This window comes from Lathamus discolor, chromosome 16 (assembly GCF_037157495.1).
Source record: "Lathamus discolor isolate bLatDis1 chromosome 16, bLatDis1.hap1, whole genome shotgun sequence".
Classification (NCBI taxonomy): domain Eukaryota; kingdom Metazoa; phylum Chordata; class Aves; order Psittaciformes; family Psittacidae; genus Lathamus; species Lathamus discolor.
The window spans coordinates 5,221,520-5,503,620 of NC_088899.1; the positions used below are offsets into that span (position 1 = coordinate 5,221,520).

The window sequence follows — 282,101 nt, forward strand, 5'->3', positions numbered from 1 at the left end:
ATGTTTCGTGAATTAAAATCTTTACTACAGTGATGAAGAAGCATTGATGAAGAATGAAACATCTTAAACAGGAAAGATGATGACTTTTGGATTTGTTGGAGGTTCCCTTCTGTTTACATGGTGCTTTGTGTTATCTGAAGGGTGGCAGTATTCCTGTGTTAGGTAGGAGTAGTTGGGAGTTTGGGTGTGATGGCAAAGCAAGATGAGGAATTTGATTTGGGCTTGAACTAGGAGTTATTTGCAGGGAGACACAGCGTGAATGAGAATGATAGAAGAAAACAGCTTTGAGCCCATACATAACTTCGGCTCAAGCTCTGAGCTTCACTCGAAAGTTACCGTGATAAGGTATTGAACCTAAACCTTGGTCTGGCTTCCAGCCCTGGGAGATACTTGAATTTGAACTTAAGTTTGCAGGACTTGCTGCATCCAGCCTGTGGGCCAGCCCAGCCCTGTTCTGAAGCCCAGCCTGTGTTCTTTTCGGCCCTAGATCCAGTGCAGCTCCAAGGCCCATGTCTGCCACTCAGGTTTGCTCTGATTCCAGTGACCTACCCAAGCCTGTGTGACCTGGCTAAAACTCATTTAAGCATGGTGTTAAGCTTTGTAGGATGTTGTTTCTTCAACAAACAGGGTTCCTTAAAGGCAAGGGGATTACTCTGTATGTGACTAGAAGCTGCTGGGCTGTGTTTAGTCCATATATTTTCCAGTTGGTGGGGAAGACCCATATGTGAGGCTCAGACCTTTCTTCTCCCCTGTCTTTCCCCCTTCCCATTTTGATTATGTGAACCATATGATAAGGAAGCGAAGTGTTTCTGTTGTTAATTCAGCCCATTCATTATCAATGGCACTATCTCCCTGATGGCTTCATCTGAATAGGGAGGAGGGGGAGAGCTACTTTTCCCCCTCTCTTCCTCTCTTTTTATGGTGAGGGGGTGTTGGTGAAGGCAGGCTGCAATCATGAGTAATGTGCAGCTTGTTCCCAGGGCCTGCAAGTGGGTTATTAACACAGGCTTCCTTAGACTGAATGCCCCATCACCACAGAAGCATGAAACTCCAATTGCCTTCCAGCTCTATCATGAACATACTTCTAATCTCATTGACCTGGCGTTATACTACACCACATAAATTGCGATTTGGAGATCTAATGTCCACTCATAAATTGGGGTGGCAGCCCTCTGATCACCAGAGTAAAACTGTCTCCTGTGAGGTGGGGTTTGTAGTCATCGGTGCAGGTACAGTCAGCTTTCCTTCATAAAATGGAGGGAAATAGGAAACCCAGCATCAATCCACAGAGGAGAGAAGGCAAAAAATCAGGTGAGGTTTAAGTAACATTAACACTGGGCATAAACTCAGAGTGTGGGAAGTCGGTGAATGAAGGGGTGTTAGTTTCTGCGAACACCATGGAGTGGTAGTCAGGCATCCAGGTTTGGCCATAATTCTGTGTGGTTTCGGAGCAGGCACATGTGTGCCAACTTCATGGAATTTCTTCCTCTTTTCTCATTTTTTTTTCTTCTTTTCCTTAAATGAACAACCCAGAGGAGATGTGTTTCTCCCTCCCTCCTGTTTGTGATGTTGTATCTGGATTTAGCAGTGAATGGTGGATTTGAAATTTCTATGGGTCAGGGGGAGTTTGGGTATGAGGAGACCTTGCTCTGCTGCTACCAGGTGTGGGTATTCCTGCAGAAGGGATTCCCTGTATGGAGAAAGACTACAACCAGTAAATCCTGCTAAGTGCTGACCATTTAAGAGTGGTCATTGTAGAGGAGTCCTGCTAGCAGTATTTCTAATATTTGGAGTCGAGCTCTTCAAGTACAGCACATAATGTTCATGTGGTGTTGGTGTTTTCATTTACATCTGTGTCACCTTTTGAACACTCCTCACATTTGTTAGCCTGTTTTAAACTGCCAGAGAGGAGACTGAGATGAGCTCTTAGGCAGAAGCTCTTCCCTGTGAGGGTGCTGAGGCGCTGGCACAGGGTGCCCAGAGAAGCTGTGGCTGCCCCATCCCTGGCAGTGCTCAAGGCCAGGTTGGACACAGGGGCTTGGAGCAACCTGGGCCAGTGGAAGGGGTCCCTGCCCGTGGCATGGGGTTGGAACTGGATGAGCTTTAAGGTCCCTTCAACCCAAACCATTCTGTGATTCTATTCCATACTCTGCAGTGTGCTGAGCCACTGTTTTCTCTTTATCCCCAGCAGGGCTCTGGCAGACAGCAGCACAGGCTTCCTCAAACACCACTCACTCCAGTGTGCTTTGCATCCTACCTGTTATGACCAGCTCTGCACTTCAGAGGGTAAGTCAGTAACGTGCACCATCATTACACATGGTTCTGCCAACCCATATCAGAGATAAGTTGGCAGTCTGGAAGCAGTTTGCATCCTTTCCTCTGTGTGGCTTCACCTGGGGACACTTTGCTGCTGAAAAGAATCCCTCCTAAAGACAAAGAGCAGCTGAAGTTCTGTATTCTTCAAAACCTGGAGACCTTTTCCCAGCCTTCCTAGGAGAGTCTGTGGTGGAAGTGGCTCATTTAAAGAGCATCATGGGCTTTTCAGTGTCTTTGCAGTGCTAGCAGGTGAGAGCAGCACTAGAACCTGAAGAGTTATTGCATTAATATATGCACCTCATTTGAACTGCACACTGCAGTGCTCTCTGGTTAGCCCCTATGGTGGTTCTCTTGCCCTCAGGCAGGCAAAGCAGGACAGTGAGCTCTGCTTTTGGACAAAGGTGCAACTTGTGGCAGCTGCTTTCCTTCAGGTGCTGCCCTGTGACATGGGAGCTGCCCCTGGCTCTGGCTTTATTCCACTCAGCACTCCAGCCTTGTACCTCTAACAGTTTAGCAGCAGTGGGGGAAATAAAGCACTTTGGTCTCTCTCCCCCAGGGTTTTCTGTCCTTACAGTAATTTTTTGAAGGCCTCTGTTTTCACAGCACTGGGATAGATGGACCCCTAAAATATACAGCCAATTACACAGCAGAATTTATTAGACTTTATTCTGGTGCCTGTTAAGTGGTGGGGGTAGGGAAGAAAGAGCAAACTCTGGAAGGAAACCCATAGCAACTGCAAGTGTGGGGATTAGAAGTCCCCATAAATATACCTGACTTTGCCATCTCTTTTAATTAAATGCAAGTCATGAAACACGGGCAGGGAGTGCAGCAGTGACAGGGTGCAGCAGGAAGGAAGAGTTAGTGGGGGGAACGGGCTCCATGGCCTAGGACTGAGATGCAGAGTGGAGCTGGGAGGGTTAAAGCCACATGGGGTGATTTAGAGCGAGCCCTTCACAGTAAGGCAGAGGGAACTCTACAGTCAGTTATTAATGTTTCCTGTTCTATCTTCTCATCTTCATGGGTTGAATTGTAAATTACCCAGCATGCTGTACTGGGTTTTCTTCTCCCATCCCAGATAGGTGGTAGAGGAGAACATGCTGATGCTAACGAGGAAAGAGGGGGCATAGGAAAAAGCCATCCCCTCTGAGCTTTGCCTCAGGGCTGTGCAGCTATGAATTGTAGAGCTCTCTGGGCCTTATGCTGTGATTCACTCTGCTTCTGAGGCCGCCTTCCCTCCAAATGATGTGCCAGAATTTAGCTTCTGCGAGCTGTGGTGCTTGGTTTCCCTCCAGATACGTGTGGCTCAGAGGGCCTGTGTCTGAGAGACCAGGATGAGGGACCGTGTTAATTCAGTCCTCCTGTAAACAGCTTCCTTACTTTCTCTCCCTCTTACGTATTGAAGCCTTTTTCCTTTCCCAGCTCTGTTTTGCCTTTGGTAATCTCCACAGCATGTACTCCATCAGCACTCCTGTGGGGCTCCTGTGTGTAGGAAATAAAGCCCATAGTTCAGCACTATCCATCTAATATCTTCTGACTGCCTTTAATCATAGCATTTTCCATTTAATTGGGAAGGCAGGCACACTTTGCATATTAATACAGCACAGCCTGCACCTCCTAAGCATTAAAATCATGGATGCTGGGATGGGTTACGAGTAGCCGTGAATCTTCTGGGTGTCCTTTAGCATCACTGTGAGGGGGGGTTCAGCAGGGTTGGGTTTTACCCTCCTGATGGGGTTAAAATAAACAGCAAAAAATTCCCCCCTCCCAAAAGGAATAATTGGTGTGGATTCTCTCCAGTTCAATCATTGCTCTGCAGACAGTGCCTCTGTCTGTTGTGTCCATTGTCTGAGATCCTCACACTGCTGGTCCCATTGTCTGGTCAGGACAGCCAAAGGGAAAAATATCATCTTCCTTTCAGAACCACTGGTTGTGTAGCATATTCCCCTTGTGTGATCCATGAAAGACCCATTCTTTTCTTGGCTTCATATTGCCACCCAGGAGTCTGTCTGTGTGAAACCAATGGTTTTGTCTTAATGTCACTGTGATGTTCATGACTCTCTCTCTTCTTGATCACGTCTGGCCTTGGGACAGACATACTGGGTTTGCTTTGGAAGAGGTCTCAGTAGGTCTTTCGTGTCAGAAAAGCTTTTCAGGAGCACACTCACATTTGCACCTTGCAGTGTGTAACGCAATGGGCAGTTGTCGCTGTGATTTACTATCTATTTACTATTTACTGTTACTTTATTGGATGTTAGATGCTGTCCAGAAAGATGGCAAATGCGCAGTTGTGTTACAAAGAGGAGGTGTTGGCTGTGGACACGATTTTCGTATCCTCTTGAGGTCTCCCATTTTCCAAAGTGTTTAAGGTTCCTCTTCAAAGTCAGGAGAGGAGGAGCTGAGTCTGTACTCACATGTGACTATTTCTGTTACTCAGAAGGATTCTACAGTGTTGCCATGTTTGGGAACAGTTGCTCCTGGGTTTGGGTGATACGGTATTAGCTGGATGTTTTCCATAGCAATGAAAATACAGCTCAAGAAGGACCAAAGAGAGCCAGATCTTGCTTGCTGCAAGTATATTCCTTACTGATGTGCCATTGTTCCTGCAGCGTGTCAGTGCTCCTCATCATTCCTGTTTTTCTGGTCTGGTAAGAGCTATGTCATTGCATCTCTGTCTTGACCTACAGTTCCCTGTAGGCTTCATAATTATGGCCTTCTTAGAAACAGACATCACTTCCCATGCCAGAAATTGTCCTGCTGTGGAGAAGTAGATCTAGGGAACAAGAGGTGACTAGATTAATTTCCATCTGAAATCGCAGTTAAGCTTTTCAATGTAGAGTTGGTGTCAAGCAAGCCTTGACATGGTGACTCTGGCATTTGAATGTTAGAACTGATCTGATAGGAAGAAATGAATGGAGTTTTCTTGAGTTCTAAAGTACGTGGCACTGCTGCAGACAACTGAGTAGAGCTGTAGATAGCTGTAAATACTTAGATGTTGGAAACTATAAATACATAGAGGTTCTCCCCATGTTAATGTGTCTGAGGTGCTTAAAAGCTGGATATCCCACTGGAAACAAGTCAAAGAAGACTCTTCCATGCATTGTTATTTCAACTAGAGACCAAATCCAGTTTGTGTCTGTTGGAGTATGCAAATAAACTAGTCCCTAAGGTAATATTCCTGCATGTGTATCTGGTTTTTCAAAGCATCCAAGAGGACTAGTACTCTGTACATGTGCTTGGGCTCAGGGTGCATGGATGTGCATTGCTTGGACATTCAAATTCTCTGATTAATAGCAAGCAACTTTTGAACCTACAGAGGAGCTATGGTTTACCCATTCCTGCTCTTAACTATGGGCTCTATTTCATGGGAAGGGAGGGACTAATAGCCAGCCCCCATGCTCACTGTTGTTATAGATGATAGTCTAAATAAGGCTTGTGCTGCAAAGTTTCTAAACCATTTCTGAAAGGAGAGGCAGGATCCTGTGTGCTGAAGCTGCGCTGCTGTTTGTGTGAGTTCTGTTCTTGCTGTAGTACCACACCTCGTTGCTTCCCTGTGCTAACTGTGGCTGCATCCCAGTGCCTGTTGGGCTGAAAACCTGGAGTTTTCAGCTGAAGCATGTCAGCATGATTCCCACTACCTCTGGGGGGACAGTTGGCTCTCTGCATCTTACAGCAGCAGGCAGAGTATCCACATTCAGTGCCTTCAACACTGGAAAGCATCTGAAGCACCAGTGTGGAGACAGAAGACTAACAGAGCTGGCCTTCTGTACCAAGCAGGAATATGGAATGCAGGATAAACTCCAATGGCAGTTGGTCTTTCCTTTTAATGGGTTTCATTGCCTTTGTAAAATCTCTTGTTTTAGATATCTTACAGGCCTGGGCTAATGAACACTGACCCAGAGTGACTGAGCTGCTCAGAGTAGTTTGGAGGTTCCTTCTGATGAGTGACATTAGCCACAGAGAAGTTGCATAGCCTTCAGCATGCATTAACATTGAGCACAGACATTGTATAGCAGAAAGATGAAGGCCTGGATGTCACACAGCTCTGGTCTTTCTCTCCCTGACTCTGCCACTTCCTTCTTCTTTGTCCCCAGCAGCCTTATTCAAGTTCTCTCTTCTTTATCAGCCTGTGATACAAGGGCAGTCACTGACCACCTCCATCACATTGAATTTGTGAGGTTTGGTTGTCAAGGACCTGTAGAAAGAGTTAGAAATCCGAGGGAAGTTATAGAAACATGAAGGTTTTTATTTTCAGTGGACAGAAGAGAAAGGAGGATTGGTTTGATTCTTTTCCCTATCTTCTAGTGAGACCATGGATAGCCCCAAAAGAGCCCAAGAGGCTGTTCCTAAGGCTGGAAGGCATTAAAGAGTTGATGGAGCTCTTCTCCACGCTACAGGATTTTTTTTGCAGCAGCTCTTACTGCTCAAGGGATGCCAGCGTGTACATGCCACTACCACACTGCGCTTTTGGAAGCTCAGTGCTGGGAAGGAGGAGGGGGTGTTACAAAGGATAGCAGAGATCTGTGTCATCTCCGAGGCTGTGAAATAGTTCTGTCTGGTTTTCTGAATGGCAACAGGTGGAAAGTGCCTTCTCATCTATTAGACACCCATGAAGGATGGATGGGGGGGAGAAGAAAAGAGAGGCAATGGTTAGAAAGCGACTGCACAGGTTTAATCAGCAGCTTGTTACTGTGAAACACTACAGGGACACCTCCAACGTACAGAGAATAGGAAGTCACTGGATTACTTTAAGTCCTGTTACTTTAATTTGGCAGAATGTCCCTTCCTTCTAGCACCTGCAGGACACCTCTTGCAGCTGTGCCCTTCCACATCATCCATGTGTGTACAGAATCCATACTAACTACATGTGATACAGATCCATACAAACTGTATGTATGTGTGTACATCCATGTGCACACACACGCTCAGAGCCGTATATGGAAGCTGCAGAACTTGGGGCCAGCCTTGGGAGTCCCTGGAGAAGAGGCTGTTATTGCACTTACTTTGTGTCACCCTTGTTTCTAATCAGACACACACACATGCACACACCTCGCACTGCCTCGCTTCAGCTCTGGATCTATTTCCTTTTATTATCCTGGCAGGAGCCGAGCTTCATTAGGAGAGTGGAGGCTCTAACAAGGCTGGGGAATGGCAGCAACAAAAGGATGCAGCAATAGAAAGTTATGTCAAAAAAAGCCTTTACAAGAAAAACGGCTGGCATTAGAAACAGTGCGCATTAAAAATTCAGCATGGTTGGGGGGGCAGGATGGGGAGAGAGAAACAAACAAATACACAGGCTTTAAACTACTAAATCCCTGTATTTGGGGAATGCATCAAACCCTGCATGCTGTTAAAGCTGGGTTTATTTCTATTATTGTTAATAACAATGATAAATGCATTATTTTCTTGGGTCTCGGTGTGGGCTATCAGCATTTTAAGTACACATTTAACCAGGTAAGCAATCCTTCCCTTGTGCTGCTTCTGTTGGTGATATTCAGTGACTAGGAAATCTGCTTCATCGTAACTGAAATGGAACTGGATAATTCAGACATCAAATAATTTGGGATGTATCTTGACCAGTAGCCCCAGTTTAGTCAGCTCTGTGAAGTTATACAAACCCATCCACACTGCTTCCTTTGGCTCATCAGCTGTGCAAGCAACCTGGGCTTTCTAGTCAAGCTCTTGCGCAGAATCAGTTGTCCCAAACACACAAAACCCCACTTTTAGGCTAATCTACAGGTAATAGATTAAACAGTTTTTGCAGGGGTAGATTTAGATTAGATCTTGGGAAGTTCTTCCCTGTGAGGGTGCTGAGGCGCTGGCACAGGGTGCCCAGAGAAGCTGTGGCTGCCCCATCCCTGGCAGTGCTCAAGGCCAGGTTGGACACAGGGGCTTGGAGCAAGCTGCTCCAGTGGACAGGGTCCCTGCCCATGGCAGGGGTTGGAATTGGATGAGCTTTAAGGTCCCTTCCAACCCAGATCATTCTATGATTCTGTTTCATACTCTCCTTCCACTTCTATCATCTGCCTCATTAGAGAGGTGAAGGCGTGTGTGATGAGTGGTGATGCCCTGACAGCAGGACGGCAGCAGGGATAAGTCTGCCATTGTGCTCCCCTGCCTTTGGAATGCAGAAGAGGCCCAAGGTTGTCTAGCCTGACCAGTCTAGGCTTTCTCACTTACACTAAATCCGCATTAAAATTGGCATTCCTTTCGTCCACGTTCTGAGTCTGAATTTGCAGTTGGAGATAAGCATGTAGAGCTGTTTTCCAGGTGGAGAGCCCCTTGTGGTGCTGGCTCTACCTGCTTCTCAGAGTAGTGTTCAGCAGATGCCTGTGGGTTACAGCACTGTGTTTGGATGTCCTGGAGTGGTGGGCCTGGTTTCCCAGCTTCTCCTTTGTGTCGGGTTTCTCCCAGTTTTCACAAGGCTCATTCACGCTGTTGTAATTACAGACTTTCACCAAACCACTTCTACCCACCTTTGGTTTCAAACGCAGTTGAAAAATGACATAGCAACATGCAGAGGTGACCAATGGTTCTGGGGAGTGCCAGAGGCTGGGCAGGGTGTGGGGGCAAAGGGCCTCCCCTTGTCTGAGGGGACACCTTGTTTTGTTACTTGTGTGCAGCCAGATGAAAACTAGGGAGAGAAGAACCCTCCCAAATGTGTAAGTCTTTGGTGGTGGATCCATCAGCACAGCCTCTCCCCAGTGCAGCTTAAAGGTCCCACAAAACTACAAGGTAAAATCAGGAACCTCTTTGACACTTTCAGCTTTAGTGCTTTAGAGGAGGCTCCTACCTACATCTAAACTGCCTGACCTCCCAGCACCTCTCTCCTTGTGTCTACCTGTTCATCCATCCGTGTTTCTACTCATGGGCCTGTCTTTTTGTCTCTCTTACGTATTGGGTTCACATGAAGAACAAAGCATCTTGCTGGACATTGGTTTTCTTGCTACAGCTGTGTGTTCCTTGAGGTCTTTTCCTCTTTTGTGCTTCTCTTCTCCAGTTCTCTTCCCTCAGCAGCATGAAGTTGGGTATTTAGAGCTATCCAGGTGGCAGCATTTTGAGTTCCCTTTATTGTAGCTGCTCAGAAAGGGTGAAGTAACAGAAAATTCCAGCCTTCAGGGAACCAATCATCCCTAAAGAGCCAAGCAGCCCTCCAGCAGGTTAGGATCCATGTAGTGTGGAATGCAGACAGAGTTACCCTATTGTTTGGCAGCATCAGTGGAAGGGGACAGTTGTGTCTTGTGGTTAGCGTAATACCGGCTCCTTGATGTGTTCAGGTGATACAATGCAAGCCAGAGCAGAGGGAAGCTTTCTACCCAGACAGGCACAGGAGCTGCAGGAGCTGGGTGTTCAGGCTCCCACTGTAATGTCAATTCCTGACCCCCTGAGCAGTGTAGTACCTGCACATGTTTTATTCACTGCCCTTCCATGTGCAGCAGGGCAGGGAGAGTAGGAAAAGAAGGTGGTGAAAGGAGGCTGGGGTCAGTGTGCTGACAGCACATACCCACTGAGAACAAAAATGTTCATAAAGCAGTAGCAACCACCTTTCCTATCTGTATTTGTACACTTGAGGGGGGGTGGGTGTGTGTGTGCAGGCTCTCTCTCAAATGCTCTTCTCCTCTTAATATTATTCATCCTTATTACATATCATTATTCTTTATTATGATTTATATGCTATGCCATGGCATTATGATGATTTATACCCCTACCCCCAGAAGAGCTTAGAGAAGGCATCACACTGAGCAAAAAGACAGACATCCCTGTACAGGGGAAAGAACGTGGCTTTTCTCCCTGAAAGCCACTCCAACGTTTCTTCTGAGCTAGAATGAACCCCATTTCTTGGCTTCTATGAAAGGTTTTAGTTGTACCAAGTCTGCAAATCAAGCTTTTATCCAGGCTTATGGTCCTTTGCTGCTGAGTGTGAATGACTGCCAGCAGCGTCAATAGGAGTCTTGTTGCTGGCAGCAAGGAACAATGGCCCTCCTTTCTCCTGCTTATTCTTCTAGATCTTGATTTTCATCTTGCTATTGAAAGAGATTCATTTAATGATTGCCCTTAAAGCCAGCTGGTCCTTGCTCTGGTTGGGAGGAACTTCATAACAACTCCACTCAGTGCTACCCTGAAAAGTAGTCACAACCTAGGGACATTTCCCCAGCTCAGAACATCATCAGAGGCAGCATTACATTTGGGTAGGTGCATGTAAACACCAGTGATCAAGTGAATAACCAGCAATATTTATGTTCACCTGAAGGAACCTTAGCCTGTCACTTGGTTTTGAGCAGACAGATGCCTTGTGTTGTCAGTTGTGTTGCTTTGTTGGAAGACCTGAGGAAGGGAAGTGCCACGTCTCCAGAACCCTGGAAGCTTTCTGTTTGGTAAGAGAATTCCTTAGCTCCCCAAACCAGAAAACTGACGGAAGGAACCTGCTCTGCAGGCTAAAGGCAGAATCTTCAAAGGAATGGAAAGGAGACCGGAGCTGTCTCGGAACGAGATGTTCAGAACTCAGTATCTGGGGAGCTCAAGCACATGCGCTTCCCACTCCCTCAGACCTTTTGTCTCCTCTGAGCAAAACCTGTGTATTTTGAAATGGAGAAACTTCAATTTTTTATGGCCAAGGCCATCATGGTTCATCCTCATTAAAATTTGAAGCCGCGCCAGTCCTTGAACTCCTCTGGAAATGCCAGTCAAGGCCGCAGCAGGTAACAGAGCAAAAAGAGGGGAGATGCAAGACCATAGCAATAAGAAACCAGTGTCCTTTCCTTAAGGAAATATTGCTGATTGCTTTGTGGTGACTGTGATTCTCCTGGCACACTCCCTGTTTGCCTTCTCCGTTGTACTCTAGGCAGGCTCTGCCCCCTGAAGCTACAGCTGCACTCCCCATGGTCCCCTGTTCTGCTCCTCACTCCTGCTGTGCTTCTAGGTCTGTCCCTGCCCACGAGGATTGGAACTGGATGAGCTTTAAGGTCTCTTCCAACACAAACCAGTCTGGAATTCTGTGCTTGTAACATGGCATCAATAATCTTTGCTGGTTATTCAGGCCTGTGTGGAGCCCCTGTGATGGAATGATGCCAGGGAAAGGAGTAATGGAGGAGTTAATCAAACCCTTCAAATCCCAGCAATTCCTCTGTGGTACAGCAAAGGAACTCTGAGCGTAGGTTTCTGCACTGGTTTTGGGGTTTTTGATCTGCCATCCAGTTTGGATGCCAGAAGTTTCTAAAGCTGGCCTGGTGTGACTCTGCTCCTGCCTGAAACATTGGCAAAACTCACTTGGCATCCAGTAACACGAGAAATAGCAGAGTCTTGGAGTGCACCAGCCAACTGCTTGGGACAGGGACCATCACTTGTCCTTTGTACACCGCCTCATGCAGCATATTCCTGGTTCTGAGAGGTAAGAGCGAGGCAAACGGTAAGCGTTGGGGGTTGATCAGGGCTTAGGGCAAGCATACATGTATGCTACATGTCTGTGTGCAGGAGGAAGTGTCAGAATTAGGGAGCAGTGACTATTTAACACAATAAATAGACGTATTTTCTTCTCCTTTTCCTAAGGAGAGCTGGTCAACCACCCAGCTCTTACTTATTAAGTGTCACTGGGGATGGGTCAGCAGCAGGAGAGCACTGCTCTGCTCCCAAATGATGATTGCCATCAGGCTGGAGAAATCAGTCATTCCTGGCAAGCAAAAAAACCCTGTTTGGTGGGTTAATGATGCAGGGCAAATCCTGCCAGTGGCCAGTACGCTGAGCACACCAGACATGACCTCAGGGAATCATAGATTCTGAGGGGGCTGTTGCTGCTGCTCCTCAGTAATGTGATTGCTTCCTTATAATGGCTGCAACTTCTTCTCCTTCCCACCCCCCCTCCCCTTTATCATTATTGACCAAGGAGCATCAGTAAGGCTAGAGAATAAATAGTTCCCTGATGGTTAACAACAGGCTCCCCACCAATTGGAATTCAAGCTGTGCTCCCTGTTACATTCTTTAGAATCAGACTTTATTGCATAGAGTGGAAAATAAAGCATCTATTTATCTATCTATCTGTCTATCTACCTATCTATCTATCTATCTATCTATCTATCTATCTATCTATCTATCTATCTATCCATCCATAGACCCAGCACCTTTCCCTCTCGCTCCCCCTGGGTTTGGGGTGCTGGCTCGGCGCGGCTGGACGGGGTGGGCAGCGGTCCCGCCTGGCTCCTGCGAGCCCCAGTGTTTGCGCAGCCACCCCCCGTCTGGGGCCGGGCTGGGGCTGGCTCCAGGCTCCCGGGGGCGGGAGGTGATGATTTTCCAGTGGGTATTTGTCAGGTCAGAGTCTGCGCCGCCCGCCGGGCTCCGCGCCTCGCTCCCCGGGTTATTTATTACCTCTCTCCCCGGCGGCAGCGCTGCGGCTCCGGGGCTGCTGCCAGCAACCCGCGGCGGCGGAGGGGGCCCCGCCGGGGGGTTCCCGACCAGCGACGGGCCGGCCGGGAGGGCTCCTCGGCCCGGAGGAGCACGGGGTGGGCTGTGGGCTCAGCCCGCTGGTGCTCACGGTACCGGCGCCTCTTCCTCTCGGGGGTGCTCGCCTCCCCCGGGCAGCCGTGTCCGGGGTTTGCTGCTTGGCAAGGGAGAAACAGCAGGGAAAACGTTTTTCTGAGGGTTGGGAGAAGGCTGGTTGTTAAACAGCAGGCTGGAGCCGAGTTAGGGGAAAGGGAATCTAATGTATTTCTACTCGTGGTTTGGTGGAGCTAAAGACAGCGGTACAACAGAGCGTCCCAGGTACAACAGAGCGTCCCAGGTGCAATGAGCATCCCAGGTGCAATGAGTGTCCCAGGTACAATAGAGCATCCCAGGTGCAATGAGCATCCCAGGTACAACAGAGCGTCCCAGGTACAACAGAGCATCCCAGGTGCAATGAGCATCCCAGCCTCTGCAGTTGTCCATCAATTACCTGAAACTCCAGTACCCTGAACAAGCTCATTCCCTTCTTAGGAGCTCAGCTTCTGTCAAGCAAGGGGAAAGATTTGGGTTTGCAGACTTTGCAGTCCATGGTAAGAGCAAGCTCATACAAGCACTGTGGTCCATGGGGCAGAGCTGCTCTGCGAGGTGGCTTGCACAAGGATGTGGCTGTAGCTCACCTCAGCATTCAGTTGTACATGCAGATCAAATGGTAGAGGGGAGGGGAGTTGAGGTTTGCCTGGGATGGCAAGTGAAGAGCTCTGGTGCACACATGTGCTCCTCTGCATGAGCCTAAGCAACCTGAACTGGAGGATGGGGTCAGGGCTGTGTCTTTCTGGCAGTATAGATTCTGATGCAGAACTCTCCAACATGACATCACTGCTCCCTGATTTATATTTTTTACATTTCCTTGGAGTCACTGTATGTAAAGTTGGATTTTTAAGATAAAATCACATGCAATCCTTAGGTTGACCTTACCTGGTGTTCCTGGCTGAGTTCTGTTGCTGGGGTACATTCAATCTCCCAGTGCTTTCCAGATCTTCATTAGCATTTCACCCTTATTTCAGCTTATTTGCTTCTTTGCATGCAGATCTGTCATGTGCGCCATCAGTTTGTTTCCCTTGCCAGCAGAGTGGCAAAACTTCTCCATGGAGTTTGTCTCTAGGATTGTGACTGCTGAAAGTGATGGAACAGGAACACTGCAGCATCAGGGAAGGGCCTCATTTGTGGATTGACTTCTCAGAAGGAAGTGCTCCTGTCCTGTTGGGAATTGCCATGGGATATGGGGAAAAGGATCTCCTGATTGTCGTGGGATTCCAGCATAAGATTCCCCTTCTGTACCAGTCTGCCCCTTGGCTAGAGGGGAATTGCTGACTGCTGTTCTTCTGGAAAAGAGCAGGCACTTAGATCCAATCCAGTGATGCAGCTCAAGGGTCCCCACAAGTGATGGACACACAACCCACATCCCCTTTGCAAGGGCAACTCACAATTCAATCCTGCTGCTAACAGTTTGACTCCTCGCTATTGTTGAGGTGCCCTTGAGGCTTGAAACTTCTGTGCTATGTGCCATGTATTAGCCATGAAAAAGAAGTGGGAACCAGTGAGCAAATGTTTCTCTCTCCCAGTGAATTACACCTCTCTCATCCCGAGTGGAACTTCCTGGAAGCAAGAAATACAAGAAGCAAAGAAAATCTCATTTTGTTATCATTTAGCTGTATTTTTCTCCTGGTGTTTTCTGCTTGCCTGTAGCTGCACCAGGATCCCCAGGGCTGCTGAACCCTGTTTCTTCTTTCCTCACCCCCCATCTGTTGCTCTCGCCCCTACCCCAAAGCAGTGAAAATACGATCCCAAAGGCTTTGCCTCTGGTTTATTGGTACAGAAGAGCCCGCTATGAACTTCCAGGATGTGTCAGGACAAGTGTTGTTACGGGGAGGTTAGTTCTCTGGAGGCAAAGGGGACTGCAGAGGCAGGTGGGGAGGCCAGGGAGAAACACTGACGAGTGAGAGGTGGTTAGCAAAGGCAAAGTGCTAATTATCCCATGCTCCAGCTTGTTCTCATGGGAGTTGGGAAGCTCTCTTTGATCCTCCTGCATTTCGTCTTCTAATTGGATGGGGGTTCCAGATGTTACTGCTGAGCAAATAGGGAGCTGATGGAAAGCCGTATCCTTGGACAATCCCAGAAGTATTTCCAGGGCTTTGCTAAAGAAGTGCTTGGGACATCATTCCCCTTCTTGTCCCTGTTGAGTTATTGCTAAGGTTTATTTGTGTTGCCTCCTGAATGGCCTTTTCTTTATCATATCCATCCTTAAGGTTCCGCCCTTTTCTACTCAAGTTTCCTGGAGAACGGAGATGAATGTTTATTTCCTCCTGCTTCGAAGAGGTTTGAATTGGATTAAGTTTGTGTCTCATTGCTGCAGTTCTCTATGACTATTCCAATAAATGGATTTACTGATTTAGTGGCGTTTAGTGCAGCAGCAAGTCTGAAGCCAGCTCCAAGAACATCAATGGAAAGGGAATTCTGCATTTGTCACTGCAAATACCATGTTGAAAGCCTGATTCTGGCAACTGCGTCTCCTCCTGAACAGAGCACCCAACCAAAGCGAACCAAGTCGAGATGTAAAGAGGTATTTTTTGCACTAAGATGCTCATTAATGGCCCACAGATGAAGGTATTAACAGAAATCAGCTGGGGAGGATTTGTCCTGTCTGTTCCATGAGGAGACAAATCCACTCCCCAAACACCTTGTCTCACAGCAGCTCTGATCACAGACTCTCATTGCACTGCGGGTTTCTTTAGTGTTCCCACAAGAATTCCTCCTGTGGCACCATACTGGCACAATGAGAGAGATCTCTTTGCTTGGAAAACCAGTTACTGAAGTATCAGTGTAGTTAAAGTACTGTTGGTTTAACAGTATGATGTCTATTATTATTCCAAATAATAATGCTTTTCCCCAGTTAAGTAATACAAATAAGATCAGAAAAGTACCTCTCTCAGAGTTATGCAGCAGGAAATGGCTTTATAATCCTAATGGTAAATTTCCCAGTGCTCTTGGAATGCCACAGTGCTCAGGGAATGCCACAAAAGAGGGCGTTAGTGTTACTAAAGGGCTAGCAGTTTGCTAAGGAAATGTTTTCCATAATCAGCTATAATCTGAAATACCAGTGCCTAGATACCATAGTGACACAGATAGATGGGAAGTGCCAGCTACTCCCTCTCACAACCTCTTGTAGATCTCCCTGCAAATTAAAACACCCAGTCACACACTTAGCATGAAGGCTCAGAGCTCCAGATGGAAGCAGAAGCTGTGTTCACCCAGGCACGTATGCTCCTGTTGATCCTACTTGCTTGGGTTTGCACCATGGCCTTCTCAAGGGTGATACTTGTAGGGTCATAGTCATTTTATAGAGAGAATTGAATGTCTTAGTTTGCATTATTGTATTTCAAGAAGCAAACTACAAATCTGATTAGAATAAGGTATAAAACCTTAGGTGTATATGGCCAGTGTATGTGTGCAAACACACAGATTAAGAGGAACCACGTGTTTGTGGTAGTCTGAAGGTTCATCCGGACTGGGCCTTGATTTCCATATTCACTCAGTGAGAACTGATGCAATCTTTGTAGCTATAATGAAAATACCAACTATATTGGAACAATGAGCATCCATGCAGTCAAATGCAGCAAATTCCCTGGTGAGTTATGCTGCGTCTGCTCTCTCAGGTATTAGTGGGGGGGGGGGGGGGGGGGAGAATCTTGCACTCAGTAATTTATGGATCCATAAAGACTTTCTCTTTTGGAGCAAGTAATAATTCTTTGGGAATTAAGGCTAATTAAAAGCAATACCAGCCCTATAAATGCATTTGGTTGCTTTGTCAAGGCAATTTGGTATTTGTTTCCTATGATGTTCCCATGTGCATCCGAATTAGTGTTTTGCTGTAATTGTGATCAGAGACAATACCACAGAGACAGACTCCATAAAAATGGAAGGAAAGCAACAAACAGTTGGATGTAATAGATGTGAGTATCTTCTGGATATTTACAATGGATTAGACTATTTTAGGGTCAGTTTTAACCTATATGCAGTGGTTTACTGCTAATGCCAACACTGTTTCTGGGTGCAAAGCACGTGTGAGGAACGTCTGCATGCTTGAGGTACTTTAAAGGGAAGACAGGAACTTACAAAGATCTTTGTCCTCTACTGTTCATCCTCAATAATCAGCCCCAACTTCCTCCTTGGGCTTTCCTGGGTAGTCAGAAATGACATGTGTGTTCAGGCCAGGTTTTGCCCCTCCAGCTGTTGGCACATCTGTTAGTCTGCTGAGGGGCAGATGTGAGTTACCACGGGACCAAAATCCTGATGTCTGCTCCCATAAACTACTCTTTCAGGAGCACATCTCTCACCAGTTGATATGCACAGAACCCCAGGTTTGATATTTTAGCTCTTCCTGTCTTTCTCAGGGCACAAAATGGACTAAAATTAGCTCTCTTGTTAATCCAGAATCTATTTTCTGCATGCACATGCCTGTGTGTCTGTGTCTAACAAGGGTGCCAGGCTGTCACTACTACTCTGTGTGTAAACTGCTACAGGGCTGTAGCTGTTCCCATCATTTTACCCACAGTTATGGCGAACTCAGCAGATGAAAGGAGTAACTTTTGCAGGCAGCACAATGATGAAAATGCCTTTTTATCCTTTCCTCTTGGTGCAAAACTTTACACTTAGTGGCAGCGTACAGAGCATTTCAAGTGTGTGCTGACAGTGTATCTATTTCCATGGGTGCCTTTTGAGTGTGAGGAGTGGGTGAAAATGGTTTGTGCCATGTCTGGCTGCACATTAGTTTTGGCTGAGGCAAGGAAGATGTGTGACAAGCAAAATCCTTTTCCCCTGCTGTGAACAAGACAGTTATTGGTAAGGATTTGCTGAAGAGTTTAGATGAGCAATTTTAGGCATCAAAATGACTTGTAAACTGCCTGCTCTGACATTTCTGCAGTTGCCACTTGCGGTGTGTTACGGGTCACAGTTATCTGGTTTGCTCAGTGATTGAGTTACTGAACTTGAGGAAGACAGAGCCATAGGAATCTGCAGTGAGAGACAGAAATGATGGAGAGTGTGCTCACCTGAAGAGTTGTGCTTCCCAACACTGCTTTACAGAGATGTCTTCTCTCTGTTTTATGAGTGAAGAACCTGAGTTTGGAGCCCCTAGGTGAATTGCTGCACTCACATAGGGAAGCAGAACAGGCAGGAAGAGAAGTTGGAATGCCTGACTCCACATGGAGAAGAGTTCAAGTCTGGAAGTCTGACAAACAAATAAAACTCAGTGCTAACTACTTGCAGCTTCTCTTGTCCACAAGCACGTAGCAACACAAGGGAAGGAGCAGCAAAGTTGCTTTGCTTCCAAGGACCTCAAAGCACCATGAGAAGATTCCAGTGCCTGTTTACTTACTTATTTTTAGAAATTCCCTTTGGTTTTGTTATTCTCTTCTTTTATCTGAGTTTTTGTTAGATTAAAGCGCTCTCGTTGCAGTGGACTCATGGCAACAAATTGACTTCAATGAGACTCTTCTAGGAATGTAAGATAGGAAAGAAAAGTAAACCCAAACATGTGGGTTCATGTGGTCCTGACCCAGCTTTTATTCATAATGATGGAGGCCGGAGTGAGGAGTGAGTACAAAGTGTGTGATTGTCTCCCTGAGTTCACTGGAGACTCCGCTCGTGCCTGTGACTATAGGTACGTCTTTGGGTATGTTTTGCTCAAACACAGTGTACATGTTGAAGAGACCATGTAATGGTTCTGAAGTTAGGACCATCTTCCTGTACTGGTTGACCTAGGTGGTCCATGAAACCATTGCAGAGGAAACACAGCAGCACAAACTTCAGTGACAGTTGCCTACAGAATCACAGGTCCATGCTGATGGAGCTCCTGTGTGATGTCTTCTTGGAGGACCAGTGTTAATTTAGTAACATTTAGCTATGGCAGATGGACACTTGCTGCAGTCATACTTGAACCTGCACTAGAGATGGCCGTGACTAGGGCTTACCTGACCAGAAAGTTCCACCCTGCTGTAACAGTAACTGTTCAGAAGCATTCCTAGTGGAACTGGCACAACTCTAGTGGGGTGCAGGTACACTAGTGGAGAGGTGATGTGTGCTAATCCCATCATTACTGGGGCATCGACTGCACTACATCGGTTTCTAGAAGGGAGAGCTGGAGCAATCCAAAACCTGTCTTCAGAGATGCCCAGTGATTTAAAGACTTTAGGACACATTAGCTCTGTGTTTGTAAGCTGCAAGTAGTGTGCACTTCAGCACCTCCTAAATTGGTTAAGACAGGTTCTACCTAGTCTTTAATTTGATCTTTCTAGCATGTATTAAAAGCAGTCACACCTTGATTACTTTAGACTCTTCTGACACATTCCTTCCAAAGGATTAGCTAACCTAAGCTGCCTAACCTAAAAAAGTGCTTGGTTTGTGCACATGTGTTTGTATGTGCTTGTGAATTAAGGGAGAGACCCAGGGCTTTTTCTTCTATGGCACTGTTTGATGTTGGGCTGGCACATCTAAAGTGATCTTCCTTTCAGGGGTCACTAATGTTGTATTGGTTTAACCCAGCAATAGATTCCAGCCAGACCCAGATTCTTCCATAGTCAGTTTTCCAGTCTGTCTTTCTGTTACTGTGATTGTAGGCGGGAAGGCAGGCAGGAAGTTGGGGAAGTGGAATAGCAAAGAGTGATATACAAATGTTGGGACACAGCCAAGCTTTAGATTAATACGACGTGACCATCATTTCACCATCCTCTGGTACAGGGAGTTTTTCCTAGCAGTGGAGCAGAGCAGCACGAACAAAGGCTCTAGGGAAAAGAGAGGATCTGGTGGAGGCTTTCTTCTGCATTACACCTCTGGTACCTCAGGTCTTTCACAGCAGGTGAGAATTAGCAATAAATAACCTCTGAGGAGAGAGCAATAGACAAGGGAGAAAGATGCATTTTTAATTGCAGTATGCATGAAGAAGTGTAGTCAATGCAGAGGGAAGCACAGGGAAGCTGTCCAACAACTAGAACTGAAAAGAAGGCAGCTCTTGCCTTAGAAGTAAAGGGTCAGAGAGAATGGTTACTGCAACAGCAGCTTTGATACATAAGGCTTTATTCCACTGGTGGTTTGTGGAAGTGCTTTTTTTACATCATGGAGCATCCCTTGTGTGTAGCTAAACTTGTTGCTTTCCAAAAGCTTTGCAGAGAAGGGCAATCTCTTGCTGTATTATGGGGGACTAGAACACTGAGGTGTGAAGTGAGGAAAAATGTGCTGTTGGTTTTAATGGATTGTGCCCTTTTAACTTCTTGTTGTAGAGATCTCAGGGCTGATTCTGACCTAAGTTACCACAACAGACCTGAACTTCAACCAATAAGGAAGACAGATGAATCCGTGCTTCTATCATCTGATAGGTTTTCCATCCCCTGACAGCACATCACGAAGGAAGGTGGTCACTTGGTGCACAGCCTCTTGGAGCTGTTGAGGGTGATTCTGGCTGTGCAGTGTGTGCAGCAGCATGGAAAGGTCTCTGAGCTATAGGCCAGGTGACTGTTACAGCCCAGCATACCACTATACCAAACCAGAGGGAGAACAGAAAACATATTCCATGCATGGGAACTTACTTAGTATTTAGAAGAACAGAGCAGCTAGTTTGGAATTAGTCCTTCCCTTCCAGATAAAACTTGCTTGCTTTTCCCCAACAGAGATTGAATTCCTCTAGGTTTTGAGTACTTATCTCCTGGTTACATAGCTATACAGGGAAGGTGGTTTGGAAGAGGCATCTTGTGAGAATAGTTTGATGAGAAGAGAGTTTCTTAACCCACCATTGACTGAAATGATGACAGTCAATGGTGGCTTAAGATGAAATTCCAGCATTAGATAGGGACGTGTGCAATTTATATCTCTGCTTTGTTGTGTAATTCTGTGCTACCATGGCACTACTTTCACAAGAGACAGAAAAACCTCTGAATTCCAATGGTGCTCCTTTTCCACTCCACTCCATTGATGCAGAAGGCACTGTTTGTATCAGTGGGATTAAAAAGGGTACAGCCCAGCAGTCCCTGAGAAAGGAGTTTTTCAGAGGCAAATCCCTTTCCAACATCCTCCTTCCCAACCCTCCTCCCCTTAACACCCACCTGAGCACTCCCTGCCTTGCTTTTGCTGCTGGGCTGTCAAAATACCTCTGGTAATGAAGCAGTCTGGCCTGAGGCTACTGTTACCTCCAATGCTGACCCCGCTGAGCAGGACTCAGTGGCTGGCTGTTCACATGCAGCGAGCACACAGCTGGGCCAGACCAGGAATAAAAGACAGGAACAGTGAATCCTGGCTGCTAGACAGCCTTGATGTCCTCTGAGACTGTGGAAGGGACTAAGGAAGGCATGGATCTGGCTGGTTTGGGAGGTGGTGGTGTGGCTCTTTGGTCTCCTTCCCTGTCTTCAGTAGGCTGAGTGATGTCGTAGGGACAGAGTTGTTGCTTTCCATCACTGGTGTGATAGTGTCAGGGTGATTCACTCCCAGTTAAAAGGCTAAGCACCCCTACTTCTTTGGGAGAAACAATGTGATTCAGTGGTTACTACACCAGTTGTTGAAAGACCTGGTTTATTATCTGAGCTCTTCTGGTGTACGGGACACAACTTTGCTGGCATGGTTAGCTTTGGACTGTGAGAAGCTCATGCTACAGACTTGCTATGCCAGGGTCACTAAGACCAGTGCTGTAGATGCATCTGTGCTGACAGAACATTGGATCTGTTCATTTAGCAGAGGATCATCGTGCCAGGTATGCCATCAGTGCTGGAATCCTGCAAAGACAGAAGCTCTGGGTTAGTCTCTAAACTCGGGCTGGTCATTGTACATGTTCCTGGGTGTCTCCTCCCAGCCTGAACCTGTCTTTCCTGTAAAGGGGCAGGGCCTGCATCTGCAATGAGTTTTTAAAACACACAACACAAAGGACCTTTGATCTCAGTTAGAATCGTAGAGGTTTTCTGTCACACATGTAAATAACAAATTACATTTAGAAAGGTTCCCCTGCTTTACCAGAAGAATAATAATGGGGGCATATCCAGCATAAGTAATTTGTTCATGAAAGCAGTGATGGAATAAGGAGGAAAATCCTTATCTGTTAACTTTCAGGCCTGTGCTTGACGCACCATCTCTTCCTGTAAAGTGCTGTACAGCACAGCTAGCTCTTTGCAGTTGCTGACACATTTGACCTGAGAGGAATAAAGGATCCAGATTTTGTTTCAGCTTCAGACTCCTGCTGTCGAAGTCAGACATCCAGATAGAGCTCTTACACAATACAGAGTTCTGTATTGCAGTGGGGAGGGATAGACAGGACTGTCTAGTGCTTGTAAGAGACTGACAGGATCAGCCTGAATCTGTGCCTCTTGAATCCCGCAGGCTTCCCTTCGCTCACTTATATGTGTGCAAGAAACCCTGCCTGGCCCAGGCCATGCACCTCATATTAAGCCACCATCATGAGGTCTTACTCTTCCAGTCCTGGACCTCTGCATAGCTTTAGCGGTAAAAAGCAGCTGGGTTTATATGCAGTGGGAAAGTCCCATAGCAAGTCACCTTTTCCTTTAAAATACAAGGTAAATAACAGTTCTCTAGGTTAGGAAAGGTTTCGTAGAGCTGTTTATTAGGGGAAGATTGAATGGTAATGCAAAGTGCTGTTGATAAATTTGAGTGTGCATCCAAACCACAGAGATCTGAGGAGTCTGGAAGTACCACAGGATTTGTTCCTGGAGGGTGAAGGCTGTTCTTATTCTGCTCTCCTGTGACCCCTCCTGGAGGCAGACTTTGGAGAAGGCTGTGGCCAAGCTCTGTGCTTGGAGGTGAAGTCATCAGAACAGAGGTGGAAGCAGAGCAGTAACTCTTGCGGCTGTATAAAAGCAAGCAAGCTTTGAGAAAAAAATACCCACTCCCCTAAAAAGTGAACACAAATCAGTGCCGTGAAGCCAAGTTACAAAGAAGATGGAGTCAAAAGAGGGCTGAGGTAGTTCTAAGCCTGTAGCAGGTTGCTCAATGCAGTTCTAGGTGTGAAAGTTTGCTGGGACTGTTCTCACTGTACGGCCTTCTGAGCAAGCCTCCATCCAGAATCCTCTGACATGCTCCCACAGAGAAGCCTGTGTCTCCCAGAGCCTCTTCCAAGCATTTTCCTTGGCTCATTAGGTGATAATAGAAAGTGATTTTTCCCCATCATCTTGAGCAATCAGAAGCATTAAGAGCAAGAGCCTAAGCCTGAAAGCCTAAATGAGAGGTTTGATGTGTATGTGTGTCTGCCTCTCTCATTAGAGCAAGAAACAAGGATGGCTCCCAGAGCTTGCATTGCTTGAGAATAAATAGGCAAGAAGGAAGGATCATGGTCAAGTAGTGTCAAGAGAAAACTGTGATTTGGGGCCTAGATTCCATTCCCAGATGTGCAGAACCTCAGAGAGGCAGTTTCCTCTGCCTTTACTGATGTGAAGCAATAGCTCATCCCACAAGCGGTCTGTCCATTAGTGTGCTTTCTGTAGAGAGGGGTACTTGTCACCTGAGAGCTAAGGGGGCAAACCCACCACCTGTAGGATCTCAGCCAAACCTATTCCATGATTCTGTGGCATCTTGGGACAAAGCTAAGAACTTCCTGTTGTTGTGGTGGGAACTTGAAGCCACAGCTCACACAGAACTGTCACTGTTCTGCCACTGTGTAAGACTTGTGGGGCACAGCTCTTGTACTGTCTTTAAGGGGATAAAGGGGATACTTTTATTTCCCTTCCAGGTAGGATCCTTCCTGCAGTTGATCCTGCTGAGCATCCAAAGGTAGGGAACTCCATCTTGTTGATGTGTAACCACCACACAACTTAATTCGGGATCATGTCGTCCTCTCAGGGCACTTTCAGGTGGACTTTGTGCCATGGCTTACAATGGAAAACAAAGTTACACCATTCTCCCAAGTTGTGCTGTATCATTGTATGGGAAGGAAAAGGCTTTGGCCTGCCGCCTTGTGTTTTTTCACATGGGTTGTGCATTGATCAGACAAGGGGAATGGCTTTAACCTGCCCGAGGGGAGACTGAGCTGAGCTCTTAGGCAGAAGCTCTTCCCTGTGAGGGTGCTGAGGCGCTGGCACAGGGTGCCCAGAGCAGCTGTGGCTGCCCCATGCCTGGCAGTGCTCAAGGCCAGGTTGGACACAGGGGCTTGGAGCAAGCTGCTCCAGTGGAAGGGGTCCCTGCCCGGAACTGGGTGAGCTTTAAGTTAAGGCCCCTTTAACACAAACCACTCCCCGATTACTCTCTTCCCTCATGGGACGCTCACCCACCCAGCAGAAAGGCCGCCGGAGCCCCCGAGCCCTCCTCCCCGCTCCGTCGGCTCCCTCCTCGGCGCTGTCCCCGCCGCCCGTCGCTCACCCCCTCGCCCGCCGCTCGTCGCTCGCAAGCGCCTCCGCTCTTTAAATGGGCCAAGTTGGGGAAGCGGCGGCGGCGGCGGCGGGCGGTCGGGTTTGGGCAGTGTCTGAACTACCCGGTGACTTCTGAGCGCCGATCGATAACTGCCTGTGCCGGCGCGGCGGGGCGCTGGGGGCCGGGGGGCAGTGTGCGGCGGTGCCCTTATTGCAGTGCGTGTCGGTGTGTCCGTGCGTGTGCATCGGGATACATCCCTCTGTCCGTCCTGACATACCCGGGTTTAACATGTGCGGGAGTGGGAATTACCCCCGCCCCCCCCAGTGTGCTCGTAGAGCTTCGGTGGGACCGGGAGCGGCTGCACTTTGCAGGTGGAGCAGCGCAGCCCCCGGCAAACTTCCCCGTCCGGCAAACGGGAGAACCGGGACCACCGGGCACCGCCGAGCCGGCTCCGTGTGCTCCCTGCGGCCGGCGGGCGCCGGCGGCGAGGGGCGGGGAGGGGCTGGCGGCGAGGCGGCGGGAGCGCAGCGTTTAATTTTAATTATTGCATATAAATAAATAAACCAGGTGTCAGTTTAAAGGAAGGAAGAAGAAGAAAGGGGGGTGGGGGGGGGGGAGAGGAGGGCGAAAAGGGGGGCTGGGTGGGCGGCGGGGAACCCTCCAGCCTGGTGGAAGGTGGGTCGATGTGGGGGAATCAATAAGCTCTTTTTTTTTTTTTTTTTTTCCTTTTTCTTTTTTTTTTTAAACCAAAATAATGTCTACGGCAGCAGAGACCTCTCCGAGATGTCAGGTATTGGTCCGGAGGGGCTGATCTGCGAGCCACACAGCAGCTCCCGGGTCTACGGTACATTAGCCGCCTCTCCGTGGGAGAGGGATCCCAGACAGCTCCGCTGGGGAGCCAGCCCAGGAGATTTGTTAGCGGGCTGCTCCGGGGGATCCCAGCCACCTCCGGCACCCGGGCGCCAAAGGTGCTTGTGCTGCTGCTGCTGCTGCTGCTGCCGCTGGCGCATTTCATCCCAACTCCAGCCAGAGCGGGGGCAAGTTGAACCGGAGACATTAGAGCCACTGTGCTTCGGAGAGACGGGGGAGCGCGGCAGCACCATGCCTGCGATCAAGAAGGAGCGACTTGACAGGGAGGAGATGGCCCTGGCAGCTTTTAACCAGCCCATGGAAACCTTACCTGACTATCTCGCCCCTCTGGCCGCCGCTGCCATGCCGGTGGTGGCCCCGCACCCGCCGGCTTACGACCAGCTCTTTGCCCCCCGTGCGTACCTGGGCTTCCATGAGACCCACCGCCCCCACCCGCACCACCCGCACCACCCCCACCACCTCCCCGAGGACCTGATGCTGGAGAGGTTTTCCTCCATCCCGGATTTCCAGCCCTTCTTTGACAACGGAGAGCCTTGCATCGAGGTGGAGTGCGGGGAGAACAAGGCGCTGCTCTACATCAATAAGTTGTGCCAGGGGAGCAAAGGACCCTCCATCCGGTACCGGGGAGAGTGGCTCACCCCTAACGAGTTCCAGTTTGTCAGTGGCAGGGAGACAGCCAAGGACTGGAAGCGCAGCATCAGGCACAAAGGTAAAGGCGCTGCTCGGTGTGTGCGGGGCTCCCGGACGCGGCGTCCCCCCCCCCCCCCCGTTCCCTTCTCTCCCTCCAACCCCCGGGCTTCTGAACCGGGAGCCGTGCTCTCACCGCCGCTCACACGGGGAGAGCCGGGACATAAGTTCCCCCTCCGTGCCCCCCCGTCCCCATCACTCCCCCGGGTCCCCTCTCCCGTATCGGCCCGGTACCGGGCTCTCCGCAGTAAGTTTTCCAGGCGACTGGGGAACAGTTCGGGGTTATTTTGGAAGGGGGGGGGGTGGGGATGGGGATGCTCCTGTCCCCCGGAGGGAACTTTGGCCGGTTGGACACGGGGCACAGCGCGCCTGCGGGCGCCGCTCGGCGGGGCGCGGAGCCGCCGGTGCCGGTGGCGGCAGCGGGCAGAGCCTCGGGGAGCGGCCGGGCGAGGACAGGCCCCGGCGGGGCGGCGGGCGGGGCGCGGGGGGGAGGACGAGGGGGGGTGTTCCCCGCAGCTGGGTGGCGGCGGGACCTCCGCGGCGGCTGCTGACGGCTCCGGCCCTGCCTCCATCCATCCCTCCCTCCCTTCCCTCCCTCCTTCCCTCCCCTCCCGCCCGCGGCGCAGCCCGAGCCAGCGCCGCAGTCCCGGCACCCGGAGCTGCCGCTGGTGCTGGCGGCAGGTGGAGAGCGGGGACCCCGGCTGGCCCCGGGGCGGGGGGGGGGGGAGCCGGTGCCGCACGCAATTAGCGGGGCGCGGGGGGTGTCAGCCCGGGGTCCGCGCAGGGAAGGGCAGTAACTTAGTGCCGTTACTCCGCTCTCTGCTGCTCGTTCAGTGCCGGGCTCCCGGGAGATGCCGGTTCCTCCGGGGTGAGTGAGGAGCACCGAGTGACACGCACGGAGCAGCGGGGGGGGAGGCACGGAGCGACGGTTGCGCTGCCCCTCGGCGCTGCGGACGGCGGGGGGGCTGTGGGCGCTGCGGGGGGCAGGCGGCGGTGGGAGGGGTGTTTGCATGGGAGCAGACGCGTGCTGTGCTCCCCCCCTTTCCTAAAGCCGTTTACAAACGCGCTGATCCTCTTTCTTCTTCTCCATCTCTGCATCTAGGGAAAAGTTTGAAGACTCTTATGTCCAAAGGAATCTTACAGGTACATCCTCCAATCTGTGATTGCCCTGGGTGTCGAATTTCGTCTCCAGTGGTAAGATTATTGTTAAACTATGTGCTTTAGTTAAGACATCTCCCCTCTCCTCCGCCTCCTTCCCTTAAAACCCATCCCTTGTGTGATTGTGAAACCGGGATCAATGTGGGCTGGGAGCTGTCAGTCCCTAGTGTGTGCCCTACAAAGAGGAGTTTGCCAACAGAGCAATGTGTGACCTGGAGGATGCAGCACCCGCTACCGTTGTCTGGTGTTCAGGGGCAGCTGCCGACAACTAAAATGATACTTAAAAACCATCCAGCAGCCTCTTCCCCATCACCCCTTCATTTTAGTGGATTGTGCCAAGGTGTGAAGTGGCTGAATAAAGCAAAAGGGAATTATAATAGAGTCAGAACAGCCACAGGTTACCAGCCATTGGTGAATTTCGTTAGGTAAGAGGAACAAGCTTAAACTGAGCACTTGTGACTACTGCAGCATTCATGTCATAGATCAGTTACTGCTTTTACAGATTTGCTCTTCCCAACTTCGGAGTTCCTTGTGGTTTTTGCTGTCTTGCCTTTGCCCTGAGACTTTCAGAATCTCTATAAAGCATCTTCATGAAAAAGATGTTGGTGATACAAATAAAAAGCTACTGAAATTGTAGTAAACTGCAGGCATTAAAATCAGTTCATCAGGTGTAAAAATAGCCATAAATGCAGTGACAGGATGACAGCGCTGTTGGTTTGTGGAACTAAAGCAGCTCTGGGTCTGAAATAACCACCGTGACTTGAAACATTGTGAGTAGCGCTGGGGAACGGCTGCGGCTGGGAAGTTCCATGCTGTTAGCCACTGAAATCAGCCATTTCTTGGGGATCAAATGGGCAATCTCTTCCCACCTGCAGTATCTTTATGATGCTGCATGACAGGATTGTGCATGTAATTCATTCCTGCCTAGTGTCTCTGTGCTGGCATGCTTCTGTGTACAAATACAGTCCTGGCTTCCACGTGTGTGCCTGCATTGACACGGGAAGGGCCTTTGAGCAATAATCAAGTTACATAAATCAATGTGAAGGTGCCACCTGTGTGATGTGAGTCTCCTGTTTGTGTAGCAGTGGTCCATTCCAAAGCAAGTGCTGCCTAGTGAGCTTACGAGGACTTGCTGTGCTGAAGCATCACTGTGGTATTTAAACCCAACAAACCACATAGACCCAATGGACTCATGAGTTGTAAGGCAAGGCACAATGTGGTGTAATGAGCTTTCTCCAGGTTTGGGTTTTGCATGTGGTTTAGTTGCCAGTTGCGTGGATCAGCGGCCGGTGACCAGCTACCTGCAGGCCGCAGTTGCTGGTGGTGTTGGGAAGTTTCTGGCCAGGTGACACGGTCTTTCTGCGTGCTGAGTTGCATTGGGTGGTAGCTGGAATGACACACTGCACTTTCCTCGTGTTTTCAGTAGTCGCACAGGGATGTTGTGCATCTCCAGATGGGAAGGCAGTGTTGTGTGAAGCAAGTGTCTTTAAAAGTGGTTGGGCTGGTTCAGTCTGGAGAAGAGAAGGCTGCTTAAGGGGAGACCTGAGAGCAGCTCCAGTGCCTAAAGGGGCTGCAGGAAACCGGGAGAGAGGGGCTTTGGACAAGGGCCCGTAGGGACAGGCCAAGGGGAATGGCTTGAACCTGCCCGAGGGGAGACTGAGATGAGCTCTTAGGCAGAAGCTCTTCCCTGTGAGGGTGCTGAGGCGCTGGCACAGGGTGCCCAGAGAAGCTGTGGCTGCCCCATGCCTGGCAGTGCTCAAGGCCAGGTTGGACACAGGGGCTTGGAGCAAGCTGCTCCAGTGGAAGGGGTCCATGGCAGGGGTTGGAGCTGGATGAGCTTTATGGTCCCTTCCAACACAAACCAGGCTGGGATTCTATTGATTCTACGAACTGAACAGGACAAGTTCGGATGGAGAAAAAGGGTTTTGGGAAGGGCAAAATAAACCCATCTGGACTTGCCTCCTGCCACATCCCCATCTTAATAAATGAGTTAGAGGAGGGTTGGTATCAGAGTTTGCAGAGCGAGGACAAACACCAGTGAGAGCTTTTATTACATCTCTTGTTTCTGGGTGCTGGCTGCATTTTCTGTGCTGTAGTTAGGACATACACTTGACCAAGGGACGGATCCCCATTTTGAACCCGGAATTCTTTCATGCCTTGTCCCAACTGCTTGGACTACCCATTAAGCAGTTACCCAAGGAAGAGGTTTAAAAACGGAGCACAGTTTATCTCTAGTGTTCGGTGATCACCTCTTCAAGCACCACTGGGATCAAAGGGCTGTTTCCTCTCAAATGTAGAAATATTTCGTCTTTTATAGTGTATTTTATAGGTATATAGAGACCTGCAGTGCCTGGCTCCTGCTCTCCTGTGTTACCACATGGGGGTATGATGCCGGGGAGCTGCTCCTAAATCAGTCCTTGGACAGCGGGAATAGGCCAGGAAAACCGATCCGGGGAGGGAGCCCGAGCGGAACCGTGTGCCCATGTGTGTCCATGTGTGTGTCCCCTCCCGGCTCCCTGCCGCCTGCTCCTGCTCCCCGCAATGAAACCGAGCCCGGCGGGGGGCCCCCCCCCGGGTCCCGGCCCCGTTCCCCCCCACCTCGGCCCCGCCGCCCCCCGCCGCCCCGTCGCAGCTCGTTTGCTGCAGCTGCAGACAGCGGCCGGCGCCGGGCCCAGCTCCGCCACCGACCGCCGGTTTCCTGCAGGCGGAGGGGAGCAGCCGGTCGCGCTGGCGCCTCCTCCCCCGGGCCGGCAGCAGCCATCAATCAGAGGCGGGAGGGATGCGGGGAGGGGGGGGTCCCCGGGAATGGGCGAGCGCCGGAGGCTGCCCCCGGGGCCGCTCTGGGGGCTGGAAGCGTGGCTCAGGGGCCGGCAGGGAAGCGGTGCCTGTGTGTGCTTTGCTGCCTGCTTCCCCTCCCCAGCTCTGCAGAGACCCCGCTGAGCCCTTCAGGAGCGTGGCTGTGCTGCCGGCATCCCTGTCCCCTTGGCTTTGTACCCTCGCCTGTGCTCGAGAGCTCCTCAGCTGTTCTCTCCATCTCCACTTGCAGCCCCACACCACGCTGGGGTTGGAGGTGTCCTCACTGGCACTGGTTATCTTAGCCAGAGGGAAGGAGAAGCCTAAATGGTCTTGAGAACAGCACTAAAATCTTCATTGCTAAAACACAGTCTTAGATTGGCAAAGTCCAGCACCACCTACCCAGTGTAACAGAGGAACAGAATTCCATTCAATGGATATACTAAGGTTGTTTCTCTTACCAGTGTGACGCATACTGTGTTTTTCGTACTAGACATGCTGCCTCTAAAAGTACCTTAGAACCGGGCACTGGCTGCTCCTCATCTTCTTTTCCTATCTTTTCTTGGATGTGGTCTCGGAAAGGTAGCCCATGTTGGAGTGTGAGGGTAGAGAAGGTGAGTTTTCAGAAAGCTGTCATGATATGGCCATGTTCAAACAGAAAACATGACACAGTGACTGGGGCTTTGCCCCATCTCCCTTGTTGCCTGTCACACACAGTGATCCTGCGCAGCTTGGGCACTGGCAGTGGAAATTCATTTCCTTACTGGGGCTGTGTTTTGCTCTTGGTTTTATTTACATGTGCTTCTATTTATCTGATGCTTTTTGCTTCTCGTCGTCATCGTTGTTGTTTTCTTTCGCTGCCCCTGAGGTTAAGGCATTAGTCCAAGGCTTTGTCAAAGCTGGGAAAAGTAACTTCAAAACCTGAATGCCAGCAACCAGCAGGATCTCTGGTATTTAGCCCTAAGAGTGAGCTTTCTCCTGTCTTCCTGTCTCAGAGGGGCAGGGTGGAGGCAGCTCCACATCTACCCTGGAGCACGGGGTTGTGTGACTTGTGCTGTGGGTTCTGCCTGCAGCCACATTGCCTCTACTACCCGGTGATGCCTTCCTGGACATCAGCCTGTTCCATGGCTTTGCCTGGAAAACTGGGCTGGGGGAAGGAAGGGAGCTCTCCGGGCTATGGAGCTGTGGGATCCATCAGAGGCTGGCCCAAAAAGGGGAATCTCACCCTGGACATGTGTCTTTCAAGTGAACTTTCCTATGAGAAGAGCACTCTGCCTGCTGGAAAATGTAGCTGGCTGCCTGTAGAGGCAGGATTAAGCCTGAAATTTTACTTTTAACTGACTAGATTGGATTTAGCTGCTGTAGACTTAAAGAGTGGAGCTGGAGAACCTTGGGGTTTATGTGAAGGGGGTTGTTTTCATAGCTTTGCCTTCGTGTCCCTGGGGGCTGCCTTATGAATGTGGAAAATGCCCCTCTGCAAAGCAGACTTATAAACCTTGTTATCCCCCAAGGTCTTTGGCACAGTCTGTTGATTTTTATTTGTGGTTTCATGCTGATTCGGATTGTTGCTTTTAATCCAGCACAATTTAGGTTGGCTTTTGTTGGAGTGGTTTGAGTTGGTTGGGGTTTTTCTGTTTGTTTGTCAGGGTTTTCTGGTTCTGTTTTGGGTTTTTAATGGATTTCACTCAAGTCATTTTTGGAGCATGTGTGTTGCTTTGCAGGCTTGTAGGTTAAACTTGAATCCTTAACAAAAGTCTATTCAGAATGTGACAGACATCACCTTTATAGAGAAGCTGGAGGTGAGGTATGTTGTGCTCTCAAATGGGGAGAGACTCAGACATCCCATCAGGACTCTGGAGAGAGATGCTGAGCAGGAGCCCACAGCCTCAGCATGCAGGGCTTCTAATCCAAGGGCACATGTATGTCTGCTTCTCTCCCAGGAGCATCCCTAAAATCAACTGCTCTTGGGTCAGCCTGCACTTCACAGGGGAAAACTTGACAGCTTGGAATGGGAATCAGTGTGGCAGTTACTCCTACTGGTCCTCAGACTCGGCTCAGGAACAGGACACACTGCAATAGCATTATGTGCATTGCCAGGGATTGGGAAGATGGGATTGCACCAGTAAAATGAGTAGTTATTATTTTACACAGAGGCAGGACAAACGCGGATCAGTGGCACTGAGAGTGCCAGCACAATACTGAAGGATTTAATTTTGTGGATTATTAAATACCCTCTGGAAAGGAAAATATTAATTGGATTGCGGCCTTGTGAGTGAACGGCAGAGATGTGTAAGCAGCTACGGCTTAGGAAAGTAATGTCATTGTACAGGGGGGTTTAAGGAGTTCCAAGTAGAGGAGGTTTGCTGTGGCGTCAGAGCTGTAGTGGAGATACCTGCTGTTCCAGTGAGCAGTGATGAGGAACTGAATGCAAAAGGTCTTGCGTGATACAAGAGCAGAGGAAGATCCATCTGTGAGTTCAGGTTAGTGTCTGTGAGTAACCAGCCAAGCTGGGCCTCTCTGGAACAGGGTGAAAGAACACTTATGCTGAGGTTGGCATGTGTGAGGGGTTATACCTGGACTGAGCAAATTTCCTCCTGCTGGGATTGCAGGAGGGGTGTCCTCATCCTGCAGCTGTGTGGTGTTGATGCCCTGGAAGAGCCAACACAGGCTGCATCAGGGCAATGGCTTCAACCTGCCCAGAGAAGCTGTGGCTGCCCCATCCCTGGCAGTGCTCAAGGTCAGGGGCTTGGAGCAAGCTGCTCTAGTGGGAGGTATCCCTGCCCATGGCAGGGGGGTGGAACTGCATAAGCTTAATATCCCTTCCAAACCATTCCATGATTCTATGATTCCTGGCACTGTGGCATGGCATTCTCTGACGGGCTCAGCTGTAGGAAGAGTCAGTTTCCAAGCCCTCCTCTCCTGGGTGAGTTTTACACACTAAGTCAGCAGAGGCAGGATGAGCCAGTGCTGCTTGCTGTGGAGTTGCACTGAACTCCATCAGAGCTGGAAAATCATCTGGTCTGAGGAAAGGAAGGGGAAGAAACAGAGTGAAATAAATACATAGAAACTAGGAAAGCAGCATCATCTTGTTAGTGGCGTGCCAAGGGCAGTGTAAAGGTGACATAGGATAAGTAATTTTGCTGTCAAAATTATTTAGAGATGTCATTAAACTGCTTAGGGCTGTCTCTGCTGCTTCAGGGCACAGGCACCTGCTTTTAATTTGCAGTGGTCTATGTCCACACTTGCTGGCCTTATTCAAAGGGATCGGTGCTAATTTGGAGCCTGGTGGCAAATGCCTTTAGTGAACCTGGGATCTAAGTGGCAGAGATGACTATAGGATCAGAATTAACTCCCTCATAAACTGGTTCATTTTGCTTTTCCTGAGGTTTAAAGCCATCACCTGGTTGGAGTTTGCAGAGATGAGGATCCTTTCAGTTTGCTTGTTCTGGTTCACTTACAGGACAGGGGAACAAAGAAGCAGGCCCAGGATGAGATTTAAGGTCCTTTACAACCCACACCATTCTGATTCTGTTTTAACAGAGGGCATGTTAAGCACCTCTGCTTTACTCTCATACTCCTCTTGTGTGAGGGTGAATCTTCTGCATGTACCAGCTCCACTGCTGGAGCAATGCGTTTCCTTCCTTTTATTTTTGGCTCTGTTATTTTAACAAACCAGGGAGAACTGAGAGGAAATGACACATTCCCTTGGGTCATAAATACAATCTGATCGGGGATTTTCTTGTGGCATGTCTGAGGACGGGGAGGGATGGATGGAGGCAATTCCCAAGCATACAAAAAAGGGTTCTTGCTCATATCTTTTGCCTCTAGTCAACGTGGAACTTTCAGCTTTTACCGATTTCACTTTCTTTTGCACATGCTTACACAGTCACAGGGTCTGGGAATACCATCAAGCCTGAATTCGCTCTGTTACTTGTATGAAGATACTCGTGCGCATCAAATCCCTCATTTTAAGATATCAGGGTAGCTTCAGTCCATATACAAAAGTGGCTCTCTTAATCTTTTACATCTTCAGCTAGAAAGAAACTTGCAGCAGCATTTGCCAACAAGCCAGATCACCTTGGTGTAATGTGTATGGATGTCAGTGCAGGCTGTTGTCCTCGTGCCTGCTGCACTGTGTCACATCAGGCTAGGGGCTCACACAACCAGCCTTGCTTTTTTCAGTGGAGCACTTGCCAGGAAAAGGTGTTGTTCATCTGCATGTGTGCTGCTACACATCATGCTAGAGATCATAGAATCACAGGGTGGTTTGGGTTGGAAGGGAGCTTAAAGCTCACCCAGTTCCAACCCCTGCCACGGGCAGGGACCCCTTCCGCTGGACCAGGTTGCTCCAAGCCCCTGTGTCCAGCCTGGCCTTGAGCACTGCCAGGGATGGGGCAGCCACAGCTTCTCTGGGCACCCTGTGCCAGCGCCTCAGCACCCTCACAGGGAAGAGCTTGTGCCTAAGAGCTTAGCTCGGTCTCCCCTGTGGCAGTTTAAAGCTGTGCCTCAGTACAGATTGAGGGCTGCGGGCGAGTTGTGCACTGATGCCCACTCGCATAAAAAAGCCTGAGCCTTGATGTAGCCTTCTGTTTTATCATATTCTAAAATGGAAGAAAACAAACCAAACCCAAGAAACTTCATGGTAAGATTTAATCAGCTCAGAGTAACGGTCTTAAGACGCAAGGCAATGGGCAGTATGTGGGATTTCGTGCTGATAGGAAGGTAGAACTTTTCTGAATGGATTCCAGAGAATGAAGAAGCAGGAAAACTTGAGAGGTTTTGGTGACAGAAGAGACACTTGACAGCCCTTTGGTCTAGAAAACGCATCTTCTGAACTATTTCTCCTGCAACCAAGTGGTGTGTTTGCTTGTGTAGGTTCCCAGTTTTGTGCTGGGAAGTGTGATTGCTTCAGGGAATTCAGAAAGCAGCTCCAGGATTATAAATGGGTTCAGTTAACTTGGGCCTCTCCATCACCACGGCTTCTTAGTGGAAAACTTTCCTCTTGCTTCTGAAGGCAAGCAGATTGCTTTACCAGGCTGGCTTCCTGCCTCTGAGTGTCTTACCCTTAGGAGCTTGTATTTATCACCAAGTCTCTGGGGCCTTGATAATTCAGAGTTATGAGTAGATTCCACTCCAGTGGTAGCTGCTGTTCTGCCTATCTCTACCCATCAAATTGCACAAACTCCCTTGCAACCCCATCCTTTCTTTTTAGCTGGAGATGAATGTGATCCGTGGTACTCGGCCCTGTTGAGGCTGCTTTTGCTGGGTTGCCAGGGCAACGGGAGATGGCCCCTGCAGACAGGAAAGGGCAAGCATTCCTTCTGCTCCAGTCTGGAGCATCCGTGATTGAATGAGATTAGATGGAATTAGATAATCCTGAAATTCACAGTGATTTGATGCCAGACCTTTATTAAATAAGTAAAAGGACCAGCCCTTACAGTAAAACTGAATTCTTTTAGATCAATAACTTTTCCCACCGTTCGCCACAGCTGCAATTCTTGAGATCTCTTTTTCTGTGACATGGGCTGAACCACACAAACATGGGCCTTTTTAGTTTGTTTTCTACTCCCCAGAGGGACTATGATATCAATTCCTCTTTTATTTCCCCCTTGTGATTCACCCACTTAACCATAAAGCACACTGACAAAGGAAGGCTCTACAGCAGTGATGGTTCAATGAGCTGGAGTTTACAGTAGTAGTGTTGCTTAAAAATTGTACAGCATTACTGTTAAGTATTATAGGGTTTAGGGTGAGTTTAAATCAAAGAAAGAAAGGAAATAAGTTGTATATTGTGAATCACAGAATCACAGAATCCCAAGGGTTGGAAGGGACCTAAAAAGATCATCTAGTCCAACCCCCCTGCAAGAGCAGGGTAACCTACAGTACATCACACAGGAACTTGTCCAGGCGGGCCTTGAATATCTCCAGTGTAGGAGACTCCACAACCCCCCTGGGCAACCTGTTCCAGTGCTCTGTCACTCTTACAGTAAAGAAGTTCTTCCTGATGTTAACGTGGAACTTCCTATGCTCCAGTTTACACCCATTGCCCCTTGTCCTATCACTGGATATCACTGAAAAAAGCCTAGCTCCATCATCCTGACACCCACCCTTTACATATTTGTAAACATTGATGAGGTCACCCCTCAGTCTCCTCTTCTCCAAGCTAAAGAGACCCAGCTCCCTCAGCCTCTCCTCATAAGGGAGATGTTCCACTCCCTTAATCATCTTTGTGGCTCTGCGCTGGACTCCTTCCAGCAATTCCCTGTCCTTCTTGAACAGAGGGGCCCAGAACTGGACGCAATATTCCAGATGCGGCCTCACCAAGGTTGAGTAGAGGGGTTGGTAGTTGTGTGTGTTCAGTGCCTAAAACTGTTGGGACCTCATCCATGCCTGCCATGTTCCTGTTTAGCTGCAATAGAATCGATTGATAATATCCTGTCGTGATGTAAAGTAAATGTGGGTTTAAACGAGCATGGCAGTGTGAGTGCAGGGTTGGACTTTGATCACCCTCAGTCTAGATTTACATCGGGTGAACTCTGCTGACTTCTTTTTCATCCTTAGACTACCATGGCTTGCATCAAATGTAGTGTGCATCCGGGGACACCAGCAAAGTGTGTTCTGGTCCTCCAGCAGCTTTGTTTCTTATCAGCCTAAATGGGCTCTCTCAGAGCAGAGGGCTGATGGTTTGATTTATTGGGTGGTGCTGCTGCTCCAGACAGCACTGCTGAGGTTTTTGGAGGCCCAATGGACAGGACATGATCTCAAAGCAGTCAAGAAGCAGAATGAGAAGGGCAGCCTGCATCCTCCTTACAAGGATGCTTTTAATTGTGACTGAAAATGTAATACATTTGGTCTGGGTTTTTTAATGATTCCTTAAAATGTTTTTGGCTTGAAATTCCTGAGCTGGTAATTCAGGGCTGGAAGTCTATGGAGCTGCACTTGCCTGCATCAGCAGTGTGGATCTGGTCTTTTGAAGTCTCACCTTGCTGTGATGGATTTGCCAGAAGTAAGTGCAGTAATTCTATGAGGCTGGGAAGCATTTCTCTCCCCTGGTGTGTGCAGAGGGCAGAAATCATCCTTGCTTTGAGAGGATTTAGTTCCCTTGTTGATGACTTTGCTGTTGTCTTTAAATCCTTATAGAATGTAAAACCCAGTAAGTTTAAAGGGTATTTGAGCCTCTATGCTCTATAAGTTGCTGAGCTTTTCCTTTAGCAGTGTGATCCTGAAATACTTATATCTTGAGAGCAATTTTGTTGTTGTGATGGGACTCCTAAAACCCTGGACTGCTCATCCCACCAGTCTAGGAACAAGAAGGCTCTTAAAACCCTGGACTGCTCACCCCACCAATCTAGGAACAACAAGGCTCTTAAAACCCTGGACTGCTCATCCCACCAATCTAGGAACATGAGGGAAAACGAGTTTTTCCCTTCATATCACAGGGAAATAGAGAGGGAAGGACAGAGCTTGAGAAATGTTTGTGTTTGGGTACTGTATCTTAAGGCTAAGCTCTCTCTTGATCTGTACCATGTGTAATTCCACCCTCACTGACAGAGAGACAGGATGCATTGATGGGAGAGTAGTTTTGCATGGTCCATAAGGATGCACCCTGCCTTTATCCAGGATTCATGTGCGCTGAGAAGATCAGTTGAGTGATGAAGTAACAAATCCCACTAGGGAAGCAAAGCCAGGACTATTCCAAAGTACAGAAAAAGCTGGATTCAGGACTTTACCCTGCAGGAGAAGCAAAGCAAGTTTCTTACCTGTCCTGCTCTTCACTGGCTGTGCCTGCTTTGGGAAACAAGGCCCCAGGTATACCTGCAGTATGTAAAGCAGAGAGGCTGCTGCTGTATCACATCCAGCGTAGCTACTGATAGAGCAGGAACTCCTGTATGAAAGGAAGTGACCCAGTGTTCATACTTGTTGCAGGTGGCAGCTCCAAGTGGGACAATCCTACTCGGTTGCCCAGAGATCTGCTCCACATGTTCATGATGTGAACATGGGCTCACACGTGCCCCCTGTCCAGCTTTGGGGGGATCCACATTGTCAGCCAGGCAAGAATCTGACTTCCTAACTTCAGTAGTGGTATAGTAAAGACCACACAGGAGTTCGGTACGTAATAAAAGGCTAGGTATCAGTTGTTTCAGTGGTTTCCCATGTTTGGAGCCCAGCCTCCACCTGGGGAGGTCTTTTGGCACTGACAAGGAAAACCAATTGGAAACATACACAGTGCAGAATTCTTTGTGGTGAGGATTGCACTCCAGCTTGAAGTTGCTGGGATGTTTTAAGTTGTATTCCAGAGAAGTTGCCCTTAATTTTTTTGGATCTCTTTTCCTGTCGTTTCACTGATTCCTTTCCTAAAGGCTTGTTTTCTCTCTGGATGAAGCTGGCTGACACCAAAGAGCACAATGAACTTGGGGCTCTCTTGTGGATTGGCATTGGGGAGCATATCAGATGGCTGCTAGCCCTGTGCTTCAGTGGCAAAGCACAGGGCACTTGGAGGGAAGGATTTTGCTTTGGCTGGTTGCCATTTATTACCACTGAATATCCCACCCAATGTAAGGCATCAGGTTTAGAGATGTCGGTTGGCAGCATGTTCCTACAGACAGAGAGGCATCCAGAGCCAAAGCCAGAGCTATGCAAACTCATTGTTTCAGCACGGAAACCTGATTTGTAACTTCGGAATCAAACCCATAGCCTGCACTTCAGGATAATCATCCTGAATACACTGGCTCTGCTCCCTTGCGGAGTGGAGTAGTGAATACTCCGGGCTGGCAGCCTGGTGTCTGGGCCTCTCCCTGTTCCTTTCTGAGGATATCCCACATAGCTTTCTCCAGACTTTGTTTTCAAATGCAGCTTCTTACCCTGGGACGTTGAACTTGGCTTACCCAGAAACGTGTTTTCTCCGGGTCCATGTGCCTTATACTCCCTTTCCTATCAGGAATCTGTGCATTGTTTGGTACCCTCGCATGGCCTTGAAATGCAGGCACTCTATCATCTTCCTGCTCTGGTTAGTACTCTGGCATTTATACCCACATTATTGATATGGCAAGGGCATTGCCCATGATAAACCTCTTCACCCAGTTCCCACCCTGACCCTTGGGTGCTTTTCAATCACTTCTTCCTGGGATAATATTCCCTGCCTTTAAAATGCCAACTTTCACCACTGGCCCACCCTGTGTTGGGATTTCATTACTTGTCATTAACTCTCATATTCTCTGTGTTAACCATTGGTGATGGCTCTTGGTGTTCTTCCATGTCATCAGTAAAAATACTAGAGAGAATCAGTTCCATGTTTGTATTCCAAGGTCTTTTAATCACCTTGTAATCCATCTAGTTTGTGCCGTGGTGACTTGTCCTGCTCCAGTTTCTCATTCAGAAAGTTGGGTGCTGTAAGATCAAATAACTTCAGAAATCTGAGCCCATCACCCTGGCACTATTGTCTCAGCAGAAAAAGATATATTAGTTTAACATCTTTTCCATTAACAAGCTTTAATTTGCATAACTTATATCACCCTCCTTTAATTCATTATTACTTGTCTGGTTTCCTCTATTTCATTGTTTCTCCTGGGGGTTATAAAATTACTTGGATTATTCTGCTTATGCTTACACTTTGTGAAATAGGGGCACAGGGCTGTGTTTTCCCATTTACCTTGGATTTCCTCCTTGTTCTGAGCCTCATTAAAAATCTGAGCATCTGAAGAGCTTCTCTGCTCACTGTTTGGAAACTCTCTGAGAGCAAGTTACCTAAATCTGCTGAGTTAAACCTATCTAGCTGTGGAAGTTCCTGTTTGGAAACCTAATTCATTGCTGGAATGAGAAGTATTCCATTTCTGTTCTCCCAGTGCAGAAACCAGATACTTACTGGGCATTCTTCTTATGGTACAGGGTGCCCAGAGGAGCTGTGGCTGCCCCATCCCTGGCAGTGCTCAAGGCCAGGTTGGACACAGGGGCTTGGAGCAAGCTGCTCCAGTGGAAGGGGTCCCTGCCCGTGGCAGGGGCTGGAGCTGGGTGAGCTTTATGGTCCCTTCCAACCCAAACCAGTCTGAGATTCTGTTGATTCCCATCTAGTAATGGACTGGAACCATTGTTACCTCCTGTCCTTCTAAGCCACTGTTTACAAAGCAGTTGGGAGTTCTCCCCTGAATAAAGGGATCATTAAAATCACACGTGCAGTTATTGAAGATTAAAATCTTCCTAAGGGGTGGGGAAGGACAGGCCCTCACCACTACAAAGGCCTTCACCCCAGATTCTGCTGATGAAATGTCCAGCTGTCTTCAAGTCTGTTACTCCTTAGTATTTGCTTTATGTCTCCAGTGGGACTTCTGCCTTTTTGCCTGCTCGTGTTCAGTGCTGGTTTAATCGGGAACCTGGCGTGGATCAGCTGGTGGTGCATTAGGCCTCTGTGAAGATGTTTTCTCTTCGTCGTCTCACTGTGGTATGTGCTGCTTGCCAGCCTGAGTGCTTACAGCTTGCGGGTTCAGGTAATGAATAGATGTGTTGGGCTTCAAAAACCAACCTCTGTGGCTTTCATATGGAAGCCAAGGCTTTTCCCCCCACCTAGATGCTATTCCAGCTTGTGTGGCTGCTTTTGTTTTCTCCTGATCCCTCAGCCAAGTCTCACTGTCTCCTGCCAGGTTATGAAGCAAGGGGGTGTTTGAGTTCTCTAAAGAAGTGATCATGGTGTGTTCTGTCAAAGCTTGCAACTCCTTAAACAATCACATCTACCTTCCTTCCGTGTTTGCTCTAAATGATCTTGGAAAGGTGTCGGGACAGGATTGTATGTGCGACAGCAAAGGTGGGGATGTGCTACATCTGGACCTCACAACTTCACTGCTTGCTGAAGCAACCATCAGGAAATACCCTGTCCTCCACCTACCTCTCCACAGGACTTGTGTTTGTACAGAGAAGCATCCCTGACACTGGCTTGCATGAAGATGCTGTGCTGTTAGCCTTGGCTGGCGTGAAACATCTTGATATCTCACGAGCTGTGAAACTTGACATATGCTAAGGCAGTAACACAGGAAGAGAATCTTTCCTCAAAGCTTCCCTGGAATGTTCTGACAGTATTTAATCTGTCAGGGTCTACTATGCCATTCACATTGATCCCAGTAGGCCAACGAGTTGGAATCAATAATATCCTTGATCAGCAAATAATTCCACCTTGATCAGAGAATCCTGGTAATTAGAGCTAAAAAAGACATGGGACATCACTCAGGCAGCTCCACAGAGTGCATGAAACGTGCTGGCATTTAGGTGGGTGTTTCTTGGGGGCTTTTTTGGCTGCTCTTGCAGGATCATGTCACCTAAACTGTGCTTTTGGAGGAGGGCGGGTTTATTATTATAGCCAGAAAGAGACCAGTATGAGGTGCTGCATCCTTCAGTATGGAACTCCCTGTTTGAAAAATGGAAGAGATGAGGGAGAAGTGGGGCATGAGGGGAGGAAATGACCCCTTGTTATCATCTAGGAGAGCTGGAAATGGAGTTCAGCCCCTTTTAGGGGGCTCCATTCCCTTTTAGTAGATACCCTGTTTACCTTCAGACCTCTCTTGTGTCAGCCCCCCTCTGCTTCCCCTACTAAAGGCATTATTCCTAGGGAGCAGAAGGGATGCTCAGTCTTCATGGCTCACTCAAGCAGTACCTGTCAGCTGAGACTGACCAAAGAGAGAGGCCGTGCTGTGGCAGCACTTTTGGTGTGATTCCAAAGGACCTGAATCAAGATCAAGCCACCAACCTGACTCCTACTTGGGAGTTACCCTATCAGGGGTAAGCAGGTAGGGTTTGGCTGTAGATACTGAGGCAGACAGAAGTGGCTTCCCCTTTTCTTCTTTAATGGATGCCCTCCTGTCTCCTGGAGTTTGGAATTTGCGTAACTGGAACAACTTGTTTGGAATGAAATCACATCCCTGGGATTTAGCAGAGCAGCATTCGGTGCATGGCTCAGAAGGAGAAGGTGGCAGAGGAAGATGCTTTCTACTATACAGCTCTCCCATAGTAATTGAGGGTGGTTTTGTTCTGTGGCATGAACTAGAGCAGCTTAGGACTGGCTGAAGGTTTAAATGGATTCTGAGTGAATGCACTGGAGTGAATGTTGCCCTGGAAGAGTCGGTCATCACCATGCCGAGCACATACGTGTGGTGTGTTACGTACCCGTTACATTAGGTGAGAGTAGGTAGATGTCATCTGCACAAAGCCAGCAACAGTTTCTCATTACAGACCTTAGAAGATGAGGAAATAAAGCTCAGTTTTCAGTTCTTTGTGCCTGTGTGAACCCATCAAACATGAATATGGCTGCTTGCCTACGAGCAGATTAGGGCTTTATTGCTTTTGCCACCTCTGCGATGCTATAAGGCCCGGCTGCACTATATATAGCACAATAAATCTGGTTTATATCAGTGTGAACTTTGAGAGATTTTATTAATATCACGCTCTTGATTTGAATATTTAAATATGCATGGCACATACAGAACTACTATTTAGCTTGTGCTTGTTTTAGTTAATTCTTTTGGATTTATAGAACACCCGTCATTTGCTTGTAAGTGCTGTGCAATTAATTAGAAATACAGTCAGAAATTCCAGCCTGCCTTTCTGGCCCATATAGATTATCCCTCTCCCTGGAATTCGTGGCTTATCCATGTGGGCTAGTCATTCCAGATGGAAGATTGGATGAGAATAAACCTCCAGAGCCTCAGTTGAAACCGTATCATGCCTCTAAGGGAAGCCTTCCTGAGTGCAGACAATTACACTGAAGTTTTCTGGGAAGGAGGAGAAGGGGTGAGGAATCAAGCTTGGAAGCATAAAGACCTGAAGGAAATGGGATGGATTTTCAGCAGCTCCCACAGCCCCAAACCTTTGCTTCCAGAGCTTCCCTCTGTGAGCTGCTGTAGTGGCACTTCTCACAGGGAGCCTAAAGAGACCTTTCCTTCCTCCTGCTGTGTAGTAAAAGCCATAAAGGGGAGGGTGTGGGAGTTAATGCTGTGTTAACTCCCACCGGGATACCCACAGGCTCTGGAAGGGAATGTGCATTAGCATGGCTCTGGCTTTCCCTGGCTTCAGCCTCACTGTCAGCATTGAGAAACAGGCCCTTTGAAGGCAGGGACAGCTTGATGCAGGTTATGTGCTGGCTCTTGGTTTCTCCTGCCCTCTTTGCCATCTCCACTGCCCCTAGACCATGGTCATCAGTAGGATTATAGAAACAACGTGATCGTGGAGTTTGCAGCCCTTTGCTAAGTTTTGCATATGCAAAAGTCCACTTCTTAGGAGTGGAAGCCAAAAAGCACAGTGAGAGCATGTCCCAGCTTGGATAAAGAACTCTTGACCAGACCTCAGTGTATTTGAGGTGATTCTCCTCCCCTTGTCACTGCTGAATTACCTCTCGAGAGGCTGCAGAGAGCTGCTGCAGTGCACTGTGAGCTCCCTTCCTGTTCACTAAAGGTCAAGTGGAACCCCTTTGTGTAGCATGAGGTGACATGGCTGTTCTGAGTAATTAGGTTAAAAACACATCTGTATCTCTTTGTGGTACCCGAAACACTGACTAAAATCGAGAAGGGAATAACAGAGCAGTTGCAAACGTGCTTCAGGAGAACTTGTCTCACACTCTGAAATACCCACTGTTGCAATAAAATTAGCATGAAGGGAAAATGCCAAAGAAAGAGGAGGTGGAGAAGCTGTCAGATACTTTTACAAGTGCTGGTTTTAGTTCAGCAGCAGAGATCTTGGGGTCAGGTTTGTTCTTCTGTTCTGTTTAGCACCTAGCACTAGGAGGAGATAACGGGAGAGAAGCAGCAGCTCTGGAGCTCATGGTACGTGTTCCTGGGTTCAAAAGCATATTCACTGCTTGCCTGTTTGTTCAGGGTACGACAGGCAGCACCAGTGGTGCCAGCACAACACAGCTGCCTGGAAATAAGGTGTTCTTGAGCAGTTGCATCCCTCCTCCAAGGGAGGTGGAGCTCCTTTAATCTCCTTCCCCTTCTCCCTTTTCCAGCTGACCTCCTGGGCTCAATAAATAACACCTCAGGAGGCTGCAGGAATCAGCCAACAGTGAGTAGCCTGCAAAGGGGGCAGAATTCCACCTTTGCAGTCTTTGCTGAAGGATCTACAATCGTTCATTTAAGTTGTATTTTTAAATACTGTCCTTGCCTTCCTTTCACCCTCCCAGCGTTAAATGTGATTCTAGAGGGGACTTTTCTAGGGTTCAGCTGGCACCGAGTGTCTAAACCAACCCAGACGCTGCCTCTTGGAGTGCCTGGTATTGCTCTCCTCTTACCATTCTCTGTTTGGGAATGGCTCACCTGCCTGAATACAGAGCAGAGGGAGATTGAGCTGAGCCTTTAGAAATGGCTGCAGGGATTTGTCCACCTGATCCCTATTTATTTTAATAGGGCAGTTAGTTCTCCAGAGCTGCCTCTCAGACCTAATCCTGTGGCTCCACAACCAAGGGGTGTAAGCTTTTGACCCTCATTGGGTTAAGTCTTATTTTGGCTGTTTATCCATCCATGTATCCATGCGAACCGGGTGTTTGTGCTGGTTTTGCCTCTGCAGAGACTGCATGATGGAGTTCCAGTGATGTTGTGCTGTACTTTGACATTTGTATTCTGCTTTTGTTTTGAGGTGAAGTGAGGGAAATCCAGAGAAACTGTTTAAATCCACCTGAAGGAGTTTGCATTCACCTCCTTACACAGGGGCTTTCCTTGGCAAGACCTGTTGTTGAGCTGTGTTTGCAGTAGGGATCCCAGTACTATCCCAGTACCAACCCAGCACAGTAGGTAGACTGCAACTGCACCCTGTATTCTTGCTTGTTTTCTTTAGTGGTGGACTCGGCAGTGCTGGGGAATGGTTGGACTTGATCTTAAAGGTCTTTTCCAACCTCTTGGATTCTATGACTCTGATTCTTTTCACACAGCTGAAAGCACAGGGACATTGTAGGGTGCAGGGGACATGGTTTTCAGTTGGATTCAGGAATTGCTGGGAAATGGGCACTGAGGGGAAAACAAAGGGGAGCACGAGTGGATGCTTCATGCATCTCTGTAGTAAGTATTAGCAGTGCTAATGTCATCACACCCTGTGTTGTGCTATTGCAGGACATCTTCAGTACCACTGCAGGTATCATATGGAGCTGGCATGTAAAGACATCCAAGGTCTTGGACCTTTCTATGTCCTTCCAGCTCTGTCCTGTGACAGCTCAGAGCACTATTTCTTTGGTCTGTTGTCCTGGATGGTGCATGGACTCCAAGAGTCTCCGGGAAATAACATGGGAAAGCAAGCCTGTTTTCAGGAAGTTTTAAGTTCAGCCTGCAGGGGTCCAGTCCTTCCCTGAAAATAGTTGAGATGCAGCAAATGGGAAGCAATCGAAAATCAGTGGCTAAACTTCCTAGGCTTTTTTGTGTGACAAGCTACTCTGGGGCATGATACGGTCCTTCGCTTTGTCTTGTTCTTCAACCTAGAATGGACACGACCCTATCTGCCTCTGGATACAGGTGCACAGAGAGCGCATAAATCAGGTCTACTTTCAGGATGTAAATGGCTCTGAACTTGGTAGGATAAAACAGGGAGAAGAGAATCCCCTCATTCCTTACCCCTCCCTGGGAAATGGGGAAGGTACTGGCTTTTAGCTGCTCCCTTCCCATGCCTTGAGGACCCAGGGGAACACAGGTGTGCCCATAGAAATGTGTGAAGACATGTGCATGCTAATGGCACCTAAATATAGCAGCTACTCCATGCTCTTGTTAGCCTGTCAAATGACTACTCAGTCTCCTAGGCTGTGTCAAATCCTGGTATTACTCACCTCCGTGACTAATTCCTTATGGAGGGCCCCTGAAGAGGTTTAGAAAACAAGTCCTCTTGCTCTGGGGCACAAAACTTGTCTTTTTTGCTGGCTTTGGTTAATGAGAGGAGAAACTGCTGGCGACAGACTCACCCTGCACTGCAGACACAGAGTCCTCAAGCAGGTTTTCTCCATGGTGCCCTTGGGAGGAGCTGTATGCACCGTGTCTGCAGGAAAGCCCAGAGCTGTTAATTGGAACTGGAGGGTTCTGCAGGAGGAAGATGGGATGGGAGCAAGCCTTGGGTGGGATTTCACTTTCACAGGCATCTCCAGTGCAGATGCTCTCCGGCTAGGACAGAGCTGCTTAGCAGCGCACAAGAGGATCACGCGGCAGCAGAGGAGTCTGTGTCTGCTTGGAACTGCAGGGGGGGAATTAGGATTGGCAGAGTGTAATTGGTAAAGCTTGTGTTTGGCTGGGATTTTGACTTGCACAGGCCCAGAAAATCACCAAGTAAATAAGTCAGGACCTTAAATTTGCTCTCCAGCACCTCTGATGGCCAAGTGTACCCAAGCGCGTTGATTCAAGAAGGAAGAGTGCCACCTATTGAGTCCCACATCTCCCCTCCTTCAGCGGGCTACAACGTTATCCCAGCCAGGTACTTTCCAAGCCCAGGTCAGCATCCTTCATGTGATGGGAAGGAGCCACAGCCTGCGGTGGTAGACTCATACAAGGGAAAGCCAGGAGGATACACTGCAAACTGGGTGGGGTTTATTTCACACAGGTGTGCTGTGTTAAAGCAGTGAATGTCAGCTGCAAAAGTTGCCATCAGGAAGCTTCCAACTATAGACCCTTTTCTGGAGCGAGTTCTGAAGAAAACCTGCAAATAGTTCTGTGCAGGTTATGCTAACATGGCTTTATGTACATTAGGTTGTTTGATTTGGTGGCTTTGGGTGAAAGAAACTAGGCTTGCCTCAGAGGAGGTGTTGGATGTGTGAGCAGGTTGGTTGCTTGAAGTTTTATGTCCATGGTGGAAGCATTGCTGGAAGCCACCTAAGAACCCGCTGCCTCTGTCAGCAGCTTGGCACAGACTTTGTTTCCCACCTCGGAGAAACACTTAAATCCCTAAGAGGAGAGATACCAGTTTCCAGACAAGATGTTTCACCTTTAAAACATACCCCACCCCCCCTTAATTCCAGTTAACTTGCCTTCTAGTTTCCCTCCCAGGAGAGATGGGTTTTTTCCACCTGCTCAGAACACTCTTCCCTTTGGTATTTCGTGCCTTTTTTTCCCTTCCAGCTTCTTGGTTTTTATCCTTTTGATGAATTATTCACCTCTCTTGGGGTTTGTTTGGTTTTTTCTTTCATATTCTCTTTGTGTTTATCCTCACAACATACAACTCCCAACCCTCCCTGCTCCCAGTCAAATACTCGTCAGAAAGGCGCTGTATTTGTTGGTCATTCATTTCCCAGTGTTATATACACACATGTATTGTAAACCATCCGGTTTCATCTTGTGTTGCCCCTGATGTGCTGAGCCAACTGGTTGCATATTTCTGTGAGTAGTTTTGGTTTATCCTTGGTTGTGTTGGTCCCCAGGGTCTAAGTGGGACCTGCGACTCTAGCAACCTGCCCTAGTGGAAGGCGTCCCTGCCCGTCGCAGGGGGTTGGAACTGGATGAGCTTTAAGCTCCCTTCCAACACAAACCATTCTATTGATTCTGTGATCTGCACACTCTGTGGTGGTAGATGCATCCTTGCCTTGACTAGCTTATGTGAAGGGCAACTGTCATCCTCAATTGGGACATACCTCTTTCTGGTGCTGTCAGCCACAGACTGAGGACATATCAGTCCTTAGCAGTGCCAAGAAGGGAGAGATTCCTCGGAGCCTAAGAAGCTAAGCAGGAACTTGGCATGCTTTTAGCCTCATGCTTGATACTCTCAGACTCTCTTCCCTTTCGTTCATTCCGCTGTTGAAGCTGAAGAGCACGTATTAAAACTCTAAGGAGGCATCTCTAGTAGTTGTTCAAAATCAGTTCATTTTTTATTGGATTGGAAGCCAGGCTTCATGGGCTAAACCCACCCCCTGAGGACCGGGATACGGAATTGCAGAGAGTCAGGATTTACTCTGGATAATTGACTTTCTCTCCTGTGTCCACCCTCTCTCTCACATTCACCTAAGGAACCCTCCCTATCATCACTTCTCTGCAGTGCTGATGCTGAGAGGCCTTTGTGCCCAGCAGCCTCAGCCATGGAGATGTATTAAATTAAACATAGACACACTCCACAGCCCTGAGGCTATTAACCCCCCCTGCATGCAAATAATCCACTGTGGTCTAAGTAGAATAACTTATGTTTGGACCCTGGTTCTTGCCCAGTTCATTTCCACACCTGCGGGAGTGACCTTCAAAACTTGCTCCAGGCTCTGTCTCCAAAGTCATTTTCTCATTAGTGGCAATGAAATGTATTGTGGAGCTCTTGCTGTGGCTCTGCATCTCTGGGGAGGCAAGTGCAGAACAACACTGCAATCCCTGCCCACAAATCACACTCCTGCTTGGTTTTCTTCCCCGAGTCCTCCTCCCTTTGCCTCCACAATCATGTAATTAAGGTTAAAGAAGGTCCTTGCAGTGTGTTCCCAAAGGTTGCAATGAGCAGGAGCTGCCATTTGAGATGCTCTGGGGACGTGGATGTGCTGGTGGATGCACTGCAGTGGCTCCCAGGATGTGTTTTGCCCTTTGTCCCACCTCATCTGCCTTTGCTTAGCTGGTCCCAGGACTGAATCTCTCTTAAAACAATACAGTTTATCCCTATAGTAAACATGCTGTAGAATTACTTGGTCTGGTACCAGGATAAAACCCCAAGCCCTCTGTTGTGCATCGAGTCCTTGTCATCCATCAAGCAGGGGTCACAGTAACTGCAGATCATACGCTCTGGTCTCAAAACCTGCAGGAAATCAGTCTTTGTTACATGGAAAATAAAGCAGTCTATGGGGAAAATAACCATAAATGTTCATTATTTGTACAGGAAAATCAATTTGTAGGCCAATTGACCAAATAAAGTAATACAATTTGCTGGGAAATCCCCCAGGTGTGGCAGGCAAATCACAAAGTGGAAATGGAAGCAGCGGTTTCCATGGATGTCTGCGGTGGTTTGAGGGTGGGAGGGATGTGGGGAAGGGAGACAGAGCTTCAGAAAGTGAATTAAAGGACAGAAAAGGGGTGCTTTAGCCAGCTGAAGGGTACTAGTGAAAGGGGGAGAAGGGGAGATGATGACAGACACACAACTGTTCTCAGTTCTCCCTCATTTTGGCATCCACACAGCAAATCTTGGGCAATTCATTGCCACGGAGTGGAATAAAATCAGATCATCACCCCAGAATGATGGTTCTCATTAAGGGTTTTCTCTAAGGAGGTTCTGTGGGTCTCATGCCAGTGTAAATGCTGTTTGCAGCATTAGTGCAGAACTGATTGTTTCCAAACAGGGAACCCAAGAGATGGATTTTCTGTGCCTGGACAGCTCTTTGTCACAGGTACATGTTGACACTGGTCAAGGTAAAGGAGGTAAGGATGAATTTGTCAGTCTCTTCCAGTTACCAGAGCCACATCCTTTGTGCTGTCTGGAGTGGAGGCTATGTCTGTGCACATACAAGGCAATAAGATTGGGAGGGAGAGAGGACATCCTCTTCAGCTGCTCTTTACTTGCAAGGATGTATTTGTGACCATAGCACCCTTCTAGTGCTGAGGTGTTGTAATCCAGTGTGGTGGTTGGAAAGGGTCCACAGAGCTGCTTTTCCACACTGACTGTGAATATATTGCCCCTTTGGCTTTGGAAGTGCAGCGGGCTGCTCCTGGCTCTGCGGTGGCCTCTCTGTTGACTTAGCTCATCAGCTTACATATCTCCATCACACTTTGCACCACTGTGGAACAGACCCGGTGCTCCTCACTGGCCTTCCAGCTGTGTTAAAAGCCCTTAAATAACCAGAGCTTACAAACCAGGTTGTGCTTTCCAAATGAGAAGTACTGCACAGTGGCAGCATCGCTGTAGCAGATGACAGGCTTCTTGGCTCAGCTTCCCCTTGCTTTTGGCTCTCTGTGCCAGGGAAGGGGCTCCAGGGAGGCTGTAGCTTCACTTTGCAGCATGCAGCAGGTGTCAGAGCTTCTAATTTGTAAAGAAGGGTCCTTCCAGAGGCTGGAGTGGTGCTGCAGAACATGTTCTGTATAGGCAAACCCTGCCACTGAGCCCCGGCTGTGCTTCACAGAACCACACGATGGTGTGGGTTGAAGGGACCTTAAAGCTCATCCAGTTTCAACCCCCCTGCCACAGGCAGGGACACCTTCCACTAGAGCAGCTTGCTCCAAGCCCCATCCAGTCGTCAGGATTGTCAGGATTAGGCCTAGAGAGTCTGCTGGAGCACCGTTATTCCCAGAACCTGTTGTCCCCCTGGCTGCAGCTCTTAGCTGTATGCTGAATTGCTTCCTCAACTTGGCCTCTGGTCATTGCCAGCACGTGTAAACCACTTCCAAGAGACTCTGATGAGCACAGTTCCCAAAACCTGGAACAGTCTTTGTGGTGTGAACTGCCTTTATTTGTGCCTCACCATTACTTTCTGTTCCCTTTTGCTCCCTCTGTACTTTGGGCCATCCCTCCCCTGCTGGAATGATTCCAGTGTAACACTGATGCCACTGGAAAGAGCAGATGAATAACAAACCTGTTAGTGGTCAGGTTAAAGGGCTGGCCTGCACCTGAGGGGGAGGCAGGAGAATAGATGCAGCAGACGGCTGCTGGCTCTTCTTTTATTCATTTGTTCCTTACTGAACAGGAGGTGAGGACCTGGACAGCTTCTCCTGGCCCTGACCTCAGGTTTGATGGAGAAGCTGGTAAGTGCAGGGCAGCACAACTGGGCCTGCGCTGGCTTTGCTACCAAAGCACTGGTAGCACATCGGCCTGGAACGTCTAATGAAGGCCCAGGGGAGAGAGGGGATTATCTTGGAAGGCAGCTTGACCCTTTCTTAGGTGTTTACACTCATCGCAGCTGAAAGTAGATGCACACCCTGGCAGTTTCCCTCCAGGGGGATGTGTGGGCTCCCTTGCGGGGTAATTTCCCTAACCAAAGCCATTTGAGCAGGTTTATTATTTGCGAAAGTAAAAGGAAAAGTATTCCAGGCTCTCGGAACCTCCCCCTTTCCTTTTCCCTACCTTTAGCAGCAATAAAAAGCGAGCGAAAACGCTGTCTGGACTTGAGGATTTCCTTCACATATGGAAAAGATTTTGCATTCTTCAGCTCCCAGCATTGGCAGCACGCAAACCTCCCCTCCTGCCTTCCCCCAGCATTCCCGGTCTGTTCCCTGTATTTCCCAGCTCTACGTATACAGAAGGAATGCATGTGCTGCATAAAATCCAGTGGAAATCAGTGTTGAATCACGGGCATGTGGATCCTCTTGCAAACAGCTTTGATCAATATGCAAACTCTTTGGGCATTTGCATCTCTGTGCTTTAAAGGGATGCTGAAGTGGTGTCCATAGGGACTGCACCTGCTCCTCTTCTTGGGTCAACTCCCTGTGGGATCAGCCATTCAGGGTTTGGCTGTCAGTTCATGTGGACTGGAAAAGCTTTGCTTTCATGTGCTTTTTTCCTTTTCCATGGAGCTTTTTGCCTTGCAGCTCTCCTTTCCATTGCTGGGATCTATTAAATGCTCACCAGGGACTCTCTCTGCGAGGAATCTTTCCTTTCCTGGCTGGCTTTGAATGTCGCACCAGGGCGTTCAGCTCTTCTGACCTTGCTGCAGTAGCTCCCAGGGCAGGAAACCTTTCCTAACCCTCCCTTCCTGTCTCTCCCCCAAGTCAGGCCGATGCTCCCCGCCCGTCATCCCATCTGCAAAGCTCTCCCAGGGATCTTATGCAACTGTTGGGCTTTCGGTATTCTTGGCTGGGAGCACACGGCTCCAGGGGAGACTTACGAGGGGATTGGATGAGTGGGGGGAACAGATTGCATTCTGTAGCTCTATTGACCCCACGTAGCCACATAGAGAGGAATTTCACCCTCCTGTTATCTGCAAGGAAGGAACATCACCACCGTTTTCTTCTCCATATTTCTGACTCTCCTATGCTTTTGTGATCAGGCTTCCAGGTTTCTCCACTCAGGTAACCCACCGCTGTGCCCAGGTTGTGGGGATTTATACTTGCAGCTGCATCTCTAGACGTGGGTAATGGGGAGCTTGCAACAGCGCATTGGTCCCCATCTGATTTTTCCTGGGGCAAGGAAGTGTGCTTGTCTGTGATTGGGGAAAACAAAGCCACCCCCCACCCAGCCAGTGCTTTGAGAGGCAGTGAAAGCAATTAATGGTGTCAGAAGACCCAGGGAGGGTGAGGTGGTGAGTGACTGAGGGCTGGGCTGACGCAGGCATGCCTGGGTGGAGAGCTGGGCATGCCTGGGGAATAGAGGGCTATTGACTCCATCTCCAGCTGTGTTTCGTTAGCTGGAATCATAACCCACAATATTAATCTCTAACAATGTATAAAGGGAGCCCTAATACACGAGGCAGCTCTGCAGTGCCCTCAACACTCACCCTTGCAAAGGCTTTGGGAGTTGTAGAAACCTTTTACTTCCTGGTTACGCTCATTAGGGAGAGGAGAAGTGATGTTCTGTCCAAGGGGTGGGGAAATCCTTGTGTTAGGAAAGGGAGGTGCAGGCTCGGAAGAGGTTTCCCCTGAGCTGAGTCAGTGTTTGTCCTGACAGCAAACATCTTTGACTCCTCTCAGGCATGGAGGAGGCGGTGCAGGGTAGGGGAGAGCACCCGTGTGATAACTGCAGCAGGGTTTTGGCTGGATTTCACCCACAGATGTATTGTGGAGAACAGGTCCTCAGTGAGGATCCATCCTTCATTCCCACTGCTCTCAGGGCTGGAATCTGTTCCTTATACCACCTTCTGCCTGTACTCCCTCGGCCAGGGAGCTGGCAGGCAGCCTGGCTTTGCTGGGCTGAGCTATAAGATGTATTTAGTGCTCCATATACTTCATCCGGGGGTGCTGCTCCTGCACTAGCAGCTGGTGGCTCTGGAGCTATAGAAAATGCTCCTTATGACCCACTAGCCAAAAGAGCCCTACCAGTGTAAAGAAGCCAGCTGGCAAAGCCCCACCTTCCCCTTCCCTTCCCTTCATGTGTGTAGAAATGGAGCTATTTAACAGGGGTAGCCAGAGTCCCAAGGTGCCTGATGCTCTGCAGAAGGTGCCTTATTGATTGGTCTGTTCTCCCAAGCATCAGATATTGCAGTGAACATCCACAAGTCAGGAGGCAGTTTGCTTCTGAAAGTACTCGAACCTTCAGATTTAGTCCCTGGCAGCGTTCAAGGCCAGGTTGGACACAGGGGCTTGAAGCAAGCTGCTCCAGTGGAATGGGTCCCTGCCCGTGATAGGGGTTGGAACTGGATGAGCTTTAAGGTCCCAACCCAAACCAGTCTGTGGTTCTGTGAGATCACTCTAATGACACTGTCACACAAATACAAGCTTTTTTAATGTGAGATTATGAGGTTTACATCAAATATCTATAAATCTTAATGTACCTCCCGTTACATAGCGATGCCACTGCAAGACTCTTGAGTGTATTCTTGCACCTAACACTGCTTTAAGTACACTGCATGCCAGGTGATGGCTGATAAACTTGAACCTGACTGCTTGTGTACCTCCACATACTGCTCAGCTCTGTAGGTACTTGCCTGTCCTATGTCTGTACCAAAGCGACAAAGGGCTTCAGCAAGAGCCATAGTCACAGGGATGAGTCCATGCATGGAGAGTGCTTCTCACAGATGAGTGTATTTTCTTTGTTGCTTGGACCAGTGCCTTTTCAAGTCAATGGAAAGACAATTGATTGTAGCGGGCTCTGGCCCAGGCTTCTGGCTACCTTTGTGCTTAATTTAAAAGTAATGTGTATCTCCTGTGAATGCCTCTAAACAGATTAAGCAAGTGCAATTGATTCAAAACTGACTGTAGATGAACATAAAAGGCAAAATTGATTAGCTCGGTCTATTTTAATTTTCTGGGAATGGGGAAAACGTCAGAAAGAAATAAATAAACTGCCCCAAACCTAATGGCACAAGTACAAAATAAACACAACTTAAAAGGAAAGGCATTGCCAGTGCTGGAATGCAGGTGTTTGCAGGGACACTGGAACTGCTGTGGTCAGAAGAAAAGCAGTGCAGGTCATCTGTGAGCAGAGATTGCTGCAGGTGCAGGTGCACGTTCTCTCTTCCATTCATGTTTAAAGGAAGAAGCTCTGTGCGTTGGGTAATATCATAGAATCCCAGCCTGGTTTATGTTGAAGGGACCTTAAAGCTCATCCAGCTCCAACCCCTGCCACGGGCAGGGACCCCTTCCACTGGAGCAGCTTGCTCCAAGCCCCTGTGTCCAACCTGGCCTTGAGCACTGCCAGGGATGGGGCAGCCACAGCTTCTCTGGGCACCCTGTGCCAGCGCCTCAGCACCCTCACAGGGAAGAGCTTCTGCCTAAGAGCTCAGCTCAGTCTCCCCTCAGGCAGGTTCAAGCCATTCCCCTTGGCCTGTCTCTACAGGCCCTTGTCCCAAGCCCCTCTCCAGGTTTCCTGCAGCCCCTTTAGGCACTGGAGCTGCTCTCAGGTCTCCCCTTCAGGAGCTTTCTCTTTTCCAGTCTGAACAAGCCCAGCTCTCAGCCTGTCTTCATATGGATATCTATAGAGATACGTACATACATATTTGTATATTACATATATAGGCTTATATATCTCTGTGTGTCTATATATAGGTGTCTATGTGCGCAGCAGCTGTAGGCATATTCCAGGAAGGAATAAGCATTCTGAGGAGCAGGGGAGGGGGAACCTGCGTTCCTGGTCTGGTGGGCTGTTGCTCTGGGTTCATTGCCTCCCTGTTTGCTGCACTCTCACTCTTGTTAGAGCTGATGAGTCCCTGGGCAGTCACTGAGACCTGGTAACTGCTCCAAGGTACCGTAATGGCCATAAAATGATTTTTAGTGTCTGCTCAGTGCTGTTCTCTTCAGGCTGTGGAGTCACAGCAGGGAGTGAATTGTGATTATTTTGAAGTGGAAATTTGCACACCCCTCGCCTCCCCCTTTAATTGTTATGATAAATTGCAACTTCAGACACACACACATATATATATATAAAGCTCTGGCATGATAAAGCTCACGCTGATTTATGTCCTAGCTTTTCAGCATGACTGAACTCTGGCGCACATACTGCCCTCCTTGCTCTTCCTCCCCCTGCCTCTGCTCCTCCCTGCTGTCCATTAGCTGGAGTCACTAAGGTGGTTTACACAGAGGGTAAGCTTGGTGCACATGCTGGAACAGGAACGGGATCAGGGGTGGAAATACCCCTCAGTATGCAAGAAGTATTTAAGGGTAGGAGATGCGTGTTTTGTGCGAGATGTTCCTTCAGGGAGCAGACAGTGAGAAACCTCTGTGCACAGGGCTCTGTGTGTGTATCTCTGCCACTGTGGAGGGAGCCCACAGGGTTAGAACTCACTACAAAGCCTCTGCAGCTTCATCCAAGTACTTGGGATACTTGGAGGTGTAGGAGCGTTCACCTTGTTGCTGTCCATGGGTTTGTCTTCTTCACATCACGCCAAAGAAGAAAGTGTGTGTTGTTTTCCTTGCATCCATGTGTTTTCCCATTTCTAAGCTAGTCTGGCCCATTGCTCCTCTCTCCCTTGGGTGTCTGCTGTTCACAGACACCTGTGTTCTTGGCTTGGATGTGCATCAGAATGGGAAGCTAATGCGCTTCCTTGGGGTGATGCCTTCCAGATGGATTTAGCCAATTATCACAGCGATCAGGGCTCCCCGTAATGACCACAAATGGAATTTATTGATGGAGGTAAACAAGAAGGTTTTGCTTTGTATTTGGGGAAAGTTCTTCATTCGTTTAATTAAAAGAGCCTGGGCTCTTCCAGCACTTGTGCTTCCTCCATCCTCCCCTGTAGAGCCAGGCTGACTCCAGGACCATTTTGCCAGGTTTATATGGAAAGTTGGAGTCCATGTTTCAGAGAACCTGTTACCAGTTAGTTGTTACTCTGCATTTACTCCACCTATTCCACACACTTATCTTCCTTGCTAAGGTCATGTTTCTTCTCTATGACTTGTCCTATCGAAGGAAGTCCTATTGAAGGAAGTATTCCTGCATACCTGTATGAGGAACATGCAGGAATCTTTTCTTCACTTCCCCTCACTGTTGTTCCCTTCCCAGTTTCAGGATTGTGTTTGTTAAAATGCTGAATTCTGGGGGGCAATGACATGATGGTCTCCTTGTGTCTCTGTGTACATCTTCCTCTTGTGTTACGGCTGTCTTGGTCCATCACAGGTCAAGCTAAACACGCCAAGTGCTGGAAACGTATTCTGTCACAGTGAGAGCTAAAACCCATCAGGCTCTATGTCAGGCTGCACTAGGCTCATACAAATGGTACAAACATAGAGTAATCTGTCACACATTCTCACTACGTGCAGGCCGGGAGGTTGGGGTTGTGTTGTGCTGCGTTCTGCACACAAATACACATGCAGTGGGAAAGCAGCTTTTGCCTCCTGGGGGTTCTCCTGCTGTTTACTTGTGTCATGTCAGAAGGGGAGCACACTGCCAGGACCACCTAGGGAAGGCCTGCACAAGGCAGGACCTGCTCGGTTCACCTGAGCATGCAAATGAACAGTGAGAAGGAGCCTCAGTAATTCAAGATGAATTGATGTGGCCTGTTCACTGGTGTGAGGGGCAACCTTGCTGCTGGCTGGCGGAGGCAGTTTTCCCTTTGCAGTCAAAAGTGGTCTAGATTATCTGGATCACGTCCTCCTGGGCTGCTGGCAAAGGTTTAATGTAATCCAGTCTGCTATGTTAATGGACAATAGGAAATATTCTGGAGAGAGAGACTGCTGCCATCTCCCTTTTCTATTGGCATGGATGAGATGCAACCTAGGAATGAAGAGGTGGGAAGAGGCTGGAAGTGCATGGCTTGATTAGAACTAGAACTACTTAGAAATGTGCTTCTGCTGAAAAGTCATTTGCAAAGTGAACACAGCCTTTGCCCACCCAACATCAGCCTGAAACCTGCGCTGATGCCATTTGAGGCTGCCTGGCCCTCCATTGCCTAACCAAGTTCTTGTTTTCCTCTCTTGTCTTCTCTTCCTGCCCTTGCCCATCGCACCTAATTCCATCCTGTGGCAGAACCGGGGTCGCCTGGCAGAGAAGAGGACGATCCCCTTACCTCCAACCAAGATCCCGAAGAAAGAGCTGACCTCTGTTTTCTCACATAGCGACGACAGCGAAGAGAGCGATAAGAGCAATGGTCAGCACCCTGAAGTAAAGCAGGAGGAGGATCTCCACATCAGTATCATGAAAAGAAGGTAAATTCCTCCCAGGGAGTGCTGCACTGCAAGAGCAAAGGCAGAGAAAACTGGGCAGCGGGTGACCAGCCTTTGTGGGCTGCCAATGGAGTCGCCTCCAGGGCCTGAAATTCAAGTGCAGATGTCACATTATACCTCAGAAGGAGTAGCTGGCTCCTCTTTTCTACTTACTCACTCCTGTTTGGGGTGAGTAGGGTTCTATGGAGCCTTGTGTTTGCACTAAAGGTGTCTGGATTTGCAGATTGTCAGTTGTATTTCATCCTCTGTCCAGCATTCTCTGTCCTTGTGTCTGATGAGGCCAAAGAATTCCACGACCAGGAAGTCATCTGTAGGCTTTTTACATAGCTGTTTGAAAATACACAGAGGTGTCCGGATCCAAAGTCCTGCCTTTTGCTTTCAGTTGTCTCCAAGTTGTGATCTAATATAAACTGGATAATTCAGTGTTGGGGAACAGAGTTTGGGAAGGAGATAGCAGCACGGATTACGTGTTACTGACTACAAGTGTCAAAGGGCATAGCTGGGTCTCTCTGATCCTGAGTGCCTCTGTAGCCTAGAAGTAGAAGTAATGGAGTTGCAGTAGGAAAGAGTCACTTAGATACTGGGTCTCATCTCAGTTCTCATGTATTTTGGTGGTGTCTTTCTCAGTACCATCTACATTCAGCCTGGAGCCATGCAGGTTTAAAAGAAGAAGGGAAGGGGTTGTCTTGGGTTACTGTCACTTGGGCCTCAGTGCCCATAATATTCAGCTGCAGAATTTTGGGTTCTCTCATCCCCCTGATAAAAGATGATGTTTAGAAGACCTGTAACTACAGGAAAATAAACACCTGAAGGCTGTGTGCCTCAGCCTCCCATGCATATCATTGCCACTCATCTTGATTGTCATCTTCCTCTGATGCATAAAATCACTCCGATTCTAAGACAAGCCCTATAAAAACAGAGGAGTGGAAACCGAAGGCATGTAATTGCTTTTCTTATGTTTTATGTGTTTCTTGCTCCTGAGCAGATAAGCTATTCCCCCCCCGCCCTGCCCTTTGCTTTCCAACAGATGCTGGTACATTGAGCAGCTGAGGGCTTGAAAGCAGGGAGACAAAACAGTAACCAGCCCCTCTCATAAAACCCACCTGTAATTAAAGTGTGGGGTTATCACTGCAGCTTTGGGTCCTCATTCTTACCCTGAAACCGTAAAGGTGTTTGGGGAATGCATGTGCGCAGGAGCCACAGAGAGGAGGGAGCCCTCCCCATCAGCTTTGGTGACCTGCCCTTCTTCTCCTGCCCCCTTTAATTATGCTTTTAATGCGGCAGAATGACAGTGCTGGGTTGTCTCATTAGGAGGGAGAACCACACGCTCACTGTATAATTGATATGCTCGGCCCCCCAATACAAAGTGCTCTTATCTTCAATCTTTAATTACTGTAATTGCTTTGCCTTGTTTATTAGGAAATGAAGGGGAAATACTTAATAGTTATTAGGCAGCAGTCCCTCAGCTAACCATGTCTGTGCTTTCCAATCAGTTTCATAGAATAGTTGAGCAGTTTGGCTCAGGGTCTCTTATTTAAGCTTTGTCTTGATTCCTTAGAGGAGGGCATAATTCTTCCCAGATAGTTTAGACTCTCCTTGCATTTGTACAGTTCTGCTCCTTTCCATTTTCCTGGGAGCTCTGGTAGAGTGTGTAGGGGAAGAGCTGGAATAACTGGGGCAGACAGGGGCAGGCAGCTCAATGAGTGCAGTACCAACAGAGATAGAGCACGTAATTCAGTGTCCAGGCAGGGAATATCCACTGCTCCAATCCCTCAGCGTTTCCAAGCATTTTATCCTTTGCAAATGGGTCTCCCAGCCTTCCTGTCCCAGACTGCCCATTTCCACTGGCTCAAGAGCAGTGGATGGAGAGGGATGTGACTCCAGTCCTGCTGAGGAGCACGCTCTGCCTGTTCCCAGCATCATTATAGGGACAGGGGTGGAAGGTGTGATGGGGCTGGCTCCAGGGACAGCAGCAGCATCATAAAGGCCAGACAGCTCACAGACATGACAGCTGGGGCCCATCAGAGGCAATGCCCCATCTGCTTGCTGCTGTTAATTCACCTGTTGTATCCTCCCCCATTGGTGATGGATTGGGCTGAGGTTTTATTGTCTCCCACTGAGAGGAAGAAATAGGTTAAACTGTGATAGCAGAAAACAAGGTCAGGGCCTGAGCAAACCTGTGTTTTCCTCTTGTTCCCCTGGATGGCCCTCGTGCACACCTGCATTCATGTGCCATTATAAACGCTTGCATTGTACAGTGTTGGCTTTTCTTTTGTCTCCTATTCCTAATTTCCTTTATATTGACCATTTCCTTCTGCTGTTGGCACGAGGGAATGCTTTCTGCTACTTTGAGGTCTGGGCATTGGTGAAGAAAAGACTCTAGGGATTAGAATATGAGTCAGAAGCTTAGTTTCTTGGCTGGTCCCTCACCATAGCCTTTGACAGTTATTGTCTCCATGATCTTAGGCAGTTGCCCATGGTAGTGGCCTTCAGAGGAGATCTGAAGCAGAGAAAACCTGCCTCAGGATGTTGTTGCAGCCCTCGAAAGGAGCAGACCTGGAACTGTTACTGAAGTCAGTGCATGCCAGCTCATTACACAGCCAAGCCCTTGCAAAACCGTGTCACTGCTGACACAGGCTGTGAGCACTCAGCTCTGAAGAGGATTGGGACAGTGTTGCAGAGGAAAATCCCTTTTCTTTTGATCACATTTCTGGTTCCTGAAGGTCTGGCTCTTTTACAACATTGCCTACATGCACCATTGCAGCCATGTCACCTGCGTGGTTATTTTGGTCCTAATGATACCGGTATAGCTGAGGTGGTACAAGAACTAGAGCAGGCTTCAATTAGAAACCGGGGCTTCATGAAGCCTTTTTCCTCACAGGCTGTGACCTGAGCTGCCTCTTCCCAGCAAGAGAAACTAAAAGTTACAGGATCACAGAACCAGCAGCATGGGCTCATCCAGTTCCAACCCCTGCCACGGGCAGGGACCCCTTCCGCTGGAGCAACTTGCTCCAAGCCACTGTGTGCAACCTGGCCTTGAGCACTGCCAGGGATGGGGCAGCCACAGCTTCTCTGGGCAGCCTGTGCCAGCTCCTCAGCACCTTCACAGGGAAGAACTTGTGCCTAAGATCTATCCTAAATCTGCCCTGTTTCAGTTTGAACCCATCTCCTTGTCCTGTCACTACAGTCCCTAATGAAGAGCCCCTCTCTGGCCAGAGATGCTTTTTTGTTACTGCTCTGGTTTATCCTAGGCACAAAATAAGCAAAGCAGAGGAAGTTTGAGATGACAAATCCCATTGCTCTGCAATAGTTTGGAGAACATTAACTTCCTTAACCTCACTGGAATATTCCATCCGACACTGATAGATGCATTACCTCAGAAAAGTCCATGAGCTTTTCCACACTGAGGTTCAAACTGCCTTCAAGGGTCTCCATTATGTTACCCCAAGAACCAGTGTAAAGCCAGCATAGCCATAGAGTAAGGTTCAACTTCAACAGGAAGATCCTCATATGCTGTTGGATTTATGCCCAGCATTGTCTTATGGTGTATGAATTGAATTTGGATTTTAAAGACTGGCATTTCTCATTAGTGTCGGAGGGGAAGAGAAGGGGGGAAATGTAATGATAGCAGCTGAGATTTAAACAGGGTAGGTTAGGAGCTGCTCACGCAGAGCTGTAAGTCCCCAGCCAAGTGGGATGGCTTGGCTAACAATAAGAGGCAGTAAATACTTAAGAACCTGTTTAAAATGGTGGAATTTTTTGACCTTCCTCTGAAGGAATCCTTTGGGATATCAGTAAACGTACAGTGAGCTGAGAGCGGGCAGGATAGCAAATGGGGCTGTAGCAATAGGACATGTTGGGGAGGGACTGTTCATTAGGAACTGTAGTGGTAGGACAAGGGGTAACGGGTTCAAACTTAAACAGGGGCAGTTTAGATTGGATCTAAGGAGGAAATTCTTTCCTGTTAGGGTGGTGAGGCACTGGAATGGGTTGCCCAGGGAGGTTGTGAGTGCTCCATCCCTGCAGTGTTCAAGGCCGTGTCGGACAGAGGTGTCAGGTGTGAGGTGTCCCTGCCCATGGCAGGGGGGTTGGAACTGGATGATCTTTAGGTCCTTTCCAACCCCAACTATTCTATGGTTACATGATTCTATGTATGGCAAAAATGCCTTGGAAATTCTTTCGTGGGTTGGGAGCAGAAGGAGGAGCAGGTTCTACAATGGGAGCACACAACAGGCGGGTTCCTTGCCTTGCCATTGCTCTGAAATGAAAGCCGTTTTGAGGAGCAGTGAAAGTTGTCCTGTAACAGGGTGTCTGTGCCATGAGAAGCAGTTTCCTAGAAAAGCTCATTGTGCCCTTAAATCCTTCCTCAGCTTTTTATGTCACTCCTCACACACCCCAAAGCTTCTCTGGGCCTGTCAGCAGCATGTCACACATGACATTAGTGCTACTTCAGACCAGAGGAGAGCATTTGAAATGAAAGATGCTTACTCAAGGAGTGATGGGACACTCTCTCCTTGCCCCTATTCGAACATGAACATGGATAGCATCCAGGCAGGGGCAAGTTGCTCTCCCCTGTCCCCCAGCATCCTTCACCTCACAGACTGGTTTGACAGCAATTCTCCTCTCTCTGCCCATTTTCTAATAGTGAAATTACTGACCTCCACTAAGCCTTAATGGCTCGTGGCTGTCAGCCTTTCACCACCTGCCTTTCTAAGTGGAAAGCTATTTCTTACATCCCATAAGGCTGCTGCTCTTTGACTCCCTAATTGATTGAAGATCAAACCCAAGCACCCCCCCCCCCCCATTATATTTGTCACAAGCACCTGCTTGGAATTCAGGGCTCTGAGGCCCCAGTGCCTTCTCAGCTGATGTGCAATGCACAAAACACTGCCTTTACCTTCCTCCTCTAGCTTGGCCTCTATCTGAACTGCTTCCAAACACTGGGAGCACTGCCCTGTGTGACATCCCTGCTCCCGTGGAGCTGTTCCATGGCAGGATATACCACACAACGATGCTTTTTACCTGCTGCCAAAGCCAGAGCATGGCTGGGGGCTCGGCTGAGCTGACAAGCTCTTCCAAGCAGGAGAGAAACGAGACACATGACAGAGCAGGGCTGCGGGCTCCAGCCGTGAACCAGGCTCTTAGATTAGATCCGACAGCCCTTCTTCTAATTGCTATGACTCAAGGGGAGGGAGGCAGGGCCCCTCTTGTGGCTGGAGACATATTCTGCTGCTTTATGACACTTCTTACACAGCTTCCACTGGTTATTTGCTGTTAATCCCTTCTTCCTTCCTCTGCAACCCTTTATTTTTTGTTCTCCTTTCTCTTTCCTCCCTCCTTTCCCCTTTTTCTCTCTCACTTAATAACAGTCACTGTATTCAATAAATATATTAAAGAACCCTCTGGGAAGCAAAGGCTGGACTTGGTCCAGAGTGCCAGGAAGCATGTCATTGCCCTAATGAGGACATACACTTGATGGGGGAGAGAGGGAGGGAAGATGGCTACTTACTTCCCAGGGATGCTGCAGGATAAAACCAGCAAGAAATCTGTTCTTGCCCAGGAAGGAGATAGGAGAGCAGAAAGCAAGGTGAACTGTGAGAATGAAAGCAAATGCAATCTTGACCCACACATGCTCTCTGTGTCTCCTTGTATCTGACCCTTGCAACATCAATTCCATGGTGGAGAATAACCCACATGCCCCATGTCTAGGTCTCAATCTTGGTGCAGTCTTAAGGCCATTCTTCCAGTCATCACATATGAGGTTTCCTGCAGGGGCCAACCCTTGTTTATTGCCTGCACAAGCTTCTTAATATTGGCAGCCTGAAAACAGCATGGAATGGATACAGGGAGACTGTGGAAGCTGAGACAGCATGGGAAGAGCAACCTGCTGTAGTGGAAGGTGTCCCTGCCCATGGCAAGGGGTTGGAACTGGATGAGCTTTAAGGTCCCATCCAACCCAACCCAACCCAATCTAGGACTCTATGATCCTGTAGTCTCTACTGAACACTTTCTAACTGCTCCCACTGTGTCTGAGACCTTGGGTTGCTGAGGAGGTGGGAGAGGCAGTAGCAGCAGTAACACCTTTGCCTGGTGATGGCTTTTATTTCTCCCCTTCCTTTTCTGTTACTAATTAACAGGGGACTGGCTCCTGCTCCCCATGCTTTATACAACCCAAGGACAGGCTTGTGTAGCTGATAGTTTGCAAATGATTCGTAATTTGATTTCAATGGGATGAATGACCCCTTACAGCAAGATGTACATTAGCCTCAGGAATCTAATTGGTGATAACAGGCGTAGAGAATGCTTGGTTCTGCTCCTCATCCCGCCCTCCTCCCACCCCAAAAGAAAAGATAACGAGAATTTAATTTCATTCTCACCTATCCATTTGTCTAAATATGGGTGTTTAATTACCCATCTCGGCAGATAGATGTTTCTGCCTCCGTGTGGATCTGAGCTATTCCCTTGGTATGAGGTGTGTCCCCCCCCTTACCACTCCCTGATGCAGTGTTCTTGTACTTTGAGGTTTAGCTGTGCTAGGTCTCATGTATGAGATGTGCCTTTGCCTGACTCTAGGATCACGCTCTGCAGCCTGCCCGTGTCGGTACCTGCAGCAGATAGTGAGAAGTTACATCTTGTGGGAGGCTGAGTTTAACATAGAGATGAAACCCTGAGTGGAGAGCCCGCAGCCCAGGCAAGCTCCTGCTCTGCTCTTAGTTCCCTTTGCTGCCTGAGCACATCATTGCAGCCCTGCTCTGAGAGTCCAGGATGAAAAACACTCCTTTACCTGCCAGGTAGTGTTACAGTAGGTGCATTCTACTGCATGTTGTAAGCCCAAGGGACAGGCATGTAGTTAGCTGAGCTTTGGTGGTAGAGCAGAACAGGGTTACTTACACCTTGCTTGTTAGGCTCTGAACACTGCTTGGAGGAAATGCATGTTGCCTCCTGAGGCCCATGGGGCAAGTTACCCTAAACACAGGTTTGCTGAATTGAAAGCATGATCAGGAAAGGGATCATGGAGTTCTAATGAATCAGAAACATGGCTTTTAACATATCTATAACTCAGCATAAACAGGAGAAGCACAAGGTTCCTTTTCAGCAGTTTCATTTCCAGCTGGTCCCGCAGTGTTCATTGCTGGGCAGTGTTTGGAGCTCTCCCAAGGTTCTCATTTGCACAGTGCAAGGTGTTGAGCTGGAATTAAAGGGGGTTTATAAAGGTTTTGTGGATGAGGAAACCTTGTCTTGGAGGGAGCAGCGTGGAATCAGGCTGACGACCCAGTTCCGCTCTCGTGTGAGCAGGCCAGACCCTTCTGTGCCTATCAGCCCCATCAGGGCTTTGAATTGGCTTTGAACTTTGGATTCAGAGCAGCTTACCTGGAAAGCCCAAATGTGTCCCAGAGCTTGGCCACACTTCAGTTCATGGAAGCACTACTCAGTGCCCCAGGTTGGTCTGTTTTAAATGTCCAGAGTTTCACTTCGAAGAACGACTGTTACTGCTGCAAGCTCAGTAGCTGGGAAGTGCCTATTCCATTTCTATTTGCAGATAAAGTGCTGGGAAGGTGGAAAGCTGGGATAGGTCTTTTAAACTGTTGTAGATGAGAAAGAAAAATAGGAAAATCTAGGAACAATAGGAATTACCGAGTACGGCTCTTGAGCATAGCTTCGTTGGTGGAAGGTAACATCTGCCATAATCTAACCATCCCCTAAAAGAACTATTTAGAGCAACCAGGCTGCCTGCCTGAGAGCACACCAGGAATGCTATCACATTAGTAAAACCTGCAGCACCATCCTGTCTTGGATGTGAAATTGTTTCCGTGCTAAGGGTTGTTTTCAGTTGATTTCTGAGCTAGGCTGAAGCAGAGGCACCCATTCAGGAAAGCACTTAAACAGACACTCAAACCCGAGTTAAGTCCCATTGACTTCCCTGGTCATGCTTAAGTGCTTTCTGGCCCAATTCAGAGCACATTCAAATAGAGAGAAAGGCTCTCTTTCACTTCAGCAGGCTTTAGATTAGGTTGCTTCTGCAGTCAGGTGGTCTTCAGCTACACACTCGCTTCTTCTAGTTGAGGACAGGGGCAGGAATGTTGTCGGGATACACAAAATGCACAAAAATACATTTGGCTTCTGCTACTTGTCATATTTTCAGCCACTTTTGTTTAATGCATTTGGGAGCCTACATCTGCAGGAGCTGATTTATACACACAGCTAAGAACCAGCATGTTCACTGCCCGATGCTGAGAGATGTGGGAGTGGGTTTGTGCAAGCAGCCGGGCTCAGATGGATGGGGTTCTCATCCATCATGTTGACATGGAGAAACAGTGGTGGCCACAGAGCACTGGGCTGGTGGTGGGGGGGTCAGAGCTCGAGTGGAGACACCGGACCACAGAAGGTCAAGCATCTGTCTTAGCCCTCTGGGTCGGTGTGGATGCTGTCGAGTAGCAAGAGAGAAAAAGCAGAACAACAGCAAAACCCCAAGTCCCTTGGCTGCTGTGTGTTAATTCAGGACATTGTTCATCCAGAAGCTGCTGTTCCTGCTTGTCAGCAGCAGAGTGACAGAATCCATGGAATTAATTTCCGAGGTGGGAAATGGCTAATAATTTATTTACAGCTGGGGCGGGTGCGGAGGAGGGAACGCAGCGCAGCCACGTTTGGGTTTCCTTCAGGAAATGTCACTGCTTAGCTCTTGCTGCTTCCTCAGAACGTGCCCTATTAGTGGAGACAGCATCCTGCAGTCCCCACACCTATTAGAGAGGCTGCATGCAGCAAGGAGGAGTTCTCTCACCGCTGTACAGCTCACCTGCAGGGCTCATTTACAGCAGTGGGTCCTGCTGCGGGCATGCAGGACTCACATGTGTGCAGTGCGGCTCCTCGCAGCACCCCATGGCTCAGGACGGGGCTGTAGCTGTGGTTGAGAACTAGGCAGAGGGACCATGGGTGGGTTGTTATGAGGGAGCGGATCTGTTAAGTGGCAAGAGATGCAGTGCATGTGCCATTGACCTCTCTGTTTGTTTGTTAACAGGATACACACCCACTGGGATTTAAACATCTCCTTCCGAGAGACCTCTTGCAGGTACCATTTTGGGGCACCCTCTTTGTATGGTAGGCTAAGAGTTTATGATCTGTTACTGCCATATGGATGCTGTTAGATGTAAATGAACGTTTCTGTCAGTGCTGTGGGGTTTTTTTGCTTCCTCCTTTGTTCCTTTTTCTCCCCTTACAAATCCTTTATTTTGTTTTCATTTGGGGGAATATTGTGGGGGGAAGCAGCCTCTTATGTTGGGAGAGAGAATTGATTAGACTAAAGAAAGCCCATTATTGATTTATGTGTTTGTTTTAGTTCCTTTTTGGAAGCATGCAAGGTTGGGGTGGCCCAGACATATTTCCCAGCATGAGACATGAGAATCTGCATCTCACGTGTGCAGAAGTGATTCTTTGTGCAGAAGGCTCATTGAAGGCCATAGTAACTGATGCTCCTGAGTTGCTCAGGAGGTGTGTTTAGCCAGCTTAACTCAGTGCTACCTGTAAAGGTGGCACAAATGGCAAGAATCACTGAGTGAAAGATGCTTTAGATAATATGATTCCCCTGTGACACCCTGGTCCTGCAAAACTTTAAGCATGTACTCATTCAGCTGCAGCGTATGAAGTGTTACAGCCAATAGGACTGTGCATTTGACACTGTGAAGTGCAAATGGGTTGAAATACAGCTGCAGAAGTGCAGTGCAAGAGGATTTACGAGTGGGTAGAAGTTGACATTCAAATGACAAGTGTTTTACAAAGCATAAATGCAAGAAATGAGGTAAAAGTCTGCATTGTGAGAGGAGAAGGATTGCCAAACCAGTGGTGGATTGGTTTTGAAGTCTGGTTTCCTGCACTCACAGATCCCTTAAGAAAGTGGAACTTCATCAGTGGAAGATACCCAGTTATAGGCATGAATATTCCTTTGTGACCTCTGGTCAGTTGATAACCTGAGCATGGTGTGTTTTCATTGATAGTAGTCATAAACTTCTCTAATCCTTTAAAAAGTAGCTGCAGAATTTGCACTAGAAGAAGAAAACTGGCATTTTGAACCTTGGTTTAAGCTGAATCAGAGCAAAATAGCTGAGTCTGGTATTAATTAATTTGTGCAGCAGAGAAGGAGGTAGATGGGGTGTAGAAGAGTCCAGAATCTGGTTCTGAATGTGCTGCATACACACTGATACTGTAGGAAGCAGGATCTGGTCCACTGGATCTGCCTGCAAGTAGCAGTCCATTAAGAGCATCTTTGTTTTGCTAGAAGTAGTTTATGATGCTGTGTGTGAACTTCCTGCTCTTCAAAACAGTAGGAAAATACTACTACTGCTACTGGTACTACTACTGCTACTGGTACTACTACTGCTACTACTGCCACTGCATGCTAGACACTACACAGACTTTTAAGTAATGATTCATACTCTGGAGAGAGCAGATTGTCTGAGCAAGGGAGTGCAAATAAATTTATCTGATGACTTCTTTGACAAGAGTTAATGTGTGTAAGACTCAGTGCAGCAAATGTAATGTTGACTTAAGAGAACATTGTTTAAGAGCTTTAGGGAGACGTACCCATCTGTACTGTGGGAGATGTGGGCATCGTGATGTGGCCAGGTTGAACGAAGCCTTGGGTGCCATGGTTTAGTGTGAGGTGTCCTTGCCCATGGCAGGGGGTTGGAACTGGATGATCTTAAGGCCCTTTCCAACCCAAACCATTCTATGATCTCTGTTGTACACACTTTTGCATGTACACCCACTCACTCCCTACTCCAGCCTGAGGACAAATTGGACTGCTGTGTTGCCAGCATTGGTGTGTGAAGGTTGTAGCCTGAACAGTGCCTGTGGAAGGACAAGTCCGTCTCTGTTTCACTGAGTACTGGCATATGAATTATGTCCTGGCACCCCCATGAGGCTCAGAGGAGGCCGTGGGGAGTGAAGGGTGGGAAAGCTGCACTGATTCACACTCCATTAGGGAATGAATGAGGGCAGAGGTACTCACTGGTATGTATGTAAGCACAGACTTCGGCCCTGAAGCATAAACCCCCATAACTCCTAAAATTGACAATGTTAAGGATACAAAAACCACCCGGATCAGAGAGCATCTGGAAGCTGGTCTAGAAAGCACATCTCATGCAGCACTCATATAAAAAACCCACTGAGGGAGGGCGTTTATATGGCAGCCGTTAGACTAAAATCCCTGGTTTGTTGCTGTAAGCTTTTGGGGCTAAAATACAAAGGGATGGATTCCTTCCAGCAGAACCTTGCATGATAGATTTCAGCCCAGAGCACTGTTTTACAACTGGGTTATAAACTCCTAAAAGACGGAGCTTTGTAATGGAAGCGCTGACACAAGCCTCAATTAATAGCCACCTGAAGCAGGATCCTGCACAAAGGGTGCAAACACCTTTGGAAATGAGAATCCCTGTCTTAAAAAAGGATTTAAATCTGATCTTCCAGTGCATAGAATAAAGCAACGGTCTGGTTTTTACATCAACAAGTGCACTTCTTGAGACTCCTCAGTTTAAGTGTTTGTTCCCTTCAGTTTAGCTCTCTCCAGGCAGAAACATTGGTAGCTCCTCCTGGGAATAGAAGTTTTGCAGATTAAACAGTCCCAGCTATCTAAAGTCATTCATCTAGTTCAGAAGAAAACAACATGCAATGTGCTGCATGGCAGAGAAAGTCAAATGTGTTGGCACAGAAAAGGGTTGTATGTATTTAAGTGACCTACATTGCCACATGGTTCTGTATACATAGAATATATCATGGGGTGGCAAAGAGGTTTAGCTGACCCTTGTTCTCAGGGCCCTGTGTAGTTGCACATGGGAGTTAACACAGGTCATCCCAAAGCCATGCAAGGACATCACTACGGTGTGGATACACACAGACACTGTGCTGCTTTAAGCAAGCAGGGCTGAGAGTTGCCATCTTCATTTCCCTGCCCCTTTGGCATAAGTTTGTCTTTGATCTTCCTTCCCAAGTTGTCAGGAAATACCTGGATTCATTGGATTCCACCTTAGGGTTGCTGTCTGCAGTGTCCTGGATAAAACGACGTTTAATTGGGTACAAGTCATTCTATATGCAAAGAACCAAAAGCTCCAGGTAGGAGAATTGTCCTCAAAGGAGAGATTAGGATCTCTTCTTGTCTTGCCAGGTGCTTTGCTCCCTTCCCTTTTAAGCTTGGAGGTTAATGCAGGCTTGAGGCTTTGTTTATAGCTAGTCTTCCTTGAAAATTCCCTTTCTAAGGTAGAATTTCCTTATCTGGACATGTCATTCCTGGAATAATAGCTGAAATGTGTTTAAGTTGCTCAGTAAGTGATGCACTTCTTCTATTCTGCAATACCAACCCCAAGGTTAAAGCCTGGTCTCTGCCTGCTCTGTGCTCCCCTCGATTCCAGTGTCTGTCACAGTCGCTCAGCACCACGGGCAGGATTTAGCTTCCTGAGGCTGAGGCATCTCATGAAAATAAATTGTGGACTAAAAAGGAGTTCCAGGCAGGAAAAGGATTTTCCTTCTATTTGTTGCCACTTGATGTCCTGAGGGAATTGCAGGGAGGTGAGTGAGAAATAGATAAGAGGCCATGCATGTTAATGCCATGGAGGGATGCAGCTCCGGGTGGAATAAGCATTTTGCCCAGCTGAGAATTTCAAGGCACTGACAGTGCAATTAAACCATCCCTGTTTCCAAGGGAGTGGAGAGTTTTTCACTGGTGCCCTTGTTAAAGATGACCTGAGTGGCAGGAAAGGAGATGCTGCGTAATTTGGTTCAAGCTGCATACAAAGACAAGGAGCAGAGAATTGAGCCCCATGCTTTAGCTTTGGGCTGCATGGTAAGCAAACCCTGACAGCGTATCCAAGGCGGCATAAGTCCTGTGCTGGTGCAGGCATAAACCAGTGGCAAAGGAGCATGCAGGAGTGTCTCTTCACTGCCATATGAACAAAAAGCCACTTGAGGGGCACTCCAAGCTTACTGGGGATGGTTTTAGCCAGGTCTCTCCCACATGAAGGCTGCCTAAGGAGATGGAGGGAAAACAAAAGCACTGTTTGCCCAGAGCAAGCAAAGTGCATTTAACACGCACAGTTTAAACAAAGATTACAGTCGTGTGTAACCAGCCTTTCTGGATGGGCATGAACCACATTAGAATGTGTTTTAGACAGACTTTTGGCCAAGAGCCTGTGTATCCGTGTGTATGTGTGTGTTTAAGTTGGACTATAACATACTTAGGGCCTTTCCACCTTGATTTAATCCTGGCATCAACTCTTACTTGGCCAGAACTGGGTTTAAACAGTGCTTAAATTGGGTTGTTGTATGTACATGTTATGTTCTAGGAACTTGTATTTAAGGAGGAATTAAACAGGTTGGTCAAGAAGGAAGAGGACATGAAACGAATCAGGCCAAGTGGAAGAAGTAGATGAAAAATACATGAAAAATGCGGCAGCAGAAGCAAACTGAAGGGGAATTCACTGACTTAGCTCGTGCCTTTGAACAGATACACATGGTGAGGAAAGGAAAGCAGGAGAGGAGAATTGAAAAGTAGGCAGCTCAGATCATGTCAAGGCCAGTCCTGACTCAGCAGGAAGTATTACTGGGTAATACAGGTAACGTTACCAAGTGCCAGAGCATTCTGCTGCTCCGCCCTTTAAGGATTGATAGAGGATGGCTTCTGGGCTGTCTACTTATTTATTTAATTCTTTATTTTCCATCGTAAGCTTTTGCCTTTTAATCCGGAAGAACTGAAGTAGGCACTGAAAGGCCACAAGAAGTCTTTAGCAGCTGGAAGCTGGATGTGACCCCTTAACACCTTTAGCATCCGCTGCTGAAAGAGCTGGTGGTTGTCAGATGAGCGCCTGCAAGTTCCAGCAGGAAAACCAGACAGTGGCAGAGGGACAAGAGAGCCCTCAAATGGGGACCTGCCTTCACCCTGCCATGTCAGTCCCTGGTTTCTGCCTCCACACCAACAGGCAGCAGGGCTGGAGCAGTAGCCCCGGTTGCAAAAGCTGATTGTGAGCTGAACTAAAGAGAATGAGGTGATTTTTGCCCTTCAGATTTGAGTCAGGGCAGAGAATACTGATAGAATAGCAACTGTATGGAGAGCTGCAGAGCTGCTTCCATAACTCATGGTGACTTTGGAGGACAGCTCTTGACTGTATGCTAGGGAAAGCTTAAAGAGATCCCAGTGAAACGCTGCAGAATGTATTAACCATGACTTCTGCACTGGTATACAGAGGACACTTATTTAACATGGGGATGAATTCAGCCCTTCCACATTGTTCCTGCTGTGGCTTTGGGACCTGAGCTGCTTAAGGAAATGTTTTAACTCTCATCTTGGGGGAATATACAAAGAGCTCTCACCTTTATAGTTGTTACAGCTTAAACCAGGACGTGCTTCCTGAAGGCAAAGCCAAAAAATACAAGGAAGCTCTTGGCTACTGCCACTGCTGTTGGCAGTCATGGCATGGCTATGTGGAGACAATATGTTGGAAGGAAAAGACTTTCCAGATGGGTGATCTCAGTTTGTTCATCAAACAGAGACATACCTGTTTGCTTTTAGACAATAGTTGCCCAACAAGGAGATGGATGTGTTCTTTTGTTGGAACTGGAAGAAGAGAAGTAATGTAAATCCACACCAGATCCACACAGTTGATAGACATCAACAAGAACATTCTGTGTCAGAATGAAGAGCATTTGGGAAGGTTCAGCCAAGGAGCTAAGCCTCTAGCTCTGTAGGAAAAAATAGGAGCAACCTTTGCTTTGTTTGTGTTAGATCACCCCCAAAGCATCCAGGTGAAGTGAAGAGATAAAATGGGAGGAGCTGCTGTCTATGGGCGTGATGTTCCATTAGCTGCTTTTAGGGGTCTTGAAATGGCAAGAGGACAGACCTCTGGCTCTATACTGTGGGGTATATGGTTTCCTTTTATTTGTGGATCTAACCCCCAAAAGACTGGTGCTGGTAGGAAATAGAAGGTTGTTCTCAACACTATCTTCCATTCTGGAAGGGAAGAAGTGGAGTGTGTTCCTGGGCTCCACAGAGGCTGCAGGCAGGACTTTGCCTAAGGCCCATGGAGTGGGTGAATTAGGCCAGTAATTCACTGGGTGGAATTAGTGGGATTTTCAAGGAGTCATGTACGGGAGTAGCTTTTGCTTCTCTCTTTCCTGTGGGGATAAGCCTTATCTCTGGCCTTGTTTGTGCAGATCCTGGGATGGATGTACTTTTAGGGAAGGATGGATGAACAGGGAAGAGAAAACGAGTACCTGTTCATTTCCTGGAAAGTAATCTTTAATCTGAAATAATTCTTTCCTCCTTATTTCATTAGCAGTATTTTCTGCTCTTCCATTCATTCCCAGGAGGCTTCATTTGGCTGTAGGCATACAGTTGTACTTCACGTAAGGGAGGTGAGAAATGCTGTTAGATAGCTGCAAGAAATGAGGGAATGTTTAATCCAGAGTAAAGCTCTTCATGTTACCCCAGTGTGTTGTCACCTCGAGCGTATCTGTCCTGGGAATGGGGGTTTGATGGACCATTTGCAGGGCAGCTGAAAGGATTCTGGATAAACTCTGCTTGCGAAAGCATCTTAAGGCCTTGGTGTACTGTTGAGATGGACAGGTCCAGCTTTGGGGAAGCATTCTTGATGTATTTCAGCTGCATGCAGTGATTGACAAGAGAATCATATCCTGCTTTTAGATTGGGTGTTGGATCAGAACTTCAAGGGCACGTTCTGGAATAGGTTTTCTGACCTCCCTCTTCACACCCTACTGTGTAATTAAAGGGATTCAAATCTAAGTCTGTCCTGCCCTTAATACATTGGATATGTGAGTGATTCCTGTAGCTCATCAGTTCCCACTATTCATTGTCTAAACTTATACCCTGTCACCCATTGAAAATTGCTCATCTGAGGATGTTAATATTTCATCAGTTCAAAGCAGGCAGCTTAATGAATTGAGAAAATGAGGAGAATTTGGGATATTTAAAGAGACCTCACATCCATTAGGCACAGCAGCTCATGTCAGTGACACGTTCTTTTACTGGCTGAGCAAACGTTTCTATCACTGAGGAACACTGGAATGCAGGATCTGGACAAGTCCAAAACTTCAGGGAACCTCTGCATAGCAGCAGGACAAGCCCACTGATTTGGGTGCAAATCAGACATGCCACAAACCCTGTCAGGGATAAAATGAGGGCCTCCAGGCTGCTGGTGCTGCTGGTAGAGGAATTACTTGCCCATCCCTGCACTTGCATGCACGCAGCAGGAGGGACTTAGGGGATGAGGCTCAGTGTGACTTGGGTTCTGACAGATAACAATTTCAGAAGTAGTTTTTAAGGGAGGAGAATGGAGATCCAGCATGGGAGACATAGGAACGTGGGTAGATCTGGGATGCTTAGGTTGGTATTCATGACAAAGTGGTCTATGTAGTGAGGAGGCAGGGGAAGAGCAGAACGAGACAGGTTTAGGTAGTCATGAAATGCACTTGACTCACAGCAAGTGATTCCTTCAGCTCCACTTCTGCTTGCCATGGTTGCCTTCATGATTCTCTTAGTGAAACTGCTCCTTTCTCCTGCTGCACAGTGACCTTTTTGGCTCCAAGATCCCAACTGTGCTGGAAATGCAGGATTCAGAATGCATTAATTTTCCAAGCTCCAAAACCCCATCTGCATTACTGCAGACAGGAGGGGAAATCTGAGGCTAAAATGGGCATGGGCATCCCCCTTCCAAATGCTTTTGTAGCACTTTAGTGGATGGGCTCTTGTCGAAGTGACTATCAGAACAAGGTGTCAGTGACGATAGAAGGGGTTTGTGCTACATCTCAGTGCTTTATGTGTTCTCCATCTCCAGTCCATCATCAGTGTGGTGTAGTTCCACTTTATTGTTATTTATGGGCATGCAGAGAGCCAAATGACAAAGCAGGATTACAATAAAAACATCTTTCTACTTATTTCCACCTAATTTTGGAGTTGCCAGCTCTACTGATCATCTTTATGAACTGTCATGAGCATTAATGAAAGTTTATGAGCATTTTGCTTGGTACATTGCAGGATGACTGGCTTTTTTCCCCCCAAGACAAGTCTGCAGGGAGAATTAGAGCTGTATTGCTCATGGTTGGCATTGGGATTTTCAGGCCTCTCGGCTCCCTTCAGTTGGTAAAGTTTTACCCTCCCTCTTTCCTCTTTTCCCTTTGCTTTTCCCCTTTCTTTTCCTTTTTGCCTCTGTGTGATGGTGACACCTCATCAGAAGGTGGAGATAACCAAGAGACAAAAGTGGAGTGCTGGTCAAGGTCTATCAAGACTGATCTCTGAGAAGGACAGAGAGTGACCAAGAGGGTTTTGTGTTGAATCCATTGGTCTAGGGTTTTGCAGCAAAGTTAGAGATGGACCTAGGAAGTAAGGAGCCAGAAAGTGCATCAGAGGTAGCTCATCTCCCACCACTCTGCCCCATTGGAGTTCATGGGTGCCCAGGTCAGAGGAGCTGGGACCAGAGAGGTCCTGCGGGGTCAGAAGTGGGGTGGGGAGAGGCAGTAAAGGCGTGGAGAGGTCTAGAGGAGGGAGGCAGCCCCTCTGCTCCTCAGAGCTGCACATACACAGGCTCGCTTGCATCCAGCTTCTTTGCCTGGGGCTTATCCGCCTGTCTGTGATGGAAAAGTGACACAGCCTGTCAGCGGGTCATGCTGCCTATTGCTTAGCAGTGAAGCAAACCCTGCTGCTCCCCCTTGCACCCCCCAACCCCATCCACTTCTTTATTAGTCACCTGATCAGAGCCTTCAAATCCTTGACCCAAATCCTCCTGTGCCCAGCTTTAGGTCTTATCCTGCTCTGGCTGTTCGGTCCACCATCAACCTGAGAGGAGAGGTATTGGCTGCGCGCTGTGATTAGGGAGATGCTGTGGATGTTTTGAGCTGTGTGCAAGGTGATAAGCAGGGGTGAGGAGGAGGGGAAGAGCCCTTGATCGCTCTGAGCTGTGAGCTTTCCCTGATCCACATCCCTACTCTGTTTGTGCTGACTCAGTGACCCTGGGTTTACTGCCTGGGAGTGTGGAGGCAGCGCCCTTGTCTGTCTGCTCAAGGACCTCTGGCACTCAAAGGCCATGCCAGGGCAAACCAAGACGTGCTGAGGAGAAAGTTATTCTGCAGTTCCGTATCCCAAGATGATTCTGTTGGAGTGATCCTGATGATCCTGATGTGGTGCTATGCATACAGCAGGGACTTGGAGCGGTCATCTTGTGAAATGTGCTTTTTTCCTCTGGATAGGGAAGTTTCCATCCTCATAAAGAAGAAGCTGAGGGGATTCATCAGCTCTTGGAACAGGTTATTTTACTCCCAGAGCACAGATTCGGTGTGGTCAGGGTTCTGAGACGGAGGGTGGGCAGAGACAAGGTCACACATCTCTTTCACTCCGAGCTGCCACTATTAACTGGGAGTGCGATGGCGTGATGCTCTGACAGCTCCTGTGCAGGAGGTCAGGTGAGGTAGATATAACAGTCCCTTCTGGGGCTTAAAAATCAATGGATCTGTGATTAAATGGCCCACAGAGGCTGGACATTGCAGGTTAAGGGAAAAGGAGTGATATTGGTGGCATTTGATGTGGGAGCTGCAGTGAGGTATTTCTCTTGCGGCAGCACAATGGCCAGCAGTCTCCAGGTCATGTCCATCTTTCCAGGCCCTTTTAATGAGCCCCAGCTTTAGCAGCTCATAACAGGGAGACAGAAGGTGGATTTTTATCAAGGGCTGGCCTGGAATCAGGAAGTTTCTTTGGAAATGGGTTATTAGTTTTGGTTTGGGTTTAAAAGAATGCTAAGAAACAGCCTTTGAGTGGTTATTTTACACCAGTCCTGACATGCCACACGTGTGCTGTGATGTAAGGTTGTTTCTCAGAGCTGTAATGATGCATCAGTATTTATAGGCCAATCTGGGTTGTCCTTTTAATGGCTTCCATAAAAAGCTCATTATTCCCTTCCCACAGTCACTGATTTACATGCTTGTCCTGTCCCTGGGCATAGGCTCCAGTTTGGATAGCCCTGAGCAACACACGCTGCCTGCTGGTTGCTAAACCATGAGATCATTCAGGTTAGAAAAGACCTTTAAGATCATTGAGCCCAACTGTTAACCCAGCACTGCCAAGGCCACCGCTAACCCATGTTTAATTGAACTCCCTTCCCTACCACTCTTTGGGCTCAGCCATCCAGCTGTGACACTGGGCTGATCCTGACACCAGCAACGTGGGGAGGAGAGGGAAGAGGAGGTCAACAGAAATCACTTGTGTTTCTGCAGGCTCTGGAATGTAGTCACCTGTTGGAGCTGCAGAGGCTCTGTCATTCCCTAGGACTTGGCCTGGCTGGAAGGGGTGCATATGGCATATAGAAGGAAGTCACTGCCGAGAGAACAGAGCCTGTGAATCCGGAGCCAAGGAGACCATTGGAATGTACGCTTGAGCCGGACTTGTGTCTGGCCAGGGAGGAAGGAAAAGAAACCCCATGGATATGCTTGGGGTGATAGAAGAGGGTCTGTATGGAGGTACATGGGCACACATCGGTGCTGATCTCCACTTCCCTGGCTCAATCAATGTCCTTGCATCTTTCCCCCTGCAAGCCTTGACATCTCTCCTCTTGCATATTGGATTTGTTTTGCTTTATTGTAGGGAGGGGCAGAGGGTCAGGACAGGTTTATGGCAAGTGTATTGATCAGTAAAATTTAATATAACCCCTGCACTTACTGTGTGCGCGTTGAGGGGATGGAGGGCTGGTGAAACACATTTGAAAGGAGGTATTTTTCAGTTTTATTTCTTCCTATGCTATTTCCTGAGTCTCTTTTCTCTTCCAAACCTGGCACCACTCTTCTGTTTCGCATCCCTTCAAAGACACACTGTGGACTGGTTTTCCTAGTTGGATTTGGTTGAAGCATTAGGAAAAGACTTCCCCAGTCTGTCAGTGGTAGATTACACCATTTCCTCAGGTAACTGTCTTGCAGTTCTGGATTTGTACAGTTTTGTGTCTACTGAGACTCTGCTCCCTCTTTCCTATCTCAGATACATCTGGATTGCTGAAGTACCAGGTTGCCTCTCGGCATCCAATACTTCCCACTTGCCCGGTTCCCCTCTGCATCCCCATGTGTATGGAGAACAGCAGCGCAGGGTGGTTTAACTGATACACCAGTGAAGTCTGGGCAGAAAATGGGAACAGAAAAGTAAGAGCTTGAGTTTCAAACTTGTGCTCAGTATCCTGGAGCAGCCTCTTCTGGGTGCTGCTGAGTGGTGCTGCTCTGCAGGTGAAACACCTCCTCTGCAGTGACCTGCACTTTTTAGTGCTGATGGTGAGCACTGAAAGGTTACAGGATGTGATCTTGCAGCTCAGAGCAGAGGCAGAGCCAAAACCCTGTCTGCCAGCAGGATGCACAATCTAAAAGGCACACACGGGCTCATTCTGGCTCACCCTGTGAGGAGGATGGGGCATGGCATCTGCAGTGAAGTTACTGTGCCTCTCTTCTCATTTTGTGGAGTGCTGCAGCAAGCAGGGAGGCAGCCACTATCGAAAACCATTTAAATTTGGACCCAATTTTCTCCTTCCCATCTCCCTCCTCCTCTTCGCAATTACTCTTTGCAGTCACTTTGAGCAGCGCGTTGGAATCGCCAGAGCCTGCGGGCGCCTGGCTGCCTCCTCGGGATGCAGAGACCCTGACACTGATTTATATTTTGGTTAATTGTCTCCATCCATTAGCCTCCTCGTCCTTCTCCTTGTTAAAGATGCAGTTGCTGCTAATGTCTGTAAATGAAACACATTTAAAAGGCATTGCTCCCGGTGTGAATCCAGCTTGGGTTAACAGCCAGGGGATCTCAAGGGTGGTCTGTCCTGCAGACCCTGCAGAGGCAGCCCAGGCATTTCTCTCTCTGCTTATCCTCAAGGAGCCAAGAGAGTGAGGCGTCCTGTCCCATTTGTCTCGTCCCCTCTGTGAGTGACAGCATGCTGAAGGTACTGGCAGCAGAGCCAGGCTGGGAAGGTGGCTTTCAGATGTAAAGGACAAGTTTGCTGGGAGCATTTGAGGCTGAGGTGACTGGAGTAAAGGTCTAACTCCTGGTCAGCAGGAGGACCAGGGAACAAGACAGGACCAGAAGGGGTCTTGGAGCAGTAGCTGCTGGCTTCAGACACTGAGTTGGAGGCTGATGGTACAGATGTGGCTCAGAAAGAGATGGTTGTTCCAGAAGTCAGTCACACAAGATTGCTGCGTGTCTGCTTACCACGGCCTCCCTGGAAGGGCTTGCTCCCAATTTATGTATTCATCCCAAGGGATGGCCACACTTAGCAAATCTGACGGTTCAGTGGCAGTCCTTATGATAGACTTCTCCTTCCCTGGGCTGGGGCTCATTCGCTGCACTCAGTGACGTTGCTTGTGCAGTGTGTGCCAGGAATGACAGCACTGCTGGTTTAGCTGCTGTCCTGCAGGTGAGGCAATAGATTTCTGTGGCATCTCGGCCCAAACCTTCTGTCTAGGTGATGTTTCCACCAGTTGATGAGGCTGTCTCTGCTCTTGAGTGCCTCCTGTGTAAGCAACACAGCTATCAAATGACCACTGGTGGACCATTATACTGCCATTACAGTGTCTCATCAGGACAACCAGCATGGGGGGAAACAGAGGGCCAGTTAGTTCCATTAAGCATAGACAGTACAGCAATCAAAGCATCCATAGAGAACATTAGCAACCTCTTTTTTGCAGCCATTAGTTATTTGTACATCTCATTGCTGCTTTGCAGGACAAGCTTCTTATATCAGAGCATTGGGATGTGATTGGGAATGTTAGACTATCAAGCCTGATCTGTGTCTGAGCAGCACAGTTACCCGTGATGTCAAGACTATACTTTCACAGTCCTGCCCCAGTGTTCATTGGGTTTTGGTGTGAGGTTTTTGGACCATAAAGGCTTTTGCTGTTGTTTTCCAGACCTGGCATGGAACCTGTAGGATATTCCTCCTGTGCTGGACTCCCTTGTGGTTCTGTTGCCAGTGTAGCAGGTTAAGCAGTGCTTTCAGCAAAGCCCTCCAAGGTTAGGTGCTGTTCTGTCAGAGAGCAGCTTTCATTTCACATTACAGCCAGGTAGAGGAGCCATTTGGACATGGCCTTTAAAGCCTTGTGGTTGCTGCTTGCTGCATGCATGGCCCGAGTTGTGCACTAGTGAGCTGTCAGTTGCCTGTGGCTTAGGCAGACCCCTTATCACAGCTTTCCCACATTCCTGGGAAATGGATCTGTTGCTTGTGTGCCCTCTCTTCATTAGGATTTGAAAGTTGCCCAAGCCATAATACTATCCAGCCACTTCTCCAACTGTTGCTTTTGGCAGCAAGGCAGAGCCTAGTGGTGGAACGGGAATCCAGTTGGGTGGAAAGCAGCTTACAGAAGCCCTGGGATATTATTGTCAGTGGATAAAAATGGGCAAGGAAGAGGCAGGATAGATACACGGCATGTGTGATGGGATGGGTACTTCTCCAGTGCTATAAGGAGCACAGTAATAAGCACTGACACATCACCATGGTCAGCTTTGCTCCCTGTGAAGGTGTCTGTCTTGTGAAGGTTCATGGTAAGGTCTGTGCCACGGGCTGCTGCTCTCTAAGCTGTGGAGTTGGCCTGGAGGGAAGTGCACATTGCTGTTGGGTGGCTCCTGGTTTTCTCTTATTCTTAGTAGGAGGGATGGCTTTGTGCAGATGGGATCTCATCATCAGCAAACATCACGCGCTTCTTTGCCACGCAAGAGCCTCAATTTTACTCCTCTTCACAGGAGTAAATACAGTGTCACAAAACAGGAGAGTGGATTCAAACAGAGAATGGGCAGCAGCGCATCAGCTGTAAGTGGAGTTTACTGAGTGTGTTCGGATATAGGACAGGGAGAATTGCAGTGTTCCAGACTGAGGTTGAATGTGTATTGGATTTAAAGTTCAGGCAGTGCAGCAAGTTCTTCCCTAGAGCCTTGCCCACCACAGGAGCAGAACTATCCGACAAAGGTCTTGTGATGAGCTTCCATCATCCTGAGCCAGCGGTGAGAAGAAAGCTCTTGGGAGACTATCCATAACACCGAGTCACTTCCCAGTGTGAAGGCAAAGCTGGATGTGGCCAACCAGCCACATGCCCCTGGGCTCCCTGGCTGTAAGTCCTTCATTTCACTGCAAGAGCAGGCCTTGCCTCAGCACACTTTGGGACCATACCTGTGTTACTGAGGGTCCCCAAACCAGGAATTACCAAACTCCATGCAAAAGGCCCATTGCCGTGGCAACCCGAAGCCCTGCAGAAGGCTGTTTGTCTCCTCCTTGACCTTTCAGGAGATGTGTATCTTGCTCAAGCCCCCTTCTCTAATCCGGTTTTTAAGATATAATATTCTGCTACTGGAAGGGATCAGACCTTTAATCTGATTGTGTGTGCATGTGTCAGTGCGTGGATGGGCAGCACCTGCATTAGCAGGCACCCAGCCGCGGCTCAGGGACAAGACAAAGGAAAAGCGGAGCGGGACTGCCCAGCCAGGGCTGGGAGTGAGCTCCAGGGTGGAATTACTGCCTTCAGCACACAGATGGAATCCTCTACACGGGAAGGACACAGGGCTCCTTCCCACTGGGGTCATGGAAGAGCTGATGGGGACTTTGGAGGGGATGCTGTCACAGCCACTTCAGTTTCCCTTCCAGTGAGCATAGGGACCTAGGACCACCAGGATGATTAGGGGCCTGGAGCATCTCTTCTGAGGAGGGATTGCGGGAGCTGGGCCTGGTTATTCCAGAGAAGGGAAGGCTGAGAGGGGATCTCATCAATGCACATCAATAGCTCAAAGGCAGGTACAGGGAGGATGGTGCCAGATTCTTTTCCATTTGTGCCCAGCGACAGTGAGGAGCAATGGCCATGAACTAGAGCACAAGTTTCACCTCAACATGAAGAACTTCTTTCCCTTGAGGGTGGCAAAGCCCTGGCACAGGCTGCCCTGGGGGGTTTGTGGAGTCTGTCTCTGGAGACATCCCAAACCTGGCATGAGCACGTTCCTGTGCAGCCTGCTCTGGGTGGCCCTGCCTTGGCAGGGGGTTGGATTGGATGATATCCAGAAGCCCATTCCAACACTAATGATTCTGTGATTACTACATGTATGCTGGTAACCCCAAATGGTGTGTTCAGGATCTTGTCCTGAGGTCCTGCGAGCTGGATATTCCTTTTCCTGTTGTACTCCCTTTGAGGGAAGGGTCTTCAATCCTGCATTGGCTCTGCCTGCTGCAGCCCTGAGCCCATGAATTGCTTGCCTGTTCTGCATATGACAGGAGTACTGTGAGCAAGTTAGGTGATGTGTAAACCAAGAGAAACAAATAGCCTTTTCCCCAAGAGACTTGCTGTCATTTGAGAGCACTGTCCTGTGTTACAGAATCACAGAATCATCATGGAGTGGTTTGGGTTGGAAGGGACCTTAAAGCTCATCCAGTTCCAACCCCTTGCATGGGCAGGGACACCTCTGGTTATCATAGAATCATAGGATGAGCTAGGTTGGAAAAGACTTTTAAGATCATCAAGTCCAACCATTAAAGCAAGTTGAATGCACAGAATAACCTGTGCTGAGGGAGGGGGTCTTGTTTCCATGCTGTGGCACTCATTTGGGTTGTGTGTTGCAATGCTTGGCTCTGTGCATCAAGACCCAATATTTGTAGGGTGGCTGTGGTGGGTGCTGTGCTGGGCCTCTTCTGCACAAGGTCTGGAAGCAACAGTTTAGAGTGAAAAACAAGGAATGGGATGAAGGAATTGGAGACCAGTTAAAGGGAATTGGAACATGGATGGAGAAGCTAAAACATGGGCATCTGGCAGCAAAAGGACCTCCCTGCCCAGCTGTGGGCACTAATGGAGCACAAGTGTTCCTTGTTGCACATAATTGCAGGGGTTAGCTGGGTCGCTGGGCTGTGCTGCAGAGGGAAGCACGTTGTGCAGTGCAGTTTGCTTTTGGAACCAGGTATGTGGTGGGTTGAATTCAAATGGCTGGGTTTTGTGAAGAAATAGGCTGTTTCCTGGGGTTTTTATGGCCCTTGGATGAGGCAGGGCTGAGGTGGGTGTTTGCTTGTTTCGGGTTGTAGGGCTGGGATTGGGATTTGGCTGAGGTGGTGTATGGCTCTCCCCTGGTCTGTGTAGTGCTGTGTGTGTTGTACTCCTCCGGGGCCAGGCAGCAGGAGACAACGTGACTGCAGGGCTGGGAGTGCAGTTGCAATGTAAGATAGTGAGTGTGCCAAAGCAGGTAATTCCTGAGAACTGCTGGTAGTTGAGCAGAGCCCTTTTTCCTGGCTAAAGCACTGAGTAATCGGTGGAGTGCCTGAATGACCAAGTCTCAACTGAAACCCAAACTTGACTGCCTTTATTAAATGGCACTGGGATGAAAGCAGTTTGTTGGACTAAATAAGTAACGCCCCATCCCTGGCAGTGTTTAAGGCCAAGTTGGATGGGGCTTGGAGCAACCTGCTCTAGTGGAAGGTGTCCCTGCCCATGGCAGGGGTTGGAATTGGGTGAGCTTTAAGGTCCCTTCCAACCCAAACCATTCTATGATTCTATGACTTTGCTTTATGGAGGTTCAGGAGGGTCTCTGGTACCAATTCTCCTTGTTTCCTACATTCCACAAGGAATGGGGAGGGGGCAGAGTTGTCACCTGCCGCACCAAAACTGGTGTTCTATTCTGTTCATCCAACATGGCGGTGGAAAGTCCTTTGTGGTCAACGCAGAGCCTTACACAAGTGTGTCCCTCATTAGGGTCCATGCAATGCTGATTGCATGAGCTGATGAGGGAGGCGGATTGCAGCTGCGTGCAGCTGTATCTGCTGGGGCCATCTTGGCCTACAGAGTGTTAAAACATGCTTAAAGTCTTCACCTCTGCAGAAAGATCTCTCAGCTTTTCATAAGGAGCTCTGGTTACCGTTCAGTCTCTCTTTCCCATACTAACACTGAGCCCCAGCTATAAGCTACCTGCTGTTGTGCCACTTGTAGAACAAGCCCAGAACAAAAAGGCAGCCTCTGCTTCCAACCTCGTGTGCACTAAGAGAAAAGGAGCAGCTCCTGGGGCCAGTCTGATGTGTTAAAAGCTGTCTCGGCCTGTTTGCCTTATCTCTGGTCTTTTCTCCCCTTTCCTCTCAATGTCACCTTGGTGTTCAGTTTGCTTTCTGCAAAGGTATTCCAGCAAAGTCATGTTTTTCCTGCCTAATAGTGTGGGTAGGTTGAGTTGAATTTGGAGCCTATAGGGTATACCTGTCAGCCTTATGCTATCTGGTTGTGTGTGGAGTTATGACTTGCTATCACACCTCTGCATACCATGATGATTCTGATTTTAAAGCTGTGGAAAGTCTCCTAAAAACACAAGATCGTTGGGAAAGAGACACTACTTCTGGGATGTGGTAATGTTTTCTTCCACACTGATCTCCTGGGTTTAGTTTTCAGTGGTTAGATCACAGTGTTTGGACAATCAAGTCATGTTAAGGAGTTGCTATGGTCTCTTCCAATGGTCCTTTCCAGAAGAAGAGGATAAAACAGTTCCTTCTGATCCCTCTCTTGCCATGTTGATGTATCAGAGGTGCTTTGGGCTCGGATTGGGATGCAAGATGCTTTGCAAATGCAAAGAGGCAATTATCCCATTTTTCTCTTCCTACTCCCTGCCTCTCTCCCTCTGCACTTCTGGCTCCTCTCCTCCGCCCTTTCCCCAGCGTTGTGCTGATGGCAGCGTTTATCTGCATTTGTCCTCTGTCCCTGACATCCAGTTATTGATTGGCATGATTAAAAAGAACTGATAATCACTTCACATTAATCCCATAAATGACTTAAGACACCCAAATATTTGCATAATGCATCTTAAAGGTGGCAGCTAAAAGAGGATAAGACCCAAAACTGCTTGGCACAGGAGAAATGGGCTTCCCACTCACCTGTGGGCTTGCTTAAGTAATTAGCCTTCTGCTTGCATAAGGAGGAATCTGAACTGGTTTAGCGGAGGAAGATGCAATGGGTGCTCAAAGGCTTTGGGAGCCCAGCATCCTATCAGCTGGCTGAGCCTGGGGATGGGGGGAGCAGTGGGGAACAGAGAGTCTGTTTTTGTCTGCTGCATCTTGTGAAAATCTGGAGCCAGACGCCCGCTGAAAGTACCTCTGTCTAAAGACTTTCTGTCATAAACTTATCTGATTAGCAGGGAGCTAGACGACAGATTAGCCCCTGCTTCTGCACTAGGGCTGGGCTCGCTGGAGCATCTGAGCAGATCTGCTCCTGTTGCTAGTGCTGATAGCCCTGCTGGGGAGGAGGTAAGGGGGGGATAAGGGGGGATATTTAAAGGAAGATCATAGGTAGGTGATTCTGCAGATAATGCACCCTCCGTGTTGTCCTGCTGGGCCCAGGTGAGGACCCTCTCCTCTGCACCAGGGAGTTGGTGTCATGTGCTGCGTGTCGCAGCAGCACAGAGTGGGTGCTCTTGGCATGTGAGTAGAGGTTGGGAGCGAGCTGTGGCTGTGGGAGGGAGGGCACTATTGCTGATCTGTGTGATTTTGTTCTCAGTGGCTCTGGTTCTCCTGGCTGTCAGCTTCCATTGAGGAAGAGGGGAGGGATTAAAATAGCCACGTTCAGCTTGGAGCCAGCACCTTGTGCTAAAAGGTTGAGTGATGTAACATACAAACAAAAGAGAGCCGTTCCAGCATTTCCATTGAGTGTCATGTGTATGTTTTAGCTTGTTCTTCAGTGTTTGTGCATCATTTAGTCAACAATATTGTACAAGTGGATAGCAGCTTCTAAGCAAAAGCATTTGATAGCTGAACTGCAGTACTTGCTACAGGGAATGTCTTTTTGCTTTCTCCTTCTCCATAAAAAGGGATAAAAGACAAAACTAGTCAACTTAGCAGCAACTGGATGCAAGGACAGCATGATGCTGAACTGCTCTAATGCATTCTCTTTTCCCGGATGGAAGGGAGTGTTATTCCAGGCTCTGTTGATGAGTTGGAAATTAGCTTTGTAAATAACTGTGTCCCCTCAGCTCTGAGCAATGCTGATGCCCAGCTTCGTGGTGGGTTTTTCTCTTTAAAGAAGAGCTAGTCTTCAAGCAACTAAAGTAGCCTTGGGCTCCAGCAGTGATGGAGTGGAAAAAACTGACTTTGTTTTTAAGACTAAAAAGGGTGGCAACTGATAGAAAACTATCAGTTCTTTCAGTTCAAGTTTCTTATTAATTCTGGAATAGATGTGCCAATTCCTACACTTTGAGTTTTTCCATCTGAGATGTAAGTTCTGGCCCACGCAAGTTATATCTGGCAAAAGTGAAATCAGGAGCTCTGGCAGCTGCAGAGCCCTTGATGGGAAATGAGAGTGCTGTTTGGGAAGTGCTTTGCACTTAAGTCTCCGCTCCCCAAAATGAGAGGAGGTTACTTAGGAACCTGATGGGTAGGAGGGGGAGAACCTTGAGTGAAATACAGCTCTGCCAGAGGCAAACAAAAGGCTCTTGCGTGCGCGCACACATATGCTCATACACACAGAAATCAATTATGTGGTGGCAAATAGGATTGCCTTAACTTGGTGCTTTTCTGCTCTGTTGCAGCCGCGATAACGACCTTTCCACTATCATCTCCAACCTGCATCAGAGCCGTCAGCTCGTTATGCCAGAGACCCAGAGCCGCTGTGAATTCAAGAGAAACAGCATCGATGTTGGCTTAGGAGCAGCAGGTAAGCAGCTGGAGCAGGTCCTGCTGGCTCGGGTTTGTTGCCTTCCCTCCTCTCTTTCTCTCTTTCCTTTCTTCATTATTGCAGCAGTTGTTTTGTCTGTGCCTGTTTGTATTACACTTCGGAGTGAGCTGTACGAAGGCTTCTTAATATTCTGGCTGAAGATGAACACTGAAAGGATTTCATGGCAATATTAAAGTCCTTTTGAGATCTCAGCCCTGTGTTGTTCTCAGATCCAGGGCTCTGTGTTCAACTCCTGGCAAAGGAGCTTGCACCAGCGAAGAAGTGAAATGTCCCCAGGGTTGGTGTCAAGTGAAGCAGAAAGGCCTTGCAGAGAGCATGGCTTGATTTGTAATTTCATTAATCAGAGGTTCCCCGTGCTGCCTCGGTGCCTGCCAGCTCCTTTGTGAGCAGGAGTGTTTGGTTTTATTGCTCTACCTGGCTTTGCGGGGAGGCTCATCTGGTTTCAGCTTAATGTGGTGAAACCAGAAATGCTCCTCTTGGGTCCTGCACTGTGCCTCTGTGGATGTCAGTGCAGGAGCTATGGGCGAGGATGCTTTGGTGATAGGTGTGAATCAGGCAACAAGTGAGGCAGTGGTAATAGAGAATTATTTATGATTATAAATAAAAGTTGGGGAAAAACTGGGAATTATGCTATTGAGTGATACCTGTCCTTCCAAATCATTATTGGGTCTCTCTGTGTACGTTAATGTAGGCCTTTCCTGGAAATCTTTTCTATATGTAGCTTCATGTATGTTTGTGGGTATCATATTTTGTTGTAAGTAATTCTGCTGACTGTGTAACTAAACCCTGGATCTGAAGGGAACACGACATCTAACAGGCTTTGGGAATGACTTTGGAGCATATTCAGTAACCTGGCAGGTACCTGGTTTGCCTTTTGTGGGAGGCCTGACCCCTTTGCAGAGAGGTTCCTCCTGCCTGCTGGATTTTGTTCTGAGGTAACTGCTTTAGCGGTCAAGTGTTCAGTCCCATATTCGTGTTGTGCTGAACTGGGGGGTTTGGGGTATGTCTGTAAAGCAACCACAGGCTTTGCTTTCACAGCTGAATCTCCATGTTCTCTTCATTAACCAACCTCCACAGCCCCTTCTCCTACACAGCTCTGAGAGCCCAACTGGCCAGAGGTAGGTTCTTCTGTATGATCGTGCTGGAGTCTGTCTCAGCTGACCCTCTTTGTTAAAATGGTTCTTAATGTTGTTTGCTTACAGAGAAACTGCTGGGCTTGACCAGTGTTGCTGAAGTTCTCTGAGATCCATTCCAGCAGTGTGAAGGGTACTTTTCATTCACACCAGTGTTCAGCAGTAGAAAAGAGCAGATGCGGAAGTCTTCATTCTTCTTTCTTAATATTCTTATTTGAGATTCTCTGGTTAGCTTCTTCACCATAGGAAATGTGAGAAATAGAAAACAGATTGGTGTGTCTAACAGCAGTTGGCCAGCAAAAGAGGAGGTATGGGGATGATGAGGGTATTGGGTATCTAAAGGGAGAGGGGGCATTGTCGCATCTCCACAGGGGCACTTTAACCCTGATTTCTCCCCCCTGTCTGGAGCTGGCTCACTTTACATGTCTGTTGACTAAGGGAAGGCTCATTGGCCAAAGTCTATGCAGAACCTGCCAACTCTAACTTTAGAGGTGTGCTGAGCTGGTACCTGTGTCACCGCCTCTCGGACATGCAAGTCAAGGGAGCAGAAGCAGAATGTGCTGGGATTTGTAGCTGATGCTGATTACTGGGTTTATGTCTTGGTTCTCTTTCTTTCTACTAGCAGGGGTAGAAAGAGAGGATGGTAGAACTAATTTGAAGAGCTAGTATTTAAGGGTTATTCTGAGATGTAGAGATTCAGCCTGCAAGAGGTTTGGGAGTGAGGTAGGGAAGCAAGACACCTCGATAAGAATAGCTGACAGCTTAACTCCTGTTTGAAGTATCCCCTGATACCAGACCTTTAAAGGAAATACAGAAAACCAACAGCAAAAATCTACCAAAATAAGGCAGAGCTCTGCCTCAGCTGATGCTTCTCGGTGACACCTGGACCTGGCAGCCCTGAGCCGAGGCTTCTGCAGTGACAGCAGAAGGTGGTGGCCGAGAGGCGTGTGCTGATAAAATCTAATTGCCCTATTGATCGGCTTCAGAGCCACCGTGGGCCCTGGTGATGATTGAGATATTCTTATGTTTGATGCATGTTAGCAGCATCTCACTGCTCGGGGCACACTGGGGACCTGGAGGTATTACAGAGATCTCTTAATCATGGAGCAAGCTCGTGTGTGTTGCGTCTGCTCAGTGGCACTACAGATTTATTACAATTAGCACTGAGGCGCACAGGTTTCCTTAGGTCCCGGGGGGGTGGGATTTGGGAAGAGCTGCCCTGTTTGTGACTCTGAATTCTGAACTGACTAAAGAAACCCATCTCCTTGGTTTAGGATGTTACCCATCTGCACCGTCTCACGCTGTTGTTTCTTCTCTGGGTTCACTGTTGATAGTATCATGTCCTCAGAATATAGTACATTTCTGCTTTTTCTGCCTCTCTGTGACTGGGAGTGGAGGTGCTTGTGCTTGCAAAGTAAAGAGCACTGGTTTCTGTAGTCCCTGGGTCACCAACTGGTTGTGCAAATCTCAAGTGTGTAAGAATTCGTTGTTTCCAGCACAGACTGAAAGAGCATTAAGTTCTTGTGTTAGAGGATGTTGTTTGAAGGAAGGGCACTCACCTCTCTGACATCTCTGTTGCTCTCCATTGATCAAAGTGCTATCTAGCTCCTCATTTGAGGTCTAGGTCATGTCTAAACTGGGCTTATACCCAGCTGCTGGATTTAATCTCCTCCTACTGCTCTAGCCAGTGTTTGGACTATATGTATTCATTAAACCCAGGGTGGGCTAATCCAGCTGCTGAGAAGTAAGGCTGGCTTTTGCCCAGAGATAGTCCCTTTGTAGGGAAGAGAGGGGAGCTGCTTCACCTAAGTGCTGGCCATGTGGAGGACTACAGAACATACAGTGTGGTTTGGGTTGGAAGGGACCTTAAGGATCATCTAGTTCCAGCCCCCTGCCATGGGCATGGAATATGTAGACCCTACCTGGAAGAATAAGCTTTGGTGATGCTCAGAGCTCCCAGGCCAGTTTATGTAGGAAAGGTGAGTGGTGTCCCTTCTCTTGACTCTGCAGACTTGGTTTTCTGCTGCATCCTTCTCTTGAGGTGTTCTGCAGTGGAAAATGCTGGCAAATGCTTTCCTTGGTGCTAATTAAATTGCAGTCACAATGGGGATATACTATGCCAAATGGAGGAGGAGAAGGAAAAGTGTGTTTAATGGGGTCTGTAGTTCCTTAGGAGCATAGAGAGGCAGCCTGCAGTGGTGAGATTCAGTAAGCAGCTTAATAACATCTGCAAAGGTAAAGCGAGTACGCTTCAGTGCCTCTGGGGGAGCACACACTGGGAGGTGGTGAGCCTAATGAGGATGTAAAAGCCCTTTCCCAATGGATCAGCTAAAGGAGAAGCAGCAGACAGGGTCCAGCGTGGGCACTACCAGAGGGGCTTGCCTTGAGAGCGGATGATGGCACAAGGCGCTTTTAATCTGAACTGAGAGACACACACACAAGGATGAGCAGAGCCAGGGCTGCCTGACAAAGGCACAGGAGCAAAGCTGCTGGTTTGCACATCAAACAGGGATTTAGAACCCCTCTAAGCAGCTCACAGTGTGTCTGTAAACAAGGCCAATCTCCTCTATCCAGTTTGGCTGCATGGGATGGGGGAGGACGGAGGAGGCTTTGCAGGGCTCATGGAGCAAATAGGGTGTCTCCTCCCTGGTGTGCGTGTGCTTCGCACGCTGCTGTAGGATCTGAACAAGCATTTTGCAATAGAGTCCTGGTCCCAAGGCTCTAAACCATTTCTCTCCTGCAAAAATCCTGTTAATTTCTCCTCTTTCTCTCCTCAAATACCCTCTGTTCTGCAGTGCCACATTTCATGACTTTCCAGTTGCAGTAGGACTATTTGCATGGATAGAAGTGGAGGAATCAGGCTCACTGATGCTAGAGGAAGGTGGGTAGATCTTCCCTCTCTTCCTTCTGTCCCTGGTGATTAGAGGGAGTTGGTTTGATGTCTGCATATTGTCTGAGAGAGGGTGCTTACTGGAGACATGGCAGAACATCATGTCTCGCTCCAAACAGCAAGCAGTGTGCTATGGTTCTGTATTTAATGGGTGTGGATTAAAGACCACTTCCCCAGTGATTAGAGGCTTCTTTGCTGGGGTGTGGGAAGCAGCACAAGGCCAGCTTTCTACTGTTGCAGAGCTCTCAGAGAGCCTGGGCTTTTCCTAGGGCTTGCTGCTCGGTTTGATGGAGATGACAAACCCTGAGAGCCTCCTCGGTGACCGGAACAGTTGCATGTTAACCTGATTCCTATGGAAATCCCATCTGATGGGGAGAACAGGACATCTGTGTCCCTTGGAGGCCATGCATTACGTGTTGCTCTTGGGGTGGTAAAAAGCAGTGTTCATCTACGTGTCCCAAAAACATCATGGAAGAGCGCTCTCTCCTTTCTCCATGTGAGGTTATTTGTTCTGTATTAACACTCCCGTCTCATCTTCCCACTTGATGCTCTGTTGTCTAAACAAAGGAGACATTTCAGGAGTGAACTGTAAACAGATCCGCATAAATTGGATCTGTTTGGAATTTGCATTGACAAGGCAGCACTTGTACCTCTCGCACGTGGATCCGTAGCTGATCAAAGCAGTTGTCTTTCTTTGGGCCTATCCCTGAAGTGTGTGCCAACCACAGAGGGCTTCCCAGTGGCTTCGTGGAGACCTGGAGCTTTCATCTGCTGTGGAGGAGTTAATATTGGGGGTGAAAAAGACCTGGGATCAAGGATGTTATAGCTAATGGTTAGAGACAGAACCACGGCGAACGGCTGTTTGCTGAGCATGTGGTAATGAGCTGGGATGCAGGCACGTTCTCATTTAACTAAGCCAAAGAGCAACAAAAAATTAAGCAGAAGCCTTTATTGAACTGCTGCCTTAAATCGAGCAGAAAATCACCTCCGAAGGGGCATCCAGGAGTTGGAAACCCAGGCACCTTGGTTTAGGTGTTTAACCATGAAGGACGCTTGTTCACCCGGCCAACATGAGGGTCTGGGTTCTGTCAATGCCATGCATGCTCTTGTCTTGGATCTGGAGGACTGTCCTTTCTTCATGCTCTGTTTTAGGTTCATTTTTAGTTCTTCTGATGCCTTGTGGGAGTGGGAGGTAACCAGCATCCTGTTGTAATACAAATGGAGATCTTGGGAGATGAAGGAAAAATGTGAAAGCCCAACATGGAAGCCTTTCCTTTTACTGTGCCCTGCAACTGCTCTTGCAGCATAGGTTAGTGCATGGAATCTTGCTGGTGTGAGTGTTAAGGTTTTATCCTTGGCTTTATCACTGCAGGAGGAGAAGGAGCCAAGGCAGTTTAGTGCCCTGTTGTTGGAGTTCAGTAAGCCTTGCTCTTGGCAGGGATTTGAAGCCTGCTTCTGGCAGGAGGGTGCTTGTAGCACCTTTGGGAAGGTCAGGGATGTGTTTCAAGGAGCGTCTCCCTCCCTTTTGGGACCAGGCTCACTGTGACAGCTGAGGTAGCTCGATCTCCTCTGTGCCTTGCAGGGCAGGCTGACCATGAGCCCATTGCTCACTGGCAGTTGAATCAGCCACCAAGCTTATGGCCAGTATGTGTTGTGGCTTTGAAACCGCTGTAAGCACTGACTGTTTCCTCCTTCCCTTGCAGCTCCAGGAAGAGCAAGATTATCCTGCTTCCAAAAATAACCTCTTCCCCACCCCCTGCTCCCACCTCCTTTCCCAGGTGCCTCGCAGCAGCCAGTAAAGAGCTGAAAACAAATCACTGGTGCGGTGACATCTCACTGATGTTATATATAGAAACCCGGTGCAGATCGTAACGTGGCACCTGACTTGTCCACTCCTGCTTGCTGCTGTGGGTGGAAGCGCAGGGAGAGGAGGCACAGAGTGAGTCACTGCCCCTGACCCTGCCACAGGGCAAGCTGATGCTTCAGAGCCAGGGTTTTGACCCTGTTCCTGCTCCAGTGCATGTGTGTGTCTCAGTGTCATCAGGTTTGGATGCTCTGGGTTTAGTTCTGCAAAGCTTAACCTTCTGCTCTTGCTGCACAGCGAGGTAACACTGTCCCCACAGCATCTCCCTATAGCTGTGCGCTTGGGAAGCCTGTGTTGTGATTAGATGCCCAGGTAGCAGGCGTTTTCCAAAGAGATATTGGGAGATTTGTAGAAGGAGCAGCCAGAGGAGGTGTTAGAGGGAATACCAGGATGCTGGCACAAGCCACTCACAGAAGATTGAGCACCTAGAAGCCCACACGGAATTGAGGGTGCTGTCCCTGGTACGTTGTTCTCTGCTCCTTGTATTTAAGCCAACAGCAGTGTGCCTGTGGCTCACAGCTTTGTGAGGTGGAAGTGATGGAGATGTCCCATTGAAGAGAAGGGGGTGCAGGGCTGTGTGTGGGGAGAGCTGTGTTAGAGGAGACACGTGAAAACATTGACCCAACCTTTTGGATCAATAGACTTGAGAGAGGTCCCCCCAGAAAACCAGACCTGACCCCATGAGCACTGTGCCCTTAGAGCCTCAGGGCAGGGGAACCTCCAGGGCAGTGTGTGACCATGACTGCCTATTGAAGCCCTGCTCGCTCAGGCCCTGGTCACAGCACTGCTCCAGTGTGTACCCTGGGGCAGACCGGGCTCATTTGGCTAAAAGGGAAAGCAGATGATAACCGTTACTACAATTACTGTAAAAGGCCATGTATTGGCCTGGGGCTTTTCCCCTCCTGCTGTCTCTGCATACACAGGTTAGCCCAGGTTTCCCCTTTCCCTCTGCTAAGCATGTCTGATGACTTGCTCTGGTTCTTAGCCCATTCAGTGCCAGTCGAGGAGATGGGTGGCCTGTGTATCACCGGGGAACAGGCTCATAAATTAAGCTGGGATCTGTCCTGTGATGCCCTCTCCCCAGATGCCAGCCTATGGTTCAGAACTGGTCAGGGCAGTCAGCAGTGCCGCCTGCTTTACATCAGGTGTGAGCAGCCTTGGGAGGGTTTGTCCTAGGATGGAGGGCTGGGGGTTGGGGGGACTTCATTAATGATTTGCTGTGAGCAAGAAGAGGGTCACCTCCCTGTTTCATTAATTTTTCAGCTCTGCACAACCTTTTTGTTCTCAATTCCTCCTCTTCCCTCTGCTCTTCTCCCTTTTCCCATTCTTTTCCTTGCATCTCTTTGGTCCTCAGACCCTTTTCTCTCCCTTCTTTTTAGCATTCTTAATCCCCATCTCACATATGCACCCTTCTTGCTTTCCATTCCTCTTCCTGCCTTTATTTCCCTTGTCCTCCCTGTTCTCCCTTCCCCACCCTCCCTCCATCTCCGAGCTCCTCGGGAAGAAGACAATTTGAAGGCTTTCCACTCTGCTCTCAGCTGAGAGGCTCCTTCCCTCAAGCCAATCAATGGCAGCCTTTCAGCCCCAGTGGGGCTTGGCAAACATTAGATCAATAAGTTATTAGCACCATTCTGTCAGCTGTAATGTGGAGATTGATCGGGGCCGGGGCTCCTGCATGCTGCCTGGCACTTCCCCAGCCTGATAAAGATGACAGATTAAGGGAATAAGAAAAAGGAATTAAGGAGTCTGGCTGTCAAAGCTGTCACGGGCTGGAGGAGCGCTGGTGTTTTTCAGGGGCTGAAGGAGTGTAATCGGCCACTGAAATGGTGCTGAGGGTACGGCACCACCAGCACCTCTGCTGGAAAGCACTGTCTTCAGCATTCACTTCTCCAAAGAGATGGCAGGAGCTCTGTAGGAGCAGCCAGAGGAGGTGGAGCTGCTGTGCTGGTGGTGGAGGGAATACCGGGATGCTGGCACAAGCCACACGTGGAAGATGCAGCACCTAGAAGCCCAAAAGGAAACGTGGGTGCTGTCCCACATTGCTGTACCCACCTTTTGGCATGGTGGGTTGTTGCGTGGCATTGCCAGGACTGAAGGAGGTGTCTGTGTCAGGGGAATGATGCCAGTTCTCATAGCTTTATATCACAACTATATAAATTGAGGCCAAATGACCTTTGCCTCAGAGGTTTGTGGTCCTTTTAAAGTCTGATCCTTACTGGAACCATGCTTAAGTCTTGTGATTTAACAAGCTTCAGCCTTCTCCTGTCTTGCCCACTAGAACATGCTGCTTTCTAGAGCCATAGAGTGAGTCTCCAAAAGGCCTGGACTTCCAGCCCACCCTCCCAGCCTCAGTCTTTAAATGTCTCCTGGAAGCGAGTGGGGATTCACAAGTCTGCAATTGCTAAAAATCCTCTCTGCAGCATATCAAATGAATTCAGAGCTCTCTCATCTGCACTGTATCCTCTCCATGAGTGGTTTTTCATACTATGAATATTTACCACCTTTCTGTGGCTTGGTGCATGCTGTAAAAATGGATCTGGTGAGATGAGGGGATGTTGATGCACCATCTCTAATAAACCTCCTCGTGATAAACAGGAGGATGGCTCCAGCGTGGTCTCCATCTCCCTCTGTTTCACTCCTTGGGTGAGATATTGGACAGTCCTTGTAGGTGCTTAGCTCCAGCTGGGCAACTGGAGTGAGCACAAGGAGGTGGGAAGTAGCAGGATACTGTTTGCATGGTAGGAGGAAAGGCAGATGGTCTGGTGGGGAGAGCTGAGACAGGGGATGCAGGCAGCTTCTCATGCCTAAGGAAGGATGGTTGATGTGTTGTACATTGGGAATCCTACTCAACTACTCTCTGGTTGCAGGCTTTCACAGCTTTCATATGCCATTAACTCATGTTTAGGAGGGGGTTAGTGAATTTGAAGTGTGATGCTTTGGGAACATTAGCAGATACCTTGGTCTAGGCTAGGTTCAGACCCACGGCAGGAGGGCCCAGCTTGCTCTGCTGTTTGTACTGTTCGTACTCTTAGGACTGGTACAGCAGCTAGCAAAAGGATGCTTCCTGCCCTGGAGAACTTGCAATCTAAATCTAAGTGACAACCAACAAACAGATACAGATGTGACACAAAGGAGCGACGAGATAACCCAGTACAATAGCTAAGGTTGGAAGCCTGCTGCCTGCCATGTCCCTAAAGCCATTAAGCTGACCTGCTGGGAGGAGGATGCTACCTTTCTTTTGCAGCTCATTCAACATCCCCTTTGCAGTGATCCAGCCATATTCTCCCCCTTCCTTGCTAGAACTAACCCTGCCCCATGAGCTGCCATGCCCTTGTATTGTTCTAGCATCCCAAGTCCCCCAAGCCCATTTGCTTCCCTTCCCCCAGCTTCCCCAATGATTATTTTTGTTTCCCATTCCCGTTGCCCTCAGTTAAATTATGGCCCGTTATTCCCATGACCTTGTGCTTCACTCTCCCTTTGTTCCATTGATTCCTGCTGGCAAGGGATGAGGCCGATGTGCAGCCAGATTCCACGCTGCCTCCTGCGTGGCCCCTTTGTGAGAGCGGCTCTGGGCCTGCTGAGACTCCGCAAGCTGGTGCAGCCTCTCACAAAGACACAAGCCCATCATGGGGATGGAAGCCTCCAGGGTCCCCACAAACCTGTCACACTCGGCACAGGACCAGACGGAGCAGCAGGGCTGGAGCACCAGGCTTGTCTGAGCAGAGCAGCTCCTCTGGTGGTGGCCTGTGTGTGCCAAGGGAAAGGGAAGAGATGAATAAACAGGGATGCTGCCAAGACATTTCAGAGTGGTCGGTGGGAATTGTCATCTCCAGGGTTTTAAGTCTGATGGGGGGAGTTAAGAGCAAGAGAGGATGTTTTCCTCCCCTTTATATAATGTGGAAGAGGATGGAAAAAGGACTTTCTTCTCATGAGATGTTGGCTGTCTGAGCCTGGGTGATCTCCCGTGTAAGTTGGCTCAGTTCTGTGTTTACTCGGAGACTTCTGGGTCCAAGAAGCTTTCATAGCAAAGCCAATGATATGGATAAGGAGCGTGAGATAGGTCTTGATCTCCTCCTATTGTGCTGTAGCATAACACAGTGCAGAAAGTCTTGGCGCAGTCTTTCAGCTGTAATTGGGATCCTCTCTATCGTCCACCCATTTAACAACATTCCGTGACCACCTCATGTTTGTTCATCTCCCTTCTGCAGGTGGAACTCAGTCACGAGGACATGGGCTCAGTTCTCACCCTGCCATCGATGCAGTGTGTATCCTTGGTGCATCTCCGCTGCACATTCCCTTGTGAAGAGCGGAGATGGAGTCCCTTTGTCTTTGGGGGAACCTAGGGATAACTTCTAATCTTCACAGCTGATTTAGGCTTCCAAGTGCTCTCTTCCAAGCTGATAATGAAGATGGGAGGTTGAGGATTAGCAGCAGTGCAGGAGTACACAGCACTGTTACCTCCAGGTGATGCTTCCACCCATGGCCTCTTATCTGTGTGTCTCAGGCCCAAAGAGGGCTGTGATCAGATCAACCCACATTGCCCTGGCTTCTGCAGAAGCTCATGTTATGGTGCCATACCTGCATCCTTTCTCTTTATGGTTGCAAAGCCATTGGGTGATGCTTGTATATGGGGCCAAAAGTGCTGTCCTCCTCCAGCTGAGCTTTCCTGGTCTGTCTCTCTTCATGTTTCCCATTGAAGTGCAGCAGGTGAGTGCTGGACTTCTCTCCCTATGAAAAAGGGGAAGAAATCCACTTGGATTTCTTGATCTGTAGGGAAATTGACTTTATTTCCAAAAAGCTCTCTGGATCACTTCCTGTACTAGACTGGGCTGGCAGGAGCCTTGATGTAATGCAGGATCTGGGGACCTGCATAGGAGACAAGGGATGGTTGTGTGGCACTGGTGGCAGTGATCTGTATGCTTGGGGCTTCCTCTAGCACTCCTTACTTGCATTATTGCCTGGCTTAGCTTCATAATGTTACAGTTCTACTGATAATGTGTTTCATTTTCAGCTTTATTTGGCTTCCTTTCAACTGAAATGCTTTGTGGAAGGCAGGAGAAAAGAGGCAAAAAGCAGGGATTTGGGGAACAGAACAGGAGAAAAAATCAAGCCACCCCCCCAGCCATCCCTCCCGTTCTCTAAGGTGGAGTGTTGCCTTTTGGTGGTGCATGGGCTGAGCAAACAGCTATCTGCTGGCTTTGTGGTCGATGAGTGGCAGTGTACTCTAAATGCACAACCTGTCTCTGTGAGGGTGGTAAGGCATCCAGAAGCTCTGCTGCCAGCTCATTTGCAAAACATATTTGGTTTTGCTGCTGCTGCAAAGTCAGGGGGAGATGGACTGTGGATGCTCCCAACCCAGTGCCTTCAACCGCTGTCCTGGTTCTTTGTGGGAGGGCAAAGAATGGTTAGATGAATGGTATGTGGGTGTAAGGGGATGAATTTAGAATACAGGGTGCTGTAAAGGGCATCTGTTTACTGTGTGATGTGCCAAAGCTGTGCGTATGGTTTATGTTGTAAAGAGGAAAGGATTGGTGCTGTAATACGAATACGTTGTCGTTTAGGTTGTGATCTGTGAGTTTAGTAAGTAACTAATGAAAATATAACCTGCCTCTTCTCTGCTTTGCACCTAAAGGGGGGGGTCTGACTCCTTGCACTGCTGGGCTGGCATTCAGGAGGTTGTTACTCAGTCTCGTGCTCTCTGCTGCTGCAGTAAATTTGGGGTGGATTGTTAGATCTTCGTGCCTCCATCCCGGCTACTGGTGATAATTACTCCCTTTCTCTTGCTTATTGTGTATCTTGGTGATTTAGTGCCCACACTGCTGGGGACAGAGGCAGCCTCTGGCACATTGCAGGGCTTTGCCTTAAATAAAGGGAATTAAAAAGAGGAAAATGCTCACTCTGTGATAACTGCCATGAAAACTGCTTGGTGGGGGGGGACCCAAATACAGACTCGGTGTGTGGGATCTGGTGCTTTGGTGCAATGTGGGCCTGAGATGCTGGGAGGAAAACACTGCAGGTCATCCTAGAGATGAATGCACTAACATGGGATCTCCCCGAAGTTCACATCTCAACTGCAAGACATCCAGAGCTCTCCCCATGGCACAGTGTGGATGCAGGCTGTTCATGGGGCTGCAAGTGGCTGTTCTGGAGATGGGTGGGTACAGCTCTGATGGAGATGGTGCTGCTTCAGAGTTACTGTGTGATCTCAGTCTTCCCCTGCCCAAGTGCAGCCGGTTGGGAGCGAGGTGGGACTTGCAGCCTGTCCTGCTGACGTGCCTGGGAATAGCAGGGCATGGTGCTAGTCGGAGCGAGTCTGCTGGCAGATGGGCACACGGGGGTGGGAGTGGAATAGCGAGAGAGAAGGAGTGATAGGAGGGTAATGAGGTGCCTTGGCAGAGTTGTGAAACCAAGGAATCTGCGCTGCTCGTATTCTGACTGCTGTCACATGGAGCTGGTGCTGCTGTCACAGCTCCTCCATGGAGCCTCTCCTGCCTGAAGGATATCAGAACAAGCCCTGTTGGGTTTTGCTGCCTCCTGGCCAGGCTGGGAGGGGCGAGCAGAGCAATGGGGCTTGTGTTGTTTCAAAGCCACAAATCCCGGATGAGAACCCTCCTGAGGAGGATATGTGTGATCCTGGCCTCCAGTGCTGAGGGTTTGCAGCACCAGCCTGGCATTTCCAGGAAAATCAGCATGAAGGATGAAGCGTTCCAAGGGGAGGGAGCTTGTAACTCTGTCTGTGCTGTGTGGCCAGGTACTTCCTAGCATTGATGCTGGCTTAGCAAGCTCATAGGGACTGTGGCTTTGGAGAGGTATTTAAAGGGTAAACTGAGGCAGGAGCTGACTCAATACCTGGGATATGAAGTGCTGAGAAAACTGAAGTGCTGTCACTGCCTGACTCCATCCTTTCCCATCTTCTTTCCTGGTGCCACTGTTCTGTTGTATTTGGTTATGGATGGTTTCAAGCTTCCGCAGTTGTCTCTGAGCATCAGTTCTGTTAACAGGGTCATGGCAAGATACAGTCGGAGGCATCTTGTGCTCTTTAGAACCTCGAAATGCCACTTGGAACTTTGCAGGCTTCCAGCATTACTCTTTGGATGGAGGCAGTGCCTGGCAGGCTCTGCCCTCGGCACTGTGGCAGCCACAGAGCTGTGCTCTGGAGCACCTTGCTCAGTCCAGTGCCAAGGCAGCAACCTGGGCTTGCTTGGCTCAATCCAGAGTAACTGGAGTGATTCTAAGGATGAGGGACAGCTGCTTGGCTTCAGATGTCCCCTGGCGCAGCAGTAATCCTGTTGTTCTTATGAACAGGACCGAGGGGGTTTGTAACCTTTCTTACCCACCACACTCGGGGCGAGCGGCAGGAGCTTTGCCTGCGTGTTGGCTCGCAGGCACATCCACGTGTGCTCGCTCAAATATGGTGCTTGTTTGTGAGATGGGGTTTTTTTCCCCCTTCTTAAGATGCTGCATCTTTAACGAGCCCTTGATAGATGAGAATTTGATGCTTGCAGTGACAAACAGGCTCTTCCTTCCTGCCCATATGCAACATCATGCTTTCAGTTTCCCCAGCCTTATGGGAGGATATTGATTTTAAATCTGTTCGGGGACGCTGTAATTGTATATTAGATATTTTGTGTTGGGTTTGTAAGGCTGCAGTAATGCAAAAGGCTTGAGTGTTTCCGTACAATCTAGAGGGGGAAGATTGCTAAGGACCTTGAGGTTTTGAAGGAGGAGGAGGAGGAAAGGGGGGGGAGAGATTGAGAGAGAGCGAGCGAGAGAGAGACAGATACATACTGTGGTAGGAAGATTCAGAGATCTGTTGTGCTTTTTTTCCCTGTGTTGTTTTTTTCCTCCCCTTCCTCTCCCCCAGTTGCTTTGCATCAGGGCATGAAAGGAGTGGAAGCACCAGGGGGACAAAAGGCACCAGAGCAAATGATGAAACTCAGTAAGGAAATCAACTGGATTCGGAATTTATAGCTTTCGAGCGTTGCATTGATCAGGGTGTGAATAGTCATTATGTGCTTTTGGGCTGCGTGATTAGGAAAGCAGATCAAGGCTCTCAAGATGATGATTTTTCTTACTTTCTGTTCCCCCCCCCCACCCCCGCTTATAATATCTGTGTGCGTGTGTCTGTGTGTGTGTGAGAGAGGAGCAAAATACCAAAGTCTCTCTGCTTGCTTCTGCAAAGAGGAAAAGTACAACCTTATCTGATGCTCAGGTTTCTCATCTCTCTCCTAGATGAAATTTTAGGCAAGAGAAGAGTATGTTCTCCCAACAGCAGCAGTGAGTGTCCTTTAGAAAGCAAGAAAGCCAGAAGTGAGTCCCCAAAGGGTAAGTGCTGCTTTTCCATCCCCCATCCCCTTCCCCTTTCTTCTCCTTTCTTAAGAGTGGAACTTAATTGAAATTAAGGAGGGAGGGGAGGGAGGCTTGCAAAGAGGCTGTGGGGTGGGAGCTGTGAGTGTCTGGCACCGAGGGTGCATGAAGGAGGCTACCAGTGCTCTGTGCTTTCTTTATCTCATCGGAGGGAGGCTTGCAGTGCGAGAAAGGGGTTGCCTCTTCATTAGAATAATTGCTTTATGATTAAAAACAAGCACGCTGCAGCCTTTGAGGTGGATTTTTCGGGGTATTTCTACTTTTCAGGCAGAGTAGCTTGGTTACGTGTTTAATAGAAAAGAGACACACAGGCTTATCGTGCTGGCATCTGTTCCTTTAAAGGGGAAAAAAAAGAAGCCTAGCCGGGAGAATAGGGCTGCCTTTCGTATGCATTTATGGCACTGTTCCTATAGAGATGGAATCTGCAGAAGGTTTCTCTTTTTTACAGCTTCTTTTATTATTATTATTATTGAATCTCTTGATTTGTCTGAAGGTTCTTTGCTAGAAACATGGGGGTTTAAACTTTCTTTACGCCTGGCAAAGTGCGGTGGGTAATGGAGCCTGCAGCTAATGAGTTTGGCTCAAGGTTGTGTAAATGAGGTTTTGCAGGCCCTTCAAGGCTTTGTTGTTAAGTTCAACCTAATTAGCTGTCAGGAATACCCAGCTCCGTCACTCTGCCTGTCCTGTGCTCTTAGGCTGCTAAAACCCCCTGAAAAACAAAGCAGAGTAGAGGCTTGATCCTGTTTTGATGGGTTTGGAGTCCAGCAGCTGAGGCTCTTCAAGGTGGATATTCCCAGATCCAGGGAATCAGTTTGTCCTGAAGCCTTCTTAAGCTACTTACATTATGCAGTACATGTGTTGCATATTGTATATGTGAGTATTGTATATATAAGTATTGCATAATGTATATTGTTCCTTCTTGACTCCGTGTCCCCAGATTGTGATCCGAAAGGCAGCATCTCTGAAAGGATGCTGAATTCTAGTGTCACTTAATATAACATTGCTAATACTGCCTAAGAACGTACTAAATCTCTTCTTTCATGTAACCCTCTCCTGCCTGATAACTCTGTAATGCAAGTAGAAATGTGTTAGCTTTTTACTGGGCTTTTCTGAAAGGTGCAGAGGATCCCTATAGACTGCTACTCTTTACCTGTTTTCCTTGATTTCTTTATCTGCCCTATTCTTGTTATCCCTGTTTCTAGTAGATGTGCAGGTAACTTTCCAGCAGGATGCTTCTATAGATCCTGAAATGCTTTTGTTCCACAGGGGCATGAGGCTCCTGTAACCCACTTGAAACACCTGCTGTCATCTTTGCTGTTTCTGCTGAGTCTGTATCCTTGGTAATACTAAGACATGCATGCTTAGGAAGGGAATCCAGGGAACAGCAACCTGTGTGGTCTGGCTGAGAATGGGCTAAACTAGAGTCAAGCCATCTGGAACCAAACTATTGCATTTGGATTCCCCCTCATAAAGTGGCTGAACTTGCACGAATTGATGGGTTTGCCATGGGAGCAGCAGGGTCACGGGACCTCATTCCATTTCTCGTATGGCCTTCCCACCATTTTTTGCTCACTTGAGTGGGTTGAGCAGCCCTTGGCTTTGCACTGTGCACTCCTCCTTTAGCTCTGAATGACTCAGGGATTCCCCCAACTCATTAACAGAGGGGTTCCTTGGAAGCCCTGAATAAAGAAACTTCTCTTTTCTACACCCACTTGTTTCTCTGAAAGCCTTCCCTGCCCTTTAAAAGGGTTTGAGACAGTGGAAGTTCTGAGCTGGGCCTTTCTCTGCTCTCCCATGTCACCTGTTTATTATATTAGGTCATTGGGGAACCCCTGTTCTCTCCACTGTGGCAGGCATTTGAAGCCTAGGCTGTGCTGATGCTGGAATAGCATAAAGAATAGGGGCAGAGACTTTTGTGCTTTGGGGGCCTTTATCTGCCCAGTCCCTGCTATGAAAATGGGCTCAAAGGGAGGGGCTATAGCCACTGATTCTGTGTCTTAAGCCCCAGACTGTGAGAGCACCTTGCAGCTGAGAGCTCCCAGACTTCTATCCCACCAGCAGTCAGGCAGTGTTCCTTGGCATGGGTACCATGGAGGGCTGGGGGGAAATGGTCCCTCTTTTCCCAGCTCTACAGTAAGGAGCTGGCTGGAAATGGAAGGATCAGAGTTTGTGACAAGCTGTTTTCAAACAGGATGGACCCTAGTGGCTAATTAATCTGGAATTTGGGCACTGCTGCTCTGGAGCAGTGCTGTAAAGTGTGAGATTGTGCTAGAGCCCCAGGCTTGGCTGAGACCCAGATGCTGTGAGTGCAGTTTGTGATTTAAGAATGGGAAGGGAAACAAGGAGCAGGCTCCTCTGGTCCGAGCCAGGTCTGCAGCATCTCCCTGGGATGCACCCTTCCTTCTTCCCCAGCCTGGTGCTGTGCCTGGTGTGGGTGCTGCTCCTCCACCATCACTCTGCTGGGGTGATGCACATCTGGAGATGGGGACTGCCCTCTCCCCGTTGCAGCTGCATTGTCTCCAAACCAGCCCTTTGAAGAGGAGAAGTGACCCCGCACCTCGTGCTGCTGTGGCTGCGCCTGGCCGGGCAGGGAGAAGGGAGGCAGCCAAGTAAATCACTCCTCCTCTCCGACTGAGTGCAAAAACACCTGTAGGGCTGGAAACCCTTCCAGCAGGGAAGCACTAACCTTCCCTTCCCCCTCCCCAAAGCTCACAGTGTGCGCACCAGAGATCAAAAGAGAGCCCTATCTCAGTGGAAACAGGGCTGCGCCAGCGCTGCTGTCAAACAGAGCAGAACGTTCTCGTGTCTAATATGGAAATGTGAGCATATCAGAGGCTTGGCTGAGGGCTGTGCTGGCAGGTCACAGAGGAAGCTTTCTCCCTGGGAGACAATTCCCCAAGTAGAACCCTAGCTCCTGCGGCAACAGCGTGTCTGGAGATGTGCATCTCTGATACCTGGAGACATGAAATAGAACTGAACGACTGCAGAAAGGGAAAACCCAGGAAGAGGGGTTTGGATCCTGTTTGAGCTGCTGGAAAATAAATGGGGTAGAAGGCTCCTCGTTTGGGAAGATTGGAAACTAAACTGGACTAAGTGCTGGGAAACACATGTAGGGAACAATATTGGGCTCACCCCCTGGGGTGGGCTGAAGAACTCATATGCTGCTCCTTCTGCCATTCTCCTTTCTTTGCCGTTGTAGATCATTTGAAACAAAACAAAATCTCAGTGCATGTCTGGTTAATGGAGTAAACCAGAACTGGAGCTGAATGACAGTTCAGATCCAGCCTCTGCCAGTGCGTTCCTCCCCTTTGGAGATGGGGAGATCCGTATGTTGATGGGTTTGGCAGCTGTCAGTTTAGGCCAGATGAAGAAATCATGTTTGGCCCCATTCTTGCTGCCAGCATCTCTACTGCTGGATGTGGTGGGAGTGGGCACAGGCCTTCTCTGCCCTGGCAAGTGACAGTGAGGATCTTACTAAGACCTGGCTTTGGACATGGAGTGAGATCCTTTTGCAGGAGGCTCCTTAAGCTTTTACTGTGGTTTAGCAAAGACGGCCTTCGCCTGTCATGAGCTTGTTGTAGGAAAGGAGGAGATGAACAGGCTGCGTGCTCCCATCTTGTCTGGGATTTATAGAGTCATAGACTGGTTTGGGTTGGAGGGACATTAGAGCTCATCCAGTTCCAACGCCCTGCCGTGGGCACCTTCCACTGGCCCAGGTTGCTCCAAGCCCCTGTGTCCAACCTGGCCTTGAGCACTGCCAGGGATGGGGCAGCCACAGCTTCTCTGGGCACCCTGTGCCAGCGCCTCAGCACCCTCACAGGGAAGAGCTTCTTTTCCTAGTGTCTCATCTAAATCTAATCTAATGGGGAGGCCGAGCCTTGTAAAAGCTTGATGGAAAGGTTGTGTAGCAATGACAGTTCCTTCAAGTAGAGCAGAAAACCTCCGAGAGCCTGAATTCCCTTTGGCTGCACCCGTTGGGACCCTGTGGTGCTGGTGGAGGGAGAAGTGAGCTCCCCTTGGTTTGAATGGACACTGAGCACTCTGGAGCACTGAGAGCCCCAGCAGATGCCTGCCCCAGCCCTGCCTTCCCCATGCTTGCTCCAGGGTCCATTTCACACCTGGCGGCTGGAAGAGATTTGTCGGGATCAGTCTCCCGCATTACCCCTGGTAATGACAAAAGCAGACAGCAAAGCTGCAGCAAAGCTGGAATTACCCCTGCCTGAGTCATGTGAAATCTTCCGAGTTTTAAGTGGTGGAAATCCAGCCTTTCCCTGGACTCCCTCCTCTTAGCCTCCCCTTGCCACCCTCATTCCCCCTCCCCTCCTTGCACCTGAAATCTGCTCTGCGGCTGATCCGATAGAGTTGATGGTAATTAAGTGTTATTAAATCCCCTCCCTCCTCCCTTTTTTCTCTAATGACACAGCTGGGGGGGGGGAATCGGTGTTTTTCTAAATCAGGTCTGTGGCCTGTGGCTCTGCTCCTTAGGCCTTTGGTAAGAGCATCACAAGGGGATTGATGCTTGGTGCGCTTCGGTATTCCCAGGGGAAGCAGCAAGAGAGTAGAGGAGGAGGATGTGGGAGTCTCATTTGGTGGGAAATGGACCTGGAAGGGAATTCTGCCCCTGCTCCTTCCACTGGTGGCTTGCAGGTTTGGGTACCAGAGCTGGGGCGAAGAAGGAAGCAGGCACATTGCTTCATGCAGCTCCATCCTTCAGCTCTGGTTCCTAGGTGTGATGTGCAGGGTGGCACTTGGCTCCTGGCTTGAAGGAAGGCCATGAACCTGTGATTCACACGGGAAGCCTGCGGTCCCTGAGATACAGATCCATGACACGGGTCAGTGGTTGCAGATACAGCCACAAATTGCTGTGAGGATCTGTGCTGAGCTGGATGGCTGGGCTGAAGGGGAGGGGACTGAAGTCGGTGCCCTGGCAGCTGGTGGTGCAACCCTTTTGACTGCAACTTCATTATTATTTTTATAACTACTATTATTACTGATAATATCCCTTCCTATCTAGGTATATATATCATCAATGTAGGTAGTTATAATAATACTATACCTTCCAAGGCTGAAGTGAACCAGTTCCTGAGCAGCCATGGCAGGGCATGTTCTGTTCTGTCCCTTGGGCTGTATTTGATGGCCACAGGCTATCCTTTCTAGCTTAGAGGCCTTCCTGTCACCTGGGAGAGATCCACAGCTCTCTTCCCAGCAAGATGTCCAGTGCCTGCGCTTTTGCCACAGCATAAAGTAAATGGCTTGTGCTCAGAGCCACCACCTTGACTTCGGAGGCAATCTAGCAGCAGAGTCACCTGCCAGGATCCCTGAGGGACAATGTGCAATGAGGTGGATGAAGGAGCACAAATCTGGGGCACACGGTAGGGTGGTCTTGTCATTCACTGAACACGGTGGTGGTCTGGTGACTGCAGCATGGGGGGAGCCCTTCCCTCCCCTTCTGCCTGTGGAGATTGTTCCTGGGAGTTCCTCTCTCAGTAATGAAAAGGCTTTGCCTGTGGGGAAGATCCAAGATAAAACAGTGTTAGAGCAGCCACCGCCAAGGCAGAGAAGGGTAATTACTCTGAGTTCTGCTTACAGTAAACAGAAAGCCTTCTGTGGTTTTATCTCCCTGATTGTTAGAGTGGGATCCCTGCTGCCCAGGCAGCAGGCAGGGCCTTCCTCAAAGCCTCTCCCTGTGCAGTCATTCCAGGCAGATGGAGAGGTATTCGTGTTGGGTGTGATTTTAATGGCCTCAGGGTGCTTAGCCATAAGCCAAAGTGTTCTTGTGACTTCCCTCCAAGAGCCAGGCAGCTGGACTGTCATCACTGTTGGGTGATGCTCGCAGCATCATCTGCACTGGGTGCTTGAACACCTCTCCCATAGTGTGTCCTTGCGGCTGTTCAGAGAGGTGGGGGAAAGAGGTGTGTGTCTGATCAGGAATTAACTGAAAAGAAGAGCTCTCATCCCCCAAGATGAAAGGGTGAGAACTCTGAACTCTTTCATCCTGCCTGTCCTCTGCCACCTTGGGGGTAAGGAGCTGGCTGGGAATTTCCTGTTGTCATAATGCAGTGCTTGTTGCTTTAGGGAAAGGGAGAAAAAGAAGTTGTACTTCAGTGTTCCGTGGACTTTCCTGTGCCCATTTGGAGGTTTAGCAGCTTGTAGGTGTGTCTGGACCCCATACAGTGGTACCTCTCGGAGCACGAGTACAGCTTTTGGCAGCTTGGTACCTCAAGTTCAGTGGGTGTGATAGAGTTGTGAGAAATCGTGCTCTGTCTTTGCACTGCCCCTGTATTTATGTGATTTCCCACTGTATTTCTCTTTGGGAAAGAAAAAAAAAGACCAAATCTTTCTGCTCTTCAGAAAACTCCCACACGCCTCTGCTTGAGGACTCGGTGACTCAGATGACCCCGGAGGAGCACTACAGGCGCATGATGTCGGCGCTGAACGAGCACGGCACCTTTGAGGAGCAGCAGCAGCAGCGTCTCTACCAGCTGGCCAACAGCATGGCAGTGCCCAGCCATGGAGGTACAGGCTCTTGGAGATGGGAGAAGAAGGGGCTCACTTTGCTTTTTGCCTTGTAAGGTGTCTCTAACCCGTGTGTGCATGTAAGGACGGTTTATGGGATGAGGTGTTGTGTGTGTGCCATGCAGTGAATGCAGGTGGTGTGAAACAGTATGCTGCAGACCCTTTCTCCCACCATCTCTTGGGGCATCTACCCTCCACTATCTGTGAATACTAATGCTTTATGTAGCCATTTTGGGGGGGTGGGCTACATGTTTGCTTCCTTGAATCAATGAACTGCAGCATCACTACTGTGTATTTTGCAGTGGCAGAGAGGGGAGTCCTTGTCTTCCTCTGTTTCAAGAGTTCATGTCAATCTGAATATTCACATTCCCATGGTGTCTTATTTAGGTCATAGTGTGGAACAAGGGGAATGAGTGTTGGCCTAACGCTGGGAGGGGTGTGAGATGCAGGTAATGCCAGATATTCCTGCTGTTTGGGATCTGAAACAGCAAGGTGATGTTGCAGGGTTTGGTTAAACCTTGATAAGTGATGGGTTTAGAAAGTTTCTGCAGTAGTTGCTACTCACAGACATCACATAAATTGGTGTTAAAGACCTATCATCTTAGTGAGAATTAGATGTCTATGATGTTACAGACAATTAAAATATGTAGATGAAGCTAAATTGCAGGGAAGACAGCTTAGCAGGCAAATGAAGTCCATGGGCCAGGTTCATCCACAGTATCATCCATTGAAAGCAATTACATCTACATCACTAAGGACTGATCAGGTTCTTCACTAGCCAGAACCAGATTTGCTGTGGAAAAGTGAGGGGAAGGTTGCTGGAAGGGTGAGAACTTCTTCCATACGCAGTGGATGCTTACTCTGGGAGGGCTCCATCAGAGCATTGCCATGACGACCCTGTAGGTTGCAGCTTCCAGCGCTCAGACCTTTCTGGGATGATGTGGTTCTCTGAGGATGAGCTGGACATGAGGATAGCTGAGAGACCCCCTGGGCCTTCTTTATTTAAAGGCTGTTGCATGCATTGCAGAGTGTGCCTCTGTATGTGCCTGTCTGCTGTTCCTAGGCTGTAGCAGCACAGGAGTATTTCTGCACTGGTGTCTGTGTTGAAGGGAACATGCTGCCAGTCTGCTCTTTAAAAGGAGCTCTTTAAAAGGCTGATGCTTGTGCCGTTACATAGGGGAAAATCAAAACCCTAGCCCTGAAGCAGCCTCCTCATTAATAGATAACTGTTGCCCGATGCTGCTGCCGTGTCCTGGGGCTGGAGCGGTGTCCTGGGGGAATAAGGGCTCCGCAGTACCAGGATCTGATGGATCCCGCGTGGATTGCGGGGTTGCTGGTAGGTTTTGCCTCTGCTGCGGAGGAAGCTGGATAAATCCAGGCCGGCTGCAGCCTCCTGCGCTGTGCCTAAAGGGGGCACCAGGCAGTTACATCTGCAGAAGCCGCCTGGCAGAGCACAGGAGCCACCAGCATCTCCTCCCTCCGCAGGCCAAAGGCTCCTCAGCCCCCTTCTCCTTCCCTGGGGTGAGCAAAGCTGGCTCGGCTTGGTCTGCAGGAATGACAGGTGCCTGCCTGCGTGATCCAGGGAAGGAGCACAAGCAACGTCGGTGAAGCATCCAGTGAGAGCTGGAGGAGAATCTCTGGTCTAGAGTGTAAATCCCCAGGGCTCCTTGTTAGGTTAATGAAGAGGCTGTCTTCTTTTCCACTCTGTTTGATTTGATTGGCTTCTCTGGGGGCAAGAAGGCGATTCCTTTCACTGAGGAGTAAGGATTTGCTTATCAGCAAAGGCATGGCATAAACCTGTGCTGAGGAACAGTGTAGTGAACGTGGCACATGCTTATTTGTGTGCTGTTCAGCTGTCCCAGGCATTCACAGAGCTGCAAGCACGATACATAGGTATGTACAGGGAAAAGGCACGTGAGTTTCCACACATCCATGCAAAGAACACAAGCAGAGTATGAGAGGACAGTGTATAAAATGCATCATGCACAACAGAGTGACACATGCAGACATGCAAATGCTGAATTTAGACCATATTGAATACAACAGGGCATGTACTCGGCACAGAACACGTTGTGTGTACTGGTATTGTGACAGAGCACTTAACCTGGGCTCTGGCTGGCTCCTGGACACAGGGAACATGCATATCCAGGCAGCAGAAGAGCTGCTGTCACCCCCTTCTCCCCCCATGGAATGAGCAAAGTAGCTCATTACATTAAAAGCCTGAGGTATTCTTATGATTATGATTAAACTGTCTCATCACTGAGGGGTCACACAGAGGTTTTGGGGTGGGCAGGGGGTTGAAAAGGAGCCTGCACGGACCAGAGCCTGGTGTGTAACATTGGATAGCACAAAACCTGGTGTGTTTTTGGGTTGTCTCCGCACCACAGGGCTCTGGTCGGGCTATAAATTATTAGTGGCGGTACAAAGCGCAGTTTATCTGCGGGCTCACATGGAGGCACCAATAACATTAATAATTGAACAACTCTTAATAATTTAGAAATCTTCTTTTTTTAATTGCTTTTCAACCCTTCCCCCCCCCACACACACCCTCCCCCCGCTTTCCTCCGCCCCCATTCTCCCAGTGGCATTCATCCCACATTCTGAATTCAGGCTGTCTCCGTGCCTGGAACCTCCATCCGCCAGCGTCCCACTGTCAATCAATCTGATTTCCCAACTGTCAGAGTGCAGGATTGTAAATAACAGACCCTGGAGGGGGGGTCTGGGCAAGGCGAGGGGGTGCAGGGGGGGGGTGTTGCGGTCATTCAGGATCAATGAAGCTTCTGGAAGTGGCTGCATGCCAGAATTGTAAATTACAGGCACCGTGGCAATCGGGAGTGACCTGGGGGTTTCAGATAAGGAATTTATAAGCAGTGAAGGTGCACGCTCCCTGGCTCACGGAGCTCTCCAGCTTCTCATGCCAGCTGATGGGGTTTGCTGCTGCGCCGTGTACATCATTTTGATGCTTGTTCTCTTCAGTTTGGGCATGTGGGATGGGGATCGGGTGGGCATGAATGTGGCTGGATGTGTTCAGGTACCAGCAGTGGTGTCAGCATTGCCACCCCAATTTGCTGTCCCATTATGGGGTTTCTGCCTTGACCAGCCCCAAAGTATGTGGGGATTGGTGAAGGTCAAGCTAAGCTTGGGACTAATGGGAATATGGACTGCTGGATTTCCAGAATGAAAGGAAAACAGTATGGTGGTATAAAGGAGGGCAAGGAGACAGAAAGTGCAGCATTCCCAGGGCCATGCCACACTCTTTAACCTGCATTATGAATTGGTTTTGGGGAGAGGACTAATAATGCCACTGGATGTGGAGTGCTCTGGGATCTCAGTATGTGTTCATTAGGATAAACCCTCCTCTCAGCTGTGTTTTGATTTTCTTTTGCTGTGGCACACGGGGAGTGTATGAACAAGGTTCGTCTAAGTGTGCATCTGTGTGCGTGCTTCCTGTGTACCATGTGAACGGCAGCAGGGGGTTTAGTGTGGGATAGAGACAGCTTGGTAGAACCCACAGGTTGTAGGTACAGGAACTAAGGGGTTCCTGATGCTTAACTATGAGAGGGAAAGCCTCAGCCAGTGCAACTGGTGTGTGTGCCCATGCCACTGGACCTCTCATGGGTCTGTCCACCAATGGGCAGATGTACCCCTATGACTGCAGAGCTGTGCTGGGCAGGTACAGACCGGCCGTGCCCCCATGTGCTTGGAGCAACACCGTGTGCTCTGAACCGTTGCGATTCTCCTGGGGTGGATGTGCCCGGCCGTGGAGAGGCGCCCAGAGGAACGGTGTCCCCCCATTCCCGACGTTTGGCCGCAACAGGAGGTGCCGGGATGTGGTCTGGGGACACGCGGGACGCTGCTTCCCCCTCCCCGGGGGTCCCGGGCTCAAAGCCGGTGGCTAAACCCACATAGGGGCTGCTCGGTAGCGGATAACGCTGCGGCTTGGCTCGGGGACCGGGATGTGCCGCCCCGGGAGCGGAGGGCAGGCTCGGGGAAGCCTCCCTCTCCGTTTTGTCTTCCCCCATCCATCCCTCCCTCCCTCTTTCCCTCCCTCCTTCCCTTCCTCCCTCCCTCCAGCAGGAGGAAGGCAATTAAACAGCAATCCACCCCCTCTCGTAGTTGCACAATTTCCTCCGCTGCCGAACTCCCTCGGAGGTGGATCCCGCTCCGAGCCCGCTCCGCACAGTCAGTGCCCGGGGCAGGGACCCGCGGGGCCGCCGCTTGGCAGGCGGAGCACCGGAGCTCCCGCTGTTGCCCGAGGGGCTGCGGGGAGGGACGGGCCGGGAGCAGCCCCGGAGCAGCCCCATCGCCCGCGGGGAGCCCGGAGCAGCCTCCGGAGCTGGGGGGTGGGGGGTATGGGGGAGTTGCCTCGGTGCGGGGTCCCGGGGCCAGCGGCTCAATCCCTTCCCTCTCCCCAGATCTCCTCCGTGCGCGGCAAGAGGTGGCGGCGGCGGCGGCAGCGCGGAACCCCGGCGCGATGGAAGCGCACATCCCCTCGGCCAGCAACTCTTCCAGCCAGCGGAGGAAGCAGGGCCTGCCCCAGCACAGGGACACACACTTCCCCGAGAGGTACCGCGGGGCAGGGGGGGGAACGGGCTGGGCAGGGCAGGCCACCCATCACCGCCGCCTTGGGGCGGGGTTTGCTCCTGTCGCGGTGGTATTGCACAGGGGGTGGTCTATAGGAGAGTATGGATGGGGGGTACCAGCAGGGTGCGTTTGATTTGCCCAGGTAAGGTGTTACTATCTCCCTTAGGGGTTAGGTAGATGCCAGAGTGTGGTTCCAATCCCCTGCCATGGGCAGGGGCACCTTCCACTAGAGCAGCTTGCTCCAAGCCCATCCAACCTGGCCTTGAGCACTGCCAGGGATGGGGCAGCAGCAGCTTTCTTGGGCAGCTTGTGCCAATGCTCTAGGATGGAGTAGAAAATGAAGTAGTTTTCTCTTTTGAGGAAGAAAGATGCAGAGTTTGCCTTTACCACTGATGGAAGCACTGGAAAGCTGATCCCCACTCTGAAATTACATCTCGTTTATCTTGCTCTGTGCCGTGAGCCATCCCCTCCTCAACCAACACTTTAACGGGGAATTAAATTAAAGCTATGTGTGTTTCTGACCAGGGCAACAGAGGTGGGAGAGGGCCTGACAGCCACGGGGGTTGCAAAGGCTTCGGGTATCATAGGACAAGCATGAGAAGCTTCAGTATCCAGACTCTTTTGGCTTTCATCTTGGGATGGGTGCAGGCAGCAGGCTGTGGATATATGTATGTTGAGTTCAAAATCACCCCCCACATTTATAGCTTTGGAGATGCTCTCTGTTTTCCCTTTTTTCTGCCCAGTGGTCAGGAGCTGGGCAGACCTGGGAATACTTTCTCCTAGCTGGTGTACTTTGGCTAACCCACCCAATAAAATCCAGCCCGATCCATATGGATTGTAGGCAGAGCTGTGAGGAATGCAGAGATAGAGGAGTCTGAGTGCAGGCACTCATCAGGGAGAGCGTCTCCAGCTCTGTGTGGGCTGGAGCAGCGCCAGGCCAGCCGGAGGCCTGGCTAACACCGCGCGTACGGAAGGGTGGAGGATGCTTATGGGGAGGTGCTGCACGTATAGGAGGGCAAGCTGAAAATGAGTTAGGTGTGCATCAAATCCAGAGGTACTTGCTACAGCCAGACAGCTATTGTAGGTAATGGAGCTGGTCTAGGCCAGGGGATGTTAAATTGTTTGGGAAGAGGGTGTTACCCCCCTGGTTTGAGAGGACAGTTGGAGTTAGGGCTGCTGTTCCTCCTCAGTTATGGGAGGGAGAAAGAAGCTGCTCACTAGGTCAGGGGACAGAGACCGTAGTTAATGATTGGAAAGACATTAATTTCCATCTTAGAATCACAGAGTGGGTTTTGTTGAAGGAACCTTAAAGCTCATCCAATTCCAACCCCCTGCCATGGGCAGGGACACCTTCCACTAGAGAAGGTTGCTCCAGGCCAGTCCAGCCTGGCCTTGAACACTGTCAGGGATGGGGCAGCCACAGCTTCTCTGGACACCCTGCTCTCATGGTCTTTAAAGGTCCCTTTACAACCCAAACCATTCTGTGGTTTTATAAGCATCACCATGGTGGGCCTGGCTGGGAGCATCCCATGATTCCATCTTTTGCCAGACATAGCAGACCAGACTGCCTGTTTTTCTGCAGTCATCTGTTCCCACAGGGAGGGTCTGATAGGGCCCTGGGTGGCTAACCTGCTTGGCCAGGCTCTCAGGTGTGATAATCCTCACTTAACAGAGCTGGGGAGTCCTGCTGGGAAATGGGAAGCGACAGCTATGCCCCATAGTCATGACTTGGTCAATCTGTTTGATGTTAGTTCTCATGATTGTTATTTCTCCAGGCTGCAGCCACCTAAGTGTCACCGAGGGTCACTCTGCTCCCACTCAGACGTGGCCAGGTTGGAGCTGTCCTGTGCAAACTGTTGCTTGCTGTTTTGCCATAGCAGCACAGGCATTTTTAGGTCATACCAGGAGAAGCCATGGCCATGTATTGCGGTAAAGCACTGTATGTGTTAACTTCTCCCTTCCTTTCTCAGTGTTGCTGTTAGCCTTGGGTTTTGTACTTGGCTGCTGTGGTCTTTGTCGAGAGGGTAAATCAAACCTTTATTACGAAGGCAGAGAAATTTTAAAGGGCTCAGGTAGGCACTGACAGAGGAGAAGGCACTGGAGGAGGCTGGCTCACGTACATAGGCAAACTGCAAGTAGATTTACAGCATCCCCTTTCCCAGGAGCAGAAGCAATAACACATGATGCAGGGGGATGTGAACTGTTTGGCATGGTGTTAAAATTCCATTTCAGCTTCCTATCAGGAGATCTGTGGGGATCAGGTCAGCTCTCCAGCGCAGCAGCTTTGTGGGCAAGAATAATTAGGCTCTCTAGACTTCAGCCTTTATGTCTGGCAAATCAAGGGGGGAAAACCCGTCCTGGTGATCCAGTTCTATTTATCAGGGCAGTGCTGCTGGTTTTAGAAAGACAGGAATGCAGAGACCTTTGCCTGTTAGTGGGCATTGTATATCCAGGTTTCCAGGCGTGAAGAAGTGCATGATGGATCTAAGCTAGGGAATACTTGGGAAGATGGGTATGGTCAGACATTTGTCAGCTAGTTAATATCTGTCTTTGCTGGACGTAAACAGGCTGGTGGGTTTAGTGATGTTAAGCACAAGGCAGGAGGGTGCTGGCTTTGAAGAGGATGATACCCATATGTGCACAGACACTCTGAATATGGATTTTCTTGGACTAGCTTCCATGGTCCTTTTAGTGGAGTAGTGGTCCCTTCACTGCTTCAGCTTCCTTTTCTGTGGAAAAGAGTAAAACTGATGAGTCTTGCCAAGCTGCAGGCTTGAGAATCCATTTGGTTTCATGGCTTTGCTTTCCTAGAGCCTTCTCTAGATTGATCCAGGCTTGGATTATAGAGAGCCAGGACCCGGTGGTTGGTTTGAAAAGATTGTTGAGTTCAGTGTTATAAAAAGACTTGGAAGAGGAAAGGGTACGACTTAAAGGTGTCACTGTAACTACTCCAACCTGGAGTACTTCCCATCTCCAGACTGCCGTGTCTCCTGCAAAAATGGCAGGTGGCTGTGCCCTGCAGAGTTGCTTGGATCCTACTCCTTGGATCCTACTTGTTGGATCCTGTCTCCAGAATTGGTTGGCAATGTACTTGGTTTTGCTGGGGTCGTTTAGCCTGGCATGTTCTTCCCCAAGGCGCTCAGCTCCTGGTAGATAGATGCTGCAGAACTCGCTCCTGGTAGTACTCTTGAAGTGAGCAGACTGCTTCTCACAGTGCAGGTTAGTGTGTGTGAAGCCCAGGGAACATTTCCTTCAACTTCCTTCAAGGAAAAACTTTTATACCCTACAGATGGAAGTTATTGCATGGGTGCTCAGACTAGGCTGGATGAGCAATGAGATTGGTGTGGGGAAGCTTTTAGGCTAAATGTGATGCATCAGTTATGAGTTACTAGGAGCTCATTCATGTGTGTATGGTGTGGGGTCTGTGTGGGAGAACCTGCCCCCCTCTCACAGGTGGAGGAGAAGGCACATTATAGTTGGAGAAAGGGCAAGTGTTGAGGCAGGTACCTTGGCAATAGCATTCCACAGTCTCTGGTGCTGTCTGTAAGAAGCATTAGAAGCACAATTCATCTTCCACGACCATAGACAGTTATGGGGTGAAGGCAGGAGGAATGTGAAGGAGCAAGAAATGCTGCCTGCCTGAGATGCCATCAGCATCCTGATCTGCCGGGTCCTCGGAAGCCAAGCCCTTTGGCTACTGTGGGAGCCACAGAGCCTCAAAGATGCACCCATCACCCTTCCCTTGCAGAAAGCTGACACTGTGCGTCACCCAGGGGCCTTTCTCTGTGCAAAGATGTGCCTGGAATGGCAGCAAAGGATTTCTGGGCTGTGTGCTTCCCACCTGCAGTTGCTGCTGTTTTTCTTTCACCACCTAATTCTCCCTGCATCATGGATGCTTTCCTTTACACCCCTGGCTCCTTGGGCATGTTCTGCTGTCCTCTCTGAACACATTCTCTTTCCTCCTCTTCCCCACCCCAGCCTCACATCCAGCCTCCTCTTGCTCACCCCAGCATTCACCTCTGCTGTGAATGCTGTATCCCCCCTGTTGCACCGGGAGGATGCCTCCCAGGTCGCAGCTGCCTGAACATTATGCAGAACCAAGGCCAAAGAGCTTGACCTGATTTAACTGCTGTGGTTTTAGCACCCGTTTGGATTCGGAGGAGCGATTTCTCCTGGCAGCATAAACCAACCCCTTTCTGTGTCCAGGCCTCATTGCTGCCCTAGAGAGCAGTGTCAGTGCGTGTCTCTTGCCTGGAAATCCCAGACACCATTTTTAGCAAGCCCTTCCTGGCCTAGACAGCGTCTGTGGATGGCAGACAGCAAGGAGCTGTGTGCTTCTTGCCTATTACCTCAGGTTTGAAGTGTCTCTTCCTATCAAATGCAAAGCAGAAGCAAGCAGAGCTTTCATGCATTCTTTTCTTTCTCCCCCCTCTTCCATCCGTTCTGAATTTATTTCCATGCCTTGCCGGTTTCAGTCTGCATTTCCTGACCCTCTCCCATCTCCAGTCACAGCTCCGAGCCTTCCTTTTGAGCTTGGAAGGAGTCGGGGCTGGGGGGAGCACTGCTCTCTGCTTGGGAGGATATGAGGGGGTTAAAGTGAAAGGCTTGGTTTTAACAGTATAATGTGTAACCCCATAATGACTTTAAATATTGATTATTTGAAGGCCATTAGTGCTTATTGTTAAAGAAAAGTCGATACTTTTTAAGCCTTGTGAACCATTTGTCTCCTGTTAAAGGACATATCAAATTTAGCAGCATGCAGTGCAAATCCCCTAATACCCTGCTCACAAGCCTCCAGCTGGTATATTGGGGGAGGGAAAGAAAAGGGGAGATGTGGGGAGGAATATACAGGAACACAGAATTGCTCTCTGCAAGGTAAGGACAAGGCTTACCAGATGTAATTGCCAAGGGCTAAATTCACATTCTCCAGGTATGGGCCCATAATTCAGCTCTTACTCTGAGAGGCAGAAGAACAGGAGGAAAGAAACTAATGGGGAGGTTCAAGGCTGATCCATACCTGAGAAAGGATGCCAGGGTTTGTGTTTTGGTGCATGTCTGTCTAAAAGCACAGTAGCTTTTGTCAAGGTCTCTAGGGCTTTTTGCTCCAGGGTTGCCAGTTCATTTCCAAGCTTGCTTGAAAGCAATAGGCTCTATCTGCACCAGGCAGCTTGGGAGGGCTTCCCAGCTCTGTGCCAGGACACGGCCTGGTCGCATTCCCTCCCTCCTGTGTCAGGTTTCCATGCCAAGGATGGGGCAGATGGGCTGGAAAGGAGCAGTGGAAGGCTCCAACAGGTTCTGCTCCTGGATGGCAGGAGGCTGGGTTTGTGGGATGTCTGTCCTTGACGAGGACCACCTCCTTTGGGTCTGCAGTGTGAGCTGGGGAGAGTCAGCCTAACAGAGAGAGGAGTCCCTTGTCCCCCGGCTATTTATGAGCATACCTGCTTTCTTCCTAAGTTGCCTGATGCTGAGCATTAGGGGATGCAGGGGAGGTGCAGTGAATGGCTCCCTCGTGTCTGGCTGTGTGCAGCCTCCCTTCCCTCACTTCAGATTCCATGGATATAGCAGGTGCAGGACCTTTGGCTGGTCCTGTTCATCTGCTCACCCAGCAGCTTTGCCCTTTGCACGTGTTTGGTTGCTGAGAGAAGGACTGCAGGGTCTCCGTGTGCTGTGTCAGGCAGAATGATGACAGCACATGCAAATGTGTATCCCTGAGTTCCCTAAACCTTTGGACTCATCCCCAGCATGTGCTGTGTGTGTAACACAGGCAGTGACTGACCTCTCACGTTCCAAGTCGCTCCTAATGTGTTTCTTACAGCCCCTCTTACCACGACCTCCATCCCTGCCCTGGTGAACTGCTGTGCTCAGCCACGAGCTTGGCGACACAATCAGATCCCACAGCCGCTGCTTCATCCTGCCACCCCAATTCCCAACCCAAAGTATGAATTGATCCCCTCCCTGAAAAACAGAGGGAATGAACTACAGGGCCTTGACCAGATGTGAATTCCTTAGGGAGCAATGTTAAGCCCTGTAGTGCCACATTAAAGCATTAAAATAGCCTCTGATTAACATTGGGCTGCCACTAAAGAGAGAACCTTTGATTTTGCAGTGTCCAGTCCAGATCCCCATCAAACAGTATGCTCCCTGGGCATAGACTGGCCCTTCCTGGCTAAAACCAAGCCACTGTCTTTGTGTTTAGCATTTCCTCTTGAGCTCTGTGTGCCTGCGGGCTTGTTCTCTCACACAGGATCCCCTTTTCCTGCATATAGAACAGGCAGGGAGGGCACGGGCACCACGTGCCTGGCCACGGAATGGTTAAAACCGACTTGATTTCCTAAATTGCTTCTTATAGAGGGAGCAGCACGTCTGCCAGGCTCGTCTGCCCATGATTACAGCTAATTACAATCGAACGGACACCTCCTAGCCCCCGTCATGCCGCTTTAATTGTCCGTTATTCATCTACAGGCTGTCCTGGGTGGCAAAAGCACTTGGCAGCCCAGCGACCGAGGCCTCGGCTAATTGTGAGGCCTCGGGGATTAGGGCAGGTGATTACACACTTCATGGTGTAATTACATGAGCATCGCTTGGCTGCTGCCCCGGCTCGGAGCCGAAGGTCAGGCGCTGCGTTACCTGAGATTAATTGGAGCTGCCACTGAAGTGCGAGGGGCTGGCGGAGCCCTGATACGATTAGCATTAACATTTCAACAGCGAGCGATCGATCCGTGGCTCTCCTCCAGACACGCCGGGCTCTGCAATTAGTTTAGAGGAGAGCTAGGGGAGGAAGGAGGGAAGGGGAGATGGAGCCAGGCAAGGGAATGGGAGCAGAGACAGGCGGGAAGCGGGGAGGGAGACGGGAGTATTTCAGAGGGGAATCGCAGGCTGTGCGGTGAGTGGGTCAGCGTGTGGCATAGAATGAGGATAAAGCTGTGCTGGGAGTAGCTAGGGAAACAACAGGAATCCTTTCCTTGCCCGTCTCATTCCCAAAGAGTCATTGTCTGGCTTTTCCTGAGCTGTGGTGGCAATGTGGGGATGGGTGTCTGGGATTCTCACACTCGCATGCCGTTCCCCCATGGAAAGGGGGAGCGTGGTTGTGTGTACGGTCTGTTTGTGCCAGTCGCATGCACCTTCTTGCTCCCTTTTTTTGCCCTCCAGTCTCTCCTGAAGCAGATTTTATAGGGAGATACTGTAAAATGAAAATAAACGGCACAGCACTTGGCTGTGCCTCTGGATGCCCTGCTGAAGGTAATAACGTTGTAAGTGGCCATCAAAAGGAATTAAGAGACGTGCAGCCGGAAAGCAGATTTGCTTGCAGGCTCCCAGGGCAGATCTGACTAATGGAAGAGACCTTGGCTCTTACTCCCTTCCTGCCTTCCCCGCTCCTGCCCACACAAGCAAGCGCTACCTGCCTTGCTTCCAGGCATTGTCCTCTTCCCACCTCTCAAACCTGCCTCTTCCACCTTACATCTGCTCTACCCATTCTGGCCAGCATCACCCACCCCTTCTCCAGCAGTATCCTTTCTACTGACCCCATGTCTCTTCTTGCTCACATCCCAATCCCCATCTCTCGTCTGTGTCCTTTTCTGCCTCACATCTTTTCTCTCACCTTGCCTTTGCTACCCCTGGGCAGCCAAACCCCCCTTGCACAGCCCAGCTCAAAGGCAAACATGTCAAGGTGGGAAGTATGGAGGACTTATGGAGTCCTGGCTGCTTTCTTCTCCTGGTTCTGCTTCTTTCTTTTCTTTTCTCCCTTATACAGGTGTTGCTTATGAGTGAGGAGGCATCTTTCTGTCTCACAACAGCCTTTGCTACAGAATGCATGTTGTCTGCAGAAAGGGCATTCTTCCTGCGTCAGGGCCCTCTGGGTGCTATGGATGGAGCCTTTGGGTGTCTGACATTCATTTCTCTTCTGATTTCTTCTGCAGGGAGATATCCCACCCACCGCCTCTGCTCTCACCACAGAACGCACCCCACATTGCCCTGGGGCCCCACTTGAGACCTCCTTTCCTTGGGGTGCCTTCAGCTCTGTGCCAGACACCAGGTGAGTGCAGAAGAAACACGCTCAGCCAGGCAGAGGGAATAGTGAGGGTGCAGGCTGTGACTGTCCTTCAGCCAAGCAGCCCAGACACGTTTCTGTGTCTCCCTATTGCTGTTGTGCTGAATTCACCCTTATTTTGCTGCCATAGGAGCAGGTTGCCTTGGCTGCTCTCTCTTTCAATGCCCATCATCCTCTCTTGTCTAGTGTTTCAGCAGCAGGCTGCTCTGCCTTGGGAGTGGGGGAATAGATGGGCTTCAGAACAGAAAGGCAGCTCTCAGTTAGCTCTCTGGGGAGCTGGCCCTGAGTTGGCAGAGTCAATGCTGACATTAATAACCCCATGGTATCGTTCTCCCTGTCCCCAGGTTACGGGTTCCTACAGCCAGCACAAGCAGAGATGTTTGCACGGCAACAAGAGATGCTGCGGAAGCAAAACCTGGCAAGGTGAGGGTTGTATGGGACCAGCCTGGGCTTGGGCTGGGTTTGTCCTTCCTTTTCCTGGCAGCAGGCAGAGGAATGTGGGGTGTTGTGTTGGGTGAGCTGTGCACAGGCAACAGAGCGGTGTCCAGGTGAAGCAAAGCGTGGATGTGGAGGTGGCACTTTGAATCCTGCAAGCTCCGGTGGGTTAGCGAGTTATTCCCAGAGCCCTCCATGACGTTCCCTCTCTGCCTCTCCCAATTTAGGTTGGAGATGTCAGCCGAGATCATCCGCCAGAAGGAGCTGGAGAACCTCCACAGGCAAAGGCTACTGGCTGGAGACCCACTGAGCCTGCACCCCGGCCTGCCCCCCGACCACCCGGCCCTGCGCAACGTGCACGACATTCCCGAGGGGCACCCGCTGCGGGAAGAGCTGTCCCGGCGGAACGCCATGCTGGTGCTGCGGCACAACAACACCCCCCTGCTGTCCCTCAACCCCAGCGTCCCCAGCAGCGCCACGCCGCCCAAGGAGCAGCCCCGGCGCGGCAGCCGCAAAGCCGCGCATCACCGCGCCGAGCCGCAGGGCGTGAGCGAGGCCAAGGAGCTGGCGGAGCCCCGGGCACGCGATGGGGCTCCGGACTGTAACGAGGAGGAGATGAAGGACTCGGAGAGCGACGCGGATGTGAGCGATGAGAAGCCCGAGAGCCTGAAGGCCGAGAGCAGCAGCTCGGCCGCGGAGCTTAAGGAGTGCAAAGAGACGGGCAAAGCATGTGAAGGGGCCAAGGAGCTGGGCGAAGGCGCTCCCGGTCAAACTGCTCCCTGCAGCTCCTCCAGCGCGGAGTCCCCCAGCCATCTGCTTGGGCCAGGCATCAACAAAACCGAGGTGAAATACCTCCCTCCAGCCTCCATCCCACCGCCTCAGCCGCTGCCCTTCGGATTCCCGTACACCATGAGCCCGTACTTCCATGCAGGTGAGTGCTCGTCTTGCAGCCACGTGTTCTGCAGAGTGCTACGAGTGCGACTCTTCCCCCTTCCTGTTGGGCAGTGTGGTTGGAGCTCTCTTTTCTCTGCTGGGAACCAAACACCTTCTTTTAATTCATGAAAAGGATTCCATTTGCAGTGAAGCAAATCAAGGGTCGTAAAGAGGAGGGCAGGAACAAAGTGAGTCCAAAGCACATGAGAAGGGAGATCCCAGTATGATGGACTAAGAGATCTTGCAGTTGCTTGGGCCGCCTTTGGAAGCCATGTTTTGGGACAGATATCAGTAAATTATGGGGCCTTCAAGGAGAGGCAACAAACAGCCTACAAAATAAAGGGATGGAAGTAATGTATCTGGAAGGGTGGCCTAAAAGGCTGTGAGGACATTTGGGCTTATGTGATTTCCAAGGAGTAGCCAGGTTGGAGAGAAACACCCAGCTCTAGAGCAGGATAAGGGGACTGAAGGAGAGTTTGCCAGGATGGGATGGCTGGGTCTGGGGGTGAGGATGAAGATGAGGATGTTCCACAGGAAAGCTGCAGGTGGCACTGGGGATGTGCAGGGCTGGGCAGTGACCTACTGGTTCCCACATGTTTGGTTCTCCCTCTGTGCATTGCCAGGGTTTGAGGTGAGGGAAAGGAAGGATTAAGGCTGCAGTGTTTTCCTCCCTGTTAAGTGTCATATCTGGGACATTCCCAGGGGAGCAGAGACAGCACCTTTGGGATGGGGTGTCAGAGAGTTCCCTGGCAGTGATTTAAACATCTTGGCTGCCCCATGCCCTTGGAGGTGACAGAGTTACCCCTGCTGTGCCCCTTTTCCAGGGCAGAGACAGGAGGGCTCTTTCCCCTGCCTGTGGTGTATTTCTCAGGCACTGGTATAGCTGGATCAGTGCCTGTTGGATGGGACAGGCAGGCAGGGAAGTCATGGCTGGCCTCTGGTCCCCACAGAGAGCAGCCCCTTGGGCTGCGGAGATGGGCAGCCAAGAAGGGAAGGGTGAGTACGTGTGGTACAAAGCAGGGTTTCAGACCCTGCTGGCTGGTCTGCCCCTGGTGTAGCCAGGAGCCAGAATCTGCCTCAGTTAATTACTTGGCTGAGCAATTAGCAGGAGGTCGGACCTGCTAATAAGGGGGGCACAGCATGTGGGTCGCTGGGGCTGCCTGTTCCCTATACAAAGGGCTGCCGCTGTGGGGAAGGCGGCTGCCCGTCGCTCATTAGAGCTGCCTTCCAACGAGGAAGGAGGAAGCGATTTTCCTCTGACAGGCAGGTGGCCAACGTGATAAATATTCCTGCTGCCTTGGGCTGCCGAGGCTTCCTCGCAGGAGCCCTTTTCTCCTGGCATTCCGAAGGGAAAGGCACAGCTCCGTGGTGCTCAGCGCTTGCGTCAGGCTCTGCAGGGAGGCCAGGCTGGTGCATGGGGTTCCTCCTCCCCCAGCAATGCAGGAGTTACTGTAATGGGCCATTTATTATTATCACTTCCAATTTATACCAGGATTGTGTCTGGAGGCCTCGGCAAAGATCAGGGCTGTGTTTCACTGCCCACTTTCCAGGCACTTGTGATTTGTGGAGCCTGTTCCAGGGCTGTAGGCCTTTTCCAAAGGGCTCTGTTGCTTTCAGCCAGCTTCACGTGTTAATATTCATGGGGCATCAGTGAATTTAGGCACTGTGCAACTTCCATAGCACAAGCTCTCGTCTGGAACAGCCTTGGGAGGATAGGGCACTTGTGGGATGCAGCACAGCAGGTTGAGAGGGGAGCTCGGCAGCTGGAATATTGAGGGCTGTATTGATCCAAGTGCTGCAGGGATGGTGGGGGTGCACTGGGGTAACGTGTGTCAGTGAAGATGTGTTACTTTGGGAACACAAACCACCTGAAGACAGACCTGCACCCCCAGGGCCATTTCCATAGTCCTTTTTACATAGAATCCCAGACTGGTTTGGGCTGGATGGGACCTTAAAGCTCCTCCAGCTCCAACCCCTGCCACGGGCAGGGACCCCTTTCACTGGAGCAGCTTGCTCCAAGCCCCTGTGTCCAACCTGGCCTTGAGCACTGCCAGGGATGGGGCAGCCACAGCTTCTCTGGGCACCCTGTGCCAGCGCCTCAGCACCCTCACAGGGAAGAGCTTCTGCCTAAGAGCTCATCTCAGTCTCCCCTCGGGCAGGTTAAAGCCATTCCCCTTGGCCTGTCCCTACAGGCCCTTGTCCAAAGCTCCAGGTTTCCTGGAGCCCCTTCAGGCATTAGAAGACTGTTCTAAGGTCTCCCTGGAGCCTTCTCTTCTTGAGGCTGAACAAGGACTTTTTTTGCAGCAGGACTGCTCTTTTGGCCTGGATGATCATGATGTGCTGCACACTGCAGGCTGCCATCATGAAGTAACCACCTTAGCAAGGCAGGTAAGGTGGGAGGCCAAAAGGAACAGCCAGAGGCAGGAAAGGAGGGAAGGGGCTGGTTGAAAATGACCTCTGAGTTCCAGGCAGTGGCCTCCCAGCAAGGGGAGGCTCCTCGTTGGAGGCAGAGCTGTTTGCTGGCCCTACTGGGATGGATATCGATGAGGCAGGCAGAGGTGGGTCGATTCCCTGAGCTGCCTTGCAGGGATGTGGCTGCTGCTCGATGACCTCATCTCGAGGAGGTTTCAGCAGCCTTGTTCCTGTCCTCCTCCCACCGCCCTCCTCCAGCCCCGTCCTTTGCAAAAGGTGAAGGATGGAGTGTGCAGGAGGCTAAAATCCTCCCATCGATCCATAGTCTGGAGAGCAATTAACACAAGCCTTCCAGCACCGCTCCATGACCCGCGTGTGAGGGAAGGGGAGGGGGGCTATGCACAGGGAGAGGGGCTACAGAGTGGTAGCAAAGCTGATTAAACCCAGTGCTTTGTGCACTGCTTTCCCAGTTGGCACCCGAATGTCTCCCTTGAAGGCAGGAGTAAAAGATCCTACGTCTCCATGCAGCTTGGATTCACAACAGGTTTCCCTTCCTGGGATGGGCAGGATTGCTTTTCCCTGACCTGCTCAGCCTTTAGCTGGTCTTCGAAGCAGCTGGATATCAGGAGGAGGAAGGGAAGTTATAAATGGGTTGCAGTATGGGTGGTGAGGACTTTTACATAGGCACCTGGCTCCAAGACCCTGGCATGGGACGATGGATGCTTTTCAGTCCCTACACGCTGGGCCCCATCTGGTGAAATGGCTCCATAATCCATTACCAGGCCCTCGGACCATCATTTATCACAGAGGCAGACACAGGAGGCCTGGCAGGGAATGGATGCTGCCCTTTCTGCATCCTCGGAGTCCAGCAGGAGCCAGTGACATGTCATTATTATAATAGAAGGTGCATCCCTTCCAGCTGCTTGGCACCTATTTGTTATCATTGTCCGGGCTGCCAGAGCAGAGGTGAACGGTGCAGCCATGCTCGGAGGTGGAGCAGGCGATGCTGTGTCTTCCTGAGGAGGAAGGACAGGAGCCCTTCTGCTCCAGGGGCTTCAGAGTTGGAGAGGACCTGAAGCTTCACAGCCTGGGCTTGAGGGGTGCTCAGTACACAGGGTGATGACTGAGTCTTTGGAGCTTTGCGATGTGGGGCTTTTCTGCAGGGAATAGGGGTGTTTCACCACTAACTTCAACGGGAATAGGTTCCCACCCTCTTGCTTTCAATTCAGTGCCACAGAAGTCACTCATAGGCCAGAACCCAAAGTACTGGCATTTACCTTCCCCCTCCCATGATAATTTCCAGCAGTCAGTCCCCGTTTCCCTGGTACAGATGGGAAGGGGAAAGAAACCCCCTGGGATAAATGCTGGTTTGTATTCCTCTGTGTGGGGGTATGTGGGAGATACTCCTGGTTTCCATGCAGAGGCGCTGCCTTGTCCTCAGCCCTGGCCACAGCAGGCTCCCTGTGTGCATCTCTGTGTGCATCATGATCTCTCCCTCCCCTTCTGGGCACACAAAGAGACAAAGGAGAGGAAACCACAGAGGAGAAAGGCTCATGTAGGAGAAGCAGTTGTTAGCCCAGCTCTGGGGCAGTGTCAGGAGCCCCAGGAATGATCCTGGATGTGGTGCCGCTCATGGGTTGCCGGCACGCAGGAGAAGGGAGCATAGGGAAGCTTTATGCCTTTCCCTGCATCCCTGCCAGTTGTGAAGGAGGCATCTGGGCTGAATCCCTGCCCGTGCTGTTGACCAGGCTGAGCTTAAACCCTGAGGATGGCCCTGGCTGGAGAGCTCATTCCCAAGCACCGCGTTGCTGCAATTCAATCCTTGGCTTGCTTTTGGAATAAGGAAGTACCTCATTTGGAAGCAGTTGGCTGTTACAGACAGATCCCCTCAGAGACACCCACTCTGGCTGCAGATGGAGGGGTCTCGCTAGAGCATTGACTGTGCCTGGAATAATTGAGTTCAGTTGTACTTCCTCTGTTTCCCAAGCTGCAGCCACCCTTCCCGAAAGGAGGAGAAGGAAAAACCCTCTCCTGAAAGGGCGAATAAAGGGAAAAAAGCCCTGAGCCGTTGGAGTGCTCTGTGGGGTTTAGCACAAGCAGCTGGGAGTTTGTCTCCTGGAAAATGGGATGGGAATGAGAATGAGGGCTCGTGTCCATCTGTCTGTCTGGGAGCTGGGGGTGCCTCTTTGGCAGTGACAGGCACCGAGCTCTCAGTCGTTCCCTGTGGCTGTTATCACACACACAAGTATTGGAAGCCTTTTCAGGCTGGAAGGACAAGGGAGCAAAGGGAATGAGGAGCTGCCTGGCCTGCAGTGGGACGCAGGGTGCTGGCGCTGGAGCTGGCACTGCTCTGTTTGCACTGGGAACGCCCATCGGCGGCAGTTCTGGCTGAAGCAGACGTTGCCGTCTCCTTCCCCAAGAGGAGGGAGGGATGTGGTGGTGCTGCTACAGGAACAGTGCGGAGGTTGGGAAAGGAAGCGGGAAGCTGGGAGCGGAAACGTCATGGAAATGATTACACGGTGCCTGACCGCGGCTGGTGGGTTAGAAGCATCTTATTGGCATGATAACTTCCTGTGTAATTCCTGTCCTTTTCCTGTTCGCTGGGAATGTGCTCGTGGCTTTGGCAACAAGTGGAGACTTGGCACGTGGCGTTGCTCTTCCTGTGCCTCTTCCCTGGTCATTCCCCAGGGAATTGGCCCCTTGTTCTCTGGGCCTGTGCTCCCCACCAGGATTTCATTGCATCCCACTTTATCTTGTCGTTACTTACGGGAGCCTGTATCTGATACCCAGCCTGCTCTGAACAGGAGCCAAGGAGTGGAGTCACATCCATGGTGCTGGGCAGACATGAAGCCTACAGGACCGATAGTTTTGGCGTGGTAGACCCCTGGGGGAAGGACTTTTCTGCTCATCTCTTGCCTTGTACCCCTCATAAACTCTTTTCTATCCACTGTAACCGTGGATGTTCACATCCCTGTGCATGCCCTCTTGGTCTGAATGGTGTCGTGCAGCAGTGAGTTCCGCAGGTTGGCAGCACCTTTTATTCCTCCCCCATGAAGCGGTGTCTCCTGGAACTCAGTTTCTTCACTCCTTGTTGCTGCCTTTCCCTGTTACACGTTGCAGTAGGTAGGAGTTGACTGCCTGGGGTTTCTTATTCCCTGTGCCTCTCCCGTAGCTCCTGGCCCCAGCCCATCCCGTGCTGTCAGGCACTGCGGATGCAGGGCTGGGGGAGGCTCTTCCCCCATCAGTGGTGACAGGGCTGGGACCTGAACCGCTGTTGCATTGCAGAGCATTGACTCATAGGCTTGAACGGAGCTGGGCTGTCTCAGAGTGCCCAAGGGGCTGGCGGGGGTCATCCCATCACCCCTCACCCAGCTCCAGCACGCTCCAAGGCAGCCCATCCCATGGATGCTTCAGACTGGGGTGGACTGGAAATGAACCCATGGATGGAGCGAGCTCTTCTGTGGTGGTTGAGGCTCCGGCGAGGCAGTGGCCACCAGGGAGAGGTGCCGGGGCCATTCCCATTCGGAGCACGTCGCCAGGAGAAGGGATGGGGGGAAGCAGCCCATGGGGCAGGCAGAGCTTTTGGCTTTGCAGTGCATGTGGAGAAACCCTCCTTGAGCGTTGTTTCTTTCCTCTCCCTTCCCCCTATCCCTTCCGCACAGCTGAAGAACATTAAACACATGAAATACATTAGCCAGGGCTTTGCTTTCCTTTCCCTTACCCCCCCCTTTCCAAGCTGGGGACCTCCAGGAGGAAGAAGCCTATGAATTGACCCTGCCCAGTGCTTTAATTGACAGGTCATTAAAGATGAATGTGTGGCTGGAGAAACATATTCACATTGTTGTCCGGGTGGGATTTGAATGATTTATGTTTCTTTCTCCTCCCCTCCTTCCTACCCCCCCCCCCCCGGCTCCAAACCATCCAGGCACCATGGGAGGTCTGTTTCTGGATGGGGAGGAAAGCCCCGCGCTGGAAGACATCAGCAAATGGACGGTGGAGGATGTGTGCAGCTTCGTGTCCAACTTGTCCGGCTGCACCGAGTACACTCAGGTAAAGCTCTCCACAGCCCTTGTTCTGTCCCTGCTGTCTGTGCCTGGTGTGCTTGCACTGTCCCACCTAGGAGATGCTCTCAGAGCCACTTCCCTACTGCACTGGGAAATAGCTGCTTGCTGGTAGTGAAGATCCTGAGGTGAGTGATGGGCCTTGCAGATGGAGAGCAATAAAGGGCGTGCAGTGGGAGGGGATGGAGTAGGGGCAAGGGTTGGTCACTGCTGAATGCCTGCCCCAGCCATTCTGCTGGCAGAGCTCAGCATCCTGCTTCCATGCTTTGTATAAGGGCCTGTAGTGACAGGGCAGGAGGGAATGGGTTTAACCTGACAGAGGGGAGATGGAGACCTGAGGAAGTTCTTTGTTAAAACCCCGTGCTTCAAGGGAGCAAAGAGCTGTGCATGCAGGTGAGAGGCAGCACTTAGGAAAGCAAATGCTTGGTGCAGGGATGGGGTACATGTAAAGGTCCCCAAGGGGTACAGCAGAGGTTTGGGTTGTGTTTGAGAGTGGATCAGGATGACTGTGTGTGTGTAAGGGCAGTTTCTGATTGTGGGGGGAGGAAGTGGGGGGACACTGGTTACAAAGGAAGGTGGATGGGTGGGTGTTGATGGGAGTGAGAAGCAGCAGGTCTGGGTGTGTGGAAGGGGGGGTTCAGGAGCTGGTTTAGTGGGGATGATAAAGGGGATGGGTGGTGGGTGTTAGAGCTCACGCAAAAGGCTCTAAAACCAAAACACACCCATATAAAACACAGGTCTCTGTTATCCCCCCATCAGCGTGCTCCTGCACCAGGGGCATTGCGCTTTGTCTGCATTCCTGTGCTGGGGAATGAAGAGCAAGAGTTGCCTGGAAGCTTCTCTCCCTACCAGAGCCACTTTGCAGGAAGCTCATCCATTTCCACCTCCGTTGCCAGCTCCTGGTGGAGTGGTGGGGAAGAAATCGATACCTCGCGGAGGCAGAGGTTCAGCAGCCTCAGTGCATTGCAGACACCGTGTTTGACGATGGGAGCTGCTGTAACCAGGCTCCTGTAGTGCCCGAGCCGCGTTACACGGGGGGAGCATGGCCGCAGGGATGATGTGTTTGTGTGCACCATGGTTATGTGCTTAGCAGGTTTTTACTATGTGCGAATGCCAGTGTTGAGGGGTGACCCAGCTCCGAGCTGCCTGCGTTCTCCCCTCCAAAACCACAGTGCTGGGGAGGTCTGGCACTGCTCCGCAGGCTGTTCCTGCCAGGAAAGCCGGCAGGAGGCTGGTGCTGTGCTGTGCAGCGAGACAAACAAGGGCTTGTGCCTCATTTCAGCCCTCAGCAGCGCTCAGCTTTGTCCCCGCAGTGGATCAGGACCCATGGGACACCCAAGGGGATGCTGTCCTCAAGTTACAGGGCTTCTCATGGAAGGTTTCAGTGTGTGCAAAGGGAGGCTTTTGGCTCCCAGCCCACGCTGGCTGCACAGGGAGGGGAGTGAACTGGTAGTGTTGGTGGGGCAGAGCAGAGCCACGTGCTGCAGTCCTGAGCAGCTTTGTGCTGGAGCCCAGCAATAAAAGCCCCTTGCAGCAGCTCAGCTGCCTCGGCTCTAACAGCCAGTGCCACCCTCCAGAGGGATGGCCACGGGCTATGGGCTGGGCTGACAAAGGAGCCATGAGAGTGGCCTGAACCCCTCTCCTTTGCTCTGGTGTTCAGTGATAGTAACACCATGCATAAGGCATTGCCCCACACAGCTCATCTGGGGAGCATCCAGGAACAAGCACTGTGGAAGTGGGTTTCATAGGGAAAACCAGGCCTCTGCCTGACGCCTCCCCACTGAGGGACCTGCAGCCTCAGTTACGCAGGGATTGCAGTTCACTCACTGAGTATCCAGCCCGTACATGCAGAGTAAAGACCCTGGTGAGGCCGGTGTGAGCGCAGCCCTGCTCTGTGCATGAGGAATGGAGCAAGATCCAGATCCTCACCTTTATTACACAGTCCCTATGAGGTGGAAAACTCTTGCATGACCCTGGCACTGGAAACTGGAAAAGAAAGGGCTCAAGTGTGTTGAGATGGTGCAGGTTTGCATGGCTGGAATGTGGGCACAGGAGAATGCTATTCATGGGATTACTCCAGCCCTGCTGTCATTGCTACGAGTCCAGGTTTGCACATCACCAGCTTCTGCTTCACTCAGTGAAGAGCCTGCCAGTGTGTTGGCTTCATGTTTAGAGGTACCACGTACACTACAGTACCACTACAGTGGCACTGAGATGGTTATTAGTCCATGTCACTGTTGGGGAAGAGAAAGGTGCCCAGACCTGGGGCTGCTCCTGCCCCATCACACCATAAAGTATGGCTTTATCTAAATACCACCTTTTCCACAGCACCTTCCTGTGCAAGGGCAAGACAGGCGCATCAGGCACATCAGTGGCATTCCTAAGCCTGGATTTGTGTTCTGGTTGCTTCCAGGTATTCCGAGAGCAAGCTATTGATGGGGAGACCCTGCCCCTCCTGACGGAAGAGCACTTACTGAACAACATGGGGCTCAAACTGGGACCTGCACTGAAGATCAGGTCACAGGTAGGAATGGTCTCTATAGCAGCAAGCGGCACATGTTAATGTTGTCCCTAACCAGGAAGGGGCTGTCAGGACCTCGTGTATTGAATGTAATTCATTAAGCAGTAATTGTTCATTTATTTACTTGTAATTCTGGATTCAGCATTCCAGAATGTTCCATCTCCTCAGCTGTCACCTAATGGTACTCAAGAGGCCAGGGGCAGAAGGAAGTAGCTCAGGACAAGTGGTGGGAGGGAGGAAGAGGGTGAAGTGGGAAACTCCTACATGGACCAGCTCCTGTTGGAAAGGAAACGTTAGGATATTCCCACAAACAGGGCCAGGAAAGGAGGAAACCTGCACCCAGGTGAGGCAGGGGAGATGCTTTTGCATCAGGTGAACACGGAACCAGCATCTCAAAGTACCTAACAGCTGGGTAAAGCCATCTGAGGAGCCAGCTCTTCTAGACTGGACCCAGCTCCCTCTGCTGCTCCTTTTCTGTGTAACTGCGTGGCTCGTGCTGGTTCCTTCTGTCAAGGCTTGAAGCACAAAGGCATTCAGCATCCCTCAGCATCATTTGTTGTTACTTCTCCTCCCCAGTGCGTAATGGACCTCTCCCTTCCCTGCTGGGCCAGTCATAGGCTCTGTTTTGGTTACCGGTCTTGCTGATGGGCCGTGCCCCCCTCCCCATGCACCCCCAACTTGGGGTCCATGTCCAACACATGGACACATGGGATATGGAAACCACATCAGTTGTGTTAGGGCTTCACTTCAGGGGGCTCCGTTTCCTCCTCAGCACACTCCTTTGCTGTTGTGCCCTTGATGTTTCTTCTTAAAGCACCCTTTTCCCTGTCAGTGACTTGGGTCCCAAGTCTCTGCATCCATGAAACTGCTTTGCCATGGACTCTGGGTGACTCCCGTTTCAGCTGCCTCCAATCCAGAAGAACACCGCCGCCGCCGCCGGCTTTATTTCCCCATTTAATGCTCACAGAACAGCCCCTGCCACACATCAGGAACAGGCTGTTCCAGAGCCTTCCCTTGGGAATTGCGGTGGCCGTGGCTGTGACAGCCTCGTGCGTGGGCACCTCCCTGGGTTGCACACCCAGCTCTGGCAGAGCCTCCCTAAGCCACAGGCTTACACATTCATTACATTATGGTAAAACAAGAAGAGCAACTTTACTGCTTTCCCTCCAGCCCTCACTGTTTATGAGGGGGCTAATAAAAAGGTTCTGTGGGCAATTGTTCCCTATGGGTCAATTCAGGAGGAAATAAAACTCTTCTGTTTCTTCCAAAACAGAGGAGGCCAAATAGCTCAGAGCTGTTCTTCGATGGGATTCGGAGGGGGGAAACATGAGATATGGGCTGAAGGGAGAAAAACCTTGCTTCCATTTAATCAGTAGTGTTTAAAGGTCTATAATAAGGCATGGCTGGGGGGGTCTGTGTGTAAGTGGGGAGCAAAGCCCCGCTGTTGCTAAGTGAATAATGCGGCAGTTGTCTGGTGTGAGCACAAGCCTGCGTTTCTGCTCCAGCTGAAATGGGAACCAGCTGGTGTAGGTGCTGGAACCTTGTGGGGCCTTTGGCCCTCGCTGGGAGGCGAGAACGGCTGCGGGAGTTCCCTTTGGTGCTGCAGGAGAAGGGAGAGGCTGCAGCTTCCAGCTTCCAGGCAGGAGCAGCAGCTACCCTGGAGCCAGATTTTCCCCCTCTCCTGTTATCCCAGCTCCCCTCTAAGAGCAAGTCCTGCTCTGCAGACATGGGCATCGTGTTTGGTCACCGTTCTGTGATCCTGTGGTACCCAGCTCTTCATCTTTCAGCCTTCCAGTATCTGAACGGGGCTGCAAGGATGCTGGAGAGGGACTCTCCATCAGGGATGGGAGCGACAGGACAAGGGGTGATGGGTTCAGACTGAAACAGCGCAAGTTCAGGTTAGATATAAGGAACTGGATGATCTTAAGGACCCTTCCAACCCAAACCAGTCTGGAGCACAGAACCTGGGTTTGCGGCCTGAAAAATGCAGCTTTTATACGTTTCTAAGGACCATTTGTGCCCCTTCTCATCCCTTTGTACCCCCCTGCATTTATTTCCTCCTCCTTCTCCCCGCAGGTGGCCAAGAGGGTGGGCAGGGTCCTGTACATGGCGGGCTTCCCCATGGCCTTCCCACTGCAACCGCCCGGCCTGCGGCCCCCGGAGCGGGACCTGCCCCCAGCCGCGGAGCTGCGGCCGTCGTCCACGGGCAGCGTGGCCTCCCCGTTCAGCGGCCTCCCCTCCGCCAGCCGCGTGTCCCCGAAGCAGGAGAACGGGGCCCCCGGCGTCCTGGCCGCGCTCAGCGACACCACGAAGCCCCCATCCTAACTGCAGGGGCGGCTCCTGGTGGCCTGGACTGAGGTCATTGAGCGAAGTGAAGGTAAAGAGCACGGTGAGGCCAGGAGAGCCTCCCTCAGCTGTGTGAGACACAGGGGTGAGGAAGGGAGGGGGGTCATTACATTGGATGCATTTGCTTTTTGGTTGGGGTGGAGAAAACCCAACAGAGACTAAAAAGAGAAGGAACGAAACAATCCAAAGATGTCCCGAGACAACGCAAGTGAAGGGAGAGTGATTCTAGAGGCTGCAGCAGCGCTCCCGTTCCCTTTCACCCCCCTTCTCGCTCCCCAGAGCCGTGGGACAGGGAATGAACACTTTGCCTTCAAAGAACCACGGCTTTCAGGAACTTCTGGGGTGGCTCCAAACAGGGAAGGGAAGAGGCGACTGCTGCTCCCAATGGTACTCAGCATCCCTGAGCAGGAAACCCCATCACCAGAACTGAAAGCACCCACCTTCCCAGCTGGCTCCTCCTCCCTGGAAACTGGACTCAGTTCCTCATTCAGGTGTCTATGCATCTCTAGCAACTTTGAACCAATACCAAAGACAGCCAAAAACAAAGACAAAGAAGAACTAAAAGGCAAGTTCGGGTCCATGTTTACTTCGGAGTGGATGGTACGGCACAGCCCGGGGGCTGCCCCCCCTCCTGGCACACGGAGAACAGGCTCTGCCCATGCTCCAGCCCTGCAGAGCCGCTTGGTTTTGCCCATTCGATGCTTTGTAAAGAGAAGACCCAGCGATGTGCTCTGGTGGGCTGCAGGGGCACCCCGGCCTCCCTCACGTGTACAACAGCCTCATTTCTGCATTGGGGTGGGGGTTTCTTTTGTTCTGGGGTTGTTTTGGTTCTCGTTTCAAGCCTTGTTACAGAGGTGGATGCAGCTGCACATTCTGGCCTGCTGTGGACCATGAGACAGGTACCTGTGCATTCCCAGAGCAGGGGAGGGATGCTGGCGGGGGGGGGGTCAGGTTAAAACCAATGGGTTAGAAGGAGTTTTTACTACTGTGAATGCGATGGTAACTCCTGGGGGTGCCCTCCTGTGACTTGTACAGTTGTGAACAACAATCACATGTGGTACTTTGCTCCCCCTGCCCTTTTCTGTTTCAAGGTTGCACGTGCTGCCGTCCTTTTGTTACCAAACTTTGCTTGGTGGTACATTAGCTTCTTTCTATTGTAAAACCCAACCAGCCATTGCCCATCACATCACCATACAAACGCTGCCCAGCAATCAGTTTAAATAAAAAAGGAGAAACACTTAATTTCCAACCGGTACCCGAGCAACTTGGATGTGGTTCTTTACCCGAGAATCTCCTCTCTTTCACTGCGTGTTACCCTGCTGCTGGTGTTAACTCGCTGTGGGTTGGGGCTGCTGCATTTCTGGCCTAAAAGCCAGCCTGAGGCTTGGTTCTTCAGCTTGCCACTAAGAGGGAGGAGGAACAACAACTCCTTTCTCTTTGGGACTAGAAGGTAAGTTACAAACCATTTTCTTATCATTAGGGCCTCATCTTTGCAGTCAGCTCCCCTGTGACAGAGCCTTTACCAGCCATAGGGAACCTCAGGCTTGAGCACTCCAGAGCTGCTAATGAAGCAGCAGATGCTTTGTTCCTCTCAAAGTGGGCTATAAATGATAATAACAATGACAATAATGATGAGGAGCGTAATAAAAACACAGCTTACCCATTTCTGAGGTTACTTCCTCCCATTTAAAGGACCGAGGGCATCTGGGTGCGTGGCTGCTGATCCCTGTAACTGCACTTGGGAAAAGCAGCCCTCTCCAGCCCTATTCCTGCTGCTAAGCTCCAAAACACACCACGTGAAGCAAGCAGCCCACCCCACTGCAGCAGTGTTAGCTGTGCAGTAATGATGTCTGGAAGCAGGAGAGGAGCAGCACTCAGTGTACAACAGCTGTGAGCGAACAGTGGTCTCTACAGAGAAGCTGTTTCGGTTGCCCTTACCCACCCTGAGCTACACAATGGCCTCCCACAAGCACCACTCCAACAGGAAGACACAGCAGGAGCTGCATCTAGAAGCTTCCCGGGTGATGCAGTGATTTGATGCCCAAGGCACCTGCAGTCAATCACTGCTGATGGCAGGACCAGGACAAACGTGTTCAGCAGCAGCTGGAACTGGCTCCAGAAGGCTGTTTTAGGTCACCAACAGTAGGTCTGGTACAAAGCAGAGGCTCAGGTTTGGTCCTTGGTTGTGCTAAGCAAGTCCAACACCCATCAGAAAATGAAAGCATGGTTCCTATGGTGTTAGTTCTGCCTCTTCCTCCCCCTTCCTGCCTGCACAACCTCCCATCTCTGCACTCCCCTCTATCTTAAGACCCTCAGACAAAAGAACTTGTACTTCCCTTGGCTCCCGCTCCAGGAGCTGAAACTGAGCCCTGTGCTACTGAAAGCAGCAGCTTTTAATGAGGGCTGTTTATTACCGGTGCTGAGCAGTTTCACTGGCCTGGATGCGAGCACGATTCCACTGTTACCGAACCAGAACGGGTGGGAAACAGCTTTAAAGTCCGAGCAGCGCCTCTGCTGCGTCACTGCCGAGTCCTTGGCGGCACCCAGGGCTGCTCTCCCAGCTCTTACCATGGCTCCAGGACCCGGCTGTGGGTGCCGCAGGATGGGTGCTGTGGTACCAGCAGCTCGGAGGGGGCTCAGTCATCATCAGAGAAGGCCAAGTCCTCCACAACGTCCTCGTCTCCCTGCGCCAGCAGCTCGAGGTCGGCTCGGGACATCCCACCCGTGCGGCTCCTCGGCTGGGATCCCTGCGGAACGCGGGCGCCTTCCCGGCCTTCCTCTGCTGGGGAAGGAGAGGGAGGACTCAGTCCTGCTGCACTGGGAACAAGGCAGCTCGCTGCTAATTAATCCCAGCCCCTCATTAACGTACTGGTGCTGCTGCAGCTCTCAGAGAGCAGGAGGAGAGCTCTGCAGGGAGCGATGCGAGACCCGAATAACTGCTACGCCTGAGGCAGAGACACAACGTAAGATCCAAGGGGAACTTGAGTGCTTCCAAACCTTCATCCCTCATGGCTCAGGTCAGCCTTCCTCGCTAGAGATGCCAGGCTGGGAATGAAGGGCTGCAGGAAAGGAGCCTCCCAATGTAAAACTAACCCCATGCTCCCTCCTTTCTGAAATGATGCTTTAACAGCGGGGCGCACAAGTGAGAACTGGTTTCTGGGAACAGTCCCCATTCCCAGTGCCCTTCCCTCTCATTCCACTGGGAGCACGTGCAGAGCTGTCCCCTCAGGCACTGGCCTGCTGGAGGCGGGGAAGCTGTCATGGACACCAGCTCCTCACTGCCTGACCAGGCTGCATGTGTGAGTGAACAGCACAACAGAAACCCTCAGCACACACAGCTTGAGACTTGGGAAGGGCGGATCTGCCCCATCCCAGCCCGGTGCATGGCTGGAAAAGTGCCATAGGCCGGGAGCACCTGGGCTGGAACATCACTGCAGCTACACCGGGTATCCAGGAGCAAGGAGACCCAGGAACTGGCTCTAAAGCTGCATTAGGGCTGGAGGAAGGGAGGCTCAGAGTTCCTGCTCCCCCCAAGCACCATTCCTTGGTGCTTTTCCTCCTGAATACTCCAAAAAGGCAGCGAGGGAAAACTTTCCCCCTTGCTCCTTCACAGCACTGTCAGAACATGCATCAAACACCCATCTATTCTGGGTGCCGAGGCTTGGGCGTGCGTGCCAAGCCACAGCCATCTGCCATGCTAAATCAGGCACGCTGTGCTCTCGCTTGGCCTCTTTCCCCCTTCCTGCTCCCCAAACTAGTACGGAAAGGCAGCACAGAGCAGCTTTTGTGGCTGTTCCTGCACCCCGTGGCATGTGAGGAGCAGACCCTGCTGCTCCGACACAAAGGGCGAAGGAAGTGGCACACAATGAGCACCCTTGGCAGGCCCAGTTTCTGTCTGCAGCTTAGCGCAGGGACTTGGCAGACAGGGGCGAGCCTGAGCTGCTCTGCTGGGTGCTGAGCAGGCTTTCGGCTGCCTGTGGTGCTGTGCAAGGGCTGGAAGGGGAGGATGCTCTCTCAGCTGCACCAAAGCCTGGTTTAGCATCCACACGGCGCTGGTGACGCAGCCGGTGGCTTCCTCGGTACCTATTTAGCTGGTTCTGGCCTGCAAGAAGCGTGGAGCTGGAAACCTCCTACCTTGATGCCCACTGCTCTGACGGGCAGAAGTGATCAGGATCAGTCAGAGGAAAACATTTACTTAAGCTGAAAAGAGCGGAGACCGAGATGGGGTCTGAGGACCCCCGGGTGCAGCAGGACTTGGGCAAGGTCTCCCACCAGTCCCATGCTGGGAGGAGCGGCTGAGAAGCAGCAACCAAAGGGTCACCCATAGCCCAGGCCCTGCTCGGGTGAGGAGTGCAGAGCACCCTCCACCCCTGTGGCTGCATAACCCGCAGAGAGCCTTGGAGCAAGGCCCTGTGCCCTGCTGGGGTGGGGGGGCTGAACTTCTTTGAGCCTCTCTGCAGGAGAGGAGACCAAAGGCACTGGTGGGTTGGTGGAGCCAGGCCTGCAAAGACCTTAACCCTGCTGCTGTCAGCATCAGCTCAGCTCTGCCTGTCCAGGCTGTGTGTGTCTGTGTGTAAGAGTCCCTCCTGACACCCTGCAGCTCAGAACACAAGAGATGGTTCCTTTGTAGAGGAGCCCCCAAGTGCAGAAGAGCCCCTTCCCCATTGCCCAACTGCTCTACTCACCATCCGAGCCACTGTCATCTTCCAGTTCCTCCTCGTCCTCCTCGATTTCATACCTTCCTTCTTCATCATCATCATCCTCACCATACTCCTCGCTGCTCGCTTCTGAACTGTCATCTGAGGCCTGCTTGGCTTTGCCTTTACCTGCAAGTGATGCGAATGGCGAGATGAGGAGCAGCACACGAGCACACACACAGGCAGCAGACATCGAGTACGTGTGCTCTACCATCCCCACACTCATCCTCAGGAGTACAGTCAGACTAAAGGGGAAACAGACCCTATCTATTCAGTAGCATTGCACTAAGGCCCAGAGAAGGATGTGTTCCATGTGCTAGAAGCCAGAACCCAGTCGGAGACATCACCTCAGAAGCACCTGGCAGGGTTTTACTGCTAAAGCCCAGGAGTTGCTGCTGTTAGGGAAGCACCACTGGTGCAGCACTCAAGCCCGCCCTGCCCAGAGAGATGTGAAAGCTGGGAGAGCAGGGCAGAAGAGCACAAGGAGAAGAAATGGGCTCCTGAATAGACATGGGAAAGAAGGAGGAGAAAGTCACAAAGCTGAGACCACAGAGGCCTGGTTCCACTGAGAAACGGTGCTGCATATCCCCACCTTCACAGTTACATGGAACTGAACACAGGGGTCTGGTCCAGGGCATCGCTGTCAACCTCTCTTAGCTTTATTCCCTCTGCTAGTGAGACCAAAAAGGCCTAGGAACAGATATTGCTGCAAATTCCCTCTGGAGATGGACAGCCAGGGCCAAGGGAGCCTTGGGAGGAATCCCCTGCCCCTGCGCCCCTGGAACCAGACTGCTTTTACCCCTGTCGAGCTCACTGCAGTGGAGAAGGGCAGAATACAAACAGAGGGAAGCAGAAGAACCAACTGCTCCTTGCCTTCTCCCTGCGCTAGGCCCAGCTCAGTGCTGCAGGCTGCCTCCCTTGCTTCCAAAGCTGCTGAGGAAGCTGTTTCTTCACCCCTCCTGCTTGCCAGTTGTCCGTACATCTGTCTCACACTGTGACTCTTGGGCCCCACCATGGCATCTGTTTTTTGCCCCAGCCTCCCTCCTCAGCAGCTGACCTATGTTACTCACTGAACTGGATACAGAGCCATCAATACGGTGGCTGCAGCATTCCCAGCTCCCCATCCTCACCCATCCATCAGCTCTGGCAGGATGCAGCCTCCCTGCCACTGCGCCTGCCGAGGGACCAGAAGCTCCATGTCATGGAGGGAGGAAACGTGCATCCATGCGGAGATGGATTGCAGAGCACATCACTGCACCACATCACCTTGATGGGCACGCGGGCAGCTCAGGCAACACCAAGGGGCACCTTCTCATCCATCAAACAGCACCAACAGGTTCAGCTACAGCTCATCTGAGAGTAACCAGAGGAGGCCAGATGTGGGCAGGGATTGGGTTTGGGGCCCTTTGTGCATCTCCCCTTTCCCTCCTCACTCTGCCCCTGTATCCTCAAGCTGCCAGCACACAGCAGGGATTTCACCACTATAAGAAGGGCCATGCTTATTCTGCTTAGGAAATGACAGTGTCTGACCTCTCCTTCCACAGCCCTGGCATTAAATTGCTGTAATATAATTACATGAGGGATAAATGAAGCAAGCTGCTCAAGTTCATTAGAGGCACAGCAACACCTAATGTGGACACAGCACTCATTACAGCCGGGCACAGAGAGATGCTGCAGCCACGCTCCCTCCTCGCCTTTAAGTGCCTCATGATGAGGCAGCCCAGCACCTCATTCTGAGCCATCAATAACCTCCAGGAGCCTTTCCTCGCAGGGATCTGTCGGCTGGTAAATGAGAGGAATGCACGAGCTTCCCCATCCCCATTAGTGACACAGCGATGGATCAAACCCACGCTCTGTCCTCCCCATCTCCCGGCTCGTTGTGCCCTCGCCCGAGATGTGCAGACTTGACCCTGCCCTGGGAGAATCCACAGCCACAGTGTTATGCCCTCACTGATTCTCCCCATAGGAACCCATCCGAATCCGTTCCCATCCCATCCCACAGTGTCTCCTATTCTTTGGGAAATCTGCTCTATCCCCTATTCAGCTCCAGGGCAGTGCCAGCGGCCCCTCTTTGCCTGCTCCAGGGATGCTGTTCCCAGAGGATGCTGCTGCTCTGGGAAGAAGAGAGGGGCTGGTGGTCCCATGTGGGAGCAGCACCCTGGAACCAAGGGGTACGTAAGCTGCAAACACCACCGTACCAGTGACCATTCCCTGCTGCAGTGCTGGGGTGGGATGCATTACATCTCCTTTCCCTGCTAAAGCATGGATGAGGATGGTAGACGCAGGGGTGGACAAGGGGGGAAATGCTCAGAACAGAAGGGAAGGTAATGCCCAAGTGCACCAGTGCTGCTGGAAAACAGCAGGATCATCATCTACTTGCTGATGATCCCAGGAATGAATGATGGCAAACCGTGAGAATAGGGAGCCTCCCTGCTTGGGATTGGAAAGACCTCGTCAGAAGCCTGCTCTGCTGTGAGAAAAGGTCTTTGAGGTACAGGTTAGTCAATGAGCAAGATGTTTTGGCTGGCAATGGTTAACCCAAGGACTGCAGCTGCCCTCCAGACCTCTCTTCCATAGGCATCAGGGACAGTGTGAACCCAAAGCAACACTGCACTGATACAATACTTCACATAACTAAGAAGAAAAGGTGAGGGGGGCTTTGAACAGCAGCTGAGTAACAGCAAAGGGAGGATTTCCCTGCTTGCAGCAGGCAGTTCCCCACTCTTGGGAATCTGGTCTGGATGTGGCAGGCCAAAACAACTACATCCTAACACAGGCAACTCCGCCGAGCCCAATGCTGTGGCTGGGGAGAGACGGGAGCCATTCTCACTGTGCCTCCGCACCCGGCATCCCACCAGAGAGCCGGGATGATGCTGCACCAGCAGCAGGGTCTGAAATCCAGGCTTTTATGTAGTAACCATCAGCGGGAAGAGAATTTTCCAGACCACGGAACCATCCTCACGGATTTAACCCATGCGGCTGCCCAAGAGGATGAGTTACAGCAACAACCAATGCAAGTACCTAGCAAGGACTTCCCTAGCAGGGAATTCCTTCTTTTCCAGTGGTGCCTCCTGCTCTCCTTCTTTCCAGGATCCTGGAGCTGGCTCTTTCCAGTGAGAACTCTGAACAGCTTTGGGTGCTGCTGCTACTGAGGAGAGCGTGGACACCTCTGGGTATGGCTGACCTTCTGTTCTTTCCCACATCAACCTTGGCATTCCCAAACCATGCCCCTGCTTCCATTCCTAGAGCAGAGAGGGCATAGCCCACCAGCTCCACCTCTTCCTGCCCACGTCTGGAAGTAGTAGTGTGTCAGAAGGGCTGCCCAAATCCCCATGACACATCAGTGTCACAGATACTTTCATAGCACCGACCCGTCTTGGAACAGGTCTCTCCCTGTCAAGGAGGTCAGCATCACTGGGCAGTCTCAGCTATATTCCTTGGTTTACAGCTATATTCCTTTCAGCAGCAAACTGAAGCATTGGCTTCTCTGACTTCCATCTGCAGCCAGCCCTGACAGTTACTGAATGCAGAGCAGGGCTGAGAACATCTCACACCCCACACAGAGCAAGAACAAGAGCTCATTGTATGCATCTCCCAAGACACCGGCTCTTTTCCCAGTCTCCCTGTTCCCTATCCCTTTCCCACTGTGGAGTCACACCACAGCCTGGAGGGGGCTTCACCCTATGCTATGGTGCAGAGCCAGTGCTGTCTCCACCAAGTGCCTCAGGACGCATGAGCACAGTTGCTCCTTGAGATGGAAGCTGCCTTCAGGGCCTGCTCTCTCCCTCCAGAAAGCACCCTGCTGGGAGCAAAGGCTGTGGAGAGGCAGCTGACCCAGGAATGTTGGATACCAAGGGCAGCAGGGAGTAGGTACCACAGCTCTGGGACGCACACATGGATCAGGGATGCCCTTCGGCATCACATGGAACTCAGTCCTCACTTGCACTCTCTTCACAATATATGTCAGGCCCTTAAAGCTGCCAAAGAACCTCATGGACAGGTAGCACAAGCACATGTAGGGGGTGTATATTCATCACAGACATGCCCCATTAGGATCCCAATGGGTATTTGGAAGCCCATCAGTCCAAGAAACCTCTCAAGTGTACATAAAGTCAGTTCCTGAGAGGCACAGGAAGAGATCCTGGTTTTCCCTGGATCACAGCATCCTGCCTCCTCAGCTGCAGTTATCACTGCCCTTATAGAAGCCAGTGATTCTTCTAAGGCACTGACTCATACAGCAGGCAGGACAACCCCAGATCTGAAGGATCTATCTCAGCTACTCATTTTGATGCCACACTGATCTCTCAGTCATGTGCTCACTTCTGCTCTCCCCCTGTTCTTTGCTGGGTCACCCACCTCCAACCTCGAGCTATCAAACAAGAGCTTTCCAACCTTCTCCTCCTCCTGTGAGGGAGACACGGGTTCTGTGTTAAGCCTCGAGGTTTATCCTCAAGCCTTACAATGGGCACACAGACTTTATCCATAGGTTAAATCTCCAGAGAGGAAAACTCGGTGTTCCTCCAAGTCACGCTATTGTATGTACCTGTGGTGGCCCAAACACCCCACATCACAAACAGAACACCCAAGTTTGGCCTCAAATCACATCAACTTCTCAGGCAGGTTCCACAATTTACTGTGGCCCTCTCGTGGTCACAGCCAGAGAGTGACATCACTCCATTCTCCCTATAGACCCCTTCTTGGCTTGTCAAGAACACTTGCAACATCAGTCACTATCGCACACATAAATCAGAAGTGCATGGGAAGAGAGAATAACCATTCTTCCATCAAAGAGCCTTGTTCTGGTAGCCAGGCTCTTTGATAGCTCTTGTTTGCACTGATGTAGACAGCAAAGTCTGCTAGAACAGTCTTATTCCTCTTTCCTAGGTGAGGAAACAAAACATGGATTTCTCCACTCACTTTTATGTTCTCCAAGGTGAAACTCCAGCCCAGAACCTGGACAAGAAGGAGAACTCACTCTTTGGGAATTAGGATATGAACCTACGGCTGCTAATTTGAAGCCTTTGAAAGCAGGGTCTGTGTTCAGCCACACATCCCCCAGTTCTTGGGCTGTGATGCTGAAGTCAGTGTCTGTGATAAGGAGAAACTACGGGTCACATATAGAAAAGGTTACTGTAGGAAATAAGGCTTTAAAAAGAGCTGGATTGATAAAGTAGAGCTAAAGAAGGGTAAAAACCTCCCAACCACCTCCTGTCACTTTAAAATGCCTCCAAAAGGCATCATCATCCTGTGCTCTCTCCTTACCAGAGCATCTTTTGAACCAAGCACGGCCAGCATGCACCCCATTAGGGCAAGACCATATTGACTCACACCATAGAGAATTCTGCACAAGGAGAACGCATGCCCAGCCCCAGCCCCATACCTTTTATAGGGAATCCAGCATTCTCCTCATCAGAGTCACTGTCCAGCTCAAAGAGGTCCTTGAATTCCTTCTTATCTTCCTCCTTGCTTTCATTTTGCTTCTTACGTTTGATTTCTGGGAAGTTCAAGTCTTCAAGCTGGAAAAACCCAAAACCACCAGTAAGAACAACCTTAATTTGTACTTTTAAGCCTAAATCACTGAGCTTAGACACAGGAACTTGGCCAAGAACAGTTGGGTCTGCCTGCTGCCAACAAGGAGAGCCACAGCTTTGTGAGTCTGTTACAAAAGTGACTGATACATGCAAAGCACCACTGCTCTATTGATCTTTACCTAATAAACTACTTTTGCTAATGGGCCATCTACTGCTGCACGGGTAAAAATGATATAGATGTATCTATAGCAATGGATCCAGCTGTCCTAGATCTCTGGACTCAAAGCCACGCAGCCATGCGAGCTTGGGCAGCCAAGCACAATGAAGCCAGATTGTGCTGGTCACCTCCAACCCCACAAGCTCTGACAGCTAAGCAGTTACATGCCAAGGTGCTGAAGACATCTACACCATGGCTACCCCTTATGGAGATCAATGGGCCAAGAGCCTTGCTGCTGCAGCAAGGCCAATATCAATGCCATTAAGTACTTGCAATTGACACCACCTCAGTGCTCTTTACACCTCTCCGGAGGGGGATTAGGAGGAGGATTTACTTGCAAGGGCTCAGGCCAGCAGGGCAAAGATAATCAGAATGCAAATTGAATCCCAAGTGCTCCGTGAGCATCAGCTGCCCTGCCCGTGCCTGGCTGCACACCTCCTGGGAAGCACTCAGGCATTAGCACACATTAGCTTGCTTGGAAACACTCACCCTGTGAGTAATAACTCATTTGTTCTCTTCCCACCCATCAGACCACCCCTCAACACGCTCCACATGCACTCCAACCCTCCCGTGAGCTTCCCCCCCCCGGCAGGAATAGCCCACAAAGCGGTCTCTCAGCAGAGAGGAAGAAAGACAGAAGAGGGATAGAGGGAAGAGACAACGGGAGCCAGGAGATGCTCATTGCTCCTGCAGCCAATTGCAGCGATTTCTCCCAGCCCGTTTCACAGTGATGGTCCCCAGCTGGGCAATATTGATTGTGGGAGCTGAGCACTTACAAGCAATAACCTGCAGCACCAGGATGGAAAGTCAGAGGCTGGCCAGGGAAGGGGAAAAGGGAGCGAATCCCCAACCAATATTTGCTCTTTTCCACTCTGAGATGCCTTTCCATCCCCTGCCCCCCCCCCCCCCCCAGAGACCTGTGTGCTGGGGAGGTGCACGAAGAGAGCAGCTTGTTCCAAACAAGTCTGTGCATGCCAGAGGAGAGACCTGGGAAGCTAAATGCAGCAAGAGCAATCCAGAGTCACTGCCAAACGGCTGCCTTCAGCTGACCTAAGCTGTACCCATCCACTTCCCTAAGGTGGTTTATATAGCTCCAGCAAGCTCCATCATGGAGCGAGGGACCTTCTAGGGTGAAAACGTTTTCCTTAGCCCCTACCAGTTCTAATGGACCGGACAGGTTCGTGCTGCTCTCCTCTCATTTGCTCTGCCAGGTAACTTGAAGTATCCCAGTCACAGGCAGCACCTTTGGGCCCTCTTCTGTGCCCAGAGCCACGCTACCTGCAGAGCCCTGGCAGCTATCACTCTACAGCAGTTAAAGAGGCCAGCTCTGCCTAAGCAGGAAACAGTTGAGCTTAAAAGCATCACAAACAGAAGCAGAAACCCAGTTCTGATAACAAACAACTGCTGCACCAACTGCCCACGTCCCTCTTGGCTGGGCCTGTTCTCCAGGACCCCGGTCATTCCCAGCGGCAGTAAATGATACACACAAATCATGCAAGGTCTCAACCTCCCTCCTCACGCATCCTGAGCAGGGAGCAGAGGCTGTTCGTTGGGACTCCCCTGTATTTTCATACTGCCTATGAAAAGTCCCCATTTCCAAAGCAGCTCACAGTTCGGGATGCCATCAGGACTGCTGGAACTCAACCTGAGCACATTAAAAAGGACCTGGTGTTGAATCGTGCTGAGTTGTGCCACCTCCAACTTCCTGAGACTCCACAGAAGTGCCTTCGAGATGGGCACCTCAAAATAAAGGCACCAGAAAACCCTTCTAGCAATAGGGATCATAAAGCACAGGAATGAGACTCGTACTGAGCCCAGCTCACAGATACAGCTGCTGCTCATCCCCCTGTAGCACTAATCAGGTAATTTGGGGGCCAGCCTTTTAATCCCCAGCTGAAGGGTTACCATCTACTCAGTCTCATGAAGCTGAGTAGCCTATATCCCATTAAAAACCATTGGGAAAAGCAAATGGAATGGGCAGGCAGGGTCAGTGCTGTTACAGAAGCCAAGCTGCAGCTCCCAGCAGCTCAGAGCCAGGCCTATTTTTGCTGTTATTACTTTTTCTTCCCCCCGAATGGCTGCTAATGGGACATGGATTTTCCCAGCCCTAATGGGCCTCATGGTGTTCACTCTCCTGCTGGGGCTCACAATGCTGCATCATTAAGCTAGCAGTCCCCACCGAGAGAGACAACAGCCCCATTCACCAAGCAGAGATGCCAGGCAGCCACAGGCCTTGCACAGCCTGTCTCTCTGCAGTTGATCTGCTCAACCCCCTTTCTCCATGAGAAACCAAGGCCCTGTCACTGCCCTTCAGGCTTTTGGTTTCAGACGTCACCCTCTAGAGCTTTGCTATATGAAAGCAAAGACCCTTAAGGGGAGATCAGCACCTCAGCTGGTCCCGGACACCCCAAGGAGCTGCAGTTCCCCATCACTTCTTGCTGTTTCTTAGTCATGTGTGTTGCCCCCCCAGTTTCCCTTCTGCAAAGGCCACATTCTGCTGGCTTTGCACAGAAAACCAGAGTGCTTTTTGTTCCCTCTATGGCTGCTGCAGGGAAGTTCAGCCTTATCTCCGCTGGTACACAATCCTCAGCGTTTCCAGGCTGTCCCAGGTGTTCTCCTTCTCCCAGAGCCAATCATCCTCATGGCCCATTGATTATTTTAACTGTTCCCCACCATACACTGGAGGCACCAATTACATCTATTTCCTGCTCCCTGGCCAAGAGCTTGGCTCAGCCACTTGCATTGCATTAGCATCCAGACAGCCTTCCTTTAGACTCCTAAAGTAGGCAAGCTCCCACCCCCAGCATCCCGGAGCACAGTGCCATGAGGAGCCTTCCCCTGGGCAGGAGATGTGGGAAACAGCCCATGTCCAGACAGCAACTCCCACCTCACAGCCTCACAGTGGGGAGATAAGAAAACACAGAACTCATGTCTGATATTCCCTTGGCATCTTCCCCTCCCTGCTTTCCTGCAGTTAGGATCTAGCACAGCAATAGCATTCTGCAGAGCTGGAAAAAGAGCTAAAGCCCTCCACAAGTTTAACCCAGTCTGTTTTACTAGCAAGAAAGCAAGACATGATGCAAACTGCCCAAAGCAATGTGAGAAGGCCCATGACTGCACACACAGAACAGGAACTCTGGGTACCACAGTCTAAACTTCACATGCTTGTTCCCAAAGTACCATCCACTGGGGCTATTGCCCCTATTGCTCAGACAATATCAAATCTGCCACCCAACCTACCCCTGCCAGTGCACACTGTTGTTCTATCACTACTGTCTTCAGCTTCCTAGCCTTGAATTACAAAGGCTGCTGTACCAATGGCTCTTGAACTGCATTAGCTTAAACACAGAGGGAAATTTACCCTAGTGCTACTTCTTTCTGTCCCACCTATCCTCTGTTAACCGGGGCGAATGAACAGGCTGCATGCAGGGGACACTCCTAGAGATCCCAGCAAGACAAATCCACTGGGAGCTGAAGGCACCAGCTAGGCTGCTGTCCAGCCACACTCATGCTGTGTCTAACAACGCCCAGCCTATGCACTCAGGCAGCTCAAGCCCATTTCAGCTCTCACCAGTGGAGCTGAGTTTGATGAGCCACAATCCAGCTGCCAGGAATGGCTCTTTTGTCTTCCCATAGCACAGATGATGTTCAGTAAGTTGGGTATTCCATCCTTACCCTTTCTTTGCCACTGATTTCCAGTTGTATCTCCTTCTCTCTCAGCTTCTTCCACTGAGTATAATACTTGGTCAGAGGTGTCCCCTCCTCTTTGACTTGCTTCTCCCATTGTTCCTGGGGAAAGAAGGAGGCAAATATAAGGAAGGTTTTCAAAGCAGTTTTCCAATATATTTGGTGGCAAATGCAGGGATTCAAGAGCAGACGACAAGATCCTTTCCCAAACCACATATTCCCAGTTTCAGGATAGGAAACTGGCAACCATGACTAAGAATGGCAATAAGGACCAAGTGTGAATCACCTATGGAACTCTCCTTAGGAAAAGCAATGCCTGGGCACTGCAGGGGAATCCAAGAAAGCCAGAAGATGAAATGGGCAGCCAATGGATACCAAGGGCACCAAAGGAAGTTCTCATAAAGGAACATCTATATGGTGGTGCATGAAGTGTTTTAGCTTATGGAAGATCACCAAACTTTCTCAGCGTGGTGGCCTGGAATGTGGGAGCCCAGATTCCTATTTCTCCCTTCTAGAAGAGGCCAGATTCTCAGAATTGCTGTGAACTGACAACAGGGCCTCTCAGAATCAGCTCAGTGACTTCTGGTGTCCACTACTGCTATCTTGGCCTTGAATATCCACTTCTCCTCTAGCTCTGGTGAGAAGACACTGACACAGAAGTCAAATCAAACCTCCTGTAATGCAAAAGGAATGACTTCAACTGAATCCTGAAGGCAGGAATCAAAGGGACAGACCAGAGGATCTACCAGAACAAACTGCATCTCCCTGCTCCTTCAATGAGGCATTTGATCACCTGAGGAACCTCACACAAGCGTTTACAAGACCTAAGTACCAGGGATGTCTGAGTGCCTGTTCTACAGCCAAGTGCTTCTTCTAGAAACAAACATTCCCCTGCAGGGTCTTGGACTCATCCCAACCTTGAGAGCGTGAGGAAGTGCTGAGCCTGTTTCTGCTGTCCAAGCAGGCAGAATAAGCAGGTGAGCACTGTGAAGGTGGGAAGCAAATGAGATGGTTAAGAATTGCTTTATGCTTCAATCATTTGGCACATTGGTGCAGGAAGGGAGGGATTATGTCATATTAAAAAGCATTCTTCTTAAGCTGCTAACATCCCTTTAACTTAAAACCGACGGAGAACTCTACCTGTTCACTGGATTACCACAGTGCCCGGAGGCTTTGATCACCCCACAGTAAAAACGGAAGCACAGACATGACACACAAGTAGGAATCAAAACAGGCAAAGGAGCAACAGGAACAAGAGTTAGCACAGATACACTCAAAGATCTACACAGGTACAAAAGGTGCACCCTGGATCCAGAGCTAAGAACAAACCCAGAGCTGTGGGTACACAGTGCTTCTGTTTGAGGGTGGGAATGAAAGGCCAGACCATCTTGAGGGCAGAAAACACAGCAGCAGAACTCAAATCAACTGTTTCTGGGGAGATGAGCCCCAAAATTAGGGAGCTGTGGTGTGCTGGCTGCAGCCCGTGAACCAAGGCATGAGAAGAAGCAGTGTATGAATAAGACAGAGCTTTGGATAGCAGCACAGAGCTCCCAGCTCACACCAACAAGCAAGGACTTAGTATAGACCGTGCAGTGAAATACATCATCCTATGCCAGCTCCTGCTTTGGCCCATCACTGGGAGGGAAGCAGACATAATGTGTGGTCTCTGTAGCTGGCACCAGGAGCTGAACTTTGGCAATTGAACAGTGACCAGCTTGTGTCACCTGCACACTAATAGCACAGAACCTACTTACGCATCCCACAGCAGGCGCTATCAATACTGCATGGAGCCAAACAGGCCCTTGCTGGTAATCACAGGTCCCAGATTGTCCCATGGGACTGCTTGTATCCCAGCTCCAGGTCTGCAGGGCTGGAGCCTGTGTCTCCTCCCAGGCAGGCTGCCTGTGAGCAGAGCTGATGTACTGCTGACTCCAGCAGCACTGGCAAGCCCAGACGCCAGCCAGCAGACAGCAGAGCTTTCCTGTCAATCTGACCCACCACTATGTGGCAAAAGGAGCAATTCCCAAGGAGGACAAAGTCACCCCATTTATACATCAGGCTCCTATCAGGCTGCCAGCTGCAATCAGGCAATTTGTTAAAGCTGCTTGGGGTGGACAGCTTCTGAGAAAGGCTCTTCTTGCAGAGGGCAAAAGTCTATTTGTTCTGTCTGATACAGCTCTTTTGGTTTTAAAAGGAGCTGAAACCCACAGATAAAAAAGACCATTAAAACACTCCCATCTTTCTAGTTAGAACACCTCATGAGAGAATGGATGCCATCCCACCCATTTTAACCATCTCTAAGTCTCCTATTACTGCTTCTGCATCACTGTGCTATCAGGCAACACCCAGCACGGCTCAAGCCCACATCACATGTACCAAAGATCATCACCCGCCCTCCAGAAAACCCTCCCATCTGCTATGTGAGATGGGGATGAACTCAGAAGATCTGGAAAACCCATGGAAACAAGGCAGTACTTTCCATCACCTCATTCCCTACACTTCACATCTCATTAAGCGCCACAGCCCGCTGGCCTGCACTGCTCTTCAATGAAGGTTCCCCAGCTCAGGGCAAAGCTGTGACACAGCCCAGCACACACTGCAGCTCCTTCTCCTTCCCCGCATTTTTTCCCTGCCAATCCAGGGCCCACACCAGTGCAGACAACTCTAAAATCACAGCTGCACAACATGCATCTGGATTCCACTTCAGCCGCAGGCTCTGCTTTCTTTGGCTCCCCTCACATTAACTATTACAGTGACCTATCAGTACTCTCACAAAGCACTGACCCTCAAATATTAACCTGCTGCTTACAGGGAAAAGAGAAGTTCTCAGTCTTAACATTACATGGAAGAAGTCAGGCTGAACACATTTGGTGCGCTTATCCCTCCTTACCATGGTTCCTGGGATGCACAGAGGGATCCTTCCATGTTAAGTTAACATTGCACCATCATGCTCCCCTCCACTGCACTAAATTCAGTCCTCAGGCTATGTCTTTAAAATTATATATATATTAATTATATCTATTATATATATATAGACCCTTAGGTAAAATCCGCCTATCTAAAGCATGCCCAATACTCTCATTCCCCCCACAAAAGCCACATTTCAGCACGCTGCATGGAAGAATTAGCTCCAAATTTGGAGCTCCATTACAATGGAGCAGGCATAAACGCATGCATGTGAAAACCAGAAAGCATTTGCTTTCAATTGCTCTTGCTGGCAAGAGGGACATGCAAATACCTCCCCTTCCTTCACCCCCCTCTTTCTCTTCCCTTTCCTGGCAGTGTTTGCTGATGGGAAGTGCCAATGCCCCACATATCTTGGAGACAGGCTGGCAAACTCAACCCAGACTTCGAGGGACACTCCAAACCATTCTGGGAAGCCCAAGCTCTGTGGGAGTTATGGCCCTTCTTAAGAATCTGCATCATCTGCTTGCAAAGGTGTAGGGGGAAAACACAGGGACACAAAAGAGAAGCCACCATGGCTTTTCCACCCCATGGAAATACTGAGAGGGCTGTCTGCTCCCAGGAGCACTGATATCCCATTAAGTGAAGGAAGAGAAAGGCTCCCTCCTCCCACAGCACACCATAGATACAAAATACAGACTGCGCAGGCAATCCTCCCTGAGCAGCACTTCACATTGCTACTCTATTCCCTTAAAGGGCAGAACATCCATCTCCAACCAGGCTTAGCGAACTGGTGCCTGCTTCCCTTAACCATTCTCCTGCCTGTTACCACCCTTCCAGAGCCAAAACTGCCTGATCCCTGCTGCTGAGCCACCCAGACATCCCTGGGAAAGCAAGTGCATCAGTGTCAACTCGAGACCTCCAGGCAGCAAGATGTTAAAAGAACCACTTCGTTTGACACAAGGGACTGCAGCCAGAGCTGCTGGGAAGAGCAGACAGTGGCTGAGTTGTTGGAAATCCACTTTTATTCAGCCAACGACTTCCCCAGCTCATCTGCTCCATGGAGAGTCCCAGAGGGTGCAATCTCTGCCTCTGCAGAGCGGGTGGGTGGTCACAGCATTGCCTGTAACAAATACAAAGCCACAAGAGCCTCACCACTTCACTCCAGACGGGAAGTGTGATTCCTTCAGCAAAACAGGCCAACCCAGAATGGCATTTACAGAACCAAGTTAGACACTTCGACACTTCCAACCCAGGTCCATCAACCCCTTAATGCCAGAATAGTGCTGCTGGGTCCTGGCATTGATATGCCAGGATTTTAAAGGCTGATTTTCCTGCAATCCCTGCATTTTACTGCCTGAGAACAAACTAGTCTGTGCTGCAACTGCTGCTCCATGCTCAGCTCCATTCCAATAAGTCGAGCTTTCCAATGATGCAGAACTGAAGACTTCTCAATGATACCATGTGGACAGAGACTACTCTGATCCATCGATCACCTTGCAGACAGAGACATTTTCACATCAATCCTGCCAGGAAAGGAAAGCCAAACCCACTACTTCCTCTCAGTAGTTCACCTACTATCAGGCTTGCAAAGGCTGCTGTGCTGGATAAAAAGAAAAGCTGAAATGTCCAACACAAAGGACACACAAGGCTTCATTAAAAGGCTTCCTTCCCTTTGGCTTCATTTACATAGGGCCTGGATTTCGAATACCTCAGAGTTTAGGTCAGGTCAAGAGGTCCCCAAAGAATCCCAGAATGGTTTGGGTTGGAATGGACCTTAAAGCTCATCCAGTTCCACCCCCCTGCCGTGAGCAGGGACCCCTTCCACTGGAGCAGCTTGCTCCAAGCCCCTGTGTCCAACCTGGCCTTGAGCACTGCCAGGGATGGGGCAGCCAAAAAGGATGGAGCAAGGCAAAAGGGAAAAGCTCCAACAAGAACACTGAAAGGAATGTGCTGATAACATGCTACATCGTCCCCAGGAGGACCTGGCTCAGAGCAGGCAAACTCCTGGAGCAGGGAAAACAAGGAGAAAGGCAGCATTTCTCAGCCTATTAAGCCAGATGGCCAACTATTAGCTAACACACCCTCTAATACACTGTCTTCTAGCTGTGCTACAGTTCATTTCCTAAGACAAGAGGGGGGCCTCCATCATCACCAGAGGCAACTCCTCTTTATCTCCTCACTAAGGCAGAATCCCAATGTTTAACTCAACTACTCCACAGGCATTAAGAACCACCCAGATCCAAAGCAACTTTTTTAGGTGTCAGATATGCTCAGCATTTGCTCTGCAGGCAGGATGCTTAGGCTGCAGAGAGAAGAATACACCAGGATCTCTCTTGAGAAGCAACTGCAGTGCAAGATGCTTGATGACTGTTCTTACGGCTCATAACTTCCCTGATTCTATAGCTCTGTCTCCACAAGGGCCCAGGAAAATGGGGAAAGGCTTGCCTCAGGATCCTGAACTGCCAGATATCAGTCTGCCAATGGCTGGGTTTTACACTGCTGGAGTCTGGTCTCTACAGACTAGGAGTAAACACCACACTTAGAGAGGCAGCAGAATCCCCCCCATCACTTCAGGCACAAACTGGCACAGGAATGTATGATGAAAACCAAGAAGCTTCTCATCAAAGATGACCCAGCAAAGCAAGGCGCTTCCATGCATGTCTGTTGTGTTATAAATAACAGAAGGCACATAATAGAAGGCATATAATAGAAGGGCACGGTTTATGGACTCTTTTCCATGAGGCTCTTGCCAGCTACAGCATCAGAGCCCTGCTGTGTCCAGTTGTTTGTGAACATCTGCCCCACCTCACACCCTCCCGTTTCCATGATCCCATTGTCCCCCCTCCCTCTGCCACTGGCCCAACCCCAGCAGCAGCAGCCTGTCTTTCCAGGAAGCCCAGATGGAAGGAGCAGGCTCACCACAGCCTCCTTGCTGGCCACGCCAAAGGCAGCTTTCTGACGCCTGCTGGAGATGTAGGCAGAGTTTTCCTGCAGTTTCTCCAGGAGCTGTCGGATAGGCTTGCAGTAGTTGGCAATCTTGCATTCCTTCAGGAAGGATTTTAGCTGGGAGGAAGACAAAGAGAGCAAGAATGAAAGCAATGTAATCATTTCCATAAAGAGATCCCACCCCCAGTGACAGCATGGGGCACCTCTTCCCTTCGCTTCATACCATACCCCAGTGTATCACCCTTGGGGTCCTGCTACCCCGGGCTGGGAGGATGCAGTGACAGGCCAGATGTTTGTAGAGAATCCAGCTCAAACCCAGCTCTTTGCACCCTGTAACACTGCTTCTTTCTGGAAAAGAGTTATCAGTGGAATCCAAGCAGCCAGCAGGAAATAAAGCCTGAGCTCTCTTTGGCCTCTGCTCCTAGATGGCATCACAGCTGCAGTATCACTGTCTCCTGCTCAGCCAAATAGGATGAGGGACTGTGAACCAGATGCAGAGACAAGAAATAACAGTGGATACGTGGATGATAGATGACCAAAAGCACAAGAAACTGGAACCTTCATCTCAGCTGGGACCTGCAGATGTTGTTATCATGATAAAGGGTTTCTAGGAAAAGGACGGTCAGTGTTGGAATGGGAACACCAAATACAAGAGGCTGTGGATGAGACTGATGCTGGGACTGGAGGCAGAATTTGAGAAGAGACTTCAAACTGGGGTGGAAGTGCCTGTGGACTGGGTGTAAGAGTCTCTGTCACAGCACAGAGGGAAACGTGGTGCTTCTCCTTCAGGACAGAAGGATGACATGGGGTGAAGCTGCTTTACGTTTGACTGTCCCAACCCAGCTCCAACTGGCACCTCTGACTGTTTAAGGGTGCAAATCCACACCCCCATCACACAACAATGTCCAAAATAAGCCTCTCTGTGACAACTTGTGCAGCAGGTGCCTACAGGATGCTCTCTTTTAGACCTTACATGCAACCCTCAGGCCAAGAGCCACTGTGCCAGGAAAACACAAACCTTGTTACAGCCAGAAAGGGCAAGGACCATCCTACTCACAGAGAATGTGGCCCTGCTCTCTCTCTGCATCCAAGGCACTTCACTACTGTCAGACAAAGAGACTTTATTGCACGTTTTTGTGTTGGTTTCTGTTTTATCTCAGTTGTTCTCAAGCAAACCTCTTTTCTCTCTGCTAAAGATTTCCCCTCCCAATACAAACCAGCCTCCAACACCACTGCACTGTTCTGCCACCTCCAAACTAAAAGCTGAGGAAGCAGTGGAAGCTCTCGCTGACAGAAAGAGAGATGGGGATGTCCACATTGACTCATGGCTTGAATTCCAGTTTACTACAGTGTCTGCTAACAGTTTTCACCAACTCCAAGACAAGCCTCTGGAGTGCTGCCCAAACTCTGCAGGCCAAGCTCTTTGTTAGAGCCATATATATATATATATATACACACACACACAAATATACAATGCACAGACACTTGATTTAGAGAAAGAGAAATAAGGCGAAAGATAATGGTTAACCACAATGGAACATTCCTCTCAGCTGGGACCTGCAGATGCTATCATGATAGAGATGAAGGGTTTCTAGCCAGCAGACATAGGCCTGCCTTCTCTACTTTGGCTTCAAATGTTCTGCCACAAAACACAGAGCTGGAGGAAGGAAGATGATGTCTCCTTCCCATCAAGCCTATAAGCTTGCTTAATCTCACATGTGAGTAGGTATTAAATGTTGATCAAGAGGTGACAGTCACACCTAGCCCCTCTCTGTCAGGACACTGCTCTCCTGCTGCAGCTCTGCTGTCTGCTACACACATGAAGAATGTCCCCCATCACCTAACAGCATGGACTTCTCTTGTCCCTTTATCCCCAGCATACACCCAACCTGCCATGGCACATCCAACTTGGGAAAATGGGAGTTAAAATGAACACTTCCCCCTTTCCACAAGGCATCCAGCCCATCAAACAAGTACAGAGAAACCTTCGGCAAAACCATTCTGCTGGTCTAGACTGTCCTAGTCTCACCCCCCTCTTTCTAAACCATTCTTTTATAGGTGCTGCATATTTATCTCCACTGAGAGACGCATTTGTCATTCAATTTATCTCACTTGATCCCCCCAGCTGCAGCCCCAGATCCATTCCATCCGCTGCCACATACATTATCATTTCTCTTCCACTGCAGAAGTGTCACCAGAAATCCTGCAGAATCTCTGCCTCTATCTGTGCAGGCTGTGTTGGGTGGTTGCTTTCACAGCCCTGTGCCTCATTTCTTCTTCTCCCCCCCCACTCCTCCTCTCTCCTACCCCTGCAATCCCTCACAGTCCCACCACTGTCTGCCACAGACAGTAATGAAACACAATGAGACCTCACTGCTGTGTTGAGGCAGGGAACACAACCAAGAAGGTAAAAGGTAGAGGAGAGAAAGGGACTCTGTGTGTGTCTTTTTGCACTCTGCCAAACACAACAGTCATATCTCTGCAGAATAAAAGCAATCAGAACACGTGTGTGTGTGCATATATATCATTAACATCTCACACTGGTTCCCAGCTAAGCAGCTCTGTGATCAGTGGGACTGATGCTGTCCAACTGCCTGCCTTAAACACCAGTGGTTTACACCCTAAGAGACCACAGCAAAACCCGGGCTCCTCTTCCTGTAAGCGACGCAGGGAACCAGAAATGATCTGAAGGGGTTGGGCATGTGTTGCAGGGAACCCAGATCAAGCCCAATCCCTCACCCACAAAAAGCAGAGGGAATATTCAGCTTGGGGATAGAGCGCAAGCAGCAGGAGTGGCTGCTGGCCAGGCAAACCAGCACCTCCTGCCCTTCTGTAGCTGCAGGTTGTGCCTCGGCCATGCCATCTCCTGCCTTCACCCAGCAGAACTTCCCCCCCTTATCCTGCCCAATTTTCCCTTTAACGTCCCTATGTGATGCCTGCCAAGGCTCTAGAGGAGGGAAGGGAAGAGGCAGTCTCTTCCAAGCATCCAGACACAGAGGCTCTGCACTCCTTACCAGCCTGTGGAGACAGTACCACCATAGGGTCGTGCCAGCAGCTGGGCAGAACAGGATCCTTTGAACTGTCTCCTGCTCTGCCTCTCCTTTCCTTTAACGTGCTGGGGTGCTTCCTTGCCTTCCAGGCAAGGCGGATTGTGACAGCTCAGTTTGAGGGCAGTTCAGCCTGGCTGCTCCCAAAGCCGCTGACCAGAAGACAAGGAACTCAACCCCTCGCCAGCTGGAACACAGCCCCTACGACACGGCACTGAGAGAAGCGTGAGCTCATCGGAGAGGAAGAATCAGGACAGATGGATTTGTACAGTTAACTGGAAGCTTTCCAGGAGAAAAGCCTTCCCCACACACACACGCTTTCCCGAAGACTCGGAGATTTTGGGAAGCCAACCTCAGCACCCCAGCCCAGCAGACGCCACGAGGCTGTGGTTAGTGGCAGCCAACTAGAAATGTGATAGCATTAATTCTCTGCAGAAACAGAGGCTGGTCCCAGGGTGTGTTTGGAAGCCACAGGGTGCTGGGTGCCAGAGGGCCGTCAGCCGTTTCTCATCCCAGCTAGAACATCGGCTCCGACAGCTCCGATGCTCTCAGCAGCTGCTGGCTGAGAGGAAAGGGCCTTGTTCACTGCCAATAAGGGAGAGGCACGCAAAGAGCAAGCACAGGAGCTGCTCCCTTAGCACAGAGAGTGCCTGTCAGCTCACATTAGCCAAAGCACCCTGCTGCCAGCTCGGCATGGGCCATGCCAAGCTGCAGGGACCCAGCCAAGAGTCATGCGCCTGACAGATGCCTATTACACAGAGCAGAAATGAGACCCAAGTGGGTCCCCACTGAGACACTGCACCCACATCAACCAGAGGCATCACAACAGCAAGATGTGCAGGCACTGGGTCTCTTGGCAGGCACCAAAGCAGCGGTTCATGTCCCCATAGAGGATGTAACAGTGTGATATGTGCTGCTCATGAGTTAAAAATAGGGCTGAGAGGCAAGGAGGGAACAAGTTCCAACACGTTTGCACTAAGCAATCTTCCTGTTCAAAGCAGAGAGGTCACTGCTCATTCAAAACTGAAGCCACCCAGCTAGCAAGGTATTAGGGAAGGATTATGCACAATGCACCCAGCTGCACAGCACTCTTCAGCAGTTTGATTGCAGACAATGAAGTATGTAAACAGGACGTGGTTAGGAAGAACATCCTGCACTGTGGAATGGCAGGGGAGAGGGGAAGGAGACTACTTTGCAGGCACCACTGTTAGGTGGGAGACAAGAACTGTACTGGTTTGTAGGGAGGGACTTAGGGAGAAAGTGCCCCAGTCGACGGAAGCACTGTGTAAGGAGGGAAGATTGCCATCTTGTGGAGAGCATGAGGGAGGTTGTGAGGCAAGGAAAAGCATGGGATCACAGCACAGATACTGCTCTGAGACAACACAATTCTAACAGCCAAGAACTCATCTGCGCTCAGTAGTCAAAACCACATCTCTGCAGCAGTTACACAGCCCTCTGTTCCACTCTGGCTTCCAAAAGAGCAACCAACTCCACTGTCACCTACCTTCAGCCTCCTAATTAGATGGGATGCCGCTAGAGATTTGCTCCTTCCTAACAATTCCCCAAAACACAAAGAAAACTGTAACTAAGAAAAGGCAAATGGCTCTTCCCTCACCTTACGAGGACCATCCCGAGTTCCCCGTTAGCTTAAACAACTTTATCCTGCTTTGTGCACACTTACAGCATGAACAAGAAGAGTCTTAAACCTTACCTGAATGATAGTAGGGAGAACCAACTCTGGGAATCCAATGCTGTAGGCTTGGCAATGAAGATACTCAAGCATCAGGTCATAGAGCTGGTCGATGAGTCCATCCTGAGCAGGGAAAGGAGAAATAGAGATATCAGATAGGAACTAAACCTGGGGAAATGAGTCTCCAGCTTAAGGACAGGAACACAAAGACAGGGCAACCCTGTTGCTTAGAGAAGCTGTGCTGGGGTTCCACTTACTCGATAGGCCTTCTCCTGCAGGTTGGCATTGGAAAGCTTCAAGATCACTGCGAAGTTTATAGGCTTAGCACTAATACGTCCTGGCTTCTTGTTGAAATCCACTTGTTGGAAAACCTACACCGGAAAAGAATGAGTGTAAAGATGATCCCAGCACGAACCAAATACCAAATGACTCAACTAAGATCACGCAGAGCTGAGAAGACAATCCACAAATCCTGATTCCTGCTTGCCTGTTCTGATCACTGTCCCCCAGCTTGCTTAAATACCTTTGCAAGGGACAGGCAGGGAGCAAACACCAACCACACCTGAAGCTTTAGAGACCTGGGTGTGAAAGATGCCCCAGAAATGTGAGTCAAAGGAAACCAACACAAGCAACAGCACAAGAAACTCAAGCTTTGTTCCTCAGACTCGTGCTTCTCATGGGCAGAAAGATCATACTACAAAGCCTGAGTGCATTTTGGAGCTGTCCCTTAGGGAACAAGCAATACTAAATGTTGCTTACACCAAATCCGTTACCCTTTTATTGTCACTGAAACAACCGTCCAAGGAAGCAGAAACCAGTAAGTCCTATTCATGCCCATAGCAGGGGGTTGGCACTGGATGATCTTAAGGTCCTTCACAACCTAAACCATTCTATTACTCTATGAACACCCCTCACCAGGCAAGGTTTTTATTCTAACCCATTTCTCATGGCTGTCCTTTGTACCAATTCTAACTAAATTAGTGCAGATTATTCCCCATGGCCATCTGATTGCTGGCTCATGGAACATGCTGGCTCCTTCCCAGAGTTTGAGAGGAGTCCATGCACCCTGTGCATCATCCAAGTGATGAGCACACACAAGCTCTGGGGTTCAGATGGATGCTTAGGCAAAAGGCAGACCTGAACCTTTGGCTTTTGTGTTCTTCCAGAGCTTAATGATAACGGCTGGGGAGAGGAATATGAAGGTATGAAGCTGACATAGTAGAAAGAAGAAAACAGAGAGGAAGGTCACATGTGTGTGTGGCTCTCAAGCTTGGCTTTAATTCAGAAGAGCCATTATTGCCTTAAAACTTAACAAATTGGAATGGAGACTAAGAACTAGGAAAGCCCTTTCCTTACTCGTTTTTGGGAGGAGTTTCCCAGCTTCACTGGGGAAAGAGTAACATGAATGAATGAGAATCTCCATTCATTGCCCTGTAAGGCCACATCTGGCACACAAAGAAGTGATCTTCAGCTGAAATCAGCTCAAGCCACAATGTGCCTTGGTCCTTCTGCCCTGAGTAGGCAACAGGGTACTGTTACTGCAATAACCCTTGCTTGTTGTGCTGTTCTTCCTCTGAAGCTGTGACACAGGAAGGAGCAAAAGATAGGAAAGATGCTCTTTCCTATGCTGACAGAGGCAGACCTCAGGAGAAAGATGGTAAGAGCAGTAAAGCCACCTTGATGTGAGGCAGCTTCCCAGAGACACCCATCAGGGAACAACAAGTAGCAATCAGGGGAGATGTTCACTTATAATGATATGATAACCATTGAGGAAGCTATTGAGGAGCACATCCTGCTCACCCATACTCTGGAGCACCTCAAAAGCAGCACAAAGCTTCTCTCTCCCTGTCCCCAAAGCTTATGAATTGCACTCCTAAGCAGGAAATAATTTCCCTTGCCTCTCTGCAGCAGCAAGACATTCATCATCAGCCCCCAAGCAGCCCAGCAAGGTGGGGATGCAGCACGCTGATTGCTAGAGGCTGAGGTGAGGAGGCAAGGGAGGGTGTTCAGGTCACCCCAGTGCCCCCAGGGCAGCAAAGCATGGAGACGACTATTGATTTCAGTACATTTTATTTGTCAATCCAGATTATTTGGAAGGAGGTGGGGGGGGCAAACCTGGTGGCTTGTGAAAACAAAGAGCACCAGGCCTGGGAATCGATGCTATAAACCTTGTTATGCACGGTTATTTCTTTGGCCAAAACAGCAGTATTGATCCCGAAGGTCAGACACATTAAAGCAAAAGGCATCAGGCCCTTGGGGATGCCTCTAGGCAAGGGGGGAAACACAACCAGGGGGTCTGAAACTCTCCCAGGCCCCAGTCAGGATGTGTGGGATAGGGGGAAAATGTGGTTCCCCCATCTCCAGACTATGCAGGAGAGGATGACTGATGGCTAGGAATGCTGGAGCAGGGCGGAAAGGTGGTAATGAGGGACTAGAGGGCCACAAAATAGCAAAAGGCAAGAATTTGGCTAAGTGATAACCACAGAGGAAAGGACAGAGCAACAGAGGCAGGAAGGGGAAGGCGTCTTGGCAAGCTCAAGCTCACAGATGACTTCCATGTGGCTAGTGAGAAGGGTGCTCAGATACAGTTTATACTGGCAGAGTGCAAACCAGAGACCCAACTCTGCACCCACAGCACTCACACTGTTCCACCCCATCCAACCCTCATCTCTTTCCCTCAGGCTCTAGCAAAACCCTCCTGGCATCTCCTTTGATCAACCCAAAGCTGGCTGCTCTGGGCCAGCTCACAGCAGGAGCCAGGGCTCTGCTGGGCCTGCCTGCAGCTCCCCCTGAGGCCTGGCATCAGCCTCCTACTCTTGAGTATCTCCAAGGGAAGACACTGATTTATGCAGCCTGTTCTAGCTTCATCCTATAAAACTGTTGGTGGGGTGTTTTTGGGGGGTGGGGTTTGGGGTTGCTTTCCCCCTCCCAGTGCTTATGTGGGACCTCCTGTATCTCAGTTTCCGCTTATTGCCTCTCAGCACTAACTGCCATTAAGAGAAATCTGGCTTCAAATCTCTTTATTCACAGAATGAATGAGGTTGAAAGAGAGCTCTGGAAGTCATCTTGTGCCTTGCTCCATGTCCAGATTGTGTCTGAGCATCCCCAAGGATGGAGATTCCACAACCTCCTTGGACAACCAGTGCCAGTGCTCAGGGACCTTTATCCCCAGTCTTCATCTTCTTGAGGCTGAACAGTCCCAACTCTTGCAGCCTTTACCTCACGTGAAAGGATGCTCCATTCCCCTCATCTCTGTGACTCTTTATTAGACTCACTCCCACATGTCCATGTTTCTCACACCTTGAACTGGACAAAACACTCCAGCTGTGAGCTCACTAATGCTCAGCAGAGGGGAAAGACCACAATCGAACTGCTGGCAAAGTTCTAACACAGCCTCCTCTCAGCTTCGTATCATGTGCAAGGCTACTGATGGTGCCACTCTGTCCCACCATTTGAACCATCAGTGAATACGATAACCACTATCAGCCCCAGTATCCATTTCCAGGGTACATCACTAGCCTCTAGCTAGATTTCATGCCCCTGATTACAGCATAAGCCTTGGAAGATCAGCTGCCTGTCAATACACCTTAGAGCTTGCTTATCTAGCCTGCAATTCATCAGCTTGTCTGTGAGGAAGCTATGGGAGATGGTATCCAAAGCCTTGATAAAGAGGAGATAAACAACATCCACTGCTCTCCCCTCATCCACTGAGCCCATCATCTCTTCACTGAAGTCTATTAGCTTGGTCAGGCATGATTTCACTCAACCCCTGGTACCTGTAGGGCTGTAATCCAGAATTTAAGAGCTTCAAAGTAACAGTGGAGGGACAACAATGAGGGAAAGGAAAGATCCATCTTCAGCTGGAGCAGTGGCTGAGCTTGCTCTGCCTCAGCTTCCAGTTCTGCCTCCCTTTTAAAGGGAGCAAAGAGCCCAAGTCTTGTAGAAAACTCATTTCAGATCTGTGCTAAATGTAGGACAAGCTCCAGCATTATCAGTTCTCCAAGTACAACCTTCACACCAGCTCCTCTGACACAACCCACTGGATGCAGCACTCCAAGCCCCTGAGGACTTTGGAGCAAGCTGCATGACCCAAGCCATTCAAGTGTCAAAGTGAAACCACTGCTGCCTCCCTAAGCACATCAGGGTTAACCTGCTCTCCCCATCCCTCTCCAGGGAAGCCAGCTTTAAATTGGCATGTGAGGTGTGCCTGGGGGGAGATTTCCACCTTCTAGCAGATGAGCCACCGATGTTCCTGCTGCAGCAACTACTGCCTGTCACACAGGAACTGAAGCGATGGGAAAAAGCAGAGCCTGGGATCACACAGGCTCTTCAAGGGTAGTAACAGTGCAAGAATAAAGCCTGCTTCACACCCTCTCCCAAGCCACCTCCTACCTAAGATGCTTTTGCTCCATCCTGGAAAGTGGAGTCAGAGGGGAGACAGCCCTGGATGCCTGCACTGGAGAGCATCAGCCCTTGTCAAGATGTCAGGCAGGCAGCTCTTATTGCTATTGGCAGGGGCTTGGGGAATTCCTGTGCCTATGGGAATTGTACAGACATTCAATTTGCTGTCTCTGGAAAGCACAGCAGCGACAGGGCTGACACAAGAGGTAGCAAGGCTTGGGTTTGCTTGATGGGGAGGGGGAAGGGAAACACAGTTCCAGTCACTTCTTGCACATAGACTCTGCACTCTAAGGCCATGTAAAGCTCTCTTTAAAAAGGGCACAAAATAGAGGGTCACAAACTCAACAGCTATTCTTTTACTGCACTTGGATTCACCTGCAACAGTGACAGAGCAGCCTTCCCTCCTTCCTATCAAACAGAGCATACATTATACTGGGAAGGTTTCATTCTGCTCCCCAGACTCCTGTCACATCCCTCAAGTTTACTTCTGCTTAGAACCAAAACACTGATCAGATCCTTGAATCTCATAATGGTTTGGACAATGGGCTTTAAATGGATTTTGTTTCATGACATGGTGTGGCATGGGACAAATGCCCACTGACTAAGTCACTGTTAAATTTGTAAGCTGGTAGAAACAGGCTCATAGTTAAAGCTCTGTGGCTGGGCATCAGGATACAGATTCTCCTTCCAGCATCACCAACAGCCACCCTGGGACTTTGGAAAGGTCACTTCACCTCTGTGTGCTAAAGCTTCCTACCACCTCACCCACACAGCTGGAATACATCTGCCTGGAGACAGCTTATGGAGACACACTAAGGGTTGTAAAGGGGCTCAGATACCATTGCAACAGAAAGAAAAGAATTGGGAAGAGATGAAAGTACAAAAGGAATAGCCCTGAATGCTCCTGGTAACTCCACAGAATGTTAGAGGGATCACTTGCAGGAGATGGGCAGAAAGAAGGGAAAAGCTGACAGTGGCAGGGAGGTTCGAGTTTAACATCATCCCATTCCTCTTAGATTATAGAAACTGAAGCAAAATAACTGATGAAGCAATGTGAAAGAGTATGCAAGCAACACACATGCACACGTTTACCCTGCCCCCATCTCTCCCTTGTCACCAGCACCTGGACAAGCTAAACTGAGCAGTGCCTCACACAGCAGGACCGGATGTGGTTGGGATGTGGAAGCCGGGCGGAAGCTCAGTGTGCAGTGTGGTAACGTCTGGCTGGGGCCTGACACACAGATTAGAGCAGAGGTGTTGGGGCCAGAAGGCAAAGAGCAGGGGGAAGGCCCCGAGGGGAAAAAGGTTTTATCTCTCAGAGCACGGAAGAACAAAAAGCATCCTCGCCCCAAGCTCCACTGCCCCAGAGGGGAGATGCTGCTATCATTAAATCTGGTTGGCAGGTTGTCAAACATGCATGAAAGAGAGGAAGGAAGCAAGCAAATGGCAAAGCCACACAGGGCAGGGCCACGGAGCAGCAGAGGAGGCAGGAGAGCAGGAGATTTATAAACACCACTGCCTTCCATAGGCTCAGAGGATGTGGTTTGCAAAGGACGTTTACAACAACACGAAACCACAAAAGCCTTTTGCTTCAACGGAACTCGATTAGGAATGAGCTTGGCTGACTCAGGTCATTTATTATAGAAGTCTCCCTCCTCCTCTTCAGTGTCCACCTCATGCCAACCTACTGGGGCTTCTGCATCCCTCACCCTGCCTTGTTCATGCTTCTTCAGTGCAATTTGGCTGCACCACTTCTGCACCACCTTCTCACGGCAGCAAAGTTGCAAAGACCCTTGTGGATTCCTTTCTTTTCCCTTTGTCTGCAGGTAGAAACCCTTCTTGCTAAGATACGAACACACCAGCAGCACCAAGTAAGTAACTGGGGATTTACTGCAATCACTTGAGCCTCTGAACCTCTTTGGCAAAACCCACGGCCTATTCTGGCTGCATTAAACCACCTTAGAATGCGTTTTTGGACCCACCTGATCTTAGATACTCTCTGCTGACAGGCCAGTAAAGGCTTAATTCTATTTGCTAACCAAACAATACCTCCTTGTCTGATGCTGTTTGAAAGGGAAGTGAGCAACTTGGGCAACCTTGGGAGCTGTTGGTAAGTACAGTGAACGAATGTGTTGATCAGGTAGCAGGTATCAGCTGTTATTAGGTCTGCAGGAAGCAACTAACCTCCAGGATAAATGGCAACACTGGGATGAAGGTCCTGGTGTTCTCGGACAACAGTGTAAGTGCACGGATGCAGTGCATGCGCAGGGGGTAGAACCGAGACGTTGGTACTAGCCTAGAGGGAAAGAGATAGACATTAGGGCAAGTTTATACCTGCAACCTTCAATGACACTTGAGAGCTTTTCCTACTCTCCAAGAGACAGACAGCTTTAGTATTGCACAGCAATCTGAGCTGCTGAAGCTATCCCACAGTTAGAAACAGGATTCACACATTCAAGCTATAACACTAACACACATTCCTGCAACCACAGCACCAAGTTTCCAGCTTCTGCTGGGAGAAAGTGCTACAAGAGCTTTGCAGATGAAGTTTGTCACTGATGCTGCTCAACACTTGCAGCTCTCATGTTCCCAGCACAGGTTGGTAGGCAATAAAAGTGGTAGGAACCAGCAGTAAAATGGCAATCTAAAGCAGCAAGTTTAACTAAGAAAAGGGCTCCCCCAGCATACCAGCGAGACTACAAGGAGGAATATGCTTCCCATTTCAGGCTCTGTACCCTCTGTATACCCTGTGTTCATGCTGTGACTTGAACATACCCCTTAGTGTGGAATGTTGCTGAGGCAGGAGCTGGGCTAGCAAGACCCACATATCATAAAGGGGAGAATAGGAATGAGGGTGACCTCTCACAGCCGCATCTCTTCAACTCTCCAATCCAGAGTTATTCCCATCTCCTTCAGAGCAGCAAGATGTACATTTGAACAGCCAGTAATGAGCATGGAGGGGAAAAGGCCGGACTTCCTTTTACCCCCACTTCAAATGCTTATGCACTCAGGTATTGAGAGAAGTAGAGCCAAGTCCACTTGTAAGGTTGGGCCCGAGAAGGGTCAGCTCCCCCAGCACCACATCAGCCAGAGGACACAGACCTTATTCCTGTATCCCTCTGGAAACCTCTCACTCTGAATGACCCGTACCTGAAAACATGGATGGCTTCAGCATTAACCAGGACTATTTCAAACAACTCAAACCCCACACTTCCAAGAGGCTCAAGTCTGACCAATGAATCCCTCCCCAAAGAGCCTGCAGAGCCAGCCAGGAGGGCAAAGAGAAGATGCTTGAGCAGGCATCATAAATCACCTACATCTCCCCAACTCCAAATAGTGAAATAATTATCATTGGATCCATTACAGGAATAAATCTGCTCTGCACCCCTGCTCTGACACCAGTGGAGATGACGAAAGCCATTCCCAGGAATTAATTGATCGAGGAATAAACCTGTTAAGAGTATGGATTTACTGTAAACCAAGGCCATTAATTTTAGTGCACGCAGGGATGCAACAATCTGCCCCGCTTCCCAATAGCTGGATGCACAGAGAATACAAAACACAGCTGGGTCCCAGCTCTGCTGGGGAAGGTCCAACTGCCCACTCACTCCACAGTGCATGCTCAGACTGACTCACATCTCATCTCAGTAGAGAGTTCTAATGCCTTACCATCACTGCCTCTTGGAATGCCTGCTGTATGCCTCCCAGGACATGGGCCGTGGAGCAGAAAAGAGCCTAAAGGCTTCTCCAAGCTTCTATTTACTTGCTACAGCTCCTCCTGTTATACTTCTGGGTGACCATAGCCCTCTTCTGGCTAGAGAGGACAGAAGAAGCTTCTTTCAACATCAGCCTCCCCCCAGCCAGGAGAGGTCACCAAGGGAAGCTGCTCAGGGACACCAAGGTTGTGTTTGCTTCTCCATAGAGGCTGTGCCTTGCCCTGTATGTGCTGAGAGGCTGGAAACCAACCCTTAACAAGCACCAAAAATCCTCATTTAACTATAAGCCAGGGAGGAACTTCATTTCTACAGCTCAGGCTGGAAGCAAGGTAGAAATCCACATAGACATGGTCAGAAAACCACTTTATAAGATGAGGGAAAAAGGGATATCAGAACAGGAGCTTCTATGACAACTCCGCTGCAAAGAAACCCCAACTACCAACTCAAATGCAAGCACATAGATCTAAAGGAGGGATTTATGGAGTATGGAGACAGAAAAGCCCAAAGCGAAGCAAGGAAGGTGAAATATCCATGCTCTGTGATCTGTGCAATAGCTACACCACCACCCCCCACCTTGGGTCAAACTAACTGCAACCCTTCAGCTGTTTGAAAACAGCATCACCCATTACTCCATGGCAATTCCATGAGCAAACTCTGCAATGAGGCCCTTCCCAGCATCCCAAAAGTCAGAAGTCATTAATTCAAGCAATTCTTTGTCCAGTTGTCCAACTTCCCTGGAGCACATCTTGAGCACAAGTAACTTACCAGACACATATGGGGTCTATTTCAGAAGTATATATTACTGAAAGTAGTTTAAATGCATTTTAGATGCTTGGAAGCAAGAAGGAGCAGGAAAATGAGGGAGCTAGTTCTGATTTTAGCAGGCAGCCTTCTACTAGTTAACTTCTTAAATCACTTCTCAAGTTCTGCCCTGGTTCCTGCCTAGAGCAAAAAGCCTGTGATGGGTGGTGGTTTCACCACATTCCACTTCCATAAGAGGCCAGGAGCTGATCAGTCCCACGGACAGACAGACAGACACCCTGCTCAGCCCTTGTGCTGGAGCCAGGCGCCACCTCCCGGTACAACAGCCTCTGGGGAAGGGGAGTCTCCCAACACTATCACCCTTGGGATGTACCCCAGAGCACTACACATCAGGAGCAGATGTGAAAGAAGCTATTCCAGATGTTACACAGCATCCTCAAAGCTCAGCAGCCCAGAGACACAAAGGGAGGGGTCACTGAAGCCATCTCCACTAGGAAAGCTGCTGGCAGCAGCCAGATACAAAGCAGCCTTCAAGCAGATGAACCCCCCTAAATGGGCCTTCCAGAAACACACAAAGTGGCCCATGAAGAGGAAATACCTTGACCCGCAGGCTAAATTATTGTATCCTCTCACCTCAAATAGGAACAACCCAAGTTCTTCCACCCCACTCAGTTGCTACAGACCCATCCACATCAGGGGATGGGGCACAGAGATAGACTTGTTAGTCCCAGTTTGGACAGCACTGAGAAGAGTTGCCTATGTCCAGGATGGAGCCACCCTTTTTATACCCTGGACATTGGCTTGGCTCAGTAAGGAAGCCAGAGTGGGATCTATTTCTATTTTCCCAATCCTAGAACCCATCTGTTGGGTTCCCAGATCTTTCAAGCCTTGTCAGGCAGTAACTTCAGCCCTGCCCATCACAGATGCTAAACTATTCTGCTTGCTGAGATTCACCCAGTTCTACTCCCCTGGCCCCACATAGCTGATTTATCTGCCTGGCCAGGTAGAAAACTGCCTAGGTTTTTCTGCAAGACAACTAAAGCTCTACAAGAGCAGTGTGAAGCAGCCTGGGCACATGGGGGATGAGAAAAGGGATATAAGCATGCTCTAAAGATCATTTAAATCTGCTTATCCTCATCACCACTTGGGAGGTTTTCAAGGCTGGGGGTAGTGTTTTAAAGCTGAGAATCTGGTTAACGGAGCTAACAGGATTTCAGAGATCACCAGAGATGCAGAAATTCCCTCAATGCCATTTCAAAGCATATGAATTTCTATATAAACTGATAGGAAAACAGACAAATTCTCAGCAGAGACATTAAAAACAACAAACTTGTCCTTGTTCTTAAAATTCGAACAAATAGAAGACGCCTTTTTTTGTGCCTAACTGTATTTACAGAGCTAGAGATGAGGACGTGATTCTGTTCTTTGCCACTGTTAGGTTCTGAGGCAAGTCAGGACATTCTCTTTGTCACTGCGTACAACTGCAAGGATAATCTTTCCAGGCTGTGTAACTTCTATTATAGAGAGAATTTAGCATGGGAAAGAGTAACCTACACCACAACTTTCTCACCATCTAAACATATATATGCTCACAACACATCTTCAGCTGCAACACTTCAGAAGCAGCTCTCAATTCCTTACAATGCAAGGTTAAATCCAAATCATGCAACAGTAACACCCCTTGGTAACTGCTCTGCTACCCCAAGAGCAAGAGAAAGAACTGTAGCTGAAAGACAGAACTCCTACTTACTTTATGCAGCCAATGATGACCTGTGTCAAAGGATAGATCAATGGCTCCATGACCTCACTGGGGTAGATTGTGCTGAGAACCCGGCACCAGAAGTACAGGCAGTGGATATACTGCCAGTTATACACAGACTGGAAGTTCTCCTGTAGGAAAGGCAAGAACACAGGCACAAACTTGAAGATGTGGCATTGGAGAGGAGCTCACTGGTTTCTCTGCAGTCTCATTCTATCCAGCATTCTCCAAGAGGACACTGTTGAGAGAGGAATACCTAACATTTTAGCTGTCTCTGATGCTAGTGGTTGAGCCACCATCCACCAGCAAGTTTGGATGCTGCACTGGCAGCATTATGATTTGGTTCTAGTTAGTGCCCTGAAGGAAGTAATGAGCAACACACACTCTGCTTTTCTTTACAAGCACGGCCCATTTGAGAAGGGTGATTTAATAACCCAGCTCACAGCAGCTGGTGGGATGTGGCCAAGCATTAGGAAAACTTTAACTATTCCATTTACCCACAGTCCCCGGTCTCCCACAGGTAGGAAGGCTGGAAGCTCAAACACACCCTTGTAAATTGTCTTCTGGCCTCTACAGACCAGAGAGGGGAGAAAAAGGGTGTGTAACGCCAGAGTACAGGTTCAAGCCAGCAAGAAATTCATCTGAATTCATCTGAATTTCCCCCCTCTGCACTCAAATTCCTTAGGTTATGTAGCAGCTGCAGCTGGACATGGTAGAGCACTCCCAGCTCTCACCAGGTCACTGAGAAGCTCTGTTCTCAGCTTCTGCATAGAACAGAGGTACAATCTGCTCTGGTAATCACTCCCCACAGCCACCTACTGCTCAGTTTGAATTGGCTTATTGCTGGGATTTGTGCAGTTGTCATCTCAAGTTCCTACAACCCACCCCAGCTGTGAAATCCACTGGATTTAGTTCTTGTCTGGGCCAGAATTCAGGGTGTAAGAAGCCAATGCAATCCAATTAGGGCATATGCAGCCCAGACTTCATTTATGTCTGCTCATTTATCCCCATGTCTGAATAGCCAGGAGATTTAAGTGGTCGCCAATCCTGCCATGTTTGGGAGCAGCTGAACAATTAATCCATAGGGGTCTGTTTTGCTAAACATGCATAAAGCCAGGATTAGCAATCCCACTCAGATTTCCAAGGTCAGACTAGAGGTGGCTGAAATCAGGGCTGCTCCTAAAAGGTCTGAGCTGCTTTGTTCAATTAAGTCCTTTAAATAGCATGGACTTCACTGCAAAGATGCGCACACCAGGGTTGGCTCCTAATCTTCTTTACCTTGAGGTTTTGTGACACAGGCTGTAAACAGCAGCTTCAGAGTGCAAAAAAGAGTGCCCATGGCAGAAGATGGGAAGTGCACCACAAACTCTTATAAACTAGGGAGGGCAAAGTGACTCCCACCCTGCAGGTACCTTTTCTCTCCATCCTTGCTGAAATAACACAGACTACAGGGTGATCTCTGAAGCTCCCAGTCCCTAGAAGAGGGATACATTCATTCCACACTGATGTGTACCCACCTTCTTCTTTATGGTCATTGCGCTGCGCAGGTGAATGGCGAGCTGACGGATATAGATGAAGGCATGCTGGTAAGACGTGTGTGTGTCCAGGGCATACATCTCTGTCAGCGTGCGCTGCATGAAGTTGATCATGGGCAGGACATTCGGAGAGGTGAATCTGGAATTCTTCACAAAGGCTATGTACATTTGCTGTGCAGAAAAGAGGATAAGATTACAACCATATAAAACAGAACAAAACCATTCTTTCACTAGCATTCCCCACCCAGGTATGTCCAAACCGGGGGTGAACTGTTCCTTTTACAAGTCATTTCAAGGGAATATGGGAAAATAATAATCCAGCCTGCTGTTTCTTCAGGGAAAATGAGAAAGAGACTGTTTAGCAGAGCTTGGAGCTGTCCATACCATTGTTTCTCTGCAAGGAGAACTGTAAAATGGCTTTGAGCCATACATTGTGAGGTTGGTCACAGTCCTCTTTCTGTAACAGTGGTATCTAAGCAAACTACACTTGGCAACCTCAGCTATTAGCTGAAAGATCAGAGCAGCTCAGTAGCACCAAGTAGTGTGTGAGCACTTGAGGAAAGCCCTCAAGTCTGAAGATGAGTACTTATCCAGTAGATAGATGAGTACCAGCAGCCTTCCCTGCTATGACTCTGACCACCTCCAGCAGGAAGGACAGTAATAGGAAGCAGGATATCGCTCTGTTCTTCCCTGTTTGATTTTCTGGAGGTAGCCAGCATCATCCCCAGCACCTGCCCTACCCAACAGGCTGCTCTGAGGTCATTGCATGTAATATGAGAAAGAAAAGCTACAGAGTACAGGAAGTACCAGCCTTACCTTGAGCAAGGGACTCAGGTACAGCTCCTTCTTGTAGCGGCAGATCTTGTTCAGCACAAGGAAGGCCAGGACTCTCACTGTTTCCTCCCCTGTGCTCCACAAACTAATTGCTTGCTAGAACAGAACATAAAAAGACGCAGGTAAGTGAAGGGATAAAGAGCCCTTCCTGGTTACAGAGAGGCCTGAGCTTCCCTCCTTCACACCATAGAAGCAAGTGAGGAGGAAGATGACACAAAGATGGCAGGCTGTGTTGTCACAGCATCAGCCACAGCACTGGCAGCCATTCTGTCCTCACACTCTAGCTGTGAGACCGCACAAAAGGCAAGGCTGACATTTCCAGAAGCAATAAAGGAAACTGTCCAAAACTAGCATGTCAAAAACAAATGCGCTCTTACTCAGGGACCTAAATACACAGTTGAGCTGCTGAGCACAGGCACCACCAGCCTGTGCATGTGATGATCTCCTGGGCTTTCCTAATCTTCCTCACCATCCCCAAGACAGCAATACCACACTGCATCACACACTTGGCCAATACACCTTCCAGCCCAACTAAAAGAGTGATTTTGAGGTCTTACGCTGCATTCTGCAGAATACAACTACAGTTACCATGAGCCCCAAATTCCAGCTCCTCAAAGAATGCTATTCAAAATGTATTTGTCTCTGGATAGGGGACACCAGGGTTTGAGTCCTGAATTTATCAATGCTCTTCCCCTCTAGGCAAATAGGTTGTAATTCCCAAAATGTATCTCCTCGTGATAGTTCTGACTTAATTCCAGTTCCCTAGGCCTTCACTGTATTAATTCAAGCAACAGAATAGGGTTTGGAGCCAGACACAGGACCTGCGTAAGGCAGCACTTCTGATGAGCCATATCCTTAGTCACTGGTACAGGCATGACGATGAGCACCCAGTGCAGCATAAAAACACCCACACCAGCTGCAGAAGGGTAAGTTAGTTTATGTAGAGGTCTGGGCCAACAGACAGCCCACCACTGACATGAACACTCATTAATCAGAGTTTTACACATCTCTGCATTGCATAAAGCAATTTTATATTGGTCTCTCTTAACTTCTCGAGAAGCAAGTGAATAGATTTGCTTCTTCCCAGGCCTGCCTGCGCTTACCTGTTCAGAGCATAGATTGACTTGGATGTGTCAGGCCCTGTCAGGAAGTATCTGTGACAGCAGGACCACAATGATGGCTGGTGCCTCAAAACCTAGTAATCTGTAGTAATGAATCACAGAATCCCAAGGGTTGGAAGGGACCTCAAAAGATCATCTAGTCCAACCCCCCTGCAAGAGCAGGGTAACCTACAGTACATCACACAGGAACTTGTCCAGGCGGGCCTTGAATATCTCCAGTGTAGGAGACTCCACAACCCCCCTGGGCAACCTGTTCCAGTGCTCTGTCACTCTTACAGTAAAGAAGTTCTTCCTGATGTTAACGTGGAACTTCCTATGTTCCAGTTTACACCCATTGCCCCTTGTCCTATCACTGGATATCACTGAAAAAAGCCTAGCTCCATCATCCTGACACCTACCCTTCACATATTTGTAAACATTGATGAGGTCACCCCTCAGTCTCCTCTTTTGCAAGCTAAAGAGACCCAGCTCCCTCAGCCTTTCCTCATAAGGGAGATGTTCCACTCCCTTAATCATCTTTGTGGCTCTGCGCTGGACTCCTTCAAGCAATTCCCTGTCCTTCTTGAACAGAGGGGCCCAGAACTGGACGCAATATTCCAGATGCGGCCTCACCAAGGCTGAGTAGAGGGGGAGGAGAACCTCTCTTGACCTACTAACCACTCCCTTTCTAATGCACCCTAAGATGCCATTTGCCTTCTTGGCCACAAGAGCACATTGCTGGCTCATGGTCATCCTCCTATCCACCAGGACCCCCAGGTCCCTTTCCCCTTCACTACTTTCCAGCAGGTCAACCCCCAACCTGTACTGGTACATGGGGTTGTTCTTCCCCAGATGCAAGACTCTACACTTGCCCTTGTTAAATTTCATCAAGTTTCTCCCCGCCCAACTCTCCAGCCTGTCCAGGTCTCGCTGAATGAACTCTATAGGAAATCAGAAAGATTCCAACCACAGGGCTGAAAAAGCCTAAACTCCCTACTGTAGCAGTGAGCAGACTGCTACACCTCCAGATATGAGGCACACCAGCCTCCCATCACTGTATAGCAGTTATCTTTATCATCAAAGGGTTCCCAGCCTCATTTAAATGCTGTGTTGAAGCTTTCCATTTAAATGCCACCCGTTGCCCTCTTCCACACCCCCTTTGTTTTTCTTAAGTGCTCAGCAGTTGTGACTAAGTTGCTGCAAATACATTCCACCCCCAGCTCTTGAGAGGGAAATAGTATCACAGACATACACACACTCAGCACACAGGCAGCAATTACTCCATCTGCACTGAGGAAGCAGACAGCTTCCCCTGAACACCTCCGTGTCACTTGGCATAGGGATTAGTAGTAGCTACACGCAGAGCTACATGCCCACCCACCTCAGTGTGACAGCACTTCATGACACCTAGAAAAGGTGACACAAAAGAAGCAGGAATCCTTTCCAGAACAAAAAGAAAAGCAAGGGAAGAGAAGTACAAACAACTGAGGTGTCATGGAATACAACCCAAATACCACAAGAGGCTCATCAGAAGGGGTTAAGGAAGTAACTTGGATTCAAATGACACGGAGGACATCACCTTACCTTGAGAAGTGCACGGCACTGCTTTGGAAAGGACAAAAAGTAAGGCACTATAGAACTGACATGCTGAAGGACTGCTGCACCAACTGAGGCTTCTGTTAAACAAGACAGGAGCTACGGAGGGAGAAGAAAACATGATTCCATTTAATGCATAGTCCCTATTACCTCTTCTTTTACCATTAAGCTGTTTCCAAGTACTTCTGTTAATAAATGCCTGGAATACCAGCCTTCCATAGGAAGAAGCTCAAGCAAACTCACAAAAGCTGTATCAGGAAAGAAACAGACATGTGGTGGGTTAAATCACACCCCTGAAAGTACATCACCCTGGCAAATGTGAGCTCAGGCTACTGGACTTGGATTGTTAATGGCACCTGAGCTCATCACATAAAACCTCACCTGTGTACACTGCAAAAGCAGTTTAAGACATCTTATAGATGGCAGGACACCAGTGCTGTCTCACTACAGTCAAAGCATGACGAAGACACCCTCAGTCTACACAAGGTTTGGAAAAAGGCCATCTGAACTTGAGAACTTAATGGATTTCACCAGGATTTCTTTCATGGGAAGCTGGAATACTCTTGGGTATCAAGAGGTTAACTCTAGCTCAAGGAAAAGGTTAGACAAGCTATTAAGAAATATATTGTTTCAGTTGACTTGGAGCCAAACCCAGAAATGTTTGCAATTTTAACGTGAAGATGAAATGACTCAAAGTCACTTCAATCTGAGACAGATTATGCCTGAGGCAGTGCCCCTTCTTGCCTTCCAGTTACTGGAAGCAGAGGCATTTCTTCTACTTTAAACTTTCCTCCTCATTCTCCTTCTTGCACTGCAAGGATTCTGGACTGAGCACGTCTCTTTGCAAAGTCCCTCACATACTAAAAGGAAAGAAGATATTGTGCTAGAAGAACATTGTAGTGAAGCCTGGGACAAAGGGGATTTGGAAGCAAGCACAGGACCAGGGATACTTCATCAGGACTGCATTGCCAGTTTTTCTTCTGCTGCTGCAATCTCCTGCTGCTGGCAAGAGGCACCACAAAATGCTCTTTCTGCTAAGTCATTCTGCCAGCTTACAGCTAAGACATCAGCATGTTCTTCTTCTTATATGCCCTTCCTTCAGCTTCTGAACAATGAGTATTTCAGCTGTTATTGTGTTTTTGGTATTCCCAATTTGAGGATTATGATGAAGCAATCGAAAAATTAACTGGGGGTTGAAATTTCCTTCAGAACTAATCCATCCATTGTCTCTGAACCACATGAGCAACTGGAGATGGATGAGTATCCTAGTGGGATGGAACACAATCATACTTGGAAATGTCATATGTGAGATTATTAACGTTACATCCTTCACATTTATTGCAAGTGGCAAGATCATAATGCCAAAAATTGAACTGAAGATGCACAATACAGGAGCACAACACTGCAACCTACTTTAAAACCCACTACATAGTAAGTTTTCAGGCAAACTGAGACAGGAAAGTACCAGAATATTAACCCAGGCTGCCTATTTTGACCCAACCACTCTATGAACTTCCACATCTTTAGACCAAATACTTCCAAAACAAGCCAGTGAACTGTATAGACACAACCTCAGATGTCCAAGGCTTTTAGACTCACTGAGATTGCTTTTGCCCACAGCAGTCTCAGCCAGTCTTCTTTATTCTCCACTACACAAGGCACAGAAACCAATACCCAAGGTTCCCAGTATTGTGATAACCAGAAAGTTACCCTCAAATTAGAGTAACTGTCTTCCCAAAGAGAAAAACGACTCTAACACTGCTGTTTATTGCTAAACGCCCATCTGCCTCATTCCAAAACATCCTGAACGGAAGCCCAGTAATGCACAGACTGACCCCAGTAACACCACCATGCTAAAGTTTCTTACTTGTATGCTACAGCCAAGGTACACTTTTACATCCAGTCGCAGCTTGCTCCAAAGTGGGCTGGTGGAAGGGAGGATCAGTCTGGAAGGCAGCAAGAGTTGGGTTTAGGTTTAAAAGAATCCCAAAGAAATTAGATGTCAGCATCAGAAAGGGAGTTCAGTTCTCTATATTGCCAGTGAACAAGAACAACTGCTTGCAAAGCAAGAAGTTAAAGGAGTAACAACTGTTATGGGTGAGCAGTAGTACTTCTAACCTGTGAAAATTGCCTAAAGCAGGAGAAAACTCATTTCAGAGCTTCCCAGCATCTCTGGAAATGTGATACAAGGAGCTGTGACACCAGAAAGCCTGGTGCAAACCTGAATCACACTGATGCTATCTTCTAGTCAGGCATTCTGCAGCCACTGCCTGAGAACAGAACAAGCTGGCTTGTAGCAAGCAAACCTATTTTGGGATCAAACTAGTGAGACATTTGCTGTAACTCATGAAGTAGCGCTCCAAGGCCACCCCGAGATGCAGAGAGTCTGTACTAGTCATGCTTGGGGAAGAAACCAGACTGGTATTTACACAAAGAACTGGAATTTACTTCTCAGACTAGGCACCACTGTCAACAAGGAATCTAAAGTTTAGCTCAACGTTCCCTCCAGGGGATGAGGAAGGACTTAATACAGCTGCTAAAGCCTTGGATTAACAAGTCACATACTTGTGATACTCCGCCTACGTACAGGCAGCTTTTCCAGCTACAGTGCAGTTCTCAAAAGCCCCAAAGCAGCTTTATCCCACCTGCAGCGCTCAAATCTCAGACTTACTTGTGCTTATTCTTTGGGGGTTTTGGAAAAAGCAGCTTCTGCAGGTAATGGAAGAGGTCCCGGATACAGAAGGACACAAGGGCATTGAACACTGGTTAAAAGAAGACAGTAAAGCATTTGTAAATGATTTTCCATATATTCCCAGTCTGAAAAGAGCTCCTAAAGGAACTGAAGCTTGTGTAATTCCCACAGCAGAACCACTCCATTTCCTCAAGCTTCCACAGAGGAGCAGTTTGTCTTACCCTAGACTTTATCTAAACAGCAGTATTACAACTGGACAGCTTCCTGGCACAGGAGCCATCTTTCTGCCCTCTGACTGAACAGCACCAAGCACAAAAGCAGCCTGATCCATCACCAGGAGTCTGTAATACCAATCTCCCCCAAAACATAATGAAAATTAAAGGCATTTCTTAATAAATAGTCACAGAAATGGACAACATGTGAATTCTATGTAATGTCTTGTATTAAAGAAAGATTTTCACAAAAGCAATGAAAGAGATATAAAAAGCCCTATGCTGGGCAAGAAATTAAGGCGAGCAGGTGGATATAAGTAGTCCCACCCCAGAGTGCCAGTTCCAGATGGCACACAGTAACAAGCTGATAAACACAGTGAGAAAGTACCTGCTAATTTAGCGGTAAAAGTAAGTGGGGCTGCAGCATATGCAGCTCCAAGACACTAATAAAGATGTTTCCTCCCAGCCAGGCTGTTGTGAGTCTAAACCAGGACTGTCTGCAAAACCTGGAGCTTATGTAAAAGGGGGCTAAGACTGGAGGATGCATCTCTGTTGTTCTACAAGTATGATAATCCTAAAGAGGAGATCTAGACATGCAGTACTTAGCTACTTAGACCCAGCTAAGGGAATGTGAACCTGATAATGCAGCTGAACTCTGAACTGCTCTGTGATTATAGAACACGATTTGGTGAGACTCAAAATAGTCTTGGATTAGTTCTAAGAGGGAACAGCGAGAAGCTGCAGCAAAAGTTGTCCAAAACCCCCATGTACTACAAGCATATAAATAGCACCTAGCTTCACCTTCACGCTAAGCAGCCTAGTGAATGAAAAGTGATGCTTTCCTCAGCAGCCTGCAAGCCCAGCTGCTCCAGGCATGCACATCAAGAGGTACACTTACACTCTGGGACACCAGAGGAGATACCACTGCACAGACACCACCAGGAAGATAAGCTACTTATTTGAAATGAAGCCTAGAAAGGGTAAGTTAGCTCCTGCCAGTACTTATCCCCACTCTCTTCCAACAGCTAAACCTTCCCTATGAAATGACTTCCCTCTTTCACAGTAGTAGTATGGCGACAAACTCACCTGCAGCGTCAGTGACTTGAAACTTGCTGGGATCAGCCCCACCATCATCTCCTTTGGTGGTTGCTACAGCCGCTTTAAAGGCTTGAGTGACTGCATGGAACAGTTTTGGTGTTAGGTTTCTCTGGGGAAAGAAGGAAAGGATTGCTGAGGAGAAAAGGTAAGCAGTGTTCTGAAACACCTCACTGGGATGGAGTACTGGGAATTCATTGTAAGTTGGACTGCAAAAATGGCTGCACCTAACAGGGTGTAAAGGCAGAGTTAATGAGTGCTAATGGCCTCCACATGTGCTCAAACAGGCTTTAGGGTTTTAATTGGTTGGGGTTTGAGAAGCAATTAATCAGCTGCAAGCAACTATCCAATCTGACCTTTGCCTCCCCCTTAGGCAGAAGCACCAAGCCATTTCATCACTAAAAATGTGACTAAAAAGAGTTCCTAGGGCTGCCAAAGGCACAATGCTTCTAAGGGGATATGAAATCCGCAGTTAACCATCCTGACCCCTTCTGAGGCACACAAGTCTCCCTCAGAGTGCACATACTCTAACCTTGCAACCCAAGGTACACCGCAAACAGAAGTCATGCTGAGGTAATTAGAGCTCTAGGAATAAGATCTACATAAGGACATACATTTTCTCTATAGGTTTTTGTGAAAGATGAACAAATAGATTTTGGTCTTTTAGAGGCAGCAACAAGTGTGGAAGAGTGCTTAAAGGAGAACTCCCTGCTCACCTCTGCAGCTCTTTTCCATTCTTCAACCATTTTCAAGCTCACAGGGATAAAAGAAGATCTTTTCCGTTTGACTTTTGCCTGTTGTTCGTCATCTTCATCTTCTTCATCACTTGCTACCTAGAGACATTAGCAGCAAAACAGAGAAGGCTCACACACGTTTCTGGCAGCACCTCTTGTACTGAATAGCTCCTGAAGAGGAAGGCAGCAGTGGGGTTTATTGATGCTGTTATCAGCACTTTTTGTAAGGCAGTAATGAAATTAGAGCTCTGCTACATAAACACAGTAACATAAAAATGGAGTAGAAATCATTTCACTTAAGGCAAAACAAACCCTCATCGGGAAAGGCGACACAAAGCAAAAGCCAGACAGAAAACACACTAAGGCTCTGCTTTGACAACCATCAAACTCCTCCTGCACAGCTGATTTCTGATTACAAGCCTGCACACCTGCAGATGATCACTGGGGAAGCTCCACCCCAGCCCTCTGTGCCCTTATAAGCCTAAATAGACTTCAGCCTTGCACTGAGCTTCAACTATTTAACAAGTAATTGAAACACTTGGTTTCAGCACTCCAAACAGGGCCTAGTACCTCCAGTTTATCAGGTGGTACATGCACCCTCTCCTCCTCCTCCTCATCCGAGCTGTCCGAGGCATCAAAATTCAGCAAGGTGTGATCGTTTTCCTCCAAGAACTTATAAAATTCAGGATCTCTGTGCTTCAGCCTGGAGAGCTGGTCTTTGTGTTCAGATGCTTTTCCCTTCTTCCTGGTGGAGAACAATTGACAGGCATTTATTCACTGCACACACTTCTGCTGCAAGAGGAACAAGCAACTCCCAGGCACTAAAGCACACCTGGGGCTGGTCTGAGTGCTGATTAGGGCTGTGCCACAGCTCTATATCCCTGGCTCTAGAGGACTTGTGAAAGGTTATTTTAATGCAGCACTAAACTATTGATATCAAGTATACTGAGATAGGGATCACAGGGCATGAAAACAAAACATCAATTCTCAATTTCCCTGAATTACTCTCATAGACTTTATAAAGAATACTAAAAAGTACTGCCAGAGAAACCTGACAATGAAAGCTTCATAAAATCCAATCCAGCATTACAGAATTGCTTTGGCTTCTAATGGTGCTCATCAGTGCTTAAGAACTACTTCATTTTGTATCTTGCAGACACCCAAAGCCCTTTGGTTAGAGCAAATACACACAGACTTGGGAAAACTAAAGTCAGCTTTGCCCAAGCCCAATATACCCTGTGAAAGATTATACGCACATATAAGCATTTCTTCACTGCAGTTACTGAGCTGACCCAGGTACAACAGAAAACCTGACTACCTTGTACCCCACAACCCCACCATGGTCACTGCCCTTTTAAACCCCCCCTTGCCCCAGAACCAGCGCATCCTAGGGCGGACAGCACGAGCCCCCTGCTTACAAATGAGGCAACACCGAGAAGCGCACCCAGCCGAGCAGCCGATGAACGCGCTGGGCCGCACCGCGCCTCCTCCCGCAGCAGCGGGCCCTCACCTCGGAGCCGGCCGGGCCTCCCCCGCCGGCCTCGCCTTCCCATTCAGCCGCCGCTCCGCCGCAGCCCCCCTGCCGGGCCTGGCTTCCTCCTCCTCCTCCTCCCAAGCACCGTCAGGCTCCGACTCGGAACCGGCAGCGAGGAACTCGTCCAGGCTCAGCTCCGCCAGGCTCCTGAGGAGAGAAGGGGGGTCTGAACGGGCCTGCCTGCTCAGAGCGGCCCGAGCACGGGGGTGAGGAACCGCTGACGGGCCTCACCGGTGCCGGAGCACCCTAAGCAGCTCCCGCCGGTACCGCGGCACCTATGGAGCTCCCCACATCCCCGCGGCCGGCCTGGCGCAGCTCGCCCACCGCCCCTCACCTCTTGCCGGCCGCCGCCATGCCGCCCGCCTGGCCCCAACGCGGCCGCCGCTTCCGCTCCCAGCACGCCCCGCAGCGGGGCCGGGAGAACGATCTGGCCACGCCCCCTTCTCACTCTAGCCACGCCCCCCATCGGACTGCCTTAGCGGGGCCGGTGCTGCGGGACCCCTGCTCCCGGGGAGCCGCGGGTTCGATTCCCCCCTCGCACCGCTCCGCTGGTGGGGGTTATTCCGGGTGAAGGAGGAAGCCGCGGGGCCGCCTTGTCCCGAGGAGGAGCCGCGTTCCTGCCCGCCCCTTGTCTGCCCGCCCCGTCTCCCCGCCGCGGGGCCGGCGGCAGAGGTGCGGGAATAGCGGTGCCCCGCAATAGCATCCCGCGGGCTGGGCCGTCACCGAGCCGGAGCTGTGAGTACCACCGGGCATGGCGAGGGAGAGGAGGAGGAGGGAGCGGCAGGGCCGGACCCGGCGGGAGCACTTGGATCCATGGGGATAGCGGGGGGCCGGCAGGAGAAGGAGGCGGGTGTCCCCGAAGGAGGGATGCTCAGGGCGCAACTTTGCCTACCGGGTACCGGAGCAGCCACCGATGCTGTTTCCGAGCTGCTGGCGCTCTGTATCCCGGCATCAATACGTGGCCAAGCCCGGCAGCGCATCTGTGCCAAGCGTGTTCTCCTTCCCTGTCCTCTGCCAAGTCGTGGAGCGATCCCTTCCGTATGGGAATAAGCCGCAGCGACACGCTGGGGCCCAGGGAAAAGCCGTTCTGGCCGGTGTGGCTTTGCCTGCGCTCGGTGGCAACGCACGGGTTGTTTGGTACCGTTGGCTGTGGAGGGGTGAAGGGCAGAGGGAGAAACGTTGCCTCAGGTTATGTGGTAACCTGGGGGGACAAGCAGGAGGGAGGATACCTGGCCTCTGCAGTGACTTAGGACAGAAGGCTCTCCTTGAGCTAGAGCATCCCTGTTCATGGAAGTGGTCTTGTAAGCAGGCAGCTGGTTGGGTTCTGCCTCCCTTTCCAAGGAATGCGGCCCTGGGACCTCGGCTTCTCCACAGGAAGGAAGGAACGCAGTGGTCCCTGTGTGCCAGGACACAGCCACCGACCCATCAGGCTTCTGTGCCAAGCCAGGAAACTGCAGGAGCAGCAGCTTTGCTTTGATGGGGTCTCTTTGTAAAGGAAGCCTGATCCTCTTCGACTTCAAGGGCTGCTGTCCCATCAGCACTGTCTTGGGGTGCTTCCCATTGCTGGAGACCACAGGGAGGGAGGTTTGTTCTGGAGTGATTCAGCAACATGTGGATATTGAGGTGCTTGTGCCCCTGACAGCAGTAGACTGATGCAGGTCACTTGTTGCCCCTGATACAAGGCCACCTAAAATGAGCTTCAGAGGGCTCCTGCCCCTTTCCAGCATGAATGGGACATGAGGCACATTTAAGGATAGGAGGAGGGACGGGGCCTCAGCAACAGCTTTGGGATGTCTTTGGGCTAGTGTTTGGCACCAGGAGGTGCCGGTTTCGTTTGCAGCTCAGTAACACTTCAATGTAGTTTTGCAATGTCCTACGATGTCTTTTGGTTGCGATCACTACAGCCAAGCAACATCTGTGGAATCTCTCCCATCTGCATCCCAAGTTTCTCTCCTGACCCGTGCACATCTGATAGAAATACTATTCAGTGTGATAGTGAGTAAGATTTGTTGGGATTTTGGATGTCAAGATGAGTTTCCTTCCTGAGAACTGATTCGTGAATCACAGCAAACAGCACCTAAATCAGAGCAGACCAGAAGCTGGCAGACATAACAGTCACTTGTCTCTTGGCCTGGCAGTCCAGAATCCACATGGAGTTGTTCCTCAGCACCTTGGGTAGCAAGGATGATCCCTAATGCTTTCTGTCAGCTGCATTTCAGGCTCAGCAGCTTAAAGAAGTCTCAGTGCTGGCTTCTGTATTGTCTCAGGTGCCGGAGCCTTGGTTCCAAACCCTTAGGCAAGCTGGATTTGGTGGGCTTGGTCTTCTTGAGGGTCTTCATCCTTTCCACCTGACCTGCTAGAGCTGACTGCAAACCACATTGCCTTCTGTTAAGGATGTGAGTCAGGATCAAGGATTCAAGCTCCTTCAGCTGCAATTCCCAGTGTACCAACAAACTTAAGGCCGTTAATATCACATGCTCCTCATAGCTCAGTCTTCATGTATGCACCCTGTGCTGCTGCCTGTGATGTGAGGGCATTCTCTGCTTACATGGTCTGGTACCTTCATGCTGCCAACCCACACCATGGCTGAGGCTGGCAGGAGGCTTTGTCCGTAAGTGGTGTTGTCTCTGTGAAAGGGATGCAGGTGATGGCACCACTGGTGACCTGGTTTGGAGACTCAGTGCACCGCAGGGCAGCAGTAAAAGATCTGCTCACTGCAGCCAAAAGACCCAAGTGCCTTTTCCTTCTTTCCTAGTGTCCCGTCATGGAGTCAGCTTCCCCTTTAGAAGCCAAGTCCTGAGCCTCCTCGCTCTCATCTGACGTCAGGGCATTGCTGACTGACAACAACCCTTCTGAACTGGCCCATTGCCACCTACTGCCAGTGTCACCTTGCACAGCGGACAGGTAAAGGGCACAATCCCTCTCTGAATAGCTGCTGGCCAAGGATGCTGCAGACAGGAACTCCTGGGCAAGTGTAGGAACCAGGAATACTGAGATACTCTTCTATGGGCTGCCTCCAGTGACCTGAGCGCTCTCAGCTTGTCTGGTTACCTGTTTGAGTAAGGGGAGTTGGGGACAGATGCCTGAAGGGAGGTCAGGGGTACCACAGGGATGGGTAGTGCAGCTGAAGCTGTTAACTGTCACCCTGCTGCCTGGAGAGACATGCATGATGCTTACATGTAGAGGTTTGGCACTGCTTGTGCTATAAAATAGCACTGGATGTGACAGTAGCTCCTCCCCGTGTCTGTGGGGGACACTGGGAAGGGGGAATTAGGACATGACCCACATTTCCTTGGCAAAGGGCTCCTTTCAGTTATATCTCAGTGTGCTTTGTGCTGGCCTGTGGGAGCTGCTGCCTAATCCCAGTGCTGCAACACCTCAAGGCGTGAATTGGTTTCCATTCCTTGTTCCTCCCTAGCCTGGGAATTCAGCAGTCATAAACCTATTCGGGTCCCGACCCTTACAACCAATTACTTAGTGCCCCAATTGTTAGCAGAGGTGCTTCTAAATCCCTCAAGCATCCCTGCTTGGAGCTGCTGCAATCCCTTGCCTGCAATGTATTGAAGGCAAAAGCCTTTGAAGATGTCTGCAGGAAGAGCTGCAAAGTGTGCATGAGAGAGGAAGACTGTACCCAGCAGGCTGGATGCCCGTTGTCTCTTCCAGGTATGGGAATATCCCAAGGCAGGCATTGATGCTCTGCTTTATGCTCCCTCCTTTCCCATCTAAAGCCTTTCTGAGGCTGAGCTGGGGTGACTGAGAGCAACTTGGAGCCGAGTTCCCAAACACAGCTCCCCGGGAGTGATGGGGAGAGAGGCTTTAATTAGAACAGCCCTCCAGCCTTGTGCGTGCACCAGAGCCCATGGATGACAACCCACTGAGCTGCTGAAAGCCTCTGACGAGGTCAATGTGCTCAATGCCCTTCTTGCCTGAAGCCAGCACTTTGTGCTGTGGAGCTGGCAAGTGTGTGCAGCTTTATCCCGTCCTCCCCACCCCCTTGCCGAGGCTCCACATCCTCTCTGGCAGCTTGTCACTTCTCTGCAGATGTCTAGACAGGAGGATTCAGTGCGTGTCAGTTATGCCTCATGCATTAAAAGAAGCCAACCCGAACCCAACCGAGCAGTCCTGCAGACTCAGCACCACTGCGGTGCCATCGGAGCCCATTCCATGGACTGCAGCAGCATGTGTTGCCCTCCCATCCGTAGCAGGGGGGCTTAGGGAGTAGAAGGCAGACGTGGTCAGGGCAGTGCTGGCAGCAGAAGGTGGTGCAGAGAAGTGTTTGGAGCTGAAATACGTGCTGCTAATGTCTCCTTGCAGCTCATCCCATTGCGTTCTTGCGCTCCTGTGTTCCTCCTTGTCCATCAGGAGCTGGCACAAGGTGTCCGAGTCCTCAATCTGGCTGTCGGAAACTGCCAGCTTCCCAGTTCTGCCACCTGACCAGGAATGACAGCTCCTCCTGCCACATTTCCATCACTGTTTGCTGTCCTGACCTCCATGTAGGTGCAGCTGTAAATCAGCCATCACAGGAGTGATGGTTGGACCTGCAGCTCAGAGCATCTGGTTCTCTTGCTGGTCCTGAGCTATTAGTTCCCTCTGCTTCCTCACAGTCATTGGCTCTTTTAGGCTGAACACACAATTAACCTTCTATTAACAAGAATGTGAGCTGCTGGAATTCCCTGGATGCAGGGAAAGTGTTACAGGGCCTGAGAAGGAACTGAACCTAAAGTGTTATATTGAGGGGATAGTTTTCTGTCTGTATCAGTGACGCTAATGGGACATGTCCTGGTGGGGACAGCAGCCTTGATTTACTGCTTGCTTTGCATCTGAGCCCTGGGCCTGGATGATTTCCAGTCCTGTTTCATTCTTACTGTGGGAAAGGAGCAGGAAAGATAGGAATGCAATGTATTTTGTAACAGGCAGTGCCAGCCCTTTGAAAGAAGCAAGAATTTGGGCTATCCTAGTTGAAGGTATAACGGCAGGTAGTGTCTATGTGCTGTAGCCTGTGAAAACAGCCCTGGTGTCCTAGACATGCTTACTGCAAGAGGATTACTGATGCAAAAATACTGCCAGTCATCTGGCAGCTTAAAGCTGCTCTTTAGGCATGGACAGGGCTCAACAAAAGGGGTGGCTCAGCTGAATTAACTCCACAAGGGAATAGAGGTGGGAATCTGCAGGCCTGCGTGTGCTCAGCTGCATCTCTGGATGCTGGGACTGTATTAGTGCTCTTTACAGCAGCACAACAGCAGCTATTAGTGCCAGCTCAGCTGTTTGTGTCCCTTTACTGTTGCAGGGAGGAAAGAGCCTGCAGGAACACAGGAGAACATTCCCAGCCCTGCTCCCAGGAGGACAGAAGCTGCTTGTGCTTCTTTCCTCCCCAGGCTGGTGCTGCCCTGAGCTTTAATGTGCATTTTGTATTGCATTCTTTGGGGGGATGCGGAATTGCAAGAGGCTGTTTGGTGGCTTGTGACCCCTTTCAGAGGGGTTAAATATAGGAATATAGGAATTCTGATTTCTGTGGAAGGGGTGATGGAGATGCACTTGGAAGCAGTGATTTCTGCCTGTGACTCCACTGTCAAGCTCCATCTTCCCCAAGGGTTCATGCTGTGCCTCTGGCCCAGGATGAGTTGTGCTGTGCTGTTGTGGAGTGCAGTGCTTTGGCTTCACTGCTTAGAATGGAGCAGCCCCTTCCTGCCTAAGGACAGAGCCAGAGGTCTGCAGGGGGAAAAACAGGACTTGTGTTTGGAAGATGCACCCCAACACCAAGGAAGGAGGGAAATGACTCCCTGATAGGGAAACCGGCAATGTGGTGCCACCTTACTGACCTAGTCCGTGCTGCCTTCTGCTCTGTTAGTGCCATGACACTGGTGAGTGCCAGAGAGGACTTCATGTCTTATCCTGAAGGTCTAACAGCAGCACTTCCATGGGAGATGCAGTGCTGTGTACAAACCACAGCTTTGCAGCTGAAAAGAGGTACTGGGATATCAACGTAAGGATAGGGCACACGTGGAAGTGATGGATTTAAGCATGATTTCATATCAGGCCTTAGGGCACCTCGTGCTTTAAGTGCCGTGGGTTAGTGGTGGCCTTGGCAGTGCTGGGGAATGGTTGAACTCAATGATCTTGAAGGCCTTTTCCAACCCGGCTGATTCCATGCTTTAGAGCAGAGGATATCCCTTCTCCACAGCACAGACCTGTCCCTAACACCAGACCAGCTGCACAGGATGTGTCTTTGCACTCTCTCCTGCCAGACACAAAACCTCCATGCAGGCTGTCAACAAAAAGCCATTCTGCAGAGCCTTCCTGGGGAAAGGGCAGGTTCAGCTTCTCCCTGGAGGATCCTCTGTTCCCTGTTTATGCTTCTCAGCAAAAGCTGGTGTTTTGTGCAACAAGAACAGAGCTCCCTTTGGGCAGGGATCGTTTGCATTCATTACCCGAGCTGTTATGCACAGCCACGCTCTGTCGCATCGCAGCCAAACAAACGCCTTCCTCTTGTTGTCATAACCTAAGAGTTATTACAAGTCAGGCCCCGCATCCTTTACAGCTGATGCTCAACACGTGCTGCCTGCTCCACAAAAGTGGGCTTGTATTGACTGCAGCTCTGGACACTGCTTCACTGTCTCTTGTGGTCCAGGCACTGTTCCCATGAATTGTGTCTTAGTGATGCTCATAGACCTTCACTTCCTGGGAATGAAGTTTTAGAAGGAAAGAAGGAATATTGAGTGCTGGCAGTGAGAGTTCAGGCACAGGGAGCAGCACCAGCAGCAGTGGGGTGTCCCTTCCCCCCCCCCCCTTATTATATTCTGATCCATTAAAGCCAAAGAGCTCTGATGGGATTGCAGAGCAGAGGAAAGTGGGGTGAAGGGGCTGCACACACTGCAAGCTCCATGCCAGCATTCCCTGTGCTTCAGGAGGGTGACATTTTCCCATCAGGAAGGGATTGCTGAGGCTGTTGTGTGGCTGTAGCAATAAACCGTCAAGCAGGGCTGGTTCAGGCTGCACATAGGTCAGGCTGTGCACTGTCCCCTGGTGCAGGGGTGCTCAAGAGCCCCATGGCATCTCCTTATGGCCTTGCTTGGTCACATCAAAGACCAAGCGACACTGTGGTGGTGTAGCTCAGGGTGCTGTGCATCAATGTGGGTGATGGAGAGCTCTTCAGAACACTATGAGGTGCACAGCAGTGGCTGTGGGTGGAGAGGGAGTGAGCAATAGCTGGTCCCCTACCTCGTGGCTGTGGGAATCATTGCAAGGGAAGATAATGTCACCCTTGTCACTCTGCATTTGTACTTGCCCAGAGTTGTGCAATGACTCAGTAGCAGGGCTGGGAAGAGAGCCCAGCATTCCCGACCCTCTTTGAAAATGAGTTTGATCACTGTGATGCCAATGCATCAGCTGCAGCAACCTTCAGTCTGCTGTGCCCTCTGTGTGTCTCCGCTGACCAAGTCGTGTGTCACCCCAGCCAGGCCAGGGCAGCAAACCCTTCCTCACAAGTCTCCAGGAGCACAAGGAGAAGTTGTCCCGTCTTTTTCCTGTTCTTCTACCGCATTCTGCATCCTGGTCCTCCCACTGCTATGGAGCTGAGAGCTCCTATGCCTCACTATCAGGAGGGGAGATGCGAGTGCTCTGTTAGGGCTGGGGCATGACTTACATAGGGATGAGCAGAAGCATCCTCAGCAGTGTATTTAAGAGATAAACCAGCTCAAGCAGATCAAGAAAACCCTCAGCTTGCAGCCAGGGAGGGGAATAAGGGCAAGAAAGCACCATCTGCTCTCTGCCACTAACCCAGGTCTGGGAAAGGATTAGCTAGAGATGCTAACAGTGATACACCACCTTCGTGTGGGTACCTCTCTTCCAGCAGCGTGAATTAACACACTGAGGGTGTGCTGCAGCTTTCTGAGGGGTGTAGGAGAAGACCACATAACTCATGGGCTATGCTTCCCTATGAAAGGCACACTGGCATCTCACTCATTACTGGAAAGCATCAACAGGTGCTGTCTTTATTGTGTGCCCCTGAGTGTTCCCTCTGCCAGGGGCATGAGGATTCACGCCGGATGATGCAGATAGCAGAAGGCATTGCAGGCTTCTCTCCTGATCAGGAAAGATGTTTATTCATCTCCTTTCCTCCCCCAGCCTCTCGTACGTGACACAATCGCTATTCAGACCTGAGCAGGAGGCTGCACAGCGTGGTGGGGCTCTATTTTTAGGCCCAGGATGGCTGGGGATGCGGAGGTGCTGTGAGGGATTCTCTCGCGGCAGGGATGCGCAGGCAGGCACCACGCAGCACGCGGCTCCTTGTTGTTCCTCCCTCCCCCTTCTTCCTCCTGCTGCTCAGTCATCCCCTTTCCCTCTCCCACCTTTCCTTCAGTGCTGACACAGCCAAACGCCTCTCAGAACAGCACAGACAGTGTGGAAAGAGAAATCGTGCCCTTTGGGGCAGGTTTTGTTCTGTATGAGCTCATTGGGTTTATGTTCCTGCTCCCTGTCCCAGGTTGAGCAGGACTGTCCCACTCCGTGCCCAGAGGTGCATGTGATAGTTCTGCATTGGGTCCCATCAGCATCTCTGGTCTTTGCTGGCTGCCCCAAACCAAAACTACCCCAAGTTCCAAGTTACCTCTTGAATGACAGGCAGGGATGCTTCCAGGGAGATGTAGGGTGCTTTGCCTGTAGTGCAGACGAGGAGCAGGACTGTTTGGTGCAGCCTTGAGGCTGGGGTTGGACATGGCTGGGTAGAGGACAATGGAGAGGAGTGGGGATGAAGATGTTAAAGTGTGTGTTTGCCGATCCCTAACTGGCCACCTGGGAATGCCCAACAAGAGGTGTTTGCTGGGCTATAGTGGTCACAACCAAAAGACATTGTAGCACATTGTAAAAGTACATTGAAGTGTTAGTGAGCTGCAAACCAAACCACCACCTCCTGGTGCCAAACCCTAGCACACAGACATCCCAAACCTATTGTGGAGGCACCATCCCTCCTCCTATCCTTAAATGTGGCTCATGCCCTCAGACCATCCATGCTGGGAAGGGGCAGTGGTTTCCTGGGACTCATTTCAGTTATCTTAGGGGCAGCAAGTGACCTGCATCAGCCTAGTGCACCTGAAGAGTCAGTTGGAAGATGGAAGGGGACAGGCACCACTTAGACCTGTGGTCCATAACATCTCTCTTGCCTTTTAGGTTACGGGATTCCCTTTTGTTCAGGCTAAGCAGGGTTGTCAACTTTGCTGTCTCTAGTGGTCTGTTTAAGCTGTGTTTGATCAATGTAGGATTGGCATGCCTTGGTGAGACTTCTAAGATCAATGCTTCTGCTGCTGTTGGACGGAAGTGCACCTTGATAGGGAGACATGGAGCTGGTGCAGCTTCAAGGCAAAGCAGTGTGAGTGTATCTGCTGTAGAGCAGTGCCCTTCTGAAGGCAGGTAAGGAGGACGGCAATCCAAAGATGGGCAGACACAGCTGGGAAGCAATGAAGAGTGTCGGCATCACTTTGTGTCACTTGAGTTCCTCCAGGCACTGTCTCCTCCACATCCCTGGTTCATGAGCAGGGTGATGTCTGGCAGGGATTAGTTAGATAGGAGCTGTTCCTGTGCAAAGCCTTTGAGCAGTGATGACCATGCTTTGGGACAACGGGAATTGTGTGGCGCTATTCCTGCCTGGGTAATGCTTTGGTTTCCCTCCCTTGTCAGTGCTGGACAGAAGGGAAAGCCACCTGCAGCCATGGAAGGGGGTGTGCAGCTCCTCAACCGCGATGGGCACAGCATCTCGCACAACTCCAAGCGGCACTACCACGACGCCTTCGTGTGCATGAACCGCATGCGGCAGCGCGGGCTGCTCTGCGACATCGTGCTCCACGTGGGCACCAAGGAGATCAAGGCCCACAAGGTGGTGCTGGCGTCGTGCAGCCCCTACTTCCACGCCATGTTCACAAGCAAGTAGCGTCCTCCTCTTCTCTTCCCCATGGCCAGGGCCTTCCGGCTCTTCCAACCCTCTCCTCTCTGCAAACCACCTCCCCTTTCTGACCTGCTCCCTATTCTCACTGCTTTACCTTGTGGAAATATGGTGCCTCTACATCATCCCTGTGAGAAGTGCAGTAATGTTCAGGTTGGATATAAGGAAGAAGTTATTCACTGTAAGGGTGGTGAGACACTGGAACAGGCTGCCTGAAGAAGCAGCAAATGCTCCATCCCTGGCAGTGTTCAAGGCCAGGCTGGACAGAGCCTTGGGGGATGTGGTCTAGGGTGAGGCATCCCTGCCTGTGGCAGGGGGTTGGAGCTGGATGATCTTAAGGTCTTTTCCAACCCAAACCATCCTGTGATTCTATGAATATCCCTTATTTGACTCCCTTCCATGAAGCCCTTTGCCCATAACACCCTGCATGGGCATCTTGATGCCCATCATTCAGACATGGATCCCTAGAGTGTACTGCTAAGAGGTGGGCAGGAGACCTTCTAGAGCTGTGACGCTGGGCTGTAGAAGTGGATATGACTCGTTCCACACATGGTCAAGCCTCCCTTTGTGGAAACAACCCTGCTGTGGGCCTCTGTTCATGCCCAGTGTCTGTGTTGCCCCAGATGAGATGAGCGAGAGCCGCCAGACGCATGTGACGCTGCACGACATTGACCCGCAGGCCCTGGAGCAGCTGGTGCAATACGCTTACACGGCTGAGATTGTGGTGGGCGAGGGGAACGTGCAGGTAGGAGCTTCCCCACACACCTCCCTCCTCCACAGAGCTGTCCTGTACAACACTTACCCCCGGGGATGCTTGTTCTGCACAACTCGTTCTGTGATGGTACCCGCATTAGCAGCGGTCAGGGCGTTCATCCGCTTCCCTTGCCCACAGATATGGCTCCTCGAAGCACTGTGCAATGGGCAGGAGTGAGCATCTCCCATTCTCCTGGCCCTATTTGGTGTCCTCAGCTGCCTTTTAGCTTAGTCCTGTTGGAAACAAAGAATGCTTTGTCCTTATTGTGCTTGTGTGCCTGAAGAGGCTCAGTAAATCTGCTCTGACCCTGACTTGCAGTGAGATGAGGGTGAGAATTCCTTGCTCTGGAACCTCTCTTTTCCCCCCATTCTTTCCCACTGCCAGACACTTCTTCCTGCTGCCAGCCTGCTTCAGCTCAATGGTGTGCGGGATGCTTGCTGCAAGTTCCTGCTCAGCCAGCTCGACCCATCCAACTGCCTGGGCATCCGGGGCTTTGCTGACACTCACTCCTGCAGTGACCTCCTCAAGTCTGCACACAAGTATGTCCTCCAGCACTTCGTGGAGGTGTCCAAGACAGAGGAGTTCATGTTGCTGCCTCTTAAACAGGTGAGGTCCCCATGGGAGTGTGAAGGTATAGGAATCATGCTCAATCCACATAGTCCATGTGCCAAAAGCCAAAGGAACCTGCGCTGAGGGACAGGGTTTGGTAGGGAATGAACCCATGTTCTGTGCTTCGGTCCAATGGAGAAGACAATAAATGGGAAGAGTGCTTAATGCCGTGTGAAATAAGGATGGGAGGGTAATTGCTGCCACTGCTGCTTGCCACGTGAGCTCTGAGCACACTGCCCTCCCTCAGAGGGCACAGTCCAAGGGATAAGTCCTTGCTGCCCTGCTCACATAGCTGTGATGTTTAATTCAGAGCTCAGCTAATGTTTCCTGCTGCTCTGCAAGCGGTGCCAGGACAGCTCCTGGCTCATCACTGGCTGCAGGGTGCTGTGCCTTGGCCAGGAGGCATTCCCACTCCTTGCTCTGCATCACCCGACCTCCGTGATCCCTCAGCAGGATACAGGCATTCCCCTTTGTTCTCAGGGCAGTGGGATGTGTGGCAGCGAGGGGAGGGTCGTATCCTGCCCCAGCTTCGTAGTCCTTGGCCGGAGAAGCGAGTGTGCTGGGAACAGCCAGGGCACCTGGCTCTATCCCATGGAATACTGAAGGGACACGTGCAAGCGGAGTCATCTGCCTGATCTCACTGATGCTGATTGGAAGTGTCAGGCACTGCAGCAGCTTCAGACACAGAAAGGGGGGGATGAGCCAAGGAGGATGATCCAGGGCAGAGCTGTCTCCACACCAGTGAGGAGGGGCACAGCTCCTGGTTTGGGGGACCTGGTTACTATTTGGATCCTATGAGAGAGAGTAGATGTGCACCCTCAACTGCCAGCATCTGCAGGAGGCAGGAGCTCTGCCTCTCCTTGCTACCTGTGTGTGCATGGGTCCTTTCCTCCCAGATCACACCAGCTAACACTTGCCCTTTCCACCCTGCAGGTGCTGGACCTCATATCTAGTGACAGCCTCAATGTGCCATCGGAGGAGGAGGTGTACCGGGCTGTGCTCAGCTGGGTCAAACACGATGTGGACAGCAGAAGACAGCATGTCCCCAGGGTGAGAGTGCTGGGGAAGGTGGCCTGATTCCACTGACCAGCTCTGAGTGGATACATGGCTGGAAGAAGCCATAGGGTGGACAGAGGGCAGGGATAACAGGTTCCTGCTAAACCACTTCCGGTCCAGCCATAGATGAAGTGATGCTGAGACAGTTCAGTCTCCCAAAGGGGATGCCCTGTGTGATCCCTGGCTTGGACATATGGAGCTCTGTGGAGGATGTGAGCAGCAGGAATACTCAGCCTGTTCCCCGCTTTGCTGGTTATGTGTGCTTAGACATCCCTCCTGAGGGCAATGCAGCAACATGGGGTATGCTGGGCTATGGGGAGCAGTGTCTGGGCTCTGTTACTTGTAGCGTGAATGCTAGAAGAGGATGTGGGTACTGGGAGAAGGGAGGGTTGGGATCTACTGGGGCTGTGGGATGTGTCCTGGCCAGGTTGAGGACTCCTGGCTCTGCAGAGACGTTAAGACTGAATTGCTCCATGTGCTGTGGTGCCCTTCATCACAAGTGAGCAGGATGGCACCTCCAGGTCAGTCAGCCTTGCCAGGGTCCCTGTGGTTTGTATGGGAGACGTAGGAGCAGCACTGAAGGAACCCTTCCCACCTTGCCAGCGGGGTGTGATTCCTCCCTTCCCAGCTTATGAAGTGCGTGCGGCTGCCCCTGCTGAGCCGGGACTTCCTCATGAGCAACGTGGACACGGAGCTGCTGGTGCGGCACCACTCGGAGTGCAAGGACCTGCTCATTGAAGCCCTCAAGTACCACCTCATGCCGGAGCAGAGAGGGGTCCTGAGCAACAGCAGGACGAGGCCGCGGCGCTGCGAGGGGGCCAGCACCGTGCTCTTTGCTGTGGGTAAGACCCTCTCATGTTCATCCAAACCCCTTCCTGTGGTGTCTGCACTGCTATTTGCGCTGTTTGCCATCCCATGTGCAGGTGGAGGGAGCCTGTTCGCCATCCATGGGGATTGTGAGGCTTATGACACGCGGACGGACCGGTGGCACATGGTGGCCTCTATGTCAACGCGCAGGGCCAGGGTTGGAGTTGCTGCCATTGGGAACAAGCTGTATGCTGTCGGCGGGTAAGGAGGGGCTGGGAGCAGGGCTGGCCTCTGGATAGAATCATAGAATCCCAGACTGGTTTGGGTTGGAAGGGGCCTTAAAGCTCATCCAGTTCCAAACCCTGCTATGGGGCAGGGACCCCTTCCACTGGAGCAGCTTGCTCCAAGCCCCTGTGTCCAACCTGGCCTTGAGCACTGCCAGGGATGGGGCAGCCACAGCTTCTCTGGGCACCCTGTGCCAGCGCCTCAGCACCCTCACAGGGAAGAGCTTCCTTATCTCCAACCTGAACTTCCCCTGTTTAAGCTTAAACCCATCACCCCTTGTCCTGTCGCTACAGTCCCTGATGAAGAGCCCCTCTCCAGCATCCTTGTAGCTCCCTTCAGACACTGGAAGCTGCTCTGAGGTCTCCACACAGCTTCTCTTCTCCAGGCTGAACAGCATTCCCATATCTCTGGGTTATTCACTGCAAGAGCTTTGTGCTTTCAGCACATCCTTTGATGCACTTCTCCTTAAGGAAGCTGGGGAAGGGGCAGAGAGCACGACTAGTGACAAGGACTCACACCAAGCAGTGCTGTCTAGGCTCTCGGTTGGCTCTATAGCTGTAGGACCAGCCCACAGCGTCATCTGCTTCCCCCCTCTTACATGTTCTCCTTATTTCCTCCCTGCAGCTACGATGGCACCTCTGATTTAGCCACAGTGGAGTCCTATGATCCCGTCACCAATTCCTGGCAACCCGAGGTGTCCATGGGCACCAGGAGGAGCTGCCTGGGTGTAGCAGCACTTCATGGGCTTCTCTATGCTGCTGGGGGGTACGATGGGGCCTCGTGCCTGAACAGGTAGGGGATTGCCTTGCTACAGGCTCCTCCACTGCTCTTGCATGCACTGTCCTTGGCACTGGGTGCGTGGGGAACCCACAAGGTTGGCTCCTGAGAGATGGACTGGCCCCCAGAGTAGATGTATTGTAACCCAACTGTGTGTTCCAGTGCCTTTGGCCCAGGCAAAGTTTCTTCAGGGGGGAAAACCCCACCTTGTAGCCCTCTGCCATAAGAGAACACAGCCTTTGTCAGTTCTTCCCTTCATTTTCCCCCTCTATTCCCAAGCTTTCCTTTGGGAGCTGCCCCTGAGGGCTTGTGTCAAAGAGCTTTGAGCTGGGCTTTGCCAGTGTCACACCTTTGTGTTCCTGTGTCCCTGCCTGCTGCAGCGCAGAGCGGTACGACCCTCTGACAGGCACCTGGACATCCATCGCTGCCATGAGCACCAGGAGACGCTACGTCCGGGTGGCAACGCTAGGTGGGTGATGGCATTCCAGCTTCCGGGCATGCTGTCTCTGGGGGTTCCCTTCCATGTTCTTCTGTTCTAGTTCCTGCCCCTTCTTCCTATCTTCTGATCCAGTGCCCAGCCATTCCTCTGCCATATCCCCAATCCTCAGTGTTCCTAGTAACTGGGTTTCATCACATCCTGGAGGCAACTCCTGAAGGGACCTACAACTTGTTCCTCAGCTCCTTTGTGCCCCTTCTACTTTGGAGCAAGAGGGCTGGCTGTGGACGGTCACCTATCCATAGAAAGGAAGAGAAACCCTTACTACCACTCCATTATGAAAGCAGAACAGTCCTTTTACTGATGATCCAAGCACTACCAGGGGTGTCACAACATCAGTTGCAATGCTGTGATATCTCCAGACTCCACTGAATGAGTTCTGTCCTTAAGGAGGATGCAGTGTGAGAACTGCCCACCTCTTTGTCTAGTATAGCTATGGGGTTAATGCAAGTACCACATTCCACCCTAGCAGGACTGCACCTCCCTGGGGATGCCAGGGTACCACGCTGCTCCCCACCACCCCAACAACTCCTCTGTGGTGTCCCAGTGTCCCTGTTGTGCTTCTCCTCTGCCCTGTTCTCTGTTTTCAGCTCTCAGTGCTGACTCAGAGGTTCCCTCCCCTCCATCACCCACTCGTGCTCTCTGCCTGCCACAGACATTAGTCCTGATCCCCTGCTCCAGCTAAAAATAGCCCATTGCTCCCTTAGGGAGCACTTGCAGCTGCCATAATGAGGAAGGTCAATAAGCAGCATGTGAGGGAAGCTTTGGGAAGCTTGTGGTGTGGCAGAGGAACTGCCTGATGGGTATTTCACAGTGCTCCAAGCTGCAAGGGGATGGGGAGCTCTGCTGAGAGGAGCCTGGTATGGTGGCTTAGCTGGTACCTACATGGGCACCATGGGCACCAGGGCTGTGGGAGGCTGACTGCTACGCATGTGTGACTCTCTTTGCAGAAGGCAACCTCTATGCTGTTGGGGGATATGACAGCTCATCCCACTTAGCCACAGCAGAAAAGTACGAGCCCCAGGTAAGTACAAGAGGGAACATGCCTGATAACCCTTTATCTTCTCCCCTATGAGTGCCTGAAAGGGCCCTGCAGAAAGCTGAGGGCTACACAAGTTGCTAAAGAACTTAGCAGCCTGTGAGGGATCAGGTATGTGCGGTCTCTAAGCTGTAGCTTAAGATGTTGGACTTGATCTTAAAGGTCTTTTCCAACCTAGCTGATTGTGTGATTCTATGTGACCACTTCTTAGCACAGTATTGCAGCTGCAGTGAAGCAGAAGGTGTGCCCACATGAGCCTGTGCAGCACAGACCTGCCACCATGTACGACTATGAACTAGAGTGGGTATCACATCCCTCCCCAGCTCTTCTGCATGGGCAGAGTATCCAGGGTGCAACCCAGAGCTCATCCATCCGAGCTCTATTCCCAAGTTTTCAACCACCAGAACACTCTCTATCCCCATTACCTGTAGGCCGGCTCTTGTAGAACAGTTCTTGGACATGCCCTGAGTTGTTTCGAGCTTCCAGCTGAGGTCCTTGCACATCCACCGTGGTTAGCAGGGATTGTGGCAGGCTGGGGACCTGTGTTGGGCCTGGGCTCTCCCAGCTGTGTTAGGGCAGGCTGGATCACTGCAGAAAGATCAGAGAGGGGTTTCGTGAGCTGTAAAGCCACAGGTGTGACTTGTGCACATGTGAGATGGATGCAGCTCAGCCTTGGGCTGGGTTCAGCTGTGGCCTGAACAGGATGCTATGATTCTGTGACCTGCCTGGTGGCCCAGCACGGAGATGTCTGTGCTCATGCCCCTGGGATGGCAGGACTCCTGCCTGCTCTCCTGTGCCTTCCCAAAGCCGGTCAGCAGAGGTCTCTCCTGGGGCAGCTCTTTATGGGAGAGTTGGAAGTAAAAGGGATCCCCTCAGATGTCTTTCTGGGGAGCACCGTTATGTCAGGAGTGTGTGGTTAGAGCAGGACTGATACCATAGGGATACATGGAAAACGACTTGTCCATCTCACAAACCTCCCCTCTTCCCAGATCAACACTTGGACACCCATTGCCAACATGCTGAGCCGCAGGAGCAGCGCTGGGGTGGCCGTGCTGGAGGGGATGCTCTATGTGGCTGGTGGCAACGATGGGACCAGCTGCCTTAACTCTGTGGAGCGCTACAACCCCAAAACCAACACGTGGGAGAGTGTGGCACCCATGAACATCCGCAGGTAAGGAGCCTTGCTTGGCACTTCAAACCATGAAGTGGAGATGATGCCCAAGGCTTAATTAGTGCTGTCATTGGTGATTAGTGCTGCACAAGGGCAGCCCGCAGTCCCTGCTGCACTGTGAAAGACCAAGGTGTGTGTGCCAGGAGGGCAGAGCAGGGACCTTCTGCAGAGGCCAGTCTGGCCATAAAGAACCAGGTGATATATAGCTGGGCAATGCCATGTAGGAGGTGTTGCTGGGCTGCAGGAGGGTTTAAGGCTTGGAATTCCACGGATTTTAGGCTCCTAAGGCTTGTTATTTGTAGAAGCACAGAATGGTTTTGGTTGGAAAGGACCTTAACATCATCCACTTCCAACCCCTTGCCATAGGCAAGGACATCTAACACTAGAGCAGGTTGCTCCAAACTGGCCCTGAAATTCGGAGGTGGCACTTCTCCAGTGGGAGTGAAGGGGAAGATCTGAGGCCCTATATCGTGCTTTGCTGCTGATGGCCTGTTTGAGCCCCGGTAGTTCATTTTCACTGGGCATTTGAGGCTGTGCACTCGCCTCGTGGGGTTGCAGAGCTCTGACCATCTGAGATGCTAATCTCCTCGACACCCCATATACACCACATTCAAGCCTGTTGGTCTCTGCATGGTCATTCCAGGAGCACCCATGACCTGGTAGCCATGGATGGGTGGCTGTACGCTGTAGGTGGCAATGATGGGAGCTCCAGCCTCAACTCCATCGAGAAGTACAACCCCCGTACCAACAAGTGGGTAGCAGCCTCGTGCATGTTCACACGCCGGAGCAGCGTAGGGGTGGCTGTACTGGAACTCCTCAACTTCCCACCCCCTTCCTCGCCCACCCTGTCGGTGTCTTCGACGAGCCTTTGACAAAGAATCAGGACCTACCTTACCTCAAGGGGACAGGGGTGCGTGGTGGAGCTCTAGGCTCACCCCACGGGGCAGCCGGTCGCTGTAAGGAGGAGAGCGAAGGGACCGGTCTCCAGCCCCAGCATTCCTTGAACCCTGGAGCCATCCCTGTTCTCAGTGCACACATCGGATCAGCACGACCACAGCAGTTAGAAATGTGCTTCCTGGACGAGCACCCTCCTTGCAGAGGGCAAGAAGAGAGGATGCTCTCTGCTCCGTTCAGACTCATCTCACCGCTCACCCAAAGGGGGTATATTTTCTTTGGGGAGGGGGAACTTAAAACCATTGCTGCTTCTTGGATTCCCGTGATCCAGCCGGTGCCACATGGATGAGCACAGCCAGCCTTGGAGGTTTCCAGGAGTCCTGTGAGGTGGCAGAGGTGGGCAGCACCCAAGGACATGGCTGAGTGTGCAACTGCTCTTCTGAATGTCACTGTAGCCTAACTCTTTAACCAAGCCTATCGTGCACTGTTATGAGACTCTGAGGCCACTGTATGGTTCTCAATGGTGTCTAATTGATGCCTTAAAATACACAAAACGGAAGAAGCCCAGCTTAAGGGACAGAGCCTGGAGGAGGTGAGGTTTGGAGACAGGACGGGATGCAGCATCCTGAACCCTCCAGTGTTTCCATGCTCAGCTGGTCCCACCTCATTCACCAAGATCCCAACCGACCATTGCTCTGCAGCCAGGAGGATGAGTTGAGGGACCCTGTTGCCATCCGTGCTGCTGCTGTCCCAGGTTCCAGTGACTGTGTGGCTGCCTGCTCTGTGCACATGGTCCTGGTTCAGCTTGGGAATGGGTCGGCCTGTTTGCTGTTCCCCTCTCTGCAAAGCAGGTGCTGGGTTTAGGGGAAGGTATCGGTTCTCTTCTAAATGAGGAGGATTTCCTGGCATTACTTTTTGGGGTGTTAATATTTTGCCTTTTTTATTATTTGAATTGCTAATATTTTAATTTTTAATGACTTCACATCCCTGCAATTCCCCGTCCCATCTGCTTTTAGGGATGCGATTACTTTCCTCACTTGTGGATGAGATGATGACTGTGTCCTGGAAGACATTCTCTATAGATGTATGGGTTTGTATGTGCATGTGTGAGATACTGTGACAACAGCATGAAAGGGACCATTTGCAATTAGCAACTCACTGGCAATTAAGCAACTCCTTTAATTAGCTAAAGGTTGAGTAAATCAGTACTGTAAGTCAGTAAGACCCACGCAGTAAGACCCACCTATGCCATGAAATCTCTTGGGTGGTGTTTTCAATGCGTACACTCTAGGGTGTGTGTGTGAGCCTTGAGCTCAGATGTGTTATCAGGTGTTCTCCACGTTAGAGAGGAATGACTCAACCACTGGTACCTCAACAGTGTTCAAATGTAGCATTGGAAATATGGTCTAACTGTTCAGAACTAATTCCTTTATCCTTCTTTTATTCCCTGCTCCTTCTCATCTCTCATTTACAGTTTGTATTTCACTTGGGGTGGTGTTTGTTGGCCTGAACATTCAAGGGGCTTTCAAGAGATCTCTTTTCTTTGGGGTGAAAGGAGAGTTTGAGATGAGACAGGGACTCCCCAACTTCAGACCATGCTTCTGGTGTTCTGCTTTCTCCTTGGCCAGGTGCCTGCATGTTTTACAAGCCCACTTACAGTGCCTCACATTGGACCCCTGAAATTACCAGCAGCTTCTGGGAATCTGGGCTGCTTCTCCCCCAGCCTCTCCCCAAGGACACTGTAGTGCAGATGTCCAGGCTCTGCTCATGCAGGTTGTCCCTTGGTCAACGTGGTCACTTGAATCTGCTCTGTTGGAAGTAATGGGGAAATGGGTGAAGTCTGCACTGCTGCATGCGTGAGGTCTCAATCACAGAATCACAGAATAGTTAGGGTTGGAAAGGACCTCAAGATCATCCAGTTCCAGCCCCCTGCCATGGGCAGGGACACCTCGCACTAAACCATGGCACCCAAGACTCCGTCCAGCCTGGCCTTGAACACCTTTCCATCCCACTCCGATAAGCAACATCAGGATTCTAGTCTTCTGCTGGACCAGCACATGCAAGATGCACCTGGCTTAAGGTCCTGTTTGAACAGGATCACCCTAAAAGCCCCACGGCTGTGTCAGAAGTGAAGGATGCCGAGGTCCTGCTGAGACCTCTGTGTGATGAATGGTGTAAGGACAGCAGGGCCCAGGCAGCCTGCTGAAGGGCTGATTTCAACTAAGTTGTTGTTCTAGTGATGGTTCACATCTGGCCAGCTGTGGCTGTTCACATGAACGGGGCCTGCTGCCTTAGGGGGGCAGCAGGCAGGCAAAACTGGAGGGGAAGCGAGCAATGGAGGAGGCTGAGGAGAAGTTCTATGCCATGAGCCCTTGGCCTCAGTTGTAATCTTTAGCAATTTACACCACCACTGGTGGGCAACGCTGCCCTGCCTCGAGCATCAGGGAAACAGGCAGTGTGGCTCCTGTCACCCCATCACTTGGGTCCTGAGCAATATCACCACTGAGCCTGTTCTGCAGGAACCTGGAGGGGGAGGGAGCTTTTTGTGTCTGTGATGTTCTAACTATGCAGGTGCTCACTGCTTTCCTGTGAAAGAGGAAGAAGGAAGGAAAGGGCAAAAGAGTTCCCCAGCAGCTTGCGGGGGTCCGGAGCACCCTGACCCACACTGTGTGGACACGAGGTGTCAGCATCTACCCTGGGTGATCCCAGGGTGGACTTGCTTCTGGTGCTGCACATCCCTTGCTGAGGAGGAGGCCTCGGAGGGGATGTGTGTCTGTGTCTGTCTGTCTGTAATACCCTATCTGAGGGGAGGAGAACTGTCAATTGTGCGTGGCTTCTCTGCCAGTTTTAGTTAGTGGTGTCTCACCCAACATGTTACTTGTGCAATTCCCTATGTGAGCTTTTCCCAATGGAGGAGCATCCCCCAGTGGGTGGCTCCGGGGCTGTGTGTGTTGATGTGGTTCACCCAGGGACCCCGGTGTCAGTCTGCAAGGCCAGGCAGGAGCCCTTGTTCCAGTGTGCAGGGAGAGGGTTCCTTGGCCTTGCTGATGGGCAGACCCGGTTTACTCCATGTCAATCCGTTGTCACTTTGATTTCTCTGTAAGTTATCTGATTTATTTATGTGGAACTCTGTTTCTCTGAAGTTTTTGCACTACATGGGGTCGAGGAGGGGATATAAGCAATAGAAGCCAATGTGTACAATAAAGACATTTTCTTGAATACCGCATCCTGCCTCTTGCATCCTTCCCTTTCACTTCCCTGTGGGGCAGGGAGATGCTCTCTGTGTTGCCATGTGCAGAGGAGGGGAAGGAGCCCCAGGCAGAGGATGGACGTGGCAGACTGTGAGCATCTGAGCAGCCACTGATGGGAGAGATCTCATTTGCTTGGGTACAGTCACTCCAGGCTTCGAGGTATGAAGGGCAGGGACAGGCACCCATCTGGAGGCCAGGTTGGTCTGGCATTAGTATGCTACAGGTGAGCAGCTCATAGCTCAAGTCCTGGTCTGGCACTCATCTGGTGGTTGCTGTCCTGAGGACAAGGTGCTTTGTATTCCCAGCAAGGATGCTGTGTTGGGACAAAGGTGCTTATAGTGTTGGAGACCACTGGCAAAAGCCCAGCCTAATGCATAGGGGCTTTAGGGGCACACTGATTTATACTCCTTAGGATTCCCGCTCTCCAGTGCTGTTGCCAGCTTTCCTCCACACTAGAACTGAAAACCAGAGGGAAAACATCCTCCTTTACCTCCAGCTGCCACATGCCTCTTGCCTGGGGGCCAGCATAGCTGGTTGGCCTGGTTGAGCAGCAGATCAGATCCACCTTCCCTTGCTGCTGCCCGAGAAGGGGGGAAATACTATCCCCATTCGCTGTGGTGGGAGTGCAGGGGGTGAAAAGAGCAATGAGAAGCTGCATGGCAACACCCCATGGGGCCCCAAAGGGACCTTTCCCACGCGTGTGTGCTGCAATCCCTGCAGTTAAGCCGCGATGCTGCACGGTCGGCACGCCAGGCTTGGCCATAGCCACCCGTGTCCTCTTTCTTGCTGCTCTCTAGGCTCTTGCTTCTGTTTCAGGCTGCTATAAATAACTATCCTGCTGTAAAAGTCTGTCTAAAGGCTGGAGCCACCCAGTTGAGGCCCTCCTGGCAGCAGAGCAATGAGGGGCCGGGAGAGCTGTTTACCCAGCACACAGAGAACAGGACTTGCCCTCCACCACTGGTCACATCGGTCCTACCAGCCATGGTCATGTCACTGGTGTCCCAGTGATAAAAGGATGCATATTTGCATGCATATTGCATATTTGCCTCTCTCCCACTGCAATAACAGCAGGAAAGAGGCAGTTGTATCACTAGTTTGAGCTGTAAGGTTGTCCGTAGGACAAACACGTTAGGAACAGCACATTTCTGGTCACAGTGCTGACCGTGTTAGCCATGGGTCTTAACAGGACTCATGTTTTTCCTGAAGCAAACACAGTTGTTGCTGTTCACTGTGAGGTTTGGGCTGTGCCAGGAGGTGCTGGGCTGTGGGTTTGCGGCTGGATTGGTGTCTCACAGCTGTGCAGGGAGGACAGAGCTTGCTGAAGCCCCCTGCCATCAAAATCATGGCGAGGGGCCTTCCAGAGGGGTGTCTGACTCTGGGTTATAAAGGTTAATGGACTATATACAACAGAAAGGGAATGCTATGGCGTGTCCATCAGCAGCAGCTCTCTCTGGGCAAGTGTTGCCTGACTGTACAGTTATCTCCTGGGGGATATGTGGGCTTTGTTAGAGCAAGGTGACTTCCGCTCCAAGTCAAGGGGGATGCTAATAGAGTCTAACACACCCGTTTTGTCCAAGACCTCACATAGCAAATCCATGAGTCAAATGCTTCATCCCTTGTTGAAGAAGCATCCCACTCCTCTGGGAGTTGTTCAGGTAAGAAAGAACCTTTCCTGTTAAAAAAGCAGGAAACTCGGGCTCCGGGTTCGGCTCGGCTCCTAGCTTCACTTTCTGTGCATCTCTTCCTGTTGTCTCTTGGTTGTCACAGGTCTGCTCCCCATGCAGATTCCACACCCACATCCCTGTAAGCCTCTCTGCTCCCAAAGCGAGATGGAGCTGCTGGGCTGTCACTAGAGACAAACCCTGCTTCCTGGAGCAGGATGGGAATGCTCTTCCCAAGGAACATTCCCTCTTAGAGCTGCTATTGACTCTCCCTGACTGGCCGGTCTGTAAGAGATCTATGGATCTTACAGTCTTCGTGTCTCGAAGTCTCCCTAGCTCCATAGATGTGTCACATACGTGCTTTGGAGTCATCTCAGATCAGTGCTGTTTCTATTAAGTAAACCTGATGGTTTTCAACTGCAATTCAATTACTTGGACAAGATCTAATTTCCATAGCCCCAAGCTGATTTGTATTAACTGATTCTCCTCCTTTAATTCTTAAAGTGAATCAAGCTCCCTAACAGCTCTTACATCATTTTCCTAGGGATCAGTGGCACTGACAAACCCATAACTGCCAGCATTCTTTATCCATTGAAATGTCAGCATCCCCCTTAACTTAAGCGATCTCTTCCTGGATTCCATGGTTCTGCAAGACTTTGGTATAAGATCTTTGTTCTTCGGGTCTTGTAAACCACTTTGACATGAGTTCTCTGAACCTTCTGATCTAAGTTTTCTGTTCACTTTCCAGCAGCCACCCGCAGTCCCACGGAATGAAAAGGAGTTTGTGGTTTCCTATGACTCTGCTGCCTGCGTTTATTCCAAGCTATAAACCAGGAATAGTTGTTCTGCATCTGCCTTTTGGATTGCCATTAACTACTCGCTCATATTATTTCTATTTCCACAGAGTAAGGGACTCATCATGGTCAGGAATCTTTGAGAGCATTTCCTCTATAGATATCCCTTTACTTATGTTGTCATACACATCCCTTTTTGCTTCCTTTACCATTTTCCCATAATTCCTAGATTTCAATACATACTACCTGTTTATTTGTTGTATTTTTATATTTTTATATATTTTATATATATTTTGTATTTTTATATTTTTATATATTTTATATATATATATATTTTATATTTTTATACTGTTTGATTCACCTTTTTCAACTAACACAACCACCTCAGAGGAAGCTTAAACACCAATCAATCACTGCTATTATCTTTCTGCATCCTTTTCGCTTCTGGTTGAACTGATCAGTGATTGATTTCCTTTTGAAATAACATTCCAGATGCATTTATTAGGGACTCCAGCTTTGTCCTGTTTGCCAGTGAGCAATGTTAGTGCGTGGTGGTCACTTTCAGCACTGCTGAGTTTTTAATTCGTGGAATGGTTTGGGTTGAAGGGACCTTAAAGCTCCTCCAGCTCCAACCCCTGCCACGGGCAGGGACCCCTTCCACTGGAGCAGCTTGCTCCAAGCCCCTGTGTCCAACCTGGCCTTGAGCACTGCCAGGGATGCGGCAGCCACAGCTTCTCTGGGCACCCTGTGCCAGCGCCTCAGCACCCTCCTAGGGAAGAGCTTCTGCCTAAGAGCTCATCTCAGTCTCCCCTCGGGCAGGTTAAAGCCATTCCTTTTGTCCTGTCCCTACTTGCTCTTATAGAAGCCCCTCTCCAGGTTTCCTGCAGCCCCTTTAAGCACTGGCAGGGCAGAGAACTCTGAGCTTAATTCCTCTTTACAGGAAAACTGCGCTCTGAAGCCGGATTCACCCCCCTTGAGGACACCGGTTTGTCCCGGCGAAATCCCAGAGCCCCATTCCAAATCCGGACTGAGGCTGCCGGGGCCATGCAGCGGGGCTCCCCGGCAGCGCTCCCGCAGGGATGCCGTCCTGCCCGTGCTTCCCGGGGCCTGGATTGCTCCTCCCAGCGTGGAGCGGGGCGGGAGAGAGGGGCAGGAGCAGGGGCAGGGGCAGGAACCTCAGCCCAAAGCCTCGCATAGCTCACACCCACCCGAGTCACGGCGGGCGGAAGGGGAGCGCCTGCGTGACACAGACACACGGACACACGGACACACGGATCCCGCTGCTCCGGGGCGCTCCCGGTCGCTGCCGGCATGGGGAACATAACTTGTGTTCCTCAAGCACCCGGCAGGCTCCGAGGCTCTTTCAGAAGGAAGCCCTCGCTGAAGAAGGAGTAAGTACACTTTGCTTTCACCCTGCGCTGCTTTCCAAGCGGTGCTGCCTTTCCCTGCTGGCTTTTTTCCCCTGGGATGCAGCGTGCAGGATGGGGCTGAGCCCCGCTTGGGGAAGGCAGGAGTTGTGTGCTCAGCAGAAATGGGGTTTGCATGGATTCATGGGGCAGTGCCAGGCGCAATCAGCGCCCCACAAGTGGCTGGAATTCCAGGGCTATGCCAGCAGTGTATCCGAGCACATTGCGCCTGGGAGAAGTGTGATTTAGTGGATTTCAGCTGGAAAACTAAAGCTCCCCTCCATGGAGCAGGCAGGGCAAGGTGCAGAGTGAACACTCCTTGTTTTACCCGCGATGTTTTCACTCATGACACCGGAGTCGTGGTGCTCTGTTGTGAAAGAATGACATTCCAACCTCCTCTGAGTTCAGGGAGAAAGCCCCGAATCCCAGCACTCTGCCCCCTGAGCAGCATTTGGAGCCCTGAGTGAAGGCACAACTGGAAATGTCCCTGGAATCCTTTGGGATCTTTGGTGCTGGGCTGGCCAGGGCAGCGTTCAGGTACCCACTGATGGACCTCAGCCTAGCGGGGAGTGTGGAACAAGCCAGGTTGGATGGGCCTTGGTGCAACCTGCTCTAGTGAGAGGTGTCCCTGCCCATGGCAGGGGTTGGAACTGGATGAGCTTTAAGGTCCCTTCAACCCAAGGTAGTCTGTTATTCCATGACTGTACGATTCCAGCCTTTCCCATGCTCCCATCCCTGCCGGTACTTAAGCATACACAAAGCAGAGTGCTCCACATCCTAAAGGCTCCAATCTGGAAAGAAGCTCTGCTGGGAACCAGGGTGATGCCTCACAGACTTGCTGGCCCTGACTATGCTACACGCTGGGCTTTGAGACAAAACCCATAAACTCTGCTCAGCCGGGGGGGGGTCTAATCAAAAAGAGACACTGAAACTGTCCCCTTGGCCTCCCGCGCTGCCATAAACCAGGAGCAAAGCTGTGGGATAAAAGAGGGGGGATGTCCTGGGGAATGTGGACCCTGGAGGGCTGACATCGGGTGGCTGCAGGGGAGCAGCCGAGCCCCAGAGTGCCTCCTGTCCCTGATGACTCCCACTTCCCACACTCTCCATGGAGATAAGCCTGGTTTCTGCTGAGCCAAACACTGCAATGTGGTGGAGATGGAGCAACCCCTGGGAAGTCCCAACAAAGCACTGGTGACTGCTCTGCAAGGAGGAGCTGGGAGCGCAAGGAAAGAGAGGAAACCCACCAAGATAGAAATCAAGGCTCTTTGTGACTGTATAGTGGTGTATGTGTACATATTCATCTCCACTCCAGGGGCTTTGGAATAGCTGTCAGGATTGGGTGTGCTCTTCATTTTGCAATGGAACATCTGGCCCCTGCACTGATTTGCAGACACCAATGAGCCCATCCGATCCGTTGGTGATGCAAAGGCAAAGACACGCCAACAAGCGCAGCACAAACCCCATGCCAGTTCTCCAAGGCTGTTTATCAGCCCTTTACTGTACTGGGAAGATGAGAAAGCCCGTGACAAATTGCTTGCTTAGTTTTATGGCTTCCTGATTTCTAGGGCAGAATTCAGTGTGCATCAGCCTAGATGTGTGTTTGCATGTGTGTGTTTTGGGTTTCTTTTCTCCCTTCTGTAGACAAAATGGCAAGAAGAAACTGCCCAGCTTTTTTGGGATAGAAGGAGGGCAGGAGAGAGATACGACCACCGACAAAATCCTGCAGTATATTCCAGGAAAGGCAAGTACAAACACATCCAACCCCCATCCCCACTGCTCCCAGAGATTATTCCCACCCAAGGACAGTGCTGCGCATCAGAACGAGGATGGGTCTGGATCTGGAGGTAGCAGCAGGTCTGTCTCAGGGAGGGATAAGCACTGTGCCCCAACATCCTCATGGAGGTGTTGTGGTGACCCTACCATCATCCAAAACATATGATAGGGTGGGAGGATGCTGCTGAAAGCCAAGCAGGCAGCATGGTGGGAATATCCCCCACACATCCCCTTTGCTCTTGCTTCTTTTGTTACTGGGTAGCCTGTGAAAGAAGGGGAAAATCAGAGCGAGCATTTAAAGGTGGGATGATTCATTCCCACGCTGGAATGAGACGGAGCAGCAGTGTATTAGCAATAAGCCTTGGGAAGGTAAGCAGGAAGGGCAGGTCTGTCCCAGGCACGTACCAGCCTTGTGGCCATATGGCCCATTTCCCAGCACTGCTCAGGGAAAGCAGAGGTGAAATGATGAACCCCAGGATGTTTTCTCAGCGCCTTTGGGTAAAACAGGGGTGTGGCCTGAGCTTTGGGGCCCATTGGCTGTACTGTGCGTGCATCTCCCCCACTGCATGGCAGTAGGATATGTGGATATAGGGGAAGGGGAAACTGAGGCACAGACAGCTAGTGGAGCTGATTTCAGAGCAGGCCAGCAGCAGGACATCATCTCTTGGGTTTCAAGCTGCAGGTTAGGTGGATCTCACTGGTGATGAGGTGCTGGACCCCCTTCTGAGCAGTTCTCATGTACTTTGGGTTGCTACAGAGGTTCCAGCATCTGCTCCCTACAAGCAGGGACTCTTCAGTCCCTTTCCATGCAGCTTCTCCCATGTTGGCCCTTTCCAAGCCTTTTGCTTTTCCTCATGGGGGCCCGAGAAGGGAGCAGGGCTGGGATCCTCCTGGCTTATGAGCTGGCCATGGGACGGTGTCATCCTCTCTCATGGGACTTGTGTCTGTGCTGAGGTGGGAAGCACAGGGGAACTGGGAATGTTTCATGCTGCTGCCTGTTATTTGTTAATGAGAGTAATGGGAACATGGCGTGGGCATGGTTCCCTGCAGGACTCGGCTGGCATCCCAAAGGATGGCACCAGGTCCTAGATGGATCCTGGATCCTTCTGCCAGAGAAGCTGTCACGTTAGCGGATCCTGGGGCTGACAGAACAAAGGTCACTGCAAGATTACTCATTTGGGAGCATAGGAGAGTGTGGGATCTCTCCAGGGAAGCAAGGAGGGAGGAGCGATTGGTTGGATGTTACCCTCGCCTGGGGCAAATGGGGTTCAAACTCAGCCGCAAGCTTCTTGTGTGGTCTGGAGAAAGCCTTGGCTTTGCCCTCTTCCCATTCCTGCCTTTTCAGGAGAAACACCTCCGAGAGCAGGAAGGGCTGGGATAAGAGGGGGTGGGATAGAAAGGAACCATCAGCATGGGACTCCTCCGATGCAGTCTCAGAGGAGATGGGATCACCAAACCCCAGGCCATGGCAGGCAGCTTGGGGCTGGGGCAAGTGACCTCCATGAAGATCACATTCCCTCTGGACCCTGCTGTGAAACCAGCACCTTTTGCTCCCACCAGCCTCATGCCATGTTTCCCACACTTCCCAGTTCCAGCTTCTATGAAGGCCAAGCAGAAGCAAAGGGGGAGGATGTGCCAGGGAAACCTTGCTTCTCATTTGCTGCTTTTATCATTAAACAGCAGCTTTGGGAGCCCCAGGGCACGTCGAGAGGCTGAGCTCTTCCTGCTGCCAGGGCTGTGATTCAGCTGGGAGTCACTGGGGTCTGCAGGGGCTGAGGCAGGTTAATTATTAACTTGCTCTACCTGTAGGATGAGGCATTGGAGACAGGGGGAGAACATGTCAGGGCACTTGCACTGCCAGAGACCTGCTGCTTCACCGAACCCAGAGAGAAACCAGGTTGCCAGTGCTCTGCACTGCCTCAAACCCAGCTGAGCTGACAGAACCAGCACTGATAGGGATGGGAATGGGGGAAGAGAGAGCTTGCCACCAGCTCAGCCCAGCCAGGGGAGTAAGCAGCAGGCTGGGAGGGTTTCAGAGGAATGATAAATGCCAGTTCCCTTTCATTTTGGCTGCACTCTGAGGCATCCCGATGGTTCCAGGGGATGCATGGGCCAGGGAGATAAGTGATGCGCATGGAGGAGGCTGTGATAGCTCTGGTCCCTGACTCCCCCAGGACATCATGGGGTTTCCAGTGCTGCTCTCTGGGGGCTGGCCAGATCTGTCTCAGTACCTCAAAGAGCAAAGGGATGCACTTGTGGGTTTGAGCCCAGAGACATCTAAGACACAGCGGGAGCTGTTTCCTCCAGAGGCAAGGAATCCATATCCTGGGAAATTGCTATTGGACCTAAGCAGATGATGAGGAGTTTGTGGGAAGCACCATTCACCTTACAAAGGTTAACCTTACAGTGCTGGACAGCCTATTTCTGGGAATAGAGGGCAAAGAAACCATAGGCATTGCAGAGGGATGTGGCTGCCCCATCCCTGGCAGTGTTCAAGGCCAGCTTGGACAGGGCTTGGAGCAAGCTGCTCCAGTGGAAGGTGTCCCTGCCCATGGCAGGGGGTTGGAACTGCATGAGCTTTGAGGTCCCTTCCAACCCAAACCAGTCTGGGATTGTATGGACAAAACAGATGAACTTCTTGCGTGTGCATATTCATTTGGGATTTAACAGTGGCACTCCAGGGAAGGACAAGAAATTGGTGGAAAAACACCCAGGAAAGACCCTGGAAAAAAATATAAAAGACATGAACAGCCCCATTTCTTCCTGCAAAACCACAATGTCTGATCATGAGTGATAAGACTGGAGCTTGAAAGACTGGTGTGACATGGGGCAAAGGGGTCCTACAGCCGAAAGGGCAGCAGAGTTCAGCAATGTGATCCCATTTTGTCCATGGTCTTGGAGATGCCCCCATGTTTATCCACTATCAACTCAGCCTTGCTGCAAACCCTCGCAAGCCGGAGTTTCCTGATTCTTGTTTGGGAGCAGGAGGTATTCCATTTCATTTATTCCTTGCCCCATGAACCGTGGCAGTGGAAGCTTTCCCTTTCCCTCCTGACCCCGGCAGGATCCTTGTGGAAGCCAGCAGGTTGGCTGAGCTCTTTCCCTAAGCTACTGCTGAATTCCCAGCTCCATGGTTGCTTTTACTTCTTGGGGCCTTCCTTTTTACAGGGGAATTTAGCTGCCACATTCCGGGCAGCCGCTCTGCCCAGGCAGCTGGTGCTGCTGCTGTCACCGTGTCCATAATTCCATTGCTTTATCCTCTCCCTTATCCCAGCAGTGTTTTGTTATTGCTGTCAGGTGATCCATTGCTCTTTGTTCTGACAGCAGCTCGGAGCACACATGTAATCTTTTCCTACGTGTAATTGCCTCTCGGTGAGAGCATGAATTGGCAGCCAGCAGGTTCCCACCTCCAGGGGTGCTCCGCATGGGAATTGCATGGAGCCGGTGAGAAAAAGCTGAGCCGAGAAGGGGTTAATGTGTGTCTTTAAATGAGTTTCCTCCAGTCAGTGGAAGGAGCCCCAAGCTTTGCAGGTGAAAGGGACAGCATTAGGTTACCAGCTCCCCTCTGGCCCTGCTCTGGGTATGAGGGGGGTTAACTCATGCCGGAGGGTTGAGTCACGGAGGCCCCAGCAGACAGCTCTGCTCGGCTCTGCTGCTCTCCATTTATCATGGAGCTTACGCAGCTGTCTCCTTGGCACAGCGCACCGGGAATGGGCAGCCGAGCAGGTTGGGGAGCGCTGGAAGTGCTGGTGAACAGGGTGACGGCTGACACTGGATCCGTGCGGAGCCCGCAGCCCTCTCCATGCTCATTCCTGGAAATGCTGTTTGGATATAGGGAGCTGCATGCCGCTGCTATGCCCTGTATCCCAGCTGCAGCATGGCCATGGAAGTATCCCCAGGGGTCCCATCAAGGCAGCCCCACAGTCTGGGGGTCGGGACCTAACCTTTCCCTCCTGCCTTCCTCCTTTGCTTGGGAATGAATACCCAGAGCCTGATGTACCTAACAAAGCTGACATTTAAGACGCCAGTGGGGTGTAGACCTGGGGGGAATATGGCCTTGTTGGGATACAGCCATTGCCTTATCCCAAGGATGTCAGCCAAGCCCCCGGAACAAAACCGTTCTTCCCAAAGAAACTTCGGGGAGAGCTTTTCATCCCTGGATCCATGCAGTATCCACACAGTGCAACAGCAGCCCTGGGCTGTGAGCAGCAAAGTGCCATAGGGATGTGGGTTTGTGCTGTGACACAAAAGGAAGAATTTCCATACAACCAGAATGCAGGAATTGAGGGAATGCCCCAGCCCTAAGTGCTGTCTTCCTCTCACATCAGCCCTTGTTCTCATGCAGGCTTCCCTTGCCTTTTCGCACTGACAATAAGCAGCTTCTCAACTCAGAGCCTTGCATCTTCTCATAGGGCTGTGGGACTCTGCCTCAAAAGGGTCTGGGTGTCTGGAACAACAGATTCTACCTGGAGAAACCAAGGGATCTGAGCAGATGGGAATGCTGCGGAATCCAGGTGGAAGCAGAGCAAAAGAAACCTTTCCACTAACCCCAGGGGAAGGCAAGCTGTGCTTGCTTAGCCTTGAGCAGTTCTTGTTGCAGAGAATTTGATCAGGATGGCAGGAGATCATGCAGGGATATCCTAAATGTAGGATGTGCTCTGCACCCCCTCTTCCCAACCCAGAAAGCCCCCTTTAAGTCACTATCTCCCCTTGCACAGGGAGAATGAAGTAACCAAACCCCAGCTCCATGCTGGCATGGAGACCCAACAACAAACAGCCGGACCCGGGCACATGCCCAGGGAGCCTTTCTGAGGAACCCGTCTGGGAAGATGTTCTGGGAATGTCTCTTCCAGACATCATCCCGCTGGCTCTGACACGGTTTTTATCCGGAATTCTTGGTGTAGAGTATTCAGAACCAGGAAAACCAGAAGGAGAACTTGGACCAGAGGTTCCCCAGCCTGTTCAAGAAGGGACGGAGGAAAACGGTTGTCAGGAATCTGGGCAAGATGATCTATTACTCCAAGGTCAAGTTTAAGTTCCAGCACTGCCAGGTAAGCTGCAGCGCCTGTTTGTGGGCGTTTCTTTTCCCAGGAGTGGCGGGTGACACTGGCTCCTATCCCAGTGGAGTCATGCTTCCACGCTCAGATCTGCCAGCAGTGATGTGATGGTGGCCCTTGGATAAGCAACCTATGGCTTTTCCATGCACCGACCAGCATGAGGTGCAGAGGGAAGCTGGGATGAGGAAGGTGACCTGAGATAAACCCCAAAATATGTGTTTTCTGCAGGAGGTGAACGACTGCTTCTTGGAGCTGTTCCAGTCCTACCTGTACTTCCAGTCTATGGGCTCCAATGGACTCACATACCAGGTAGGGCATCCCTCAGGGGAAGAGAGCATGCCTTCCTAAGGGCTGTACCCAGGCAACCTCAGTTCACCTGGGTCCTTGGCCTTGTCTGTGGGCAGAGATGAAGGATAGAGGTAGCATAGGGGCTTGTGAAGGGCTGGCAGGCAGGACCAGAAATGAGAGCTGTTTAGGCTACCTGGAGATACCAAGCACAGAGAGCTGTGCCTGGGCAAGGGTCAGAGCTCTTATTGCTCAGAATAGGACAGGCTGAGAGAGCTGGGCTGGGTCAGCCTGGACAAGAGAAGGCTCCTGAAGGGGAGACCTTAGAGCAGCTCCAGTGCCTAAAGGGGCTGCAGGAAACCTGGAGAGGGGCTTGGGACAAGGGCCTGTAGGGACGGGACAAGGGCCTGTAGGGACAGTCCAAGGGGAATGGCTTGAACCTGCCCAAGGGGAGACTGAGATGAGCTTTTAGGCAGAAGCTGTTCCCTGTGAGGGTGCTGAGGCGCTGGCACAGGGTGCCCAGAGAAGCTGTGGCTGCCCCATCCCTGGCAGTGCTCAAGGCCAGGTTGGACACAGGGGCTTGGAGCAAGCTGCTCCAGTGGAAGGGGTCCCTGCCTGTGGCAGGGTTTGGAACTGGATGAGCTTTAAAGTCCCTTCAACCCAAACCACTCTGTGATTCTGTGTATTACAATAGGCTGTTTTGCACGTGCAGGCAAAAAATCATGCCTGAACAACCAGGAAGCCCTCAATGTTCTCTCCCTGCACATGAGTAACTAAAACTGAGCATGGCTGTTTTGTCGATGATGGTCAAATTTGTTCCCTTTAGAAGTGATTTCTTGTTTTCGAGGTGACTTGAGGTTAATGCAATATGCCAGCACAATCTCTTGAGTCATCCAGCCTTCAAGAGGAAAGATGCATGTCACAGTGCAAACAGTCTTACAAGATCTCCCATCTACTTTATAAACAACTCCTTACTTTATTAATTGTAGAGGAATTAAAGAGGAATTAATGTGCCAATACTGGCCTCTAGACATTACAGCAGTCAGTATTAGTGCTTGCTAAGAAAGCCTGAGACAGTGAACACAAACTTGTCATCCTGTGCTTTGTTATTGTGGGACTCTGAAGGCTGGAGTATAGAAACTGGGCAGCCCAATTTTGCTTTATGGTCATTCCCATCATTCCCATGGTATGTTGATGAGGTTTCCCTTAAAACTGAAGGATCTGGAATGTAAAGGAAGCGTTCTGCCCCTCAAAATAACGGTGTGTTCTCCTTATGCAGGGACTGCTGCCTTTGAAAGAGCTGAGTGTGTGTGAAATGGAGACTGGGAAGAGCACTGGGCAGGAGGACCACGCTTTCCGCATTGCAGGTCGGTGCCTCTTGGTTTGGGTTGAGCAGAGAACAGAGGCTGTATGAATCACGACTGTCTCTGCACTTTGTCCTGCTCTGACCTTGTCCCAGAGAAGAACATGTTGTGGAAGGAGGCTGCAGGGAGCTGAAGCTCTTCCAGCATTCCCAGCTTTCCCATCAAGGCTTCCCTGGTTCTAAACTCCTGGCCAGTGATGCCCAGAGCTGCAGGCAGGGAAGGGAGTGGATAGGGAGCACAGAGGAAGGATGCTCCTGTGCTCCAGCTGGTTGGTGCTCAGGGCATATGGTGACAGTTCCCTTTGTGAACCACATTCGGATGAAGGAATGGAATAAAACTCCTTCTCCCACTTCTTGTGATCATATAAACCTGGAGGTGAGGAAGTGACTGGTGGGCAACGGTGCTGAGAGGTGAGTTACCTCTGCTGTTAACACCAGGACCCAACGTCACTTCCCTCTTCCCCAGCACTCCTGTATCCACAAGCTTTTTAAACCTGCTTTATAAGGTTTTCCTGGGATAACAACCTGCCTGCAGCTTGGCTTGAGGCTTCTTTTGGCTTAGTCACTGCTGAATTACAGCAGTTGCAAGCCCCCAAGAGTAGTAGTTAAAGCATGAAGTGCACAGAAGGAAGTGATGATACAGAGCCAAGAAAGCTCATGTGTGTCCTAGGCCCTGTCTGTGTGCTCTGGTGTCCTCTGGTAGAGAGAAGCTTATACAAGGACCACTCAAATGAAAAGATTGCACCCATTATAAAGAGGAGCTGGGACAAACAACCCATTGATTTTAAGGGCTGGTTGCACTGTTCTAGGCAGAGCTCTCCTACAGCCCTTTTTGGGAGGGTGTAATGTGAAGGAAAGCTTCTCCCATGCATAACCAGTCAGGGGTGTCTGCCCTGGGGTGGGTGGACTTGTTCTGCTTGTATTAAAACATGCAGGAGTGTGGCTGGGTGGAAAATTGCCTCAAGCTTTGTTAGGTTTATGTTCTGCTGAGGGAAAGAGCAAATCGAAGCCCTTCTGACCGAGTGCTGTCTATAGAAGCAAGCAGTGACACAAAGAAACCAGGGAATCATAGGGGCTTAGAAGGGAACTGAAAGCCCAACCAGTTCCAATCCCCTGCCACGGGCAGGGACACCTTCCACTAGATCAGGTTGCTCAAGATCAGTGAGATCCGTGGAGCTTCAGGGGGTGGAATCAATGAATGGAGGGGAGAAGAGCCTTGTCTGTGGCCCCACACAGGCTGAGAGTGGAAATCTTGTGTCTCATGACCCTGAGACACAAAAGACGTGCATCCATTCCCTTGTGCAATCCCATGGCGTCAGCAGTTGCCCATAAACTGCGCTTCCCAGGCTTGTTCAGTACATCAGAGATGCCGGCAGGATCACTGGATGTATGGAGGTGGAGCATAAGAACCAAGCCTGGCAGCACTCGGAGCCATCACGGGTGCATCAGGATGGAAAAGTGGATGATGGCTGGCTATCACCTTGGCTTTGTGGTCCTTCTTTCTCTGATGCGGATGCAGTTCTTGAGCACCTTGAGTTACCTCTCCCTCCTCTACAGATGGGGCAGCTTTTTAGTGACACCAGGCAGAGATCCGGCTGGGAATAGCCTGCTGCTGCTGCTCTGGGAAAGGGTTTTCTCACTTCCAATGTTCCTCTTGAAGCATTTGCAAGGAAAGCGGAAGGACAGGGCAGAAGAAAAGAGCACGCGGAGAAGCACAGGTTGCTCAGCATGGCTGTGTCACAGCCCTGTCACAAACGTGCCCTTGGGGCTGAGGGAAATGGCAGGAACTGAATGAGAATGAGCAGCAGCCTCTCTTCACCGCCTCCCCAGCAGCTCCTTGCCCCAGCGTGAGGCACGTCTGAGGCTTCAGGCTTAGGCAGAAGTTCCTTTTCTCACTTCTCTTCCTTCGGGGCCCTGTTTAGATGTGGCAATGTGAACAGCCCTCAGGATACGTCTGAAAGGCTGGCCTTAGAGGGGGTGGCAGAGCAAGCAGTGTCATGTTAAGGGTCATGCCCTACCAGCAAAATTCCTGCTGTTTCCATAGGGACCTGGATGCCCAGAGAACTATTCAGAATATTGAGATAAAGCTAACAACACTTTTATACCATCATAGCAACTCTATGAAGTAGGGAATCCCCTTATCCCCATTGGGAAACCAAGGCAAGAGGAGACAAGATGCCACGATGGCACACAGGCACTTGGATGCTCAGTAATGCTGGACACCTAATGACTGTAGTGGATCTGAATGGAGAGGTTACGGAAAGTCACTCAGGGAGTCTGTGCCTCAGTTTCCCCACCCCTGCTCTGTCTGTGTTAGTGCATTTCCTGTCAGACAGTGGTGTTTCAAAGTCATCATTAACAGTTGTTCATTCATCATGCAGGAATTGTGGGATGAAAGGCTCCCCAGAAGGGCAAAGTACTACTTTTACCCAGGACACTTGCTTATCTGAATGCTTCCAAGTCCCTCAAAGCCAGATCTTACCGAGCATGCACCAAGTAGGCTTTAACATGAGATCACTGGTAAATCATTAATCACAACATACATCCCGCAGCCTGCCAGAAATGATCCTTCACGTCACCAGGTTGTGTCTGTAGTGAAGAGCAGAGGGTGTGTGAGACTTCTCTGCTGGTGCTAGTGAGTGAATGATAGCTGGAAACATTCACATCAACAAGATTTAGGGGCTGTTCCTCCCTTCAGGAGCATGTCTGAGAGCAGCTTTAGCTTGCCTAGTACAGATTGTATTGGGTGAAGCACTAAATAAAGAGTGTCAGGAAGCTACCAGTGTTCTACATATTGAGTGCCAAAGTGAAAGTAAGAAGTAGCATGAAACTTTGCATTGAGTTAGGCTGTCTGCAGCAGCACAGTGTGATAGTCTCTGCCTGCAGAGATGCTTCTCTCAAGCTGCTATGGACTTTTAAAGCTGAGATCTGTCTCTTGATGTCAATATTGACTTTTGGACTGCCTTTGATTCTTGTTCCTGGCCTGGATTTGGACTGAAAGGTGACTCGTGGTCAGAGTGAGATGTGGCTGGTGGAAGGAAAGTGCTGGAGTCATCCCTGCTGGGATGCTAGTGGCAGGAAGGGCTGATGTTGACAGAGCAATGCACTGACAGGCAGCCCATGTGTGATGTGCTGAGTGTAACAGCTCTGGCTAGCTCTTTACTTGTTGATGCTGCAACTGGTGCCCTTATCTGCTCTGCTCATCCTGTGTCTCACATACCTAGGTCCTCTGCTGAATCCCCTTATCGTGTTCTGCCCCACTGAGTCAGAGCTGAAGCAGTGGCTTTATCACTTGGAAAAGCAGATCCAGCTAAATGGAGGAAGCCTTGGTTTGCCCTTCCTCTCTCAGGTTGGTGTCTTTTGATGGTGAGGTGTGCTGTGGGCTCAGCTGGACAGAGCTGGGCCACCTGGGGGGATGCTGTATTGCTCCTGCTACATTCAGTGGGAGGGATAATGTCTGCAGCCTCTGGAATGTTCTGCCTGGGGAGGAAATGTGGCCTTAGGGTCCTAGGGCTGTGCCATCAGCATCAGAGTGAGGCAGGATTTCAGTCTGCATAGCAACCTTAAGGATGCTCTCTACTGCTAAGACCTAACAACAGCTTCTAATTTAGGAGCTTGGCTTTTGTGCAGCCTCCTCTGAGGTTTAGGGTGAAAAAAGGAAGGTTTTGCAATAGGGCCAGGCAGGCTGTGTGTGTGGGAAGGGAGAGCTGTGACCCTGAGGTGCCACCACCACAGCCTCTGAAGGTGCAGAGGTCTGGGGCTGGTTCAGAGAAGTTCTCACCCAGTTGGCTGCTTGTGCAATGATCCCGAGTTTACAAAACAGGAGGAGGAAACTGGGACCAGGGCCTGGAAAACCGGGCTCCAGAGACTTGTCTTCTCTTCCAGTCTCTGTGGGGTGTTTCTCTTCCCACCCTGTCTGCATCTCCCCACTTGTGAAACAGAGGTATTCCCCTTTGAAAAGCAAGGTACAGATGATGCTAGGTACCAAGTATTCAGTTCCAGTTGGAAAACTGACTCCTGCACAGATTTATTTACTGTTTCCTGCTTCTGCCACACTTGAAACATGTTCCGAGATGTGCTGTGTGCTGCCTAAACTCTTAGGGGAGGACATGTCTACCCTGCTTCTCAATTTTGCTCCTGTCCTTAGAATGACTGGAAGCAGAGCTCCATAGGGAAGGAGGAGCTGCGCTGGTCCGTGCAGAACATGCCTGTCCAAGACTGGAGAGGGACCCAACGGGAATCCTTAGGCGATGTCCTTTGTGTTTCCAAAGTGAAGCTTCAGCATCTGCCTTTCCAGGTAGGACACATCCCTGGGGAGCATCCTTCTGTCAGCATGGCTTAAAATGGAGTGACAAGTGCGGGCTTCTGCTTACCCGCTGCCACTAATCCAATGTGTCCCTGAAGGGTCATTTTACCTATATCCTGGTGCATGGAGAAAGGTTTTTATGGCTCCTGCGTCCCAGAAGTGGTGCCTGGGGACAGCATGTGCATAAAAGCATTAGCAGGACAGGGCTGGCAGCTGGAGCTGGCAGGGATCTCCGTGGAGCCCCTGTTTCCAAAGCCCTGGCCTCAGGCTGCTGTCAGACAGACAAAGAGAAGGGCTCTCCAGATCTGAGCCCTGCCTGGCTGTTCACAGCGAAACCCTCTTCCTCTTTACTTCCCAAGGAGCAGCACGACCGGCTGCTGGTGCTTTACCCGTCCACATTGGTGATAGTATCTGAAGAACAAAACAGCCTCTGTTTTAAGGTAAGCTCAGCACCTCCCTGCTCTCACTCACCCATCCACAGCAGCTATTTCAGCACCTCTTTGGCTTGTTGCTCCTTCTCCACCTGGTTTCCCCTGTGCTCTGTGTTGGCTAGGGCTTTCCCTCCACGCTGCTCCCTTGCCAGCAGGCAGAGGGATGTTGCAAGCTATCTTCCCATGAGAAACACCTTGTCCTCCTACAAAAGCCCGGGGGGAAAGGAGCTGGCTGCCAAGGAATCTCGAGTCTCTGGGAGGAGGGAGGCTGGCATGTTTCTGTGTGGTTATGCTGGCACAGAATCTGGCTTGCCTGCTTAAAACACGAGTTGGAACAGCCCCAGAGAGTATCCCAGTGGGGGGCTTGCTTCCCAGGCTCTGTGGGACCACTTGGAAGCAGGTAGCATTCAGGCAGCACATCTGATGCTCATGGGGAAGGGTAAAGGCATTAGTTGGCTGGTGGGCAGAGAAGGGAGGCTGCTGCTGGCACTGTGGAACAAGAGCACTAGTGGAAGGGCCAGCAAGGATGTGGTGGTCTCAGCACCCCAGGGATGTGAGATGAGGTTCTCTAGTGCACTGCTGTGTCTTTGCTTGTGGGAGCAATGCTGGGAGCCTCAGCACAGACCATGTGGGCCATGGGAGTTGCATTCACATTGCCTTCAGCCTGAATGGCCCTGAAATGTCATTGCCAACGTCCATCTGAGTCATCACTGCAGTGGCTATTAAACAGCCCTGTGCTTTCTGGCCCTGTTTGCCAGAAGAAGCACTGAACTGTCTGTGAACCTGCGTGTGCAGCATCCTTCCTAGCCACTGAGAGAAGAGTCAGTGACAAGGAAACCCTGCAGAGACTGAGGGCTTGGGAAATGCAATGTGAACTCCCTGGGGTCCTTCTTCACATGATTTCACCATGTCTACACTAGGCCCCGAGCCATGCAGGCTGCTTTTAACACAAGGGAAGACTGCATAGAGCATCCCCCTGACCAGAGGAGATGCTGTGCCTGCAGCAGGAAGGGCACACACACCAGTGAGAGCTCTCCTCCATCCCTATGCAACACTGGAGGGTGTTTTCCAGCAGCTGGTGGCTTATGTGACACACCTCAGAGCTTGTTTTTGGGAACACGTTTGTAGCTCCTGGGAATGGAACATACGTAAGGGGGCCTTGGGCTGGGCTCACAGATTAACTCATCTCTTTTGAAAGCTTAAACCAGATTTGTCTGCCCTGGCCATGCAGTGTTCCCTTCCCACGGTGCTGAGCGTGGGTCCCTGGGCGGCTCAGTGCTGGGGTAATGGCAGGGCTCTGCACAGGGGCTGATTCACCAGCCTGTGACACTGCACCGGGAACCTGATTTTCCACAGGCAAGTCAGGGCACAGGAGCCTTCCTTCTCCCAGGGCTTCTGCAAATGAACTTCCCTTCCCTGCCAGCAGACGCTGAGCCCTACAATTTGTGTGCGAAGGAATAGCCCGGCCCTTTTGTTCTCCAGTTTCAGACAACCCGCAGGAGCTGCTGCTGCCAAGTGCTGTGTGTGGGACAGGGAAGGGGAAGGCAGGGGCTGAGCATGCCAAGGATGGGGCTCACCCACAGCAGCTCTGGCTCACTGCTGGTGGGAAAAGGCCCTGGGCAAGGTATAAATCAGCAAGGGGGGAGCTGCTGGGGAGGGGAAAGTTCATGCCATGCCCAGGGAAGGCTGGAGGGGCTCTCTGCAGTGTGTAATTTGAGGGATGCTGCTGTGCTTCCATAGGTGAAACTATAGTCCCTATGGATGAAGGGCTGTTGCCTTAGGGAGGCTGGAGCACTGGGTTCCTGGGGGAAGCCCTATGCAGTCATCCTTAGTGGCAGGAAGACACCAATGTGCTAGACCTGAGGAGCAGCAGGAGCAGGCACCGCAGGACCCCCCCCCAACATGCAGCCTTGCAGCATCTGTACCACCTGAAGTGTTGAGGCCAGGTTGGATGGGGCTTGGATCAACCTGCTCTAGTGGAAGGTGTCCCTGCCCGTGGCAGGGAGTTGGAACTGGATGAGCTTTAAGCTCCCTTCCAGCACAAACCATTCCATGATTTCTTACAGCAAAAGGGGAGAACAAGTCACAGGGCATTGCCTGGGCTTTCCCTCCCAAGGTCAGCCTTTCTGCACTGCTCAGCCCATAAATCACTTTGGTGCAGGAGAAGTACCACAGCCGGCTGCTTGTGCCCGCAGGCTGCTGCAGAGGCAGCTGGCCAGCACAAACCACAGCGCCTGGTTGAGCTCCACGTTTCCCTCGTGGCAAAGCTGTCATGTCGTCAGCCACGTTCCCCAGCGCCTGTGCAGCTTTGCAGTGAGGGCATGAGGAGGAGTTTCTGCTAGACACCTTGTTTCGCAGCCTGTAAACTTAAGGCAAAGGAATCCTGAATGATTGCACCTCTTGAGAGGACCTTGAGCTGGATGCCAGTTCTGGTTTCATTTCCATAAGGAAAGTTCAGCTTGGGGAGCCCCAAAGGAAGAGGATACCCTTGGTTCTTCTGCCAAGGTTTAATTCCCATAGGGAACTGAACTTCGGCAATGGCACTTAAGGGACTCCTGGCAGCAGGCAGCAGAGCAGCAGAGGTCTGGAACAGGCAGTCCTATTCCTACCAGTCCCATGGGGATCACTGGAGAACTGGGCCTGGCACAGTATCAGATAGGGGGATGACCATGGGACATTGGGTGATGGCAGAGAGGACAGTGGTGGATGTGGATATTGGGGTGCTATTGCACTTAGGGGGAATAGCACATGGTATCTTCTCACTCCAGTTTTGCCAGTGACAGACTGATTTAGCTCCTCTGCCCTGGATGCAAGTGCAGAGCCCACTGGGATCACAGGAGTGGCATTCACAACTGTGCCCTAGTCTAGCACAAGAGCTCACGTTTCACCCAACTGGCATTTATAGGGTGCAACCCTGTCTTTGTAAGGCTTTGCAGGGTGTGGATTATGGGCATTCCTGTTTGCAAGGCTGGAAGTCCCAATCCAGCACCTCTAAACCCTCGTTCAGGACCATGTTTGCAAAGTGAGGTCTGTCATTAAACTATGGGAAGCTGTGGAAAACAGGACTAGAAGGGAAGGAGTGTTTTTCCAGGCTCAAGAGGGACTTTGTAAGGACAGGGCTTACAGAAGTGCCTCGTGCAGCCACTTCAGAGGCTTCATTCATGGAGTTAGTCTGGGGACAGAGTTCTCCAACATGCCTGTGCTCCACACCTATGAGAGTATGGAGGTGCCAGCCAGGTGCCAGGAATGGCTCCAGCCCTGAAGTAGGCGTGTTGTCCTTCCTGCTCCACTGTCTGCTGTATGGCATGGGCTCAGCTCTGCACTTCTAAGCCTCTTCTCTCTCCAACAGGGTGAGCTGCCACTCAATGCCATCCAAGTGCTTTTTGAAGAGAATGAGAAAGCCTCCTTTTTAATAGAAGGTGCGTGATGGTCCAGGTTGGTTTTGCTAAGGAGCTGTGGCCGTGTCCCTGGGTTAGCATCCAAGCTCTGTGAACTGAACTGCTTGGAAATCTGGGAACATCTGTGCCCTGGCTTTGCTGGCAGGAAGAGCCAGCAGTACCCGCACCCCCTCATTTAGATCTGGGCTGTGATTGCCCCTGTCCTACATTCAGTCACATGCGAAAGGTCAACACTGAAGACAGAGCATTCCCATTGCCCCTGCACCCGGTCTCCAGATCCCAGGAGAACGTGGGGAGGGATGGAGCGAGAGGATTCTCAAGCCCAGTAACAGCAGTGAGCAATGTTTCCACAGGCCGACTGATCAACTCGATCCGGGTGACCTGTCGCAGCTATGAGGATTACCAGGAGTGGCTCTACTGCCTCAAAACGGCCCAGTTCCGAAACGCTGACTCTTCCCTCTCTGGGTCAGAGAGCTTCCCGGGATCAAAGCTGCCGCATCCCGGCCAGGTAACATGCTGTGGGGTTGTGAGCTAATCAATACCTGTCTCCCAGCACTCCCGTCTGACCTGTCTCTTGCTACCTATCTCTGGTGACACAGCAGTCCTCTGCTTGAAGGTTGTTGGGAAGCTGTTGATCCCTGCAAATTATTTGGAAGCTCTATTACATTATATAGGCATATATTGTATTATATTCCTTCAAAAGCATGGCAACTGAGTGCCTGTAGAAGGCACGTCTCTTGGGAAAAGGCTGTTTCTGAGTCTGTGGCTAGTGTTCCCCATATTGCTGAAGTCCTCCCTTCCCTTGGAGGTTCTTCCTGGCTCTCTGTCCTGCATCCCCTGAGTGGTCAGGAGGTTTCGTCCTACTGCCTTCAGCCTGGCTGTAGGTTGTCACAGTGCTGTGTGGTGGGACATGGGACTAGGGAGGGACATGCCTGTGTCCATAGGGTTGTTCCTACATGCTCTTCTCCCCCATCTAGTTTGCTGGCAGTGGGAGAGGGTCCCTCACTTCTGATGGCCGTACCAACTCCTGGGCGTCAGGAGGGAGAGTGGCCACCTTAACACACCTCTCCCAGAACAGCGGCTCTCTCCCTGATGGACAGTCCTTCGTGCTGATGCCTGAGAGCAGGGTGCTTGAAGACCCCCTCTCCCCTGGCTATTCCCAGCCTCTCCATGTAAGTGAACCCCCCAAAAGCCTGAGATGCATGTGAGAACAGGCACTGCCTGTGAGCAGTCTATCCATGAGCTGGGTGGTCAGTGTTTGCTATGCAGCGTGTCAAATCCATGCCTGGAGCCTGTATTTGTCCTGGCTCAGCTTTGTTATTGCTGATAAGGGAAAAGCCTGCTGAGGAATCCCACCTCAAAACTCTGCTCTGCATTAGGGTTGTTGGTACAGATTGCAAAAGGGCAAATGGGGCTGTTCAGAGGTCAGGAAATCCTAAAGTAAAAGCCTGTGGGTGGAGGTGGTGGTGTCAGAACCTTTGCTCTAATCCTGTGCAGCATACATACGCTCAAGGGTATGCGCATGCATGGGGAGGAACACGTGGGGCATGGGCTGCAGGACCATGCATGAGCGCAGCATGGTGCCCTAGCAGGGGAGTGCCTTGCACTGGTTGCAGGCAGGTCTGTGTGCCCAGGGCTGGCCTGAGAAGAGCCATCTCCAGGGTCTATCTTCTTGTTTCAGTGCCTGGCACAGGACCTGCGGAGGGGAGGCAGTGCCAGGAAGTCCAAGGGCAAATGTGGACCTTGTGGCCAGCAGCTGCCTAGCCAGGACACCGAGAGGAACATCTGCAGCCTCATTCCTGAGAACCCCAACGGCGAGCTCCTGTCCTCGGTGTACAATGAGCCATACTCTGCACACAGCTTGCAGCATCACCCCGCAGCTCCCCTGCCACATCTGGATCTCAGTAATGTAAGGGGGTTGCAACAGAGAATCGTGGAATGGTTTGGGTTGGAAGGGATCTTAAAGCTCATCCAGTTCCAATCCCCTACCATAGAGACACCTTCTACTAGACCAGGTTGCTCCAAGCCCCAGGTTAGACATGGTGGGGATGGGAAGGATTAAGCAGCAGAGAAGCTAGTGGACGGGTCACACTTTCCTTACAGTGCTATTTGCAGGGAGAACTGGCCTGGAAGGTGTGAAACCCAGTTCCATTTGAGAATGCCCCATGGGCAGTGAGGTTAAACATGACAAATAGAGCAACACCTTGGAGCCCTGAGATGCTGGGCACTAACTCCTGAACCAACACAAGCTTTCCAGTGTGTCTATCATTGGTTTAGTGTGTGATGCCAAGTGAGTGTGCATCTGCCTTACACCCAGGGAAGTCCCCTTGTCAGCACAGATGGCCACAGCTGGGAGCCAGCCCTGTCATCCCTCATGACTGAGCAGCATTTGGGACTTTAGCTGCAGGGAGATTCCCCACTCTGATCCCTCCTGGGGATGAATTCCAAGTAGGGAACCGCATGTCATGTTTCTGTTTCAATTCTGCCTTTTAGCTGAACAGATGGAGCTTGGTGGGAAGTCAGCCCTCAACAGCTTCCAGCTCTTTGGAGAAGCCAGCCATGCCCCGCTCCCCCTTGTATGCAGACCCCTATACCCCCAGCTCTTCTGTTGCTCGCAGTGTGGAAGGATCCAGCTTCCTGGAAGAGGTAAAAAGGCACCCAGTGTGTCTGCTGCTGGTTGTGGGCTTGACTCAGCACACAAGCTTTTGGCTCCAGAAATCACGCCGCAGGCCATTTCTTTTCCTGCTGTCTGCCTGAGCCTGAGCGGGATGTGGAAGCTGCATTTTGGGGTGGGGCAGGTTCTCTGTTTTGTCAAGCCAGGACAGAGTCAGAAGGGAACAGGTTTCCCCTGTCTTATCACTGGGTGCTCATGACAATCCCAGGAAGAACCAGAAACCACAAAACAGAGGCTGAGATGTGATCAGCCAGTCTGCAGAAACTAGAAATGAGTCAGACACAGAGACCCCTTTATCCACCCCAAAAAATCCCAGCTGGGATAAGTGTCTGTTAAAGGCTATGTTTCTAGTTTTACTCACCTCTCTGGAATATGCTGAGTCTCTGTCCTTTGTCCCTTGAGCTGCCAGTAGTCTTCATCCTCCTGCCTTCACATCTGGCCAACTTCCACCACCTCTGTGGGTCACTGCGAGGGACCTGCAGCCATTCTTCCTTTCCCATTAAGGCTTTCAGGATTGGGATGTAGTAGAATTTGTAAGGTAGGCAGAAAACCTGGGTTTGCCAAGTGTGGTCAGAGCAGGGCTGGCTTACAGGTGGGAAGCAGCAGGTCAGTGTTGCCCAACTGTCCATAGCAAGCACCAAATGCGGAGTGTTTTGGTTCAGTTCCTGCAGTGTTATGGACAGACGGGCTCAGCACAGGTGAATGCCTGCAGAGACCATCTCTCTCTGCAGAAGAGGAACTGCCAGCCCCTGCCCAGTCACTGCAGAGAGGTGCCTGTGGCTCCATACAGCTCCTCATGCCATCTCCAGCTGCGGCCTCCTGATGCTTCTTATCTTGCAGATGTGAGTTTGTAAATGCAGTCTGAGGCTGCAGGGGGAATACATGGGGATGCAGGGGTTCCTGCCTTTCTCCAGGCTGGAGTAGTGGTCAGTCACTGCATCTTGGGGATCAGGGATGCATCTTGGAGAACAGGGATGGGGAACCAACGGAGCTCTGATTCCCTGGTGTGGAGTATCAGCACTGCAGTGCTAAGTCATCCTCATCAATACATCTCTTTCTTTTCAGATCTCTTCTCTGCAAGAGGAACATCTGGGCCCTTCATTGCAGCTCCCAGGTGAGACTCTTGGGAGGCCCACTGGGCGCTGCAGCCCTCTCTCCCTCGCTGGTGTCTGTCTCCATAAGGATCATTCCAAGCAGGGCTGAGAGGGAGCACAGGGACTCACACATGCCCACCCTTCCTCCTGCTTCCCTGTAGCGGGACTGTGTCACCCTGCCTCTTGCCTGTGTCTGTCTGACGGAGTCTGTAGGTCTCCCCAGAGCAGAGGAGGGACGCACAGACACTTCCACCACTGCCTGATCACTTGCTTCTGCTCTCTGATTTTGCTGACCCTCGTGTACTCTGCTGGCAAAGGAGCAGGCAGCCCCCGGGCTGCTCATGAGCTCTCTGAGTGCTTTGCTCTGTTTTATTGCAGATGGCGATGTTGGCACTTACGACCTGCCAGAGACCAGCTTCCCGCACAGTGACTCCTCAGCCTACCATGACTACGCCGAGCTCCAGAGCTTCCAGAGCGACTTCAGCTATGACAACCTGTGGGAAGCCGAGGAGAAGGAGCCGGACACCCCTCACACCTCCCCAGCTCCCAGCCAGCAGTTTTACCAGGCCTGAAGGAAAGCCTCCACAACAGGCACAGAAAAGCCCCCAGGCTTTTTTCTCACTGGGTTTTCCTCCAGGGTGAGGAACTTGGGGTGTACAAAGCAAAGGGAAGGGCCCTGCTCTGTAAAGGCTGCTTCCCATGTCCTGGCAGCTCAAACTTCTCCTCTGAATCTGAGGATGGGGCAAAGCACAAAAGCATCATCCTCTGCAGACCCGGAGAGCAGTGTGTGTGCTAAGGAGCATGCGCTGCGGCTGGCCCAGCTTAGGGAGCCCTGGCTAGGAAACAGCTTTGTCCCCTTCATAATGAAGAACAAAAAGCTGGTCAGGCTCCCTTAAATAAAAGGGACTAGATGTTCAGATGGAGCAGTCACTCAAAGGCCAAAGCAAAGGGCTGGTTGGTGACTGGGTTTGATCATCTTGCTTATTACCAGAGCCCTCTGGCTGGTCACTTTGAGGATCCTGATCCCTGAGAATAGCTGTTAAACCGACCCTTCCTCCACTGAGCTCTGAAGTCTGCAAACATGCATGAGACGTGCCCCATCGTGGTATATAAGGTTGGTAGCAATAGTTGTGCTCATAGGATTGTCTTCCTGCAAGGTCAGGGTTAACTGACGAGAGATGGAGAAGAGAAACCCAGGTCTGGGCAGAATGGGACTTCCTTTCCACTTCATGCAGTACGTTCTCTCCTGCCGGTGCTGGCTCCAGGCCGTGGTGGTGACCTGCAATATTATGAGGTGGAATCAAGAGCTGTGCTGCCAAGTGGCTTATGTTTACCAAGGTCTTCCCTGGAAAGGATGCTCTAGGTTCCTCTTATGGGACTGCATCCTTTCCTCCCACCCCTCTGCACACCCCTGGGCTTGCACTAAATGCTGCCTGTGAGTATCTAGGGAGAAAGGGACGGAGGAAAACCTACTACAGCCATAACACTGAGCAATGCCACTGTGGGCTCTAACCTCTTTCTTCCCCCCTCCAGAGCAGCGGCAAGACCAGGACACAAACAACAGGGGACAGAGTCTCAGTGCTATCGTTTTGCAGCCTCTTAGGCCAGATCCTTTAACACATAAAAGGTCAGCAGCAAATCCCAGTGTTTTTACCTGAGGCTCCACGCTCTTAACCTTTGTTCCCTAAACAGGCTGCAAAACCAGATTACCCAAAACCTCTAGTTTTGTTCTTTCACTGGTGCAAACAAAGCAACCCAGGGGCAATTTGTACTTGAATGTCGATGTATTACACTGCACTTCTCTTCAGAAGGTGCCCAACAAAGTTTACATGCGAGGTTCGAGTGGATTCTGTGTATTTAACGTGTCAATGCGGCTGAGTTGAAGATGTATTTGATTGTCCAGCTGTGGATGACGTTCAGTACTGCAGGATGGGCGGCTCTCTGTGCATTCATTTGGGTCTTCAACCTGTTACTGTCTTGTTTCCCGTTCGCTTTCCTATTGGGGAGGTTTGTATCCAATAACCCCCAAAGGATCTATTTATTCAGGACACAAGGGCACTAGGGACCAGCAAAAGCACATGGTGTGCAGGGAGGCAGCAGTGCCCACGAGCTCCTATGGACACGCTGGCCACCATGACGGTTTTAATTGGGTTTCAGCAGTGATACCAGGAGGGGAAAGCCCTCCCCAACCGACGCCATGGTTCCCTGGTGGCTCTCTGCAGGACCGGACGATTGCAATACACGTTCTCCTGGACCACTTTGCCTCTCTCCTTCTTTGCCACCCCCTGCTTCAATGGAGGGGGAGTTTTGCCCCTTCCAAAGCCCCTCATCCCCTGAGCCCTTTGGGGCCGAGGAGGGGGCCTGTGTGGAACCCAGCTCGGGGCCCTGCCCGGAGCAAAGGGGCCCGGCTGGTTTAGCCCTACCGCCAATGGGACTTGGCTTCAGGGCAGGCTGCTCCAGCGCCGAGCCCCCTGTGGGGCAGGGATTGTTCCTCAGCTCCATCTAAACCCACCCTGGTGCAGCTTGAGGCCGGTTCCTCCCATCGGGGAGCGATGAGGCCCCCCCCTGCGCCTTCTCCTCTCCATCCCGGCTCCCTCATTGCCCGCAGCTCCATTGCCCTCCGTGCGCTGGCCCCTGGGGCCTGCCCGTGAGGGGAGCCCAACGGGCGCCATCGCTGCCCACCCGAGCCTCCACCACCGCCCTCCCCGCCCCGAGCCCCGCCTGCGAGGAGGCCTCACCCCACGGCTGCCATGGGGGGTGCTCGGTGCCCACGGCAGCGCTGGGGCGTCAGAGGAGGAGGGGGGCAGCCATGAGGGCGAGGGGCAGCGGCTCCCTCATGGCGTCTCCCGCCTCAGAGAGCGGAGGGAAGCTCCCCGATGGGAGGATGGAGCCAGGGGGGGCCGGGCTCTGCTCCCAAGGGATGGGACAAGAGGAACCGGCCTCAAGCTGCACCAGGGCGGGTTTAGATGGAGCTGAGGAGCAATCCCTGCCCCAGAGGGTGCTCAGCATTGGAACAGGGCTGCAGGCACCGTCCATGGAAGCGTTCACACATCGTGGAGACGAGGCCTCAGTGCCATGGGGCAGGGGTGGCCTTGGCAGTGCTGGAATGGTTGGGTTTGGTCATCTTAAAGCTCTTTTCCACCCCCATTGACTCCGTGGGTCCCTGACCTCACATCAGGCTCCTTCTGGCCAAGCCGGTTGGGAAGGGGGAGCTTGGCCACGGCAGGGACTTGCTTGGTAAGGAAGCACCACCCTGAGCCCTGCGGGCCGTGGGAGGCACCTCTGCCCCTGCGTCTGCTCTGGGCACAGCACCAGGGCCCCCGGGTGCCTCTGCAGGGCGGCTCCGAGCTGTGCGGAGCTGGATGCGGCCCTCGGTGCGCTCAGGGGTCTCTGGGGTGCAGGAGCAGCAGGGCAGGCAGAGGGCTTGCTCTCCACACACACTGCTCTGTGCATGACAGCGACCCATAGCGCCCATAGCGACCCATAGCAAACCATAATGACCCATAGCGCCCATAGTGACCCATAGCAAACCATAATGACCCATAGCGCCCATAGCGACCCATAGCAAACCATAATGACCCATAGCGCCCATAGCGACCCATAGCAAACCATAATGACCCATAGCGCCCATAGCGACCCATAGCAAACCATAATGACCCATAGCGCCCATAGCGACCCATAGCAAACCATAATGACCCATAGCGACCCATAGCACCCATAGCGACCCATAGCAAACCATAATGACCCATAGCGCCCCATAGCGCCCATAGTGACCCATAGCGACCCATAGCACCCATAGCGACCCATAGCAAACCATAGCAACCCATAGCAAACCATAGCGACCCATAGCAAACCATAGCAACCCAGAGTGACCCAGAGCGACCCATAGCGACCCATAGCGACCCATAGCAACCCATAGCGATCCATAGCACCCATAGTGACCCATAGCGCTCATAGTGACCCATAGCAAGCCATTGTGAGCCATAGTGACCCATAACAAACCATAGCGACCCATAGTGACCTATAGCAAACCATAGTGACCCATAGCAACCCATAGCAAGCCATAGCGACCCAGAGCACCCGTAGTGACCCATAGCACCCATAGCGACCCATAACAAACCATAGCGACCCATAACGACCCATAGTGACCCATAGAGACCCATAATGACCCATAGCGACCCATAGCAACCCACAGCAACCCACACAAAACTATAGCAACCCATAGAAAACCATAGAGACCCATAGCGACCCATAGTAACCCATAGCAACCCATAGCAACCCACAGCAACCCACACAAAACTATAGCAACCCATAGAAAACCATAGAGACCCATAGCAACCCATAGCAACCCATAACAACTTGCAGCAGGAAAGCTCTAATGCTTGGAAACACAAGAGTGTTCGTGCTGCACCCAGAGCTGTAACTGGATAACCAGGGCAAGAAGTAAACGTGTTGGCCACACATCTCAAAGGAGACATTATAGCAGCCTTCCAGTACCTAAAGGAACCTATGAGGAATCTGGAGAGGGACTTATGGCAAGGGCACGTAGTGACAGGACAAGGGGGAATGGCTTTAAATCCCACTCCCCCTTGCTGCAAGCACCGAGGGTGCTGTGCTAAGGGCACGCTCACATTCCAGCCCGAAACGCTATGTTCCATGCAGGGCAGCAGCTGGAAGCAGCTACACTGAGCCCCACGAGCACGACACAGGCACACAGACACAGGGATGGAGTCCAGGACCCGAAACAGGAGCCACACGGACCATGGCAGCTGCACACAAAGGGGTGCTGGAAGGGTGGGAAGGGAGCAGCCCACGTGTGGACAGGGCAGCATTGAAACAGGGACGAGTTTAGCCCAGATGTAGCTGGGGAGGAGGGAAGTTGCCACTGTGGGAGCAGGAGTAAAACTGCTTTAGAAGCTGTGCTGTGTCCCTGTGGTGCTCTGAACCCAGGGTGCTGTGCCCGTGAGTGTAGCCGCTGCCGGTCAATGGGATCACGCACTGTGGATTGGGAGGGCGGCTTAGCATGGGACACGTCACAGAATCACACAATCCCAGACTGGTTTGGGTTGGAAGGGTCCTTAAAGCTCCTCCAGCTCCAAGCCCCGCCATGGTTCCACTGGAGCAGGTTGCTCCGAGCCCCTGTGTCCAACCTGGCCTTGAACACTGCCAGGGATGGGGCATTTCCCACTGCTTTGGGCAACCTGTTCCCTCCTCATAGTGACGAGTTTTCTCCTAATACCCAATCTCCATCTCCCCTCTGGCAGGTTCAAGCCATTCCCCTTCTCCTGTCCCTACAGGCCCTTATCCACAGCCCCTCTCCAGCTTCCCTGTTGGCCGCTTTAGGTGTTGGAAGATTGTAATAAGGTCTCCCTCAAGCCTTCTCCAGGCTAAAGAAGCACTTCCCATAGAAATACTTCTTCCGTCCCTACTTTAGAAGGCTTGCTAGGCTGGTGTAACTAAAGCAGAGCAATTTATGCGTGTGCACAAGCCCCAAACCATTCCCAAACCAGCCCCCATAAGCATCAGAGTGGTCAAGATAAGATCAGACCCACTTCCAGGCTCTGATGATGAACAGAGAATCACAGGATCATAGAATAGTTAGGGTTGGAAAGGGCCTCAAGATCATCCAGTTCCAACCCCCCTGCCATGGGCAGGGACACCTCACACTGAACCATCCCACCCAAGGCTCTGTCCAACCTGGCCTTGAACACTGCCAGGGATGGAGCACTCACAACCTCCCTGGGCAACCCATTCCAGTGCCTCAGCACCCTTGCAGTAAAGAACTTCCTCCTTAGATCCAGTCTAAACTTCCCCTACTGAAGTTTGAACCCGTTGCCCATTGTCCCCTTGACATCTGCCTTATGACCATGAAAACTCTCAGTTTTGTGCTTTTCCTCCACCAGGATTTAAACCAGAGGGTTCACTTCCACAGACCCCGGCTGTCCCGGTGCAGGTTGCATTGAGATGGAAACCGTTGTCCCTGTAAACGCACCCAATACCTCTCATCTCCCCCAACAGGTATTCATCCTTCGCAGCCCGGCTGTGGCACAAGTACAGCCTGACCCAGGTCAGCCCCAGAGTGCTCTGGAGCAGGCAGCGTGCCTGTGCACATCCCGCTGCTCAGCTCGGTCACAGGATAGTGCCTCTTTATTCACAGAGGCAGATGGAAGGCATGAGCCGATACCAGCCGCCAGCAATTCACTCGCTGACAAAGGATCTCTCCACCCCTTCACTGCCTCCAAGTGCTCAAATCAGGTGTCCCCCCCCCCCACTGAAACCATAGGTGGAAAAGCAGAGCAGTGATCGAAACCCCACGGGCTGCTGTATTTCTGCTTTCTGAATTCCAAGCCACAATCCCAAAGGATAACCTTTTCCTCAAAGGATAAACAGCTGAGAGATGTATTTAAAGACAGAAAGCGAAGCCTATGATCTGCTCCTTCGGCTTCAGGAGGTTGGAGGGGAGACCATGTGTAGCTGCCCACCAGGGCAGCTCTTGCTCATTGCTGCGCTGGATCTTTTCGTTGGATTTACAAAGACACTTGAGTTTTGGGAATTCCTTGGTGAGCATTTGGGATGAACGTACCTCTTCCTGTGGGCTCGCTGTAAGAGAAGGACCTGCTGCACAAACCTGCTTCCTGCTCCCGCTTGGAAACCCCAGCAGAGCCTGGAGCGCATTGAGGATGGGCAGGATTTGCTGTAGTCTGTGATGAGCAACTCCCTCACTGCCCTGTGGGTGGGGGAATCCACCAAAACATGTCCTGCTCTCACAGCCCAACCGGTGCTCCTGTCAGTCCCACAGGAGAGGGACGTCGCTGCTCCTCTCCTCCGCCCTGTGCCGGCACTTCTGGCTCTGGCACAGCACCATGAGCCCTCTAAAATCCCTCTGAAGTGTGCGGAGGAGATGGCTGTGACTCAGAAATAGCCACGGGATGCTTTGCTCTGGTTTTATTACAAGCAGAAGGAGCCGCCCTGGCAAAACCGATTCCCGTCCCAGCGCAGGGCTCCAGGAGCCGGGTGGCACATAGCACATGCCGGGATGAAATACGGAGGCACATCTCGAGGGTGCACCTGCCTGACTTTTTCATCTGCTTGGCAAGGCAAGGGGTCAGATGTGGGAGCTACGTGCAAGGCGAAGGAGCGGGGCGCGATGGCACAGGGCCCACCCCCAGCACTGACACTCTCTTTGGTGACGGGAGAACAGCAAGGATGCACGGAAAAGGTCGTTTCTATTGTGGTGGCTGCTGCTATTGCAAAAGATGGGGAGCTCCTGGCTCCTCCCTTCAGGGTGAGATACAAGATGACCTCCCCATAGAGGGAGAGCAGAGAGCTTAAAAGGTCAGAGAATAAACCGAGCATTGAAATTGCAAGCAAGCCCAAGCAGGTTTCCTTGGAGGACACCAGAGACACTGCTGCTTGGCTGGGCACAGCAGACACTCCCAGAGCTCCAAGTCCTGACACCAACCAGATCCTTCAACATTTCCTTTTGCTTCTGCGGTGAGCTGAAAACATCCATCTTCTGAAATATTGATCTCACCTGCTTCTTCCAGGGGAGATCAAAAGGAGCGCGAAATGCGCCTCTAACCTGATGGATCCTCTGCTGCCTTCAGTAAGTGCTAGCAAGGGGAGGTGCCAAATCACATTTACATCTCTTAAGCCCGAGCTGTAAAGGATGAGACACCAATGATCACAGAAAGGCAAAGGGCACTGGCTGGTGGAGGTGACAAGCATCTCACATGGCCTACAGCATGATATGAGTACAGAACTCTCCTGGGAAGAAACTTAGCACGGGGTTTTGACCCTTGATTTCCCAGGTAAAGGTGCTCAGGGACAACCTGACCCTTTTCCCACCCCAAATGCAGTGTTTTGACTATGTATGGCTCACCTATGGGATGTTGGGAGTGCACAGCATTACCTGCCATTCCTGCTCCTTGCAGCATCTAGGTTTGATTCCTTTCGGGATCATATCAGATATGCACCCAAACCAGCTTTCCTGCAGCCTCCCATCGGTGCCACTCCTGTGCAGCTCAGGAAGGCCGATGGTAGTCTCTGACTGTAGCCTGGCTGTCTGCAAGGAGCAGAACAAGCTGGTAACGTGCATAAACCATGCAAGCAATGGTGGCAGGAAAGGACACTGCTTCAGCAGTGATTTAACACCTATACATTCACTGTGAGGTTCTGCAGCCCAGCCTCAACTCACTGAGCTTCCTCATTCTTCACAAAGGAAGAAGACCAGGAGCTGAGCTGAACTGGCACTTTGGTTTGCGGGGAGCGGCTGAGAACAAAGCCTCTTCCCAAGGGAAGATGAGATCCCAAAGCAAGGGCATGGCTTGGAAAAGATCAGGCTGACATGGGTACACACGGACACCCCACATCCCAGAACAGAGCCCTGCCCCAGCCCCTAGAGGGGTTAATGTCATCAGAATGTATTCAGCATTATGGTTCCTGGCCAGAACGCCTCCCAGTTCCAGTGAGGTCTTCAAGCCAGCTTTACAGTCACTGAGGCACTGAGACAGACCAGAATGACTTTTCCAACCATTGAATTCACTGTTAAATTCAGTCACTTTCGGCACAGTCATTTCTTAGCTGCCAGCATTGTGCCTGGGTGTACTGTTCATGTCTGGGAGGGAAATCAACTGTCCCTGCACCTGCAAAGTGAAGGGAAAACCTCATTTCCCCCTGATCTGTGTGACAAGAAAACACAAAATCTGAAAGATTCAATCCAAGCCAGCAGTCAGCAGGGACCATTTGGGATTTAGGTCTGTCCCTTACCCTGGGAACTTCACTCTGCGTGAGGAATTAGACAGGAATAGCCCCTTGAGAGGAGCTGGCAGTCCCGGAGCCCCCTTCCCTGCCTGCTGCCCTCCTCTGACCTTTCTCTGCTTTGGGACAGTCTCCCAGGAAAACCCAGCCTAATGAAATTGCCAGATTCCTCCAGCTGTTTCCCCGTTTCCCACCCGCCATGCCAAGGCTGCCACTGAGAACGCGGGGAGTGCTTAATGGATTATGGCTGGATAAACAGGAAAACTGAGCATATGTGAACGCTTCAGCCTCCCCTCCGCCTGCTCCTGCTCAGAGTGAGGTTTGCTGCGCCTGAGGCTGCAGGGCCACGCGTTCTGGGATGCTGCTCATGCAGAGCTTAGCTGCATCCTGGGGGACTGGGGAGGGCAGAGGCGATGAGCATCACTGGACCAAACCCAGGAGCTGCTGCTGTGCATTGACTTGTGCTCACTGATGTGTCCAGGGAGCCCCCGAGGAGCTGGCAAGAGCTGGTCTCTGCTTAAGTCCTGAGTGCTTTTGAGACAGGAGAGAGCAAAGGGTTCTCTGGAGCAGGCTGTTAGTGACAGGCAACTGCCAGGATGTGTCTTAGAGGGGCAGGCATGGGGCCTGAGCCAGAGAAGAGGAATAGCAGCCCATCTCCCTGCATGCCCTGTCCTCAACATGCACAACTCCTACATTTTAGCATCAACATCACATAACGGATTGATTTCTTGTTCTTTAAAACTTGGCACTCGTTCAGCAGGTTCACACACAAACAGTACAGACGCAGGAATGCACGCAAGAGTATTAAATGAGATAGATCTTTATTAGAAGCTTCCAGCACGTTTTATCTGTTCTCTTCCTCCACCAAACTCCTCTTACTGGCTATACAGCTACTATAGTCCATATACATCTATATATGGTCATATACATCTATATACTATAGTCCATATACATATATAGTCCATATACGTCTCTCTCTTGCTATTTACTGCTACATACCTCTCTGTACAATTGTACAGTGTGCTCTCTTATCAGCAATAATACATCATCTTCAAAACAGCCCTACACACATTAAAATTGCATGGCACTCTGCATTGCAAGGAAAGAGCTAAACCTCTCCTCTCTGGCTTCATAAGACAAACGTTGCCACAGTGCTCCTACAAAGCTCATAGGCAGATCCACACAGGTATTCTGGGCAGACTTCCCCCCTGGTATCTTTGTGGATCTGGTGCCTAAGTGCTTAACAAATCTCACATTCATGCTGTTATCAGACTTGGGAGTGAAGAAAAACCATCATGAATAATGCCCTTGAGTGTTCAGGAAGGCACTAGAGACAGGGAAGAAACTGAGCCACTTCCTCTTCCTTTTTCACCCCATCTTCCATCCTGGGTCCATTCCAGCCCTCTTCAGTCCCACAGGGTTACACACTCAGCCACGGCACATCCTCCCTTGCCATCTCCTCCCAGCCACCTGTATGTCTCTAGGATGGAAGGCAGTGGGGGCACCAAGTCATGTATCTAGACCCTTCATGTGGTGATTGTCGGAGCCAAACATGTGCACATACCTTCTCGTCCTCTCCAACATGCTCCTGTCCTTAAGAGGGCTCTTTCCAGAGGCTTCCCTGAGCTCAGCCCCTTTCCCTGCTGCCCCTGCAGCCCCTTTCCACCCTGTGCAGCTCCTATAGAGCCCTTCCCCGCCACCTCTTCCCCTGGCTCTGGCTGTGGGATTCCTGCCTGTTCCCTGCCTACAGCAGTGAGATGTGTCCTTGCAGTGGGTGCTCCTCACCCACAGGGCTGAATACCACATCCATGGCTCTGGCTCAGCAGGGCCACATGCAACAGAAACCCTATCTCAGCCTGCTGAACTGTTAGACTGAGCATGACTTCTTTGAGTGCAGTCCAAGAGGATGAGTCCTCCTGCCCTGAGCCAACCCGGTCATGGGGGACCTGGTCCTTGCCAAGTGAGCAGCCTCTCCATCCCCCTTTACCCACACACAGCCAGCACATGCTTAGCAAAGCACCATGTTTGGATAGGGACAGCTCTTCCCCAAAGCTCTCTCCTCTCCTCCTTCATAGATAACCCAGCTCCTTCATAAGAACAAAGCACTTTCCTGGTTTCTTTTGCTCTCTCCTCCATCCACACCACCTCAGTGCCTGCCTTTGCCACCAGGTGACTTCAGCAGGGAGGATGGACAAGCAGCACCCTGGAACAGACGCTGTGACTACTCCTAGGAGACAGCACAAGTATGCAAGAAGTGTGCAAAGAAAGACCAGAGCCAGCCCACGCTGGGCTCCTCTTCTGTCCAATACAGGTACAAACCGCCTACCGTGTTGTAAATGACTGTCACCGGAAGGATCCTGCTTCCTGTGACATCCTGTCCCCTTTAGGGATGGGTCCAGAGAAGTCTTGATGCTGGGATCCAGGCTTTTCACACTTGCCCAGGAACAAAGTCCCCAGCTTCTGCCTCCTAAAGTCCTCGCCTGTCCTCGGGAAGCATCGCTGGCGTGCGCTGAGGCTAGGTCTGGGGACGTCCTTCTCTGACCTGCCTTCGGAAGTAGCGGATGGCAGAAAGGGTTCCAAAAGTTGCCAGGAACACTGGAAAAGAGCCCAACACATTTCTAGAGTGAGGATGGGTGCTTCTCCCAAACCTGAAGAGCTTTTCCAGCCTTCAAGATCACAAGCAATGTGGCTCACTCTGGTCTATAGGACCTAGAGTTCCCTTCCTGCCTTTGCTTTTCCTCCCAGTCACATTGTACTTGTTCCCAATGCATTCAGCCCTGAATAGCCTGGGCAACCACACCTGATCCTATTGGTTGGGCACATGGATCACACCACCATGTCACAAGAAATAGCTGTTTTTAAGAGAAACACAACATAGACTCCATGTGTGTGCTAGAGATGGGTGGTGGTTAGATGCACAGGTTCATGTGGACATCTAATGGGCCTAACCTCAGGTAAGTAGGAAATGTCACCAGGGATTCAGGATAGTCCCCTCGTTTTCTACTTCTGTTTGGACTTCCTGGTTTAAATTTAGACTAGTTCAATTTTTGGGACATAGAACAGGCAAATTCAGCTCGTTGGAACTCAAAATGTCACAAGAGAAGTATAAGCCAGGATGTCACCTCCTTGCCAGGGTGCTTACTGCACACTGGGTTATGCAATCCCAAGGGCGCGAGGCCCATATCCCGGTTTTCGCACCCTCTCTGAGGCCACATCTACGATCTAATACTAAGAAGGCAAGGAGGAGCAGGCCAAAAGCTCCTTGTGATGACTGCACTGAGCAACCTTAGCTAATAAGCTATTCTCAGCTCAGGGTGTCAGCTTCCTGTGTGACCTTAGTGGGGAACATTCCTGCCCTGGACAAGGAGCAGGAAGCCCTGGTCCTACCCTAACACCCCATGGCAGGGGCTTTGGACCCAGCCCCAGGGCAGGGTTGCTGTGTTTGCTGTCCCACTCCCTACTCATCCAGTGACCCTCACCCCTTGGGCCACAGCTCAGCTAATTTGTGTTGCCAAAGCTTCCTCTGTCCCCACCAGTTATTCAAATGCTGTGGTTGGAGAAGAGAGGAACCAACAGAGCTCCTGCAGGACTCAGTGCACCAGGATAACACTTCAGCTAAGCTGTATTTAGGGAAAAGATTATACATTTACAGCACTTTAGACCAACGTGCATTTGTTAGAGAGGAGATGAAGGAGTCTAAGCCTGCATACTCAGGGTCCTGATTGAGCTTCTAGGAAGCATGGATCCTAAAGAAGCCTCTCTTGCCCTGATACACTGGCACTGGTCTCTGTCAGAGGCTTCATGGAGCAGGGCTAAAGCTAGGAACACAGACTTGTCCTAGAGCTAAGTTCAAGTCAGCAGTCACTTTGTGTGGGGAAAGGACAACGGGAATAAGTAAGATAAGAGAGGGGAGACTGAGATGAGCTCTTAGGCACAAGTTCTTCTGTGAGGGTGCTGAGGCGCTGGCACAGGGTGCCCAGGGAAGTGGTTCTATGAATCAGGACTGCTATTTCCATAGGCATTAGAAGGTATTAGAAACTAACAGGATGCTTTGGAAAAGTAGGGAAATGACTGCATTTTCCCACAGGCAGTGTTAGGTGTATTAGTATCCCTGCTTTTCTCATTGCCATGTCTTCCATGAGGTCCTTCCCACCCCTCTCCCTCCAGGATGGACACCATACGTACTGGTCTTCCAGGCATCCGGAGCCTGCAGGTCGGATGTCTTCACTGCCCAGGAGGCAAAGGCGCAGAAGACGAGGCACATGTCTTTGTGGGTCAGCGCCAGTGGAACCTGGGGGATCCCTGTGGGAAGAAGAGCAGGAGGTTTGGGGTTTCACACCACTTCCTCTGCCACAGCAGGCTCTGGTCCCTCTGTGGCAGTGGGTCCCTTGTGCAGCCCCAGAAATACATCTTTGTCACATTTTCCCTCTCAGAAGATGCTCTTTCACCATTGATCAAGTCAAACATGTCTATTTAGGACTCAGGTACATTCACTAAGGAGAGGGGCACATTTTCCACCCCTCTCAGGTTTACACTTTAAGAACCCAAGAGAAATACTTGTTAATGCTGCCCGTGGGCCTGAGAGGCACAACCAGCGGATATGATGCCTCCAGGACCTCAGACTGCATCACCATCTCCCTGTGTATCTTCCCAACCTGGAAGTGGGGCTGGATTTAGGAGAACGCATTTCCTGGGGTGGATGACAATGCAGTGGGATCCCTCTGGGTGAGGTCCCCATCCATGTCCCAACACACACACAGCTCTAGGACAACACAGATGCCACCAAGAAGCAGCAGTGCTCAGCATCTCTCTGCAGCAGGAGACAGCCCTCAGTGCTCTGCATGTCTTTCTCTGCTGGAGTTCCAGTCTACTTGGAGACATAGGGGTTCTTTTGCTCCTGTGTTTATTTGATCAGGTTTTTAATTAAAACTGGCTTATTAATTAGCTACACCATGGCAAAGGCATTTGCCTCTGTGCAAACAGGCTGGAAGCTCTATTTTGAGGCACCCTTTGGGATGACTCATTCATTGTTTGGTTTTAATATTACCTATGAGGCACTGTGCCTCTAAGCATCATATAAGCTTTAAGATAAATATGCTGTGGTAGTGGGTCAGACTTGTTCTCACTTTATCCCTGTTTCTCTTACCTGCAACCCATAACAGTCAATGTGCAGGTGACCTCTGAGGTCTCAGGAGGGTGTTTTTCAAGCTAGCATGTGTTTTATAGTGCCCTTCACCTTCTTAGCTGGAAGCCTTGGACATGTTCCACTCTGTGCACACCATTTCCCCCACCAATATTAGCTCCACTGGCAGCCTTAACAGGAGAGCAGCTCAGCAGCCATTGCCTTATCTCAGGGGCATGAGTTCTTCGGTACAGAAGGATTTTGCTGCTCTGCCTCCCATTCTCTCATCAGAGGCACAGCTATGTGGTTCTGCGGGCAGTTGGATGGGTGGGGGATTCCCATCTCTACCTGACCTTGCAATAAGCTCGACCGCATTTAATGCAGCTAAATGCCTCAGTAAGTTTTCCTTGGCCAGAGTGTAAAAATATAGATCAGATCCACAGCAAGTTATATCTATTCAGGGGAAGAAGTGAATTACCTAGGACAGGGACTTCAGGCCACGCTGAGTTTCAGGCTGTTGCATGCATGCTGTCATACCCCAGGACTGGAGTTTATGGAGAACAAAGTAAGGTATGCATAGAATATACCCAGATTCCCTGTCCATGCCTCCTGCAGTACTGGAAGCCAGCCAGCAGCACTCGCTTGGCATAGGGACAGTGTAAGCATCACGAGAGACAATGTGACACAGCATGTCCAGTGGGACCTGGTAACCTACATGGTTTCCAATACCTGAAGGGGCCTACAGGAAACCTGGACAGGGACTTTTTATAATGGCATGCAGTGATAGGCCAAGGGGGATGCCTTTAACCTGACAGAGGGGAAAATTGAGATGAGATGTTGTAAGGCTCTTCCCTGTGAGGGTGCTGAGGCACTGGCACAGGGTGCCCAGAGGAGCTGTGGCTGCCCCATCCCTGGCAGTGCTCAAGGCCAGGTTGGACACATGGGCTTGGAGCAACCTGCTCCAGTAGAAGGTGTCCCTGGTTGGAACTGGATGAGCTTTAAGGTCCTTCCAACCCAAACCATTCCATGATGACTCCATGATGGTGGTAGCTTTAGGCATGCTTTCCCTGCTAAAACCCAGTGCTGCTATGTGCCAGGGTTAACATACCAGGGGTGTGATTTGACCAGTTACACCAGCCCACCTATATGGTCCCATCTGTATGGTGGCCTCAATGCCACTGTGGTTGAAGTGGAGATGGCTGCAGCAGGGCAGGGCTGGGAGCTGGGGAAGGGACCACACAGGGCAGAGGCACATCCCTATGGGGCTGTCGGGCAGGGATAACAGTGCTTTACCTCTCAGTGCAAGGGCCATGTCCAAGTCAGACTGTGCCTCGCTTCTTCCCAGCGGACCCAGCGGAACAAGGGGGAGATTCTCTCCGGATCCTCTCCGCACAAGAGCCTGGGGTGCTGGGACTTGGCGTCCGATGAGATGCCTTTGCAGGAGGGTCTTCAAAGCCCCCACAGCTTTCTTCACCTCCGAGGTGGGAGCGATTGAGAAAATCCCTCTCCAGCCCGCCCTGTTCCCAGGCCCATCCACAAAGAAGTGTTCGTACACCTCAGGGACTGAGATAACCACGGAGTCTTTGACTGGATCCAAGTCGGGATCCTCACTTTGCAGCTCAGTGTGGTCCAAGCTGCTGAACTTCTTTCGCCTCCTGTCTTTACTCTTGACTTTTTTCCTCTTTCCTTCTGGCTCATTGAAAAAATACTCATAGAGTTCAGGCAAGGAGATTTCCCTTTCCAGTGTTTTTCCCCCCTCCACTGAGTTCCATGTTCCTTCTTCTTCCTCTTGGGAGTCACAGAACAAATAGTCATACATCTCAGGCCAAGTCACGTCCAGGGTGTTTGTCCCTGCAAAGGTCCCAGGTTCGAAGCAAGGCAGGCCCAGCTCCCTTGGGACCTCAGCTGCAGGCTCCACATGAGCTCTGTCTGCAGCATCCCCTCTGAAAGCCACCACACTGTGGGTATGGAGAGGCTTCTCCTGGCATGCCCCTCCTGAAGGAGCTGTGGCTCTGCTGGCATCTCCGGCACCATTGGGGATCACAGTGTCACGTACCCCCAGGCCACCAGCCTGCCCTGCCTTTGGTTGTTTGGTGGCCTTCACCTTTGCCAGGGGCTGTGCCACCGGCTCCTTCACCTTCTGCTTTGGGGGAGTGCTCACGGCTGGACCACCCTCATCCACGGCAGGGCTGGACACCGGCTGCTTGCTCTCCGCTGCCTCCTCACTGCCCAACCTCACAGGAGCCAGTCTGGCTGCTGGCTCCTTCACCCTCTGCTTCGGGGATAAGCTCGCAGCCACATCACCCTCATCCACACCAGGGCTGGGCACTGGCTGCTTGTTCTCTGCTGTTTCCTCACTGCCCAGCCTCACAGGAGCTGGTTTAGGGGCTGGTTCCTTCCCCTTCTGCTTCAAGGTGGTGCTCACAGCTGCATCACCCTCCTGCACACCAGGGCTGGCCACTGGCGGCTTGTTCTCTGCTTCTTCCTCGCTCCCCAGCCTCACAGGAGCCAGCTTGGCTGCCTTCTCCTTCACTTTCTGCTTTGGGGATAAGCTTGCAGCCACATCACCCTCATCCACACCAGGGCTGGGCACCGGCTTTTTGCTCTCCACTGCCTCCTCACTGCCCATCCTCACCGGGGCCGGCTTGGCTGCCTTTTCCTTCCCTTTACTCTTCCTTGAGGACAATGGCGAGCTTAAAGGTGCCTTTATGGGCACCGCAGTCCCCTGTCCTGCAGCCCCCACCGGCTCCTTGTCCCCCGGGGCTGCCTCGGTGGCACTGGTTCCCCGCTGCCGCCTGCTCTTCCTCGTCTGCGCTGGCACCTTGGGCCTCACAACCTCCGGGGAGCCAGCGGGGGAGCAGCGCTCGGAGCCGGCTCTGTCCCCGCTCGCCTCCTCCCGTGCTGGGGACACGGGTGCTTTGGGAGCTGTCTCCAGCGCTGGACTCAGGGGGGGTTCACGCGGGGGTCCCGGTGGTCCTGGTTCCAAGCGGGAAGCGCTGCTGAGACCTTTCCTTGCGGATCTCCCTGGGGAAGCAGGCACTGCGGGCGAGCTGCCCTGACCCGGAGCCCCTCCTGCATCCCCTCCGTGTTCACTCCTTCCAGCCGGGTTGCTGGGACGCTCCATAGCCGGGCTACCGCTGCTTGCTCCTTTCTCCGCCTGCGGTGCTGCTGCTTCGCACGCCGTGTCCTGCGCTGTGCCACCAGCCGGGCTGGTGCCTGCGGGCGGGCAGGGGGGCTGCCTGCCCTGCACACTGGGCATTGGAGCGGATGAAGGGCAGCCGGGCTCGCCGCTCGCACACAGGATCCTGCCAACAGAGCCCAGGTCCGCTTCGCCCTCGCTACCCGAGAGGAGCTCCGGCACGGAGAGGTGCCCGTCGGCCGGCCAGCCCGGAGAGGCGTCTCCGGTCACCCCACGTGGGGCAGAGCTGCCCGTGCCAGGCCCTGGCCTGCTGCCCACCCTGGCTGCGATCGGGCTGTCTGTGCTGCCAGGCACGCCGTCCCCTTGCTCAATGTCACTGAGACTCTGCTCCTCCGCTGTGGCCAGCGAGGCAGGGGCGAGGTCGCACTCCTCCGCCGCCGATAAGAACTCAGCCCAGTCCCTGTCGTTCAGCTGGATGCTGTACTCGAAGTCATCCATGCCTGCAGCAGGAAAGCAAGGGACGGGGACAGAGAGATCAGGGCATGAGGAAGGGACACCGCCATCAGCAGATGTAAGCCCCTAACCCTTTGTCCCCAGGTTCCTGCCTTGCATTCCCTCATCCTCACTCATTTCCAGCTGAAATCAATGGGAGGCAAGAACAGAATCATCAGGGCAAGCATCGCTGTGCTGGACCACAGCCCAGCCAGCACTGAGAGAGACCACTACTACCCCCCTCAGGTCTGCCTCTGCTCCCCAGCACAGCAGCACTGAGAGCTTGGGATTCTCTCCAGAGCAGCTCTGCATTTCCATTGCCCCTTTCCTTCTCCTTTTGCCTACAACCCGGTTTAAAAAGTGGAGGATTTACACTCTAGAGCATTCCTGTTGCCACAGCATCATGCATGAGGGTGGCATGAAACACAGCCCAAACAAAGACACTGCAACAAGCCGTGCCCGTGGCACTGGGGAGGGAGATGCAACAGAGCCCAAAACCAGCATAGGGCATCCAGCAGCAGGAGAAGAAGCAGAGAGATCACAAGGCTGCATCCTACCTGTACCACAACCTGAGCCGGTGATGGAGCCATTCAAAGAGCCACGCAGGAAAATCCTCCCAGCACAACATGATGCTGTACCCTTGACGGGGGCAGAGAGCTCGGCTCCAGCACAGATCCATTCAAGGGCTAAAATTAGACACCCCCCCCTCCCTCCCCAGCGTGTCACTTGAGATCCGAATGTGATGGGTTCAGACAGGGCAGGCCCATATATAGAAGCTGGTGGGGAAGATGTGGTGGTGCCAGCCAATGCCTTCCTGTCCCACAGCCTCTGGGGTCTCCAGGACCACTCCTGATGCCCACTGATGTGGTTGCCCCATGGCATGGCCAGCAGAGAAGTGGTCCATATACAGAGCTCACAGCCTTTGACCCAAGGCAGAAAGTGACGTATGGATGGTAACGACTGCTCTTTTTCCAGCATACCTCAGTCTGTAGGTTGCCCATTCCTAGGGTGACAGATACATCCCTCAGGGGCATCGCTCACCTATTGACAGCATCCCTTCTTGCCAGCTGACTGCAGCTTCACATCAAAAGATCACAGCCACTGTCACAGTCTTGTGACAAGCCCTGCGTGGCACGTGGCAGCCGTCCCATGCAGGTGGCAGAGGGAGCCTTGGGTTGGCTCCTCAGTGTGAGCCTGGCACGAGGGAGTTACAGGGGAAGCGACTGGTCCCTGGTGGCTTGGTGGGTCAGCAACCAGAGCCAGAAATAGCCCTCCGCCTCCCCCTGCATGTCCCAGAGGACAGAAATAGATGACCTGAAGCAGCTGCCTGCAGCACAGAGTGTGTGAACCCAAACCCAGCTCCAGGTCATGCTGCCCCAAGGCTATGGACACACATTTAGCCACCAAGCTGCCCTAGACCCCAAACTGGAGCTGGCCAGTTGTGCAGATGCTGTGGGAACCGAGAGGGACCCACAATCTCTGCATCGCCCTCAGCTATTCCACATCGCATGCTCCGCGTAGCCCATGGCTCCTGTCCCACAGGCTGGAGGCATCTGGGCCTCTTGCCCTGCCAGCACCACCATCCTGTGGGAAGGAAGCTCCCCGTCGTGGCTGCCTTCACACACTGCACTGCCAAGGAGCGAGGCAGGAGCGTGCAGCCCACCAGCAGCCCCATGCCACGGGGTAAATATTGACCAGGACACGCTTCCTTTCCTTATGCTCCGGGCTGACGCACGCAGGGAGCTTGTGGAGCCGAGAGAATACGGAAGGGAAGAGGTCTGCTGTCTTCCCATCCTATCTCCTTTGCGATCTGGCTACACCCTTCTCCCTCTCCCCCTCACACGCGCTTGCAGACGCAGAAGGGAAACCAACCGGCTTCCTTTTCTTGGCTGCAGTCGACTTCCTTCCCTTTGAGTCCAGCAGGCAGGGTTAGTCAGAGAAACCTTTCAACTCTGCCTTGCAAACCGCAGCAGAGAACATGAAAGAGGCAGAGGCAGTGAGACGGAACTGGGAGCCAGCAGCGGGCTGGCGGCCCGCGTTATCAGTGTCCCCTTGGAGCAGCCGCACACCAAACCCCAACAGGAACTGCACACACCCCACCACGCGTTCCACCCTGGCCTCAGACACACAAACAAGTCTGGGCGCAGGAGACATCCAAGGATTTATTTAGCAGGCCAGGGTAAAGCCCACACAGAGTCCTTGGGGAAATCACGCATCTGCGAGCGCTTCCCTGCCTTCCTCTATGGGAGGGCCATAAGCATGGACTTCAAGGGCAAAGGCACGCTGCCCGGGGCCAGAAGGGACACTGTGCCATCTGCCAAGGACATCCAGCAGTTCCAGCCAGGAGCAGGCCATCTCTGATTACCTTCTGGCACGTGGTGACCCTGTGCCTCTCCTGGGTACCTGGCTCCAGGTCTCCAGCGGAGCTGATGCCAGATGCTGGGATGCTGCTCCAGCACCTCTGGACCAACGTGACCAGAGGATGCTGCCTGCCAAGCCACAGGCAGGCGGGCAGAGGCCACCCCAGCACCTCCAGTATTGATGCTGTGGTATTAAGGACATTATATAAATAACTAATGTCAGTGTGTAATTAGAGAAGGGCCTGAAATAAAGCAGCAGATGAGGCCCCTCTCTGCCTGACGACATAGGACACAGCGTGGGAGAAAGTGTCAGGATCAAGGGCATGGAAAGGGGAGCTAGGCAAGGAAACTGGGAACACAGTGGAAGGGCACTTCCTTTGGCATAAAGACTCCTTCTGTGGCCTCAGGCTCAATAGTCATTACTCCCAGTGTAAAGGGACTTCAACAGACTAGCGGGGGGGAAAGGAGCTATTAGAGCTATATAGAATAATACTCTTAGATAAGCAATTTCCTATCCAGGAAACTCCATTTGGGAAAATTCTACCTTCACAGAGCTTTTACAAACAGCACTAAAACATCATGATTATGGGGGGGTTTGGCTGAATTCACTGCTGAGACAACACAGACAATGCAAAGAAATGTGGGTCTGATTACAAAGACATCCTCCCTGCCTTGCTCTAGACCCATCACATGCTGTGTGTTAGTGGAGGAAGAGTGGGATGTGTTTGCAGGGAAAGTAATGGGAAAAAACCACCAACATAATGGGAAGAGGAATACATCCACAGCTTCAGGAGCAAAAACTGCATTAGCTCTTACCCCACTGCCTGGGACACACAGCTCTGTTTGTGGCTATTTCCTTGTGCCTTCTTCTGCTTTCGTTTCATCAGCATCACCCTTCAGCCATGGTCACTGGTACATCAAGGCCTTGTCTGCCTGTCTCTGTCACAGCCCCAGCCTTTCCACCGTGTGATCTCTCTGATTCATTTCTCCCCTTCCATAAATTCCTGTGAGGTACAAACTGCCCTACAGATACAGCCCTTCATGTCCACGAATAGGGAATGCTGAGCTGCTCGGATACCTCTTTGGCTTTCCACCCCTAACACCCACGAGACCTCCCTTGTGATGTGTGGAGAGCTCAGCTGTACCTTGGAAGTGAGCTACTCCATACTGAGGAAGGGGTTAAGCTGCATTGAAACTCCGAGTGCACTGAAGCTGTAACTCCCAGTCTGGTTTTGCTGGTTTGGGGGCAGGTGAGTGGCTTGGAATGATCACCCCCAAACCATAAGAGCCCTGCACTGGCATTCCCTAACCCCTTCGACTGTTTTGTTGTGTTTGGGTTGTTTCTTTAGCCTGAAACTCACTCCCCAGGCTCTCTTAGCATTCAAGCCCATGCCTCCCAAGCAGCCAGCAGTGGGCTCACTCAAAGGTCAGCCTTAGCTGACTTGAAACTCAGCCCGCACTTGCCTGAAACCCTGCCAAGCTCTTCCAAAAAGCTCGTATCCTGGCTGGAGTTTCGGGTTGCTAATCCAAGTCTCACTGTGTTTCAGGTTTCTCTGCAAGCTTTGGCTTTGCTCTACACAAGAATAGCCTCAGGACGCATCTATTCTGCTGGCTGGACCCTTCCTGCTGGGGCAGGGGTGGCAGCAAGCAGGCACATCCAGTGCCAAGGAAGAGGAGGCAAACAGGGCACAGGACAGAGATATCCATAACCTTGGGCTCATCATCCCTGAGGAGCAGGTTCTGCAGCTCCCCTCTTTGCTTCTCTATGGGTGCTGCTACACGTGGCTGTGGGGAACCATCCCCTGCCTAAAGAACCCAGCAGGACCAGGCTGTAGCATCATGAGCATCAGGATGGACCAGGCCAGACCTACATTGCCATGGTGCTTTGCTGTGCAAAACTAACTTGTTTCCAGCTGGAATACCAAACAAGAGCGTGGCCTGTTGTGGATGCAGTGTTTCTGGCTTGGGACCAGCATCCATCCATAAGGCCAGGTGATCGCTGTCATGTCACAGCCACCTCCTTGTCATGTTGCTCACTGGTGTGAGACAAATCAAGCTCTCTTTGAGTCATACCCACATAGATAGAGCTGTTTTCTCTCACAAGGCCTGAAGAAAAGGTTTCTGGGCTGAAGGAATCCGAGTTGCACCACTGAAATCCAACCGGATTTTGCCTGAGAAACTAATTTTTCCTGCCATTTCCACTAGATGTCACTTACAGCCAGAAAGTTAGCAGTTTCCTTAGGATTTTAACTTCCTCCTGCCACACAGGTCTATGTTCATCCTAAAAAGGGGTCTTAGATAGCCAGGACAGTAGGGCTGTGATGGTGTTAGAGCAATCAGGATTGCAGGCTGTAAGGGAGGGGTGAAGGGGAAGCTAAACATCTCCTGAGCATCCCATCCAGCTGGTGTGGTGCCTCCAGGGGAAGAGAAAAAGCCACGTTCCATAAGGCTGGAAGAGCAGGGTCTTTGCTAACACTGCCTTGTGCGTGTTGGGAGTGCCTGCAGCTACTGCGTGCTGCAGTGATGGATGTTCAGTGATCCACACAGGTAGGTCACCAGCTGCACGTGTGGGGGAACAAATCTCCAAGCCAGAAGGCAGCTCCATCTCCGCCGTCACCAATCCATCCGAAACACTTGGAGGAAGCTCCGCTCTGCCTCTGCACATCCTTGCACGCACGAGGTGCTGCTGCGATGCCAGGCAGCAATGCCAGTAGTCTCCTGATGCTGGGTCACAGCATGGCCCAGGGCCAGGGTCTCTCCAAGCCCTTTGGACAGCAACAAGAAGAGCATTGGCATCTCCATCCCAGTGCCAAAGCAGCTGCGAGGCTGGCACCATACCCAAGAGCTGGCTTTGACCTTTCCTTCAGGGCTCAGCTTCACACGTACAACAGCCCAGGGCATTGCTGAGCCACCCTTACACCTACCCCACCAGCAGCAGGACCTGCCTCCTTCCCCATGGATCGCCTTCCTTCATAGCCCTGCTGGAATGCCAAGCTTGGGGCAGCTCCTGTGAGACATGTCACTGCATCAGCTGCTTTCAGCTTGCACTAAAGGTTTAACTGGCTTATTTTAGCATAGAATCACAGCCTGGTTTGTGTTGGAAGGGACCTTAAAGCTCATCCAGCTCCAACCCCTTGCCATGGGCAAGGACACCTTCCACTAGAGCAGCTTGCTCCAACATGACCTTGAACACTGGCAGGGACGGGGATGGCGCTTGGGCCCTTCACTTTACCTGTCTTTAGCAGTAAAGGGGTATTTGGGGTTAACCCAGCTGGGGATGAGGATATCCGCAGGCCCATGTGGTAAAGGCATAAAGGAAAACTCACAGGAGCATAAGTTGTGTCTTGGGCCCCTCTTTGGGGTTCATTTCCTCCTGTACCCACCTTTGTGACAGCTTTGGGCTGGAGCAATGGAAGGGAAGGCAGCGCTACCAGCACACTGGTGCTGACCCTCGGGAGCAAGAGCAAGCTCCGAGATAAGACATGGAAAGGGAAAAGGACCTGAGACTTTCCCACAGAGCATCAGCTTGGGGAAGCAATCCCCTCCCCATTCTGGCTGTGGGCCTGGAAAGGGCAACGGTAGCCGGACATGCAGCCACTGCTCCGCTGCCTGTCCGAAGGGCTGATTCATTACGTTGTGGGTTGAAAGGGCCCCCCCCTCCCAGCCCAGCCCCACAGATAAACCGTTCCACATCTGCAGCCCTCTGTCAGCCCTCAAGGCCCCGAGTTCCTCACCCCTGGGCTGCCCATCCCCTTCCAAACAGCTCCTGTTCCCAGCGGAGCGGGGCATCGCGGTGGTGTTATTCCAACTCCCGCTCCACTGATCTCAGCCCACCCACTGTCAGCAGCTTCAAAGAGCAAAGGAGAGGTCAGGTTGCAACCACAACAGGCACCGGTAGCTCCTTGCACAGGGCTGCTCTGCTCACCCTTTATCCAGAGGGCAGGAGAGCCCGGGAGCAAAGGCTCCAGCTCCAAGGGAGGCTGCCTTGTACTCCGGTCTGGCTTGAATTAAATCAGCATTGGAGAGCTGATGGCATTAACCCTCTGAAGGCCGAGGCTGTGGAATGGGAATCCCAGCATACTTGCACTCATGGAAAGTGCTTTCCCGCTGCAGCAAGGGGTAGTGAATCCTATTCCAGCTGTTGAACCAGATGTGCCAACAGCCAGCATCCGCAGAGCATCGCGCTGTGCAGGCTGGTCCCCAAAGCCTGAGGAATCCAAATGCCACAGTGAAACAAGGTAAAGCTCTGCCAGCTGAAGGCTCCCAAGGACCTGGCTGCCTGGTTCACCTGCATGTGAAACACTGCCTTCAGTCACCTGGGGATTAAAAGCCTCAGCCCTCTGAATAGCTCTTTCCAGGGAGTTAATTTGTTTCTACATTTGGAATGCCAAAGCCCCACAGAGAATGGAGAATAACAACCAGTGGTCCTTATCCCCTCAGGCTGAAGGTTACTGCAGAGGTTTGGGAAACAAAACTAAGATTAGAGCTGGGCCAGTACCGCAACATCCATTTGTGATGGTCCATTCGCGTGCCTAGGGCAGCGTGTGTGTTTGGAGGGCTCCCAGCAGCAAGCATAGAGCAGGAAGCATAAAACCTGAGCTGGGACTAAGGAAGGAGCCTCATCTACATCCCGCTAACACCCTGAGCTCCCTTCTGCCTGCTGGGGAGCCCAGCACCAGGGGAAAGCTGTGTGGGACGTGGAGAGAGCAGTCAAACATGATGTGATGGGAGATGCAGACGCGCAGGGCTGGGATGCCATGGTGTGCCAGATTCGGTGGGAAGGTCATAAATCAGAGCCTGGCTGGCTCCAGGACCCCCCCACTGCTCTTGTCCATTAGATTGAGACGTCTCAACTGGCCTTCACCACTCCTGACCTCAGCTATAGGATGCCTTTGTAGTCCTGGGATCAGGGAACAGAAACATCCGGGCATGGCTCCTCGGCCCTATCTGCAAAGAATAAACAGTGATTAGAGGCAGAGAGTTATTTGGGGACCAGTTCCCTGTGCTGTGCACATGCAAGCCAGCTTATCCACACACAGTACCCTCATAGGGAGAGCACAAGTCTTCCTGCAGCTCTCCCCTTCACTTGCTGCTTGTTCAAACACAAGCCAGGCCAGTGCTGACATGTTCTTGCTCCCCTTAACTACTTCCTTACAGCAGGCTTTTGCTCCTGCTCATCTCCAGTGTCCGCCCCATGTTCAGAGCTCCCTGTTTTCCACCCCAAGCCCACCACCCCAAGCCCCCCACTCAGTACCCGGTTTGTTGGCCGTGGATCAATCCGCCTCCAGCCAAACCCAAACAATCCCACATCCCTCTATCAAACCATTGTCTTCTCAGGAAATGGCATTGTTCCAGCCTTTGGAATAAAGCTCCAGCAAAACCCTTCCACAGCAGTGATTTCTTCCCATCTTCCTGTCTCCTCACAGCACATCTGGGAATCCTGTTTTAAATACACATTTCCCCCCCTGCCTTCTTCTTACTGAAAGCAAGAGATCTCTTCCCCCTGTTCCTTGAGTGCTGGGTGGCCATGTAGCTTGCATTTCTATTTGCATACCAGTTATTTGGGTCCTGACTGGGGACTGGGTGTTACTGAGCTGTTGGGCTCCTTTGCATGCTGCAAGAATTCTTGTGCTGCTTTGGAAAGAACCTTAAGGCAGCAAATCCTGGCCTGGGGTGATAAGGAAGGCTGTATTTTGCAGCTCCAGTCAGGCTTTTCTATAGGCAAGGGCACAGAGAAGGCAGATCCAGCCCCCATACATGCACTGGGAAGCAGATGTGAAGGTCTGGGGTGTATTTCAGGTTACCCCAGCATTTTTGCATCACCTTGCTTAAGCCTCACTCTCCGCTTGTGTTTCAGTGTAAAACAGGGATGTGGTTGCTCCTTTGCCTGCTCAGCACATCAGCACTGGCATCCTTTCCCCATCCGCACTGTGCCAAGCACAACAAAGTGCCCCTCTGGACCAGAGCCCCCAGTCCTTGTTGGAATAACAGCGCTAATGACAGCCCAGATGCACAGCACTACTGGAAACCTCTGTGCTACCTGGGGCTGCCAGGGACTAATCTCTGGCCATTGATTCAGCAGCTGAGGCCAAGCTGCAGAGACAATAACAACTGCAAAGATAGGAGCAGGCACAGGAGCTATGGCTGGAGTGAGATGAAAGGCTTGGGAGGAGCATGGTCTGTCCCTTCTGTGTTGCAGCAATGAGTAGGACTCCACTTTGATAGCCAGAACAGCTAGAAATACAGCATTTCTACGTTGCACCTAAGGTAGTCCTGAGCTACCCATTACTATATATGCAGCAGGACCCATTACTATATGTGCAGCAGGACCCATTACTTTATGTGCAGCTCTGGGGTCTTGAGCATCTTCCCAGCAGAGATACACAAAGATCCTTTACAAGGGAGAGTGCGGGTACCACAGCCCCATCACCCCCATCCCCATCCTTCAGTGGGTCCAGAGCCCCCATGGGCATCAGGCAGGGAACCTTGGCTGAGCGAAACAGCTCTGCATGGGGCAGTGCAGAGGTAATTGCCCAGGCAGCATCACGGAGCTGGGCAAGGGGCTGGTGACAGCAGAGACTGAACCAAGGCAGCAGCTGAGTGTTCCTGCACCTTTTTATTCCTCCCCTGGGGAACAGAGGCTTAGAAAACCCCGGCATGGCACCAGGGCTCCCTTCTTCTGGCATCTTAACAAGAAGCAGCTGCTTGAGGCAGAGTGAGGAATGGCACAAGGAAAAGGCCCCCCCTGCATTAATGAAAGGTCACGGGGCCATTCCAGAGGCTTCCCAATTACCTCGGGAAGAGTGTCGCTAATGTGAGATAATGATGTCATACAGCCACTAATGAGGCAGGTTATCCAAACCCCCGTGGCCCCCCTTCCCACGAGGATGTGCTATCACCAGTCAGAGGGAAAAGGGACACTCTTCCCCCTCTGGCTCCCCTCCACTTCTTCCTTTACGATTCTCCTCACGGATGCCCTGCTGGATAATGGAGCTGGGGGAAGGCAGGAGCAGAGACCAGGGCCCTCTTTGAGGTTTTTGTGCTGAGGAACCTCGCAGCAAGGCCCCTTCTCCTCTTGCCCCTTGAATTGCTCCTCAGAAGCGATGTCAACAGGATATTGTTCAGCACTGACCCTGCTCCCTTAGTGCTCAGGCCAAATCCAGCCCCATTAGTGCTCCTTAATTGAATGGAATTTGGAGATGGAAATCTGCCTGCTGGTACGGAAGGCTCCGGCCCCTCCACTCTTTGAGCCAGGATGTCCAACAAGCAGGGTGGGTCGGGCTGGGGTAGGGATGAAGGCTGATAGCCATCCTATATGTGTCTGGTGGCACCGGCTCCAATGTGCCCCATGGGCTGTGCCAGGGCAGTGGACACATCCCAGTGGGATGGTTGCCTTTGGGAGCTGCCATACCCTCACATCCCCTCAGACCTGAGCTTTAGGGGGTTGTGCTCCAAAGAGCTTCCACATCTGCTCCGACTATGACTGAAGCAGCCACACAGGGGCCTTGGTCAATATTGGCTTTGGGGACAGATGGAAAACGCGTTGGAATGATCAATTCTGTCCATCCTCCGCTGTGCTGCTTGTCTCAATGCAGTGGAGGAGGGTGAACACCTCTTTGTCTATGGCTCTGGCACCAGGCAGGAGGTGAGATGTGAAACACTGCATCCCCACTGCTGAGGAGCACTGACCCAGTGCCTGAGGGTATTCTCCAGGGCTCTGCAATGGTGATGCTTAGGAAAAATCACGCTTAAGAGACAGAGAGCACAATTCAGCACCCACCCGACTGCTTCCTCTTGAACATCAATGGAGCCAGCACTGATTAGAGGTTATCAGCAGCTTCTCCTTGGCCTCTGCCTGTTGTTTCCTGCTGTTTGCTCAGGTAGTTTCTGCAGCAGCACCAATCTGATCCCTGCGTGAGGCACTGTCCCAGGCCTCCTCTTTCTTTTGGTCCTGCTTTTTGCCTTTCCAGATAATGTCTTTCAATGCAAAGTACTCAATTCTGGCAGGAAAGCACAGGAGATAGCACAGAAGAAGGATCAGGAGTTAGCAAATACAGATGTTTTGCCCTCGCCTTAAGCCTAAAAGACCTGCAGAGCTGTGGCAAACCATTTAGAAGGGCCAGAACAGGAGGCAGAGAGATGGAAGAAGTGATTCCTGCTATCCTAGGGGTCAGGGAGGTGGGAAGTCTCCACTGCTGCTATGTGGTACCCAAGACGTCAGCATCCCAGACCCACATCTGTGCAAAGGGGGGGGGTTGCCTATGGAAAAACTGGATCCCCATCCCCATCCCCTGTCCTTAGCTCAGACTAAGCCCTTCCCCTTGAGCACACACACACAACACAAGCAAAACCTCTGCGAACGAGAGCTGCCAGCTGCAGTTTCTCAGGCGATGGGAACAGACAGCACATGACTGGAAGCGAGGGAGCGCTTGCAGGGGGAGGCAGAGGTGGAAGCTCCGAGTTCTCCCAGCAAGACAGGGCTGAGAAGTGCCGGGTTATTAATTATCTGCAGCTTCCATCCCTCCCACGTTCAGCGAGGGGAACAGAGTTGTCAGGGCGAGATGAAAAGGGGCGGGAGGGAGGAGAGAGGGATGAAAAGACTAAAGGCACAAAAAGGAGGAGCGGAGGCTGTGGCTGGGATCACGCTTTGCTACAGGAGAGGATGCGAGGAGCAGGAGAGCGCAGCGCCTGCTGATAAGGAGCTTTCTTGCCCATAGGGATCCCATGAATTCCCCTATGGTGCTGCAGAAGCCAAGGGGTGGGGTGTTTTCCATTTGCCAGTAGGATGACATCTGCTCCAGGAATTCTGCTCCCATGGCTCCCCCAGGCTGGGTGGGATTTTTCCATGCGCTTCCAGGCTAAATCAACACTGTTTTCAAGCGCAGCCCTAAAGTGCAGTAAAGGAAGGGCTGGAGCACTAAACCCTGACCTTTGCTAATCCACAGGCAATAACTCCAGGCGAGCAGCACGCTGCAGGCAGCATCAGGCTTTGCTCTCCCTATGGGCAGTGCTTTAACCTTCAGAGCAGACGGGTTTTCCTGTCAGTCCGGAGGCAGCTGCGGGTCAGGGAGCTCCTGCGGAGCGATGGGATGCTCCCAGGGTCATTCCGGTGGGAAGGCCATAGGGCTGGGAGCTATGGGAAGGCTGGGATGAGCTGCTGGCCTCTGGGGAGAGCTCACTCAAAGCGCAACACCTCCCTTTGCTTCTTCTGCTCTACAATGGGGATAATGAGGCCGAGACCTTGGAGATGTTGCTGTAAAAACCAAGCCCTGGGTAGGGAGTGAGGCTGTTGCAGCACATTGGGAAGGTGCTTCTGGTTCCAACCAAAACACGGATGTTCTGAGCAGATTCCTCATCTGTTAGCATCAGGATCCTTACCAGTGAGCCAGAGCCTTGCTTTTGGTTCAAGTTTTCTGGTCCCTGGTGTCCTTCCTCAGCCATAATGCAAATAGAGGCTGTCACCAAGCTCCAGTTCTATGCAAAAACATGCTTGTTGCAGCATACAAAATACCTCCTAGCTCAAACCTATATTAAAAATAGATAGCTGCAAACCCGAGTAACATCTGCATGCAAACCCAGCCACAGCCCTCCTCCCTTCTTGCCCACTGCCCACCATAGGGAAGCCACCGGCCCATGGCAGAGACAGAAGCAGAGATTCCATGGCAGGGAGGTTGGAAACAGATGATCTTAGGGTCCTTTCCAACACAAACCATTCCATGCTTCTATTTCTGCTTTCCATCGGGAACGTTGCTGCCTGGATTCATGTCGACCCGTCGTCACTGGCACATTCTCTTGCGGCAGGGAAGGGGTGCAGAGGAGTTTACATTACAAACAAGAGGCAGATGGAGGGATCTGGTCTCCTGGGGCTCGCTCCAGCAGGACACAAGCAGTTCCCAGCTCTGTGCTGCCTAATGACAAAATCAAAGGGCTTCTCCCAGCTGGGAGCATGGATGCAGGATTCCCACCGGACGCATTGCAAGGTATGGTCCCTGCCCATACTTGAAAAGATAGGAAGGCAATCTGGGATAGATGAGCAGATGTGCCTTGCTCATGGGGTTCCAGGACACAGCAGGACCTAACCCGGTTTTAACCATGCGCCATCATAACTGGCACCGCTGCCCTTTACATGCAGCTCCGGCTCCATCCATGGTGACTTGGGAAACAGCGTGTGTCGTACAATGCCTGCACCAGATCCATGCTGATAGAACTGCTTCCTTGATGCCAGTTCCTGCAGACAAGGACCTGGCCTTCAGCTTTGAAATCTGACTGGCTCCTATGTCCTACTGTCTGCCTTGGAGCCTGGCTGTAAACCTGAGGAAGGGCTGATTTCCTTTTGGAACCTGCAACCTGCTTCTCTTACAGCAGAAAACACACACCGAGTCTGTCACCTCTGAGTTATGGGGCAGTTCAGAGGCCGCAAGTGTGAAAAGGTAATTGCTTGACACTACACTTTGTCACCATGAGCCTACAGTGGCAACCTGCTTTGGTTCAAGGCACACAGAGCACCCCTATAGCTGCGCCAGGGCCATACCCAAAGGGGTTGTGTTAGACCAGGCGTAATCACCATATGAAGGGCTCAGTGCTGGGTACCACTGAAGGATGCTGCTTCCGATCACCATGGGACAAGGGCAATGCAACACCCAGATTGTGCAGCTTGGAGGCTTTTGTGCTCATGTGTATTTGCGCGATGGGAGGGTGATGAATAAAACCACTTGGTGGCTTTCTTTGAGCTCCCTCATATATTAGCAAAGCCATCAGACAGCGCTGCCTGCGGGGACCCTGTTGCTGGCACCGCGCTGTGATGTATGGAGCACAGGTAGTTTCCATCCATAAAGCAAGAAGCAGGCAGCGAGTTGCCCCATGTGGCTCCCCCCTCTCCCAAGCCACATTCTTCACATGGCCCCTGCATGCCCTCCCTGAGCTCTGGGGACAGCTTTGCTCTGATTTCATAAGGAGATGTGTTAGTGCCGTGCAGCATCCCTGGCAGCGCCGGCGTTCGCGAAGGCGCTGGTGGTGGCTTCTGCTTCTGGTTCATGTTAAGCAAAGGGCTAATGGGATCCATGCGACTGCTGAAGAGCTCCTGTGCCCATCGGAGCGGTTTGTGCCTCCCGGAGGCAGAGCTGGTGCCGCCGGAGCAGGCGGCTCATCCGCATCCGCATCCCCATCCCCATGCGCGGCTCCCCCGGAGAAGGCGAGTCAGCGGGAGCTGTCGTGCTCTCTGCTTGCCCTGGGTGGGATTAGAGCCTCCCTTAGGAGCTGCTGCGGGTTCAGAGCCAGGAACACATCCTTCTTGTGAGGCTCCCCTTTGCAGCACGCCTGTGCGCACACGTGAGGGGGAGAGCGCACGCATTGCAGCTCTGCTCAGCACGGAGGATGGGAGCCAGGGGAGGAGGGTGCCCGGCGGAGGAGGAGGAGGAGGAGGAGGGCAGGCAGGACTCGCTGCTGCCAGGCTCCACAAAGAGAGCGTCTGCCTTTTAATCGCGTCCACAAAGAGCCTTTGTGCGATGCTGTGCGGAGCCAGGCGCTGCCCCGTGCACATCAAGGCTGGAGGAGAGGAGGGGCAGCCCCTCCACAGCCTCAGAAGCTTCAGCAAGGGGGGGTTAGGACAGGCATTGATCTGGTGTTGGCACAGCACAGCCAGAGCCCAGCAGCTACAACGCGGGTCTCCACAGAGCTGAGATCCTTTGCTCTCCAGGGACAGCTCAGTCCAGGAGCTGCTCTCACAGATGGGGGCTGTCAGCTTCTGCCTCCCCCCGAGGGCTGGGTCAGGCCCCCGCAGTGACTGTGGGAGCTATGGAAGCTGGAGCCAGTCAGACCCGCTTCTCCTGTGAGATCTGGGCACTCAGCACGGACTCAGTTTCTCTGCTCCTCAAAGGTGAAACAAGGATGGATGCTCATTTGCTGCCCAGTTTGTATGGGTGGATGGCAGGGGTTTGGCACTGTAGCATGCATGGACAGCCTCTGGCACAGCAGGGCTTTTATATACCACAGCAGTGGCAGTGGGAAGGCTGGAAGGAAGGGAAGTTCATTTCCAGACCTCATATGATGGCATGGCCTTAGTGCTGGGAGCTGCTTCTAACCCCACCACTTAGGCCTGTATCATATATGTGGTCCACAGGGCTTCACCAAGTAGCCTGCAAAGTGCTTTCAAAAGCATCCCCAGACCCTGCACTGCACAAACCCACCTCCCTAAGTGCTAAGCACCTATTCTTTGCATCAATTCAACCAGGAGGATGGCAAATTGGCTTACTGACAATGCAATGTTCCCTGGCACATACATCTCCTCTTGTGCTGGTTTAGTTGTAGCTGCTCCACACTGCCAGGACAGAACAGTGAAGCTGTTTTTATACCTAATGCAAGGCATCATTGAGACAGGCTCATTTCAGTTCTGCCTTATGTGATTCCAGCTCAGCAGCAGCCTGGTTACTGTGGCTGTAAGAGCACTGCCACTTTGTGCTGGTTTAGCTAAGCTCACCCTACATCACCTTCCCTCTGAAGTGATGCAGCTTTGCACCAGGCCAAGCACTTAATGTCTGGTGTCTCCCCAGTCAATAACTGCAAAGCAACAAGAGGGAGACAAGAAAGCGTGTGGGATGGAGCATCTTTCCCACCAAGCTGCAAACTTCCCTTGACAAAGCAATGGCATTAGGAGGCATTGTTCTGCTCCCTCCTCCCTGTCTGGCACTCTTTCCTAGGCAGCCCCGCACTGCTTGGCTGCTTGTGGATGCTTATCCCCCTCTCAGGCCGGGTGTGAAACACTAATTGCTGTTGACACTTGCATATTTAGCTCCCCCCATCCCCAACATACACGTGTTGGGTGGTGAAAACTCCCCTGGAAGTGAGTGTAAAGTCTGCCCTTGCCCTCACCCATTCACACCTCTTGGGTGAGACTTCAATCTGGTCTCCTCTGCCCCCTCTCCAAAGGATCCAAAGGGTTTTAGCTGGGCTTTTCCCTGTCTGCACATCTTCCATGCTGAGCAGCTCAGTGCTCCCTGCCACATCCTTTGGGCAGGGATGCCCAGTAGGGATACCCAGGTTGCTCTAGCTGGATGTCTGTGAAAGGCTGGCACTTCCTTTGGCCTTCCAGAGCCTTGTGTTTGGACTATGGATGTTCCCATCCATCTCCTTGTCTCCTATTCAGGGTATATCACAACCTTCTGGCAACCTCTGCTTGTGCACCTTCAAGACTGACCCACATTAGGTCACACATGGTGGGATGCAGCTTTTCCTGTATCCTCTATGCTCAGGCAGGATGCTCTGCTTTAGATATGAGTGATTTCAAACATCTCCATTCATCCCTTCCCATAGAGCTTGGGGTCTGCTAGGACATCCTAGTTCTGGTTTGGACTGAGCCTTCTGCGCCTAGAAATGTCATCTAGGGATGAGACATCATAATAGAAGGGACAGAATGGATGCAGTAGGATTGGGATGCAATGGGCTGATGCCAGGGGAAGGAAACAGGCACCGCTGAGGCAAAGGGGCAGAAGAGTTAAGGTCCCCTCTAAAGCATCCAGTGTGGAAGGAGCTCTCCCCATGGCCTGCACTCAATCCATGAACAAAAAGCCTGTCAGAGCCCTTTCAAGAGGAGCCAAGGGCAGCAGTTGGTGTCTGGAGGCAACACCCACGCCATGAGGGTGGCCAGGCTGCTGCTTGGCTGGACTCATTGTCTCCTTCAGAGACATTGTCCCTTGCTAATGGAGAGGCCATTCCCAGAGGGGATCAGGCCTCCAGAGCAGTTCCCAAGGGATGTGTTTCACTGGGAATGGTCTGTTTCTCAGCCACACAAGCGGCAGTCCTGTCGGATACAGGAGATGCACTTGAAGCCATGCCAGATGCCCCTGGTCCAGCACAGGAGATGCACTTGAAGCCATGCCAGATGCCCTCTGGTCCAGCCAAGTGCAAGGAGCCTGCTTCTGCAGCACGGGGAGGATGCTCCTGTCACTGAAACAGTTAAGTGCTGCAGATGAAAGACATCCCGGGGATAGGCAAAGGGCTCTAAACAAACACATAGCATCTCTGCATGAGAGACAGGGAAAGGGGAGGGGAAGGGGGCTCCCGGGGAACGATGCAGCCTCACGAAGGGATGACGCATGCAGGGAGACGGTGGAAGGATGCCAAGGGATCTGGAAAACAGGTTCTGCGGATGTACACCCTCATGCCGGCTCCTTCTGACGTAGGCAGGAGTAGGAGGTGGCTGACGGGCTCCCTCCAGCCCCATCACAAACCCTGCTCTGTGGTACGAAGCCTCCACAGCAGGTCTCAGCCTTTCCTTGCTTCCTGTCTGCCTCCCACTGCAGGACCCAATGATCCCGGTTGTAGGAGAGCACAAACCAGTTCCATCAGTGAGGAAAACAGCCTTCCCCCACTGCAGTGGACAAAGCCAAGCCCTTTCCCACCCTGCTGTGCCCTCAGCGCTGAGGTGCTAGTCCCAAAGTGCCTGATTAAACCTCGGAACAATGAGGATAATGACTCCGACTTCCTTCCCCCCATTGTCTCCCTGCCCAGGTATGGGGAAATCTTCCCTGAAATGCTTCCAGAGGAGGGTTTGCTTTAGGAGGTGGCTGCTTTGGTTTTCCCAAGCCCATTGAACATTCCCAGGTCTGGGAGGGAGCAGGAACTAGATGGGAGGATGTCAGGCCATGGGCCACAGCCACTTTACTGTGGCAGTGGTTGGATGGAGCACGAATGTGCATAGACAAGCCTGGGGTGTCCATCCCTTCTCATTCAAAATTAACATAGGAAATATCTCCTATAGGCAGATACAGGAGGGAGAGAGGGAAGGGAATTGCCATGGCATGTTCCTCCTGTCAGTGCTGGTGTGGCTGTTTCCCTTAGGCACATCAGCCCTGTGGGATCCAGAACGGGCAGGATGAGGCTGCAGGAATCGAAGCACATTTACCTGGGAGGAGAGTTTTCTTCCTGAGCCTTGTGAACCACTTCTTGCCTATTCATCAGCTAAGGCCAGATGCAGGGGATGTGAGCAGAGACATCCTGTGTTACCAGGCACCAGCTGAGCCTTGGCAACTGCCTGCCCATCAGCTCTGCCCCTGCGGCAAGCGCTGTGTAACACAGCCCGGCTCAGTGCCGGTGCTGCCAGCTGAGCTCGACTGAATTAAACCTGCACACGTCAGGTACTTGGGCTCGGCTGAGCAGGGATTGATCTCGCAGAGGTAATGTGAGCGTGGATCCTGTCTGCGAGGCATTGAGCAGCAGAAAAGCACAAGGAAGATGCTGACAGCGTGCGTTTTCCTCCTCCGGGATGCCCTAAGTGCATCCAGAGATGCACCGGCTCCATCTGCACCATTACAGCCCTTTGGAAGCAGGGAAGGAACAGGCAAGAGTCTGGCAAATCCCTGCGGGAGCCTCAGTGCTGCAGATTCCATGAGAAAGGCCCCCAGAGCTGGGATTTACATCCGGGAGGGAGAACTGGTTTTGCAGTTCAGTCCCTGGAGATGTGGGTTTAACCCTTAGCTCTGATGCTGACTCATTGCATGCCCTGGGCAAGTCCCTCAGCACCTCCTGTGTCAGTAAAAGGAGAGGAAGGATCATTTATGTGTCTGCATTGTCCAGGCTCCATTGGTCCAGGGACTCTTCCCTAGTGCCAGGCACAGCAGGGGCCTGGCTTTGGATGGGCGCCTGTAATCCAACTAAATGCTGGCACCGACTCCCAGTGCTCTTCCCATGTGGTCCTGACATTCCAAGCCCAAGAGGCTGCGTACTCCGAAACCAGAGTGACATTGATAGGGGGTGGTTATTCATCGATGTTTAATGAGGACATTAAACTGTAGTGTTCAGCCCTGGTCTGTGCATTCGATGGGTCTTTGGGGAGTAATTGTGCTGAGAAACGCTTGCTCCGAGGGACGGACGTGTGATGTATTAACTTTGGCAAGACTTGCAAACTGTGTCATGCCAATAAAGCTGCTGAGATTGAAAAAGGGCTGGACTGGAAAGGTGGGAGAGAGCGACGAGTCCCAGACACAATTGACAGAGACAGGGGCAGGGAAAGGCACCGGTGATTCCTCACTCCATCCGCATGACACTGCGGTAGGGCTTAAGGAAAGCTGACAGCCAAAAGAAAGAGTTTTCCCCTGTCTCCCAGCACCACAGAACCCCAGATGAGCTGCAAAATGCCTTTGTGTTGGAAGGGGTGGGACCAGCATCTCTGAGCTCTGTTTGCTGCCTCACTGTGTGATGCCGAGCCCGAGGGCTTGGACCCACCAGCCTGTTAGTAGGATGCACGGTCTGGAGAGCATCCCACGTAGCCACCAGCCAGCCCCAAGGGGAATGATCCTGATCCCATCTTCCAAAGGCCTTTATCTACTCACAACAGAAACCCGTTGTCATTTAACCCCTTCAGAAGCACCAGGGATGCTTGCTCAACACCTTCCCTTGTCCCCTGAGGGGCAGGCACCATCCTTCTGTGATTCTTTACACCACAAGCTAGAAGTGGGTCAGCAAAACCCATCCGTGTCCCCCTTAGAGAGTAGTAGCCTGTCCTCGCTGTTGATCTTGGCTGCTGTGCGAGCTCCAAGTATTTTTCCAGCTGCAGAGTTGGGGCTTTGCTCTTTCCAAGCCAGATCCATATCAAGTCGTGTTATTCCGTGTGCCAAGTGTAAACACCATCCCGGGTGCCAAAGGCAACACCACACACACACACACAAGGAAATGAGGCAGAGGCAGCATGTGGCAGGGCAGGAGGCTGGAATGTGCAGGCACCCGGCTTCCCTTTTCTCCGGACATGAACTCCCTGACACGGACACAGACGCTGTCTCCTGCTTCTCTCTTCTTCCTCTGCCCACTTCCCCATCCTCTGCACATCACAGGGGGTGAGCAGGGATCTGCTGAGGAGTGCACTGGGCTTGACTCTGAAGCATCACGAGGAACAGCGTGATTAACCATTGCATTCCTGATGGCTTTTTCATAGCATCCCAGACCAGTTTGCGTTGGAAGGGACCTTAAAGCTCATCCAGTTCCATGGGCAGGGACCCCTTCCACTGGAGCAGCTTGCTCCAAGCCCCTGTGTCCACCCTGGCCTTGAGCACTGCCAGGGATGGGGCAGCCACAGCTTCTCTGGGCACCCTGTGCCAGCGCCTCAGCACCCTCACAGGGAAGAGCTTCTGCCTAAAAGCTCAGCTCAGTCTCCCCCCTGGCAGGTTCAAGCCATTCCCCTTGGCCTGTCCCTACAGGCCCTTGCCCAAAGCCCCTCTCCAGGTTTCCTGCAGCCCCTTTAGGCACTGGAGCTGCTCTAAGGCCTCCCCTTCAGGAGCCTTCTCTTCTCCAGGCTGTGTTTGTGCTAGGAGCCCATGTTTTGGCTCACATGGCAGGGTCTGGCAGCAGGTCCTAGCCCAGAGCCATGGTTCCACCAGGGCTGGATGGCACCGCCTGGTTTCCTACCCATCAGTATTATCTCTGATCCCCAGTGACCTGCTCCTGAGAGCTGCTGGCTGCTCCAGGCTGGGCTATCAACAGCCGCTGTGGCTTTGGCTTTGAGGAGACAGCAGCATGTGGACAGCCAGGCCCTGTCACCACCATCAAACAAGCAGGGCCTTTTCACCTAGGATGTTTGCAGTCCCTATCAGCTCCGTTCGGAAAGAGGACACTTACACCTGGATGCCTTCTATTTAACAGCCTGATAATCATCTCCGTATGGATGCATGCAATGCACATAGAGCGTGCACAGATTTCACACGCTGTCTGGGTGAGGCACACTGTGCTGGTGTCCACACACGCAGACACGTATGTGAGGCTAATTCTTATCAGAGAGGATGGAATTTAAGGCTCCAGGTTAAGAAAGCGCTTAAAGATGTGCTTCGATTTGATGAATCTAAAAGCACTTAGAAAAGGCTTCAATGCCATCTTCAAGAGGGCTGATTTCCAAGGGGCAGAGCCAGAAGAGAGGAAACTTGGGTTAATGTAGAAACTCAATAATGTATTTGGTCAGACTTCAAATGCTTTCCTTTCCTCTCACATCTGAGATGCTCCGAGCAGAGATACTCCGACTTCCTGAGGATGCCAAACCCCTTGTTGTTTCCACGTGAAAAAGAATCTAAGCTCCCATCCTCATCCCAATGAGGATGTAAATGGCACCTACAGAAAGATTCATGGCTTTGGACCTGAGTAATGGGGTGAAAGGAAGACTTTGGGAGTTCCATTTCACAGCTCTCTTTGTGAGGCCCCATGCTTCAGGAAGGAAGGTGGTTGATTCCCATGTGATGCAAAGGTTTGCCCAGTCGTTTTGCCACCCTGGTTTATGTTGTCCTTGATGTGGGACGTGTTGGTTTGGTTTGGTTTGGTTTGGTTTGGTTTGGTTTGGTTTGGTTTGGTTTCCACCTGCAAAACAAAGGGATAGAGAAGGACTGATATCCTGCCTTTCTAGCCTCAAATCCTTAGGTGGCATCAATGCCTGTTTACACCAGTAGAAGACCTTGGTGCTGACTGGTTTTTGGTCTGCTTCTATAAGTCTTTAGCAAGAGATGTTCTACCCCTTCCTCAAAAGCAAGTTGCTCATAGACCTCAGTGACAAGAGGTTCTTTTGCTTTCATCAGATCAGTTTCCATTCTTCATTTGGAACTCTTAGGAATGAGGAATCCGACCAGGACTTTCCTAATCTCAGCCCTTCTAGAGGTGATGGGAAGCCCCCAGCACACTGGGGGTGCGCAGCAAGGAGTTAAAGGGCATGGGAATGATCAGCAAACACGTGGATAAGGTGGGTTTGGTTGGGATGTCTGCGCTCCTTCCTCTCCACCCCACAGTATTCCACCTGCTCGCTCCAGCCATAAAGTCATTCCCGAGGCCACAAGGAGCACTTGTAAAACCAACAGGGCTTATCGGACCTAAACTTGGGTAAATACTCGGACAATCGGGGCCCTTGTGCTTTCATCCCGGGAGTGTGTTAGGAGCCAACAGGCTCCATAGTGCGCCGGTAAAGATGAAGTCTCCCAGCAGCAGGAACCTTATCCCTGAGCTCTGTGCTCCTGCTGTCAATCCCTGCCATCAGCCTGGCGTTGTGTGGGGCTGACCCATGGTGGAGGTGCCCCACAGACCCCTTGCAGCAACACCACAGAGGAAAGGAGGTGGTTGAGGAAGGAGGGGGGATGCTGGTGGGTGCCTCAAGAAAGGGGGTGTCACAGTTGTGAAAGCATAGGGGTGACTGTCCTCGGGATGATGGTGGGATATGGAGAGTGGGGTGACCTGTGCTAATACCCCATGTACCTACTGCTAGAGCCGGGCAGGGTGAGGAACTGGGGTTATAGCTCCCCATGCAGCTCCCAGATTCAACCCCTCCATGCAATCAGTGCATTCAGCTCCCCAGCTTTGCGCACATCCTGTACCGGAGCTCACTCCAGAGCCCAAACATCTGCACTCAGTGCTATCAGGAACATTCATGCCATGAGGGGCTGTAGAGCTTGGAAACATCTGGGAGAGGATGGAGCGAGTCCACAGAGCCTGGAAAATGCCATTGGTGATGTGCAACAGATGCTCCAGCAGCACCTTTGGAGGGCCAGACAAGGGATGCGTGCATGGTCCTTGTGGCTTCTGCTGGGGCAGCGATGAGAGAACAGGATCTGCTCGGTACCTGCCACCCAGGGAGGAAGCTGCCCTCCTGGCACAGGCAGTGATTCAGGAGCAGGGGCTGCTTTGCCAAGAGCAACTGGCTCTGTAAGAGAAAGCCAGCTTTGTGGCTGAGCGGAGCCGCACGTGCTGCGCGCATCCAGCCCTTGGGATTCAGCCGGGTGCTCTCCTCAGTCAGCCTATTGTGGCTAATAGGGAAGAGCTCCATCCCGGCTGCAGTTGGCTCTGTCTGAGGATGCACTTAGCAGCTGGACGCAGTGCCACGGGCAGCTCCCATCTGATCTATGGCTTGGCCGGGCTGGCGTCAGCAGCAGGGCTGTGTGCTCCCGAGCAGGCAGCTGGCTTGTTTGCAGGGCTCCAGACAGGGTTGCACAACGTGGTGAGGTCTGGCTTGGGCCCCAGGGAGGAGAGATGAGGACAAAGGAGAGGGCTCTGCACCTCCTGCACATCCCATGCTGCGGGGATGCTTATGGAGGGGGGACACCTACAGTGTAGGCAGCACTTATAGGTTCAGTGCCCCTGCTGCTCTGCCCCTCTCACAGCTCCCAGAGCTTGGTTTAGCTGTATTCATTCTATAGGTCTAACACTGCATTTCTCATTCAAATTCCCTTCTCGTTCTCATTTCCTTTCTCCATGCAATCTTTATGCCTCCCCTCAAACTTAGGTGTAGGTTTAGAACACATCCAGTGTAACGCTACAGAGCAACTCTGCATCTTCCCAGTGCCTTTAGCATGGCCCCTGGATGGCTTTGTCGCAGTTGGCATCCCTGGCTCCCCATTCCCTTGCAGGCTGTAATGACTGGGGTTGCAATACAGCACAGGTTCCCATAGGATTGCTGTGAGATTCCTGGCTCCGTTGCCCTTTTCCTTGCGTGCTGCCCTGTTCACGGCTCCTCACTGAGCCAACACCAAAGGGCTAAGGCTGACACAGGTCACTCCATCAGAGAGAGGATGAGCCAGCGCAGAGACAGAGGAGGAGCTGCTCTTACAGGGCAAGCAGGATCAAGTCAGGACAAAATGTGCTGCTTCAACTGCAGGTGAAACCACAGAGGCTGCGAAGGATCAATACCGGCCATCGGGGAAGGGAAGAGCTAAGATTAAAGCCTATGGTGTCTGAAAGCAAGGAGCCAGCTTTCCTTTCCCAGCTGGGCCAGCACACGTCATTGCAGTCCCGAGGACACCAAACAGCAGGAGCAGGGAAGGTCGTAACGACAATTCCTCCTTCCCATCCACCAAGCCCAAACGCTAGAGCCAGGCGCAAGGCAGCGATCCAGACACTTGAATCTGCTCTCTGTTACGAATTACACACACCCAAACCAGGCAGGGCCTCTGCTCTTTGAAAGTCTATCCCCGAGTGTTTATTATAGAAACCAGTTGCCCTCTTTGTTGACAGCCAAATTGCAAAGGGCTGTCGGATCTGCAAGGTCCACGCCGAGCCGCGGCCCCAGCCCAGACACCCACAGCACTCCCCTCTCTGCATCGACCAACATGAAGCTCTCGTTAGGTCCTGCTGGGCTCTGAACCCAACACTTGGGAAAGCCGAGCTGGATGGGGCATGAGGCTAAACCTGCCCCCCGCCTCCGGCAGCGCAGATACTCTCACTGTAGAGAGCACACTTTGTTTTATACGGGTTCCCAAACGTTTGCAGTGCCAGAAAGAGCACAGATGGGAATAATTAAATAAGAGAGGCGATGTGATTTCCCTTTTATCCCAGCAGCGCTCGTGAGCCGCGTTGCTCCACGCCTCCATTGCCTTCAGCTACCTGGCTGCCAAGGCGAAGAGATACGTGTGTCGCTGGCTGCTGAGCACAAGGGTTATCCTGGGAAGGGTTTTCCTTGGAGCATTTGGGCCATTAAACGGCTCTGTACCCAGTGAAACCCCAGTGGAGCTTCTCAGGGCTCGCAGAAGGGGAGCCTCAGCGCGCTGCCCGTATCACCTGGCTGCTTGCTGGGCGATGCATGCGCAGCACACAAAGCTATCGCGGGCAGAGGTTCGGAGAGCTGGTTCCTGGCCGTGCTGCCCCACAGCGTGAGTCACTTCCCGCCTATCTCCTGCATTTCCCACTGGTAAAACAGGCTGATAACCACAGGTGTGTTTGTGGGGTTTAACCCCAGAGTGACCACACGGTGCTGGGGGGCAGCAGGGAAGGGCTCCAGATGAAGGTCTCGTCTCAGTCTCCCCTCTGGCAGGTTAAAGCCATTCCCCTTGGCCTGTCCCTGCATCCCTTATCCACAGCCCCTCTCCAGCTACTTTTGTAGGTTCTTTACTTCTTTATCCCTGAGCACCACAACCTGGGCTTCCCAACCAAGATGAGCAGCAATGCCTTTAAGCAAGCCCTCATGGCCACCCCTTGTTTCCTGCCTTCCCATGAAGAGCACAACTTCTCACATCCAGCATAGCCCGCAGGAAAACACCCCAGAGCAGCCCAAGCAGCCATCCTCTCACTGCCCTTCTCCTCTTAGCACTTGCTGGGCTGGGAATTACTCACGGTGGTGTTGGGGAGGGATGCGAAGCAACTTGCCCCATGGGCTGGGGGCCAGAGCATCACCCCCAGCTCACCCAGTGCACGCCACGGCCGCATCCCTGACCTCACCAGGACCAGGCAGGCAGCATCCCGCAATTCCCACCCCATGGAATCCTGCACACCTGCGAGGCACGCCCTGTGTTGGCTGCATGCTCGGGCCTCTCGAGAGACACCCGCCATCCTTATCCCTCGCTAGGAACCAAGGCGCAGCCCGCAGCCCACCCTGAGGACCACGGACCGCGCCGCACGCAGGCAAGATGCTGGGATCGCTCTTCCCTCCTCTCTCTGCCACTTGGGAGTCTTCTCTCCCCCTTTTCCCCCTTGGCTTTGCTGGTGTCTGCCTGCTGACTGGAGCTGTCATTATCAGCTCAATAAATCTCTGGCGCGGGTTTTATTGAATCCCTGCCGGAGGGGGAACAAGCCTGTAAAGGTTGAGGAGAGCAGAGCTTTCCCACGCCTAAGACACGCTGCCGGAGCTCTCGCGCACATTCCGGGCCTGCCAGCGCTCCGCAAATGTTTGGACAGCCTTGAACAAATAACACACCTTTAAAGAGGCCAGCATGGAATTCTTCCTCACCACCCGGCCACCCTCCCATCGCTTTTCCCTCCCCATCCCAAGCGCTGCGTGCACGGGGTGGAGGGGGGGTGTGTGTGTGTCCGTGTTTATTTTAGGCTCGTCTTCCCCTTTGTGTTGAGCTTGAGCAGTTCGTGGCCGCGTTCCAGCCCGATGGGCTGGGAGGAATGATGTGGCCTCCGATGGGGTGCTTGTGAAGCAGTGGGAAAGGGGTGGGAGAGGTGGGGGCCGGGATGGGATAAAGAGTGGGAAAGGGAGGAGGAGGTTTGGCGTTGCTCCTGCACTGATTTCCTGCTGCAGGTAGGAACCAGCCAGCAGGGATTTACTGCTGACAGCGTGCCAGGCTGCAGCGGTAACCTCTGGATGCCAAGCTTTTCCCCACCAAGGTCCCATCCGCCTCTTGCACGCTTCCAGGGGCACGCTCCACATCCCCATCCAACTCCACTAATGCAGGGGCTCCCTTCGCGTAGCCCTGCTGATGTGTCTTGACCCTGACCTGAAAGGAACTTCCCCAAGGGGCTGCGGGGTGGAGGTGGTTTCAGTGCTGATGCTCGAGCTGGCCAAATGGCCTGTGGAGGGGTGCTGCGCTCCAAAGCTTTCCTGGATGCAGCCCTTGGGATGCAGGCAGCAAGGATGATGATCCTGCCAAGGATCCAAGTTTGCTCGGGGGGTCTGGAAAGCAGCTTCAGCAGCTGGGCCAAGGAGGAAGGAAAACACAGATGGAGCAGCAATATCCAGCTGAGAAGAGCGCAGCACAGCTCGCTCCGACGCAGCCAGGGAGGATTCCATGTGCCTTCCCAAGGCAAAATGAAATGGCATCTCCCTGCAAGCTTTTCCCTTCGGCTTCGCACGGAAATCCAGCTGGGAATAGGGATCCCTGAAACCACTCAGCCTTAATCCGAGCCTGTGGTAGGCAGGCACAGCGGGAGCACAAGGTCTCGCTTTGCCTTGCAGCAAGATGGAACACAGCTGCTGGTGTTCCCCCGTCACGGTGTGCATGGGGATAACACCAGGATGGGATCATGCCTTGCGTGTTCTATGGGCATAAGAGGAATGCATTGGTGGGGCAAAGGAGAAACTCGGGAAGGATTAATGGAGCAGACAGCTGCCTGCCTGCTGAGTTCTGGGAATGTAAAACACTGCAGCCATCTCAACAGCTCCTAAAATTCCCCCTGACTCGTTTCCTGTTGCTGCTTTCCCAATGCTGAAAGCCTTGGGCTCCCGTGGATAAAGAATTGGAGGGGATCCAGGATCCAGATTTCTGCCTACTCCATCTCGCCTGTCAACGGGTCGTTAAAGAAGGAGCAGAGACGTTGTGCTCACCATGGGCTCCCCACCAAAGCGCTGGGTGAAAATCCTGCTTTAGGAAACAAGTGACGATGGGGCTGACGGGTCCCTGCTCCTTTAGGTTAGCTGGCTGAGGCACCAGGGCCATGCCTGCCTTGATGGCAACAGTGCGAAGGAGCTGCGGAGGTTTAATTCTCTTTAGGGAAGTAAAGAGATGGAATTCATCCGAACATGGAAACAGGGATGCTGAGAGCCACAGTGGCAAGAAACAAGCTGTTGCATGCACCCGTTGACAGCTCCACCTTGGACACGCTGGGGAAGGAGCTAAAACTGTAGCGGGATCAACACCCAAGGGCACAAGTACGTTAGCTGGCACATGGGGAGAGACAGGGGTAGGGGAGCAGATGGGGAAAGAGACACGTGGAAGGCACGCACAGGGGCATCTGCACATGGAGCGGAGGCACATGGAGCAGAGGCTGGCCAGAATGAAGGTTGAGGTCCATCAGCACAGCGCGGCGCAGAGCGCAGTACAAAGTTCATTGCCACCACACTCATAAACTGGATAAGGAAGCTCAGGAACGTCTGAAATGGCTTTTGGCTCCACTGAAATGCCCCCGGTTTGCTCTGTGGTGGCCTTTATGGCCCATACACTGCTCCACACCACTCAGGTCCTGCTGTGGTGAGCGATACCAACCCACATTGTCTCGATACACCATGGATTTGCTCATTGGCCTTTAGAATCCCTCTGCATTGCCGGGCACACTGGAGACACGCAGCAATGGGAACATGTGCACGTGGCTGCTATTGTTAGCATCAAACCAGAAGTGCTGATGCCATGGGGCAGGAGCTGTCACCCAAACAGCACCAGAGCAGAGGAAGCCGCATGGCCCTATGGCCACAACACGGCTAGAGGGGCCCTATGGCCACGGCAGGGCTGGAGGAGCCCTATGGGGGGACAAGAGGGGCACAGGGTGAGCCCGGCAGCGCTGGCATGGATGGAGCCACACTCTGGGCTCTGTGCCCATGCCCATCCTGCCGGCAACAAGCGGGCACATGCCTGGCACGGGGCTGCTGTGCACCATGCTCTGGATGCATGTGCCCTGCATGGGCTGTGTGCGTGTCCCTAATGGGCTGTGTGTGCCCCTAATGGGCTGTGTGTGCCCTGCATGGGCTGTGTGTGTCCCTAATGGGCTGTGTGTGTCCCTAATGGGCTGTGTGTGCCCCTAATGGGCTGTGTGTGTCCCTAATGGGCTGTGTGTGCCCCTAATGGGCTGTGTGTGTCCCTAATGGGCTGTGTGTGCCCCTAATGGGCTGTGTGTGCCCCTAATGGGCTGTGTGTACCCCTAATGGGCTGTGTGTGTCCCTAATGGGCTGTGTGTGCCCCTAATGGGCTGTGTGTGCCCCTAATGGACTGTGTGTATCCCTAATGGGCTATGTGTGCCCCTAATGGGCTGTGTGTGCCCCTAATGGGCTCTGTGTGTCCCTAATGGGCTGACAGCTCTGTGTGCATCACCTCTGCTCTGGAGCCAGCCTGAGAGAGCTGGACTTGTTCAGCCTGGAGAAGGCTCCTTAAGGGGAGACCTTATTGTGGTCTTTCAGTCCTTGAAAGGGGCCTGTAAGAAAGATGGGGTAGACTTTTTAGCAGCTCCTGTTGTGATAGGATGAGGGGTGATGGTTTTGAACTAAAAGAGGGGAGATTCAAGCTGGATGTGAGGGAGAGATTCTTTACAATGAGGGTGGTGGGATACTGGTGCAGGTTGCCCAGAGGAGCTGTGGCTGCCCCATCCCTGGCAGTGCTCAAGGCCAGGTTGGACACAGGGGCTTGGAGCAAGCTGCTCCAGTGGAAGGGGTCCCTGCCTGTGGCAGGGGTTGGAGCTGGATGAGCTTTAAGGTCCCTTCAACCCAAACCATTCCATGATGATTCTATGCCGGACTCATGCATGCCTTGCACCACTCCTCATGTGTGCGCATCACCACAATGATGCACATCTGGGTGCTGCCACACGTGTGATGCTGTGTGTGCTCACAGCCCCAGCGCTGCATCCCTGAGGAATGTTGTAAGAGATTTGCCTGAAGTAACCTGACAGCCCTGAAGAGCATGATGAGGATTGCCACTGGTGATGCCAATGCTGGACCAGCAGTGCCCTCACTGAGACAAGGGCCATGAGTGAGCCTCTGCAGAGGACAAAGCACATCTCCTACTGGGGACAAGGGGGTTAATGCATCCTTCCTCTGCATGTGGAGGGATCAGCACACGCAGCTTTTAAGTTGCTTTTGAGTGATGACGCTGAGAGAAGGTTGGGCTACTTCCTCCTGAGCATCCCAGAAACCACCCTGGCCTGCATCCCTGCAAGGTTCAGACAAGGTCTCAGCCTGGGTAACTGGTGCGGCTGCCCCCAGAAAAGCACAGGAACCACTAATTTACAGCAGGGAGGCAGACACAAAATGGCCCGTTTGCTCTCAGGCCTGAAATTGTCTGTTAGCAAAGGGCAGACCACAGAATGGGTGGCCCCTTTCCTGGCGAAACTGTGCAAACCTGCTTAGTTCCTGCACCGGCAAAGCAAACAAACAAACATGACCCGGCACTGGGTTTCTGCCCCTCGCCAGCATCTGAAAGCAAACCCGGAGAGCTGATAAGAACCAGCCCCGACAACAACTGATGGCAGAAGCCAGAGATGCAATTAGGCATTCGCGATGTTTTAAACAAAGGGCAAAAAGCAATCAGCGAAAGGTAATTAAAATGGATTAAACGAAGCAAAATCATCTGAGCAAAAGGCTGGGAAGCAGGCCAGGCAGGCAGGATGGATAACCATGGGAAGTGTGTGCTCTGAGGTGCTGCATCCGTATCGCTTTGTGCTTCTGCAGCTCTTTGGAGGACCTCGGAGCAGTCTGCAAGCAATTAAACCTCACAGCACCCGAGGGAAGCAGAGGTTATTGTGCGTACTTACAAGGTGGCTGCACAGAGTGGGTTGAAGTGATTTATGCTGGGCCCACATCACAAGTCAGAGGCAGAGGAGGGAATAAAGCTGGGAGTGCCGAGCACTGGTTTGTTTTAGCAGCGGAGCCAAGGGGACGGTGCCATGTGAAGAGAGCGTTTTGCCCCCCAGCAGCAGCCGTGGTGTGAGTTCGTTCCTGTGAGCAGCCTGAGTTTATATCAGGAGCGACAAATCTGGCACTCCTGGGACAAATCTGCGCCTGGGACAGCAGCAGCCTGCAACAATAAAGTCTTCAACACACCGTGCCTGCCTCTTCCTCTCCCCTCCATTGAGCCCTGTGGCCAAGGGGAGCCAGGCGCGGCTTGTCCATGTTCAAGAGCAGTGGGAAATCCACTGGAGAGACTTGCAGGGAAGGCTTTGGCATTCGGCACTAACAGATATAAGTGAAGAGAGGGATGGTTTGCTTGTCCTTGGGCAAAGAAAACAGCTGTGTTGTGTCTGTATTTCAACAGCAAACTCATAGTGATGGAAAACGAACCGTGTTTCTGGGATACTGATGGGTGCATTCACCCCAATAGCTTCACTTCAGAAAATAGAAGAGATGGAAGAAGAAGACAAATAAGAATCCCCCAGGCTTCCCTTTTCCTGTGGGATAGAGCAGTGAAGGAAAACACAGAGCTCTGCTTGCCAAAGTCCTCTGTATCCTTCAGGCTCGACTTCTTCCCGCAGCAGCGCTTGGTGGCATCACCACAGAGCATCTTGTGTCATTCTATCCCAAAGCCCTTTGGTTGCCATTTGTGTTTCAGCACCAGTGGAGGGCTGGCAGTGTCCTCTGCGTGGGGAGGGGAAATGAAACAGCAACTAAAGGGACTCCTGCTTCAGGGTGAAGCTGAAAGAGGGACCGATGCATCGCTCGGGGCTGCAGCCTCCAGCTGACCGTGCGTGAGCTGATCCCTGCGCTCAGCCGGGCCGGGGTTGATGAGTTTCAGTTCCCCATTCTTTGAGTACCTCGAGGGACACAGAGATTGGAATCTCCCCTCCCTTTGAAGATAGCTGCCCCTATTTGCATCCAGCCCTTGTAAGCATCAGCCTGCCCTGCCTAGACAGATTACACCTCATGTTCTCAGTGTGATGCTTGTGCATTTGGCCTGCATTTCTTGCTCTCCAAGCTGCATTTCTTGCTCTCCAGGCTGCAGCATATGCAGCCAAGCATGCCATGGGTTGCATGAGGTGTTTAGGATCCCACAGCTGATAGAACATCATGGCCACCATCGCTGCATCACAGGAAAGCAGACTAAACAGTTAGCATCCTCATCCTGCATCCCATGAGTACCTGGATGCTGCCTTGCATCTAACACTTGTGTCTAACCCAAACACTGCAGGGTTTTAGTCTCACAGGTACGTGCAGTGACTCCAGTCAGGTGTCCAAAACGAATGGACCTTGGGAACACATTGTCCATCATCTAGGAATACTCCGAAGGGCCCATATGCAATGGATGCATTTCACTTACACCTACGTGATTCTCTTGGTTTCCACGTAAGATGCTCCACGCAGGATTGTTCAGCACAAGGCAGGCAGTGAGCAGCTGGGATTAGACAGAGCAAGGATTAGGTGCTCCTGTGCAATCACAACCAGGAGGCATTTACTTGAACAACAAGGAAACATCCAGTTACAGTAAGCAGGATGAAGCATCGTGCTTGGGGCATGAACTAATCCCGCACTGTCTGTGGGGAGGAAGGCTTTTGCTCCGGGGCAGTAGGTTATCCAGGAGGAGGCTGCTGCTCTAAAAGGGCATTTTAGGGCTCTCCATCCTCAGCCGTGAGTTGTGCTGCTCGCTGTCAGAGATAGGAGACTGCACTGAACAGATCATTAGTCTTATCCAGCCTGCCAGCTCCCTGTGTTTTGGCTGCAGCATGCCAGATAGGAATTAGCGACTGTGCTGTGTTTGTTCTCACAAGGCAGGAGGGGAGGCTGACAGAGAAAGAAACACAGAGCAAGAGAAAAAATAGCAAGGACGGAAGGGGAGGGGATGTGGGCAGGCGCGTAAATACACAGCACGCTTTCGGGATGAGCTGGGCACAATGGAGAAGTGCCCCTGCCTCTGTCCTGCACTGAAAGCTTTGGGAAGGGGGATGAAGAGCTTGAGCCATCCCATTCACCCCAGTGTGCACCGGGATGGGCTGGGCTGGCGGCTGGGCAGGCAGACAAGGAGCAGAGCATTAACTTAATGGCTTTAAGCTGCCAGAGGGGAGATAGAGATGAGATCTTAGGCAGAAGTTCTTCCCTGTGAGGGTGCCGAGGCACAGGTTGGAAGCACAGGGGGTTAGAACTGGATGAGCTTTAAGGTCCCTTCAACCCAAACCTTTCCATGATTCCATTCTTCTAATTCCCAACAAAAGGCCAGGCCTACACAAGGAAAGGTACCCAGGCAGAGCACGTTTTGCTTGGAGCATCGGTACTTAGGGCAAAAGCCGGGTTGAGGGCTACACCTTCCCAATCCATGTCCAAACCGGTGTAACCTTGGCACTAAGGTGAGGACAAGAAGTCCAAGCCAGGGTAAACAGTGTGTCTGGCTCACAGGGCACGGAATGCAGGGTGAGGTGAGAGCCTCTCTGGTTAGTTCCCCCTCCAGGTTACAGCCTGCCAAGCGTGGCTCACTTTGGGTAACGCAGTTCTGTGTTCGTCCTCAAGTCCCCCGATGCACCTCAATGAAATTGGGGTGCAGGATTGTCCCCAACAGCAGCTCTAAAAGCCCTGGCTGCCTTTGCCAGCCCTAATATTGAGCCTTTCCAAGGTATCGATTCCATAATATAGGTCAGCTTTAGGCATGTTGGAGAGGGATCAATCACGCCAACCAGGCCCGGTGCAACTCCAATCAGTGCGACAAAGTCAGAGGGGAAGGGGAATTTGAGGTTGGTTTTGCCCTTTACTTTACTCCCTTTATCTCCATCTCTGCTCCCATCCGTTGGTGAAGCAGGATATAAACTGAAGCAGCAAAATGCTTTGTGCTTCTTCAAGCTATAGCATTGGAGGGGTTTTTTTCCCAGCCGTGGTTCCTGGAAGCAGCTTGTGCTATAAGGTCTTTCCCTCTTTCTCCATTGCATTGGCCAGCAGCTTATATCCCCCAGGGCCTCTGCTACTGAGCTCTGAGCCAGGCAGACACAAGCTCGCTCCAAACCACAAGCTCTGTGGCCTCAGTTAGCACAGCGCCAAGCAAAAGCCCATGCAGATGTGCTCTCAGGGGGACGTGTGCTGCTCTCATGGAGTTCACACTCTGTCCCGACTGCTCCTGGAGCAAACAATAACTCCTCAAGCTGCATAAGGAGCAACTGAATTCCCCTTCCATCCATCTCCTCTTTGTGCTTTTCCGTAACCTGCTCCAGCTCGGCCGTGCTGATGGGTGAAAAGCGGGATAAGAGCACAGAGACCAGGATGTGCAGCTCTGGATACATGCAATTTCCAGGCTTTTTGAGGCAAAAGATCCCCTTTTCCACGTAGTCCCTGTGCAGAAGAGAACTGGTGGGTGGGCACTTTTCCTTTGCATGAGGCTTATCATTCCCATTGCCTTTCTGCCCCTCCCTGTCTGGCTGGCAGGCTACCTGGGCTGCAAGCAGAGATGGTATCACACTGCAGATACTGATAAGGGCAACAAGGATGTGGCAATCAGTGGTCAGAACCTCCCCTTTAATGGGATGGGGTAGGACTGCCCATTGGTAAACAGGCTTCCCCCGCACCCATTGCTTTCTGCACTGAAATACAGCACGGAGCCATTCATTTCCTTTGGAAAACTCCAGGCAGGTGACTCACACCATGTACCTTGACTTCTCTTTTGCACACCAATGCTCTCCCTTCACTGTTTTCCTTCTTTTATGGCTGGAATTTGTCCCCTTCGCTTTGACCCTGACACAGGCAAACACCACCCCCATGACCCTGCATTGCCACAGGGATTTTATGGGAGGTCAACTCTTTCCTGCAGGCTCGGTGCATGGATAAGGAGCACAGCGATGGGGGGGAGTCCATCTGTATGGTTTCAAGGAGGAACTGGCTCTTTGTGAGGAGAAATCATGCAACAGAGCAGCTCATCCTGCTTTTGTCCTCCTGGAACAGAGCTTGACCAAAGGCTCTTGATAGATGATGCCTGTTCGGTTGCATGTAGGGAATGGGCAGGCACTGGGGTCCATTTCCTAGTGTCTTTCTGATGGAGAAGGTGCTGCTGCTGGTCTCAGTGATGGACAGTCCAACAGAGAAGCCAAAACAGAGAGGAACAGAGAGATATCAATAGATATCAGGATGAAGTGCTTCCCTATGAGGGTGGTGAGGTGCTAGCACAGGTTGCCCAGAGAAGCAAACGGTAGCCTGCAGAAAGCTCTGCTAATGCCGCTGCTGGCATGCTTGTTTCACTGTATTTCACGTGACAAAGAAGACAAAGGGGCAAAATGGGGTAGAGATGGGTAAATAACTGTATCTGAGGCACCTCGACTTCAGCAGCAGCTTGGTGATGGCCACGGCTGTCATGGGGCACATTTATTAACTAAGAAATCAGCTTGCTATGAAGTGAAAGAGCATCGGCAGAACTGAAACCGCTGCAGTGGAAGCCCGCCTCGGGTTTATGGCCCCTCTTACATTAGCTAGTTAAAAAAGTAGTACAAACATTTAAACACCAGTGGCAGTAAAGATAAAAACGTGAGCTTGATTAGATAAAGAATAAAGATACCTGCTTCATATTTACACCTGGACCATAACCTTTGTTTGCTTCAAGTTAAGGCTGCTCAAGTGCGCAAGTGTGAAGCAGAGATTTCCTGGAGGCCCAAACACCTCCTCGTGTAAATGAGCTTTTGGGGTGTGGGTGAACAATCCCTTTGAGAGCAACCTGAGGGTTTGTGCCCTCCCTCCTGCAGGAGAAGGAGCAGCAAGGGGGATGTGAGCTCTCTCTGGGACAGAGCCAGAGGCGTTAGGAGTAAGCTGCTCAATGGGGAGAGTGTCCTCCAGCTTGGGGACAGGGACAAGTGCAGGTAGCTCTGACAAGGTGTCTGCTGCAAAGTAATGGGGTCAGAGAATGGTTTGGGTCTAAAGCCGTTTCCCTTGCCCTGTCCCTACATCCCTCATCCCAAGCCCCTCTCCAGGTTTCCTGCAGCCCCTTTAGGCACTGGAGCTGCTCTAAGCTCTCCCCTTCAGGAGCTTTCTCATCTCCAGGCTGACCCAGCCCAGCTCTCTCAGCCTGGCTGCAGAGCAGGGGAGGGCTCCTCTGTCATTAATGAAGTTAATGAAGTCTGTGGGCAGCTCTGGCTGGGAACTGCTCAGGAAGAAGCAAGCAGTGAGTCGCAGTGTTGGGTCCAGTGCTGCAGGGATGGCAGCGAGCTGGTGTCACCATTCCTCACTGCTCCAGGAGGGTGACAGGACACACAGGACCTCCAGGGGGGAAGATGCGCGTTATCACACGCCTGGAGCCACAGCAAGATGGGTGCAAAGAGCATGTCCCCTTCGATCCCTATCACACCATGCCGGGTGCAAAGCTGAGGTCACATCAGCCTCCTCACCCACGTGTGCTGATGTGCCATTAGCAGCGTCCTCCCCGTCATCAGCTACCGGAGCAACCAGCTCCGACCCATGGTTTGGCAGCTCTGCTGTCCCTCCTCCCTGCCCAGAGCGGGTGTTGCAGGAGGGCCAGACCCTTGCATCCACTTTCACAATGGATGCGATTGCCACTTGCACTGTCCCCTGTTGACACCGAGGTTAACTTAGTGCATCCCTATGGACCCGGTGGCAGTGCCCGGCCGTGAGACACGTGTCAAGGGCAGAGGGAAGCGGGCCTTGGGGACACGGTGGCACATGCCTCCGAGCAGATTCCACTTTAATGGCACGCCTGTGCGGTGGTGGTGGTGGTGGTGGTGGTGCATTCCTTTGAGCGTTGCCATGTGAGGCCAGGACGGCGCTTGGCTGCGCTTAGAGTGCTTTATCAGTTTCTGAAGTCACTTTGTAAATAGCAGCAGCCGAGAGGAGGAGGGAGAGAGAAGGGAACGAAATAAAAGCAGGGAGAGAAAAGGGCTTTGTTAATTTTAATAGGGTGTGTTATGTTCCTCCTTCATCTCCCAGCGATGCCACACTTGGCGATGACAACCCTGCTTTATGGAGCCTTCCCCCCGCCTCTTCCCAAAGCCTAGTTAAGAATCCCACACCGCACAGCAGAGAATGACTCGCATTGCGGCGCTGGGGAAGAACGCGCCTCTGTTTCCAGCACGGAAAAGCCTCCGGGCGCATATTTCAGTCATGAGGCCCTTTCTGCTCAGCAGTTTTCGCAGCTGTGATGACACTCGGGGTGTCGCCCCCCGCTTTCTCACGCTCTCGCTGCCAAGGCGAGCGGCTCCTGGGATGCAGCCAGCCCCCGAGGTCAGCCGGGCCGCCGGCCCCCGCGCTGCCTGCACGCGCGGGGCAGGACGGAGCCGTGCGCTGGGATGGGTTGGGATGGGTTGGGTTGGGTTGGGAAGGAGCTTAAAGCTCCTTGAGTTCCACATTAGGGCATCCTCCATTAGACCGAGCCCCGTCCAGTGTAGGCTTGAACACTGCCTTCAGCCCTCTGAAGGCGGCTGATGGAAACGGGCCACGGGTCCTCCTTAAGGTCATTGCTAATGCTCGCCCCGTTCGGTCTGGAAGCGCAGAACTGCAGCTGGGGGTTCGGGGACCTCACTCCAGCGCCCGCCTCGGGCTATGCTGCCGCTTCTCCCTTTCCTCCCAGCAAACACGCGGCTTCCTCTTCCCCTTCCACCGCCTTCCCCACGGCGCCGGGCTTTTAAGCCGGCTTTTCTTAGCCAAGGCTGCCCCTGGGGAGCCTTCCCCCCCCCGCCTGCCTGGGGATGAGGAAGGAGGAGGAGACGGGAGGTGCCTGGAGCGGTTCCCACGGCCGGGGGGCCGCGAGCCTCCTTCCTCCCCACCATTCCCGGCTCCGGGAAACGGCAGGCGTGAGCTGGATGCCGGCAGGGTCCCGCTCCCCCCCAGCCCGGAAACCTCGCTCCAGCTGTGCTTTATTAAAGCCGGAATGTCCCTGCGGGACCGGGGCGAGCCAGAAGCATCGTTAATAACAACCAGCGACGCTGCTGCCTTGCGTGCCAGCCGGGGCCCGGAGCCGCAGCTGCATCGCTCGGTGGCCGTGCACCCGTCACCCCAGCCCGGCTGCTTCCTGCTGGAGCCTCCCGGATCCCAGCGCTGGGATCACACTCGTTCAACGCTGCAGCTTTAGGAAGAGATGGGATCTGGTAGGAGCCCGCCCCGGGGGTGAGAGCTGACCCGAGGGATGCTCTGATGCATCCGCAGCAGCGAAACCTCTGACCTAAGAAGTGATTTTCTGTCCTAACAAGTGTTTTAGCCCCGGAGCTTGGGCTCTGCACTCAGATGTTGAGCTACCAAGTGATGGTGGGCAAGCAAATTGAGTCCCAACCTCAGTTTCTCTCCGGCTTTCTTTAACAGTGTTTGGAGGAGGAATGGCTTCTCTCTACTTTCTGGTGTCTCTATCCCCTACCAGAATTCACATGCAGTGAATTTGCCCTATTTCCCTCTCTCTGTGTCAGAACCAGAGCCTCAGTTCTCTGATTGCAGACACTGGCCTAGAGCCAGGTCTCATGTAAACGGGTGGATGTCATCTCACCGAGGCCACCCAGCTCTGCCCTTTAGCATCTATTGCAACAACTGACTGCGTGCCTGTGCTTGGTGAGTTATTAGGCTTTCCCATTCCAAAAGAACTGGATTATAAAGAGCCATGTGGCAAGGCTACCATATCCACTAAGGAAATGGAGACTCTGAGCACCCTTATCGAGCAATAGGGATGTTCCTGTTCAATACCTCTTCCATGTGCTCCACAAAGTGAAGTCCGGTTCTTGTCAGGTAGTTTTCCATATCACTTAGCACTTGCCATCAGACCATCCAGTACGGATGGCAGCAATAGAGAACCAGAACACAGAATGGGCTTTGGGGACCAGTGTGATTTCAGCTCCTTTAGCAGAGCTTCAGTCCCTGAGGGTTTTCCTATATCTAAGCATCTATTACGTAGGAAAACACAGGTATTCATCTGCACAGGACTTTCCTCCTCGTGCTGCTCACAGATGGAGCACTCAGGAACACCAAACCCCACCATTTAAAGAGCAGCTCATGCTTTTTAAGGTATTTATCCCAAATGAAAGCTCATTTTTCTGTTGAGATCACTCGATTCCAGGAGCTGCAACCTGGAGTAAAACGCCTTTGAGCTGCAAAGAAGCCTGAGCAGCAGCACGGCTTCAGCCTTCATGGGATCAGGAAGAGGAAAGAAGCCAGCGGCTTTGAAACAGCTCACTAAAGTGCTCTCATTTATTCTTACTGCTGAGCCCTGCTTGCCAGCTCCCTTGTAAAACTCCCCTGTAAAACATAGCTAGAAGGAAATGAGGTTTTTAAATATATATATATCAAAACCCCTCTCTTTCATACCCACAAATCAGAACCAAAGCCGTAAGAGGCATTTCTGGCCTTGGTTTTATTGAGTGGCCAAGTGGTTTTATTCAGAGCAGAGTAAACCAGCAGGTTCTGGTCAGGAGCACATGTAATTTGCCCCTTGGGGGAAAATGGCACTTGAGGCATCGCATCTAGAGCTTGTGTTGTCCTTTGGCATGAGGGATTTCATAGCCCTCCAAGCTACATCTCCATGTCCTTTGCCATATTGCTCTGTTGCATCTTCTGATGCTGGAGCAGCAGCTCCATCACTGTTCAATCAGCACTAAAGAACACACAGCAGAAGCTCGTTTGGCCCCTCTGGCTTTCCCATCACTATTTTAGTCAACTGGGTTCAGCTGTAGCTGCTTCCTGCTCTGTTTCTCAGAGCGGAGGCTCTGTGGGTTGTGGTGGCCAGCTCTTGGATTCAGGCTCATGTTGAGCATGGTCAGGGAGCTGTGCTGGCACTGCTGTGGCTCCTCTGAAATCTGTGTGGCATCTGCACCAAGAAGTTCACTCCTGATGCATTAAAGGTAGGATTAAACCCAGGGGATGGAGAGGGAGGAGTGGAGGGGTTTGGTTTGGGCTGGAGAGGGGCTTTGGACAAGGGCATGTAGTGGTAAGACAGGGCTTTAGACTGGCCTAGTGGAAGGTGTCCCTGTCCTTGGCAGGGGTTTGGGACTGGATGAGCTTTAAGGCCCCTTCTAACCCAAGCCATTCTATGAAAGGTGTTCGGTTAAGCCTATTGTTCATCTCTGGGCTGTTGTTCCTACAATGTACCCCGGGGTGGTTTGGGGTAGATGATAGAGGAGTTGATGCGTTGCAGTCAGGTACCATGAGCGGCTCTTCCAGTGAGTTCATCAGCAGTGTGTGCACTGTGCTTATGTGCCATGTTGTTATACATGGAGAAACTGAGGCAGGGAGCAGTGCTGGTACTTGCTGAGGTTGAAGCAGGCCTGCAGGGCAGCATGGTGTGATGAGGATGTTTGGAGTAAGGCAGAGCCATGCGCCTGCTGCCCTTCCACCAGTCTGTGTGCATGAGCTAGAGCCAAATGCTGCTGTTTGTGCTGTGGAATGCATCTCCCAAACACGTTTTGGTGTTGCCTTCCAAAACCAGTTCTTCTTCCTTTACCATTCCTTCAGGGTCATGGCTGGGTGCTACAGGGACAGGTTATTATACACCAGGATTGGGCAAATTATGTCCTTAGAGAGAGGAATTGATTGGGCCAGTGGCAAGGTAACAGCAGCATCCTTTATTCGATGGTGGTTCTTAAAGTGGCTGCTGGGTTTGGCACAGCTTGTGCTCATCAGGCTTTTGCAAGATCCCTGTAGCACTTCTGCAGGGCTGGGGCTGGGAATGCCCACTCCAACCACCCCAGTATCTACTGCTGGGGCCGTGCTTCCAAATCCCTGATGCAGCAAGGGGGATGCGATGGAGAGATGGAGATGATGATGGAGATGGTGCTGTAGCTCGGTCTGTGTTTTGCAGAAAGGATTTCTTATATTTATTATGTTATTATATTATATTATATTATATTATATTATATTACCGAGGCTGGATGCTGCTGATGGTGGTTTGTGTCAATCCATGAATGCCTTTAACCTCCCCTCGAAACTGCAGCTCCTGACCCGACACAGTTACCTAAAATGAAGTTCCAAATAAATTGCAGAGGGAGAGGACGGGGGGGATCAAGGAAGAGCAGATTTTGGGAAAGCCTGTATAATTGGCCTAGGCCTTTTGACCCTCTCTATTATAGAGGATCTAAGGCTCCTTCATTACCCGGCTCCACGTGCATTGTAAGTGTCAGCTCTCTCCGTGAGCGAGCTTTCGGAGGCATTTAGAATCAGACAAGTGTAGAAAATCCTCGGAGCTCTCCCAGATAAAGTCCCTGGAGGATTCGGGGCTCCAGGCCACTCCTAGGCCTTGCGTTTGGCCTTTTCATTTCGGTGCCCAAGCCTGCCATTAGTCACTGACCCTTCAATAAAGCTTAGTCAGAGTTCATTGGAGGCAAGGGAAATCACAGAGCCTGCTGGCTGCTGCTGCAGCCGTGGGGAGCGGGGCAAAGGGTGCCAGCTCCAGGAGCCCTGTGAATTGTCCCCTTACAAAAGGAGTATTTAGCTGATGCCGTCTCTATGCAATTCCTTTATCTCCCCTTTTTTTGGTGGGGGGGAGAATGGTGCAGGGGGTGATTCTTGCGCATCCCGCATCTCAGGAGCACTGATTGCGGGAGGGATGATGGGAGCCTGGACCAGGGCCTGGATCCTGCCCATGCAAACATCAGAGTTTATGGCACGTGGTGGAGTCCAGGTCTTCATGTCCCTGCCCATGGCATGGGGTTGGAACTAGATGAGCTTTAAGGTCCCTTCCAATCCAAGCCGGTCTGTGATATTAATAGGAATGATGGATGTTTGGACCCGCCTCTGGAATAATGGGATCGGAAAGGAGTAGTGCCACGGGGTTCGCTGTGGGATAAAGACCAGAAAGAACATAGCACTCTTTGCTGAGCCCAGCTCTTAAAATACTCTCAGGGAACTCACTTGCCTTTTGCAGACTGATGCAGAGGTGAGAGCAGGTTTGTGTGAGCAGCGTTTCGCTTCCTTCAGACTTCTTCCTCTCTCTTGTGATTCCTGCGTGGTTCCAAGTGATTTTTACAACCGGCTGACGCTGTTTTTAGCAATAGCCATTTCGTGTTGCTGACTCCTGAGGCCCTGTGTGGCACAGACCTGTCTGTTCCCTGCTCAGTGTTTCTCCACACTTCGGATAAATCGGCAATCCTGCTGTAGCTGGCACAATTTTAGCTCATTGCCAAATGGGGATGAGTTATGATATATCCGCATTTAGAAAGAACTCTGAGATCTTCCAGTTACAAATAGCACCCAGCAATGGAAGAAGATTCAGTGGATCTGACAGGCACTATTTATGAGGGTTATGGAAAAGCACTATAGACTGATCTGGGCCGTTCTTGATGAAGCTGTGGCTGCCCCATCCCTGGCAGCGCTCAAGGCCAGGTTGGATGTGGCTCAGAGCAAGCTGCTCCAGTGGAAGGTGTCCCTACCCGTGGCAGGGGGTTGGAACTGGATGAGCTTTAAGGTCCCTTCCATGACTCTGACTGTGCTCTGCTGCTATGGCACGGGATAACGGCCAGCAGCGCTGATGCTGCACGGAGAGCTGGGTACCTCACCCCATCCTCTCACATGAGAGGTGCTCCGGGTCTCTGCCTTACATCCAGAGGAGCGCAGTGGGAGAAGGGAGGGAAAGCAGCTCCATGTGTTTCTTCTGCAGCTCAGTTTCAAGGAAAATT

At 51.1% G+C, this 282,101-nt stretch overlaps 5 protein-coding genes and 1 long non-coding RNA gene across 11 annotated transcripts; 3 read left to right on the forward strand and 3 right to left on the reverse strand.

Moving 5' to 3' along the window:
- Positions 1-21,346: 21,346 nt before the first annotated feature.
- On the reverse strand, positions 21,347-25,770 carry LOC136022828 (uncharacterized). 2 transcript variants are annotated; one of them, XR_010616342.1, is made up of 2 exons: positions 25,483-25,770; positions 21,347-21,563 (listed from the first exon to the last, which is right to left on the reverse strand). It is a non-coding gene; the product is annotated as an uncharacterized LOC136022828 (long non-coding RNA). The 2 variants fall into 2 exon arrangements; XR_010616341.1 differs by lacking the exon at positions 21,347-21,563 and adding an exon at positions 22,376-22,645.
- SAMD11 (sterile alpha motif domain containing 11) lies at positions 23,525-132,830 on the forward strand. Its single transcript, XM_065696615.1, has 15 exons — positions 23,525-23,565; positions 24,909-25,720; positions 26,801-26,892; positions 56,593-56,771; positions 65,806-65,856; positions 85,318-85,442; positions 99,583-99,675; positions 106,069-106,233; positions 110,649-110,799; positions 118,737-118,852; positions 119,212-119,290; positions 119,530-120,233; positions 126,573-126,697; positions 129,122-129,232; positions 131,306-132,830. Exons 2-15 carry the CDS (start codon positions 24,925-24,927, stop codon positions 131,552-131,554), a joined length of 3,036 nt encoding a protein of 1,011 aa, XP_065552687.1. The 5' UTR covers positions 23,525-23,565; positions 24,909-24,924; the 3' UTR covers positions 131,555-132,830.
- On the reverse strand, positions 132,777-178,704 carry NOC2L (NOC2 like nucleolar associated transcriptional repressor). Of its 2 annotated transcripts, none has more exons than XM_065696617.1 (19): positions 178,602-178,704; positions 178,244-178,414; positions 177,304-177,478; positions 176,716-176,832; positions 175,991-176,111; positions 174,672-174,762; positions 173,868-173,946; positions 171,989-172,099; positions 169,287-169,400; positions 168,453-168,641; positions 166,927-167,066; positions 162,883-162,994; positions 156,555-156,668; positions 156,319-156,420; positions 151,534-151,677; positions 145,696-145,809; positions 141,653-141,788; positions 136,261-136,401; positions 132,777-134,354 (listed from the first exon to the last, which is right to left on the reverse strand). In XM_065696617.1, the coding sequence occupies exons 1-19, from the start codon at positions 178,619-178,621 to the stop codon at positions 134,212-134,214; spliced, it is 2,334 nt and encodes a 777-aa protein (XP_065552689.1). In that variant the 5' UTR covers positions 178,622-178,704; the 3' UTR covers positions 132,777-134,211. The 2 variants fall into 2 exon arrangements, with proteins under 2 accessions (XP_065552689.1, XP_065552688.1); XM_065696616.1 differs by having other exon boundaries at positions 132,777-134,357.
- Positions 178,705-178,732: 28 nt separating this feature from the next.
- KLHL17 (kelch like family member 17) lies at positions 178,733-199,308 on the forward strand. 2 transcript variants are annotated; one of them, XM_065696618.1, is made up of 13 exons: positions 178,733-179,002; positions 181,023-181,171; positions 187,940-188,181; positions 188,825-188,946; positions 189,340-189,561; positions 190,498-190,614; positions 191,249-191,462; positions 191,544-191,688; positions 192,337-192,504; positions 192,870-192,958; positions 193,936-194,009; positions 195,014-195,195; positions 195,839-199,308. In XM_065696618.1, exons 3-13 carry the CDS (start codon positions 187,971-187,973, stop codon positions 196,065-196,067), a joined length of 1,773 nt encoding a protein of 590 aa, XP_065552690.1. In that variant the 5' UTR covers positions 178,733-179,002; positions 181,023-181,171; positions 187,940-187,970; the 3' UTR covers positions 196,068-199,308. The 2 variants fall into 2 exon arrangements, with proteins under 2 accessions (XP_065552690.1, XP_065552691.1); XM_065696619.1 differs by lacking the exon at positions 181,023-181,171.
- A 3,716-nt stretch (positions 199,309-203,024) lies between these two features.
- On the forward strand, positions 203,025-225,836 carry PLEKHN1 (pleckstrin homology domain containing N1). Of its 3 annotated transcripts, none has more exons than XM_065696333.1 (16): positions 203,025-203,186; positions 204,843-204,942; positions 209,879-210,025; positions 210,260-210,340; positions 211,596-211,683; positions 214,904-215,028; positions 215,827-215,976; positions 216,345-216,425; positions 219,766-219,835; positions 220,168-220,322; positions 220,792-220,986; positions 221,496-221,723; positions 222,308-222,460; positions 223,151-223,330; positions 223,554-223,602; positions 223,961-225,836. In XM_065696333.1, the coding sequence occupies exons 1-16, from the start codon at positions 203,107-203,109 to the stop codon at positions 224,152-224,154; spliced, it is 2,076 nt and encodes a 691-aa protein (XP_065552405.1). In that variant the 5' UTR covers positions 203,025-203,106; the 3' UTR covers positions 224,155-225,836. The 3 variants fall into 3 exon arrangements, with proteins under 3 accessions (XP_065552405.1, XP_065552406.1, XP_065552407.1); XM_065696334.1 differs by having other exon boundaries at positions 223,220-223,330; XM_065696335.1 differs by lacking the exon at positions 223,151-223,330.
- Positions 225,837-233,146: 7,310 nt separating this feature from the next.
- On the reverse strand, positions 233,147-243,043 carry PERM1 (PPARGC1 and ESRR induced regulator, muscle 1). Its single transcript, XM_065696429.1, has 4 exons — positions 242,968-243,043; positions 238,758-241,103; positions 236,528-236,644; positions 233,147-234,937 (listed from the first exon to the last, which is right to left on the reverse strand). The coding sequence occupies exons 2-4, from the start codon at positions 241,099-241,101 to the stop codon at positions 234,858-234,860; spliced, it is 2,541 nt and encodes an 846-aa protein (XP_065552501.1). The 5' UTR covers positions 241,102-241,103; positions 242,968-243,043; the 3' UTR covers positions 233,147-234,857.
- Between the last annotated feature and the right edge of the window lie 39,058 nt (positions 243,044-282,101).

What these genes read in the sequence shown, in the direction of transcription:
- SAMD11 (XM_065696615.1), top strand. Translation starts at nt 24,925, where the DNA reads ATGTCAGGTATTGGTCCGGAGGGGCTGATCTGCGAGCCACACAGCAGC. An exon ending in CAGAAGTGAGTCCCCAAAGG is followed by an intron (nt 99,676 to 106,068) that starts GTAAGTGCTGCT and finishes TCTGCTCTTCAG; the next exon opens with AAAACTCCCACACGCCTCTG. An exon ending in GGCAGTGCCCAGCCATGGAG is followed by an intron (nt 106,234 to 110,648) that starts GTACAGGCTCTT and finishes CCCTCTCCCCAG; the next exon opens with ATCTCCTCCGTGCGCGGCAA.
- NOC2L (XM_065696616.1), bottom strand. Translation starts at nt 178,621, where the DNA reads ATGGCGGCGGCCGGCAAGAG. An exon ending in GTCATCATTGGCTGCATAAA is followed by an intron (nt 162,995 to 166,926) that starts GTAAGTAGGAGT and finishes CTTTCCCTCTAG; the next exon opens with GCTAGTACCAACGTCTCGGT. An exon ending in TGGCCAGCAAGGAGGCTGTG is followed by an intron (nt 145,810 to 151,533) that starts GTGAGCCTGCTC and finishes TTCTTTCCCCAG; the next exon opens with GAACAATGGGAGAAGCAAGT.
- KLHL17 (XM_065696618.1), top strand. Translation starts at nt 187,971, where the DNA reads ATGGAAGGGGGTGTGCAGCTCCTCAACCGCGATGGGCACAGCATCTCG. An exon ending in CACCGTGCTCTTTGCTGTGG is followed by an intron (nt 191,463 to 191,543) that starts GTAAGACCCTCT and finishes TCCCATGTGCAG; the next exon opens with GTGGAGGGAGCCTGTTCGCC. An exon ending in CGTCCGGGTGGCAACGCTAG is followed by an intron (nt 192,959 to 193,935) that starts GTGGGTGATGGC and finishes CTCTCTTTGCAG; the next exon opens with AAGGCAACCTCTATGCTGTT.
- PLEKHN1 (XM_065696333.1), top strand. Translation starts at nt 203,107, where the DNA reads ATGGGGAACATAACTTGTGTTCCTCAAGCACCCGGCAGGCTCCGAGGC. An exon ending in CCACGCTTTCCGCATTGCAG is followed by an intron (nt 211,684 to 214,903) that starts GTCGGTGCCTCT and finishes TCACATACCTAG; the next exon opens with GTCCTCTGCTGAATCCCCTT. An exon ending in CCCTTCATTGCAGCTCCCAG is followed by an intron (nt 223,603 to 223,960) that starts GTGAGACTCTTG and finishes GTTTTATTGCAG; the next exon opens with ATGGCGATGTTGGCACTTAC.
- PERM1 (XM_065696429.1), bottom strand. Translation starts at nt 241,101, where the DNA reads ATGGATGACTTCGAGTACAGCATCCAGCTGAACGACAGGGACTGGGCT. An exon ending in CATGGCCCTTGCACTGAGAG is followed by an intron (nt 236,645 to 238,757) that starts GTAAAGCACTGT and finishes TTCTTCCCACAG; the next exon opens with GGATCCCCCAGGTTCCACTG. An exon ending in TCCGGATGCCTGGAAGACCA is followed by an intron (nt 234,938 to 236,527) that starts GTACGTATGGTG and finishes GCTCTTTTCCAG; the next exon opens with TGTTCCTGGCAACTTTTGGA.